A 288358-nucleotide genomic window follows, 5' to 3' on the forward strand; every position below is an offset into this window, starting at 1 on the left:
CTGAGCTCCCTGTAAAAGGGGCAAGTGACGGGGGCAGCCCCAGATCGGCTGGCCGCATCCCGGGCCCGGGCATAACCCTGCCGCAGCTCCTTGACCTTACTGCGGACGTGGTCAGGAGTGCGGGCAGGGTGACCCCGGGCAGCCAGGCCGTCGGCCAGCCGAGCGAACGCATCTGCGTTCCGCCTCTTGCTCCCCATTACCTGGAGCACCTCCTCCTCGCTCCAGAGCCCCAGCAGGTCCCGCATCTCGGCCTCCGTCCAAGAGGGGCCCCGCTGCCGCTTCCCAGACTGCGTGGCCCTCTGGCTGCCCTGGCTGCTCTGGCTGCCCTTGGGGAGGGTCCCCTGGGGGCGCTGGGGGGGGCTGCTGGGCAGCCATGGCCGGTGTCAGGGGCTGAGGGCTGTGCAGGCTCGCCACGGGTGCAGGCAGGAGCCTGCACGTTGCCTCAGCCTCCTGCAGTCAGGGCGGGGGAGGGGACCTTTAAGGGGCCGCTCCACGCGGCCACCAGTGAGCTGAGGGGCTGGAGAGAGTGTCTCTCAACCCCCCAGCTGATGGCCGCCATGGAGGACCCGGCAATTTCGACGTTGCGGGACGCGGATCGTCTACACTGTCCCTACTTCGACGTTCAACGTCGAAGTAGGGCGCTATTCCTATCTCCTCATGAGGTTAGCGACTTCGACGTCTCGCCGCCTAACGTCGAAGTTAACTTCGAAATAGCGCCCGACGCGTGTAGACGTGACGGGCGCTATTTCGAAGTTGGTGCCGCTACTTCGAAGTAGCGTGCACGTGTAGACGCAGCCCCAGAGTTCATAATCAACCGTCAGGTAACTGTCCCAGCTCAAATAGATTGAGCAGTGTCCCTCACCTCTTAGGCTCACCAGTCCAGTACTGTAACAGCCAATCTACACACCCAAACTTTCTCCGTATCCCCACTTCAAATGCCCCACTCACAACTCTGCCCAGTCCGTGCAGGCCCTGACACCTCACGCTGATGTATTCCCTCAAGGAACCTGAGGCAATGCCACCTTTGTGCTAGCCTGGCATTCTGCTTGCTCCTGCCAGCTGCCCGCCGGTCGCTCCTGCTGGCCAGCTGCTGCTTCTCCTACTCGCTGCCCACCAGTCACCCCACCAGCTGCCCACTGCTTCTACTGTCCTCCCGCTGGTCACACCTGCCAGCCACCCACTACTTCTGCTACCGGTCGGCCGCCAGTTAGCCAATGCGTCTCCTACCGCCCGTCCACCAGTTGCTCCTGCCAGCCGCCTGCTCTTTCTCCTACCGGCCGGCTGCCAGTCACTCCTGCTGGTCACTCCTGCCGGCCACTCACTTCCATCGTGTGGATTTTGCTATAGGCAAAACCCTGTGATTCCAGCTCTCCATAGCTTCAGCTACCACTGATTTCAGCTTATTGGTCATGTCTACATTACAAAAAACTTCAAAATGGCCATGTTAATGGCCAAATCAAAGAATGCTAATGAAGTGCTGAAATGTATATTCAGCGTCTCATTAGCATGCCGCCGGCTGCGGCACTTCGAAAGTGCCTCGGTTCACTCCCCCATGGCTCATCTACATGGGGGTCCTTTTCGAAAGGCCACTGCCAGCATCAAGATCATATGATAGGAATAAGGGGATTTCGATGTTGGCAGGGTCCTTTTGAAAAGGACCCCCGTGTAGATAAACTGTGGGCGAGTGAACTGTGGCATGCTAATGAGGCGCTGAATATTCTTTTCAGCGCCTCATTAGTATTCTTTGATTTGGCCATTAGCATGGCCATTTTGAAGTTTTTTGTAAGTGTAGATGTAGCCATAGTGGCATTCAGCTCTGGGCCTAGCCACAGCAGCTCAGTATCCACCAAGGTGGATTCTCCCAGAAGAACTATAGCCCCATCTTTAGGTCTACCTTTGAACAGTATGGGGGAGAACTAATCAAACCAGTCTTACAGCTGTATAGCCAAAAGGCTTCCAACCAGCTGGTTCAACCACTGTCCCTCTCCCACTTTGTCACCTCACAGTGCTTAGATGGAGGGAACCCTGTGTAATCCACGTCTTACTTAGCAGTGATGACTGCCCTGTACCCCCACAACAACTTCAAGTAGTGGTGAGACTCCACAATTCTTACAGGGGGTGATAGCATAAATTGTGACTTTACAACAACGCTGTTTACAATAGACAAAAACGTCATTGCTTCACCTGCTTCCATCAGGCTTTGTTTACAAGGCATTACAAACACCTTTGCATTTTCATGCAAATGATCTCTGAAGGACACATTCCCCAAATCCTTCATCAGTATTGAGTTCCTGCTGGCACATTTCTTGCCAAACTATTTAGAAAAACTGAGCATGCACAAGTCCAGTGGGACAGCCAGACTTTATGCATTCAAGGGTGCTGAGGGAACTGGCTGATGAGATTGTAGCACCTCTGAGTGAGGGATGCCAAATCTGGCCTTCTATGATTGGGATGTGGAAATCTGACAAAACTTTGCTAGCCAACAAAATAAGTTCTTGTATAAGAGCAGCTGTAGTGGCAAGTCAGATATTCAGGGGGCAAATGATAAATGTAGCAGAATTGTTCCAGGAGAAATAAGCATGTCCAGAATTTTGCTTGCTTCCGGAACTAGGACACTGCTGGGAAAATATGTGAGCTGTCAAAGCACTGAGAAGCCCACTACATAAATAAGTGTCTTCTGCTGGCTGCAGAAGTCTCATTTCCAGTACTACTACAGATGGAGCCTTTCAAGATGAGACAGGGTTTACAGAGGTCAACCACACATACAAAGAAGTCAATAGTCATTAGATAGAGAAACCACAGGAACTGTTGTGTTAGATACACATTTAATGACCAATATAAATCCATTGCTTTAAGAATGTACAGGTTTGACAGTTTCATCCCATTCATTTTATCATCCTCTAGCCTATGTCCTTGTTTCAATCTGAGTAAATATGAGGAAGGAATGAAGGGGGCATGAGTTGAATTTTCAAACATGGGCATTTAAATTGCATTTTGCTGTGTGTGTGTGTTTGTGTGTGTGTGTGTGTGTGTGTATACCTGAAAATTTGTGCTATTACATGAATAAATCAGGTAGGTGCATGTTATCCATTTGTAGAGTCTAGCTTCACTGCCTTTATTGGACAACCTCCTTTCTTAAACTATCTCCAAGAAAACTGAGGGAAGTTTTTTCTCCATTTCTATTCATAGAACACTTCAAATGGAAGGGACCTGAAGAGGTCATCAAATCTAGCCCCCTGCCCTCATGGCAGGGCTAAGCACCATTTAGAGTTTCTACCATCCCTGATAGATAGCTATCTAACCCACTCTTAACCATCTCCATTGATGGAGATTCCACAATCTCCCTAGTCAATTTATTCCAGTGTTTAACCACCCTGACAGTTAGGAAGTTTTCCTAATGTCCAACCTAAACCTCCCTTGCAGCTGCTTAATCCCATTGCTTCCTGTCCTAAACTCAGAGGCCAAGGAGAACAATTTTTCTTCCTTCTCCTTGTAGCACTCTTTTAAGTACTTGAAAACTGCTATCATGTCCATTCTCAAACTTCTCTTTTCTAAAGTAAACTAGCCCAGTTCTTTCAGTCTTCCTTTATAGCTCATGTTCTCTAGACCTTTAATCATTCTTGTTGCTCTTCTCTGGACCTTCTCCAAATAGAATCCACCTCCCCAAAGCAACCTGCAACCCATCTTGAAAAATTTTCCTTTGAAAACAGACTTTGCTAGACATTTTTCATATTTTGCAAACAAACAAATGCGTTTGGCAAGTTCTACTTAGCTGCCTCTATTTGCAAGTTTAGCTCTCAGTGAAAGTTAGAATAATGTGAATTATGGTAATATTCATATGAAACAGCTGTGTACAAGAAGTCCCAGCATATTATTTTTTTTCATTATTTTAAGCTGTCTTTATTATTAGTGCACATTGCTTTGACTTATAAATGCTTCAGGCTCAGTGATAGTACAGTGCAATGCATTCAGTGTGCTTAATTGAATAAGGCAAAATGTGAATCAAGTTATTTCATTAAAAAGGAAAATCAGATCTCTTTTTTGCATTAATGGACCGTTCTTTCCTCTGGTTTCTACACAGAGAACATATCCAGTCTAATCAGTGTATGTGGGCACTTGTGTGATTTTTTTTTTCAAATGAATTTACATGCTTTAGACATTTAAATCAATCACTCTTTATAAATAGCACCTTGGTATTTGCACGTGTAGACTATGTGTCTACAAATTGTTTCATGCGCCTCCAGAAAATGCAATGCAGGATCAAGGACAGTTTGGGAACATTTTTAACCCCGAGGGAAAGAGGATGCAGACTTACCAATCCCAAGCCAGAGGTCTGATCTTACGTTAGCCCTTATGTTAGCTTCAGAGGGACTGCTGAAGCTGAGTAAGGGCTAAGGGCATTGATTCAAAGCCTGATGAAGTTCATGGAAAAACTCTCATGGATTTCAGTGGGTTTCACATTAGGCCTGATGGTAGGTGGAATAAGGTTTTATGCACATAGGAAAAAACTCATAGGCACTTTTAAGCATGACAAACTATAGGATCTGCCTAACTATTCACATTTTGTCGTGTCCCATGATGATGGGCAAAATGAACCATGAAACACCTTATTTGCTCTGTGCATCACAGGGTCTTATGCTGACAAGAATGATGTTCTGCCCCTGGCACTTGAGAAGACCAGCTTCACATTCAGTCATAGTCCTACGGGCGGCTTTCCCAGTCACTTCAACGCAAATGCTTATTCCTCCCTCGTCGCATTGCCCAGCTTCTCGGCACACACATGTGTTGGTTTGCGCTTAAAAAAACCACACACATACCAGTATTAGTATCTAATCCCTTGCCACAAATACAGACACCTAACCAGCTCTGAGAAATTGTCCCAATAATTGAGCTCCTGGTCAAATGTTAATCAGTATTCAGGTTCAGTGGAGAAACTACAAGCACATTCAAACTCAGGTACTAATGCAACAGGAGTCATAAGTGTGTACTGGATTGTTGCTAGTCTGAACAGTTTTTAAAGTGCTTCCTGCAGATGACCCATTTGAAATTACAGCTTGAAAAGATACTAGTGGGATGTATTATTTGTCTAGTGGAAGAGAGGTTTAAAAAGCATGTAAGATGACAGGCCCTATAAGCCTGTATTTAATTTTAGTAACATAAGTATTCTCACTGGTTCTCCTTACATACATAAATAAATGTATGCATGTGCATCAGTGTTCTAAATAGCAACATATGAACAATAAGGGGTATGACATTTCTTTTCCATTTGTGTTTGTATGTTTAGATTTAATCTTCACCTATGGTCTGCTGGCCTTATTTAAGGCAGAACTTTTTTCATTGTCAACTGGTTTCATCTTTGCCTGATTTCTTCCATTTCTATTTTAACTCTTTGCCCATTTTCCATTGTTGTTTGTTGTTTTCAAACCAAGGTTTGCTAAGGATCATTGCTTGAACCCACGAGACCAGTGGTTCCCAACCTGGGGTCCATGGACCTCTGGGACCTCTGCAGGGAATCATGAAAAGACTAAAAGATAAAGAACAATGATCATAAAAATAAGTTTTCAATAAATTGCAAAGTTGCAATCTATTTTTTTAAATTAAATATCTTCCAATAAAGTTATTAATTGCTGTCTGAAAATCTGTATTGTGTGTGTTTTTTTTAAATAAAACTGGAAGGGACCTTGAGAGGTCATCAAGTCCAGTCCCCTGCCTGCACTTTGCTCCAGACCCCTAAATGGTCCCCTAAAGGATTGAGCTCATAATCCTGCCTTTAGCAGGCCAATGCTCAAACCACTGAGCTATCCCTCCCACTTCTTTTGTCAATTAGTGAAGTGTACATATTGACTAGAATTGGCTTTTCTGGGAGTCTGCAAATGGTTTGGGAGGGTAATTGGGAGTCTGCACTAGTGAAAAGGTTGGGAACTGCTGCACTAGACAAGATCGAAAGAACCAGTATGTATGTGGAGATCTCAAAGCACTTTATAAACGCTAATTCTAGTGACTCCAGATGTAACAGATGCAACAGAACTTACAGAGGACTGTCAAAGACCAGTGATAAGAATAATAAGGGGGCTGGAAGACCTTCCATTTGAGGAGAGATTGAAAAGATTGGAACTGTTTTCTTTAGAAAAGAGACAATATAATGTAAGAGTATGTGTCCCAGTATAGAGCATAGACAGAGCACTTCTATTCACCTCTTCTCCTAATGAAGGAAGAAGGGGACTTTCAATTAAACTTAAAGTCAGCAAGGAAGCACTTTTTCCACACATTGTGTAATTAGCCAATAAATTCATTGCCACAAGAACAATGAGGGAAGTGCTCAGCTGGATTCAGTGACGGTTTGGACGTGGCCTTGGATAATGACAACATCCAGTATTTATTAAGATGAGCAAGGATTTAAAAACATACACGGGGGGGGGGGAATGGTGGCCCCAGTGAAGTCTGGGACTTTTGCTGTTGACTTCAGAGGGTTGAGGGTTTTACCTCAGAGGTTCTAGAAGGGATGGCAGATATGCTCCAATTGCTACTTAATGGGATTTGGCAAGAAACTTTGCCTATGGAGAGGCCAGTCCACAATTATTTCCTGCAGGCTCTTTTTTTCCCTGGCACAAAAACTTCTGGTTGCTCTCAGAGACAGGGCCCTGAACTAGACAGCTCTTCTTCAAGAGGATAATTCCTATGTTCCCAATGCCTCTGGAAGCTAGGTAGGAATTATTATACCTAGTTTACAAATGGGTAAATGATGGCCCATCAAACCAGGAGCAGAGTCATAGCCAGTGTGCCTGGCTAAAGGCTTTCTTTTATTCACCAACAGCTTCTCCTAATTCACCCACATCAATTGCAAGGACTTGCTTACCATCACACGTTTCCCACAAATGACAGGAGCCACAAGGTTTTACAGCTGCATCAGGCATTTTGCAGTTTTCCTCACTGGTCAAAGAGTGTTCTCTCCCCATACAGTCAAGAGCATACATCTTACACACAGTTAAGGCTGTGTTTCTCTTTCTTCTCTCATCTGTGGCACACACGTCCAAGGATGGTCTGAAAGAAAAGCAGAAATCACACCATTTACATAGGCCTTATCTTGGTGTGCCTTAAAATTAAAATACGAATAACTTTGTCATATTCTGCTCTCATGTTCTTTGGTGCATCCCCAGGGATGTCAGTGAACTTACTTGTGGCTGACATCACGGTAGGTGAGATCAGAATTAGGTGTTCTCCTGTGTCTTCAGCGCAGGTATGCTGTGCCTAACTAAGACCTTTATCTGCCCTTTGACGTCTGTGTGACTTTTGACATTTATGTCAATGGGAGCCAGCTTTAACCTTTAGGCCCATCTGCGCAGAAGTATTTAGGCACCTACATCCCTGATTTAGGTATTACTGCAACCCATAAAAATCCCTGCTTGGCTGCTGCCTCATCTGCTTGAGATCTAATCTCTGTGGCTTCTACCATTTGCTAATTTAAAAAAAATGCACAGTAGAGTTACTTCATTGCCTTATTCGTTAGAGAATAACAAATTTGAGCACTTGATTTTTCAATACTTACACAAATGGATATAAAAGGCTCTTTAATTTAGCTGAGAAGAAAACAGTAAGGGGAACATAGGCAGCCAAGTTATATGGGCCTAGGGCTGGCCCCATCAAAACTTACAGTACTTGGAGAGCCCACCCCTCCACCGCAGTGACACGCATGGAACAAGTCCAGACCTTTGCATAACTGGCTGCAACATGACTGGCTTCTGCATCTGCATTGATTACACTGGATGCAATTTAATATAACATTGCACCTTGTCTGTCTCTGGTACTGAGAGAACATGCCCCCCTCTCCCCCCGGCCACCCCTGGACCACGGTACCTGAGCACCTCTTACTCCATAATGTATTTATCCGCAAAGCACCTCTGTGAGATTAGCCAGCACTATCATCTCCCCTTTCAAGATGGGAAATGAGGCACAAAGACTCAGAATCAGATTTTTTTAAAGGTATTTTAAGCATCCCAAGATCTAGTTAGGTGCCTAATGGGATTCTCAAAAGCAAGGTGCCTAGCCATATCTTTAGGTGCCTAAATACATTTTAAAATCCACCCAAAGTGATTGCCGGAGGGTAACAGTAGAAATTTGAATTTGAAACCATGCACCAGGCTATTGCCCTAATAATACAACCACCCTTTCTCATTGCACAGTGATGAATCAGACCTACAAAAACTCAGTAAGGCCCATTAATTTTCAGGCTTTCAAACTGTGCTAATTAAAGCTTGTGTTGGCTAGGTGGCGCTTTCCAAGATACCTCTATGCTTAGGAGTGCAACTTCTGTGGATGAGTCCCAATGGCTTTAAGAGATTGAAAAATCCCACCTGCCACCCTGGCTCACAAAGAATAAAACTTTCTTCTCTGACTTACTCCACCAAGTCATTAGGACTATTCATCTAATTAGTAATCACTCACCAATAAGGGGCCAGATTTACACCAGTGTTCTGCTCCCATTTAGGTATCTAAACAAGGGCTTGATTCTTAAAAAGTGCTCAGCCATCAGTGGCTCCCACTGTAATGGCCACAAAATCATAGAACACTTGAACTAGAAGGGACCTCAGGTGGTCATCAAGGCAATTCCTCTGTTCTCACAGCAGAGCCAAGTACCATTTAGCCCATCCCTGAGCAATGTCTATCTAACCTGCTCTTAAATATCTCCTGCAATTTATTCCCTTAGTGAACCACCGGGACAGTTACGATGTTTTTCCTAAAATCCCTATTTCACAGACATGGCCAGATTTCAAACACTCACCTCCAATGGTCCCTCTAATTCTTTCCATCTGCATGCAGAATTAATTTTGTTCTGTGCACCAAGGCATGTGTCAATGTGCACCACCAATAGAAACATGCTGCCACCGGTGCTGTGGGCACTCTGCTAATCTGCTGGGCAGCAACTGAATCTCTCCAGGGTGGCTGTCCAAGCACTCAGCTTACATGGAACACTGCTCACACCTGAAGTGCTCAGCTGTTATGAAAATCTTGCCCAACAGCAGGCGCAGAGCTCTTCTAAACATTCACTCCTTACTGCCTTGTGGTCCCAGGCATTCCTCTTTTTCATCAAATTTTTTTTTTAAATCAATGCTTGAGCCTTTTGGTTTCAAGCACAAGAAAACCCAGTTCAACCCATCATTTGTCCAATTTGTAAAGTGTCCAGGAGACTCAAAGCACCATGTAAATGAACAATAATATACTCAAGCCAGACTGCACATTATGAAGTGCAAAAAGGTGACCTTGAGTACTCTGCCAGTATCACAGGCTGGCTTTTTTCAGATTGCTGTGTAAATAGAAGATCAGAGTATTGTGCCTCCCCTAACTCTCCAGGCACTCAGGAAAATCACCTGTCTTATTGCACATGCTTATTGCTTGGATAATTTATGTGTCAGGGGAACTTGGCTCTTACGCTTCCTTGATCGTCTAAATATTCAGAATAATATTTTATCTTTTCTTTCCCCCATTTCACAGGTCAAGCGAAGCTGAAATTATCCCTTTACTGCCAGCCATTTACGTGCATTCCATCGCTGCTACTGCACACTGACGAGTAAGTAAGAACAGGGGATAGATTGAGCAGTAATAAAAACAAAGCACAAGGACTTTCCCTGCTATAAGTAAAGCTGTCTACTCGGTCACGGACTGAAATCCTGAGAAATTTAATTTGTCTTGAATAGAGTGAGAAAGTTATTGTCAACATCATGCTGAACTTACCCACACTCATAAGGCATTTTACACACACATTTTGATTGCTGCACTTTCTCCCATGGCTGACATTTAGGTTCTGTCAGGTGTGGGTTCATGCTGGGTACTAAAGTGAAAGAACACAGACAAAACCATTACTGCTCAGAAGAATAAAGGCTATTTAATGGTAACTGTGGAATTAGCCCCCTTGCTACATTAAAGACACCAAGTTAGTGTATTATGCCATAAAATTACAGCCTGCGTGCTCATTAAAATTATCTACTTGTATGTGGAAACAAGAGAATTTAAAAATGTAATAAACTCTATAGCAAGTGTATCTACTGAATGCTGCTCTGCCTCTGGACCTAGAGTCAGATGGGGGGACATGAGTATGTTATGTGCCTGGGGGAATAATGAACCATAGCCTATTATGCTGATAATGTTGCTTCCTTTCTTCCCCAGTCTGTTTGTATTAATCTTCTGTCTCTTGTCTTCCATGTTGGCGCTGAGTGCCTGCTCTTTTGGGCAGGGACTGTCTTGTTGTTCTGTGCTTATACAACATGTAGCATAATAGGCTCCTGCTGATCATACAAATAAGAAATAATAATAGTAATAATATGCAAGTGCTGTCTACAATCTTAAATTCTACTCCACATGCCACAGGAACTGTCTGTTTCTGCTGTACTGATCAGCACTGAATAATAGTTAGCAATGCTGGGGCATCTATATTACTGGGCTTCAGCAACATTAGGCTTCAGGGTAAAAGCTCCTCTGATGAGAATGGTGGAAGTTGAGAGTTCTGATTTTGAGGCTGCAGCCAGAGAAAATGACACAGACCAACATGTGATCCTCTACATTTGAAAACTAAAAATGAAGGCAAGAAAGGATTTTGTAGAACTCTGTCAACAAGAGTGCTGGGCGAGTGCCTCTGCCTTGAAGTGGTTTCCATCATACACAATCATTATAATTTGGTTCAGTGGTTCTCAGCACCCCCACTATAACACACTATTCCAGCATACCTGTCTAGGGACTGTGTTTGGACTGTGGTCTGCACTTCAGCTTGTTTTATAATATATTTCTGTACTCCCCTTCTGCCTGCTATATTATATTCCAAGCTTAAGACTGAAAAATGTTTTTGCTGAGTTAACATCCCTCCTGAGATTTCTCTAGCTAGGAACAGTTGGACTTTGCTAATCCTTACAAAGCTACTTTCTGCAAGAAAGGTTTAACCTGATTTGTGCTCTGGATCTTCTATCTTGTATCACAGTGTCACTAAGCAGAGTTGCAGCTTTAAAAGTAAATTTTTCATACCATTTTAGACTTACTTTAGCAAAATAGATAATAATGGACAAACTGTCAAAGATGAGGATGGAATCTAACAAGGAGAGAGAGAGCGGTAGACAGAGAATTGTAGTAGAATTTTAATTTTAGCAATAAACCTTGCCCTGACTGATTGTGAATGAGAAAATCACGCAAAAAAAAAAAATCATGCTATAGTCTCCAGTCCCAGGATCAGCCAGTCAGCCGCTCCTGTCTTTCTTTATTTTATGCTCTATAGCTAAGAAACTTAGGGTGTGTCTGTACTAGGAACTAACTTCGAAATTAGGAACTACATCAAAGTAGCCAGAAGAGACTTTGCACGCACTTTCCCTTCCTTCAAAGTCCTTACTCCATTCCTGGGAATGGAGTAGTGCCCTACTTCAAAGTAGGGTGTGTATAGACACTCAATTTCAAAGTTGCTTACTTTGAAGTAAGCAACTTCTAAGTTATTTTTGTAGTGTAGACACAGCCTTAGTTATCTAGTGACTATTCAGAAAACCCAGTTATGTGTTATGTGTCATGAAAAATAACAGAGATAGCCATTCTTCCATTTTTGATGTGTTTGATCTAGTACATGGGCTTTTTCTACTTCTGGTTGTATAACCTTCTTTTGTTAAAATTGTTATATTACTGGATAGCTCCTTCATGCTCTTCTGACCCATGTACCTGTAATTCTAGGCTTGGCCCACCCTTCTAAATGCATATAGCTGGATTGTGATTTAAAGCTGTAGTTGACTAATGAGCTGCGGAGGTTCCTGGGAACCTTTTGTTAATATAGCTGGCTTCTGAAAACCATAAAGGAGAATTACAGCTTTCCTTTTTTGGAAGAGTTCCTAGCTTTGTCCTTTCAAACAGTCAAAACATGAAGCAATGAGACCTGATGAAAGCCAGTTGCTAGAGTTGAGAAGCAAACCAGCTGGGCTGCATTTCAGCAACAGGAAGGAGTTATACTTGGGGGGTACTTCAGGAAGAGATTTTGCTATCCCGCCCCAAATCCTTAGATAGGTCCTGTTCATGATGGCATGACAGTGGAGGACAGGAACTGGTTTGGGATAGTCATAGCTGTAGGCAATAGCAAAGCCTTTCTAAGGAGAGAAGTATGATTTAATAAGCCCATGTAAGGAGAGACCTGGATGTGTTTGGGAGCCTTACCACCAGGCAACCTGCAGGGAATTCTTCAGGCAAGTGTCTGGGAAGGGATTTCCTGTAAGCTAGAGAAGGAATTTATGAGTACCTGTCCTGGCAGGCTAAAATTAACTAGACCCTAGTCAGAGGAGGCAGTGGAGAGCTAGGAAACAGTGTATAGAACTGGGAACAGACAGATGGAATTAGTCCTGAAATGGCCTGGATGAGAGAGTTTTCCTCGGTGGGTCATAGGTGATAGTTTGTGTATTCATGAGACTGTTAAGCAGACCTTAGGGGAAGAGGCACGTTTCTGGAATTCTTCCCCCCAAAAGTGGTGCAACCCTACCCAGAAAGGGCAGCAACTCCCCCGCAACAGCGAGTGCAAACAACTATTTACCAAACTTGTCCCAAAGTCCTAAAACCAGTGTCGCTTCCCTAATTTGATTTGAGTGGCCTCCTCCTGTCTCGGGCAGCTGCCACATGGCAGCCCTGCCTGTTATTGCAGGGGCCACGCCTGTTGTTCCTGTTGTTCCAATGCAGCTGCCCTTCTCTGTCACCTGCCAGCCTTCCTAAGAGTACATGGGGACATCCTGGTGCAGTACCTGGGACCAAATGGCTGCCCTGGTCTGCATGGGAGATTAGCAGAAGCTGAAGTGCTGCTGTGCTGAGTTGGAGTCCTACAGCTGCTGTATCTTGCCTCCATCCTGGCATAGCTGAATGCCCTGCCTCAGCAAGAGCCTGAAAAGCCACTACTCAGAGGAAACCTGGAGCCCCTTTCCCTTACTTCAGCTCCTGCCCCAACAACCAGAGGACCCCAATTCCTCGCCAGCTACGGGGAGACTACCAGCCATCAGGAGAAGCCTGCCTGCCTCAGTAGCCACAGCAGTCCCTTTTCCCAATGGGCCACCCAGCTCCACTACTGGAGAAGACCTGCTGCCCATCTGACCAGCCACCTCCTGCAACCTCAGACCATAGTGTGCCCTGCTGTGAAGAAGAGCTGCTAGATAGGGGGCACCCAGAGGAGACTCTGTGATGCGGTCATCATGGTGGGCTGACAGTGGTGAGGTAGAAAGATGGATACACTGGGAGCAGGGTGTCACCCACGTAACTAGCTGAGATAGGCAATGTCAGACAAACTCCACGCTGAAGTGCTGGCAGCTGCCGTGGCCTACAATGGAAAATCGTACGTGCTGACTCTGTGGGTGCAGCAGGGCTGGAAAATGTATGGAAAAAATGGTGCAATCACTCGGGGGAGAATCAGAAGCCACGCAGCTGGTTAACAGAGCACCCACAGCTAGGTTTTTACTTCTACTTGTGGTGCACATTGGCAGATGCCTCAGTGCACACAAAACAATTATTCAGCACCTGGATGAAAAAAATCTTCACATGGATGGAAAAGTTTAGAGGGACCCTTGGAAGTGACTTATCTGAAGTCACTCAGAAGGCCGGGGCAAAGCCAGGATTTGGGCCCAGATCTCCAGCCCCTTCGCTCAGCGCTCTTTCCATTAGGAAGCACTGCCTCTCTAATCACTACTAGGATCTAACGCAAACCAAATTACTGCAGTGGCTTACCTGTTCTCTTGCACTGGATATCCTTCATATTAGGAGACCACTTGAGGCTGGGCTCACAAAGAATGAGAGCTGCCCCTTCCAAGTGCATGTCGTCTGGACAGGACAGAGTCACCTTCTCTCCAATCTCATATGAAGGTTTCCTTGGCTCCCCCTTCATGCCATCTGCCAGGACTGGTAAGACACAAGCTGTTTCTAAGGAATGAAGAGAGCAAAACAAGTGTTGACACTGTAGTTTGTTCAGAAAGTGGTCACGCATTTTTTTCTCCTGTCTTAAAGTCTTTGAGTCACTTGCTCATGGTTTGAGAAAACTCAGCTTTTATTCTCCAGGAAGATCCCAACTGTGTTAGTACAGAATATTAAACTATTTGTTAAACATTAACTGTGTGCTGGAGGCTCTACCAGAGACAAAGCCAATCCCACCTCCAATGTTTACAATCTAGTCTCCACTGGGATTTCCCAGGATAAACTGCACAGGTACAAACTATGTCTTTACTCAGGGTGCATCTACACTTATGGGAAAATTGACACACTGACGGTTGATCTTCTGGAGTTTGATTTGGTGCTCCTAGTGGGGCCACACTAAACTGAATTGTCATGATGCTGCCATTCACCGTGGTACTCCTGGCAGTCATGAGGAATAAGGGAAGTCAACAGGAGAGTCTCTCCCATTGACCTCCTGCTATGGGGATGGCAGCAAAAATCACATGAATGGGAGGTCACAAAGTGGACCTTAAAGCTGGCATGAGATAGAAGAAAGATAGGATCTGGCTCTAGACCGGCTGCTCTCTACCTAGAAAGATACCAGTCTATTAAATGCACCATCTTAACAGGTGACTCACAAACAAAAAGGAACCTATTCACACTGGGCTGCAGGTGGGAGGGGAGAAGAAAATGTTGGAGACATAAGCTAACAAACATTTCTAGATAGTGTAGGTCCCATATACTCCACTGGCTGAGTTTTATACTTACTATGATGTCACAACAACTGCTGGAGAATTTTGTCATAACCCAGAGCTGCTCATCAGACCCAAGTAAGTTGTTGCATTATTATAATACACAGACAGATTTCTGAAGTATACTGACTAATAATGGGCACAAAACAGACATAAAAACACTCCTGATCCACAAACCTGTCAGCCAGCATTTTAATGGAGTGGGCCATTCTGTTAATGACCTGAAGGTTTGTGTCTTACTTGAGAGGAATTTTCACAACAGATTGGAAAGAGAGGCTGCCAAACTCTCTTTTATATTCAAATTCGATACATTAACACGTGGTTTGAACCAGGATGGGAATTTTTAGGTCATTATAGGGTTTTTTTTGCATACTTGGCTTAATCTAATTCTTGACTCTCCCCCACCTTCTGCCCCTCTACTCTCTCATTTGCTCACCTTGATAATATTTCTCTGATTTGTCAACCTTGATTACTATTTTTGGTTCTCTGAGACTTAATATTGAGTCTGTTCTAGTATGGCTATGGTCTGAAGAAATGGGTCTGTCCCATGAAAGCTCATCACCTAATAAGTTATTTTGTTAGTCTTTAAAGTGCTACTGGACTGCTTTTTTGTTTTGATAGTATATAGACTAGCACAGTTTCTCTCTGTTACAAATAATGGTAACTCTGAGTCATACGCTCAGGGCTAAATTGATCATCAAATGTGAGTTTCTTAGAAATGAATTCACCATCCACTCCAAGCTGTATTAGCTAGGAACATAGAGAGCTTTCATTTCCTAAGGAGAATTAGAAGGGATTATCCACTATATTAGGAGGATATATCTCACTCAGTTCTCTGCTGCTTCAGAAGAAGCATACGGAGCATCTCAATTCTATTTATATATTGAATAGTATTGCAATTATTTTACCTAAGATTAAAATCATAAGGGTTAGCAGTTCTCTGACTTCAAGGTAGAAACTAATCACCACATGGGGTCGGGAAGAAATTTACTCCGGCAGTATACCTTTGGCTGGTGAAATAGTGAGTTTTCTGGTTCAATTTTTGCCTTCCTTACAACTAGACCAGATGGGCCAGTTGTCCATTTTATTAGAGCAATTCCTATATCCAAAGAAAAGGTAATTTAAGTCTGATTCTAGGTGAGAATTGGAAGACTGCTTCTGGGTACATCCCTCCTCTGCCCTTTCCTCTATTTTTCAAAAATACATGTGTGGAAAGGTTTCACTGGGATTCAAAAGTCAACTTTCAATGGTACTTCGCAGCAAAAATCAATTTAAACATACTCTTGCATTGCATAGCCCCAGTGTGCCACTTTAAGCCTTCCCCACATCTAGCAACAGGATCACCAACAAGGGAGTAGCCGTCTCTGCAGGCGTAAACAACACTTTTCCCAACAGGATATGAGGACTCGGCATTCTAAAAGGGAATAAACAGGGGAAGCTTTGAATGTGAGACAGTGAATGTGGAAGACCACTAAAAATATCAAACTCTTTTTTGGTTTCTAAGAAAGCTGGCAGAATTAACGGAACAAATGCAATTCCACAGTTTGCAGGATTTCACCTTTGTGTTCGGAGATAAAATAATACATGCAGGATGATCATCACTGACTGGAAAAACAAATGGCAAAGTACACATTAGGGTCCAATCCCTCAAGCTTTATTCATGTAGTAGACCCAGTGGATTTTGGATTTTTTAACTGATTCCGAGTTAATTTGAGGAAAGGATGTTTCTTGTGCATTTCTTCAAAGCCTGCAGTATTGTTGTACATGTTAACTATTTCTCACAGCAATGGATGGCGTGCTAGGCCCCTCACCGAATGGATACGACAAAATGGCTGGTCCACGGAGCTTACAAATTTTCTTGTCACTCCCTTAGGCCCAGTCCTGCCACTGCAGGCAATTGGGCTCTTGTGCATAGGCAGAGCCCTAACTGGGCCAAAAAAAGAGAGTGTTCCAATGGTAAGAGCGCTTGAATTGGAATCAGGAGAGGTGGCTTCTATTCCTAGTTCTACTGCCAACTTGCTGTGTAAAATTGGGCAGCTCGCTTCACCTCTCTGTGCCTCTTTCCCATCCCATCCTTTGTCTATCTTCCCTATTTTAAATTTTAAACTCTTTGAAGCCTGGACTCTGTTGCTAAGTGTTTTTATACAGGGCTAGCACAGTGGGCCCTTGATCTCTGTTAGAGATTCTGAGCATTGTAGATCATAAATACAGCAGTAATGGTGGTAGGGAAGGTTACAAATAAACAGAATAAATCTTGGCTAACTTATTGTAAACTTAATCCAGGGGGAACATGCTAAAGAGATTTTTTTGCATAGCATCTTATCATGAAATGTATCAAGACTAATACAAAATCGTAAAGGAATTACTATATTACCTGCAGCTCCAAAACTGCAGCTCAAAACAGTGCATAGATTAAGCAAGAAAAATAACTTTTTTTATAACTTACTTGAACAAACCCATTTTCCAACCTCGGGGGAGGTGAGCAGAATTCTGTGGGGATTATGGACACATCAAAGCAGTGTGGTTCAATAAAACTGTAAAGTAAAAATTTTAAGAGTGTGATTATTTTTCCAAAGTTTCAGAGGGTTTTATACTGCCTTTTCCAGAGGTTTTACACTAACCTTCTCTTTTCTGGGCCAGTCAGCATTCCTTTAGGTCATGATCAAACTAAACTCATTTATCACATGTTTTTAAGAAAGAATGTGAAGACTAGAGTGGAATTAAATGTACAGGCTTCACCTTTTTTTCCAATTCCACTTCACATCATGGTCACAGCTCCTAAATTTCACTTTGTTTTAGGCTTGAACACAAAAATTTGAGGCAGTTCAACAAATGTCATTTTGAGTCAAAATTATAAATTGCCCCAGATCTCCCACTTTGAATTTGTGCTCAAGGTGTTTCCGGTCTACTTACCGAAAATGTTGCAGCTCCTCATCCTCACACTCTCTGCTTTCAACCTGTTCTCCAATGCAGGATAACCCACCACCACTAGGTGGTGGATTATTACAAGTTCGACTCCTTGATTTCCTTCCTCCTGAGCAAGGACTCCAAGAAGACCAGCAACTCCACCTTCCATTAATGACTCCTAAGTAATATTAAAGTAGACTCCACAGTATAGTAATATATAAGTAATATTATAGTAGTATATAGGTAATTCTATTGTCCAGTTGCTGGTATTTTTAAAAGCAGCAAACAACCATCAAAGCTAATAATGATCCCTAATCATTAACTTGGTGCTGAATCCAAGGTATCACAATCGTAAACCTGCTACTTATATTGCTTTTACACTGGTATAATTTTGTGGAGTCACTGCTGATTTATACAAGAATGACTCAAAAGAAATGTAACACTATATTATAGCAGGAACAAAAAAATGTAATTTTTTAATATTTAGAATGTGTTCCTATTTCATGGGATATGAAATGGCTTTGCTTTTCATTTTTGTTAATTTATTTAATAAATGTTATTGAAATGGTTCTTGATCTCTTTGATTTGCCTACATAGCAAAAACAATAATCGTGAAACTCCGTTTGTCCTGGGAAAATTGGCACAATATTAATCATCGGTACACTTTGAATACAAATTTTTATTCAAATTTAGATTAGTTAAAATAAGCCCTGGCAAGCTATTACTGATTTCTGTGCTCTTACACCCTTCCTGCATACACACTCCTCTCACAGATCTAATTCCCTCATAGAATTCCCCCTAGAACAGTTGTTCCCTTTTCTCATTAGCGGCATTGCATGCTTCACAGGACACAAGTAATATGTAGAAGCCTACGCTGCTGGTGAATTTGAAGAAAAGCAGATCGATCTAGTAGACTGAGCGCTATATTTTGAGCCATGAGTTCTAATCCCGAGTTTGAGTTTATCCTCAAGCAAACCATCATGGCCATCACTTTCAAGCTAGATGCCTACAGTTAGGCACTTAAATGAGACGACTGACTTTCAGGAGAGATGCATGGAAGACCCTGAAACCCCACATTTTTGGTTCCAACCTGGGCCCCAAGAAAAGTTAATCTGATCTCGGGGAAACCCTGAACCTCAGTCCCACCTTCTCCACCTTGCTGCTGTTGGTGCTGCAGCATGAGGAGGGATGAGGTGTCTCAGTTAGGGGCAACATCAGTGAGGATGGTGGTGTTTTTGCTTTTTTTTTTTGTTTGTTTTTTTTGGCTTCTCACTTTTATATGGTTCTTGACTGAATTTTCTGTGGGTCAGTGACCCCTGACTCAAAATGGTTCCTCGCCCCTAGTTGAAGCATATGAAATCTCAAAACAAACAAATGTTTACCTGGTTGGTCTTGTACAAGAGTTCCTTGCTCACAAGCGGCTCCAAACGTATAAGGTTTGCAGAAACACAGGCACTGACTTTCTACTATGGCAGGTTCACCACCATTTTGACAAGGTCGACATTTGCAGGGATCATTTTCACTCAGATACTCTTCAATGGCTAGTTTCAGGTAATGCTTTTTAACGGAGGCACAGGTTACTTCTTTTACCAGCTCATACAATGGTGTTAACTAAATGCATAAACAGATACAGCTTAAATTTAAAAGCCACGTATTTTAAGCATGTAGCAGTTCAATCTCATGTAGCTCATGCACTTGGTGGATGAGGCCTAACCTGATCCTTCCAAAGACAATAAAAGAGATTTCCCTCTTTGCAGAATTGTCCACACAGTCAAAGCCAAATCTGTGCAACACTTGTTAAAGTCACTAGCAGCTTTGTATTTAAACACAATTCAGCCACAGCTGTGTGGATTGGAGCTAAATAATTACATGCCATGTTCAAAAACTATGCAGTAATCAAAGTATCTATCTGAGTTTCCTTGTCTATGAAGTTGTATATTTTAAACAATTGTAAGACCAGTTTCATTGTTGCAGCAGATTCGGAAGGAATGCTTCCATTACAGTTAGTTGGAATGGGGGAGAAATCTTTGGTATGTCTATGTAAATACAGTTTGCTCCTGCTTTGCTGAATTTGTTAGCTATTGAGCAGCTGAAGAGGTATTTTGCTCACCATAATCAATTTAATTTGTGGCCCAGCACCAGCTATGTTTGTATTAAATGTAGGGATAGCTAAAATATGGTTAGCAATTCTTATAAGTCTGTGGGAATATAGAAAAGCAGGACTGTGATGAATTGTTCCAAATTAAAGGGCTCACGGTTAGCAGAAGAGTCTTGCAAATGCAAGGGCTCGACTTGCAGCACTCTGTGAAACAAAAAAGGGGATGGGAGGTTGTTGTGACCAGGAGACAAAATAGGTTTTTCTGTCTTGAGTGTTTTGAGCTGTTTTTCCTCCTACTGGTCAAAACACAGAGCTAAACAAGCTTTATTAGGTGGCTTTTATGTTAATTTGTGTTGGAATTGTGTTTCTTGTACTCTGCTTGTGAAAAGAGTTGAAAGCCCTAAAAGCTGAAATCACTTGAAACTGATGGGCAGACATCACAGCCAAGAAGTAGATAGAAGCAGACGATGACAGAGCCAGCAGGCAGTGGCAGTGGAGAGATGTAATGAACAGTTAGCATAGCAGTGGCAGCACTACAGTATGCCAGCGGGGTGGCAGCAGAGAGGCATAATAAGCAGCCTGCAGAGAAGTGGCGGAGAGGTGAGATGAATGGCCAGCAGGGTTACAGGAGAGAGCAGTGAGGAGGCAGATGGTGAGTGACCAGAGGCTCCCAAAAGTGGTATGTGAAATTCCCAGGTTACTGGGTGGGGGCTCAAGCCAATTCTGTGTTGGATGCATGGACGGGAGCCCCTAGATGCTGAACCTGGCCCTGGCTGCTGTTGGCTTTACCTGGCAAAAAAAGTTACATTGGTATGATGATTAGGAAGATTTTTTAAAACTAACACTTTTTTCTTCTGTAGCCCTTTCACAAAATACTACACTTCCCAAGATCACATTAAATCCCAAACTCATTGATAGAGTTCATCCTTTTCATTTTAAACTTCGCTCCAATATGTGGGCCCTGAGATCTAAGCAGAGGTACCCTGTGCTCATGTAGAGCAGTAGTGAAATTATTAGGACTCGGCCTGGGGGTAGGGGCCTATCTGTCCAAAATTCAGAGCAGGATCCGAGCCTTGATTTTGATTTTGTAAAACTGCCATTCATTACCTTCCATTTTGTCCAACGGTCTGCTTGGCAGGTAAGCATATTTTTAATTTCATTTTATAATAGAATCTGGATGCAAAACTACAGGTTGAACCTCTTTAGTCTGGCACTCTCCAGTCTGGCAACATCTGTAATCCATCATGATTTTAGTTAGCCAGATGACCACTTACCATGAGTATGGGCAAGTTTATTGCGGTCCCATAAATTTTGCTTGTATTCTGTGCTGTTATTCAGCCATAATTTACCCCTAAATATGCACAAAGAGCCCAGTATGCAGTGGAAGTATTTGTAACGCTTCTAGCCAGTAATGCCCTCCCTGATTTGGCAAATTCTTTCGTTCTGCACAGGTCAGGTCCCGAGGGTACCAGACTAGAGGAGTTCAATCGATATTGCGGTTTACAAATGGTGCTGATTTAACCCCTACAGCTTAATAATTTTCTTACTTCAGAGACACCCACATGTTTTAGGAAAATAATACCAAGTCTTACCTTTCGCTTAATTACTCTGGGAAAGTTTCTCACTGACTGAGCCCAGAAAGTGTATCTTGCACTGTTTCCAGCAGGATTATTCAAATCTAGATAAGCCAGGCCAGCAACTGCTCCTGGGTCTCCTCCCTCTACATAGGGATCACCTCTGATCTGATTGTGACTGCTTCCTATACATTCGGGGTGAGAAATACGAAAGAACAGCATTGGTACGCTTTCATGCGGCAATAGAAATCTCATACTGTCGCATTTATAACTGTGTGATCAATTAAAGGGCGCATCGGCAAGAATTTAAGTACTACATAAGATGTATCTTAGAATGGTAATAACAGACCAAATCCTAAAATAATGTATCCCAACCAGGAGAGAACCTGACTAGGGCAGAAGTATATTGAGAGAGAACAGAGTGGTTCTGGAATCATTCCAAATCCTCATAGCAGAAATGCTGCTGTGTGTAAAGAAGGTGCATATCTTTGAGAAATGCACCTTTATCCCCTGCTCCTGCAGTGGCTGTTAATGCAAATGGCCACTGGAGAAGCTCAGAAAGTAGTGCACCAGCCCAAGCTTTGCATGTCTGTTCTCATAACATACAGCTCAGTTTTGCAAGTATGGGTCTATTGCTTCCTAAACCAGCAATAGCTTCCCCTCATCCTGAGCAGCAGGAGGCCTCCTGGTGCAGAAAGGGGCACATACACAGTGAAAAACACAACAAATAGAAAGCAGACAAGCGTGAACAAGATGGGTAGGGTGAGGAACTGGAGAGGAGAGGTGGTGAGACAGGATAGATAGAAATAAAGTAGACGTCGAGACCTGGATGCATGAGCCATTGCAACGTGGAAGACTGCACTGCCTAACTTTTAGGCAATCACAGGAACAACGCTGCAGTTCACAAAGCCAGAGTTAGGTGCCCTGCACAATGCATGAGAGAAAGGCATCTGAGAATGTAATCCACATGCTGCCTTGGGAACCCATTCTAAAGCTTACCTGCCCTTTTAGTTAGAAATATTTTCATAATATCTAACTGAAACCTCTCTTGCTGAAGATCAAGACAATTACTTCTTTTCCTGATTTCAGTTCTCTTTGTAACAGCCCTTAACAGAGTGGAAGACTTTCATCAGTTTCCCTGACTCCTCAGTCTGCTTTTCTCAAGACTAAATAAGCCCAGTTATTTTTACCCTATCCTCAGGGTCAGATTTTCTAAACCTATATTGTTTCCATTGCTCTCCTCTGGACTTTCTCCAATTTGTCCACATCTCACCTAAAGTGCTGCACCCAGAACTGAATACAGTTCTCCAGCTGAGGACTCATTAGTGCAAGTAGTAGAGTGGGTAAATCATCTTCCCTCTGGCCCTAAATACGCACGTCTTACATACAAAGCTTCTGTTAATGTACCCCAGAATTATATTAGCTTTTTTTTACAACTGCATTACGTTATCGGCTCATTTTCCACTTATCATCTACTAGAACCCTCTGATCAATTATTCCCCATTTATAACTAAGCATTTGATTTTTCCTTCTTCGAAATAGTAGTTTGCATTTGGCTTTATTGAATTTCGTCTTGTTGACTTTAGACCAACTCTCCAACTTGTAAAGGTTATCTTGAATTCTCATCCTTTTCTTCAAAGTGCTTGTGAACCATCTAAGTTTGGTGTCACTCACAAACTTTATAAGCATACCTTCCACTCTGTTATAAGACACTAGTGAAAATATTGACTAGTGCAGGACCCAGGACAACCACAACTCAGTAAATGTCCCCTCAGTTTGTCCTGAATCATTGATCTTTCGAGCAGTTTTACACTAACCTTATAGGACCATAGACTAATCTAGACCATATGTGATCATGCAGAAGGACTACATGAATAGCCTTACTAAAATCAGGATATAGCACATCTACCACTTCTCCCCTATTCAATAAGACAGTAACTTTGTCAAAGAAGGAAATTGCATTGTGTTGACAAATCCATCATCTATGTGGGCTATTACCCTATTGCCCTCTGCTGAGAAATGTTGAGAACCTGTCAGGCTTTGCTAGGGAAAGCGTTGAGAGGCACAAGTTTGCCTTTGTTTTTCCTACTCATTCCACTAACTTCCACAATATTTTGACAGCTGTGATCCTTTTTCCAAGTTCCTCAAATGTCAATCCACTTGTAGATGAAATCTTGAATATGTCACCAGAGATGCAACATTTACAATGAAAACTCAGTTCCTCAGATCTGAAACCTGTTTATACATCTACGTTCCCTATAATTCCATTCTTACAGTCAGTGGGTTATTATATCCAAAAAGCCCTTTTGTTTTATCAGTCTCCCCCACGAAGCCAATTCTGACATTCTGACAGTGCAAGAAATGGCATGGAATCACTCACCTGAAGATGATTGCAGCACCTCATATAGCTTTTTGCAGGTGGTCTTTTTCCTTCTTATGATGAGAAAATTCCAGCCTGATGTTGTACATTGGTACATGTCTGTAATACGCAAATCTGAAAAGAAATAGATCTAGTCACCTTTACTGTAGGCTGAAAATTAATTTCTGCATTTGGATTCTTATGTGAGGTTCCCAATGACTTGAGGTCCCACTTTAGGAGGAGAAAAACTACAACACTTTCTTGAAAGAGGGCACAACTAAAAAGCAGATCCCATGCTAAGGAGTACCTGTAATCAGTAGCTATCCAAGGGCAATACCTAAGGATGCTGGTGGGGAGCTGGATGATGTATTTGCCTGATACTTTATTTCCTTTTCTCTGATGTATCCCTTTTCTCATCCCTACCTCTGCCCTCCTGCAGTAGCTGCAGCAAGTGCCATCATATGTGAAATAGTGCCCTTTGTTTTATTTTTATTTTGTTCTGCCTCTGCTAGAAATGGACTTCACGCAAATCTCAGATCCAAACACCTCCGAACTTTGGGGCTGTTCAGAATCCATAGCAGGATTGGGACCCAAATTTTGCAAATGGCCCTTTAAATTTATAATGCAGAGAGCCAAATTAATAATAGTCTGTAACCCAAATCCAAATCTTCCTGAATATGAGTGTTCAAAACCGAGATCAGGATCTAAAGACAGCAATGTGAGTCCATCTGTAGCTTTTAATCAATAAGGGGTGTCTGGTAAGAAAGCAGTCTCTTTGTTTTATTTATTAACGGGGAGGATATAGGAAGGAATTTCCTTGTTCATTGTCACATTCTCCAGTACTCTACCTTCTGTTTTCATTTTTCCAGTATCCATATAAAAGAGAACTTTGTAATATCCTCCCAGAGATCCAGAGTGCAGGAAATGAGTACCAAAATGTTCAATTAATCTTCGGTATGCACTATAGTCATAGACAGCTGGAAGGTTGACAAGCTCTTTCCAGAATGGCTCCGCAAGAGTTAGAAATTCTGGGCGATTGTTAATGAATTGAGCAACTTCCACGTCATTCTCAACCACCATCAAGTGGTTGCTCTAAAAGGATGAAAATAAATCAGTCATACAGCTATTTGAAAATGGAATGGCTTCTGCCAGTCAGCTCATTGGGATCCTGTACTTGCTACTGAACAATAATTTTCACAAGTGTTCATTATGTTACCCCTGCATTCTGATTCACTCTTGTCCTGAGTACTTATGATTTAGGCATGGCTCTTGTGATAAGGTGGTCTGTTTCTTTAAGAGACTGGATATTTTCTTTTGCTTTTGTTTTCCCTTTGAGGTGCTATTCTTTCTCCTGGAGTGGGATTGCCTGTGTTGCATTCCATTAGGACTGGCTAAGTGGATGTGATATGACTACGGTGGGAGGTAGACAAAATCGTTTTCTTTTTCTTGTTAATAACTGCAGCTTTCTTTCCTCATGCTTTACCTCCTAAAACTTGAAAAGGAAAAACCAGCAAATGTATGTGCCTGCATATATGCTAGAATCATGAGTGCTGGGAGTGTTGTTGCGCCTTGTACTTGAAGTGGTTTCCATTATATAGAGGGTTTACAGTGTGGTTCAGTGGTTCTCAATACCTCAACTATAAAAACTGCCTGGCAGAGTCTAATTGACAAGCCCAACTGGAGAGCAAGGATGGAAACTTGGTAGCAATCATATTAAGCGCTCAACACACAATAATACCCTTCAGTCAGCCAAAACAGCCTGAGAGAGACAGTTTGCCAGATATTTGCTGACAGCGGTGGAATGGGGAGACTCCAGAATCTTGGGTTTTCTTCCAAAATCTGTCGGGGAAGCATTTCAGTGGGCACAATCTCTTCTTCCCACTCCTCCAAACATGACCCCTTCTTCCCCTCCAAAATGGCTTTTGTGTCTTCTCCACCACTCCTAATCCCTCCCAGTCCAAGGGCAAGTCATGCCTGACCAATCTGTTTACCTTTTATGATGAGGTAAGTAGCTCTGTGGACATGGGGAAGTCAACGGATGTGATATACCTGGACTTTAGCAAAGCTTTTGATACAGTCTCTAAAGAGGATGGAAAGAGGATGTTCTGATGGATGGCATCAGTTACAGAGTTAGAGTGGGAGGTGTAGGCTGGTTATTAGGAAAAACTATTTCACCAGGAGTGTGGTGAAGCACTGAAATGTGTTACCTAGAGAGGTGCTGGAATCTCCATGCCTAGAGGTTTTCAAGTTTTGTCTTGACAAAGTCCTGGCTCGGATGATTTAGTTGGGGTTGATTCTGCTTTTAGGCAGGGGGCTGGACTTGATGACCTACTGAGGTCCCTTCCAGCCCTAGGATTCTATGAAAATCTGAGTTCATTTAGCCCGATACTAATATGACCTTGTAAACAGGTAGCACTCAAGTTATTGAATTAATATTTGCTTTATTTAACTCAGTTACAGGTACTATGGTTTTCTTTCATTATAAAGGAGTAGGTAAAATTGACAACAGAAGTTCAGTTCTGAAAAACAATTTTTCTTGTGGTAGGAAAAACAAAGTTTAACCTTTCGTTGTAGAATTTGTCTAAAAAAATTGCCTCTAAAAGCCGAAGAATGTAATAAAAAAGGCAGAGTGAAAACAATACTTAAGCAAACTGTTTAGAAGAAAATTATCAGCATGGAAAATATTATTCAGCTATGAAAAGAAGCCTGGAGTTTTATTTCCCTATAGCAAAAGCAGCCAACAAATCAAATTAATAGATAAAAAGCAATTAGAGTGGCAAAAAATAAACTAACATAACCCAGACAAGTGACCTCTTTTTATTGCCCATTATAGAATTATATTTATTTTGCCTAATTTGCACCAAAAGTACCAGGATAAGACAAAAAAAAAAAAGTCACGAAGATGCTCAAATTATAAAACATAATTGAAAGGAGTAAGACTTGAATCATTCATGAAGAATTCTAAGCTACAAAGACAGTTTATCCATACCTTTTGGCTGCTGTCCTTGTGTGTGTGTTTGGAATAGTGATGGCCTCTGCTTGATTGTGAACGATATTCTGTGTCTTTCATATAAGACCAGCTACTGTTGTAAAACTCATAGCTAAAGTCATTCTGAATTTTCACCTAGAAGAGGGAAAACGTAGTCCTTTGTAGTGAGGAACACTTTCTCTCGCTGACACAGAGAGACTTTGAAGAGTTCTTTGGGTTGAATGCCGTTCCTTCCCCCACCCCCACCCCCGGCCATGCACTACATAAACACTGGATTCTTATTATCCAGTACAATCTGAAAAAGTGGGTCTTACCCACAAAAGCTCATTACCTAATAAATACATTTGTTACTCTTTAATCTTTAATCTAATCTTTAAGGTGCTACAGGACTGCTTGTTTTTTATCCTGAATACATGCTAAAGCAAACATCTTGGTATAAACATAATTTGACTAACCCTGTTCTCACTGATGTCAATGGGAGCCGGATCAAGCCCATTAATGATATGACAGTGAAAGAAGCATCTCTCTGAGAGGGACATAGTATTTCTATGCAACTATCCTAAGAAGCATATGCATGCTATACTTCTAAAGAGTGAACTGGTGCATTAGCTGTGCGTGCTCAGAGGAAACCAAGTCAGGATAGACCCCCTACCCTCGCGTCAGTAAGCATCTGACCTAAGAGATGAAGACTACCTTTACCTTTACTACATTTTGGACCGCATCTGGAGAACATTTATGCTTATACTCACTGTTTTTTGTTTTATTTCTTTAAAAAAAATAGGAGCCGGTACTCAGTCAGCTCCCCCTCACCCTCACCCAAAAGCACTGCTTATACTTACCTTTAATCCTCCCTCTGAAGCACCCAGTGGGTTGAACATGTTCCATGGGCATGCAACACTTCTATTGAACTAAGTCATGCATAGAATGAAGACCCTCAGTCTAAGCAATCACTTCAGGATTCTGTTCCGTTCTTCGAGTGATAAATCCTCCTCTTAATGTTTATTAAAATTGCTAAACATATATATAATTTTCCCAGAAGAGAGAAACTTAACTCTAAGTGGATGCATGAGTTAGATTCTCACCTGGTATAACTTGGCATAACTCCATGAACTTTGATGGAGCTAAGCCATATTTCCCCAGCTGAGGATCTGGCACATAGTTTCCAAAGCTGCTTATTTGCCATTGGCAACCCTGTTGCTTAAATACATGAGCTGTTCATGGACAGTTACCCAACTCTGTTCAGGTCAACAGTGGTGACTGCTCCTCTGTCTGAATTTAATCTTGTCCAAGATGCTGCATGTTGACTTCCTCCTGGAGGCTGGCCAGGTGAAGAAGCCACCAGCTAGCTGAACCAGCAAACCAGGCAGCGCTGGCTGAGTGCAAGTTTGCAGCAAGGCACTCTTCCCAAGAAGTTTGTCACCTCCATGAAACCTTTCATGTTTTGCATTATTCTCCCACATCTAAACAAGACTGAAACTGAAACAATGGTAAAGAAAAACGTACTTGGAATGTATAGGCAAGAAGGCTTTCACTCAGCCTGTAGTATTCTCTCTTATCACCACTATACACCTTCCTGCACTGTCCACCAAAACTAGTCGTATGAATCACTTTTCCTCTTGTCTCACCAGTAATGGCATCAAAGCTGCAAAAGAGAAAATACAAAATGTAGCTTAAGCAGGGTTGACAAGATATTAAAACTACATAAAGCTGTTGTACACGAATGGTGCACTATCCGCATTTAATAAAGAAAAATTGACTTAGGGACTATGAAGTCAGCAAGTTACCACACAGCAAGCCAGGGATGCAATCTATAGCACTCTACCCATCTCATTTCGACCTTGCTGTTGTGCATGAAAAGTTCCATAGCGAGCACTGAAGTACTGATATCTGAAAGGGGAGTAAGCCAATGTGCACAATGGAATTTTTAGCACATTGCATCTGGGGCCACATGGCATGTTAATGTGACAATATGACATTAGATTATAGATTTCTTGGTAGGCATAAGAGTGCCACGCATCCATACTAGAGTATGAAATATAAAATGCCATTCATGATTGTTGCAGCAATGTGTGTGTCTTGCACCTGTTAACTTGGATGCCTTTGTATCTATGGTGCCTGCTTATGTTTAGCTAAGTCTGCGTAACGCAGGAGCAATGCCCAATGCATTACCAAAACTGTTTATTACATCTGAGCTCAGATCATGCTCAAGGTGATATAACTATGCAAAACAAGCTTAAGATAATCATTTTATTTTCCTCTTACTTGTACCTATGCATCTGAGATCATTAAGGAGTATAGCTCCACAATGCTTGTGCGTGGCAGTATTCCTTAAGAAAAATTCAACTGCTGTTGCTTTACCTTGAGAAACCTGTCAGTAACCTATCTTAGATATAGACAACTCATTTGCAACATTTTATTTCAAACAAAAAGATGTCTAATTGCACAAGTGCAAATGTTGCAAATCATTGTCCAAAACCAGAAGGCCAGATTTGTAACTATATTTGGGTTACTTCAAGATGCTTCTCTGATGCAAGACAACTACAAACCCAGTTAAAACAGGGTTCCAGTTACTTTGGATTAGTGGAGTGCACATCAGCAGATTGCAGCAGTGAATCCTGTCCAAAAAGTATATGTATGTTGAAACCTTAGCCCTGATTCTCCACTGCCATGCGGCTTGTTTAGTCATCAAGTACCTAAAAGAGGGTCACAAGGAGGAGGGAGAAAAATTATTCTCTTTGGCTTCTGAGGATAGGACAAGGAGCAATGGGCTTAAACTGCAGCAAGGGAGGTTTAGGTTAGATATTAGGAAAAAAGTCCTAACTGTCAGGGTGGTTAAACACTGGACTCAATTGCCTAGGGAGGTTGTGGAATCTCTATCTCTGGAGACATTTAAGAGCAGGTTGGATAGGTATCCATTGGGGATGGTCTAGATGGCAATTGGTCACTCTGAGGGCAGCGGGCTGGATTCAATGACCTCTTGAGGTCCCTTCCAGTTCTAATGTTCTATGATTCATCATGCTTGTACAAAATCATTGTAAAAGTGCTACCATTTTGACTTGGGTGCATTTTATAGACACTACACTGCTGTCACTGAGTACTCAAAGTGCAAGTTGGAAGGATTAGGCTCTTCTAATATAAAGTTTCAGCACATAGGGTCAAATTCTGCAATCATGTCTCTCTTTTCAACTCCCTTTGCAGCCACTGGAAGTTATATATGTGTATCCGAGGAGACAATTTCCTTCAGTCATCTGTTAATCCATCAACACAGATACAGTACAGTGAGAGATTGTAATGTGCTCTATACCATGCATGTGCATTACTGCCTTCTCTTAGCTCATTGTTTCCCAAACTGGGGTGTGTGTGAATAAATTCCAGGGGGGGTCATGAGGCAACCCAGCCCCTTCTCCCCCAGTCATTCCCCACACCCGAAGAAAAAGTTGGCCCTTGTTTCCAGCTCTCAGCCTCTGCCATTTCACGTGGGTGACCTGGTGCAGCCACTATAAGAAGCAGGCAGCTAGGGAAGGCACACGTGGAGCTAGCTGCCTCCTGCAGAGGTGAGTGAATATGGGTTGGGGGGAAGGAGAACGATGGAGTTAGATGAGGGGCTGGAGGTGCCTGGCTTTGGGGGAGGAGAGTGGCTCAGGCAGGCATCTGGGGTGGCTGGTCCACAGTAAAAAATGCAGCTTAAAATAGTGCCAGTGTTAATCTAACACATGAAGTGGTGTGCGGAGCAGCTTACCCAGCTCCTGTAAGCTCGGCATTTGGAGGCATTTTATCGATGTCACAAGCTGGTCTGCTCTCTTCACACCGATCCTCATCAGCACCATCTTGCTCACAATCCTGGTCTCCATTGCACACTAGAGATTTACTAATGCATTGACCTAAGACCAAAACAAAACATCTAAGGGAAAGGGGAAAGTGTCTGTTTGCCCATTTGGATACACAGCCGCTAAAATCAAAGCATGTTAAGTGGCCAGTTTAATCACACATCTCATTTTTCATTGTTCATAAAACGTATATAAGCGCAAGAAAAATCTTGGACTCAGAGGCTTGTATCTGTGACCCCTGTATCACTGGAAGCTCCAATTTCAAATTCTGGTTTTGGCCACTCTCTTTCATAGTGAACACTAGCACTATGTCTACATTACAGGGACCTGTCAACAGAACTCTTGTGTCGGAAGAGATCTTCTGACAAAATGTCTGTCAACAGATCACTTCCATGCAGCAAAGCGGATCACTCTGTCAATCTGCTCTTTCAACAGAGAGCAGCCAGACTGTCTGGCTGCTTTCTCAACAGAATGGGCCCATAACCCCATCAGACAGGGTTGCATAGCCAGCAAGCCATTCCAGGAGCCCCAGACAGGTGCATCCTTAAAGGGACCCCCCCCCACCCATCTTCCCTGCCCATGCTCGAAATGTTCTGGAGATGCCTTGGACGTGGCCTGGCTGGAGGGGCCCAAGTCCAGGGCGATCACCAGTGTGCTCTCACTTGCCTCAGACTCCATCTCAAGCTCCGGCTCTGACTCGGACTCGGACTCGGTCTCAGGCTACTTCTACTCCTGTGGCTCCGGCAGCTGGGGGAAAGCCTCCTCAGCCATAACAACAGCAGCTGTCAGAGTGGGGAGAACTTGCCACTCAGGAGGTTGTGGAGCTCATGGAAGTAGGAGCAGGAGGCATGTACCCTGCCTCAGCTCCTTAACCTTTGCCCAGACTTGCTCCATCATCCATAACTCTGCTATTTGCATGCTCTCAACTTCCTGCCGTAGGGTTTCTGGGGCTCCCTGTGGCTTTAAGACTGGCAGGCGGCAGGGAGCATAAAGGTGTGAGTGCTGTGAACAGGGCATCTCCCAGGGCCAGCTGGCCAGCACCAGGGAGGACTTAGCTGTTGACAGAAGGTCCCCCCTTAGAGAGTCCACACTTTATCCCTTTTGACGGAACCTCCTGTCGAGAAAGGTTTTCTGCCTCATGCGGGAGAGGCAGAAGGCTGTCAACTAAAGTGCTGCTTTCTGTCGATTTCCTTTCAACAGAGAGCATCTTTACTGTGGATGCTACTCCAGTTCTGTCGACAAAACATTGGCTTTGTTGACAAATCTCTCTAGTGTAGACAGAGCTGTCTCTAAAAAGCAACACCTGCACGTTTTTAAAAATACAGGCAGCCTTTAACTGCATGATCATACATTGGGCCTGATTCTTCTCCAGTTTAGAACAGTTTTATAGTATTATAACTCCCCTAAAGGCAGTTTAGATATTCCTGTTTGCTCTAGTGTGAGAGAGAGAGGAACTGGACTCTTCATTTCCATACAACCCCTATTTAATTCAGTGTCCTGATAAGCCAGTAAGCAGTGATTGTGAACCATGCCATTATAACACAGAAAATTCATCATTTTATTTTATTTAACCCAAGATATTGTGGTTGTCTGATAAACCAGAAGCAACATCACATAATCATCCCTATAACATCAAGTATCAGAAAGTTATAACAAAGAAAGCAAAATAAAGTACCTGAAAAGCATCTGAATCTATCACCACAGCCCTCCTCTGTTGGGCAGCCTCTGGTAGGAACACATTGTCGTGTTTCAAAAGCAATCCCAACACATGGGTTTCCCCCATATTGGCCATAAACTGCTATTGTCCTTCTACGAATCTGAATGTAAATAAGTAGAAACCTTTAGAATGTGTAAGTCCAAGGCAGAAATATTATACTGCTTTCATGACAGCACACTAAATCCTTTGCTATAATTATTTGAAGCATTTAATTACATACTCCTCAGGTTACTACAAAATAATATTTTGTCAGAAAAATGATATTTTAAAAAATGGTTTAACAGAAGTGACTCCACTATTTTTAGCTCTAGTAGGCCGTGTCTACACTACAAAAATAACTTCAAAGTAGCTTACTTTGAAGTACAACTTCAAAGGAACAGACTTCAAATTTAAGCTTCTACACACACTTTACTTCGAAGTTTAACTTCAAAGTAGAGCACTACTCCATTCCTGGAATGTAGTGAGGACTTTGAAGTTGGGCTCCCTACTTCAAAGTTAACTTCAAAGTAAGGGAAAAGGTGTGTAGACTCTCTGCCGGCTACTTCTAAGTAGCTCCTAACTTTAAAGTTAACTTCAAAGTTAGTTCCTAATGTAGATGCACCCGTAGACTAATAAACCCAATTCCTCAGTTCTACAACCTAGGCGCTACCTGGAACTAGTATGAACAAGCTGAAAATACCTTTTTTTCATTTTATACGTATTTTTAATGGTGTCAGTAATCCCTATAACTGACCTGCCATACCTAAAATTAAACAGCCATCAATCAAACCAGGAAAGAAGTAGTACAAAGTAATATGACATAAAATAAAGTTAAAAATATTTTGTTGTTTGTTTAGGTTTGGGTTTTTTTTTTTTATGTTTTGATTGGTTGGTTGTTTTTTGTTTTTTTTTTGTTTGTTTTTTGTTTTTGTTTTTGCATCTTAAACAAAAAAGCCAAGTTCATCTAAGCCCTTGAGAAAAGGTGCACATTGACCCTTCTTTAAATCTGAACCCATCCATCCACCTACCCTAATTCATGACATTAAAGGAAACAACAAAGAAATCTAAAAAAACAAAAATACCTCTCACCTGAGAGAATATGCCAATATAGAAAACTTTCAGTTTGTTTCTGTTGATTCCTGTTTGGAATGGAATGGGGCAATTGGGTGAGCCAATTAAAAACTGACACACAATAGAAATCAACTGAAGAATTATAACCAAGTTTACAGGAATTTCCACGAGGACATTTTTTGTTACTATCACCAAAATGAAAACTTCTGAGTCAGTTACCCTTTTGATTTTTGTCCTCCTTCCTAACATCACTGTCCTTTCCTTCTGCATGATCAGCTCCTGAGCTTGCTTTCCTAGAATACTGCACCCTTGCAGACACAACTCATGTGCCACAGGCTCTTGGTCCTCTGACAGATATAATGCTGCCATAATTATTACAAAAATGCAAGTTCAGAGAGGCAAAACGAGAGGGGGATGGAAGCAGTCATAGCCTTATACCTGAGTCTTAGAGCAGCCATCACATTCAGACCAAGGGCCATAAGGATTCCACTGGCAATGGACTGGAGAAGAAGCACTGCCTCAATATTATTTTTTGCATTATTAAAAAAAAGAGAAAGCAATTATCAGGAATTGCAACATCTCCATTCATAAGCATCAGACGCAAGTTTTCAGACACAGCTAAATGTATGCTGATTAAAAATATGGGGCCTGATTGGGCTGCAAATAAAACTGATGGGATTCCCTCCTCATGCCATAGAAAAATCATACTCACTCCCAGTCCTGTCAACCCAGGAGACAGATGGGAGAAATGGTCCCTGAGGAGGTGCATGCTCAATCGTGAATGTGAGCGCTGATCAATCAGAACTATACACTGAGAGCCAGACTTTGCATCGCAGCACAGCCCTGTGTCCTGGGGGGGAGGCGGAGAGGCCCGATTGCAGCAGGAGTTCCCTGTGGAATTCTCAGGCTCAGCCAGAATTCCCAGGGCGTGCACATTGTAATTGGAAGAGTGGGCACCACATGAGCTTGCCAGCTCTTCCAGTGTGTTCACAAGGGAGGGAAGCAGTGCCCCACCAGCACAGCCACACGTCCCCTGACCCTGGAGTGGCTGGTGGTACTGACAGCTAGGGACAGAGGCTCCACTTTCACAAGGGCACCTGCTGAGAGGTTCCTTTGACCCTCTCCCATTGTTATGGACCAGCCATGTCTATGGAAGCACTTATATGTACAAATATTGAGTAACTCATAGTCATTCTGTAGCGCACACAATTCCAAATAAAGACTCACCCGGAGAACACTGGAAAGAAACATGTAATTTTCACCAGAAGGAAGAACGCAAACACCTGACCAAGAAGGGGGGAAACACTCATTAATCCACACCACATTTTCTTTTTTTGGTCTGCTTTAATCCAGTTTTATCCCATCACATTTCTCAGCCAAGCAGCTTCCTTTTTAAATTAATATTTCATCTTTATTCCTTTCACTGGTAGAAATTTGCTAACGGATTGTCTTACCTTCATGTTGGGAGAAACGTTCACATGTCCATCAACTCCTAGGGAAGACTGGTACGTCCTCTGGGGCGAAGGGGTAAGCCCACAGCAGGATGAGTCTTGTCTGTCTGTCTCTTCTGAAGTCTGACTCTGCCTTGCTGTTTTGCTTTTCTTTCACAAAAAGACTGAGTAATGCAGAGGAATTTAAATCTTAAACCATTTAATCACCTCCTGGGACACAAACAGACTGATCCTGTAACAGCTCAGTGTTTTAAAGACAGAAAAATAAACAAATAAATCAAGGCATGGCTATGCTAACTAGGGCTGGCGTAAAACTGTGGGAAGGACTTGCTGAAAGAAAATCATGTTTATCTCCCTTTTTATTATGGTGCAATGTCTTTCAGCTGAATACTGCTTTACAGAGACCATGAGCCAGTTACAAAAATTCAGGGTAAATTCACCCACTTCCATGAGTAGAATTACCCTGGTTTACACTGGTATGACTGATATTGGACTCTGGCCGTAAATCCTTAGTACCCATTTCTGCAGTGGGGATGTGCAGTACCAATCCTAATCTCCACACAACAGCTTCCATCTTGAAAAATCAGGTTGGGGGCCAAGTATTCAAGCCTGGATTCAAGTTCTCCTCTGAGTCTTTCACTTGCCCTTATAGCCAAACACAGCCCCATTGTTTCACTGGAGCTGTGCATGGGTCTGTCTGACTGGAGGCAGCTGTAGGACTGAGGCCTTTGTCCATGGGATACTCTCGCTTTCTCCAGATTTTACTCCTCGTACTTTCTCCCTAAATTCTATGATGCTCTCTCCCTTCTTCAGTTGTTGACCTTCAACTTGGAAACACCCTTATGATGTTGCAAATGGAGAAATTCCCATTAATTTGTGCTGAAAGTAGAAAAAGTGCTTATGATGGAGTGAAGGTATTTTCCCTCCCAGGAAATTCTTTGGATGATACACACCATTCTGTAACTCCAGTGTAATCCAAAGGTAAAGCAATTGCTCTTTGGAAATACTCCTGTGCCACAGGAATGTAAAGAACATTCTACATGGGAGGGAGAGTCTTTGTGGTGATGCCATAACTTCTGCATTGCACTAGGTAGAGGTTATATGCAGATCAAGAGGTGCAAAGAGTTTAAAGTCAGAAGGGATTTTAGATCTGTAGCCTTACATTCTGTATGACACAGGTCATTAGTTTTCACCCACTTAACCCTGCATTGAGCTCAAGATCTTCTATTTGACTAAAGCATAGTTTGTGTTTAGCTAAAATGTATCTTCCAGGAAGGCATCTTGTCTTGATGTAAAGATGGTAAGAAGAGCTAGAGAATCCACATTTGCTTTGAAAAACTGACAAGGTCAGCTGGGAAGATGTGACATGAGCTGTCCGCATCCACATCCAACAAATGTGTCCACATCCACATCCAGCTGTCCACATCCAGCAAACAGAACATGGACTTTCAAAAATTCCCAAGGTAAAAGGAGAGGTGTGCAGTCCTCTTACCTGGCTATAGGGCAGCAGACGAGGTGCTATGTACCAGAGTAGTCATGATGGGCTTTGTAAGACACCTATTGAAGGCCACTTTGCATGATATAAGCAACCACAATATGTGCACTGACTCGCTGTAACAGTGTTGGCAACTATTTACTCCAGGGTGGGCAAAATATGGCCCACAGGCTGTATCCAGCCCATCCAACTTTTTTATCCAGCTCGCCAAGCTGATTAGCAAAACGTGCACTTACAGCCAGCAGCACGTGTTCAGCTGTCCCTTCCCGACCTTGCTCTGCCCTGCAGCTGAGCAGCTCCCAGGACCCTCTTGTTAGCTGAGCAGAGCATGGGAGGTGGGTGGGGGGAAGGAATGAGAGTGCTGATATTAGGGTGTCCCCCAGCCCAAGGACCCCATCTCTGCAGAACAGGTGTTGGGGAGACTGTCACTTACAGTGGTGCTGCACCAGACTGAAGTGTGACTGGCGCCTGAGATGCATGTCTGTCTTCAAGAGGCAGTCCGCTCACTCCTCGCCCTGCACCCCTGTATCGAATCTTTGGAAAGAAGGGGAGAGGAGACAACAGAGCAGGAGAGCGTTCCCTGTCTTAAAGAGATAGCGCAAGGCATCTCTCAGAAACTTACCCAGCAGCAGTCAGCAGGCAGACTGTCTCTCTTTCTAGCTAGGTCTCTCTCTCTCTCTCACACACACACACACAGAGTCTGTATCACATTCTGTCTCTATGCCAAAAACCTCCAGTCATGAAAAAACAAGCAGTCCTGCAGCAGCTTAAAGACTAAGGCTGGGTCTACACTACAGTTTTGTCGACAGAAGTTACTGTTGAGACATATATCTCATCAGAACCTCTGTTGACACAACGCATCCACACCTAACGGGCTCCCCCATCAATGTCCTGTGTTGACAGAGAGCGGCCAGACTGCCCAGCCCTCTGCCAACAGAACAGCCAACCAGAAGCTCTGCAAACAAGGCTGCCCAGTGAACTGGAAGCTCCCTCTGTTGACAGAGGGCCTCCCCCCCGCGAAACATCTACACTATGTTTTTGTTGAAGAATCTGTCAACAGCGGCACAATGCCTAATATGGGAGCCATTTAAATCTCTTGAGGAAACTGCTATATCCTGTCAACAGTTTCTCAACAGACTGCGTTTGTAGTATGGACACTCCATGAATTTTTTTCAACAAGTCCCAGTTTTGTCAATAAAACTCTGTAGTTTAGACAACAGCCTCACAATTTTATTTATTAGGTAATGAATTTCATAAGTATGACCCACTTCATCAGACCTCCAGTCATGGTCTCACATGCACACATTCACACTGCCACACATCTCTTGCAGTCTCTGTCTCTCTAGCCACGTCTACACGTGCCGGCTACTTCGAAGTAGCCGCGCCAACTTCGAAATAGCGCCCACCACGTCTACACGTGGCGAGCGCCATTTTGAAGTTGAAATCGACGTAAGGTGGTGAGACGTCGAAGTCGCTATCCCCATCAGGAGATGGGAATAGCACCCTACTTCGACGTTGAACATCGAAGTAGGGCACGTGTAGCCAATCCGTGTCCCGCAACATCGAAATAGCGGGGTACTCCATGGCGGCCATCATCTGAGGGGTTGAGAGACGCTCTCTCCAGCCCCTGAGCTTGATGGTTGCCACATGCAGTGGCCCCTTAAAGCTCCCCGCCCCCTGCATTGCTGTGCAGGAAGCTGAGAGCGCGTGCAGGTGGCAGCACTGACACGCGGCCTGCCTGCACACCTCCCTGCAGCCCCAAGCCACCCCCCAGCTGCGATGGCTGCCTGCCAGCCCCCCGCCAAGTGCCCCCAGGGCACCCACTCAAGGGGAGCCAGGGCTCCCAGCCTGGCAGCCAGCCTGGCAAAAGGCAGCGGGGCCCCTCTGGACGGAGGCCGAGATCCAGGACCTGCTGGGGCTCTGGAGTGAGGAGGAGGTGCTCCAGGTAATGGGGAGCAAGAGGCAGAACATGGATGCGTTCGCTCAGCTGGCCGAGGGCCTGGCTGCCCGGGGTCACCCTGCCCGCACTCCTGACCACGTCAGGAGTAAGGTCAAGGAGCTGCGGCAGGGTTACGCCCAGGCCCAGGATGCGGCCAGCTGATCTGGGGGCCGCCCCCGCCACTTGCCCCTTTTACAGGGAGCTCAGGTCCATCCTGGGCCCCTGGTATGCCTCCTCCCCACTGGCCACTCTTGACATCTCGGCCAACGAGCCCCAGCAGGCCGCAGAGGCGGATTCTGCCCCAGAGGCAAGCCCCGCAACCCAGGGGCCCCCAGGAGCTCGCCCCTGGGACACCAGAGGAGGAGGAGGGGGAATCCTCCTCCAGCGACGGGGGGGGGGGCTGCGGATTGTCCTGCCGTCCCGGAGCTCCAGCAGGGTGTCCGCCCAGAGGGTGTCCCCCGACCGTGGGAGCGGACCATCAGGTATGTACCCCCCTGGTGCACACCCCCGGGGTTAAGGGGCGGGGACAACAGACATGACCAGGGCCCTCCACATGCCCAGATGACCATGGCCCCAAGCACAGCAGTGGCATGTCCCTCAGAAGAGTGCATCAGCCCCTGCCCCCACAGCAGGACAGTGCCATGCCCCATCCCTGGGGATGGGGAGAACGGAACCTAGGGTCCCCCGGGGGGAGGGGGTGGGACACCCATCAGCAGCAGCAGCATCTCCCGGGGACGGGGATGGGGAACCAGCAGCAGAGGGGTTGGGGGACAAGGGCCACGGCTCGGGAGGCCACACTAACGGCTGTCTCCACTCTTCTCCCCCGCCTCCGTGTTCCGCAGCTGCACCATCGGAGGTCCCAGAGAGCGCTGGCAAGGTGTCAGTGGTCCCGGAGAGCCCACCGGGGCCATCCCAGCAGGCCATCCCCTTGGTGGAGCACCAACCAGCCCCAGGACGGGGCCGACGACGGAGCCACTACCACCCAAGGACGGCCACGGACCCCCAGCTGTTTGCAACCCTCCGGCGTCAGCTGGAGGTGTCGGAGCGACACCTGCGGGTGGACGAGCGGCGGCTGGAGCTCCAGAAGTGGGCGCTGGCCTGACGCCAGGAGGCATGGGGGGCCTTTATGAGCACATTCGAGCTCATAGTGGAATACCTGGCCCCCCCCTTGCCGCGCCGCCTGCCGCTCTGCTCACCCTGCCTGCTGCTCCACCCGCTGCTCCACCCGCTGCTCCAACTGCCATCCCACCACTGTCCACCACCCTGGGGCCTTCCGCCAAGGGGGACCTGGGGCCTGCTGACATCCGCCGGCCATACCTGCCTGTTCGCCCAGCCCCCCCCGCAGCCAGCCTCGGCCAGGGCTCAGGCTGAGGCGAAGGTCGTGCCAGCCAACCCCGGGCGCTGGACAGTAGAGGGGTGTGGGGCACAGGACGTGCCCCCCCCTTTGTACATATCCCCCCATATATATTTGTATATAGTTTGTGTTACACCCCTGTTCTGTTATATGGTCCTGCCCCCCCCATGTAAATAGTTCCCCCTTTTTGTTCTGCTCTCTCTATATATATTATATTTTTGTTGTTTGAATAATAACACAAATCACCGGTTTTTGGTTTCAAAAACAACAGCTCCATTTTTATTTGCAAGAAGGCGGCGGGGGGTGCGCTTGGGTGCTCTGTGGTGTGGGCGTGGGGGCAGGGAGTGTTGTGGAGGATGGGGGGGTACAGTGGGGGGCCTCCCAGCATTCACCCCGCGGCCTGGTTGAAATGGGCCCGCAGGGCCTCCCAGACCCGGATCCCCTCGGGGTCCACCTGGCAACTGGGGGCAGTGGGTGGCTGCACGTCAGCCCTGCCAGCCTCCACAGCCCAGCCCTGGAAGAATGTCTCCCCCTTGCTCTCGACCAGGTTGTGGAGTGCGCTGCACGCACCCACAACCTGGGGGATGTTGGTGGGGCCTGCATCCAGTCGGGTGAGGAGACACCTCCAGCGCCCTTTGAGGCGGCCAAAAGTGCGCTCAACCACCTGGCGCACATGGTTCAAGCGTGTGTTGAAGCGCTCCTGGCTGGCTGAGAGATGGCCCGTGTAAGGGTGTATGAGCCAGCGCCGGAGGGGGTATGCTGCGTCTGCGATGACGCAGAGGGGCATGGTGGTGTCCCCCACAGGGATCTCCCACTGGGGGATGTAGGTCCCCACCTCCAGCCGGCGGCACAGGCCTGAATTCCTGAACACCCAGGCGTCGTGGGTGCTGCCAGGCCACCCAACATAAATGTCCAGGAAGCGGCCCCGGCTGTCCACCAAGGCCTGGAGGACCACAGAATGGTAGCCCTTCCTGTTAAGGAAGCGTCCTCCGCTGTGCTCCGGGGCACGGATGGGGATATGGGCCCCATCCAGAGCCCCAAAGCAATTTGGGAAGCCCAGGCTGGCAAACCCCGCAATGGCGGCATCCGGGTTCCCAAGCCGCATGAGCCTGTGGAGGAGCAGGGCATTGATGGCGCGGACGACCTGCAGGGGAAGGACATGGGAGAGCACCAGTGAGGGGTGTGCAGGGTGTGTCTGGCCCCACCCCCCCCCGGGGCTGCCCGCCCCCAGGTCTTCTTACCTCCATGAGGACAGCCCCGACAGTGGCCTTGCCCATGCCAAACTGCTGCCCCATGGATCGGTAGCTGTCTGGAGTGGCCAGCTTCCAGACAGCGATGCTAACCCGTTTCTCCACCATGAGGGCACGCCGCATGGCGGTGTCCTGGTGCCTCAGTGCAGGGGTGAGCCACTGGCAGAGCTCCAGGAACGTCTGCCGGCTCATGCAAAAGTTCTGGAGCCAGCGGTCGTCATCCCACTTGCCGAGCACCAGCTGCTCCCACCAGTTGGTGCTCTTGGGGTAGCTCCACAGCCGGCGGTGTGTGCAGCGAGGGGAGTGCGGGGGGGCAGCAGGGTCTGGGGTTGCTTCCTCCTCCCCTGGGGGCAGCTCCTTTTCCGTGGCAAGGATGTGCTCAGCTGCCTCTTGCATAGCATTGAGCAGGGTGAGCCTGCTCCTGCAGGGGCGGCTGGGTGGACCTCTGGCTGCTGCTGCTGCTGCTGCTGCTGCTGCTGCTGCTGGGGGTCCATACTGCTTTGACGGGTGTGCGTGCCTATGGCTCTGCAGACCGCGTGCTGTGCAGGCTGAGTGTGTCTGGGAGGGGCCCTTTAAGGGGACGGCTAGCTGTTGCCCCGGAAGTGCTAGTCCGCCCTGTGACCCTGTCTGCAGCTGTTCCTGGCACCCTTATTTCGACGTGTGCTGCTTTGGCATGTAGACGCTCCCCTGCAGCTCCTACTTCGATGTGGTGCTGCCCAACGTCGACGGCACCAGCCCTGGAGGACGTGTAGACGCTATTCATTGAAATAGCTTATTTCGATTTCGCTACATTGAAATAAGCTATTTCGATGTAGCATACACGTGTAGGCGTAGCCTCTCTCTCTCTCTCTCTCTCTCTCACACACACACACACACACACACAAAATCTGGATCACCAAATCTCCATATCTCACAAACACAGTCTCTCTCACTCTCACACGTTCAATCTCTCTCTAATCCCTAGTCCCACCCCTTCCATTCAAGGCTCCACCCCCAACACTCCTGCATCCAAACTCCCTTCCAGAGCCCACACCCTCTCCTGCCCCCCAAACCCTGCTCCAGCCCAGAGCCTACACCCAGCACCCAAACTCCCTCTCAGAGCCTTAGGCAGGTGTGGGGCAGCGGTAAGGTACAGTATGCGCAGGGGAGGAGTGCAAGCTCTGGGCATTCTGGGCACCACCAACTTTTCTGCACAGCTGCTGCCCTTCCCCCTTCCCTGCCTCTCCTTGATGTCCCACCTCTGCTTCTTCCCTTCTCCTAGGGGCTGCCCCCTGCTGGCTCCATCCATTACTCCCTCTTCCCCATCCTCACTGACTCTCACTGGGCTTGAGCACAGGTTAGGGTACAGAGGGTGGTTGTGAAGGCTTTAGCTGGGCTCCAGGTAGGTCCAGAAAGGAGAGACTCAAGTTTCAGGAGAAGGCTCTGGGCTGGAGCAGGGGTTTGAAGTGCAGAGGGTGGACAAGGTGTGATGGGTCCCGCTGAGGGGTCAGGCTCTGGAGTGGCGCTAGGGAGGAGGGGTTTGGGGTACAAGATGTGGGTCAAGGTCTGGGACAGGAGGCTGGTATATGAGGGGGTGCTGGGGAGGGCTCCAGAAGGGAGTCTGGGTATGGGAGGGGACTCTGAGCAGGGGCAGAGGGTTGAGGTGTGGAAGGTGCTTGTGGGTACTGGTTCTTGGGGCGCTGTTCCCACACCTTCATGATGGCTCTGGTGCTCTTGTTCACCAGGCACGATGGCCAAGGCGTACAGCAGGGAAGCCACCTGAGGGCAAGAGGGCTGCATCCAGAGGGAGTCTCACTGCACCTAATGGCTGCAGGGACCTGGCCACTGCTTCCTGGACCCACACAGCACCAAGGTAGGTGAGGAGCCTGTCTTAGCTCTGGGCCACTCCTATGCTGCAGACTAGACTTTTAATGGCCTGGTCATCAGTGCTGAGTGGAGGTACCAGGGTCCCTTTCTGACCAGGCATTTTGGTCACAAATTGGATGCCTAGCTACTCTACACAATCAGCTTGTTGCAGAAAGCGCGAGACCACTGATTGAGGTGTTTATATTTTTACTACGTCGGCAAAGCAGGAGAGTTTAACTTGGCAGAAAGACTATTGTTGGCTGTACATCTGCAGTGCTTTCTTGACAAAAATCTGATTTTTGTCCACAAAACTGCATAGTTGGCCTCAGGCTATTTTCTGCTGGAAAAAAAAACATGCTGATTCTTGGGCTTGGTCCCAGTAAACTCAATGAGAATTATTTTGCAAACACCTTCACAAGCCAAATACTATTTAATCTATAATTCATTCCTATGCCAAAGGGATGTGGAACCTAAACAGTGTAGATGGCCGGTTTGTACTTCATTCATTTTTGTCCGAGTTCAGTGTTCATTATATTCCTACGCAAAATCTGTGAAGCTGATTTTTGTTCTAGAAAACTATTTTGCAACAGTTTTTATTATTGTTACTAAGGGCCATTGCTGATTATTATGCATTAAGAAGCACACCCATTGTTGCACCCTTTTCTACTAAAGTAGAGTTGTGTGAAAACATCTGGAAAAAGAAGTAATTGGCCAACCATAGGCAAAGCAGAGATGGTCTTGTCCAAAATAAGAGCTCTGCTACTAGAACTATTAAGGGAATGCTTTGTTCGCTGGACTAAACACATTTTGCCTAGTCTATAGCTGGCATGAAATGTGTCTGTCTGTATCTGAAATCAAACTAAGGTCAGCCAGTATATAATTACATCAGTGAGATTTCCCTGTAGGCTTTTGGTACTTTTACAGCAGCAGTTCTGAAACTACGTTCCGGCGGAACACTGGTGTTCCATGAGCTATGGCAAAGTGTTCCACCAGTGAAATTGATTACTGGTGGTCTCTTCCCCATTCTCAGGGAAAAAAATAAATTTTGGGATGCAATTTGCTCAGTTTTACTGTTTTGCTCACTGCAGTCTTAGACCTACAGTAAACTGTGGTTCAACCTCCTGGCTCTGACTTAAACTGTCCCCCTCAGCCCCGCGTAGCTGTGGGTGAACCTTCCCCAGCCCTGGCTGAAACCTCCTGGTCCTTTGCAGCCCTAGCTGAAAACCTCCCAGCTCTGTGTGGCACTGTCTCAAACCCCCTGGTCCCAGCTCAAACCCCCCAGCCCCACATCTCAAACACCACAGCCCCATGTGGCTGCAGCTCCACACCCCACCTCCCCCCGACCCCGCTCGACCCCCTTCCACTCTCCCCCTGCTGGCTGCAGCTCAACCCCCGCAGCCCCACACAGCTGCAGCTCAAACCCCCAGGCCTGACACAAACCCCCAGCCATGCATGGCTGTGGCTCAACCCCTGTGGCCCTGGCTCAACCACCCCAGCCCCATGTGGCCCCCAGCTCAATAGCCCCAGTTCAAACCTCCAGGCCCCACGCATCTCAGCTGAAACCTCCCACCCATGCACAGCTGTGGCTCAACCTGTCACAGTTAGTAAGATGTAAAAAAGATGAAGTGTTTTACAGAGAGCACTGTGACGGCCAAATGTTCCACAACCGGAAAAAGTTTGGGAACTGCTGTTTTACAGGATTGAAGTGAAAGTTTTGCACATAGTTTAAAAGGCTTTAAATGGCCTTGCATCTTCATTTGTGTCTGAGTTCATTATCCATTATGTTCCCAAGTATAATCTGTGTTCTGTAATTGCTGCAGATTGCAAGGAGCAAATCACTGTTGGGTGGAGAAAGAACACATTGTCATGATGGTTTTAAATTGTGACATCCACTCTCTCTCCTCTGAGTGTTTTGGGCTTGTATGAGTGTGTTAATGTCTTCTAGTTTTTTCAATTAGCTTCAGTTACCTGCTTTGCTCTCAGCACATTTGTTACATTTCAGGGATTAATGTAAAGTGCCTTAGGATGCATCTCCATAAAATGTGTCAATGGCATTAATATTGTACTAGCTACAACTCAAATGATTTTTCCCCATGGGACCTTTTAGAAGGTTTTCTTATAAACTCTAATATATGTGCTACAGTATCTAGATAAAACAAACGTAAGTGAAATACTGAGAGAATTTCCTAGCATGTGTGAATTCACTTTAGATTAAATTCAAGGACATGTTTTCATCATTCTATGCCTACACTGAATTTTGAGGGATTAAGTGTGCAGGTCAAGTTCCCAGGCAGAATTTCACCCGGTGCACCCACATGTGCCAGCAGGTATTTGATGCTACTTATCGCTAATTTAGAGCTAGACTGTGACACCTAGTCCTGTGTAAAGAGTGGCATGTAGCTGGCACAAGCTTTTAAATGGCTTATAGTAGAGATGTTCGTAGAGGAATATATATATATATATACACACACACTTCATGTGACAAGGAACAGGATTCCATTGGTCCCAAATAGGCTAGTAAAAAGAGGCTAATAGGAGCAGGGTTCGAAGGAGCCACTGAGTTTGTGGTTCATATGGATCCAGTGACACCAACACAGCACACAGATCGGCTGCACTAACATTTAAGCTGTGTTGGGTTTTTTATTTTTTTTAGTTTTGCGGGGCGGGGGTGTAGGAAATCTGTCCCTCACAAGTCCAAAAGGCAAAGAGGGCAAAATTGCTCAGTATGCCTAAGTGATTTAGGGGCCTATGAGAGACTGATATTTTTCCCTAAATCATTTAGGTGCTTTTCAATATTGTATCCACAGCCTGATTATTCTGGCTTTGTACAGTGAATTGAATGGCAACTATAAGGCTTTGCTACTTCCAGGTCTTGTGTTTCTGGTATATAGACTCTGCATTATTGTTGTTATCATTAAATATTGTTATTAGAAGTGATCAGAAAACAAAATGCTTCCTGTGAGAAATTTTGAATGAAACAATCCTTGCTCAAAATCTTGTGGGAAATGTCTTTGATTTTCCCTCAGGAAGTTTCAAAACAATTTGGAGCATACATGTAATACATGCCTCTCGATAAAGCAAACAAAAGTCCTTTATTTTGAAGGAAAGCTAGAAAACAAAAAAGCTGACAGGCAAAACTTGACATAAACAAAAAGGCTTTCAGAGTTATGTTTTTCAAAGCACAAGGACATTCTTAGGGCCATCTGAAATTCATCAAGATCTTGTCAAGTTGCACAAGAGGTTTGTAATTAGTTCTGTCTGCAGCTTCAGTGCTTCTCATAATGTGCTTTCTTCTGATGGAGACACTCTCATCTCTAACTCAACCTAAAATTTAAGTTTTGGAAAAACAAGCGTTTGCAACAACAAAGACAGTGAGCTGGATTCTTTGCTGTGGTAAAGAAAACAGTAGGACTTGGGGCTGTGGGTGGCTGTGTTTAGTGCACATGAATCTGACATGCAGCTCACTTTTGTACTTCTTGGCTGTATGTTGACCTCGACCTCCAACATAAATTAGAGCAGCCTGAAGACTGAGCCGTATTACTCCAGCAGCCTCAATTGGCCAGTTTGGCAGGTGGGCTCAGCTGCTTTCCAAGGAACCTTGCCCATGCCTCTTGGCAATGGCCACTCCAAAGCTATGCTGCATCCGTGCTAATGAAAGACACACCTGCCTGCCCCCCAAGTACGAATATGATTCCTCCATTGCTGGTTACAATGGCTTTAAAGCCCATTTTCACCATAAATTTAACTAAGGTCAACTACACTCTAGCAAAGCCTCTGGGCCACTATGTTCCTGTGATATTTTAAAATAATGCAAGCTGCTGGATCCAGCCTGTGACTGCCCCACTGGGACCCTCAGGCACACACCAGGAAGCTGCTTAAAGCAGCATGCAGCTGCTTGCCCCCATCCCCCATGCCCCGGGACTCAAAGGCTCAGGTTTTCAAAAGTATTTAGCTACCTAAAGATGTAGACAGCCACCTAGCAAAATGCCAGTTAGAATCATTCAATCATAGAATTCTAGGGCTGGAAGGGACCTCAGGAGTTCATCTAGTCCAGCCCCCTGGCCCAAAGCAGGATCAACCCCAGCTAGCTCATTCCAGCCATAACTATGTCAAGCTTGGGCTTAAAAACCTCTAGGTATGGAAACTCCACCACTTGTTTCAGTAACACATTCCAGTGCTTCACCACCTTCCTAGTGAAGTAGTTTTTCCTAATATCCAACCTACACCTCTCTCTCTGTGACTTCAGACCATTGCTCCTTGTTCTGCCAGTTGTCTCCAGTCAGAACAGTCTCTCTCCATCCTCTTTAGAACTCCCTTTCTGGAAGTTGAAGGCTGCTATCAAATCACCTCAGTCTTCTCTTCTGCAAACTAAATAAGGCCAAATCTCTCAGCCTGTCCTAATAGGTCATGTGCTCCAGCCCCTTAATCATTTTCGTTGCCCTCTGCTGAATCTGCTCCAGTGTGTCCACATCCTTTCTATACTGGGGGGCCCAGAACTGGACGCAATACTCCAGATGTGGCCTCACCAGTGCTGAGTAGAGCGGAATAATAATTTCTCTAGATCTGCTGGAAATGCTCCTCCTAATGCACCCCAATATGCCATTAGCCTTCTTGGCCACAAGGGCACACTGTTGACTCACATCCAACCTCTCATCCATTGTAATCCCCAGGTCCTTTTCTGCTGCACTGCTACTTAGGTGCCTAGGCGCTTTCAAAACTCCCACTAGGTGCAGACCCACATCTTTCGGCATCTGCCCCAAATAGCTTTGAAAATCTGGTCACCATTGATTTCATTGGAAGCAGGATTCATGTTCAATGTCACAGTTCCCAAGTGCCCAGCTGCTCTGCCTCCCTTGAAGAAGGTGCAGCAAAAACAATCCCTTTCAGCCCAGCTGTCTGCATAGCTGCTGTGAAGAGGCTAGCACTGTTATGTACACAGGACTTGCACTCACTGAAGCACATGGTCCAGCTTGGCCAGTGTGGGAGTGAGTTCAGGAAGCTCCATGTACTTTCTGTGCTCCCTATGCACATCTTTGCTGGGCTGGACACTGTCCTGACAGTTCTAATGTAGAGAAAGAAAATGAGGCATTGCCGGCACTGCAGATGTTATGCTGTAGCAGAATTCCCAGATGTAACATGTATGCTTTGTTTCCACTAAATGGAAAATTGCTTGGACCCAGACAAATACGTTCCAGAATAAACAGAGAAAAAGATTTGTAATGACAACCTAGAACTGATCTATTAGTCCTTAAACACTTTCTCTGTGTCTACATGTACCCCTTCCTTTCGAAAGGGGCATGTTAATGAGCAAGTTTGAAAGATGCTAAAGAGGTGCTGCAATTAATATGCAGTGCCTCATCAGCATAATGGTGGCCACAGTGATTTGAAAGTGCGGCTTTATTTAATGGGAAGACGGATTCTTTCGAAGATGGGGTTTACTTTCAAAAGAGCAGCATCTACACTGGCTTTCTTCTTTCAAAATTAGAACATGCAAATGAGGTGATGAATATGCAAATTATGCCTTGTTTGCACTTTCGATTTGCATACCTCTTTCCAAAGCCATTTTCTCAGCTGGTGTAATTTGGCTCAGTTCCAGTGAGGTTAGTAAGGTTATTCCGCTTTACATCAGCTGAAGATCTGTGCCTAAGGGGCTGTGCCTACCCTAGCCCAAAACTTCGAAATGGCCATGCAAATGGCCATTTCGAAGTTTACTAATGAAGCACTGAAATACATATTCAGCACCTCATTCGCATGTGGGCAGCTGTGGCACTTTGAAATTGACGCAGCTCGTCCAGATGGGGCTTCTTTTCGAAAGGACTCTGGCAACTTCGAAATCCCCTTATTCCTAACAGCAGATGGCCATTTTGAAGTTTTGGGCTAGTGTAGACACAGCCCCTTAGGCACAGATCTTCAGCTGATGTAAAGTGGACTAACCTCACTGGAACTGAGCCAAATTACACCAGCTGAGAAAATGGCTTTTGCTGTTTACAAATTGAAATTTTCAATCACCTGCTTCATTTTTGTTGCAGCAGATTTTTTGAGAATGTATGCATTATAGCAGAGCATTCAAATTCATAAACAAAAGCCGAACAAACTGAGCAGAAGAGGGTGTGCAAATGGTAATTTTCCCTGCTTAACAATTTTGTGCTTTCTAGACACGCTACATTAACATGACAATCTATTTAAAAATCATTTGGATCAATTGTACCTCAAGCTCAGTGTTTGTGAAATCTTTGGGTAAAAGATTAATTGTTTTAAGTAAGTACCTGTAAGTAAGCATAAATTGTTAATTCTTAACATTATTTTTATTATTTTCCAGACCAAGTCTAAGGCTATGTCTACACTATGAGATAAATTTGATTTTAACATTGATTTTGTAACTCCGGATTTTATAAATTCAAATTTGAGTATCCTCACCTCCTCACAAAGTCCTGAAAAAACTGAATTAGTGCTACCATACTAAATCACCCAACACTGACTGTTGCAGCAGTGTATTGTGGGAACCTATCCCACTGTTCCCTCATCCCCATAGCATTCTGGGTGTTTTTACTGGTGCAGTATGGGGAAAAAATGCCCTGCAAGTGGTTGTGGGTGTGCGATGTCATCTTCCCACACTGCATTACCCTCATTCCCCTCCTGTGGAAAGCAAATGGCCATTTTTTCAGGAGACTTTCCCCGAGGCAACAGCCAGCCCCTGAAAAATTTTGCCATGGGTGGGGGGACGCTACCCCCCCACCCCCCGGCAACAGCCCACTCCCAAAATCTTAAATTTGCCGGCTTTCTGTTACCTTACTTCCTGTGCATGTGGACAGCATCAGAGCTGTAACCAGCCAGAATGGACAACTGGGGGAGGGGCATTGTGAGAGATATGTGGGATTCCTCTGGAGGCCAATACATCCAGTTTAAATGGAAGTTGTTTCCACACTACCATTAATCCAAACACTTACATTTGAACTTCCTGTTAATCTCACTTGGGTTTTTGGAGTAAGTGCAAGGAATGTGCCAACAGAAACCCAATGCTGCTGAAGGCTGGGAAGAAAGTGTCTCCCAGAGATAATTTGCACGAGAATGCAAAGGTGTGCATGTGTGATACCTTGCAAACAAAGCCTGATGGGTAGCAAGGAAGCAATGAGATTTCGTCTATTGTAAACATATTGCTGTAAAATCACAACTGATGCTAACACTCAGTATAAGAATTGTGAAATCTCACCAATGCTCCAGGTAATTGTGGGGGACAGGGCAGTCATTATAACTGCATGAGACATGGATTACGCAGGGCTCCCCTGGTTTAAAGTATTGTAAAGAGAAAAGGAGGGGTATGGGCTGAATTAGCTATCTGAGTGCTTTGCTCTGGTCTAAGTCTTGGTTGTATAGCTATAAGCCTGGTTTGATTAGCTCTCCCTAGCTATTAAAAGATAGAGCTGTATACTAGTGTTTTTATATAAGACTCTATTTTGGTAGATTGTGAACTGAAATCACAGGGTTTTGCCTCAGGCTAAACCCCCAGTGTGATCAGCGGACAGCTGGTAGAAGCAGCACCAGACAGACAGCATGACTGGTAAGACAGCCAGTAGGAGCAGTGATGGATGGATAGTGCAACCAGTGGTAGGCGCAGCAGTGGACGGATGGTGTGATTGGTGAACAGCCAGTGTGGCAGTTGGCTTGGAGAAAGCAGAACGCCAGACCAGCGCAAAGGTGGCATTGTCTCAGGTTCCATAAGGGAGCATCAGCATAAGGTGACTGGACTGAGTTGTAAGTGGGGTATTTGAAGTGGGGGTACAGAGAAAGTTGGGTGTGTGGATTGGCTGTTTACAGTATTGGACTGGTGAGCCTAAGAGGCGAGGGACACTGCTCAATCCATTTGAGCTGGGACAGTTACTTGAGAATTGGTTATGACCTCTGTGTGTGGTATTTTCCCAAGCTTATGCTAACTGACCATTCTGCCTCTTTCATTAAAGTTCTTTTCTACACTCAGACTCAGTGCTTGTGAGTGGGGGAGCATTGCCTTTCCAAGGCACCCAGGGGTGTGTGAATTTCCCAGGCTACTGGGTGGGGGCATGAGCCGGTTCTGTGTGAGATGGATGAAAAGGAACCCCTAGATGTTGAACCCAGCCCTGGTTGCTGCCGACTCCTTCTGGCAGAAGGGTTACATAAGAATATCGGCTGTAGTACCCCCTAAATTTGAAATAATGGTATTTGATGTGTGAACAGTCAGAATTTAAAATCGAGCTAAGTGCCTTAGGTTTGAATTTATGTTGTAGTGTAGACATGGTTTAAGTAACAATGTGCTGTATTTCATTTTCCTTGACTTTCTGATTAATAACAACACTGACAAGTATTTTCTTCTTTGCCCTTGCAGAACATTGTAAGCTTGTGTCATATTTTTCAAAAATCGGGATCTAAGTTACCCCTTGCAATGGTTGAGCAAGTGGGCTTTAAGACTTTGTGCATGGCAAATATGCATCTGTGAACTCAAAACGGATCCCCACCCTAGCTCATGCATGTTGTAAACAATTTGCATTGACTCATGTTCTTTGGTGCAAAGTTTTGAAAATGTGGTCTTTAACCACTGTATTTGGCACTAACTGGCACCAAAGTTAGCAACCTCAGCAAAAAGGCCAAAAAGGCCATGACTGGGCTGTGGAAACTGAATTTACCCTCTTACCTTTGGGCATGGACATTACTGTCACTCATTCATGCCCAGTACACAAAATATATAGCAGCTTCCAGGAACGACAGCAACAAGTTGTCCTGCTCTAAGGTCCAACTGTTTAAGGTAAGGTTGGTGTCTAATAAATTTATCAGCCTGCACACTTTAAATAAAGATGAGGTGCTTGATAATGAATGAATAACTGGCTGGATGGCACAATGAAGGTGTTTTGCTGGCCTAGTCGAATCTGGAAAGGTATGTAGTTCTGCACGAAGCAAGAGGATGGTATAACCATCTTATTCAAAAAAGGCCTTAAATTTAGGTCTCCCTTTCCAAACTGCATGTGAATGAGTGTCCTGGGAATGGGGTTGAGGCCAAGATTATATTATTATTACTTGTCCTGCTACACCATAGAGACCCTTTCCTTTTGAACTAGACATGTTCCGCTCTGCAGCAGTATGGGTGTCTCTAAAGCTGATTGTACTTTCCTAACAATGGCAAGTCAGGTGTAGCACTGATTTCTTGGCTCAAATACCCACAAGGTTGATAGTGGTTTCTGGATCAACTCATGCATCTTGGATTTAGATTGGGCTGAACTGAATGGTACACCCTTCTCCTTAGCTTTAGGGAAGAAAGTATGCCTTTCCTGTCAGGGAGATGGTTATTTCAGTTGCTTGCCCTGTGAAATAAATGGAGCTAAGGCACTTCTAGAGAATTCTGAGCAAGAATACTATTCTATTGACTGACTATCCTGTTGGTGGCTTGGTAGGGCTTTAAAAGGAGCTTTTGTCCTATTCTAACAGTACAGTTACCTTGAATGCCCTGGCTCCATCCCCACAGGTCACTCTGGTGTCCAGACAACTGGACAGATACAGTGCGAGGGAGAGCCGCGAGCAGAAATTGTACATTGAGTCTGATCACTTGGCAGAGGGTTAGATTAGTTGATCCTTGCAGGCCTTTCTTATTGTATGGTTCTGTGATTCTGTGACTAGGACTGCGAGCTAATGGAGTTGGGGAAAGACTAAGATCAGATGAGGACCTGAGCCAGTGACCCAAACAGCCAGGCAAGAGACTGGAAGCCTGTGAAGGAGACAGGTGAGAGGGAAATGGAATGGAAGCCAGCAAGAGAAAGGGAAGACATATTAGCTAAGGAGACAAGATGGGAACTGAGCCTGGCTGGGCAAGGAATCCAGGGATATGGATCTGGAGCTCCTCAGAAGCTATGAAAATCAGGTCTGCTACATTTAGATAGCTGAATATGTGTTTTGGAGCCTAACTTTGGACATCCAAGTTAGAAAGTGTTGAGCAGTGTCCAAAGGCCATTTGGGTAGGATGGTAGAATTAAATAAGAGCAATATTACTATTATTGTTATATTAATATTATATATAAGTATATATTATATGATTATTATTATTAATAATAACAACAACAACATAGGCCATGGTTAGTAGGTTTAGTGGGGTGGAGTGTATCAGTATGAACAGGTGTTTATATAATAAACTCTTTCATATCTGGCAGCACTGGGACTGGGAGGTTGCTGGATATTCAAATATTCTAGATAATAGAGAGGTATACCTAGCAACGCATAACATTGAAGAAAAACAAGATTAGTTAGTAAGAAACAAACAAAAATGTACGCAGAGTACAGTAAGTCCCCAACTTACACGGGGCCATAGATACACAGATACAGTAAGGTCTCAGAATCCAGAGTAAGCAACCCCGCTCTTACGTGGCTCACCCCCGATTCATACAGTAAAACCCCGCTTAATGCAATTTTTGTACAATGTGAAGCTGCTGGGCTGTCAGCCTGCCTAGCTTCCCTCAGCTGTGAGCAGCCAGCCAGGCTGAGTCCCTTCCCCCTGCCTTCCCAAAGTGGCACTAGGCACAGCTCGGGGAAGGCTTTAGCCTGCCTTCCCCCTGCTTCCCAGAGCAACGCTGCTTGATACACCACACTGGTTCACCCCCATTAATCCCCCGCCCACTCAACCCCTCCAACTTCCCCACCCTGGTGGCCCCAGCTCACTCCCCCACATGCCCTGGCTCACCTCCCCCAGTGGGGGTCTCCAGCCGCAAGCCTGGGCCTCCCCTCCAACCCCCATGCCCTAACCCCCCGCACACCCTAACTGCCCTGCCAGCTCAAACCACCCTGACTATGGTTCACCCCTGTTCAATCCCCTCTCTGCTCAGCTCAGTGCTCCCTGTCCCCAGCACACCCCTCCTGGTGCGCGTGGGGCTCTTGGCCACCGGCGTGCGGTGGCTCTGGCTGTCAGCTGCTACAGGCATGTGAGGCTCTCTCCTCACAGCTAATGCCCCCGCCCTGGTTCAGTCCATTCACCCTCCCAATCCCTGTGGCCCCAACTCACCCCGCCCCCCGCATATGGGTCTCCGGCTTCATCCTTTGCCTGGGGTTCCAGTTCCAACTTCCCTACCCACCATCCCAGCCACCCTGGCTCCAACCTCCTGGCTGGGCTCAATCCGCACCCCAACCCCCTGCATGCCCAGGCTCAGTTGCACTGCCCCCGACCTGTCCCCTGCAGCCCTAACCCACCCCAGGCTTAACCCCCCTACCCCTTGCCAAGGCCTCAACCCATCCCCCAAGCCCTTCCCAACTTATGTGGTTTTCAACAGCGACCCTCAGAACCAATTAACAGTGTAAGTTGGGGACTTACTGTACTTTATTTACCACCAGTGGTACTGTACACTGTAAATACATACTGCATTTGCTGTATTTATGTGTCTTTACTTTTACTATACTGTTCGTATGGAAAACGTAAGTAAAATTTACTTATGGTTAAAATGTCAGTTATTTGAGAGTTCTGGATAATAGAATACTGGATATGAAAGAGTTCAGTGTAATATTATTTCTTTTTCATTTTGCAGAATGGCAAATCTTTTCAATTGTTGCTTCTTGAGGTTAATTTGCAAATGTGAGGCAGAAAGCACACTGTGGAAAAGTGAATGTTTACAAAGCATATTCCTTGAAGGACGCTTTTGAGTATAAAAGAAGTTATATCTGGGGCAAGTAAATACTTACATGAAGTCAATTGCACACTGCATTGTATATATCCAAGTGTGTGGGTCTTCACAGCACAGCTGAGTTATAACTTAAATCCCATCCACACATAATAATCTCTGCCTGAGGTTTCAGTTTGAGCTAGCTGTTGATGGTGATAGGAGGAGGAATTGAACTCAAATTATGTTGATCCTCTGTGGGGATGCAACAACTCATTAGCAGCTAACCCAATCGCTCTACTAATCTAATTACACTGTGCTGCTGATCAAACAATTCTGTGTAAATTCCCTATTGTTCTGAAGTGTGTTTGCTTCTCTGATGCTGTTTCTACAAAGTAGACAGCTATAAAAAGGGTTCTCCCATCTGCACAGTTAATCCACCTCTCCAAGAGGTAGTAGTTAGCTCAACAAATAACTTCTGTCAGCCTAGAACTCTCTGCACAGGAGTTATATCAGCTTTACTATTGCTTGGGTGGGTGTTTTTTTCACATGCTTGAGCAACATAGCTGTATCAACTTAACTTGTTAGTGTAGACCTGGTCCAGCTTGAGCTAGGGTAGTAGGCATCCTTCAGTCTGCATAGACTATGGATCGCGCCCTTTAAAGTTGTAATTGAGGACTTCATTTACAGCATCTATTGTGACTATGAAGACCCACATGAGAGTGACAGTCCTTGCTGCATCTCTTGCAGATGTGGTGGGTGTCTGGCAAGTCCTTATTGTGCTTTCTGTGCGCTTGCTTCTCCTCTGCTAGCTGTCTGATCTTCATCTCGCCCTTCTGAAGGCCCTTGTGTAACCCCTGCCTCCATCTGCTGCAGTCGTCTGCTAGTTCTTCCCAGTTGTCCAGCTCGATGTCTACCTCTCTGAGGTCTCTCTTGCAGACATCTTTGTAGTGCAACTGGGGGCGTCCAGGAGGTCTTTTGTAGCATACATACATATCTCGCAGAGCAGGAAGGGACCTTGAGAGGTCACTGAGTCCAGTTCCCTACCCTCAGGGCAGTACCAACCACCATCCCTGACACTTTTTTTTTTCTTCTTAAATCTATTTGCCCCAGACCCCAAATGACCTCTCAAGGATTGAGCTCACAACCCTACGTTTACAAGGCCAGTGCTCAAACCAGTAACTTGAGTGTATTAATGGAAGCCATAACAACCTTACCTTTATGTCAGCAAAACATGGGTTGCTCAGAGTCTGCAAAAAACCCCACTGGTTGAGGTGATTTTACGATAATGATGGGAGAGCATTCTCCCATCAGTATTACAGGGGCTACATGCATGATTTTACAGTGGTGCAGCTGCTCTATAGCTGAAAACTCACTACTGTAGAGCTACTCAAGCTGCCAGTTGCAGTAAAGAGGAGGCCCGGGAGAAGTGATCAATTATTTAATGATTATTGAAAAGTACTTTATTTCTTGTAAGTTAATTGTTTTTTTTTTAATGCAAGGCATGGCCAGTGAAAGCTGAAGCACTGATATGTTGTTGCCTTTTTTGTAGTTAGAAGACTCTTACAATGTGTAGAAAACAGAGTATTTTATATCTGGAACATGATGCAAACCAGGACATCACACCTGTAGTGCTCTGAGAAATGTAGTTTGATAGTTGAGTAGTAATTTTGTTCCAGGAATGTTTACTTGTGACTGAGCCCATTAAATAGAGGCTCTTAACTACGATATATGAGCACTGGTAGGCCACATAGATTTGCTTGTGATCTGAGCAGAACTAGCTGGTTCTGGGTCATGACCTTCCTCATTTCCAGCTGCTAAGATGTATTAAAAGAAGCTAAAACTCTATCAATTACTCTTATAATATTATTATCCATGTAAGCAATTGCTATAGTTCTAAGAAGAATGGGAAGTGGGGCCAAGTAATAAGGAACAGGAGGAGAGATGCTTCGGGAGACATGCTGTCTACTCAGATGTCATCCCCACACTCTGAAAACCTTTAAAGAACACTTCACTTAAAATTTAAGTTCTAGGAATCCTTATTTTCACTAAATTATGGTACTGATTTGGTTTCATTACATGTGCATTAATTTTGTGCTCTTTTCTATGGAGGAGGAAGGGTTTTGCAAGAAGGAGGGAGAAGAATTTTTCTTAACCTCTGTGGGTGGGACAAGAAGAAATGGGTTTAAAAATTGCAGTGAGAAAGGTTTAGGTTGGACATTAGGAAAACTTCTTGTCAGGGTGGTTAAGTACTGGAATGAATTGCCTAGGGAGGTTTTAGAATCTCTCTCCTTGAAGATTTTTAAGAGCAGGTTAGCTAAATGCCTGTTGGGGAGGTTCTAGGTTATGCTTGTTCCTGCCATGAGTGCAGGGGACTGGATTAGGGAACTTCTCAAGATCCCTTCCAGTTCTATGATTCGATTACCTTGATGTTTGGGAGTGAGGGGATTATGGTTATCCTTTGCATGGGTGGCCAATGACCCAGTTGCCTGAGGAAGCTAGTTCCTGGCTCCTTCCCTTGTGCCCCTCTTTGCCCTGACCCCCAACACTGGACAGCCAGAGAGGTAAAGCCCCAGCCTCAGTGCTCTGCAGCGTCAGTTCCCCCAGTCCACAGGCAGCATGGCTGCAGCACTAACAGCCCTGGTGCTTTAGGCAGCTACATGGTGCACTTGCCATGCCCCCAACCCTGGTGCTGCAAGCATCTGGGCAATGCAGATGCCACACCCCCAGCCCTGGGGCTCCAGGCAGTGTGGTCTCCGTGTCACCCTAGTTCCAGTGCCTAAGGCTGCCTCCAGTACCGATCCTCAGGGGAGTCTGCTCTGAGTCCCTGTAACAGGCATGTTGGGCAGGCCGTTGAGAACAGCAGAAGGGGCTTGTCCTGGGGGTGGAGCATGAGCAGAGCCAGGGTAGGCTGTTCCGGGAGGCACAGACCCTCTTTGCTTAGGATACCTGCTGCCTATGATCTTCTGGTCCATATAGAAGACACCTGAACATCTGGAGGCTCTTCCAGTAAGATGTAGGAATGGCTGGAGACAGAAATGGGCTCAATAGTCAGCTTTATTGCATGCTTTCTTGTCTATGGTGCATTTTACCAAGTAATTCCTTAAACAAAATTTTCCTTCTACTGATTTTTAAAATCATTTTAATCAAATCTTATTCAAATATATTCAAATCTTTTATCAAATATATTCAAACCAGTGAATGAATATATATATATTTTCACTGGTTTCTGGATGCCCCAGCTTCTCACATAGGTATAATCTTTTCTTATTACAGTACCGTAAACCTTCTGTTTAATGGACCTTGGAAATAATGGACACTGTCTGCCAGTTCCAGCCCCCCCCAGATAAATGCCAGCCACTCTCCAGAGCCGCCATACCCACTGCCACCACTGGAGCACCGGGCCCAGAGGAGCAGCCAGGGCCAGAAGAGCCAAGAGCACAAAGAGCCTGCTGCCGAGCTCTCTCTCCCGAGCCTGCTGCATTCCTCCCAGGTCTTGGATGGAGCGCTCCTTACCTCCAGTCATATAAATTCAGATTTAACAGACTTTCTGCATTAACAAAAGCAGTGAGGGCTCCTGTGGCACCTTATAGACTAACAGAAATATATCAGCATAAGCTTTCGTGGGCAAAGACCCACTTCGTCACCTGCATCTGACGACGGGAGTCTGCCCATGAAAGCTTATGCTCATACATTTCTGTTAGTCGATAAGGTGCCGCAGGACCCCTGGTTGCTTTCGCAGATCCAGACGAACATGGCTACCCCTGTGCTACTTGACACCATGCAAGGCACTGCATTTAGCTGTATGGAGTGGAAATCTATCAACCTCATGAGGAAACTTGCATAATTACAGACAGATATCTGCATTAACAGACACCCCCTTCCCTACATTAGTCCATTAAATCAAGAGTTTTCTGTAATATTTAATAATTAGGCACAACTATAACTTTGTGCTATAAACTTCTGTCAACAGACACAATGCATAGTCATTTCCCTGAAAGTCATTGAAGGGTTTCTTAGTAAATTGTACGATAGGAAGGCCTGAATTGCACTGCCCTCTGGTGGCGACCAATGTTGCTGCGCTCTACCCACATGCTGGAAATAAGGAAAGCGGATAATCACTTTTTTCAGTAGCAATGTAGCACTTTAAAGACTAACAAAATGATTTATTCAGTGATGAGCTTTCGTGGGACAGACTCACTTCATCAGATCAATCTCATTTCCAATACAGACTGACATTTATAAGTACAGAGGACCAAAAATAATTTATTATATTAAATTTATTATAATTGTAAATTATTTTTGGTCCTCTGTACTTAAGTCAGTTTGTATTGCAAATGAGATTGATCTGATGAAGTGGGTCTGTCCCACAAAAGCTCATCACCAAATAAATCATTTTGTTAATCTTTAAAGTGCTACATTTCTGCTGTTTTGTTTTGCTGGAGTACAGACTAACATGGCTACCTCTCTATTACTATTTTTCAGTAGTTTTCAATAATCTTAAATACCTCATCACTTAAGTGCTACCTTGATACATTTTGGACTAGGATTTGAGAGGTATTGTGCACCTGCATCTCCCTCTGACTTCAGAGAGAGGCAGACGCCCACAGCTTTGTAAATCAAGTTGTCACCCAGATATTAAGGCACCTAAAATTAGCGGACTTTGTTGAAAATTTTGCCTTGGATTCTATTCCCAGGTCTCCCAGACTTCTTGTGTGATTGTATGCAGCCATCTTAGTCACACTGTTCAAACTTCAATGGGAGCTGCAAGCACTCATAATTTGAGGCACCTGAATTTTGATACTTAGACTTTTAGCTTCCTTGGCCTTGTAAAGAAATTTGGTAGCACAAGCACCTGCTACATTTGCAAGATGTCTTAGGCCTTAATCTGTACTGCCTTGCACCTTGTGTAATCATCATCTTGGCTACGTCTACACGTGAAGCCTGTAGCAACATCGAAATAGGCTATTTCGATGAGTAACGTCTACACGTCCTCCAGGGCTGGCAACGTCGATGTTCAACTTCGACATTGTGTGGCACCATATCGAAATAGGCACTGCGAGGGAACGTCTACATGCCAAAGTAGCACACATCGAAATAAGGGTGCCAGGCACAGCTGCAGACAGGGTTACAGGGCGGACTCAACAGCAAGCCGCTCCCTTAAAGGGCCCCTCCCAGACACAGTTGCACTAAACAACACAAGATCCACAGAGCCGACAACTGGTTGCAGACCCTGTGCCTGCAGCATGGATCCCCAGCTGCCGCAGCAGCAGCCAGAAGCCCTGGGCTAAGGGCTGCTGCCCACGGTGACCATAGAGCCCCACAGGGGCTGGAGAGAGAGCGTCTCTCAACCCCTCAGCTGATGGCCGCCATGGCGGACCCCGCTATTTCGAAGTTGCGGGACGCGCAACGACTACATGGTCCCTACTTCGACGTTGAACGTCGAAGTAGGGCGCTATTCGTATCCCCTCATGGGGTTAGTGACTTCGACGTCTCGCCGCCTAATGTCGAAGTTAACTTCGAAATAGCGCACGGTGCGTGTAGCCGTGACGGGCGCTATTTCGAAGTTAGTGCCGCTACTTCGAAGTAGCGTGCACGTGTAGACACGGCTCTTCTGTGCAAAGTATTTCATGTCCTCTTCGTAACGCACTGGGCACAGGCATAAATGACCACACTGTAAAAGACAGTGCAAAATCAGCTCCTTCATATGCTCACCACAAAAGCTCTCTCAAGAATGTCCTGTTTTCTTAGCACCCATGTAGTGCTAGTGTGGACTGGAAATGTTGTGCTGCAGCTGTAATGGTATAATTACTTCTTCAGGCCCTGGATAGTCCTACAGTGTTCTGTTCTGTATTGCCATGACAGCTCTGAACACTGTCAGCTTGCACCACTGAGAACAGCCAAGATGGTACGGGATCAGTCTTAGTTACCCATTCTCCACCCCACAATGTCCCATAGCATTAATTCTTTAAAAGCTGAAAGAGATACAGCAAAACACACATTTAACAATTAATCATTGAGCCAAACTGTTTTTTTCTTTCTACAAGGGACTAAAATATTTTTAAGTGACGTGCGCACAGGTACACATTCCAATGTGCTTACTTTAATGATGGGTGCCATAGCAGTCTACCACAGCCATTGAAGCATCTTCCAAGCTCCCACAATCCAAAGATCAGAAAACATTGAAAAGATATTAATTAAAAGCTATGTAGCAAGGTTTATAATGAGATTTATTAGGTTACAGTTTGTATGCTGCTGTAATATATACCATGTAGTTTGAATTGTTTGAATCTCCAATGTTTTCCTATAAGTGTCTTCAAGCCAACTGTGAAAGATGTCCTGGCTAGATCAGCTCAGAGAGAGTGAGCCATATGTCATCTCCATTAGCACAGGCTAAATCCCAAACACTACACTGATGTGAGCTTCTTTCTCTCTCTTCCCTTTCTTCCACCCTGTATACCCTTTTCTTTTTCTACCTTATTTCTTCTTGTTCCTATCCCTCTACTTTTGTCTTTACCAGGTCTCAGGAAGGTATGTCTATGATAGTGAATCAAAAACCCATCTCCAGCTCATGCCAGATGACAGATTTGCACTAAGGAGTTGTTTAATTGCAGTGAAGATGTTCAGGCTGAAGCCCAGATGCTAATGTCCTGAGAGGTGGGAGGGTCCCAAGCTCAGGCTGCAGTGAGAGCTGGAATGCCAACATGCAATTAAACATTATCTTATCCATGAGCCCAAGTCAACAAGCATGGACCAACGCAAGGTATTTCATTGCATGGTACATACCCAAAGTGACTAATATGACCATGTGTTGTGCCTGTGTTTTCCCAGCAGCAAGATTGTGTAAGATTCAGCATAAGAGACATTTTTCTATCTTTGCTGTCCATTTCTTTCCCCTTTTGTGCACGTTTATCCTTGTTTTGTCCTCTAGGAAATAGGATCAGACTTATCAACAATATTTCTGGACCATCTCAACTAACATCCTTTTTTTCCTCCAAAGACAATTACTGTCTAAGAGACTCTCAAACAAGGATTTTTTCCCCTTGTAAAGACTCTCTTATGTGTAAAGGACAAGGAAACAAAGGATGCTGTTAAAATAAATGCCTTATTTATTTACTTTTCAAATGCTTTGTTTTTCCATTTTCTATATTTTTATACAGAATTAAACAAATTTTTAATTATTTTTGTCATATTACTAAGCAGCCTTAGGTCTCTGTATATGAAACTTTCAACATTCTTTAAAACTGTGTAATGTTGGATGGTTTCAGGATCAAGTTAGCACCTTTGTGTCCTATAGTCCATCTAAATTGATACAATATAGGTTGAATCTCTCTAATTTGGAATACTTTCGCCCACCAAATTGCACAATCCAGCACAATTTTAGTTAGCCAGATGACCACTTATCATTGGTGTGGCCAAGTTTACCATGGTCTCATGTCTCCAGCCACCAGACCTGGCTTTCAGTGTTCTGTTATCTACCTGTAATTTACCCCTAAATGTCTAAGAGATCAGTAAGCAGTGGAAGTGTTGGTAATGTGCTAGAAAATATTGACCTCCTGTCATCTAGCAAATTCTCTCCTCTGGCATGGGTCAGGTCCCAAGGGTGCTGGATGAGAGAGGTTCAACCTGCATATCCCAGGGTGTCCATCCAATATCTCCCATCTGTAAACCCTACAGAAGTATTCAGGAGGTTGGTGGTTTAGACTGCTATACTAAAGCGAACACAGGCTTTAATCCCTTTGCATTACTGGGACAATGGAAAAAGATTACTTCACTTGTTATTATGAAGTCTGTTGTGCCTAATGTGACACCTTATATAGTCAAATTCTTCCTGAATGTAACCACAAGCACAGACATCTTGCTGGATTTACAAATGGAAATGAGAGTGGGGACAGACCTCTCCTTGTTCCATTGATTATAATGAATGTGGAGGAAATTATAGCTGTGATTAACACAACATATAATAGTTTTGTTAAATGTGTATATGCAGACCAATGTTGTGTACTAGGAGGAAAAAGTAAGACTGTTTTATGAAGCTGGGAGACTTTATCAACTGTCAGCAGCTATTATCCCATATTGTCAGGACCTGTAGCACTCTCTTCATTCTGAGAGTATGAGAGGCAGCTTTTTGCAGCCTCAGTTCCAAGACATCAGGGCTACGTCTACACGTGTATGCTACATTGAAATAAGCTACTGCGATGAATAACGTCTACACGTCCTCCAGGGCTGGTGCCGTTGACGTTCAATGTCGACGTTGGGCAGCACCACATCGAAGTAGGCGCTGCAGGGGAGCGTCTACACGCCAAAGCGGCACACATCGAAATAAGGGTGCCACGAACAGCTGCAGACAGGGTCACAGGGCGGACTAGCACTGCCGGGGCAACAGCTACCCGCTCCCTTAAAGGGCCCCTCCCAGACACACTCAGCCTGCACAGCACACGGTTTGCAGAGCCATAGGCATGCACACCTCGGCGAAGCAGTTATGGACCCCCGGCAGCAGCAGCAGCAGCAGCAGCCAGAGGTCCACCCAGCCGCCCCTGCAGGAGCAGAGCTCACCCTGCTTAATGCCATGCAGGAGGCAGCTGATCACCTTTTATTCATGGAAGAGGAGCTGCCCCCAGGGGAGGAGGAAGCAACCCCAGACCCTGCTGCCCCCCGCACCCTCCCCTGCTGCACACGCCGCTGGCTGTGGAGCTACCCCACGAGCACCGACTGGTGGGAGCAGCTGGTGCTCGGCGAGTGGGATGACGACCGCTGGCTCCAGAACTTTCGTATGAGCCGGCAGACATTTCTGGAGCTATGCCAGTGGCTCACCCCTGCACTGAGGCACCAGGACACCGCCATGTAGCCCCCAGCGTAGAGAAACGGGTCAGCATCGCTGTCTGCAAGCTGGCCACTCCAGACAGCTACCAATCCGTGGGGCAGCAGTTTGGCGTGGGCAAGGCCACCGTCAGGGCTGTCCTCATGGAGGCAATAGGACCCACGGGCAGGGGGAGGCAGCGCTGGGAGGGGAGCTCTGGGAGGGGAGGGCCAGACACACCCTGCACACCCCTCACTGGTGCTCTCCCATGTCCTTCCCCTGCAGGTCGTCTGCGCCATCAATGCCCTGCTCCTCCACAGGCTTGTGCGGCTTGGGGACCCGGATGCTGCCATCGCGGGGTTTGCCACCCTGGGCTTCCCAAATTGCTTGAGGGCTCTGGACGGGACCCATATTCCCATCCGAGCTCTGGAGCACAGCAGAGGATGGTTCCTGAACAGGCAGGGCTACGGTTCTGTGGTCCTCCAGGCCTTGGTGGACAGTCGGGGCCGCTTCCTGGACATTTATGTTGGGTGGCCTGGCAGCACCCACGACGCCTGGGTATTCCGGAATTCGGGCGGGTGCCGCCAGCTGGAGACGGGGACCTACATCCCCCAGCGGGAGATCCCTGGGGGTACACCACCATGCCCCTCTACATCATCGCAGATGCGGCATACCCCTTCCGGCCCTGGCTCATGCACCCTTACACGGGCCATCTCTCAGCCAGCCAGGAGCGCTTCAACACGCGCCTGAACCACGCGCACCAGGTGGTTGAGCGCACATTTGGTTGCCTCAAAGGGCACTGGAGGTGTCTCCTCACCCACCTTGATGCGGGCCCCACCAACATCCCCCAGATTGTGGGCGTGTGCAGCGCCCTCCACAACCTGGTGGAGAGCAAGGGGGAGGCATTCTTTCGGGGCTGGGCTGTGGAGGCTGGCAGGGCTGACGTGCAGCCACCCGCTGCCACCAGTCGCCAGGTGGACCCCGAGGGGATCCGGGTCTGGGAGGCCCTGCGGGTCCAGTTCGACCAGGCCGCGGGGTGAACGCTGGCAGGCCCCCCACTGCACCCCCCCAACCTCCACAACACTCCATGCCCCTACGCCCACACCACAGATCACCCAAGAGCACACCCCCCACCCACTTTTCTTGCAAATAAAAATAGACCTGTTGTTCGTGAAACCACAAAACGGTGAATTCTTATTATTATATTATTACTACAAGTATAAATATTATATATTATATGATAAGCAAAAAACAGTGGAACACAAGGAAGGGGAGAACTATTTACATGGGGGGGCAGGTATCATAAAATAACAGGGGTCTAATACAAACTATATACAACATAAATAAAGGGGATATGTACAAAGTGGAATGGGGAGCCACGTCCTGGGCCCCGCACCCCCTAATGTCCAGCGCTGGGGGTTGGCAGGTGCGACCCTCGCCTCAGCCTCAGCCCTGGCTGGGGGCCAGGCGAACCGGCAGATACGGCCGGTGGGTGTTAGCAGGCCCCAGGTCCCCCTCGGTGGCAGACGGCGGGTGGAGCGGCGGGTGGAGCAGGCAGAGAGGGCAGAGTTGTGGCCGGCGCGGCATGGGGGGCCAGGTAGTCAGCGATGCGCTCAAACGTGTGCATAAAGGACCCCCATGCCTCCTGGCACCAGGCCAGCGCCCCCTCCTGCAGATGGAGGCGCCGCTCGTCCACCCGCAGGCGCTGCTCCGAGACCTCCAGCTACCGCCAGAGGATCGCCAGCAGCTGGGGGTCCGTCGCCGTCCGGGGGTGGTGCTGTGTCCGCCGTCATCCCTGCCCTGAGGCTGGTTGGTGCTCCGCCGAGGGGCTGGCCTGCAGTGATGGCCCCGGTGGGCTCTCCGGGACCACTGACACCTCGCCGGCGCTCTCCGGTCCCTCCGATGGTGCACCTGCGGAACACGGGGGGAAGAAGAGTGGAGACAGCCGTTAGTGTGGGCCCCAAGCCGTGGCCCTTGTCCCCCCACCCATCTGCTGCTAGCTCCCCATCCCCGTCCCCGTGAGATGCTGCTGCTGCTGCTGCTGCTGCGTGTCCAACCCCTCCCCCTGGGGGACCCTAGGTTCCGCTCCCCCCATCCCCAGGGATGGGGCATGGCACTGTCGTGCTGGGGGGGCAGGGACTGATGCACTCTTCGGAGGGACATGCCACTGCTGTCCTTGGGGTCATGGTCATCCGGGCATGTGGAGGGCCCTGGTCATGTCTGTTGCCCCCGCCCCTCAACCCCAGGGGTGTGCACCGGGGCGGGGTACATACCTGACAGTCCGCTCCCACGGTCGGGGGACACCCTCTGGGTGGACACCCTGCTGGAGCTCCGGGACAGGATGGCAATCCAGAGCCCCCCATCGCTGGAGGAGGATTTCCCCCTCCTCCGGCATCCCAGGGGTGGGCTCCTGGGGGGCCCCCGGGGTGCGGGGCTTGCCTCCGGGGCGGACTCTGCCTCCGGGGCCTGCTGGGGCTCGTCGGCCGAGGTGTCAAGAGTGGCCGGCGGGGAGGAGGTGTGCCGGGGGCCCAGGATTTCCCTGAGCTCCCTGTAAAAGGGATAAGTGACGGGGGCAGCCCCAGATCGGCTGCCGCATCCCGGGCCCGGGTGTAACCCTGCCGCAGCTCCTTGACCTTACTCCTGACGTGGTCAGGAGTGCAGGCAGGGTGACCCCGGGCGCCCAGGCCCTCGGCCAGCCGAGCGAACGCCTCTTGCTCCCCATTACCTAGAGCACCTCCTCCTCGCTCCAGAGCCCCAGCAAGTCCTGGAGCTCGGCCTCTGTCCAGGAGGGGCCCCGCTGCCTCTTCCCTGGCTGGCTGCCAGCCTGGGAGCCCTGGCTCCCCCTGGGGGGGTGCCCTGGGGGCACTTGGGGGGCTGGCGGGCGGCCATCGCAGCAGGGGGGTGTCTCTGGGCTGCAGGGAGGCGTGCAGGCAGGACGCGTGGCTGTGCTGCCGCCTGCACGCTCTCTCAGCTTCCTGCACAGGAAGGCAGGGGGAGGGGAGCTTTAAGGGGCCACTGCACACGGCACCATAGAGCTCAGGGGCTGGAGAAAGTGTCTCTCAACCCCTCAGCTGATGGCCGCCATGGCGGACCCTGCTATTTCGATGTTGCGGGACACGGATTGGCTACACGTGCCCTACTTCAACGTTCAACGTCGAAGTAGGGCGCTATTCCCATCTCCTCATGAGGACAGAAACTTTGACATCTCGCCGCCTTACGTCGATGTCAACTTCGAAATAGCGCTTGCCACGTGTAGACGTGGCGGGCGCTATTTTGAAGTTGGCGCGGCTACTTCGAAGTAGCCGGCACGTGTAGACACGGCTCAGGTAGTACAAAAGTCTTATATCCAGCAATTCTGGAAACTTTGTAGGTCAGAGTTGAGCAATAGTATAGGTCAGTAGTAAGACAGGTAAGTGGCATTCACAAGGTTTGCAAAGTTGTGACACCTCAATCTGTTTATAAATGGCAGATTACTTCAAAATAACCTCATGATTTTAGAGAACCTGGGACTGGCGCCACTGTACGCTATTCTGTCCCCCACCCCTGGTGCCCTACACAGGTCTCCTTATGCTAAAGCTACTAATTCTGGTTGGATCTATCCTGAGCAGTTTCATCCTGACATAGCAGCCTTCAGACCCGAGACACTGGAAAAATCATTTATAATTACCACCCATCAGTTTGGCCACCCCCTGTGCAAAATAAAGACCGGTGGGTGTAACAGATTCTTCCTTTCCTAGGCCAGCAAAGAAGTTCAAGCCAGTCCGCTAGTCAGCCCTCCTCCCCCAACCCAACTGCTTGCAACAGTATCTCGGAAATTCATCTGTAATTACCGAGACTTCAAGACAATCCTGGAGGGTTGTCAAACAACGTGGCTCTGCCACACCCCCGAGCTTCATCCCCTCTCCTGTCCCCCCCACCCCACCTCCGGGCCCCAGGCTATCCAACCATGTAGCCCCTTCAGGCCCGACCACAACTGTCACGCTTTCCTCTCTCCAAGATGTCTCCCCGTCCCCCTGCCTCCGGCTCCCCCCCCGCGTCAACCCGTCCCCAGGCCTGGGTCCCCCCGCCAGTGTCTCCCCCTCCCTCTTCTCCGGGCCCCGCTCCCCAAGCCAACGTCTCCCCGACCCCTCACTGCCAGCCCGCTTCCCCGCCCCCGCCCCCGTGGAACCGCGTGCCCGGTCCCTCAGGCCCAAGCTCCCCGAGCCGGCGGAGAGGTTTCCCTGGAGCACCCGGAAGTGGCGGGCGGGACATAGCGGAAGTGCTGGGCGGGCACCGGTCTCTTTGGTGCTGGCGGCCCGAGGAAGATGGTGAGTACCGGGAGGGGGCCGCGGAAATCCGCTGCCATCCAGCGGGGTGCGGGCCTGGGCGCGGCGCAGAGGGGCTGACCAGGGCCGGCGCGTCCGTAAGCCACCCTAGAGCTGCGCGCTGGGGCCGAGCCATGCGTCGGCGCCGGGGAGAGGGGAGGCGCCGCTGCCGGGCCGGTCCTGTTCCGTCTTGCCGTGCTCCGAGCTGGACACGCTCCGGCTGAGAGCGGCGGGCGGAGCTCTCCCTTCTCACGTCCTCCGCGAGCATCTGTCCACCTTCCCACCCTCTCAGGCGACCGGGCTAGAAGTCCCCTGCCCCGCGGGGCTGTGCGCTCAGCAGGGCCCAGCGCTGGCGGGGCCGCGTTAATAGGGTAGTGCTAGCGAAGGGTAAACGCCGGTCTGCCGTGCCAGGATCGGGTAAAAGCATCCGCCTGCCCTGTGGGGCCGGCGGGGGCTGTGTTAGCCCTTTGGTAAGGGAAGACAGCAAACACTGGGGGGAGCGGGTTAGTGCGGTATGGAGGGCTACGTACTACTTATCAAAACGTTTGTGCCGAGTTTTCTCTTTGATGAAAACTATAAAAATTGTCTGCCTCGTGCACAAGGAGGGTTCCATGTTGGTGAAGTGGTGTTGCTTCAACTTTACTTGCAATGAGAGATCATTTCTGGGGTTGAGAACAGAATTAAGAATTTGGAAAGTTTTCTAACCAGTTAATAATATGTCCAAGTAGTTAGTGCGATCTTGTTTTTGTTCCCTGAAAAGTGGGGAAACACAGCAACAATTATTGTTTAAGAATTTGAGATGTGATACATAAAAACGAGTTGGGTGTTAGATGTATTTCTTCCTCTTCAGTTGTGTACACCTATGGTTGCTTCATTAGTGTTGGAATAGAGAGTATTTTAGATTTTTGTTTTGAGGTCCATTGTTAAGCACTAGTCAAAACTTAGTTTTATTTAATACAGTTTTGTTACATGAAAATGCCTGAATTCTATTTCAGACGAAGGGAACATCATCATTTGGCAAGCGCCGCAATAAGACCCACACTTTGTGCCGTCGCTGTGGATCCAAGGCATACCATCTCCAAAAGTCCACCTGTGGGAAATGTGGGTACCCTGCTAAGCGCAAGAGAAAGTGTAAGTATGGAGTCTTTGCACATCATTTGTATAAACTTGTTCTTTGAGTGAGTGTTTCTCAGGATGGTTGTCAGTGAAAGTGAAGATTCTGTGTAGAAGTATCTTCTGAGATTTAATAGAACAAATCATTATATAAGGAGTTCTGTGATCTTTTGTAGTGTACTCTAGAGATTTCACAGGCCTTTTGGTTCAGTCCCTGGTCTTTTCTTTATTTATATAGAGAAACTGTCACAGGAAACAGCAACGAAGGGTCCTGTGGGACCTTATAGACTAACAGAAAAGTTTTGAGCATGAGCTTTCGTGAGCACAGACTCACTTCATCATCAGACCAGCATCTGATGACGTGAGTCTGTGCTCACGAAAGCTCATGCTCAGAACTTTTCTGTTAGTCTATAAGGTGCCACAGGACCCTTCGTTGCTGTTACAGATCCAGACTAACACGGCTACCCCTTCGATACGTGTCACAGGAAAGTGAGCACTTAAGTTCCCTTTCCATGCATGCCTTATGCTCTGGATACAGTCTTCTCGTGCCTTACGAGGGTAATTCGTTCCTGAAAAACTCCTCTTAGGGTGAATTCTTGTAAGTTGAAAATGTAATTACCGTTAATTTCAATGGGAAAAAAATTTGTGTTGCTGAGCCCCAAAATTTACACCCATTTATGCTGAAACGCCACCAAATCCCACTAAAATGAACACAATTACTTCAATAGTTAACATTAGTTATCATAACACAACCTAACAAGGCATTTTCCCTTCATTAATTACTCTGTATTATGGCTGTTCACCTCCATCCTTAAGCTTTTTTGTAGCTATTACACACTGTACACTTACCACTGCTATAACCTATCAAACCAGGAGTATTCTGAGAGGAGAACTCAATGCACCATGCACCAGCTACTGTATACAACTGCGAATGACAGAGTAACTTCTACATTTTAATTCCAAAGCAGGCCAATCACACTGTTTTTGTCATAAGTAAGTAGCATAATTTATTGGCAGCCAATGAGCACCCAAAAATGCACTTCTCTCCAATACGATCTTTTAAAATCTAACATGCCACTGTTCCAACATGCTGATGCAAGTTGCAGTGGATACTTGAAAGGTCCAGTTTTGTTACTTGTTGCCAAACAGATTCCATAACGTGAGGATCACTAGAAATTGAATTTTTTCTGTAAGGACATAAACTAGCACCAGACTCAGAAACGTCAGCATAGGAGAAAACCATTTGCCACTCACAGATGTTTAATGCATTGCCAGCTTGACTTGTTACAGTTCTGTGAAATGATGGAGGACTATGAAGAAATTCAATAAAAATCCTTTGAAGGATTACTGTGTTGCACGGGGATGGGGCGGTGCCAGGGGCTGGCTGTGCGGGGAGCTAGGCAGGCACAGGGGGCCCCTGGTTGGCGAGGGGCAATACCTCACTCATGCAGGGCTGCATGGCAGAGAGGCCCTGCTGGTGGCGGACAAGGCGCTAAATGCAAAGGAACGCTGCAGGTGGCAAGCGGTGCCCGAGGACAGCTGTGCAAACTGGGCGGTGGTGGCCCCCTAGCCACCCGGGGGGGATGTGGGGGATGGGCTGCACGCCCAGCAGCCATGTCTCGCAGGAGCACTTGGGAGCCCACGGCTGCCAACTGGGCCAAGGGCATGCCACTGCTGCAGCACCAAGGCGGAGACCCACACCAGCCACAGGTAAAGGCTGGGACAGGGGCTCTGGGAAACGGCTGCCTGGTGCTGCAGAGAGATGCGCGGGGTGGGATGGAGCTGCAGGCATCCATTGCCTGGAGCCGCGGCCTTTGTCCCGTTGCAGGGCGTCTGCATCCCGCTGAGGCGCACAAAATTCAAATCGGTCCTCGTAAATTCAAGGAAATGCCTTGTAAAACAAAGTAGAGGTTTTAAATCAAACTCCTCGTAAATTCGAATTCTCGTAACCCGAATGGACATCTCTCTGGGTATAACTGTACATACACATGGTGTACTGCTGTGGAAACAACCATTGTTCAGTGTGCATATATTTAATATGCTTTAGCAGTATTACTGTTGCTCTGCTTTTTTTCACACCGTAAAACAAAGATGGTAATTGCAAATCTCATTTTATACACTTAACTGTGTGACATGTAATAAATCTGATTGTGTAAATTGTTCTCTAGATAACTGGAGTGCCAAGGCTAAAAGACGCAACACCACTGGTACTGGTCGTATGAGGCACCTGAAAAATGTCTACCGTCGATTCAGGTAAAACACTGAATTTCAGCCATGCAAGTTATACTCTAACATGAAATCCTGCACTAACTTCAAATACCTTTTTAAAAATCTATTATTCAAATGAACGCTCGCTGCCTTTTTCTTTTGTAAATTATGCAGTATGTGTGTAGTCTTTAATTTTTCATTTTATTTTAAGTGTAGTTTATATGAATTATCAAATACCTTTTATTTTATCTACATTCCTTGGTGGCATTCTCCATTTGTTTAGTATGGTGGCAGAGTGGGAGTTGGGAGCTCTAAAGCGGGATCTGCAATTAGTATGGAATTAATATACAATTAATATTAAATGGGCTGCCCTAGCCTCTGGTGGAGCCAGAAATGCAGAGTATGTGGGAGGGGGCTTCTGGGAAATGGGCTAGGGTGCCAGGGAGGGGAGGTGCAGGAGCACAGTGGAGTGTGGGGTCTGGGTGGGAGGGAGGGTGCAAGAATGGGCTCCAGGTTGGGTGGTATGGATGGGAGGTGGGGTGCAGCAGCAGTTGCCAGGTTCCCTGGTACAGTTGCCTGAGGTGGGGAAGGGCTCCTGCTTTCCCCGAGATGGCTCTTAAGTGGCTCACATTCAAGTGGGAAAAGGCTTCTCTTTTTCCCTGCCGCCTCCTGACTGCCCATTAGGGAATGGAGAAGTGGCTTTAGCACTCATGGTGCAATCACTTGCTTCCCTCTGACAACCTCACCTATACGCAGGCTCTTTACCTACCTGCATGTAGGATGAGGAGCTGGAAGGTACAGGTGAGTGGGTGGGGTTGTTGACGCACACACACGCACTGTGGTCTGGATTCAGTGGAGCTCCCTTGGTCCATCAGCAGGTCAGATCAAAGTGTCTGCGGGTTTGGATCTGAACAAGCCAGGGGTTCCCTAACCATGGTTTCTGAATGCTTTGGGAAGCTCAGTTAATGGGGGGCTATGTAGGGCATAGTATTGTTAATTTTGACTGTAACCCAGTTTAGCTTTTAATAACCCATGAATCAGAAATAGAAGCAATATTGTGTCTGCTTAAGTCTGAAGCACTAATCTATACTTGTGTTAACTTTTGGTATTTTAGTAAAAATAACTTAATCAGTGTTTTCCTCTTGCTGTGGAATGAAGAACGCAAGAGAAAAGGTGGAGCATAAGCTTTCATGGGCAAAGACCCACTTCATCAGATGCATGCATCTGATGAAGTGGGTCTTTGCCCACGAAAGCTTATGCTCCAAAATATGTTAGTCTGTCTATGAGGTGCCACAGGACTTTTTGTTGTTTTTAAAGTTACAGACTAACACAGCTACCTCTCTGATAAGAGAAAAGTTGTTACAGGAGTTTTCCGCAGTGGTGGTGATACATTCTCTCTGGGATGATTGGCTTTCTGTTTCTGTCTTCTGGGTGGTGGCAGTTGCACATTAACTTTTCAGATTCCTGATGCAGAAGTTCTTTTAAGAGGACCTTGAAGATTTCAGGGTGGCATGTTTGGGTTTTTGCTAACATGAGGCATTACAGGCAGAATTCCAAGACGTGATTGTGATTGCAGGTTTTTTTGTATTAAATTGCAGAGGAAATAATATAAAAGAGAAATAGGGATTTTTGATTTCTAGAATAGCAGCCCATGAGTAGCTAACATTTTTGTTAGTCCATTCATTTTGCAAGAAATGACGTGATTGCCAGTGTTGATGAGTTCGCAATTTGTAATAATTTGAAACTCCATTCAAAATGAGAATCACTTAAAATTGTATCTTCCATATTTCAGTGTGGAGTTCATAAATAGTCCTAAGCATCACTTCTCCATGATGATATGAATAAAATGGAAATTTCTTTTAAAATTAACATTGGTTACAATTGTGACATCTGTAACGTTGCTCTTGAAATTCCAAATAGTAGTATAATTAGGGTCAGTGATGGCACTCATACTTTTGGCCGGTATATTCCTTTCCAAACATTAGCTGATCTAAATAAATAAATAAAAAAGTAGTAATAAATCACATAGTGCCCTGCAGTCTGCTACTTGATGCACCTCAGGCCATGTGTACATTACCACTTAAGTTGCTTGAGGGGTGAAAAACACCCCCCAAGCAAAGTAGCAGGTCCATGCTGGTGTTTATATCAGCAGGAGAGCTGCTCCTGTGGACCTTTTGCAGCTCATAGACATGGTTTTATTATGTTGACAAGAAAGCATTCCCCTGTCTGCATAGATCAGCAACACAAGTGACCGCTGCTGTTAGCTCACTAGTGTAGATGTGGCCCAAAGCATTTGTTAGTTGCATTTAATTGCCTTATCTTGGTGAACTTTGCAGAACTGTTCCCTGGTTTGTTTCTTTTCTAGCGGCTCTCGGTTTGCTTCAGTTTACCTTATTAGTTATTGGAAGTTGAGGGATTTGTGTTTGGAGTAGCCATACACCTTATGGTACTTACTAAAGTGAAACTCCCCTTAGCTTCAAAAATCATTTGCTGGGAAAAGAAAAGTAGAATGATTGATTGATTTCCACTGAAGTTTTACCTGAGTTTTACAGTGCGGGTTTGGAACATGTACTTCTGGGTAGTATGAACCTAACTCTGCTAATAGATATGAAATAGACAACACTAAAGTTTGTGAGCAGCTTGTCAATGATGTTTCTCTTTAAAAAAAAAAAATGTCTGAACATATGAGTTCTATAGTGATTTTGACCTATAACTGAGATAAGCTGAACCAAAACCATTGTCTGAAACTTTAATCAATACCACTGTATGAAATGCACACTAACACTTTTTTTTGTGTGTGCTTGTGTTCAAACAGGAATGGATTCCGTGAAGGAACAACACCTAAGCCCAAGAGAGCTGCTGTTGCAGCATCCAGCTCATCTTAAGGACTTCTATGTTTGTTAAAATAAATGGTCTAATCCATACAAAAAAATTGTCAGGGTTTTTTTTTTAATGCATTTTACTTTAGTGAAATGGTAAGAAATCTCTGTGTATTTGTGTGTTTGTAATAGATTCTGACAGTAGGGTTGAAGTTCATAAGATGTGTAAGCAATTTCTGATTTTTATCATTTGAGATCTTTAAGAGATTACCTAAATTATAATGATGGTTTTATTGGGCAAGGTGTATTATCAACACAACATTCACTCTGAATAATTGAATTTTAAAGTTTCCTTGGCTATGTCTGCACTAGCCAAAAACTTCGAAATGGCCATTTCAAAGTTTACTAATGAAGCGCTGAAATACATATTCAGCGCTTCATTAGCATGTGGGCGGCCACGGCACTTCGAAATTGACGCGGCTCGTCCCGGCGGGGCTCCTTTTCAAAAGGACCCCGCCGACTTCGAAGTCCCCTTATTCCTATGAGCAGATGGGAATAAGGGGACTTTCGAAAAGGAGCCCCGTCTGGACGAGATGCGCGGCGGCAAGCCGCGTCAATTTCGAAGTGCTGTGGCCGCCCGCGTGCTAATGAAGCGCTGAATATGCATTTCAGCACTTCATTAGTAAACTTCGAAATGGCCATTTGCGTGGCCATTTCGAAGTTTGGGGCTCGTGTCGACACGGCCTGTCAGTAGTAAAGGTCTATCCATCTCCAGCCTAGTAGATGGATACGTGATAGTCCACAAGCAAAGAAAGATGGGGTGGTACAATTGTAGATCTACTTGGGCCACTTCTAAAGTAGAAGAAATTATTACTGCCCTGCTCTCCTTCCCTCAGCCATTCCTGGTTGTCAACATACAGAAATGGATTCCGTGAAGGAACAACACACAAGCCCAAGAGCTTCTATTGCAGGATCCAGCTCATTGTGAAGACTCATCTTTTTGTTAAAATGACAGCTCCAGTCGGGGAAAAAAAGCAGTTTTTTGAAGGAAAATCTACTGTGTGCATTAAAAATTTAATATTACCAAATTATTTGTCTCCTTTAACAAAATATAATTGAGTCAACTTATTTAGACTTTTAAATTTCAAAAGCATTTTAATTCTACAACCATGTCACACGTTGCGATGGTTTTTCATGTTAGTCTTGTAAGTATCTATCAATTGGTTTAAAATGCTGTTATGTATTTGCAATGCTGTTTTTGTGCCCAGTTGCAGGATTGACTGTGGGGGAGTGGGAGCCAGCTGAGTATTGGCTTCTCTCTTTTTTTTTTAAATACCAAAAAAAAACAACCCACCACATATTTGTAATTACACCTCTATAGCACGTGATCACTGTCATGGTAAAGTGTAATTATGAGTAATGGGGATGAAATTAAAAGAAAGAATCCTTCTTGGGAGAGCTTCTCACTAATACTGAGTGATTAAGTTGGGCATATCTCATTTCTCCATCAGTGACTTGGAGCATACCCATCCCTAGAAGCACAGGGAAATGTTCTGTACTAGTCACTAGCTATAATAGATATTTGCTAGGCTTTTTCTTCAACAGGATGTCCATTCTTTTTCTTTGTGGTAAAATTAATATTTCTGATTTTTTTTCAAGGACACAGCTAGGGACTTTTTAAATTTTGTGAGCAATTGATTTACTGACTGGGAAATCCAATGTGATGATGTAAAGAAAAATGCATAGCCTTTTTTTTTTTTTTTTTGCTAGTGCTTGTCAGCTTCCCTGGTATGATTTATATTGGGCTGTAGTATCTGTCAGAAAAAAATCAATTTATATCATTGCTCAAATAGAAGAGCTGAAGCAGAAAATCAATAATGTGTGTGTAACACAGGAGTAGTGGAAAAGAACTTTTATACCTTACAGCAGTATAATAAGCAGTGTAGTACAGTATTTTTATTACGTGACCACCAAATAAAAATTCATACAGTTCAGTTACACTTATACTCTATTAATGAGAAGTTAACAAACAATAGAAACAAATTTTACATAGCTATGGTTATTATAGCTGTTAGTTTATATCAATTGAACATGGCTGGGTTTGTGGACTAAAGGCTGAATAATATCAGTTTTTCCAGGTTCATACTTTGTTGTAATCTGCCAAACTACTACAATTTATTATTGTAAGAAACATAAACATAAAATAGTTAACATGATTATTACTTGTGAGTCATTAAATATATACCTAGTTTGTCCATGTTCTAAAAACAGGCACCTTTTTAAACAAATACCCATTTATTGGTAACTTTCCTAATCCAGAGTGACATGAGGCCATTCAAAGCTTATTGCAGTCAATTTTAGTCTTCTAACCCTCTCTTTTTCAGAGCTTGGATTGGGCCTTTGTTTATAAGTAACCTCTGTTTCTGTCGAGGGCTATAGCTTGGAGGATTTGGCAAAGGCAATTGATAACTTTCTCTGACAGCCTCCATGCTGAAGTTACATTTCTTTCAAGTTTGAAAGAGCCAGAGGCTGTCCTGTGTTTCTTGTGAGTGTAGGAGTTAACTTTTTTGTCCTCTCCCCCACTCATGCATCTGATGAAGCAGGTCTTTGCCTAAGAAAGCTTATGCTCCAAAATATGTTAGTCTATAAGGTGCCACAGAACTTTTTGTTCTCAGAAGTCTAATAAGGTCACTGTTCTGCTTATCGGGGATAAGTGTACAGGTTGGGGGAGGCTGTGTGATAAAAATTACAGAATGGTCACAGGAGCAACAAGAGGAAAATCACTTCAGCTCTCTACACAAGTGCAATATGAGAAGTAAACTGGAAGAAATACTAGAACCAAGTCAAGTGACTTAATTAGTATCTCACAAATGGGTAAATCTCCTTTGCCATGTTGGTACGCAAAAGTGTTTCTCAACCATAGCCTAATCAGCATACAGCCATGGTCCATGTGATTAAAAAAAACACTCACCTAATACTGGATGCTGCTCCCATAACATTGTGGGCTATGTAATATGTGGCCCAGTTTGGCAAATAGCTTGTTCAGGAAGGACAGGCACAAAAAAGAGAAGGTGTGGTTTAGAGGTCCAGAAAAAGGTGAAAAGCAGACCTGTTTAAAGGTGAAGATAGAAGGGGAAAAAATGGGGCTGATACCCTTGTTAGAGGGTTACAGACTTCAAAAGCAGGGAGAAGAAGTGGATGAGGCATTTCTAGAACAATTTCCAGAACAGACTTAAAACAAGCAGTCCTGTAGCACCTTAAAGACATTTTGTTAGGTAATGAGCTTTTGGGGTAAGACCCACTTTGTCAGTTGCCCTCTGTAGCTGGTGTCTAAATCAGCCTCATCCCTCAACTAAATTAATTTCTGTAGTTTTCTTGGCTTCTAGTTATTGTGCCTTTTGCAAAGCTTTTCGTAAAAGATCAGGGGTGAGAGATCTGAGAAAAAGGATCAGTGATTTTTAAGAGAGTAAACTGATGACAGTGAAACCTTTTAGGGGAGAAGAGAGTAAGTGTCTCCTCCCTGCTGACACCCTGTTCGTACTTTCTCCCCCTTCCAAATCCCTATCACTTTATCTTTCCTCCAGAGGGAAACAGGATTGCATGGGAGAAGCTTACAGTTCCTGACTAATGGTAGCTCCAGAGCCAGAACTCTGGGCAGAAGCAGTGTGTACAGCAGCCTTGCCATGTCTCTCCCTAGAAGCTCAGGGATGTTGCTGCTTCTAGGGTGCCACATGGAGCCATGTAATGAGCCTGTCAACTCCCCTGCTCTCAGCACTTATGGTGCCCCTAGATTGCACCCTCTGACCCCTTAAATTTAGTCAGGGGTATATTGTACAAGTCATGGATGGTCACTTAATTTTTGATTACTGTCCTGACTTTTACTAAAACAACCACTGCTAAAATATACCCTTAGTTATAAAGCCAAAGGGGATCATTGTGATCACAGTCAGATTTATAAAGCCATAAGACTTCCCTGTGTTAATTTCTGTTTGAACATGAGCATACCTCTTACACATCCAGTCTTGATTTAAAGATTGTCAGTGATGGAGAATCTATCACAACCTCTTATGAGTTGTTCCACTTGTTAATTACCCTTGCTGACAAAACTGTGCCTTACTTCCATTCTCAAATTTGCCTAGTTTTAATTTCCAGCCACTAGATCTTATGATAACTTTGTCTACTAAATTCAAGATCCCATTATAAATTTGTTTCCCACAGAGGTATTTGCAGACTTATCCCATCATCTCTTAAGCTTCTCTTTGTTAAGCTAAAGACTGAGCTTCTTGTCCAACATCCTCAAAAGTACCTAGGCTCCTAATTTCCATTGATTGCAATAAAAGACAGGGACCTAAATACCTTTGAGGATCTGGGCTCTTGTTTATCTCTGGCCATGTTTTGCCAATCCATTTTATTCAGAGACTTAAGATTGTTTCAGGATCAAGTATTAAATGCCACAGAACATGCTGTTCTCTCTTCTTATTTGCTCTAAGTTTCAACTGTTAAAGGACAATGTCAATTAATTAAAAGTTTTATTAGAATTTGTAAAGAAATTAGGCATCTGACAATAATTATTCATAAATTTATAGATGTAATGCAAATGAATTACAATTTAAATATTCTTCAGCTGTTCCTTGAGATAAATGGATTTATTAATTAACTATTTGAAATGTATTATATTTAGAAAGGAGGGAAAAGATCAGAGTTACTTCTGATAACATTTTGAAATAAAATTTCAGGTAGACCTCTACTTGGCCTCAGCTTTTTCATGTGCAAAATCACATGCCTGCACTTTGCAAATGCCTGTGCATTCCCTCTACTAGCTTTTAAACCTGGTGTATTTACTGTCAGAGCATTGGTATATCTCTTAGGAATGGGTTGGTGAGCTGTTTCATTCATGGACCAGAGTACTGCACCTAGTAATGTGGTACCCTATTCCCATAGCAATTGAATGCTTCAGAACCATTAGAGCATTTCTCTTTGCAGTGTGAGTTACTGAAGTTATCATCTCCAATACAGAGTGGGAACAGAGGTTAAATAACATACAAGAGGTCACACAATAAGACTGATAGAAGTGAAATTTGAACCAAAACTTTGACATTGCAGGACAGTGCCCTCACCCAGTCACCTTTACTTCCTTGTGCGAAAAAGTACTACATTAAAAAATAGGCACATGAGATGGAAGCTGGAAAGAGGAAAAATGATCCCACTAGTAAAATTATTCAAAGCTTACATTTAAAATGTGCACAAATCTTTTTTTTTTTAAAAAAAGGTGGGGGATGGGAGAAATGGTAAATCTTCATGAAATAAATTAGATCAGGATGGAGAGCTCTTGAGCCAGAAAGCAAACTGTCCGCTGGACCCAAGAAAAGGAAGGATGGGAGAAGGTACTGTCAAATGTTTCAATGTTCATCATTTTTCATGTGAAACAAAGGCAACTAAAGAAGATTACTATTCTACCATAGAAATAATCCAAAGTGTATAAGAAATGTAAACATGCTGAAAGTGCTGAAGATCAGTTCAGACATAGTCTATAACAGCCTCCTGTGCAACCAATAATCCTCTGAGTAACCTACTAGATGATTCACAGAAAGGTTAACAAATGCAATTTGTCTACTGTACAATATCACAGGAGAAAAATATCTTCCTGACCTCAGCTAGCAACCAGTTTATAGTCTGAACCAATGGCATTGTGATTTCTTCTTCATCCTCTATTACTACTACTTCTACTTAAGGAGCTATTGCATGTCAAAATTTAGGGATAAATATGAGAAAAAAATGCTATCTTGTTTTCCTTACATTCCTTATTTGAGTTGTGTGGTATTAATGGAGACCGGTGTAACTGGAATTGTGAATGATTGTGTAACTGGGTACAAAAATAATAACCTACAAAAAATAAAATTAGGATTTTCTAGTTACTCTCTCCAATTATTCTTTCTTCACATTAGCTTTTATTACATATTGTCTGTGCTTCATGTAAACAGATGGTGCCTTCAACAATGTCAGTTTGGCTTCAAAAAGTCAGTTCTGGGCAATTGCTTCATTAAATTCACTCCTAACTCCTGTTGCTTAAATTAAAATATATATATTACAATAAACTCCTATCCGGCAGCACTGGGACCAGGAAGTTGTTAGTCAGTCATGTATTCTGGATAACAGAGAGACATACCTACCAATGCATAACACTAAAGAAAAACAAGATTAGATATTAGAGAGAGAAACAAAAATCTGTGCACAGTACTTTATTTACCAACAACAGTAGTATTGTACACTGTAAACTTATACTGTATTTATATTTACTTTCACTATACTATACTTATGGAAAGCATAACTAAAATTTACTTATGGTTAAAATGCTGATTATTTCAGAGTTCCAGATGACACACTGCTAGGTATGGTTTACTGTAATGTGCTATGCATTTTGAGTTAAAGTTTGCTGTCAAGTTGCAAACTAGTGTAGCTCTTATTTTCAGCAGCCACTGTTTCTCTCTCTCTCTCTCTCATGGCTTCTATTAGAGTTTCTAGGAACTGGGTTTGTTCATCTAAAGAGACGTGCTGTTTTTTTTTTTGTTTTTTTTAAATAATCCCAGATTAGGCAGATTTCTAGCTTTGACCCCCTCCCCCATCCTTAATTATTTTACAAAAAGAGGGCTAAGGGCACAATCAAGACATTTTAAAGTGATGATTTTCATGTTTGAAATTTGCAGACAACCCTTGCAAATGTTTTATTTTTTGTAATTATCATAATCTTACTTTCTAATTTCTGCAGTTCAGACTGATCCAAAATGTACTGACATCAATGAGAGTCTTTTTCAATTAACTTTAACAGGCTTTGGATCCATTTTAAATTATTGTGTTTAATATTTAGATAGGAGGTGTGTAATGTAGAAAATATGCTGTAACAGATGTAGAAACAGATTCTGTTTCAAGATTAATGAGGCCTGTAGGAGAGTGCCTTTCATCTTGGAGCCGATAACTATTTCAAGAACTCTGCTAATGAAGCCAAAAAAACCTGTTCAAATCTACAAGTTCAGTAACTGAGCTACAGCTATTATAAAACATATAGGCCATGTCTGCACTACAGAGATCTTTTGAAAGAAGCTCTTCTGGAAGATCTCTTCCGAAAGAATTTCTTTCAAAAGAGTGAGTCCACACGCAAAAAAGAACATCCAGAGAGTGATCTGCTCTTTTGAAATAAAGCATCCATGCAGCCCCTGCTCTTTTGCTCCAGGAATTGAAAATGAAGACGGTTCTTTCAAAAGTGGAGCCCTGTGGAGCATCTACACTCATTTTCTTTCTAAAAAAGCAGTCAAAAGGGGTGCTGTTCCTGAAACAGGAAAGTAAGAGTGATATCAAAAGGAGCACTATATTCTTTCACTTTACTTTCAAAAGAATGCTTTTTCTGTGTAGACGCTCCATAGGCTCTTTCAAAAGAGACCCCATCTTTCAAAAATTACGTTGAAAGAACTTGCTAGTATAGACGCAGCCATAAAATACTACAAATTTAAGTGAAAGGTGGATGATTTCTCACTGGATAACATCTTGCATCACAAATTTCAGGAAAGGAAAAAGGTTAACATTTTCATAGTATTTTCTTAGAACACATTGAGCAAATATTGTGCATCCTATTCCTTTATCAATTGTAAAATATGTATGTGCATATACTGTTAGAGCTATTTACAATTTGACCTGGTTTTTCTTAAAAATGCTGTTTCATCAAAATTTAAACATTTTCCAGGTAAGTGTTGAATTTTTTGCCAATGGCTGTGTCTACACTAGCTTCCATCTTCAAAGGGAGCATGGTTAAGTAGGGTGTCGGGAAATTACTAATAAAGTGCTGCCACGCATAAGCAGCGCTTCATTAAGCTAATTCTCCCCCATGGCAACTTTGAAGTGGCAAACTCAAAATTTGAGTAAAGGCACTGGGAAGTAGTATGGGCACTTCAAAGTGCTCGTGGCTACACACATGCCGGCACATGGAAGTTTGACACTTCGAAGTTTTTTGGGAGGGGGCGGGTTGGGGGGACGACAATTAGCCTAATGAAGTGCTGCACATTCACCACAGCACTTCATTAGTAATCTCCCGTCGCCCTGATTAACATGCCCACTTCCAAGTTGGGGGCAAATGTAGACAAGCCCACTGGTTGTGTCTACACTACCTTCCTCCTGCAAAGGGAGGATGGTAAGTAGGATGTTGGAAGTTTTTTAATGAAGTGCTGCCATGCATATGCAGCACTTCATTAAGCAAATTTCCCCCATGGCAACTTCGAAGTACCAGCTCATGTCTAGCTGCGGCTCACCCGATAGTACTTCGAAGTGCCTGGGCTGAGGAGGAGAAGGTGTAAAGGAACTGTGAAGTAGCCCAGGTACTTTGAAGTACCAGCGGGAGAGCCACAGCTACACGTGAGCTGGTACTTCAAAGTTTAAAACTTCGAAGTTGCCACGGGGGGAATTTGCTTAATGAAGTGCTCCATATGCATGGCAGCAATTCATTAATAAACTCCCAACACCATACTTACCATCCTCCCTTCAAAGGAGGGACGTAGCGTAGACAATCCCCACTGACTAGCAAATTACTCTGGAAGCAAGTTCATTGAAATCAGCAAGAGCAGTAGATACTTGTCTTCAAGGGAGACTGCATGTAGGACCTGGTGGAGAGCACAAGTCTCACTTGTGTACAGCATCACATTCAAAAAAAGAGGAAGTGGTGCAGTATCTCACTTTGCTACAATGCTTCCTTCTCTTCTGCAAGCAATGCTGATCCAATTTGTCAGCTGGAGGATTGGAATGCTTATCCTTGTGGTAGGAGGAGTTAGGGGTTCTCTAAGTTAACTGACAAGGGAGTCAGACACTTCTCTTTTTTTTATTTTTGCAACAGGATCTGAATGGTGTGTGGGCATTTCCAAACCAGCTAAAAAATTCATCGAACTTCCCAAAGCATTTAAAATTATGATGAAAAAATGTTTTGGCAGGAGGGACCAAATGAAAAACTGAATTTATAGGTATTATTAAAAATGTAGTGACTTGAGTGTATTTCTGGTCATTTTATTCTGTACTTTGAACACATAAGACATTTCTCTTTGCATTAGCTAAAGTTTTTTTTTTTAATAGTTAAAAAACTATATGTAGGGATTTTAATCCCTAAACCCTGTAAATTTTTGGGGCCCATTACCTTAAGGACTTTTCTCCTTCCATAGTTCCACAGATAAATGCTGGAGGATTGGAGGCAATATATATTCAGCAGAAGTTCCCTACTTCTAGAATCATCTCCCCTCAGTTGGCCTGATAACCTGTGTTTGACTGTTAGTCCCTTCAATGGAATTAGTCCAATTGAAGTTAAACGTGTATATCTTTGTAAGATTAGCATTTTTCTCAGGTCATTCCTTTAGCAAAGCTAGAACAGGGTGAGATTTCTTATTTAAGAATGGGACTCTCCATGAATTGACTTGTAAATTTTATTTAATTTTGATGCTTAAAGGTAATGTATGGGGCCAGAGCCTGGGGAGGGTACTTCTTTTTTGTATGTAACCAGTATGTTGATTGGTTCCTGGATGTGAAAAATATGGCACAGTGTTTGTTACTAGCATCACCAGAAACTTTCAGATATTCTCCAAAAGAAGCCTCACCCCAAACACTAGAACTGGATATTTGAGGTCACTTCACTCTCTGCAGAGGCAAATTTCTTCCCTGCAAAACTGTACGACTGACCCAATAAGAGTCTATAAGAAATCTCACTTTGATGGCAATCTAATGAGACTCAGCACTGAATCAACAATAACATTTTAGTCACATCTGAAGAAAATGTCTCTCACAGCATTTTTGTAAGTACACAATCTGTTCAACATTTTCCCATGCTGCCATTACTATGGAGACTGGGAGGCCCTGAAAACTGTGAGAGCTTTTTAACTGCTTGGAGACGCTGATTTCTTGAAGGAACTGCCAGCTGGCTGAGCACATAATGCTAATTGGACTGGGCACCCATGCACTTAAAGAAGTTTCACCAAGCTTGTCATAAATCAACATCACAACTTAACACCCTGCAGTCCTCCTCCAGACCTTTCAGTGACCATCCTTTTTATAATAAGAAGTCCTGTGGTACCTTATAGACTAACAGATATTTTGGAGCATAAGCTTTCGTGGGCAAAGACCTGCTTTGTCAGATGCTTTATGGGTTTTTGCCTCCAAAGTATGTTAGTCTATAAGGTGCCACTAGACTTCCTGTTGTTTTGAAGATACAGACTAACTCAGCTACCCCTTTGATATTTGTCCCTTTTATAAGTTCTCCCCCCTTGTAAGGTGACAGGGAAAGGTTACTGTCTGAGACCAGGGTGACCATCTGCCCCATACTGGGGATGCCAAAAAGGCATCCTGACACTTTTTAAAAGGGATGAATTGTCTCGTACTTAGGTCCTTAGGGACAGGGGTGGGAATGCCCAAGACAGCAGCTTCCCCAGGACTCCATGGCCATGAACACCCACGACTGCCGCTTCCCTGGGGCTTGGTACAGCTGGGAGGAGCCTCACCTACCCCATTTCTCCTTGTTCCCTATTTGGGCCAAGCAGATGTAGTCACCCTATCTGAGACGGACACCCTTTTCTCTCTCTTTTCCATGCCCAAGTCCCTGACGTCCACCCAAACGTCCTCCAGAATGGCCGCCTCCAACCCTATGGCAGGGGGCTGACTGGCTCTTGGTTCTGGAAAACAGCTTAGCCCCACTACCCCTCCTCGCATGCTGCCCTCCGTGGCTCGCCGTGCCTTGTCCCAGCATCTCCCCAAGCATAGACTCCCCTCTACCCTGGCTCCTTACATCGCCCAGCATCCCACCCAGCCCTGGACACATGAAGAACTAGGACCAGTAGCCCAGGAACCCGCCACGTGCACCTCCCTCGCCCCCACCAGGGACCTAGTTAGATGATTCCAGAACCACCCCAGAAAGACAAAGTGGTTTGCCCCCGCGGAAGGAGATAAGTGACTGGTACGGGAACGGAGCCACTTCCGGGTTTCGGTGCGAGGAGGGCGCGGTACGTTTGCTCCTCCCCTCGAGCCGCGCGCTCTCTCGGGGCTAGGGCAATGCGCAGACTCGGCTCCTGGCTCAAGATGGCGGCGGCGGATAAACAGAAACATGAGCACGGGCGGGTGAAGATCGGGCACTACATCCTCGGGGACACGTTAGGCGTTGGGACTTTCGGCAAAGTCAAGGGTGAGAGTCGCAGGTTCCCCCACCGGGACTGGTGCCCCTCCTCTCGGGGACGGAGTGGGCAGGCGGCGGGACCTGGGATCGCTCGCCCCTCCCCCCGGCCTGAGGGAGCGGGGTCCTTGTCTTCCCCCTGCTTCAGCCGGGGAAAGGGCGCCAGGGGTCGGTCCTTCGTCCCGGCCAGGGGGCATTGCCCTGCCCGTGGCCGCCGCAGTCACCTTGTGGGCTGGCGCCGCTCCCTCCGGTCTCAGTCCGCCTGGCAACGGGCGCCGGGTGCCCTGCCAGAGGGCGCCGGGCCCAGCGGTAGTGCCTGAGGCGTGCGCGGCGAGCGCCCGGCGGCTGTGCGGGCTGGGCTCGTAGGGCGCAGCTCGGCCCCTTGCAGCGGCACCGGTCCTTGTTAGGCTGCGCCGGAGGCCCCGCCCTGCGGCCACCGCCCGGAGCCCTGACACATGCCGTTCTCCTGTCCGCCGCGCAGCCAAGCCTGTACGTTGTGCCCCGAAATCGGGGCCGTGCATGACCCGTGCGCGCCCCTTGGTGAACCCCCCGCGGTCGGACAGCCTTCTTCCCGCTCTTGGCTCGGCCACGGGTTCACATAGGGCCGTGGTTTAGGTAAATCATCGGGGTTGATAGGGCGACTCCCGCATTTTAACCGCGTACGGAACCTTAAAGCAGAAGCCAGTGCGCTGAGGTGGTGGAGCGACACCGAGCAAAGACAGTTACCCTGGAGTTCCTAGCTGTGGGTGCAAGGGCAAGTAGCTGAACAAGCGTGATATTTCCTTGGGACCTCTGGAGAAGGTGTCCCCTGTGAGACTGTTTGCAGAGAGGTGTCTGTGTGAGTGAATCTGTTTTAGCAAAGGCAGCAAGGAGTCCCTGGGATTTTAGAGTAATAGATCTCTTAGAGTGTTAAGGCATAATTTTTTGTGAGATACAGCTCACTTCCTTGGAAGCTGAAGAGAAAACAGAAAAGGAAAGAATACAAAGGTGGGAGTATGACATCCATGCTAATAAAATAAGAGTAGATGTTGATCTTTTCCAAAAGAGATGAAAAAGTGGGAGAACCTATGGAAAAATACCTATTATAATGCAAGTACTACTACTCCAAGTTTTGCATATGAATTCCAGCTCAGTTTCTCTTTGTAGTCTATCAAAACAAAAAGCAGTCAAGTAGCACTTTAAAGACTAGCAAAATGATTTATTAGGTGAGGTTTCATGGGACAGACCTGCTTCTTCAGACTATAGCCATACCAGAACAGACTCAATATTTAAGGCACAGAGAACCATAAAACAGTAATCAAGGAGGACAAATCAGGAAAAAAAAAAAGATCAAGGTGAGCCAATCAGAGAGTGGAGGAGGAAGGCCAAGAATTAGATTAAGCCAAGTATGCAGATGAGCCCATATAATGACTCAAAGTTCACATCCTGGTTCAAACCAAGTGTTAATGTGCCGAATTTGAATATAAAAGCCAGCTGTGAACCAGATGCTTTTATATTCAAATTTGGCACATTAACACTTGGTTTGAAGCAGGATGTGAACTTTGAGTCACTGCAGGAGCTCATCTGCATACTTGGCTTAATCTTGTTGCCAGCTCTGCCCACATATCTACACCAGCAACACCATTATAGGACCTAACCAGATCAGCCACGCCATCGTGGGTTCATTCAGCTGCACATCTACCAATATAACTTATGCCATCGTGTGCCAGCAATGCCCCTCTGCTATATACATCGCACAAACTGGACAGTCTCTACGTAAAAGAATAAACGCACACAAATCAGATATCAGAAATGGCAATATACAAAAACTCATAGGAGAGCACTTCAATCTCCCAGGCCACACAGTAGCAGACTTAAAAGTAGCTATCCTACAGCAACGAAATTTCAGGACCAGACTCCAAAGAGAAATTTCTGAGCTACAATTCATCTGCAAATTCGATGCCCTCAGCTCTGGCTTAAACAAAGACTGTTAATGGCTGGCTAAATACAGAAGCAGCTTCCCCTCCCTTGGTGTTCACACCTCCAGATCACCTGCTGGTAGTAAGCCTCACCCTTGCTGACTGAGCTAACCATGTTATCCCCACCCTTGCTCTGGCTTATTTATACCTGGCCCTGCAGATTTCCAAGACCAGCATCTGATGAAGTGAGTCTGTGCTCACGAAAACTCATGCTCAAAACTTTTTTGTTAGTCTATAAGGTGCCACAGGACCCTTCGTTGCTGTTACAGATCCAGACTAACACGGCTACCCCTCTGATACTAGTCTGAAGAAGTGGGTCTGTCCCATGAAAGCTCACCTAATAAATTATTTTGCTAGTTTTTAAAGTTCTACTTGACTGCTTTTTGTTTTGATAGTGTATAGACTAGCATGGCTCCCTCTCTGTTACTATTCTTTGTAGTTTGTTTTTTTTTTTGCCTGAAAATGTGAAATTGGTGTTTCAGTTAGACTTCAGTTGAACATTTAGGTTCCAGATTAAATAATGCAATTAAAGCATAGAAATAGTGAAATCAGTGCAATCTTTTTGGAGATAGTGGTGTGCAAATGACTTACTGCATTTGCAGGAAACTTCAACTGAATTTGCTGATTTTTGATAATAGCTGGGATCTGCCATCTTGAAGCAAGAAATAACCATTGTTGAGTGAAGGAATAGCTTTCTTCCATTTTAAAAACATTATGTAAGATAATTTTGTGCTGAAAATCATCATCATCTTCAATTAACCATGACTGTAACCACACCATGTTTAGAATGTTCTGCTTTTGTGCAATAAGTCAATTTAACATTAATTTAGTCTTTATACTTAATTTTGTGAGATTGCTACCAAAGTACTTAAAATGAAACTTTTTGAAAATTATAAAGTGGTACATTAACAGTGATTCTTAGCAGCTTTGCAATGTGGGATATTCCCCCACTTACAGATGATGGAAAAAGTATAGCAAAGTTTTAAGGTAGCCTACCTCAGTATATGGCCTTGGGGAGGTATACAAAGCAAATTAATCTCAATAGTAGTGAGAGTGTGGCAGCATAGGCTAGCAATCAAATTAGTTTCTCGTGGGTTTTTACATTGACAGCTATCCTGCGCCTAAGGTTGTGCTGGCACTTCTTCACTACTGTTCCCTGCGCTGCTAGATTAAAATGAGTTTGCATATGCCTGTCTGTGCTAGTCATACCTTCTTTTGCTATGTAGATGTATCCTTAATCATATAGACGATATTGGAACTCTGAGACTAGAACATCCTACATTGAAAGTATTGATGTTAGTGGCTTCAGTTTCTTAAAATAGGGGAGAGTTCTGTTCCTGCACAGTAAACCCCTGAGTTACATGGGGATTGCATTCCTGCACACCCACATAACTCAAATTTTCATGCAACCTCAAGGTGAAGTGGGAATCAGGCTGCAGCCTGGTTCCCATTTTCCTGCTGCTTGTGGGACCCAGTCAACTGACCAGCTGGGACCCGGTCAGTTTCCCAGTCCTGCAAGCTGCAGCCCTTCTCCTCCCCCTTGCATAAAAGGGCAGCAACCTTGGTCAGTTTCTGGCTTCAGCCATTGGAGGGAAACCAGGGGCAGTCCACTACCCTCCACTCCTTGGAAGCAGAGGGGAGCCAGGCTACTGCCTAATTACCAATTCCCTATCACTCTGGGGACCGAGAAACCCCTCCTGTCAAGGGCAGCACCCAAGAGTCAGGCTGCTGCCCTGACAGGAGCAGCTTCCTCGTTCCTGTCAGGGATGGGAGCCTGACTTTCGGCTGCTGCCCCTGACAGGAGCAGGAGTCATGTTAATCTGAGATGCATGCAACCAAGTTCCGTGTATCTCGATTATTTACTGTATTGTAGATATGTAAATTAATCCTAAACCCCTCACAGTAGAGTTTGACAAGGTGATAGCTTCCCTTATCATAGTGTGAAGATGGGACTAAACTGGCAAATGTCTGATTCTGGACTCAAAGGAATGGAATGTTTTATTTAGTATTGTACCAGGCCCAACTAGTTTGTTTTTTATGTTCTAATGATGGTCAGCCTTTCAGGAAGGGGGAGATTCTTGAATAAGATTCTCTGTTCATGAGCATATAATTTTGCTTGCATAAAAGTTTTGAAAAGTATTAACCAGCATGATAAACCCTATTTCAATATTGGAATAAAATAGGACAAGCTGTCTTTTCTTTTTTTTTAATGTCATCTGGGTTTGCCACATTAGGGGTGACCTAAGGCTGATTTAAGTACAGCTTGCTTTTGTCTGCACAGGGTGTTAAGTCATGTCTAATATGTTAGTCTGTTTTCCAACATGCCATAGTCCTGTGGCAAGAGTGAGGGTGTGGAGCTTGTTGCTGTGCTTGCCACTGAAATCTGTTGAGGGGAGTATGCTGTTGGGACATCCAAAGGAAAATCCAGCACCTTTCAGTCCATCACACCATGTTCCATTAGATTCATTCCTTATGCTGTCTGCTCCTTCTCCCCCAGAAGCAGCATGAGGATTTTGGTCTGTGTAATCCTAGCAGCCCTAGAAGTTGGGGTATCTGAACTCATGAAAGGGATAGAACTTTCTTTGCCTGTGACTATTTTAGGCTTGTGGAAGTGGTGTTCTGTAAAGCTCCTATAAAGCACAACAGAGCTGAACCCTAACCAGAATATGCATCTTCTACAAAATGGTGATGGGGTGGAAAAAACAGAATTAAACTAAAATCCATAAAAATGATTGAAGACAAGAAAATAATCTGCAGTAACTAAGCCATTCTGATCCATAAGGTTACCAAAAATATACGTGCGTTGTTGTAAAAAGAAAATGAATAAATGAATGGTTGCTCCTTTGAAGTCTCAGTGATGGACATAAACATCTGTACAGCGTAAAGTGCTTAGAATAGCTGATATCTTCTAAGTTAGATAACAAATGTTAAGCATGTAGAAGGAATCAGAATTTTGAGTCTAGGCAAGTAAAATATTATGAACCTAATTCCTCTTTATTTCTCCTCAAGGAAATTGTATGTTTAGCATGACTCAGCTTCTTAATTTCAGCCATGTGAATAGTATCAGTAGTCGTGTTAGTCTGTATCTTCGAGAACAACAAGAAGTCCTGTGGCACCTTATAGACTAACATGTTTTAGAGCATAAGCTTTCGTGGGCAAAGACCCAGTTTCAGATGCATGAGTGGGAGGGGAGGGTGATTTCAGAGGGGTATTTAAAAAATGGGGTCCCAGAAAAAGGGAGGGCCAAAGCTGGCAAGGTGGAAATAGCCCATTATCAATAATAGGTATCAAAAGAGGAAAAAACATGTCAGATCGGACAGGGGGATATGAGCCATTGTCAGAGTCTAATGGGGAGATCTTGCCACCTGGGCAGAGAAGCTGTCTTTGTAAGCTGCGAGCCACTCCCAATCTCTGTTTAATCCTTGGTTAATGAAGTCAAATTTCAAATAAATTGCAGCTCAGAGATTTCTCTCCATTTGATTTTTTGAAATTTCTTTGTTTCAGGACTGCCACCCTTAAATCTGCTACTGAGTGTCCAGGGAGATTGAAGTGTTTCCCCACAGGCTTCTGTACATTACCGTTCCTGATGTCTGATTTATGTCCATTTATTCTTTTATGTAGAGACTGTCCAGTTTGACCGATGTAAATTGCAGTGGGGCATTGCTGGCACATGATGGCATGTATTATATTAGTAGATGTGCAGGTAAAGAAGCCCCTGATAGTATGGTTGATGTTAGGTCCTGTGATGTCATCACTGGTGTAGATATGTGAGAAGAGTTGGCAGCGAGGACTGTTGCAGGGGCCAGTTCTGGGCCTAGAGCCACTGGTTTTGTGGTTTGTAGTGGCTGGTGAGGATTTGTTTAAGGTTGACAGCTGTCTGTAGGCAAGGTCAGGCCTGCCTCCCAAGGGCTGTGAGAGTGCAAGATCATTGTTCAGGATGGGTTGCAGATCACTGGTGATGCATTGGAGAGGCCTTAAGTGGGGGCTATATGTGATGGTCAGTGGTGTTTTCCTTGCAAGGCCTGTCTTGTAGCAGGTGACTTCTGGGTACCCATCTGGCTCTGTCAATGTTTCCTCACTTCCTTAGGTGGGTATCGTAGTTTGAGGAAAGCTTTGGTAAAGGTCTTGCAGATGTTTGTCTCTGTCTGATGGATCAGAGCAAATACAGTTGTACCTTAGTGCCTGGCTGTAAACAGTGGATCCTGTAGTATGCCCTGGATGGAAGCTGGAGGTGTGTAGATAAGCATAGTGGTCCGTGGGTTTTTGGTATAGGGTGGTATTTATGTGACTGTCACTTATCTGCACGGTAGTGTCCAGGAAGTGAATCTCTTGTGTGGACTGGTCCGGGCTAAGGTTGATGGTGGGGTAAAAATTGTTGAAATCACAGTGGAACTCTTCAAGAGCCTCATTCCCATGGGTCCAGATGATGATGTCATCAATGTAGCACAGGCAGAGGAGGGGAGCTAGGTGACGAGAACTGGGAAATCATTGTTCCAGGTCAGCCATAAAAATGTTGGCATACTGTGGGGCCATGTGACTGCCCATAGCAGTGCCACTGATTTGAAGGTACAGTTTGTCCTCAAATCTGACAGAGTTGTGCGTGAGGACAAAGTCACAAAGCTCCGTTACCATTTGTGCCTTGATCTCATCAGCAATAATGTTCCTAACAGCTTGGAGTCCATCTTCATGTGGGATATTGGTGTAAAGGACCTCTACATCCATGGTGGCCAGGATGGTGTTTTCAGAAAGGTCACCAATGGATTGTAGTTTCCTGAGGAAGTTGGTAGTATCTCGAAGAAAGCTGGAGGTGCAGGTAGCATAGGGTCAAAGTAGAGTCCACATATCCAGACAGTCCCTTGTGAGGGTGCCAATGCCTGAGGTGATGGGGTGTCTGGGATTCCCAGGTTTATGGATCTTGGGTAGCAGGTAGAATAAACCTGGTTTGGGTTCAAGGGGTGTGTCTGTGTAAATCTCTTCTTGTGTTTTTACAGGGAGGGTCTTGAGCAGATGCTGTAGTTTCTTTGTGTATTCCTCAGTGGGATCCTTGGACAGAGGCTTGTAGAATGTGGTATGGGAGAGTTGCCTGGCAGCCTCCTTTTGGTAGTCTGTCCTATTCATGATAACAACAGCACCTCCCTAGTCGACCTCTTGAATGACAATATCAGAGTTGTTGCTGAGGCTGTTGGTGGTGTTGCGTTCTGTGTGGTTGAGGTTACGGGTAAGCGATGCCGCTTTTCCACAATTTCTGCCTGTGCAGGCCGACAGAAGCATTGTATGTAATAGGTCCAGTTTGCAATTTTGACCAGCGGGGAGGAGTCCGTGAGGAATTCTTTTTCTTGTACCGTAGGTGGGAGGGTACCTGTGGGTCAGTGCGCTGTTCCGTGTCATGTTGGAAGCATTCCTTGAGTTGTAGACAGCAAAAGAAAGCTTCCAGATCACCACAGAACTGTACCAAGTTTGTGAGAGTGGTGGGGCAAAAAGAGAGTCCTTGAGAAAGGGCAGATTCTTCTGCTGGGCTGTGTGTGTAGTTGGATAGATTGACAATATTGCTGGGTGAGTTAAGGGTACCACTATTGTAGCCCCATGTGGAAAGCAGGAGTTTAGATAGTTTACCTTTACCTGCACATCTGCTAATATAATATATGCCATCATGTGGCACTGAGGGGACACTGAAAATGTGACTAGTTTATGATAAATTGTTTAGCTATGAGTTGTATAAAGGGTAAGCTTTCCCAAGAATGTTCATTTTTAAACTCTTAAGTAGTTTGAGGGGAAAATGTAAAATGTAATTTTTGTGCTAGTTGCAGAAATATACGAGAAAGCTAGGAAAAGATAAGATCATCTTGTGGCTTAAGCAACATGCATGCAGTACCAAAGTACAGATGGTGTAGATATTTTTAACCTGTGCTGACTTACCCTGTTTTGACAGCTGCACTTAGACTGGTGTGGAAATTTTTGATAATGTATTAAAATCTTTCATTTGTTCTAAACTTTTATGAACAGGGTTGAATTGTACTTTGGGGTAGGCTGAAAGATAAACACTGTGCATGTGTTCTCCCTGTAAAGTAATGTCCTTTCTGTGTTGTACTTATCTATTTGTGATTGAGCTTGTTATCTGAAGACTTGCCAGTAGAATAACTGAACCTTAATAACACCTTGTTGTATGATCCATGCACAGTTTTAGTGGACACTCTTGGCTAAAAGGTTCTCTCAGCCATGGTGGGAAGCTGATAGCTTAGATCTGGCCTGTGAAGCTTGGGGCTTGGCCCACCCCGTTGGGCTGGTGTGCAAGTATGGACACTCTTAGTGGGGGTGGGGAGCCCCAAGCCTCACAGGCTGGATCCATACAAACTGGGGCAGGATCTACCCTGTGGGATCTGTCTGTCTGGGGGAAGGAATGGGCTCTGCATGCTGCTGTTTGCCCTCCCTGCAGCCTGGGGAATGGCAGCGCAGGGAAGCTTTGCCTGGAAGCCTTGTCTGGCCAGTGAGAGCAGGAGGGTGGTGCCTCAGAGCAGTGGGGCCATGGAGATGTATGTGCCCCCAGGGAGCTGTGCCAGGTTTTGCCCCCCTGTCCATCCCCCTTATGCACCTGCCCTCCTATTCAGACCCTGCACCCCTTGCCCCATCTGGCAGCACCGTCTCACATTGAATTCCTCATTTTTGGCTCCACCCACAGCATAGGGGCCCACAAAATCTACTAGCCCTGGAGCCCCAGAAAAGTTAACCCAGCCTGGGGAAATCTGAGCCCTGGTCTGTCTTCCGTCTCACTCCCCCACCCCCTCCCCAGAGGGCTGGTGTTTGAGTGAACTGAGGTGTCTTTTTCTTATTCAGTTGTGGGCCACATCATTGAAGGTGGTTTTTCGCTTCACTTCTCTGTGGGCCCCCGACTGATCTTTCTGTGGGACAGTGGTCCCTGACCCAGAAAGGTTCTCTGCCTCTCTTCTAGGCTCATGCACATGAGATGGACAATCTTACAACGGGCGTGTTAACTTTTTCATAACCACAACCTTCTGTGTTTTATCAGTCATTCCTTAGTGGTTGGTCTGTTTTTATTGCATTACAAACTTGGTAAGTTTTCAGTACATAAGGTCTCAGAGTACACGTATCCAGAGTACGCGACTCCGCTCTTACGCGGCTGACCCCCAATTCATACAGCAATACCCTGCTTTACGTGGCTTCACGTTGTGCTGCTGGGCTCTCAGCCTGCCTAACATCTCGCAGCTGCGGGCAGCTGGGTAGGCAAAAAGCCCCATCCCTTGCCTTCCCAGAGTGGCACTAGGCGCACTGTTCTGGGAAGGTAGAGGGAAGGCTTTAGCTCACCTAGCACCAGGTGGACTAAAACCCCCTTCCCCCTGCTTCCTAGAGCAGCACTACTTGACAGCCATGCTACTTCACCCCCATTAAACCCCCCACCAGATCAATCCCCTCCAAAACCCTGGCTCACCTCCCCCAGTGGTAGGGCTCCAGGTGCAGGCCTGGGGCTCCCCTCCAATGCCTGTGGACCCAGACCCAACCCTGCCCCCAATCCCCTTGCAGCCCCAGCTCTCCCCGACCAAACAACACATTAACAGGTGGTTTGAACCAGGATGGGAATTTTCTGGGACATTATAGGGGCTCGTTTACATACTTGGCTTAATCTAGTTCTTGACAGCCCCCTCCCCCCCAGCCCCTCTACTCTCTGATTTGTTCACCTTGATGATTTTTTGTCCACCTTGATTACTACTTTTGGTTCTGTGTGCCTTTAAATATTGTGTGTGTTCTGGTATGGCTATGGTCTGAAGAAGTGGGTCTGTCCCACAAAAGCTCATAACCTAATACATTATTTTGTTAGTCTTTAAAGTGCTACTTGACTGCTTTTTTGTTTTGATAATCTAAGTGTCCAGCATGCATGCTGGACATAAGAAGAGCAAGGTAACTATTCTAAATGGTATGTGAGGTCAGATGAACTGAAATGTAGCTAAAGAAACTTTAATTGCCTGAATAGTAACAGAGAGGAAGCTGTGCTAGTCTATACACTATAAAAACAAAAAGCAGTCAAGTAGCACTTTAAAGACTAGCAAAATAGTTTATTAGGTGAGCTTTCGTGGGACAGACCCACTTCAAATGAAGGCTTCTTAGGAGTTATTCAAAGTAACTGAAGTGCTAAGTATGCAATAACTGTGCGTAAAGTAATAAGAGAGGAAATCCAAGGTTCTTGTTCATTGGCAGAAAACCATTCCTTGAAGAATGGAGGAAGCAGACTTTCAGGGTGGCTGCGCTAGAGAAGTATGGGCCAGAAGCCAATCAGCCAAAAAAGCTTAAGTGATTTATGCACAGTAGGCTGATGAGATTCCGCTGAACAAGAGGGGAGGTAGTGCGATACAAAATGGTCTTTCAGTGATGCACGTTTTGAGAGAGAGAGAGAGAGAGAGAGTTAAAATGTAGGAGTGCATGAGAAATTATCAAGGTCCTGCAAGACATGGAAAAGTTCAGACTAAACAAAGTTACTGCAATAGGGGTATAGGTTTATTCTTGTATTTCTAGCTTAACACTTGAGTGTGCCGTGCAAGTACAGGAGGAGAGGGGAGCTTCTGAACCCTACTTAACCTATAACCTTCTGAGATAGGTGAGATAGGAAAAACACACTAATCTTGGTAGGGTGTTTCCAGACCATAAAAGTTTCATAATGAAATTAATTTTTTTGAAGTGTGCTTGGCAGTCCTGACTGACTATTCCCTCCTTTTTGGCAGTTGGCAAACATGAGCTGACTGGCCACAAAGTGGCAGTGAAGATATTAAATAGACAGAAGATTCGCAGCCTGGATGTAGTAGGAAAAATACGCAGAGAGATTCAGAACCTCAAGCTTTTTAGACATCCACATATAATTAAACTGTAAGTTTTTTTTCTACTTTATTACCTCTTTAATAAGCATTGTTGACCCTGAAACATGAGCATAAAATACCAATTATTATGTAAACTTAAAGGCACAACACAATGTTTATTATTAATATAATATTATTGGGGGTGTGGGGTGTTTTTTTGTCTCTAACTTTTTTTTCCTATCAGCTGAACAGTTTCAGGTATATTTTTAACGCTTTTTGCTGCCATGCATTCTTAAGGAAATCTATTTCCTGTGAAGAGATATCATCTTCCATAGATCTTTGCTGCAAACTCAGCCATCAGCTTGTGTTCATAAATGGAATTGCTAACAAATAAAACAGAGAAATCTTGCATCCTCAACTGCTAGTTAGAATTAATAGGTTAGATTGGACCTTATTTTTCTGTTTGCAGAATGGCAATAAATAATTTCATGCAGAGCCGAGGGGAAATAGTTTCTCTAGGAATGTCCAGGTTTATACTCTCCTAAAGTGTTTTTATAGCTTCATGCCAATTCAGTATCCAATTAAGTATCCAGAAGTAGCTTTTCCTCCTCAGAAGTTTCTTTGAGCCCAGGAATCTTTAGTAGACTCTGGTATACTTGACTTCAGTATGCTGAAAGGAAAGAACCCTAAAACTGTTTGCACTCGCTGCAGAGTTAACTCAGGTGATCGTTAGGTGTGAGCAGCTGGGTTGGCCTTCCCCATCTGTGATCATCAATCCCGCTGTCATCTGTATCCATGCTGATACTTTTACTTACGAGGTATGAAAACTTGTAGTGTTATATCCCTGATACTTAGCTCACAGTAAGTTGAGCTGTTCTGGTTCTTCCTTAATGAATTGTGGGAAAACTTGTATATCATTCTGGTTGCAAGTGGGACTGGGGAGTGGAGGAGACCACTGGGGACTATTCACACTTAAGTGGCTTAGCTTGCATCCATAGTGCAATGGGTAGGTTACCAATCAGTGTAAGCAGCATTTAGTTTTAGCCTGTGCCCCAAGATGGACTAGTTAGCTCAGGTGTTAAGCACCACTGTATTTGGAGCCTCAGAGAGTTTTTGTATTACAGCGTTCTGTCTGTAATGAAGAGAAACAGGAAAATGCTTTATCCCCAAATCCAAATCTTTCTTGGTTAAAACATTGCAATGTTAAACAACTGATGCCTGCTTTCTTTACTCTGAGATTGTAGAGCACATCTGTTTCCAAAACATCAATACTCTTACATAATGTGAGAGAACTTTTTTCCTAACTTTTTTTTTTTTTTGCAAAGTCTTAAATATTTCTCTCCATACAAGTGTTTCATTGCAGTGTCAAATGTGGTATCATTTACCAACCAGGAATTATTAAAATTCTCTGTTGTGATCTTGACCCTTCTTAACAATAAGCCACAACCTTTTTTCCACTTCTAAACATTTGTACATCTATGAAGCCTCAAAATTGCATGACGGCTAATGCCAGCAGAACTGTGGGGACTGGGGAGGAGGATTTCATGCCCAACTGACAGTTTTTCATGTAGCCAGAGCTGTGTAACTTAGGTTGATGGCCCATGGTAGTGTGTAGACAAGGCCTATGAGGTTATGTTGACATAATTATACCGGCATATCTGAACTGCTATAATCCCATAATGTGAAAATGCCCTGAGTTTTCAGAGTCAGAACCAGGAGGTGGGCCCCACTGCCATAGGTGGAGGGGAGAGGAACACCAAGCCCAGGTGAAAAAAACCAGGCGGGAGGGCCAAAACTGAAGGGCTTGAGGGTTTCAGCTATGGGCAGAAATGCTGTAACTGGAGCCCACTGCCCACGGCTGAAGCTCAAGCCTGAGCCTGGCTGCCTAGAGCAGAAGTCCACGGGCTTCAGCATGAGGGGGTGAGACGTACAGTTTGGCTTTACCTCTGGGGCCCCATCAAGTTTAACACTAGCCCTAATGGGGTGAAAACCCTATTAAAATTGGGTCACAATCCACAGATTGAGAACCACTAATTTAAGCAGTATATTTGAAATGAATGGACATATTTAGAATTCATGTTGGTATGCCAAGGACCCTAATAAATTCATTGCCATGCAAAATGCATGTCAGACTATGAAATCTGGTATCCTCCCATGATTTTTGAATGTGGTGCGTTTTGGTTTTTTAACCCATACTCTATAGATTTCATGGGGGAGACCAGTGTTTCTTGACTTGAGGTCCTGACCCAAAAGGGAGTTGCAGGGAAATCACAAAGTGATTTTTTTTTTTTTTTTTTAAAGGAGGGTTACACTATTGCCATCCCTTCTTCTGTGCTGCCTTCAGAGCTGGGCAACTGGAGAGCAGTGGTTGTAGTGTTGGTCAGGTGCCCAGCTCTGAAGGCAGTACCCTGTCAGATGCAGCTCAGACGTAAGGGTGGCAATACCATACCTATGTTGCTGTAACTTTTCTACTGCTGCTTTCAGAACTGGATGGCAAGGGAGTGGCAACTGCTGACGATGGAGCCAACTCTGCAGGCAGCAGCACAGACCATACTTTCAGAGCTGGGCTCCTGGCCAACAGTTGCTGCTGCTCATCAGTTTCCCTGCTCTGAAGGCAATGCTGCTGCTAGCATTTGTGCAGGAGTTGCAACACTGCAACCCCCCCGCCCGCCCCCCCCAATAAACTTGCAACTCAACTCCTTTTTGGGTCAGGACCTCTATAATTACAGCACTATGAAACTTCAGATTTAAATGTTTGAAGTCATGACATTTACCATTTTTTAAAAATCCAATGACTGTTAAATTGACCAAAATGAACTGTGAATTTGGTAGGGCCTGACGTTTGCCTAATACCACATGATATAGAATCATAGAAGAGTAGGACTGGAAGGGACCTTGAGAGGCCATCGAGTCCAGCCCCCTGCCCTCATGGCAGGACCAAGCACTTTCTAGACCATCCCTGAAAGCCATCTATCTAACCTCTTCTTAAATATCTCCAGTGATGGAGATTCTACCACCTCCCTTGGCAATTCGTTCCAGTGTTTGATCACCCTGACAGTTAGGAACTTTTTCCTAATGTCCATCCTGAACCTCCCTTGCTGCAATTTCAGTCCATTGCCTCTTGTTCTATCCTCAGAGGCAAGGAAGACCAAGTTCCCTCCCTCTGCCTTATGACACCCTTTTAAATACCTAAAAACTGCTATCATGTCCCCCCTCAATCTTCTCCTTTCCAAACTAAACAAGACCAATTCTTTCAGCCTTTCTTCATAGGTCATGTTCTGTAGACCTTTGATCATTCTCGTTGCTCTCCTCTGGACCCTCTCCAATTTCTCCACATCCTTCCTGAACTGCGGTGCCCAGAACTGGACACAGTACTCCAGCTGAGGCCTAACCAGCGCAGAGTAGAGCGGGAGAATGACTTCTCGTGTCTTGTTCGCAACACACCTGTTAATGCATCCTAGAATCACGTTTGCCTTTTTCGCAACAGCGTCACACTGTTGACTCATATTTAGCTTGTGGTCCACTGTAACCCCCAGATCCCTTTCTGCTGTACTCATTCCTAGGCAGTCCTTTCCCATTCTGTATGTGTGACACTGATTGTTTCTTCCTAAGTGGAGCACTTTGCATTTGTCCTTATTAAACTTCATCCTGTTTACCTCAGCCCATTTCTCCAGTTTATCCAGATCCTTTTGAATTATGACCCTATCCTCCAAAGAAGTTGCAACCCCTCCCAGCTTGGTGGTATCTGCAAACTTAATAAGTGTACTTTCTATGTCAATATCTAAATCGTTAATGAAGATATTGAACAGAACCGGTCCCAAAACAGACCCCTGCGGAACCCCACTAGTTATACTTTTCCAGCCGGATTGAATTATAATTGATATAGAATTATTTTAACTTAATGTTCATTTCCACCATTACTAAGAGTACATGCAAATGGATATTTGCCAGAATGGCTTTCTGTAGTACACAGTAGTGCCTCAATTTACGTGAGTGTTGGATGTTCCCACACACCCTCGCATAACTCGAATTTCGCGTAAGTCAGTGTGGCATTTTTCCCTGGCGGAACACACATTCTGCAGCCAGGGAAGCAGCAGGAGCACCTGGAGCTCCTTTTGAAAGATACATCCTGGGGTTGTGGGGGGGGCAGTTAAGGAGGGTTAAGCCTGGTGGTGGGTTGGGGTCGTGGGAGGAGGGCAGGGGGGTTAAGCCTGGGGTGGGTTAGGTCTGCAAGAGGGGTGGGGGAGTGGAGTTGAGCTGGACCATGCAGGGTGGGTGGCTGAACCAGGGTGGCGGGGGCGTTGAGCTAGAGCTACTCACAGCAGTGGTGAGCCAGGCTTTGTGGAGGTTGGGGGCCATGGTCGGGGGGTGGGGGTTGAACTGAGGCAGCGAGGTTGAGCCAGAGCTGCATGCGGAGGGGGAGTTGAGCTGGAGCCACATGTGGGGTGGGGGCAGGGGTGTTGAACCAGGGCTGGGGTGGTGAGCCAGAGCGGGGCTGGGGGCGTAAGTTGCCCGGGGGCTGTGCAGGGCCGGGGAGAGTGGGATTTTGAGTTCCACTTAACTTGTAATTGTGCATTTTGAGGGTTTACTGTACTTAAAGCAACAGCTCCTGTATAGTATTGTCACTTTACCTTTACTGTCACATACTTCTATCTTCTGTGAATAGAGAAAAGTGGAAATCAAATTAAACATGAGCTTCATTTGGAAAACTGCGTGGAAACTGAAGATCTGGGTGTAATGAATGGCATTTAAGGATTCATGTGGTGCTATTAAGAGTTAAAATGAGTGCAACCAAAATATTAAAATATTTATATGCAGTCAACTGAGTTTGTTAGCAATGGCATTTCTGCACATTTTTACACTGTCAAATACATAGACACAAAAATAGATCATGCATTACCACTTAAATCTTATAGAAGTATGGGTTTTCTTTTAATTCCAGTAGTCCAACTTCGATACAGAAGCAATTATGAACAAGAAGCCAAGTAACTACTTTGGATTCTTTTATGTAGGTGCATGTATTAAGCTGTACAAAAGCCAGCAAACTTCTCAAAAGGCTAATAGTTTATGAGCTCAGTTTAATATGTAATTGACTACTGAACAAAAGAGTGTCAGTGTATATGACTGAAAAGTTAAATGGCTCACTATGCTTCAAAAAGACAGACTAGATAAAGTTAGAATCTGATGGTTTATTACCATCAGTCCATTCTTTGGGATTGGGACATGGTGCAGTTTATTTAATTTTTCTTTAAGGGATGCTCAGAATTGAAAAACTTAGGAAGCATGAGCTTACACTGTGTTTCTTGTTAGAACTAACTTCAGAAGTCACGGTAATGTAGTATATAAACATGAATTGCATTGTAGTGAAAGATACTAACTCCTTTAATGAAAAAGAATGAGTCACTAAAATTAAATATCTAAAACTGAACCATATAATACTAAAATAAACCAAAATGAATTGCCAAAATAATCTCATAAGGTAAAATAAAAGCTTCAGAATTCAGGATACGGTTGAAATTTGAACATTAAAGTGTATTGTTTGCTTGAGTTAGCCAGTGTTAATCAGACATATGGTCTGAGAGCTCCTCTCTTCAGTGAAACTCAAGAATAATTTGTCCAGGCATGGTGAAACTTTTGTCTTCCATTACCCTGGGACATCTTTCTATAAGGAAACACTGCAGTTTTTGTTACCTCTACCAGTAGTTAATTTGTACCATCATTATACATGGTATGTCTAAACTCAATCACCAGATGACTGTCTTCGTCCAAGTGTCTCTTGTCGCATCGTACCTGAATTCAGACTGTAAAGCATTCATGGGAGAGAGTTAGACTTTCTTTCTTCTGGAAAGCAGCAGCTGACTCTTTGGGTGCTGTAGAACTTTATATGTCAAATTTTCATATCAGAAACATGTGTAAGCATGTTTAGCAGTTGATTACGCTGTTAAATTAACCACTGCTGTATTACTTCAGTGAGTTTCCTAACTTTCTCTGCAACTGTTATATCCTTTAAACCTTTTCGTACTTGTATTTTATAAATACATTAAATGTGTAAGACTCCTAATACAGTAACAAGAATATTTTGTCATTGGTGCCTCTTGTCTGTAACAAGTATTTGTCTCTTCCTTAGTCCTTTACTTTTGGAAAAGGGGTATAACCTGTTTTAATAATACTTTTTAATAGGCCTGGGAAACTTCTGTTCCTGATCTGCTGGTTAAAACTGGGCCTCCTACTCAAAGTGTAAATTCTCTTTTAATATGCTTCCACCTGTTGCCTGTTCCATGAAGAGAGATACTGAAACATGGATATCTGAACAACTTAATTTCATATAGGGAAATATTTAGTTCTAAGGTATAGCTTATGTCACATTAATAAAGTTCACTGCTATTTTAATTACAAGTAACTAGTTGTATCTTGTATGCACAGTGGAATTAATAAATGTGTTAACTTTATCAGGTACCAAGTCATCAGCACACCATCTGACATTTTCATGGTGATGGAATATGTTTCTGGAGGGGAATTGTTTGATTATATCTGTAAAAATGGAAGGGTAAGAGAAACTTTAGCTCTACAAAACAGATTGCAAAAATAATCTCAAAATGCTTCTCATTAGGTCTTCGCTTATTAGCTGGTCTCGCTGTTAGCAGTAGCGGGTCTCAAAGTATTCTATTCTTTTCCTAAGTCAGTAAACTTTTTGTCTGAAACTAACCTATTCAGTGGCATCTAGTAGTTTAAATATGCAGAATTTTGCTCATAAATGTAGTTTTCTTCTCTGAGACCACGCTTCTTAATTGAATAGTGATTCTAATTTTAGTAGTCCAAATGACTACATCTGTGCAAAGCAAAAACTAAAACTTTATATAACTGATCATTGTCAACTTTCTAAAGGTTTTGTCCAGGTTGAACTTGCCACTTTTTAATATGTTTCAAGCTGATGCAGCAACTCCTTTTTTTTTTTTTTTTTTTTCGATAAAGCAAAAATAGTGAATATGTGAGCTCTAAAGATATGACTTTCTAATTGCATGACTACTTTGACAGCCGTGGTTCTGAAGTTGACTGGCAAAAGCAAGTTTTGGCTGGGGATGTTAAAGGTTAACTAGTTAACCTAAGCGGATGAGGCTTACTGGTTACGGGTAACTGGTACAGGCTAGAACAGCTTGCTGCAGTAGCCTTGCAGGGCTACTGTGGGAAGGGAAGCTTCAGCCTGGCTGGACCAGCCTGTCTGTGGTGGAGGCAGGTGCTCCCGAGCCCATTTAATAACCAATTAAACCTCACATTTAACCAGTTATGTGCAACTTTACAACCCTAGTTTTGACATTGTAATGGATTTAGCAGATAATGTTCCTTAACTGTTCTGTTCAGAGCTTTGTGGGCTTCAAAAGCTCATTTTGTAGAGTCAGTAGCAGAACCAACTAAATTAGTTGAGTAGCATTGTTTGGTCAGTTATGTTTTGTTTTTTTTTCTCAACTGTGAAGTGTTTAGACTTTAAAATACTGAAGCATAACCTGTTGTATTCTTTATTTCATCAAAAGACAGATTTGTATGGAAATAATACAAATATTTCTGATGCAAAAAAAATGTGGGACTGGTAAGGGTATTTTAAATGGCTTCTTTTCTTTTCTTAGCTTGATGAGAAGGAGAGTAGACGTTTATTCCAGCAAATCCTTTCTGGTGTGGATTATTGTCACAGGCACATGGTTGTTCATAGAGACTTGAAACCTGAAAATGTACTACTTGATGCACACATGAATGCCAAGATAGCTGATTTTGGTGAGCATTTCTTTTATTGTAAACTTTGATAATGTTCAAGTTTCATCAGATGCTATTTATTAATGCAGAAAATATTTGATTATTCTAATTCAAATACTTGAATAACATGGTGATGAGCACACTACAGGAATGTAAGGAGTGTCTCAAAAAGAAAGGAGAACATCACTTAGTACAGAATTCTCTTTTCCTTACAGTCCATCTTTGAGCCTAATATTTTATGTTTCTGGATAGAGATTAAAAGTGTGGCCTGGTGTAATAGAACAAAACTATCACTAAGAAAAAGCATTTTTTTTATTTTGCATTTAATACATGTAATTCCACTTATTGCAAAACTGACACTTGACAGTCTCCTTACTTCTATGTCATTCTCCACTTGTAAAATCAGGACAACGATCTACCTTTTTATTTTAATAAATCTAATGTCTTCTGACCCACAAGGACAGTCCAGCAAAGGCGATAAGAAGCACATTCTAATGAAGGGCATTCGTGATGATATACACTTTGTATTATAAGTACTACTTGCCATATCTAACTATGAACTCAATTTAAAAGAAGTAAACAGCATACGAAATGGAAACTAAAGATAATGAAAGCTAAAAGAGGATCTAGCGTCTTATTAATTCTTGCACTTGAGGTATATGTCGCCTGCTTTGCCAAGGATAGGAAGGTTATAGTTCTTTGCTTGTATATGCTTTCTCTTTTTAAAAAAAAGGCAAGGAAAAAAAAAAGGCACAAAATACAACTATGGAAAGAGAGTGACATCTAAGTTTTAGAACTGCCAGCATTAGGAAACGTTCTTGCCATATAAACCTGGAAAGGTATCCATATTGCTACATAATCCTGATATTTCTCTTGTAGACATAGTAGATTATACCTGCCCTTGTAAAGCGCTTTGAGATCTCTGATGAAAGGTGCTATATAAATGCTAAGTATTCAATTATTTCGAAGGTATGGTGTTCAAATACATTGGGGACTGGGAGTCCTGTCAGTTTTACCTGTCAAAGGAATTACTGTTTATATGCAGAATACTTTTAGCTGTAAGATGACTTTTCTGTTACAGCAAAATAAACTGCAGTATTAACTGTTCAAATGGCTTTCTTACCAGGCATAAATTTTAGCAAAGCTGCTGAACTTAGTTAACTAAACAAGAGTATTTCTAAGAAACCTGTTCAATTTAATAAGTATGAAAACTAGTTGAGGCACTCTTATCACTTCAGGATCAAAAAAGGGAGTACTGCAATATTAGCCAGAACACTTAGTCATATCCAAACTATAGTCTGCAACTTCTCAGTGGAAGTTCAAAGAGAATACTGTCTCCTGCTGTATGTATAATCAGTATACTGTTCTGTAAATAGCTGCTGTTGAATCATGTGTTCTGTAGAAGCTATTGCACGAACTACTCTGTTGTGGTCTTTCACTTCATGCATTTGGAAGCAGTCACCATTAAAAATGCTTTCTTTTGTTGAAGTGCTGCCATACTGCAGTCCATTAGAACAAATCATTCCTCCATCATGTCTTGGGGTAACCCAAAACAGCCTTTTCTTTTTGCATCTTGGAATGAATGTATTCTATCAGATACATGTAAATCATATGTGCACACATCTTGAGTTTTCCTCTTCAACATCAGTTTAATAAAGCTAACTTATGATATGCTGTATGCAGCATCTTACACTACACTGTTCTGTTTCTATATGTGTTTCAGTAATTCCAGACAGCTGACATTAGGAAAAAAATAAATATTAGCATTTGTGGCTGGATTAAGAGGAACATACTGTGTGTAATCAGTTTGCTCTAGCTGAATTTTTTTTTTTAGTAGCTGCTTTTGTGCACTTTCAGGTCTTTCAAATATGATGTCAGATGGAGAGTTTTTAAGAACAAGCTGTGGTTCTCCTAACTATGCTGCGCCAGAAGTAATTTCAGGAAGGTAGTACCTCTTATATTCGATAAGTGCGTGCATGTATTTCAAAAATATCTTTCTGTTTAATGTTAAAGACAACATGTTAGTACACAAATTCAAAGTTGAAAAATGTTGATTTTTCCCCACCCAGGCTAGTTTTTGAAGTTTACTTTATACGTTGTCAGTTAGAAAATTCACGTACAATAAATATAATAAACTATCTCTCTCACGTTCCAGAATTAGCAGAATGGTCTGTTTAGTACAGTGTTTTGCCAAACAGTGGGTTCCAACGCACCAGGGGTTCACAGGAACGTCTTACATGGGGCACCATGGCCAAGGTTGAATTTAACACATCAGCGGGCTCTGACCTAGGCAAGCACGCACTTCTCTCATTATGGTGCAGAGGGAAGGAGTGTGGAGGATGGACAGTGAGCTTGGCCGCACCGTGCAGCTGCAGCTCCTGTGCTGGAGAGCTGGGCCCAGCTTTTTGCTCCAGTGCATGGTTACAACGCTATTCAAGTTAGGCCTGGTTTCCTCTTTGTCATTGGGGGTGGGGAAGTGCCAGTTAGCCAAATATGAATGGATCTGCAACTCTGTGTCCCATGTTGCAAACCATGGAAGGAAGCACAGCCTTATGTGACAAGTTGCCGCTGCGTGTTGAATTTGTGTTGGCTTGTTCTCCAATTCCCCCAGACCCCTCCATGCTGAGCTGAAATTAGGTTTGTAGAAGCAGGGCAGAGCAGGGTGATGTATATGTCATGGTGAGTCACCAGAAGAAGGAGACCAAATGCAGTCAGTGAGCTGCCTTATTAAAAAGTTTGTGAACCACTGATGTAATGAATCATAGTGTAAGCTTTGGAGATAGAGATTGCACCTCCCAAAACTGGGACTTTGGTTTGGCAACATCTGTGGCTGGGCAGGACTGAAGGTTGTGGGGGGCTAGAGGCAAGGGTGGGAGCAGAGCCAATGGCAGGGAGGGGCAGAAGACTTGGGGGGCTGGAGGCAGGGGACACATTCCTTCTTTTGGGACTGGTCCTGAGGGTGCTGGACCAGAGAGGTCCAACCTGCAGCACTCCTCCCCCCAAGCCCGCCAGATGGAGAGAGACATTCCAGAGAGTTAAGTTTAGTTTTAGTGCAAACTTTTACTGTGTAGTGTGAGGCCCAAATGTATCTTTCCCTATTTTAGTTCAGCTGTATCTATGCTAGGTTTTATTTAGCTAGCTTGCTAAAAATCAGCATTGAAGATACTCATTGCTAGCAAGCACAGCTGTATGTCCCTTCTGAGACTGTATCCAAGTTTGTGAATCCCAAGATGAAGCCCATGCTATTGCTGAATCTTCATAGCCATGTTTGCAAGCTAGGTTATAACTAGTACCTACATAAACTGCAAATTGTACTTCCAATGGCATGATAAACATACCCATGATGCCATCTGTTTTGGGCAACCCAACAGCTTCCATCCTACTGCAGTAAACTATGGTTGAGTATAATCCAGGCACCTGATTTGATTTGATTAGTAAATCGGACAAGGAAACATGGGCACGTCCACTCAAAATTGATACGCTTTATTAGCATTAAACTCAATTTTTCAGCCTCCCAGGATGACGTTTGTGGTTTGGATATTGTAAATACGTATTTCAAAAAATTATAACCTGTTGTAATTGAGGGGGATGACCATCCTACAGTGATTAGAATTGTGATAACTTACATAGAGCAGAATTCTTCTATATTAAAATGTACTATGCTATTATAATTTATTAACAGATAACTTTTTCCAGATTATATGCAGGTCCAGAGGTAGATATTTGGAGCAGTGGGGTTATTCTTTATGCTTTGTTATGTGGAACGCTTCCATTTGATGATGATCACGTGCCAACGCTTTTTAAGAAGATATGTGATGGTATCTTTTATACCCCTCAATATCTGAACCCATCTGTGATTAGTCTTCTGAAACATATGCTGCAGGTGGATCCCATGAAGAGAGCTACAGTCAGAGACATTAGGTAAAACACTAACTGACATCTAATCACAAATGCTACAGTGATGGTCCCACTACAAGTCAACAGAACTAAGAAATAGTTCAGAAAAATTCTTGTGCCACACAGTCCACAGTTACTGAGTCAGTGTATGTGTTTGTGTGTTGGCTTTTGGCACTCAGACAGCTCTGAGTCCAAATTCCAAAATTTGCTTATTACTAGGATTTTATTACTAATAGGTAAAAGGTATTGTAGTTCAAGAAATTCAAGTATCTGTATTGATCCTTGTAAGAAGGAAATCCTGCTAAAAATTGAGTTTAGGGCAAGAAGAGACATAAAGATGTACAAATCTTAAAAGTATAGATGTTAATGTTAGTATGTAATTTTCTTGCACCTTCCATCAGAAGATATCAAAGTGCTTTATGAACGTTAAGCTTTATTATAATTAAGTGGGTGGAATACTAATCTTACAGATTTTTAACTAATGTACAGAGAAGCTAAGTGGTGCGATGGAAAGTATCTGGGGAAGATTGTGGCAGATCCAATGTCTAAGCAATTCTTTTAACCGTAAGACCATGTTTCCACCCCTTGTACATGACATTGTGAAATAAATCTATTGGTTTCCTTAATTAACACTCCTGTTACATTTTTCATATCTTTAGATGAAGATAACTCTTTTTTAGACTTGACTAGAATTTGTCACTGCAAAATTCTTGTTTTTCGGAGTTTTATGACACCTCACTGGACAGTTCTCATGTGACTAGTGTAATGCACTGAAGTGACAAATCTGCTCCTTAGTGTATTTTCCAGTTGGTCATACAACTTTGAAAAATAAAGCTGCTGTATTTTAACTTTTATTTTGTTTTAAAATGTAACATCAGATGGTACCAAAAAGTTAGAGCCTAGCAAACTTTTCTGGCCCTTTCCTTGAGAGCTTATTCACTTCCCACAGAGTTAGTAGAGAGAAGGTGACTCTTGAAAGTGGATTAGAATGAACGAAGACTGGTGGTCAGAAGTCCAGTCCCTTTCCTAATACCTGTCAAAGAAGTTATTCAGTATAAGAGTACTGGTGACCTTTGTGTCATGCACAGGTAGTATGTGGCTGTCAGGATTGGAGCAGGCAGAATTTTATCACCCTAATAATCGGGGGGTTTTGGCTGGGGGAGGGAAAGGGCAGGGAGAAAAGCATTTTAAAGGCACTAGAACTATTTATGAATTTGGGTCCAAGCTGTCAAATCTTTTGGCAAAAAATTGACTTTTCTTTAAATTGATGGTTTTTTTTCACTTTATTTTGTTTTCTAATAAATTTAGTTGGACTTAAACCCCTGAAACAAAAAAATCCAAATTATTTCAGTTATTTTGGGGGGGGCAGGTTGCGGGGGTTAAGCCTGTGGATAGAAAAAACAATTATTGGTTAAGTCCTAGTTGGGAGGACAAAGGAACATCTAATGCTTGATAACCAGTAAAAATAAATATTGTTAGAATGAGGCTGAAAATTCCAAAACCAAGGAGCTTGCTTGATGTCAAACAATGCAGTTGACAGACAACCTGCAGTTCAAGTGTAGTCATAAAGCGTTGGCTTATCAGACCATGTATATGGTATGTGAAAAAGTCTCAACAAAGAGAATTGTACTTTAGGTGCTCTTAGAGTATAAACCTCTGTTCCCTATGTCAAGTAAAACTACAGCTTGCCTGGTGCATACCAGCACTTTTTAAAAACATACTTCTTTTCCTGGTTTTGACGGGCCCTAAAACAAAGCAGATCATCATCATCTTCAATAGAGACTTCAAGTTTATTTGTAGTGGTACCTAATGAGTTATCCTGACATCAATGGTTTTCCTTTTGGGGAAAACAAATGCTTTACTAAATCTGATAACTTATTAATAAAGGTTGTCTTTAACTGTTTCGTTTTCCTTAAAAGTTTACATAAAATCTATGTGGTTATATTCAAAACTACTTTTTTTACCTGCAGGGAGCATGAGTGGTTCAAGCAGGACCTTCCCAAGTATCTCTTTCCTGAAGACCCATCGTATAGCTCAACCATGATTGATGATGAAGCCTTAAAAGAGGTGTGTGAGAAGTTTGAATGCACAGAAGAGGAGGTACTAAACTGTTTATATAATCGAAATCATCAAGACCCCTTAGCAGTTGCCTATCACCTCATTATAGATAACAGAAGAATAATGAATGAGGCCAAAGACTTCTATTTGGCAACAAGCCCACCAGATTCTTTTCTTGACGATCACCATTTGTCTCGCCCTCATCCTGAAAGGGTGCCATTTTTAGTAGCTGAGGTACCACGGCCGCGCCACACGCTTGATGAGCTCAACCCACAAAAGTCAAAACACCAAGGTGTAAGAAGAGCTAAGTGGCACTTGGGAATTCGGAGTCAAAGTCGACCAAATGACATCATGGCTGAAGTTTGTCGAGCAATTAAACAATTAGGCTACGAATGGAAGGTGAGAGCAGAAAGGGGGTTGTGACAGATGGTTGTTTTGCTTAAAACCCTAACTGGTACCTTACTTTAGGGGATTTAAGTGTTTGTGTACATTATTTTCCCCTCACTCCCTAAAAATTGTAATGGAAGTTAACTGTTTCCTCTGTATCCTTTACCAGGTCGTAAACCCATACTACTTGCGTGTTCGAAGGAAGAATCCAGTAACTAATACATATTCTAAAATGAGTTTACAGTTATACCAGGTGGACAGTAGGACATACTTACTGGACTTCCGTAGCATTGATGGTAGGTGAATGAAAATAAACATAACTATTGGAGTAATGTAATTATAAAAAAGGAAACTTGTGGTTTAATTCAAACTTTTACACTTAAATATCAGAAATTTGGTTTCCCAGGCCTTGTTTTCGCTAAAGAAAGGTGTGGATGGACTTACCTTGTTTAGTTAATTTTGAGGTAAAATCAAGACAGTTGTAGTTGTAGACAGTTACGGGTCAAGATCAAGACAATGGGGTAGACTAGTCTTTATGTGGGCCTGTTAACTGCAAACTGCCCAGTCTCCCATAGGATTTTTTTTTGGATTAACACAGTTATTTTATTTCCTGGTGAAGATGGCCTGACAAGACTAAGAATGCAATACTCCATATTCTGCCACATCACGTATCTCATGTATACGTGTGTCTGCTGTTACTAAAACATTTGAAAAAATTACAATAGACAAATAGAATGTGTGCATTCACTCTGTTTATAGTGGATAGGCTGTGATGCCTTCTTGCTTCTTATGAGTAAAGTGGATGTCAGCAATATCTAGTTCTGTGTAAGGGAATTGAAGTAGGATGGAGGTGAAGTATTCGGTCTCTGAATTTTTGTTCCATGTAGCAACATTCTCTATCAGTGTGTCAAATTAAAGATTACATTGTTTACAATCTTTAATACAGAATTCCAGTCTCAATTTCATTAACTAATCTGTCAAAAAAATCAGAGTACAAAAAGTTAGGGCCAAGTTCAGTGGTGTGAATACGGAAATACCTAACGCTTTTAAAAATTGTAGATGTTCATGATTTATATAGAGGGTAACTTGATGCAAACATACTTTGTAAACTAATTGAGCAGATGATAGTTTGCATCTGCTGTACATATTTTGATTTTGTAACACACAAACACACATGCAAGCACTACATAAGTGAAACTAGAAAACAAGATTGCCTTCAAAGTTGGGGGGAGGGGAGAAGGAGGGTAAAGAACCTAAATTTTTAGCTTAGTGTCTGTTTGTTCCACTTGATATTGAGAAGTGTCGTCATCTCTTTTTTTAATTGGGTCACCTTTTCTAGATGAAATAATTGAAACAAAATCCGGAACTGCCACACCACAGAGATCGGGTTCTGTGAGCAACTATAAATCTTGTCAGAAGGAGCCTGATGGCGATGTACAAGGAAAATCTTCAGATACGTCCCTTACCTCATCAGTGACCTCTTCACTTGACTCTTCTTCAGCTGACTTAACCCCAAGACCAGGGAGTCATACCATAGAATTTTTTGAGATGTGTGCAAATCTTATTAAAATACTTGCACAATGATTTTAAAGATTGGCTTATTTCTTTTATAGCAATAAGCATGCCTAAATCATAGTCAAATGCTTCCAATAATCAAGTTACAATTAACTAAGGCGCCGAAGACTAGCCACATAATGCAGTTTGCACAGGAATTAAAACATGATTGAGCAGTTAGACTTCTAATACATTAAAGCTGAAGGGAGTTATGATTACATTGTCCACTCTTCAATAGTATAATACAGGTACAATAATTTACAGGCCCTTTGGACAGTTCTTAAGATTTTACACTGAGTGCACATTAGGCTTCATAGAACATTAATGTGAATCATAAAGGACATTTGTCTGTGTACTGGTGGTAATTTTTGTTTCAGTAGAGGTGAATGTTCAATGGTAGCACAGTGGCCTATGAAAGTGACTTGTTGGTCACACACTGCAGTTGTGCCCCAGTTTCAATATACTGTTCAGTTGTCTAACAGCAGGAATACATCCAAGCTGCTGTAGTGTTCATCCCACTAATAACTGGCAGTAAACAAGCAACCTGGGTGAATATTTTAACACAAATCATAACTTACCACTCTTTTTTAATAAATTTGATAAATTTTGATTGTGTGTATATGTTGGAGAGTCCACTCAGCATTTCTTATGCATATGGAAACTATGTAAGAACTAAAGATGAAATCTCTTAGGCTGAATTAGATCATTGAAACAATTGTGGTCCCATACCACAAGATTTTCGAAGGCTCATGCAAAGGAGGTTCTTCTGTCTCCTGTGTACCAAGGAACAGTGTTACATAAGAGGCAAGGCTTTCTGTGGACTCATAAACTGTATAGATTCGCTAGCCCATCTTAGAGTCGCAGCAGTGGAGCAATTCCTTGCATGCTGATACAGGCTGAGGATTCTGTTCCTTGGGGGTGGGGGTGTGTGTGCGTGTGTGCATGCGCGCGCACTTTTCCAGAATCTTACACTGAGATTATTCTTAAATAATCAGGGTTCTTTATATCACATGCTGGGTCAGCTATGGGACTGCTTAGAACTTCTTCTTTTGCAGTTGGAGCTATTTATCTAGATTAGGATTCCCAAATCATTTTTATAGCACATCTTGTTTTTAATTAAATGATTCTGAAGTTGGTGTTAAAGGTGCAATTGATCAGTCATAATTAAGCTGAAATATACAATTGATCGATGCTAATTAAAGCACATAAATTGGAGTGTTGGTATTCCAATGAATTGTTAACAATCACAAATGTTGATGTAATTGGCATGAATAGACTAATGCTTCTAAATTTACCATGCCTGCGCCAATTTTTCAGAAAAATTGTATCTGATATTTTTTAAAATCAGTGTTGGAGAAATCATAGCACACATACATATTGAAAACATTTTAAATGTTTCTCTGTATTTGCATGTACTTTTGTTCCTTTAGTCATGACAAATGCAAATTTAAAGTAATTTGTGTATGCTAGAAAACAGTTGACTTGCATATTAACTTCAAAATGGAGTCCAACAGATCATCATTCCTCTTTTCACCTCCTCCCCTGCTCTGTTTGTCTCTACAATATCACTTTGAGAATCCAAACACATTGAAATCTTGACTACACTGAAGTTGTTAATGGGCATTTTGCCAGTAAGTTCAGTTGGTCTAGGATTTATCCACAGTGAACTGCTAAATAGACAGTAAAAATAGTTTATCCTGGTGTACAGTAATCTGAGTTATCTAATTTTTAAAGGTTCATCTGTAAGTTTCTAATATGCACTGAGTTTGAAGAAACCTGCAGCTGCTTAGGCCTCAGGATCTGCTGTGTTTTAGTGTTACGAATTTGGGAGATGTGTGGTCTGTCCAGTAACTGGGTACAACTTTCAACTTAACTGTTCTCCCCTTCCCACTGTCTTCAGAGAATTGTGACACATGATCCCTGTAAAGCAGGATTACACTACTGTATTTTAAACCAGAAGACTGTATTTTGTTAAGATGAGTTGGGTTTATACTGCTAATGTGATTTAGATGTTACCATGGGGGACCAGTCACAAATTCTAGCTTTTAAAATGCATTAGTCTTGTCAGAATTAATTCTGATACATTTATTCAATAAGTTATAGCAATCTCTTTTTAGTTAAGCTGTTTTATTTTGAAATTGTCAAATATGGCACTTCTCCAAATATTGTAACAACGCACAGATTTTTATTGCAGTATTTCCTCGTTGGGAACACAAATGGTCTCTTTTGCATATGTTAGACTAAGCCCTTCTGACCAGTAGCTGTTTTTGGTTAGCATATACTGTGTAATGCTCAACACATGTAAAATGGCAAAGTGCATAGGGTTTTCAATTTTTTATACTTGTTTGTGCTTTCAGGCAACCATGTTTTTTACTTTACCTTGATGTATGCAGTTTAACATATATTTCTGGCAGAATGCATAGTTCTAAATAAAGTAAGTATTGATGTGCAGAATCAGTTTTGATGGCCCAAAACTTTGTATTGGATTGATTATTTTTTTAATAAAAAGGGGGCAATGAAAAGAGTATTAGTACTTATTTACCTATTTGATTTCAGCTTCCTTAATCTGTTTTCATAACTTTCATTGTCCTTTCATTCTTACAGTTCAGATCTTGCTGTTTTAAACAGTTTTCTTCATCAGATCTTCCTTTTTCTCTTGCAGTGAAGACAATAAAATTTTTTTTAAAAATAGGCTATCCAAACAAATCTTCACAGGGGCTATGTTTGCGAGCTTTCACTCAACTACATCTTTAATTGTAAAGGGAATACTGAAAACTGCTGTTTAGGGTTTTTGGTTTTTTGTTTTTTTGTTTTTTTTTTTTTTTTAAAACCCTCAAATCTGCTCTGTGTGGAGAAACCCCTCAAATATTCTTGCATTTTTATTGTAATTGTTCATAAGACATGGATAAAGCTATTTGTTCATGTGTGATGTAACTTACACTGGTAAGGTGGCAAAAGTCCATCTTTGTGGTGCAATATTTCAGAAACCATGTTCCATGTATGTCTTGACATTGAAATAAAGTATTTACTTTGTCAGTTGATTACCATTGTATGTTCTAAGAAAGGGATGCTTTTTTCTTACAAACAAGATGTGCCTACTTCCTATTGCAATTTTTGGCAATACTGAATGAAAAATGCTTGTTATACTTGTATGACTTTTTATCTTTCAAGAATGTGAAACTGTATGTTAGTCAATACAAAATACTCAATCTTGTTTGAAAATTGTGTGCATGTTACTTGTCTTTTGGTATCCATACATAAAATTTTGTACGCTAATTTAAAGTGGATGCTACATTTATTTCAAATTGGGAAAACTATATAACATTAAATGAATGGAGCAGCAGCAACTGACGATTGAGTTAATACCATCTTTCATATCTGTACCACATTCACCATTGATACTACTGTCTGTCTTCTACAAGGCAGTTATTCAGTGAACATGCTTTATGGCTGCCACTAACTACGCTAGTTTAGCAGTTTGAGGTATAAAGCAGATCATACATCTATGCCACACAACTTCACGAAGATAAAAGATTTGTATTGAATGTTCAGCACTAATGTCTAAACACTCAGCGAATCCATCCTTAATAGTTCCTGTTTGTAGGCACGGGCAATAAAAATCTACAGAAAATCTTAGTAGTGCCTAAAACAATTAACCCAATGGTTTTATGAACTTCCTTTTTACACAGTCCCAGCGCACGAGGGTTATACCAAGAATCCTGCCGGTAAAAGCATGCCCACTTCTATTATAAAAGGCTTCTAGGAGTCTTAATCTCTATGATGGAAGCCGTGACACTTGAAATGCTGTTGAAAACCTTTGTTGCTTATAGGTGGATGTTAATATATACATTTTTGAGTGCACCTGTCTATGAGCATGTTCATCTGTATGTCTGAGTCTGTTCAAGCACTCCTCAACCATAAGAAATAGGACCACCAAAGTTGGTATGTAGCTTGCACTTAACCTTTTAAAGCAAGGTCAGAGTTTGGTTGTGCCAGGAAAATGGCATGTACCTGGAATCTTGTGGTTTTGTATAACATGGAAAGGGAAGGGGTGAGAAGTGGCAGAGCTATATTACAGAGTGATCTGCTGGGACTTGCTCTCCTGCTGGCTACCAGACCAGGTTAGTGGCCCCTGTGCCCCCAATCCCTCTCTGGCCCTTGGCTACAGTGTGGCTACAAATTTCTGGAAGGTACAAGGCATCATTGGGCCAAAAAAAAAAATCTCAACTTCATATATTAGAGCCTGGTTCTCCTCTCTACTGCCTCTGGTTCCATGACGATAAAACTGGCAACAGTATCACACAGAATCATAGGGCTGGAAGGCACCTCAGGAGGTCATCTAGTCCAGCCCCCTGCTTCAAGCAGGATCAGCCCCCCCCCCCCCGCAAGTCATCCCAGCCAGCGACCTTGCCCTGGTGGGACTTAAAAACCTCAAGGGATGGAGAATCTACCACCTATCTAAGCAACGCATTCCAATGCTTCACCACCCGCCCGATGAAGTAGTTTTTCATAATGTCTAACCTACATCTGTCCCTCTTCAATTTCAGACCATTACTCCTTGTTCTGCCATCTGACACCACTGAGAAGTTTCTCACCCTCCTCTTTAGAGCTCCCCTTCAGGAAGTTGAAGGCTATTAAGTCACCCCTAAGTCTTCTCTTCTGTAAACTAAACAAGCCCAAATCCCTCAGCCTGTCCTCATAGGTCTTGTGCTCCAGCCCCTTAGTCATTTTTTTGCCCTTCGCTGAACCTGCTCCAACAAATCCACGTCCTTATAGTGGAGGCCCCAAAACTGGACACAATATTCAAGATGTGGCCTCACCAGTGCTGAATAGCGGGGAATAACTACTTTTTCTAGATCTGCTTGACATGCACCCCCTAATGCATCCTGGTATGCCATTAGCCTTCTTGGCTACAAGGGTACACTGTTTACTCCCATCCAGCCTTTCATCCACCATAACCCCTAGATCTCTTTCCATCGTACTGCTGCTGAGCCAGTCAGTCCCCAGCCTGTAACAATGCTTGGGATTTTTCCACCCCAGGTGCAGGACTCTACACTTCTTGTTGAACTGCATCAGATTTCTTTTGGCCCAGTCCTCCAATTTATCCAGGTCACTCTGCATTCACTCTCTACCCTCCAACATATCTACCTCTCCCCCTAGTTTTGTGTCATCCACAAACTTGCTGAGGGTGCAATCCAGTCCTTCATCCATGTCATTAATAAAGATGTTGAACAACACCAGCCCCAGAACCGAGCCTTGTGGCGCTTTGCTTGAAACTGACCGCCATCCAGATATTGAACCATTGATCACTACCCGTTGGGCCCGACCATCAAGCCAACTTTCTATCCGTCTTATAGTCCAAGGATCCAGTCCATATTTCCTTAACTTATGGACAAGAATGTTGTTGGGAGACTGTATCAAAAGCTTTGCTGAAGTCAAGGTATATCGCATCCACTGACTTCCCCATGTCCACAGAACTTGTTACCTCATCATAGAAGCTAATCAGATTGGTCAGGCAGGACTTGCCCCTGGTGAATCCATGTTGGCTACTTTTGATCACTTTCCCCTCTTCCAAGTGCTCCAAAATGGATTCCTTGAGGATTCCCTGCATTATTTTCCAAGGAATTGAGGTAAGGCTGACCGGTCGCTAGTTCCCTGGATTGTACTTCTTTCCTTTTTTAAAGTTGGGCACTATGTTTGGCTTTTTCCTGTCACCTGGGATCTCCCCTGATCTCCAAGAGTCTTCAAGGATAATGGCCAAAGGTACAGCCATGACCTCTGCTAATTCCCTCAGTACCCTCAGGTGCATTAAGTCCAGACCCATGGACTTGTGTACATCTAGTTTTTCTAGATAGCTCAGAACTTGTTCCTTCCCCACAGATGGCTGCCCTCCACCTTCCAATACTGCACTGTCTAGGACCATCACATGGAAGTTGACTTTGTCCGTGAAGACTGAGGCAAAAAAGCATTAACTATTTCAGCTTTTCCTACATCATCTGTCACCAGCTTATCTCCCTCATACACTTAACAGCCCCACACCTTCTCTGATAACCTGTTTATCGTTAACATGCCTGTAGAAACCCTTCTTGTTCCTCTTATCCCTTGCCAGCTACAGTTCCATTTGTGCTTTTACTTTCCTGATTACTGCCCAGTATTCTCCAGCCATATGTTTATACTCCTCCTTAGTCAACTGTCCACGTTTCCATTTCTTGCATACATCTTTTCTGAGTTTAAGCTGACTAAGGATTTCCCCGTTAAGCCAAGCTGGTTGCCTACCATGTTTGCATTTCTTACTATGCAGCGGGATGGTTTGTTCCTGTGCTTTCAGTAAGACTTCTTTAAAATACTGCTAGTTCTCTTGAACTCTTTTCCCCTGCATCTTTGTTTCCCAACACATCCTGCTCATCCGTTCTCTCAGGGAGTCAAAGTCTGCTCTTCTGAAAACAAGGGTCTGTATGTTACCGCTCACCTTCTTCCTTTTGTCCAGATCCTGAAATCTGCGATCTCATGGTCACTGCAGCCCAGGTTTCCTCCCACTTCTTTTTCTCCTACGAGTTCTTCCCTGTTTGTGAACAGCAGATCAACTTGTGCATGGCCCCTGCCTGAAGAAAGCCTCATCTATCTCATCTCCCTGATCCGGTGGTCTATAGCAGACACCAGCTACAACATCACCTCTTTTACTTCTGCCTTTAAGTTTAACCCAAAGGCACTCAACGGGATTTTCTCCTTCCTCATACCGGAGCTCTGAGCAATCATACTGCTCCCTCACAGAGAGCGCAGCTCCTCCTCCTTTTCTCCCCCGTCTGTGCTTCCTAAACAGTTTGTAACCTTCCGCGACTGTGCTCCAGTTATGCGAATTGTTCCACCAAGTCTCCGTTATTCCCACCACCTCATACTACTTTGACTGTGGTAGGGCCTCTAATTCTTCCTGTTTGTTTCCTGGGCTTCTGGCATTAGTGTACAGTACAGTAAACAGTAGGCACTAGTTAAATGAAAATCTCCTCATTGCTCAGTCATCTCCTCTACCACTTCTCTACCTGTCCAGCCTAGCCAAAATTCATAGAAAGGGGTGGGTGTAAGGCCCTCACAGGTCCATCTAAGTAAATGATGCAGGGAGAGACAGGGAGGCATGTTTTGAAGACAAATGGAGTGCTGTGCTGTGCATGTAGGGATCCTGAGAGACAGAGCTGAAGCCTCCCCTGCAGGCAGAAGTGTTTAATTTTCCTCCCCTTCTTGTTCTATGTCAGTACACGCTGAACCTCTCTAGTCTGGTACCCTTAGAACCTGACTGGTGCCGAACAAGAGAATTTGCCAGATCATAGAAGGTCAATATTGTGTAGTAGCATTAGCAACACTTCCACTGCTTACTGGGGCATCTGGGTTGCATTACAGCTAAATAACAGCACAGAACACTGAGAGACAGGCCTTGGGGCTGTAAACAAACTTTATGGGTCTATAGGCCTCCAGCTAACTAAAATCATGCTGGATCACAGATGTTGCCAGGTGAGGAAGTTCTGTATTAGAGGTTCCACCTGTAGTTGAGCTCCCTCAGCTCAAAGTTCTCAGATCCCTTACTTGTCAAGGGGTCATTTAAAAAACTACATTTTCTGGAAATCCCGTTATTTACTGTTTTGAGCTGTCATGAACTTTGTTATCAAAAACTCAGTGGCTGTTCCCTTGTTTTAAAGGGTTGTGATGTAACTGTTCTGAAGCGTAGCCCAAGCTGGTGAGAATTCGTTCTGGCACACAATCCCCACATTGTACCTTTCCACGTGCCAACATCACTGCACCAATGACTCAGTCCCTAATTCTGCACCAAAAACGTTAGGAGTAGCTTATGTTAAGGAGACTGTGTACCAGGAACTTCCTGACACATTGACTCAACTACTTTCCTTTGATCACAGAATTCATTTGTTCTGGAATTTGAGGTACATGAGTTGAGATCACATTATCCTAATTTCAAAAGAGAATCTTTAATTCTTTCCCCTTTAATGATAATGTCCTTCATAATATCATTCCTCAAATAAAATCAGAGGGGCCATATGGATATTAGGGCACTTTAAAACTTCAGAGAAATGGTTGTTAGTCTGCTTCAGCAAAAACCATGAGGTGTCCTGTGGCACCTTAAAGACGTAACATTTATTGGGCATAAACTTTCATGGTCAGGTACCCACTTTGTCAGATACATTGACTTTAATTAAAAAAAAAAACAAACCTTCTGTTTTTAAACCAGAAACTTGGTGCTCAGAACTAAATTTCCAGAAGGAATCCTGTACTACGGGGAACTAATACACATACATTCTCTGAAACGGTTCAGCTTCTCAGTTCATGGGTGCAATGCTCAGCTCTAATATAATGACTATAGCTTCCTTGCGCTACATACTACCTGTGACACCATGCTGTGAAAGTTAGAGCAATTGCAAGCAGCAATACTTGAGTCTCTGCTGTCTGTTTAGCTTAGGCTTACCTGGAGTTACAATTTGACCCTCAATAACAGCTGTAATGCAGTTTTCCCAAAGTAGAAATAGAGGGTGGGCCACAACTGAGATAAATCCAAAGCAGAAAAATTGGTGTAAGGAAGATTAGACCACTAGGTTGAGTTCCAGTTGTGTACAGTGCAAAAGACTAAAACAAGACACAAAACCACCCAGTGATTTACAGAAATGTATGACATTTTAGGGGCGCTGTAGAGAAGAAACTTTGTCAAATAATCCTACATGTGGCTCATTTACCCTACTCACGACCACCATGATGAACAGCAAACTTCAAGATTACCTAAAGGAGCGTATGATGTTCAAGGCACTTATTATCCCAACCAATTTATTTTCTAATAGTGACAATAATGGTGAAGATCAACAGAAGGCAGTGTCAGGGAGGCACGTTTTGCAGCTCTTCTCCACCTCTCCTCATCTACATGTGGCAGGACCTCTCAAATTGTGCCACCCCCTCACAGATTACCACTCCCCACAGGGGGTGATCCTGGGCAAGGTTCTCCCAAGTGTCAACACCAATGCTGCACTTTTTCATGTGTGCCTTCAGCATGTCATGGTATCGCTTTCTCTAGCCCCCAATACTCCTCCATCCTTCTTTCAACTCCCAAAACAGAATCTGATCAGGCATCTGAACCATGTGACAGTCCAACAAAGTTCTTTGTGAATGATAATGGCTTCAATGCTGGTTTGATTCTTCCAAAACACTAATATTTGTGCACCTATCCTCCCAAGGGATATTTAGGATTCTACTGAGGCAGCATTGATGATCTTGTTCAAGTGCCTTCAGATGATGCTTGTTTGTTGTCCAGGTTTCACATGCATACAATAGCATTGGAATAAACACTGCACAGTACACAACCTGCAGTAATTCTCTTTCAAGAAGGAACTATAGCGACTGTCAGGATGTACTGTCCTGCCTCACCATGCTTATTGATCTTAGTGTGTTCAAGTACCTGTTGCGTTCAGCACCATGTGCCCTTTGTGCAAGTCAGACCTGCCCGTTTACTTCACTGAAGGTCCAAAGGGAGGGTGGGACTTGATGGGGCACGAGCGGGGCGGCTCCACGTTTCTCGGCTTCGGAGCCGCCGTCGCCCGCTTGCTCGCTGCCACCCCCGCCCCGGGCGCGGGGCCAGGAGCCCAGGGAACAGCGGCTCCCAGCCTGCCCAGGGAGGACGGAGCCTATTGGGAACCGAAGCCTGAGGGCGAAGCTAAACTTCCCCCTGCTCCTCTCACCGCGGCTGAGGGCAAGTCGGGGAGAACACCTTCCGCTTCCGCCTACGCAGCGGCTATTTCCGCTTCCGTGCTAGGCGGATTCAAAGGTCGTGCGCTGAGGGGCGGAGGAAGAGCGATAGCCGAAGACGGGGCCAGGTAACGGCCTCTGTTCTCGCCCCTTTCCCCCCTCCCCCCACCTCCGGCCACGCTTTGCGCCTCTCCGTCCTCTCGGGCCCGCTTCCACCCGCGGCGCTGTGCGGTGCGGCGGCTGGGCCTGATGTCGCTGTGAACTCAACTAGCCCTCTGGCTTGGGTCGGCCAGTCTCCAGTAAAGCGCCCACCCCCACCCCCTGTCCCGTGGACCCTGGGCCTCCCGAGCCTGTAGTTGTGAGTCAGGATGGTGCTTTCTGTCATAGGTGCTGGAGCTAGGGGTGCAGGGTGTGTGCTGCAGCACCCCGGCCTGAAGTGGGTCTCTCATATACAGTTCGGCACTCCCCACCCCCGCCCCCTGGTGAGCAGAGGCGCGCAACGGGCTGAACGGCCTCTTGCTCAGTCTGACTCCCCCCTGCCCCGGGCGTCTGTGCTGTTGTACAGGACGTTGAGGTAGTTTTGTAGCGAAGTGTAAAGAGAACATCCACGCTTCTGTGGCTTTGTCAAAAATAAACGTCAAACCGCCGTCTCCTAGATGTTCTCCCCCTCCACAGCTGCATCAATATGGCCCCTGCTGCCTTTGCTGATGTTTCTTGCTGAATGGTCAGAAGATGAGGGGTCCTCTCAAAGAATACTTTGCATGCTGATAGAGGTTTGCTACTAGCGTGGTAATTGGAGTCTGATGCAGAGTAAAAAGGTCTGCCAAGTCAGCCCTTTCACCAACGTTTAGAGCTTATAGATTTAGGTCAGTACCCTAAATTCCACCCACATTTCAAAACATGGTCTATAGAGATTCTAGATATAACAGGTTTTTGTTATTTATCATGCACCTTTGACTATCTCTTGTGTCCTCTGTCTCTGCCAGGACTACTTCAGCATTCTACATCTTTCAGTTGCTTTGAATAACTGCCTCTCTTTCTAATCAAACTGACAGGGAAATGTTTCCCATACAGTTTCAAAATTACGTTGCCTTTGTGTTGGCAGTGGACTGCCATCTGGCTCAACGTGCATGTGATTGAGTGGCTGGTTGACGTTATGTTCTCTGTGTCAAGATGAACAGATGAATCTACTGTATAATGTTTTTTCCTCTTTACACTTGGAAACAAACTGCTTAAAAATGTTTTCATCTAGTTTTTTAGAATGGCTTCCTTTGGGTGGAAGAGGAAGATTGGTGAGAAGGTTTCGAAGGCCACTTCCCAACAATTTGAAGCTGAAGCAGCTGATGACAAGGGTCTAGTTGATAATGGTAATGTTGACTGGCTCCATGCCACTAAGAGAAGAAAGGAAATTCTGTTGGAAGACTGCATGGAGAAAAGTAAACAGCTTAAAGATGAAGGTGCACATTTGGCAGAAAATAGGAGGTACCAATGTTATCTTTATCAGTTAAGACTAAATACCATTTTATTTCTAGCAGGTCAGAAGTATCCCATAGAGATTTCTGCATTCACATAGATTTAAAAGATAAGTCCTACTTAATTGTTTATGTAATTAAGTACTTACACCATCATTATCCAAGTGGGGCACATACTTGTTTTTTTTTCACCATCCCCCCAAGTTTGGTTGCCGAACTAGAAAATCCAGATTTTGTCTCATTTTGAAATGCAATTGATATGTTTCATTTTTTTTCTCAGTGAAAAATGGCAAAATTTTGATTCAGCTCAAATAAAGCATTTTAAAGAGTGATTCAAAATGACATTTTGAAATAACATTTTGAACTGACAGTTTGATAAAAATATTGTATCAAATTTGCTCAGTTTAATTTTTTCAATACTATTTCTACCATTTTTTATTTGGCCAAAATGGTTCACTAAATTCAACTTGTAACTGCATTCTTCTGCATATTTAATGTTTGAAAAATTTCATCTAGTTCTCGCAATTATTTGTTTATGATCTACACGAAGTTCGTTTATATTCTTTCCTTTTGTTAGTAGGTATGTGTTAACACTACAAAAAACACCGTGAAGTATCAGGAGGTATGTTTGATGGTAAGATAGACTTAGAGAGACAAAAAATTTGCAATGAAGATTGAATTGTCTCCACAGCATATATCCAGCTTTTGATGACTCTGAAGGGGTGAGGTAGAAACATCTCCACTGTCACTTTTCTGTAAACAACTTTTAATAGAGAATATATTTAGCTTATTAATGACAGCTCCCGGTGGTTTGCCCCCGCGACGTGGTAGCCGATTGACGTGCGGGTGAGCTGGGGCCAGAACCCAGGGTCCTCGAGGAAGGGGGAGTCCCACCACCCACCAGCAGGAGGTGTAACGTAGTCACTAAAGGGCAATGGAACTCCACCTAAGGTCCACCCACCCCCTAGCAGGCAGGCACCTGGTCAGGGAGAGAAGACGACAACACTGGTTTAAAGTATGACTAACAAGATAACAAATAACAACAGGCAAAAACGCAACAGGAACAGTAAAACAAGCACATAAACCAGTTCGTTAAATTATTAACTCTAATCTTAACTATAATTAACTTACAAGTATGATTTTGAAGTCCATTTTGGATCCTTGTAGTATTATATTTATTGCTCCGCAAAGGAAAGTATGTGCGTTAGGAGAAGGGAAATGGAAGGAAGGAAAGGGAGTCTGGGCAGGGGCACTACTCCCAGCCCAAGTGGCCAGTAGTGGAGGCCGCCAGGTCCTTTTGCCCTCAACCGACCTCCTAACCCCAGCCCTTTCCTGGGGCTTTTTTGCCCACTCAGGTGAAAGAGATAAGGAGGAAATAAAGGGAAAACACTTATTACTTACTTATCCTAAGCACTCTATTACTAAACAAACAATCTATCATTACATTAACTACTACAAAACAGTACCATATTACATCTAATAAAACGTTTTTTAAACTAGTGTGGCTTTTGTATGACGTAGGCTAAATAGGCCCAGCCGCATGGGGTCAGGCCCCCAGGCATTACCCTCCCCCCGTCGGAGAAAGGCACAGTGAGGGCTATGCTCCCTCACTCCCCTGTAAGGGGTCCTGGTGCCTACCAAATGTCTCTAGGTAAGATAAATGTATGAGTTCTTATATAATGTATGAGGCCTGGCTGAGCCTTGGGCCTTATCAGTTTTACATGTCCAGCGAATGCGATGTCCAGTCCGGTATACGGGTCACAGTAGGTAAGATGTCCAGTCCGGTACAATAGTCAGTTGACCCCAGCACGCGTGCAGCTTGTGGGCGATGATGTGGCCTGGGGGAGCAGCGATGATTGGATGATGTTGGTGGGCCCTCGGTTTCCCCACCGGGTATGCAGTACCCGTGGCCGGAGCCACGGGCCAGTTTGCCACCCGGTGAGTACGCCGGAGGGCCCACTTGCTGCTCCTCGACGCAAGTGTGGTGCTGGAGTTCGTAGGGGCGCTGGTACAGTGGTGCCGCTTCGCAGCTCCTAGCTTCCCTCAGGGGAGGCTGGGCCGCAGTGATTGGCTCTTTTAGCAGTACTGCCCAAAGGCAGATACTGAAGTGATTCGCTCAGCTCAGTAGCAGCACCCCCTCAAAAGGGTAGGCGTCACAGTGATTTCTCTCAGCCCTGGGACAGATCCACTCAGAGAGCGGTTGCCACTGCGATTTCACAGCTCTGAGGCAGAGCCACAGTGATTTCACAGCTCTGAGGCAGAGCCACCCAGAGGGCGGTTGCCGCAGTGATTTCACAGCTCTGAGGCACAGCCCTCTTCAGCTCTGAGGCAGAGCCACAGTGATTTCCCAGCTCTGAGGCAAAGCCACCCAGAGGGTGGTTGCCACAGTGATTTCACAGCTCTGAGGCAGAGCCACCCAGAGGGTGGTTGCCACAGTGATTTCACAGCTCTGAGGCAGAGGCCCCCCCAGAGGGAGGGTTGCCACAGTGATTTAGCTCTGACAGAGCCACCTAGAGGACTGCTGTCACAGTAATTCTACCCCGCAGCTCTGGTCACAATGCTGCAGGGATCTTGCTTGCAGTCTTCCCAGGGCGAGTGTCCAGTCCAGGAAGGCGAGGCAGAGTGACCCCGAATGGGCTGAGAGCCCTGGATTTATAGGGAGTTTACATGATTATTCATAAGGTAATTTCCATATTCATGATGTGTGTTATGGTTCTGAATCAGGTCCTCTCTCTCGGCTGAAGGTTCTGGAAGCTGGCAGAAGCCCGTTCCCTTTGACCAATCAGAGGGCTCTTTGAATCCTAGCTTCATGGATTCAAGTTACTGGGGGAGCTAACTGCCCCAAAATGGCCGTAGGTGGGGCCACAAAATGGCAGCCGTAAAGCTTTTCGTTTGTCCATGTCCCTGTATAGATTTTACCTCAGCCAGAGACTTGTTTCCCCTGACACACGGGGGCGATTATGTTCTAGAGATAAAAATCCCCAACAATTAATAAAACAAATTAATATAATTCCATATAGCTTTTTTGTCTCTTAGTTCTGTTATCTAAGTTCTAAGATATTAACATGCCTTAAAAATAACTAAAACCAATTTTAAGTATGTTGTCAATATTTTTAAGTCAGCATCATTAGCTGCTTATGTAGATGCTTGTACAAGAAAACACAGATTATACCACATACCAAGACTCGCTGTTAATCACAATTTTTGCAGTCATTCAGAACTGGAAGTACCACTTTTGTCTGTTTCAACTTTTTCTTTGTACATTTGAAAGATTCTGTGTTTTCAAGCTTGAAAATACAAAAGCATTACTGTTCTGGTATACTCTGTATTTTTTATATCACACTCATTACCATTATTTTCCCAAATACTTGCACTTCTTTAGATCACTATTTCACTTAATAACTATCTTGATATATTTTACCTTTTAGTATATTATGAAAAATACAATAAGGCTGTGTCCACACTAGCAAGTTCTTCTAGAATATCTGGCCCTCTTTCAAAAGAACATGTGGAATGTCTACACAGAAAATCTGCTCATTTGATCCAAAATTGAAAGAACATGTCTGTTTTCTTGGTAGCCCTCTTCTGCTCCCAGATGAAGAAGAGTGCCTTTTTCTGAAAGATGCTTTTGATAAAAGGAGCGTGTAGATGTTCCAGGGGCCATTCTTTTGAAAGAGCAGTTCTTATGGTGCCGGATTTTTTGATCCCTGGCTTGTTCTTTCAGAAGAGTGGGGGGCTGTGTGGATGCTCTATCAAAAGAGTGGATTGATTTTTTGAGATGCCCCTTTGTGTGTGGATGCGCTCTTTTGAAAGAAGATTTTTCAGAAGAGATCTTCTGGAAGATCTTCTTTCAAAAGATCTCTGTAGTGGAGACATAGCCTAAAACTTTAAAAAACGACAAAGAATTTATGTTATGTATGTGTGCAGGACCCAGGGAGCATTAAGTTTTGTGTAAAAAGCTTTGAGTTCATTTAATTTTTTCCTTACTAAATAGTGTATTAACATTTTTAATAAATCAAGTGTATTCTTAGTCTTAACAATACGAAGAGTTTTGTCTGAACTCATGTTTTTCCATCTTAGATGAGGCCTAATGTAAATTATAACTTAACAGAGTTTCTAATTCTCATATTTCAGGCTGCATCAAACTGTAAATTCCACCATGAATATCTGTGGTCTTTATGGCTGTTACACAATTCTGGTGCAAGATACGGACCAGGTGTGTAACTTTATGGCAGACCTCAGATTTTAAAAATATTTCTTGTAGTTCAGAAGCAAAAATCCTCAGTATGGACCTCTTTGTCTTCATTATTGCATTGTATTAAATGGAGGGTCTAAAAGTGAGTAGCAAACCTGAGGTAGTCAGCTTTAAAGAGTGGTTATTCTTTCTGATGCAAAAATGTTTCATTTGACTCATGGCTTAGTCTGTGCACTGTATATTGTCATTTTGTTGTAAATATATACATCACAAGCAGTCTAGTGCTTAAGGTGAAAAGGTCTAACATTTAAATTTTAACTGAAATTTCTCGTAGGACATGTGGTGGTGGTGGTTTAGGAGTGAACTGGCTTGACACTCAGTTTTGGGATGGCATTGCTTGCATAGGGGAAGCGGGGCAAAGACAAATTTGGAAGTGAAAGGCAAATGAGATGGGTGAGATGTTGGGGTTGGGAGGAGAGTGAAGAAAAAAGCAAAAGGAGACAAGAGGAACGAGACAGGCTAGGAATGAGTTATGTAAAGATTTGAAACCAAAGCCGACACAATTTACTCTACTGGGCATGGAGGGATTCCAAGGTAGTGCGTGTACTGTGATTAACAGAGTAGGTTAAGAAGGTGATCTTTGGCAACAGTATTTTTGATGAACTCCAGGGATGCCAGGTAAATAGGTGACGGACAGAAGAGTAGGAGAGGTTGCAGGACTCAGGGGCTGCGTCTACACTGGCAATCCTCTTTCGAAAGAGGTAGGCGAATGAGGTAAATAAAAATGCAAATGAGGTATACATTTGCATATTCGGTGCCTCATCTGCATGTTCTAGTTTCAAAAGAGCTTCTTTCGAAAGACGGAAGCCAGTGCAGATGCTGCTCTTTCAAAAGTAAACCGTTATTGGAAGGACTCCTTCTTCCCTTTATTTAATGGGAAGAAGGATTCTTTCGAAGATGGGGTTCTATGACCCTAGTAAGCACTAGAAGTGTTTGGTAATGCTGCTAAATAATATTGACCTCCCATGGTTCAGCAAATTTTCTCATTTGGCATTGGTTTGGTCCTGAGAGTTCTGGACTAGAGAGGTTCAACCTGTAGACTAGGTGTAGCAGAGATAGTCCAGATTGGAATAAGTACTGAAGTCCTGTTTCTATATATGAGCTTTGAAGTTTATAATATGTATTGTTACTAGTGAAAGAAGGTTAGAGGAAAATTTGAATTTGAGAGAAAAGGAATATTTGTTGGTAGTGCTTTGGGCAAGATTTGGTTCTTTTCTGTTCCTTTGCAACAGGAGTTATGATGGTAATTGGTCCAGTAGATGGAGCTAGAGACTTTTTAAACTGCTACATTTTTCGGAAAACCTTGCTTATTATTTTTGGGGAACTGGGGAGACAAGGGCAGCCCATTATTTTATTTTGCACAGACAGCAAAATTACTAATTTAAAAAAAATTCTTACTAATAATATGCATTTTATTTTACAGTTATTTAGATTTTAGGTTATTAAAAAGTTCGAAGTTGGTAAAACCTTCACATTTCTGGTAAGATGAATCTCTTGTTTCTTGTTGTTTGTTTTACAAAATGGAATAAACAAACCACCCACAACCTCTCTTTCTAAAACTATGCTGTGAAGCATGGTGATAAAACACAATCAATCCCACGGCAACAATGATTAGCAATAATGAAATGAACCCTCTTAAAATTTGTCCGCCAAGATACCCTAGTGGTTTTATTATCCAATTCCATAAGTCCCACTGCCCGGGGTTTAACGAGTCTATCCACGATGGTGGTTCTGGGGGAACATAAGCCACCTCCATGATATGCTTAGCCCTACTCACGATGGATTCGTAATTGTCCGTAATGTAAACACAACAGTCCTCCCCTATTAGGGCACATACACCCCCCTTTGCTGCAAGAATCATATCTAGAGCCATACGATTTTGTAGCACGGCTTTGCGAATGATCTGTTGTTCAGTCGCCAATTCAATTAGCGCATGTCCGGTTTCATTGGCAATAATTTCTAGTAAAATTTGCAGCTTGATCATTAATTTTCCCAGTCGAACTACCCCTAGGGGAGGGAGCCACGCCCACCCTACCACCTCATTGTAGGTTAAAGGCGGTGTTTTTAACATTTCTACCTGGGTGGAAGTTAGCTCTAGCGATTTGAATTTTACTTCTTTCACATTTTTAATTTTCCCCTTGGGTAAGTTGTCATGGATCCTTACATCCGGGAGGACGTAGGCCAAGTAACAGGATCCACTCCACCCTGCGGGCAGAGTTTTGTAGGCTCTGCGGCCGCAGATGAAGTAGTGGCCCGCCAAAGCGACCATGGGCTTGCCACATTCATATTTTGTATAGTCCTGAGTGTAGTGACTATAATATCCTGTGAAGGGGACTTGCCTTTTCGTTGGACCCCCCAATATGGTACAATAATACAGTTTCGACTCATTTTTATATGCGCAGGTATGCGCTGAACCAAGTCCCACTTCCTTCATTCTTACCACTGTGTTTTTTTCTGTGTCTGTTTTTGCCCAAAAATACTTAACACCCTTTTTCCATTGATTTGCTGTTATAAGTCCCTCTTTTAAAACATAATTTAGACATGCACTCTTTCCTACCGGTACCGGTTTGATTTCTAATTTTTCATCTTTCCACCCATGCCCCCCTCCTTGGTTTACGGACCGAGTCACATTGGTCCCATTGCATACCCAACACCACTGCCCAACTTTTCTTTTGACAATGTATTGTTAAGCTGTTCCTCCGCCCAGGTCAAGCGACGCTCTGGATCTGCGTTCAGGGCGGCAGGAAAATCAGGATTTAGTGATGGTGGGCGCGGTGAGGATGTGATGAGCTGCTCCGTTAGTGGTATTGGGACTAATGAGACTCCTGCCTCGGAGCTATCCGGTAGGACTGTGCAAATCCAGCAATGGGTGAGGTTTAATTCTTGAGCTATAACAGTGGATGTTTTGATATATACGTTGTTAACGTCCCAATGGTCAAGGGTCTCCGTCGGAAGCAGGCTTAGGGCAATCTATAATGGTGATTAAAGAGAATTCATTATTATAATTTACAATCCTCGTCTATTCAACCAGTTGTGATGCACAACGATTTTTGGATCTTGTAAAAGGTAGGTATTGGGGTACTGTTCAGGTTGATTAATTTTGGCCATGATTGGTTTGGATTGTCCTGGCCCTGGCGGTAGCACCCACACTTTGTCTTCATGTTTATACACGGGTTTCCATGGTTCTTTGGTTTTTGGCTGGATATCCGGCCACCTGGATGTGGCTCGGTTGATGTTTACTAAAACCTTGTCCAAATGTACATGCCAGCCTTTATAATCTTGATTAATGTTTTTTATTTTTAAATGTTCCTTAATAATAGCAATTTTTCGTTCAACCACCCCGTTGGCTTCGGGGTGGTACGGTAGGTGAAAATGCCAATGTGTGTTCCATTCACGACACAAGGAGTCCAGAAGGGAAGAATTAAATGGGGGACCGTTATCCGACTGAATTTCTTGGGGAATACCCCAATGGGCTGCACACTTGATTAACAAATTTTTTATGTTTTTAGCAGTTGTTCGCCTGGTTGGAGCTGCCCATACTTGGCGAGTCCCTAGATCCACAATGACGAGTGCTTTAGAGAACAGTCGGGCCCCTGGCAAGGGTCCCATAAGGTCTACCTGCCAGGTAGCCCCAGGTTTAAAATATTGTGGACCTAGGGAGTCTTTTTGAAATTTAGTTTGGTTTAATCGTTTGTTAGTATTACATTCAAGACAATTGCGTGTTACGTCCTTCCAGACCTTGAAAGCTATGTCAGGGGCTTTTGATTCTGACCTCCAAAGCTTTCGACAGACCTTTGGTCCCCAGTGGCCCCAGGTGCAATGCAACCAGCGAGCCAGTTCAGCCGAATTAGGATTTTTTAAGCTGGCGTTAATACACACCTCTGCCTGATCGGAATTATCTGGGGATGGCTGCCCACCGTAGCTTTGTAGGTGAGAGTCCAGGAACGAATGTAGTTGATTCGAGTCGGGTCTATGGGAAGGGCAATGTCTTACGCACCAAATACGTGATTTAGACTTGTTGACCATAGTCTTAATTTGGTGCCAAATGTTGTTATACTTTTGCGGTGATCCTTCTCCCGTCAGGATCTTTATCGCGTATTCCGAATCTATTCCCAACACTGGAGCTTCGGTGGTGTGTTTTTCAATCGCGTGTTGGACATCGAGATAAACGCCTCTCACCTCTGCAGCTTGGGCAGAGGTGTCCTGTGCCTCCGTCACGATTTTCAGATAGTTGCACTTGGCACAGAACATTCCGGATTTTACCATCTGATTGGTGCTGCCATCAGAAAACAACCATGGAGCGTGACTCTCCGTTCTGATGACAATTGCGGAAGGTTTTAGTTCCGCAGGAAGAGGAGCGTTTATCAAGGTCCACGATGCCCAATTAGATTTCGCCAAATAGAGTAATTTAGCCCAAGTCAAATCCTCACCACCAAACTCCAATGGGTGCCCTTCCATGAGCCAGCAGAGGGATGAAACAACCGGGCCTCTTACTGTCCCATGGAGGTGGTTCCAAGGCATTGCCGCCTCTAAGGCGAGGAGCATCTTTTCATAGATGCCATACCGAACCTGACTACTTAATAATTTTTTAATTGTTTGTCCGACGACATGATTACCTTGTTCTACCCTGACAATAACTTGGTCAAAGCTGAGCTCAAGATTGATCAATACCGGGGAACTATGATCTACCCGGTTCAACTTTGATGGGGTCTGTAAGGAGTGTAACATCAATTTGTATCCCGTTAATTGAGCACCAGACCAAACTGAGTTGTGTGTTTTCTTTAATTTGGATTGCAAAACTCCTAGGGCAGGGGCGTATCTGGTAGGGATTAGTGACCGATGATAGTTTAGAAAGCCAAGTACCTCTTGCGTTTCTTTTAAAGTTGTGGGAGGATGATTTAACCATTTTTGCACTTGATTTTGATCAATTTCAGTGGCCCAGTGGTTGGCCGTGACTTCGATTCCTAAAAACGAGAACTCCTGGATGGGTTTGATTTTAGATTTCTCATTATTAATTTTCCACCCATCAGAGTTCAATTGTGAGATGACCTGATTAGTAACTTTTTGGACCACTGACTGATCCCTGCCCACCACAGCGATATCATTGACGTAGTAGAGCAGTTCACAGTCAGGGGGAATCTCTAATTTTTCCAATGTCCTGGCCAGCCACTGTGTAGCCACTGAGGGGGAGTTATGATAGCCTTGGGGCAATACCTTCCACCTGTATAGGCGTCCCTCGAAAGAGAAGTCCAGTACCCCACAGGGATCGTCCAGAGGAATTTGGTAAAACATGTCTTTCGAGTCTATAGTTGTGCCAAATTGATATTTTTGATTGGCCAAGACCTTTTCTATCTCTGGACGGACCCATTTAACAGAATACTGGACTGGTCGAATTCTCTCGTTGGCCTTGCGGTAATCAATTACCATCCTAAATTTTTTGGCCGGGGCCGTCGATCCAGGTTTTGGTATTTCCCAAGCTGGGGAGAGGTATTTGCTTTCGTTGATGCGATAAATTTGATTTTCCCTGATTAGATTACCTATTAATTCAGTAATCCCTGCCAGAGCCGCTTCCCCCCGGTAGGAATAGGTCTAAACTTCCAAGGTTCAGGCCTCACAATCTCAGGGGTATGGTGCTGAATTAAGGGGTCTGTGATTCGTATGGGCAATGCTGCTAACACAGGCTGTAACTGCAGTGCCCTAATGGCTCCGACGCCCAGTATGTTTTTACCTCCGATGATTGCCCTGAACCATAATAGAGGTCCGTTTGTGAGTCCCAATTTGGCTTTCACCAAAGGGGCCTTCTTGGCCTGATTTAGCCCCTGGACATACAGGTGTGCCCCGGTTTTTTGGTGGGCTACGTCGGGGGTAATAACATTGATCTGGGCGCCCGTGTCAACTAAAAACCTTTTCTTTACTTGATTTCTATCTTTGATCCACACATATGGTCTGGTATCTGTGTTAAACTCATTGCTATTATCATTTAAATTGTAAACATGATTAGAAGAAATTGGTACACAATTATCTATTTCAGATCGTGATTGGAGCTCCCGTTTTTTGACGGTTTATGATAGGCGATAGGCTTAGGATTTGCCATCCATCGTTCGGGGTTCCACCCCAGTCCTATTGCCTGTTTCTCCAGCTTTACATTTGATATGTTTTGCAGTTCTTCAGTCTTCTTTCCCCTTTGTAGAAGGTATTCCGTTAAAGCGTATCTATACCTGCTAAGCAGGGAGTTGGGACTACGTCCCGGATTGGGGCTAGGCCCTGGGGATGGGGGAGCCGAATTAGCCGAATCATTGAAGTGTACCTTAGGGGTTTGCCGTCCCGAAGGGAACGACTCTTCCCCATGGGAGTGCGAGTGTCTGTTCAACCTGGGTGAGGAGCCCGGGGATTCTGTGGGGATCTCCGGGAGGTCTTCCTCCAAATTGAACAAGTATGCTAATTCCTGCCCTTCTGCACCCCTAAGATACAGTAGGATCCCAGGGTCCTTACTGGGCAACCCAGAAACCGCCGCCCGCGTAGCCGACCCGGAGACAGGCACGCGGGTGTGGTCCTGGATATGCAAATAATAGAAGGGACTTTGAGCCTGTGCTGCAGTAAGCCCAACGGGGCCTCCTATCACGGGCACCCAATCTATAGCTGACAGCCCTGCCACGGCTCGAATTAGCTCCCTAGACGTTTTGATGCTCTTAGGGGCTATTGACGTGGCCTGACATGAGGTTTTACATAACAGCACCCCCAAAGCGGGCACTGTTATGGGCCACGTCCCATTGTTTTGAAGGTCCCGGAGTGAGCACCCGCTACCTCGCCATGATGCATTAGTGGCGAGGTAGATGGCCTCAGTCCGGGAAAGCCATTCGTTTGCATGCTCCAATATCAGACGCCCGAGCCAGACCGGGGTGGTTTCACCCAGTCTGCGCTTGGTGTCGTCTGACAGGGCTTTGAGCTCCGCAGTTGTTCTTTCTCTCTGGATAGTGTTTGAGGTAGACAAGTGGGTATCATGATCTGTCACGGTCTTCGTGACAAAAACAGGACACGCCTCCAGAGGGGTTCTTTCTGATTTTGTACAATTTGGAGAATTAGGGTTTGTCTGATTAACCTGATTAATTTGTACCTGACGGGATTCGTTAGTAATTGGTTGAGATTCATGATTTATCATTGAGAGAATATGGGATCTCACCACTCCTAATTCGGATTTTAATTTAGTCACCTATTCTCTAATTGTAGTATTGTTTTGGTCATTGTTATAATTACGTCCTTTTTGTGATACACCCCTCTACCAAAAGCCCCTCGTTTTTTCAGAGAAATTAGGGAATATGCCCAATCCTTGATGGAATCGGTGGCTTTTGGTGAGGGCGTGATCAATCTAGGGAAATTCCCACTTTTATATTGGATTCCGATAGTCTTTAAGATTTTTTCCACCTTCCCCATGGATTCCTCCACAGACCCAGGTGTGAGGGGGTCTCGGGAATCTATGGACATGATTTGGAAGGAGGTTTCGGGGAAATCAAATGAAAGGTTGTCGTGATTTTCTAATAAGCACGACAATCCTAACATTGTTAACTTTACCAAATAGCTTTTACTTTGATTATCTTTTTTCACTATGATTTGGCAATCAGTGCCTTGTTGTTCCTCCTCTGCCTCACCCTTGTGGAACAACAGGTGCTCCTGCTCGTTCCCCGAGCGAGCTCCCACTCTCCAGGTACAGCGGAGAGCATGCCCCCGTGCTCCAGCCTCTCCCGCCGGGGTGGATAAGGTGGTCTGCGCCCCTGAGGATCCCATCCTCGTCGCCATGACAGCGCGGGCAGAATCGCGGGTGAAAAACGACCCCCCGCTGACCCCGCACCAGCAGTCCGTCGGATCCCCCACGGGGCTTCAGGCGAGGGCACAGAGGAGCCGGCAGAAAGCCCACCAACTGGCGAAGGGCCGCTCCGCTCCTCCGCAGACCGACCCCACCCACTTCCGGCAGGGGGCCTGGAGCGCAGTGCTCGAACCACGGGAGAGACTGGGGGAGAAGCTAGCCACTGGCAGGGCGAGAGCTGGCGAGGGATTGCCTGTGGCGAGGGTGAGACGAGGAGGAGAAGGTTGATCTTAAAATAACAAATATATTTATTAACACTAGCAAACAACATAAACAGTATAGCTAAACAGCACAAACAGTATAATTACTATATATTAACTTATCTACTTTTAATTATACTTTAAACTATACGCTAACTCATTTATTGTATATTTAAGCACTTACTATGGACAGGGGTAAGGGTTCCATGGGGGAAGCCCGGGTAAGGCTCTCCTTGTAAGATACAAGGAGAAAGAGTTTTGTGAGTTTTCGTCTCCGGACTACAGGGATTAATTTGTATTTACCCCTATATGCCCTGAGTGACTTGCAAGGTCGCTCTATTGGGCCCTGAGGTCCACCCTTCAAGGGCCCTTCCCAACTGTTTTTTACAGTGGGGATCGGAGAAAATGGGAGAGGGAAATAAGGGAGGCAACAAAAAGGGTAACAGAACAACAATAACAAACTTAACTACTAAAACAACTAATTGGGGACTTGTTAGTCAGGTGTGCAGTCCCAGGTAGTAATAGATCCCAATTAAGGGTATAAGGTTGGTAAACGACCCCACACGGCCTAAATTAGGTTGAAAAGTTAGTGTTTAGGGGGTTTGTTACGTGTTCGTATGAGCCGGTAGTCAATTCCAGTGTCCAAGTCCGGTGGTCAAGTCCGGTAGAGGAGGCGGTGGCAGCGAGGGCGGTGGTGCTGCTCAAGTTGCAGGCTTTAAGCCTCAGTGGGAATGGGCGCAGTACCCCACCCTATTGATGGGGCCAGTTTGCCCCACTCCCCGTCCGCTCTCAGCCTGTTGTCGGCGGCTGGATTGAAGATGCCGCAGTGATTTAGGTGGGAGACCCTGGGTACTAAGGGGTAAGGACGCAGTACCCCGCTCTAGGAGCGAGGCCAGTTCGACCCTCACTTAAATTTACCTCAGGGTTCCCAAGCTTTTTTAGAAAAGTGATTTCAAGCAAAGTGATTTCAGGTAGAATGTCTCAGCAGGGCGGACTCTGCTGGGCGGCTGCAGCGCTGCAGGCTCAGGAGACAGGAGCTCTTCTCAGATCAGGAGCTCTTCACAAAGTCTTCTACTGGGCGAACAGGAACGGGCTGACTGACCGACCGAACCAGATGGACCCTGAGCACTGCGAGGCGCCGCCTTATATTCTCTGCTCTCATGAATATTTATGATCTCATTATCATGTGAGCGTTCTGAGGGGCCTGTTTTTAATCAGGTCCCTCCCCAGGAGCCACCTCACCTTTGTCCAATGGGGGCCCTGGATTTTAAAATACATGATTTGAAATGTGTGTGAGTTCAGGTTACCGGTAAAACCAACTGACACAGAGTGACCGTTACTAAGGGCGCGAAATGGCAGCCTATGTACTTTTTTAGAGTCTACCTGCCCCTGTGATGATATTAATGGCCCAAAGGCTTGTTTCCCCTGGCCCACGGGGACGATAATGCCTGAGGGATAAAAAATCCCTGACACCCTGAATGGCAAGCAGCCTGGAGCCAGGTCCCTGCCCCTCAGAATCACGTTAACTTGTGATATGCGCAACTCAAGTGCGCATATCTCAAAGTTCTACTGCATAAGTTGTCTGCAGCGCACAGATGGGTAACAGCAGTAACAAGGATTTAACATGGTTAATGAGTATACATCGTACCTCACCTTGCCCTGGGTACATATGTTTTATGATTACACTTAATACTACATTAATAACAGCCTTATGAGCTGAGTTCTGTAAGTCACTAGTTAGACTTCTCATGGGTCTCATTTATAATACAGGTTGAATCTTTCTAGTCCGGCATTATCTCATCCAACAACATCCGTAACGTGGCATGATTTTATTTAGCTGGATGATCACTTACGGGTGTGGCCAAGTTTCCCATGGCCCCGTAAGATTAGTTTACAGCCACTAGTCCTGGCTCTCTGAAGCATTATTCTTGCCCACCCTGGTCCCATGGACAGAGATTTATTTGAGATCCACTTTGTATATTATTTCTGACCTTCAGTTAGTTATTAAAGAGAACACAAGTAATGCATGTATTAATAGTTGTGTTCAGTTGCTTTTAAACAAAGCCCTTTGACCACTACTGATCAAGATTATCTCCTAAACAATTTGTGTGAACTGGTTTGATTACTATCATGGTTCATTGAAGCGAAGAAGTAGGAAATTTAGGGGAAAGGGAAGAATTTGGGCTCACAGTCCTTGGTATGGAAATGGTAAAATGGTTAGCACTGGGGTGCAGAGTGGAGGACCAGGGGATGCGTGCAGCCCAGGCAGTGGGAAAGGAGTGCCTACAGAATTCCTGGTGTGGAGGGCACACAGAATCCTTGGAAGTTGGGAGGGAGGAAAAAAGAACACATGATGAAAATAACCCACATGGAGGTAGGTTAACCCCTCTGTCAGCTTGCAAATCCCCATCAATGTTAATGTTGCACAGAGAAATCTAGTGTTAACGGTTGCAGTCCAAACACAAACTATGGGTACATCTAAACAGCAGCCTTATTTTGAAATAAGCTATTCTGAAAGAGCTATTCCAGAATAACATGTTTCAAAATAACGCTGCTATACACAAAATGCATTTCAAAATAGTCCTCAGATATTTTGAAATACCGCATCTAAACACAATAGAGCCTATTGTGAAATGGAGCCATTGGACACAGTGTGGCTTATTTTGAAATAGGCTCTATTCCCTGTCTACACAGCCCCTATTATGAAATAAATAATTCAAAATAGGCTCTATTTTTGTGGAGTGAGGATGGCCTAGTTTGAAATAAGCCAACTGCTATTTCAAAATTATTTTGTGTAGACCAATGTTTCTCAACATTTTTTCACAAAGTGCCCCTTTAAAAATTATATATATAAAGTACCGTCAGACTTCTCTTGCATACCCCTAAGAGTATGCATCCCACTGGTTGCGGAACATGGTCCAAAGGTAATCTGAGGCTTTGAAACGAGTGCCATTCAGCCTTTTCAGATTACTGTACCCTTTTCAGGAGTCAAATTTGTTTTGCATACCAGCAAGTTACGCCTCACTTAAAAACTGTTTACTTACAAAAACATGCAAAAATATCACAGAAGACTACTATTGAAATCTTGCTGGCTTTCTACCATGTTATCAAATAAATTAATTAGAATAGAAATATTGTATTAACATTTCAGCATAAGGTACATGAAACAGTAGAAGCAAGTCATTGTTTGAATGAACTTTTAGATTCTATTGACTCTACTTTTTTTTTAATGTAGTCTGTTGTAAAATTAGACAAATATATAGATGAGTTGAGGTATCCCCCAGAAGACTTTAGTGTACTCCTAATGGTATATGTACCCCTGTTTGAGAAACACTGGTGTAGACGCTAAGAGCTGTTACTTCGAAACAACTTTGCTGTATTGATATATGCATTGTTTTACAAATATCACAAACTGCTTTGGTTTTAGTTTCTCTGTTTTTGTAAAGGTCATTGCATCAGGTCTGTTAGACTTCTTGGATATACAGTTGAACCTTCCTGGTCTGGCACCCCCGAGACCTGAGCACACCAAGACCAGTGATTTTGTTGGATCAAGGGAGGTCAATGCCTCCCATTGACATTCCAGCCCCTGCTCCTGGGCTTTCCTCCTCACTGTTGTCTGTGGTTTACCAACCCTTGCAAGCTCCCCAGCTGTGATATGATATGATGGTGTTTAAATTATTTCATTTTTGTTTTGCTGTGTGTGTGTGTGTGTGTGTGTGTGAGAGAGAGAGAGAGAGAGCGAGAGCCATAGTCTCAGAAAGTTTAAGAAATAGAGCTCTAAATTATCTTTTTTATGGACCAGTTTCCTAATATACACTAAATTTCACTGTTCAGCAAATAAAAAATGTGCTTCTGACTTTACACAGAAACAGTAGCAGTACTGTGTAACCTGCTTATTGGCGTACCTGTTTTGTATATTTGCTTTAACAGGAACACGAGATATTTTGTTTCTAAGAAACACAATCAGTTAATTAACTTGTGCTTCCAGATGGATAATTTGTATTTTTTTCCCTATCATGTCTTGATTTATACAGCTAAATTCTACAGGAGTTTGCTCTTTTTAGACTCTAATTTTAGTTACTTGTTGAAAACTCTGTTATCTGTCGCTCTCTGTCTAGAACAGTGGTTCCCAACCTTTTCACTAGGGCAGACCCTCAGTCGCCCTCCCAGCCATTTGTAGACCCCCAATCGTCCCCCCAAACTGTTTGTGAACCTCCATGAAAACCAATTCTAGCTGCTCTGTACACTTCATTAAATGAAAAAGGAAACCACAACACAGATTATTGGACTGGAATTAATAACATTATTGGAAGATATTTAATTTAAAGATGATAATTGATTGTAACTTTGCAATCCATTCAAAACGTATTTTCTAGGATCATTTTTATTTGTTCATTTTTTTCATGGACCTCCTGCAGTACCCTTGTGGACCGACTGCCAGGGGTCCATAGACTCGAGGTTAAGAATCACTGGTCTAGAATATCCTTATCTGTTTCTTCTGGAAACTTCTGTGGACATTTAAAAAAGGATTTCTCAGCAGTAGTTGATGATGTCACTCCAACCTTATTCACGTACATTAATGCCTATATGCTTCCCAGTCAGTATTTGTAAATAGTGTGACATTAAAATCACAAAACAGTGCCAGCTTAGCAGGAAATGTGTTCAGGAAATCATGCTTGCATATTTCTCCATTTCTGTTGGCCTGTTTCAGTTTATAGTTCTTTTGTATCATAATTTTGCTTTGGTAGGAAGGAGCAAATATAGAATTTTGCAAGCACTAATTTCTAAACAAGCTGTTGGTCACCCTCCTAAAGGTGGGTACACACTGAACTTTACTTTGAAATTGTGGCTCAAACTAGCTAATGCATTTATAATACTAGTGAGGAAACAGTCTAATTAGGTTTACAAATTGCTGTCACTTAAAATCAGTGATTCTGTTGGTTTCAAAACCAGACCAACAAGCTGTGCCAGAAAAAAAGTATAAGGGTTCTAGGTATAAATATTTCTTGTCCAAATATTGGTTTTATTCAGAATAAAAGAAGCTGATATTGGAATTAGAATTCTTAAATATTTAATCAAAATTTTACAGGATCAAATACAATAGTAATTTATAAGAGTGCTCCAGAAAAACAAAAGCTGTCATGTGAAACAGGTGTCTCTCTGGAAGACCTATGGTGTTAGGAGTCAGAATTTTTGTAGTTTCAGCTGATCACACAGATTTTTAGTCACTGTCAACAAATCTAATGCCTGATTGGAAAAGGAGTTGAAATATAAATATTGGGCGAGACTGTGTTAACTGCTTGGGGCAAAAAAAAAGGGGGGTGGGGGTGGGGGCGGCGGCAATCAAAGTGTAGATTATGAGGCTGGAACAATTACAATTCAGTGACCTTTTTAAAGATCTATGAAAGCAGTTTTCATTAGATAAGGTGAAAGAGTTTGAAGAGGACAGATTAATAACACTTTTTTCAAAAGATTTAATTATTTTTACATAACAAATCAATGTGATCAATCTAGAATTGAAAGGAGAAGGAGCAGGGGACATTTTTTAAATGCCGCACATTTATTATGAATTTAGGCCCAAATTTTCCTCCCCTGCATACCCGCCCGTGTGCAAAACGAAAATATCAGGTTTTGAACACAAATTCTCTCCATGTGTGGTCAGAGTAGAATTATCTCTGTCAGACTTTTATGTGGCTGTTCTTGCATCATTTGAGTGCAGTTTCCTCTGCTGCCCTAGCCACTTCTCTTTTATTTTAGTGTCTTGGTTAGTGGAGCATTGTGGTTGTAAATCTGTTAGTTGTTTTCACCAGCCCCCAGGCTCCTCTTTTTATCTGTGGATGTGAAATGTAAAGCAGGGTTTCATCTCTGCAGCAGATGAATACATAGGGTTTGGATTTTCAAGTGGGACAGTAAAAATGGGAAAAGGGAAACATTAATTTAAAAAAATGATTTAGGACCCAGAGGCACAGAACAATGGATTGAACAGATTAAACATCTTCAATAGATAATCCAACAGAAATACGTGAAATGTTAATTTTGTGTTGAATCTTTTTTGCTTTTATATCTCCACCAATCCTCAGTGTGAGGAAATGGGAGAGTTCAGCTAGTCTGCTGTTTCACCTCCTTTCACTTCCTGTGGCTGCCTATGATCATATTGCAATAAAATTTCCATGTGACAACTCACGTCTCTTTTACAGTACAAGTCCTTCCTTATAGTTTTGTCTGTGATCTTACATTTTTATAGGAGGTGTTAAGTATATTTACTGATCTTCTAGGGGCCTTAGGTCTTATGGAGATTGGAGCACAAACTCATGCCTGCCTCTCCTACATCCATACTTGTGCCCATTTTTCTAGGTTATCCTGATGTACGTGTGCACGCACACAATTTTAGTCACTGGAGTTATGTCTACACTGGAGAATTTTGTTGACAAAACCCACGGAGCATCCACATTTCCAAGGTATTTTGTCAACAGTAAATCGACAGAACGCAGCATTTTTGTCAACAGCGTTCTGCTGCTCCCCCCATGAGGCAGAAGGCCTCTGTCAACAGAAAGCCAGTCTGGACATTCTGGAGGGCCTGGTATCAGTAGGGATTCTGGGACACCAGGCAGACCTGTCTGCTGTGCTTTTAGTTGCCTGTTTTGTTGGGAGAGTGGCCGGTAAGTCCAGCTGCTCTCTGTCAACTTTGTGATCATTCTTTCAATCCGGTTGGCAGTCTTACTGCAATCCGTTAACAGAAGTTTTGTCGGAACATATCTTCCAGCAGAAGCTTCTGTCAGCAGATCTCTGTAGTGTAGACATAGTCTGGTTATCATCATTTAGGAGAAAGCTTATATCCTTTCTGATTTTTTGTCTTCTACTTCTGCAGAACTTTGTGTATATGTTGTGTCCAAAACATGATGATCCTTAATTTGCTTTGCCATACTCAAGAACATCTCCCTCCTTTCACCACTGTATCTAGTTTATTCTAATGTTTTTCATCTTCCTAATTTGCCTTGTATTGAATTGAAACATCCACAGCAGCACTTAGTTTTAAAAACTAAAGGGTCTGCATCTTTCAAAAGGACATAATGGAGTTAGGCACCTATCTCCAACTGATATAATGAAAGAAGGCAAAACAAATAATATATTTGCTTTTTTAGTAATAATCTGTCATAATTTATGTATACACATACAAATGTGTGTGTATTTATAGGTGAATGTATATAAAAATGATAAATCATGAAGGATATTGTTTTGTGCCTATATATACTTAAAGATATGCTCCAGAAATCTGACAAATCTATGTAACATTGAAAACTTGTTCATTGGATTTAAGAAAACAAAACTCATGTTCTTGACTCTAGATTTGAGGCTGTGTTTCTAAAAAATCTGAATAGATTCTCAGTAAAGATAAGCATACTTCTGAAATGTTATTAAATTCAGAACCAAAATTCATTTCTCATTTATGTTTTTCTGCCTGCTGCCTTTAAAAGAATTACAGTTAGAACTTGTTTTGGGAATTCTGGCTTTTAAGCTTTTGCATTAGCAGAGCAGCAGTGTGAAAGGGACAGTTCTCTTTAGTGCTTTAAACGTCTGTTGAAGAATTTCTTTCCAGATGCTGTAGATTTTATATTTACTGCATGTGCAATCTGTTTGTATGGCTTCTGAAAATAATGAATTATTTGATTTTACTTGAAGGCTATAATACTGCTTCCCTTATCAAGTTTAGAATTCCATAATATAATAATCTTATCAGTTAAATTATGCTGTTACAGGTTCAAGATTTATAAGCTTTATGTGCCAGTTCTTGAAATGGATTTCCTGGTATAAAGCTCCTATTCTTCTCCTGTTTATCATTGTTTATTGCAGTTTCTTACTGAATTATTGTCATCTGAAATGATGCACACTGCCCAGTTTTAATTATATAAAATGCTTTGGTGCCAGGTCTGCAATTGAATAGAACACCCACATGTGTATAGGCATGTGCATTTCAGACATCTGGAATATAGATAAGCTCCCAGCGTACATGCCTGTTTTGATTGTCTCCTCTTGGAAGTTAAAATTGAACACTTTCCCCATTGCTAAAGTGCTGAACTGTTGTTGATTAGATACATATAATTCATGTTTGTTATATATAATAGTTTAACAACATGTTTACTTAGATTTAAGCAACATGTTAAAAAGAGCTCCCATCCAGTGGTCTGCCCATTCATGATACTTCTTTAAATTACTATGGCTGTGTCTATACTAGCCCAAAACTTAGAAATGGCCATGCAAATGCCATGCAGGCGGCCGCAGCACTTCGAAATTGCCATGGCATGCTGCCACGCAGCTCATCCAGACAGGGGTCCTACCCGTAGTCCTATCTGCCGATAATCCCAACAGAAATACATGAAATGTTAATTTTGTGTTGAGTCTTTTTTGCTTTTATATCTCCACCAATCCTCAGTGTGAGGAAATGGGAGAGTTCAGCTGGTCTGCTGCTTCACCTCCTTTCACTTACTATGACTGCCTATGATCATATTGCAATAAAATTTCCATGTGACAAGTCACATCTCCTTTACAGTACAAGTCCTTCCTTATAATTTTGTTTGTAATCTTACATTTTCATAGGAGATAAGTATATTTACTGATCTTCTAGGGGCCTATCTCTGATAGGAATAAGGGGATTTTGAAGTTACTTCTCTGCTCTTCTTTTACTTCAGAGTACTGAACTTCAGATACTGCATTTTTAGTAGAAAAGGAACATTGAAACGTTTGTTTAAAAACAAACAAGCCTATAAGTTATGTGATGTTGTTGGCTTCACGTTGTATTCTGTTCCTTATTTACCACAAATTTCATACTGTGTTGTCCTCTAATTTCCTTTTTATTCTAATAATCATAAACATTTGTTCTTGCTTTCTTCTGTTTAACCTCACAGTTCTAACTCATGATACTAAAACCACAGAACTAGGGCTTTGGAGTTTGCCTTAAGACACTAGAACAACAACAAAACTACGCACATGAAGGAAACATAATATAGTCTTTGGCTATGTCTACGCTAGAGGGTTTTGTTGGCAAAATGCTGGTTTTGTCTACAAAACCTGTAGAACGCCCAAGTTCCCAAGGTGTTCTATCAACAGTAAATAGACAGAACACAGCACTTTTGTCAAGAGTCTTATCCCACTCCTCACAAGGCATAACACCTCTGTCGACAAAAAGGCCGGTCTGGGTGTTCCAGAGGGTCCTCTGTCAACTGACAGGGCTTCCAGGACGCTGAGCAGCCCTGTCTGCTGTGCTTCCAGTTGGCTGTTTTGTTGAGATAGTGGCTGGTAAGTCTGGCCGCTCTCTGTAGGCAAAATAGATCCTTTTATGATCTGGTTGGTAATTTGGCTGCTGTCTTTCAACAGAAATTTTGTCAGAAGATATCGTCCGACAAAAACTTGTATTAATGAATTGCTGTGACCTAGACATAGCCTTTGATTCTGAATTTTCTGTTGTTTACCTCCACAATACCAAGTTGTTAAACCTTTAATCAGATTACCTGTGCAAATTAATATTATTTGAATGTCTGTCATGTGAAAACTATTAATCACCTTACAAGAGGTGTATATTTTTTGAAACTGTAGTTTTGTCTTCTTGTGAGAATAGGATTAGTTAAGGTTAAAAAAACTTTAAACATTTTGGCATTAGTGAAGAGACTTCTAGGTATTTATTAAAACTTACTATAAACCAGTTATGAACATTAATTCCCATAACTTTCTGAAGCACACAAATCCACAATGATAGTGCACATAAAATATTGTTCCTTCCTATTTTCTCAGTAGATGTAACAGTAAAGTCCTGGAATGTGCATTTATCGTACATGTTGAACCTCTAGACTAGTGCACACTCGTCCGCTAACATCTGTGGTCTGGCATAATTTTAGTGAGCTGGATGACCACTTACCATGAGTGTGGCTAAGTTTCTCACAATCCCATAAAGTTTGTTTCCAGACACGAGTCCTGGCTCTGTGTTCTGTGCTGTTGTTTAGCTGTAATTTACCACAAATGTCTAAGAGCCCAGTAGGAAGTGGAAATGTTGGTAATGTGCTACACAATATTGACCTCCTGTGGTCTGGCAAATTCTCTCACAAGGCACCAGGCTGGTCCCAAGTGTGCTGGAAAAGAGAAGTTCAACCTGTACTAAAATTTATTACTTTGGCTATTGTAAAACAGATGCCTGTGCACTCTAAAGTACTGTCATAAATAATTAAAATTAAGCTGTATTTGTCAAGTTAATTTAATTTTTGGTATATTTTGCTTGCATACTTTTGGTTGCATACTTGCAAAAGTCAGGAATTTGCATGACTTGCCTACATTTTACCATAGTTTCACAATTCTTATGCAAGAAGGCAAAATTCTACTGGGCTATTCCATTTTACATTATGATGTGGTTAACTGTCTCTTCACCCTTCACCCACCACTTTGATACAGTTAGGGATACTGAAATATAAAGTATAAATGACTGGCACAAGGCTTCACAGCAATTCGGTGGCAGAGCTGGGAATTTAACTGTGGAGTACGTCTTCTGGAGCTCTGTAGAGGATTTGGTATTGTGAGGTCAATGGAAGAACATATAGCTCTTTGTTAGCGTTTAGCATTGTTTTGTTTTAGTGGCCATCACGGTTTATTTTTAAGGAAAATATTGACCATGGTTATGTCTCAATCACTATTTATTTTTGAATCAGCAAATCTTGATATCCTCCTTAACAGAAGTAATTCTGTCATTATAACAAAACCGTTTCTGGAGGTATGTATGCAGACATTAAAGTCATCGTTGGGGAGCCCTGGAACTTCACCACCATACAAAATACAGCACCATAGCACAAGAGCTAATGAATAATTCAGTTAGCACTTAAATAGTATAAGCATCACGGTAACAAGTCATTTGACTGGGGCTTTTGTTTTTAGTGTGGAAGGTCCTGGTTTCTGTACCAGCAGACAGCTATCGCTTCTGCATGGGTATGGTCATGGGTTTATTTAGCCCTGTTTTGCAGAAGGCTATAAACTATGGCATGGTGAGGTAATTGCTCTGCCTTGCTATGGCTGAAATAATGGAACTAAATTTAATTGGTTTAACAGCCAGCAGGGCAGTGGGAGGGATCCCGCTGTTAAACCGATTAAACTTAGTTCCATTATTTTACTGCGGCAGGGTGGGGAGCCACAAGTGGCTCCTTACAGCTGCAGGTTGCAGACTCCTGCCCCAGCTTGACTACCCCTGCACTCCACACTCACTTTGGCTGGCGTGGGTAAAATGGTACCACTGCTGTGGGAAAAGGCTTTGCAGACCAAATATAAAGGCATTGCGGGGCTGGATTCTGGCCTGTGGGCCACATGTTGGCCACCCCAACCTGAATCATACAGGTGTTAAGGGTGGATAAAATACAACCCATCAGTGGGCTGAATCCTGCCCACCAAGCCATTGGATCTGGACTGTAGCCCAACAGGCAGCTGTGGGCAGGCTCCCTGCCTGTCCTACCCTTGGTCATTGCTCAGAGCAGCTTGACTACAGGGGCCATGCACTTCATGTTGCCCAAACTGCCTGTGCTACAGGTGGGGGAAGTGAGCAGGAGAGCTGGCGGGGGGGAAGGTCGGGTAAGTCTGCCACTGCTGGAGCTATGCAGCTCCATTGAGAAGGGAGGGGGAAGGTGGCAGTCGCAAAGGAACACCAGCAGCACATGGAGCTCGTTGTCTGAGACAAGTTAATACTGGGGATGGTGGAGTGGGTTTGGGACTGAGAGGGGTTGATCCTGTGGATGGGAGGAGTGGGGTTGGGGCTTAGAGGGGTTAAGCCTGGAGATGGGAGGGACAGTTTGAGGCTTAAAGGGATTAAGCCTGGGGATGTGGGGGGCAGGTTTGGGGTCATTTTGTGTTCCACCCCTGGAGCATGCAAAACATTGCCACGTGGCCCCCAATGCAAAAGAGATTGGCCACCCCGACTTACATAAATAATAATATCCCCATATTGGAGATGAGGAATAAATTAAATTCCTTTCTCAAGGTCACTTTCCCAAGGTCACCATTATATATGAGCTTGGTCCAGCCGTGAGAGCAGGGGACTGGACTTGATGACCTCTTGAGGTCCCCCCTTACAGTTCTAGTATGAGTCTATGTAGGTCAGATAGGAAAGCCATTGCAGAAGCAGGAACAGATTCCGAACCTCTTGGCTCTCCCATCTTTGTTAGCCACCAGTCTGCTCTCTTTTGCCCTATGATCATTTTCTTTTTATAGATTTTTTATGATGAGGTATATAATGGATTTATATTTGCATAAGAGTTGAAATGACTAAGGGGACCGTATTTGCATGAGTGTATGAATTAAATATGGAAATTTAAATTATAACTCAAATTTCACAACCTGTTACAGCAAGATGGAAGAGGTGGTAATTGCTTCTGTTGCACAATGAAATGTTATTTTTTCATGTGTTCCTTTATGTAAAAATAAGTGAATTAGTCATTTTCACTTTGTCCATTCACTGTTCTCTCTAATATACTGGACTGATTTATTTTTGAACTGATTGTTCTATTATGAAATTACATAAATTTGAAATTTGCTGTGTAAAAATGATTTCACTGTAATTTCAACAATTGAGCCATTTTCAACATGTCCATCACCAGTATCTAAAAAATCAATAAGAAAATTGGTAGAGTAGCTTAGTAGATACTAAGAAATAAGTTCATACTAATAGTTAGATACAAATCTTAATACAGCATTAAACAAGTGTGACAGTGTACTGTCAATATACTAAATATATTATGTTGCAGTACAGTGCATAACACATTTTCTACTCTTGTATTGTTTGATAAAGCTACATTTGTATTTCTTTCCCTTAGTGATGTCTGGTTTCCTTGACCCCAAAATCAGAATTTAGCCTAGACTAAGATTGTGTGTGTTTAGATGCCATCTCTCTCCCACAAGGGCTTCTTATTCTGCTAGAGAAAAAGATCAAGAATAATACAAAGCAAAATTTGTCTTTAATAGAGGAATTCACCCCTACGAACGTAACTAAGTCCTGCTATTTTTACTTAGGGAAAACGCTCATTAAATCTGCCTGTTAAAGATTGATTTATGGGAGTTTTCATTGAGTGATGGTGGTGGAATTGGGCCCTTTACACATTGCAAACAAAAATCTTTAAGGTTGCCAAGAGCTACTGAAAAGAACATGTACTTGTCTACATCACATTTAACAAAAAAAAGTAAACAAACTTTACCAAGTAAGAAGAAATATAGAAGTATGATAATCCTGTTCTTTGAGCACCTGTACCCTAGATTTTTCTGTTTGTGTTAATCCCAGTGGCTCTGCTTCCTGCTCTTCAGTGAATTCACCTTCTAATCTTATTCCATGTCTTCATTACCAGCTGTCGTGGCAAAACCTTACTGGTGAAAAGACAGGGTCTTTCTTTAAGCCACAGTTTGGCTAAATGAGGTCAGTAATGAGCAGAGTATAGTCCTGACCCAATTTAGCTAAACTGCACTAAAAGCAGCTTGTTCTTCCTCTCAACTAGAATTTTACAGTGAGCTAGTGATGCTAGTTAGTTATCCCACAAATATACTTATTTTGGCAGTGTAGATTTGACCATAATTTCTTTCATATATTATTTCTGATCTTTCACATTGAGGCCAGAATTGAAAGGTATGTGGTTTTAACAACAGTAACTTCTTAGAGACTTTGGAATTTCACAGATTATAGCTGTATACATCTTTAAAGTTGAAAAGCCATTGTGCTTCTACTGCAGTCTTTTTTCCTGTATTTGTTTCATCATCATCCCTTTTAAGCGATTTAAACTGTTTATAGTTTTGTAAACAAAAAGCGATCTAGGTTTAGGAGACTTATAAATGTAGAAGCAATTGTAGATATTGTATAAACAGTGACACTTTGATTATGATAGTGTTTATATACTCAAATCTTGTATGCCTTTAGAATGAACTAACAAACAAACACCAGCTAAAACAGGTTAGGGGATGTTTTCTTAATAAACCATGGGGAATGCTTTGTGCAGTGTTGTAGCTGTGTTGGTCCCAGAATATGAGAGAGAGAAGGTGAAACATGGGCAATGATGTCCTCTCTGTGCCCAATTAGAAATGTTTAAAATATGTTTCATTAGCATGGAAAAGTCCCCTCATTCTACAGTGGGTCTTCAAATACCACTTTTCAGCTGAAAAGCCTGTTAAATTTGTTCAGCCCTCATAGCTACATGCAGGTTTGACCCTGCCTGCTGCAGAGCTTTAGTCTCTTTGGACCTACTTCTCTTAACTAAAACAAAATAGAAAGGTAAATTTTGGTGGGTGATGGCCTTTAATTTGGCTGTGTCTTTGTCTAGCTTGTCAGCTGGCCTTTTGAACTTTACCACTTTACTCTTTGCTTCCTTTCTTCCTGAGGCTCCGCAGCAGCATGTGCAGACTTCTCTGTGGTCTCTGCACCGTGTAGCTGAACACACACAAAAAAAGAAGTCTGGATAGTTCATAGATAGTGAATTCTGCTCATTTTTGTGGCCAAAGAGAAGTGACCACACAAAAGAGGTTCATGATGAGAGTGGAAATATATGCCCTCTCAGTGATGGGAGGGAGGTATCTAAAGGTAAAAAAGGGTTGATCTGATGAGCTGAGTATATTATACAGGTTGAAGAATAAAATTACAGTTTAATCCTTTTATAGTGAATAGTAGTGTGGCTGAAATTAACAAATTTTTGATGTTTTCTATCAATTCTGCATAGTGGAGGCATCATCAGTGGCTGTGTATTCTAGTAAAGGTTTCTGCTAATCTCAGTTAATTCTAGTTTGTAATACTGTACTTTTATTTGTTATTGACAAAATGCAGTCATCCTCAACTGAAAGTGATTCACCTTTCCCCGCTCTTAGGATCAGGCCTGCTAACAGCAATTCTGGGCCCAAGGCAGAAAAGTCAATGGGCCCCACACTCTCAGAAGTGGCACCCAGGCGGGCACAGTGCTTCTGACATTGGGGAAGTGCTTTGCCTGCACTGGCTGGTATCCAGTGAGCTGCCGGATGTGCTGCTGGGTGCACTTTTCTGGCACAGGCAGCCTTTCCACATGCCCATCCAGCAATGTTGCCAACTCTCTAATAGTGCAAGCCCAGAACCCTTGCCCTGCTCCTTCCTTGAGACCATGCCTCTGCCCTACCCATTGCTCAGTTTGTCCTTTTCCATGCATCACTTCCCCTCGGCCACCATCACTCACTTTCACCAGGCTAGGGCAGGGGGTTGATGTGTGAAGTAGTGTAGGCTCTGGGATGGAATTGGGGAGTGGGCTGGGGGTTGGGGTGCAGGAGGCGGAGTGGGTTCTGGGGAGGAGTTCAGGTGTCTCCCTCCCCTCAGCAGCCCTGTTTAGGAGGATCTTTTATGCTGTCATCGGACTAATTCTCTGTCATTTGTTCTTCTGAATCTGTGACTCTTTTAGGTCAGATAATCAGTTCAAGTATCACAGGGCTTCTGTAAATGATAATTTTGCGTTTAACATCATGCCTAATTGTATTCTACCCATTGTATGCCTCTGCAGTTAGTGGGGTAAGTCTTTTACTTGTTTTGAATGATAACAGAGAGATAGCTATGTTAGTCGGTATGCTAGTAAAACAAACCAGCAGTACGTAGTACTTTAAAGACTAACAAAATAATTAATTAGGTGATGAGCTTTCATGGGACAGACCCTCTTCCTCAGACATGGATATCTGAGGTATCTGCTGGGATATCTCTAGATCTGATGAAGTGGGTCTGTCCCATGAAAGCTCATCACCTAATAAGTTGTTTTGTTAGTCTTTAAAGTGCTACATCACTGCTGTTTTGTTTTTTGTTTTGTTATGAATGAGTTCTTCTATGTGTCTGTCCTTTGCTGAATTGCAGTATCAGACCCTGGCATCCTCTGGATTTACTCTCTGCATAGGTAACCATTTATTAAGTTTGGGGATTTGATATCTTTGGAGAGTGACGTTTGCCCTATATTTCTATTTTCTTTATGGCCCTGATTTTTAAAAGTATACTTTAGTTTTGTGACACACAGTTAACAGTAATATAGTAGTTAAACAGTAAGTCATATTGTAGAAATTAATATATGTGTATATGTGTGACTTGGGGTGCGTCTACACTAGGAACTAATTTTGAAGTTAGGTACTACATTGAAGTAGCTAGCAGAGAGTCTAAACGCATTTTCCATTACTTTAAAGTAAACTTCAAAGGAGGGAGCCCAACTTCGAAGAAGGGTGTGTGTAGATACTCTACTTTGAAATTGCTCTTTGAAGTAAGCAACTTTGAAGTTATTTTTGTAGTGTAGACACAGCTTAGTTTGCATAATGATTGTGGAATAGGATTTCATTTATAGAATTCAGTAACTAAAGGAAATATATTATCACATAAAACACTGAAGTGATGAATATTTAAAATTTTGTGTATCAGTTCATCATTTATCTGATCTGTTGCATCTAAAGTTCCTATGTGGACTTCATATATGCAAGCAGGCTTAAAAAAATAATGATACTGAGTACATGTGATTCAAGCAGCATATCAAAGACCAGATTTTCTATGGTAAAGCAGATAATTTACACAGTATTTATTTAAATACATATTTATATGGAAATCTGTCTTTTGTTTAATTATCTTGTTTAAGAATGTGAGGGATTCAGTTTTCCCTGAAGTATTGTTGAAAAAGTTAGTTGGAAGCAAGAGATGTTTGTGGTTCTTAGCTGTCCTGAAATCCTGCCAAGCCTGTATTGCTCCCAGATGGTTAGTAGCATAACTGAAGAAAATAATTCTGCTAGTATAGGGGAGCTTTGGGATTTCACATTCTATAAGTTGAAACTCTTTTGTCCAGCATGAGTCTTCTCTGACATGACCACGGATATCGCTGGACCAGAGAAGGACTGGATCAGAGAGCTCCAGCTGTCCTGAGACAGTCTGGCTGGTGGGATGCATCTGCTGGTGGTGCCCTGATGCCAGCCCTGCTGTGAGGAGCCTCATGAGGCTGTGTGGCATGAGAAGGAGGGAGATCCCATCCAGGATCAGGGAAACCCACTGCAGGGAGCCTGGCTGGGGCTGGGGATCCCCAGCAGCAGCCCCGCGGCCCCCCAAGGTGCTGTGCCGTGGCCAGGATCCCTGACAGCAGCTTTGGGGCCCTTCAGGGAGTTGCACTAGGACTGGGGATCCCCTGCAGGAGGGAGAAGCCAAGCCAGGATCTCCGGCAGCAGCCCTGCAGCCCCATGAGGAGCTGTGCCAGGGCTGTGAATTCCTAGCAGCAGCCCTGTCGTCATGAGGAGCCGTGCTGGGGTATGGAGTCCCACGGGGAGCCCTGCTGAGGCATCGTTGCCAGCAGCCCCACAGCAAAGAGCCTGGCCAGGTCAGGGATGCCTGCTAGCAGCCCCAAATCAATGGGGAGCTGGCTTGGGATGGGGAGTCCCCCAGGCAGCCTGGGGGCAGGGATCCCCACCAGGAGATGAGCCCCCCACCCCCCAAGCAGCCTGGCTGCAGGAAGTTGGTGGCGGCAAGGAGGGGTGATTACTCCCCACCCACTCTGGTGATCCTGGAGGCCTGACCATCCCTGCTCTGGCAAATTCCCTTGTTCAGGACCGCTCAAGTCCTGATGGTGCTGGACCAGGGAGGTACAACCTGTATTAAATAAAAACTCTTGAAATCTTGCTTTTTGAAACAATTGTAGATGAATGTCACTTTCAGTTTTACCATTTCAAAAAAGAAGAGGGAAAACTGTTATTCTGGAGAGAGTAATTCGATTTTTAGTGAAATCAGAAAGCTTGCATTTTGTGGATGAAATGAAGTGTGTGCCATGTTATTCCACTGCCATCAAGTGAAAATGAAATATTCAAAAAACCTATGTAGATGTTTAAAAACATTCTCTTCTGATGAAAATTAGATGTTTGGATTTAAATTATATGTGGAGTTGGGTTTTACTTTTACAGGAAATAAACATGAATAGTATATCCCATATAATTTGAATGTGTGCCCGTTAACTGGCCTTATGTGATTTGTCCTCAATTACATAAGATATTTTACTTCTGTTACATCCATATGCACATCTGAAGAAAGAGTTCCTGCTTTCTATGATGAAATTGCTCTCTGTTGGTTCAAAAACAATAACAATGTTGCAAAAATAAGTAAGCTAAGGGTTCATTTTCATCTCACATTTCAAAATGCTGCAGTGGTTGACAGCCATTATCTCATATCGGGTAATTAAGAATAGGCATTCTCGATATGCCTACGGCATAGCTTACATTTGGGGAAGAGAGGATCGCATGTTGATTTACGTGTTTATTTTTTTCTGAGCAGTACTTGTTGGTTACAGTTGTCTAGTCCTCCTTTCTTGGGACCTTGTTAAAAATATGAAAACGAAAAAAGATGTTATGTTTATGGCGTTTGGTTTTATTTTTTTTGTTTAGTTACTTGTCATAAGTGGCGAGTATCAAATACAACACCAGCATGAGTTATAATTTTAAATGGAACTTTAAAGAAATAAGTCCCTAGCTGTAAGGGAATCTTACAGATACATACTGAACCAAGTAAGTGTTTTTGCTGTTTCTCACCTTTTGGTATAGTATTTTGTTTATCCACCATCAGTATTTATTATCTACAGTAGTCCCTTGAGTTATGTGAGGGCACGCACCCTTGCAAAACTCGAATTTCGTGTAAGTCGAGGGGCGGCTTTATTTCCTCGGCAGAATGTACATTCTGAAGCTGGGGAAGCAGCAGGAGTACCTGGAGCGGGGACAGTTGAGAAGGGTTAAGTCTGGCAGTGGGTTCGGGACAGAAAAGAGCAACAAGAATGATCAAAGGTCTAGAGAACATGACCTTTGAAGAAAGGCTGAAAGAATTGGGCTTGTTTAGTTTGGAAAAAAGAAGATTGAGGGAGGACGTGATAGTGGTTTTCTGATGTCTAAAAGGGTCTCATGAGGAGGAGGGAGAAAACTTGTTCTTGGCCTCTGAGGATAGAACAAGAAGCAATGGGCTTAAACTGCAACAAGGGAGGTTTAGGCTGGACATTAGGAAAAAGTTCTGAACTGTCAGGGTGGTCAAACACTGGAATAAATTGCCAAGGGAGGTTGTGGAATCTCCATCTCTCGAGATATTTAAGAACAGGTTAGATAAATGTCTATCAGGAATGGTCCTGCCGTGAGGGCCGAGTGCTGAACTCGATGACCTCTCGAGGTCTCTTCCAGTCCCAATATTCTATGATTATGTGACATGGAAGGGGCAGGGGAGTTAAGCCTCGGGTGGGCTAGGGCTACAGGAGGAGTGGGGACGAGGTGGAATTGAGCCGGGGCCATGCGCTCGTGCAGGGAATTGAGTAGGTGGCATAGGTGTGCACGTGGGGGCGGGTGTTGAGCCAGAGTGGAGGTGCACGCCGGGGGGTGTGAACTGGGGCTAGATGGGGTGGGGATGAACTGGGACTGCGTGGGGCAGAGGTTAGCTGGGGCTGCATGTGGGGCAGGGCGGTTGAGCCGGGGCCATGCGGGGCAGGGCCATTGAGCCAGGGTGGAGGGGAGTGGGATTTTGAGTTGCGCTTAATTTGTGTTAATATGAGTTAAGCACAACTTGAAACCACGCATTTCGAGGGATTACTGTACCTGAAGTCTCTTTTTAGAAAAGACTCTGGGCTTGGTTCTTCAGTCTTGCACTTTGTATTGTTACTGACACTTTTTTAATGTATGTGAAGGGTTGCTCTTCTAATTTGCTATCAGTGACTTTACATTATGCAGCATAGCGAGGAATCAGGTGTTCGCATATTTAAAAGTACTCTAATAAAACTGGAGTGAGAAATATTTGCTTGACAAAGGAAAGTTACTTACCTGTAGTTCAGTGTATCTGAAGATATGTAGGAGATTTGTTTTCCCAACACCCATTGCAATCCACAGACTACTTTCTTGAGTTGTGTTTTTCAAGTTCTTGCACCTAATATTTCACCACCTTCACCTTCCGAGGGCCCCCCCTCCCACTTTTGGTCATTTTAAGTGTCTTTTTTCCTGGGAGCGTCACATTCTATAGAATCAAATAAACTGACTGAAATGTTTGGGGAGGTAAATTTGTGCTAGGCATTGAGTGATGCAAAACCAGTGGAAGGAACCTGTGTACGTGTATGCTGTGGGACAGCTGTGTCAAGCAACCTGCCCAGTCACACACCCTTCTTTGCTGTGCATGAGTGGCAGGGGATGGGACAAACGCCAATCCCATCTTTTTGGGCTGTCCATGTCTGGCGCATGCATATTAAAACCCCGGAGAGCCATGGTAGTGCATTGCGGGGTAGGGGGGCAGTGCAAGCCTCAAGGGACCTGGGGTCGATGCATTGGGTGGGGCCATGCAAGCCACAATGGGCCTGGGGGGTAGTACATGGAGGGGGGGCAATGCAAGCCTCGAAGGGCCAGGGTCGGTGCACTGAAGGCTGGACTGCAATGGGTGGCAGTGCAGGCATCAAGGTGCCAGAAGGCTGCACTGTAGTGGGCTGGGGTTCAAGCCCCAAAGAGTCTGAAAGTGGGGAGAGCACAGTGCAATAGGGGAGAACACTGTAAACCTCAGAATATCTGAGAAGGAAGTGCAGAGAAATTGGGGGTGGGGAGGGAATGTAGTGTCAACTGAAGGGCAGGGGGTCTCAGCCAGGAAGGGGAGTGCAGTGTTTCTCCTTCAGTAGAACTGAAAGGAAATCTTCTTTCAGAATGTGGAAATAGCCGCAGAAGCGGTGAGATCCTGACCTGGTCTCTCTCCCCATCACCCCTTCCCCTACTGGTCACCACCCAGTGCCCCTTTTCTCTTCTCTGCCTCCTCTGTGCAGGGAAGAAAATGTTGGATTGTGATGTCTTCTGTGGCCCACTGAAAGGGGAATCTGTAACCTCCATATGGGGGGAGAGGCTGCTCTTGGGGCAGGGGAGGGGTTTCACTTTGTTGTACACACTTGTACAAAGGTGCGAGGAAAATACATAAAATCAGCCAAAATATCATTCAAACCTGGTCATGATTGACAAAGCAAACCCTGTACAACGGGAATGTTAAATACACCCTTAGCGACATAACATCAGGAGAGCGCCACCAGCAAGCTGGTGGTGATCAGTTTTTCTCAGACCTAATCTTGCGTACCTTGCACAATCCTTGCGTACTTTGAATTTTACGTAAGTCAGGGAGGGCTTGGGGGATGGGTTGAGGCCCTGGGACGGGGGTAGGGGGCACCCACAGCCGCTGCTTCTCCAGGGCTGGGAGCACCTGCGGCCGCTGCTTCACCAGGGCTCCGGGACCAGGAGTGCCTGTGGCAGCCACTTCTGTGGGGTTCCGGGCAAAGGGAAAGGGGTTTTAGCCCACCTCGCTGCTCACACGGGCAGGCAACTAGGCAAGCTAAAGCCTTCCCCCTACCTTCCCAGAGCAGTGCCTTGTGCCACTCTGGGAAGGCAGGGGGAAGGGGCTCTTAGCCTGCCTGACTGCCCACAGCTGCGGGAAGCTAGGCAAGGTGGTAGCTCAGCAGCTTCACATTGTGTGAAACTCACGTTAATGCAAGCTTTGTTGCAACATGAAGCCACGTAAAACGAGGGCTTACTGTATATTCGAACAAGACCTGAAAAAATATGATAAAATATACCTAAGACATAATCTGTAATAATAAATAATTACAACTTTCTGATAGAAGTACATTTTTGTTGGTGGTCGTGAAAGCTATTAGTTTTCATTTGTACAGCCCTCAGTAGTTTGATATGCCTACTAGGATTAAAAAACCCTTGAGAAGTTGGGGGAGTTCTGTTAATCTTTTGCTAAAGAAGTAATATCTGGGAATGAGCCCCCAGAAAGATACCAAAACAGAATGTCAGTGAAGTAATTATGATTTCTGAGTACTATCTAGTTTGGTTGCATCATCTCAAGGCAGTTATACTTAAGGCTGTGAGTTTGCCCCAGAGCTCACAGAAATCACGCATTCTGTGGCTTCTGAAGGGGCAGTCTCTGGCCACCCCCCACAACACCAGGAGGAGACACATGAAGGACTCAGGTGTGGGGATCAGATCACAAGAGGGGGCTGAGCGCTGCGGGGGACTTTTAGTTTGGCTGGGCTCCACAGAAGCAGCAACATGTCATTCCCTCCTTCAGCTGCTAGCTCTGTGCACTGCCCCCGTTTACAGGCACTGCCCCCACATCTCCCATTGTCCGTGGTTCTCAGACAGTAGTAACTGCACAGCCGGTAGCATGTGGCACTCTAGGAGAGATTAGAGAGGGACATGTTGCCACTTCTGAGTAGCCAGGTAGGGAGCCTACCAGCTCTGTCAACCCCCTTTCTCCAGCGCCAATAGTGGTCCTGGCTTGCCCTTCCCCCCCACACCATCTTTCAGCATTCAAGGCACTTCCGGAATGCCTCCCAGCATCTAAGCTCCCCCTCTGTGCACCACCCAGCACTCCCAGTGCTCCCAAACCAGTTCTCCAAATGCCCTCAAGCATTCATAGCACCTCCAGGCAACTACCTCTCTAGTATCTGTGGAGCCCCCATGGCCCCCTGAGCATCTGTAGCCCTTTCATGTACCCATGACATTCCCAGTTCCCACTCTGGGATCCATGGCAGTTTCTAGATTGCTCCTCACTCCTGAACACCATAAAAGTTTGCTCACTGCCTTTGACTTGTCCATGATTTTATCTAAACACACATGACTAAAATATACCATTAGTTATACTGCAGCAAATTTTGAGATTAACCTGAGGGTAGCAAAAATTGAGTGGCATCTGAGGGCTTACATTTGACAAGACACTTCAAAAGCGAGGATTATTTATTCTGGAACAGAAAAAGCGTTAAGCACATTAAGTGACATTTTCAAATTATAAAGAACATAATGAAAACTGATCAATTCTTGCCTTTTATTTTGTTAAATAATATGAGAGCAGGGAGGTGCCCAGTGAAATTTGGGCAGTCGTTTAAGAAACAGTGAAAAAAGGGGAATATTTCTAAAGTAGTATATTTGCAGAAAGTTATGAAGGCAAATGCAGGTTCATTTTATTGTCAAAAATATATATTTTTTAATTATAAGTCATCCTCATATTTTTTCTGATCATCCAAGCTGAAAGCGAACACATGCCAAGGCATCAGAAAATTCTGTACTTTCCTTACCTTGTGTTCTACGTTGCACAATTTGTTCTATACATATCAAGAAGTGGCGCGTAGGAGAGATCCCTTGAGGCATTGAGTTCTGATAATGCCTGAAGCAGAATAGACAACAAGATGGACAACTTTCCTGTTGCGTAAACAGATTTAGTTACTAGTTTATTTCTCTTTTTTAAATACACAACAATGTACTCATGTTTTTGAGATCAGGATGTGACCATCAAGGCCAATGTTAATTCTGATGACAGTAGTCGAGTCAGCATTTTGTTCTGGTATTGAACAGGAAAAGGTAGTTTTTTAGCAATAAATACAAATATTAATGTTACTGTTAGTTTTCTTTCCAGCCTGATATATGGACATAGGTGCTAGATTTGATTAATTACAGCCTATCAAAGACTGTAGGGTCTCTACTTGCCTAATATGCATAACAACATAGGTCCAAAGATCCATCTAGCCTAGTATCTTGTTAGCAGCCAACAATTGATGCTACAGAGCAAGATGTAATAAGCTGTATGATAATCTACTCACTACATATGTCTCAACCTTGGATCTGATAGTGGTTGTCTTAAATCCTGAAATACAAAGTTTAATGTCCCTGCTAAAATATGTGATTAATATATAGAGATATACCTGTCTCATAGAGCTGGAGGGGACCTTGAGAGGTCATTGAGTCCGGTCCCCTTCACTCACAGCACGACCGATCACCCTCCCTGACAGACTTTTTTTTTTAATTGTATTTACCCCAGAACCTAGCTGGCCTCCTGAATGTTAAACTCACAATGCTGGGTTTATAAGGCCAATGCTTAAACCACTGAGCTATCACCTCCCCAATTAATTATGGTAACTCTGTGTATGCTTGACATCCATATAAATACCCCAACTTTTAAAATCTTGTTATATTATTGTCCTCAATTACTTCCTGTGGCAATCAGTTCGCAGTTCAATCACAAATTGTGTGCAAAAAGTGTTTCACCAGTTTTAAATTTCTCACCTTTTAATTTTGTTGTTTGTCCCTTTATTTTTGTGTAATGAGACAGAGAACAAAATTTCCTACACTACCTTCTCTAGACCATTATTTTACAAACTTTTATCATGTTCCCATTTATTTGTTTCCTTTTTGAGTTAAATAACGCCAGTCTTTTCAGTCTGTCTTCCTATGAGAGTTTTTCCAGGTCTTTGATTATTCTCATCACTCTTCTTCTAAACCCTCTTCTAATTCTGCAGTGTCTTTTTGAAATGAGATGAGCAATAATGCAGACTGAATTCCAAAAGAGGTTGTACCATTGATTTATATAAAGGCATTGTAATATGCTTTATATCAGTTACAAACCTATTCCTTGTGCATACTAACATCTTTTTAGTTTTCTTGACTCATCTGCATGTTGAGCTGCCTGTAATGATGCCCAGGTCTCAATACATGACCAGTTTAAATTATGAAGCCAATGCATGGCTCGAGAAGTGTGCATGAAAATAAATGCAGGAGACACTCGTGAATGGACTACCAAAGATGTGCATGTTTAGTTATTGTAGTTATAAACTGTAGAAAATACAAAAATAGGGCTATGCTTCTGTGTTGTGTAAGAGGGTTAACAAAATCTCTTTCTTTTCAAAATTGTCTCCTGATTGGTTCTCCTTGTGATGCCACCTGAAATGGGGGTAACATTGAGCTCCCTCCACCCTGCCCCGCAGTTTGCTAGCCTGGGCTCCCTTCCATACTGTACTGTTATGACAAACTGCCAAACCTTCTTCAGACTTCACTGTCACCATCATACCTACAGGAAGGGAAATACCTTGCACTAGTACATACAGGCAGTCACTTTACCCAGGCTCTGCGGGGGAAGTCTTCAGCTGGTACATTCTCTCCTTCCCACTCCTCCCCAGTTCCTATAGCACATCCCCCCTCTGGAGTATAAACTGAAAATTATACTATCTTGCACTACGCAAGAAACTTCACGGCATAAGTTCATAAAATTCACCCCCTCCCCCAGTGTAAAGAGGAATATGCAACAACTGTTTCCCCCTGAGGCAACATCTATACTGCAGCGCTGTCCATTGGTGGTTGATTTAGCATGTCCTCATGCTGTCCCACCAATGACTCAGTGATTGGTTGGGAAGCCATGAAACTGGGTTCCAGGCAGAGGTTACTCTGACTTTGCATGTACAGAAGAACAGTCCAATAGTGTGTGTGGTGAGGAACACTAGCTCTTCTTCCCATTTCTTCATCTGATGAACCTCCTTTTGGCTAGCGGCGGAACACGCCTTGTGATGAGCTCACTGAGGCTTATTAGATGGAGAAGGTTGTGAAATACTAATGTTCAGCCTCACCCCCACTTCTCCTTCTGCAGCTTGAGCTATTCTTGAGCATCACACTTTTCTCCCCAGTGAAGCATGAACACTCATCAGTATGACCAATACCAATCATATGGTGTTAATGTTAATTAATGTTCATATAAATTTCTTTTGCTTGTCTTATATTGTTTCTTCGCTCTGCCTCTCCTCTTCAGGGAACAAAATGAAAAAACAAAATAAATGTGTTTTGGCATGTGTGTGTGGGAGGTTTCCTGGTGCACTGGATTAGAAGAGTAGGTGAAAGGGACTCTGCTCTGATTAACTTCCTGTGGTTTTTCAGAATAAAGCTCCAGTTCCTACGCTCGTGCACTGAGCTCTCACTTCTCTATCATCACCCTCATGCACAGCTTAGGTTTCCCTCAGTGAGAGGATCTTCTAATGCTCCCTAGGTTGCATACGAAAAGCAAGATCAAAGCTGTGTATGCAGATGAGTATCTGAAAATTCTCAGAGAAAGCTGAGTGCGTCATTAACCTACAGCTAGTCAAGAATCCAGGCTAGTTAATTAAACCTAAAGCTGCTATAATATTTAGGATCTGATTATGCTCAATATGTACCTCTACTGTTAAAAATTCATTTTTTATTGATAACTTTTATTAGTTTTATACTGATTAGATGCAAAAGAAAAAGACTAGGAGATTCTGACTGTTATAGACACAATGGAAGAGGGTGGTTTATTGCATAGTTTGGTAACTGTTCCTGAGTTAGCTTAATTTTTGTTACAAACAGAATTTATGGCTTTCATAAAACGTGTACTGTAATATCAGCTTTTGCATCTGTATCTGATAGCTCCACACAAATTTTTCAGTAGCATGTCTGACATTTAGTGTACTTCAGACTTTTACTTTTTAAAGAATGAGCCAAGGACTCTTTTGATTACAGTTAAAACTCTATTAAAGGGAGACTTTGCTCTGTATGCCACCTATTAATTACAGCAAACAGCATGCTTTAACTTTGAGGATAACTCCTTATTTTTGTTTTTGGTGTAGCAATGGCATAGTTTTTTAGAATTAAAATGTGTATGTGTTTTCCGCATATTTGTAAAACACTTTTTACTAATGGACATATTTACAATTTTAGTGGTAGATTTGATGTTATGAGAGAGGTTCAGATGAATTACACTGGAAATGTCTTATTTTTACATGTGGAATGACAGTCAGTGGTGGGGCTGGAAGGACTACAGGTTGAAGCTCTCTGGTCCAGTGACACCCATCATCTGGCAGGACTATGGACATTGCTGGACCAGAGAGCTGTAGCCAGCCACAGAGGTTGCTAGTGGCTGGCCGCTCAGCTGGTCTAGTGTCAGGCAGCCCTGCTTGCTGGGAGCAGAGCCACTGCCAGCCCTCGGCGTGTATTCCCAGTGACCAGGGGAGAGCAGCTGACCTTGGGACAGGGAGCCCCAAAGGCTGGGGGCACAGAGCTGCTCCTGGCCTAGGGTGCATGGGGGCAAGGACTCCCACTAGCTGGAGTGAAGTGGCCCAGAGTGGCCTGACCTTCCCTGGTTTGGCAAACTCCCTCTTTTGAGAGATGGCTCAAGTCCCAGCGGTGCTGGACTAGGGATGCTGAACCCATAGTAATTTTTCTGCAGTTGGTACTGAACCCACCCATAAATGTGTCTCAGCCCTTTTCTGCTTTCCCTACAGTCACAGGTAGCTTTGGAGTGCTTCTCTCCCACAGTGGTTTTTCCTCTTTGGTGTCTCAGTTGATCACTCTTTCGATAGAGAGCGGCCTCATGGCCCCCGCTCTTTCAAAAGAACAGGCCAGGGATCATAAAATCTGGCACCGCGAGGCTTACTTTTTTACAAAAAAGGCCCATGGGGCATTTACACATGTTTTTTTCTGAAAGAATCTTTTGGAAAAAGGCGCTCTTCCTCATCTGGGAGAAGAAACGGGCCTCCAGAAAAATTGCCACATTCTTCCAATTTCAGATCTAAAGAGTGCATTTTGCATGTAGATGCTCTGCAGGTTCTTTCGAAAAAGGCCCAGCTTTTTTGAAAGAACTTGCTCGTGTAGATGCAGCCAGAGTCTTTACAGTCTAAAAGACATTCCTCCTTAATCTCTGATGAGATTGGTGTCAGTTGTAATGGTTTCTGAATTGGGGATACTCGTACATTAAGAATGAACTGTGGTCATAAAGACTAAGCTGGTTTTTAACTGTGAGAGAATACAAAAACACATTGAAATGTTTCTTTGGCTTATGTTTAACCTGAATTTTAAACATAGTTGTCAGCCATTTTTATCTGTAAGCTTTTCTTAAAGTGTAATTATAGCTGAAGAACTAGCGACAGTTATAGTTTAAGATTGCTGAAGGAGTTTCCATTATAACTTGTTTTCAGTCACTCATAACATTCTTAAATCTTCACCTGTTGGGCTGGACCTCTGCAGACTTGGTCCTTGCCAGAGAGTGAACTTTTTTTTTTTTTTTCTTCTTTTAAAAGAGAGAGAGAAACACTTGAAATCTGTTTTGAGTATGAAAAGTGTGGGTATGTATGTGTATATGTGTAAACTTTTTCAGGTTTTATACATCATCATCATCATGAAGAACCATGGGTTCAGCCCCACCTTTGGTGTCTGATGCCTCTCTCACTATTTCCTTCCGTCTTTCCCTGTCCAGTGTGGAGTGGCGTATTACATAAAAATTTGCAGTGTATATCTATCTTGTCACTAATTTTAATAGCTCTAGCACCTAAGCAGCAGTGCTAAAAGCTAAAACTTATCAGACAGAAAACACTTGTTGATGAGGAGTGCCTTTAAACACATTGGAAAAATTATCAAAACAAAAAGCAGTCAAGTAGCACTTTAAAGACTAGCAAAATGGTCTGAAGAAGTGGGTCTGTCCCACGAAAGCTCACCTAATAAACTATTTTGCTAGTCTTTAAAGTGCTACTTGACTGCTTTTTGTTTTGCTAGTGTATAGACTAGCACGGCTTCCTCTCTGTTACTATGGAAAATTATGATTTCATCACTTCATGTTCATGTGAAAACTGCATTTAACTTGCGACAATAGTTTATTGGTGTAAAATATTATATTTTTAACACTAATCGATGAGAATCATAGGCTGCACTATGCATATATACATGTCTAATTTGGTTGTGTGTTTAAAATAAATACAGCAGATACATTCTGATAAAGGTTACACATTGTAGGCCTGATCAAAACTCATTGAAGTCAATGGAAAGACTCCCATTAACTTCAGTGGGCAGTGGATCAGAACATGAATGAATCAGTTGGTACTAGTCCTTTCTCTGTTATTGCATGTTAAGTACACACTGCTGACTTTGCATGCTTTTGGATCTTGGGTTCATCTTATAAACATGAATGAATTGAGAATCACTACATGTTCTTTCTGTCTTTTGTATGAAAGAGAGAATTCATTGAGCAAAGAGAATAATGGGAGAGTGTGAAAAGGGGTTGTAGCATATTCCTCCTCCATTTACTAATTGGTAGGCAAACAGCATGAGAAACTTTTAGTACTTGTGTCCATGAGAAAATTACACCAATTTATCTAAATGGTTTTAGAAACCAGTATAGCTAAATTGGTGCTTTTTGTGTTGACACTCTTATTTTTGTTCAGTTTCTGCCCCCAGTTACACCAAATGAACGACAGTAGGCCTTGTCTGCACTAGAAGGAGATATGGAGGAGTTGCCTGTATTGTTGCATTGGCAAACATTCCTAGTTGTAGGCATAGTTCATACCAGAATAAAAAGCCATTCTGGTGGCAGATCTTATACCACCAGTACCTTAAGGTTTTGTCTACATTACAGAGACTTGGCCAGTAGAAATGTGCTTGCAGAGCTCCTAGTGCCATCATATTCCTGCAAATCATAGAATCATATGGCTGGAAGGGACCTCAGGAGATCATCTAGTCCGGCCCCCTGCTTCAAGCAGGATCAACCCCTACTAAGTCATCCCAGAAAGGACCTTGTCAAACCGGAACTTAAAAACCTCGAAGGATGGAGAATCCTCCACCTCTCTAGGCAATGCATTCCAATGCTTTACCACCCTCCTGTTGAAGTAGTTTTTCCTAATACCCAACCTCTCCCTCTTCAACTTCAGACCATTACTCCTTGTTCTGCTGTCTGACACCAGTGAGAACAGTTTCTCACCCTCCTCTTTACAGCTCCCCTTCAGGAAGTTGCAGGCTGCTATTAAATCACCCCTAAGTCTTCTCTTCTGTAAACTAAACAAGCCCAAATCCGTCAGCCTGTCCTTATAGGTCTTGTGCTCCAGCCACTTAATAATTTTTGTTGTCCTCCGCTGAACCTGCTCCAGCAAATCCACATCCTTTTTATACCGGGTGGGTTCAAAACTGGACACAGTATTCCAGATGTGGCCTCACCAGTGCGGAATAGAGGAGATCAACCACTTTTAGATCTGCTCAAAACCCTCCTCCTAATGCACCCTGGTATGTCGTTAGCCTTCTTGGCTACAAGGGCACACTGTTAACTCATATCCAGCCTTTCATCCATCCTAACCCTAGGTCCCTTTCCACTGTACTGCTGCTTAGCCAGTTGGTCCCCAGCCTGTAACAATGCTTGGGATTCTTCCGTCCAGGACTCTACACTTCTCCTTGTTGAACTGCATCAGATTTCTTTTGGCCCAATCCTCCAATTTATCCCCATGGAGTTCTGCTCGCATAGCTACATCACATCTCCAAAGAACATTAGCTCTGTCAACAGAAACACCTTTTTGTCGTCTTAGTTACACCTACACCAGAGACTTTGCTTGCAAAACTTATGTTGGCTACGTGGTATGTTTTTTTGCATTCAACACTCACATAGCTATGAATAGCTAAGTTTACACAAGGGGCTCATTTTTACAAGTCACAAGCACAATCAATAAGATTATTATTTAAGGTGAAAACTTAGTTTCGGAAGCACAATTTTGAAAGAAGGGGTGGATTTTTGTGTCCATGGGATCAAAGAATATGTGGAGCCCATCTAACAGCACTAATCAGCATTCTTAGAATTTATCTTAGGCATTTTCTAAATTAAAAAAATTGTACTGGTGTAATGAAATTAATAGAAATTCTAGTGGAAACCTCTCGGAAAACAAATTTAAACCAGTTTAAAATAGAGAGAGAGAGAGAGAGTGTGTGTGTGTGTGAAAAATAAAAACCAAGCAGTCTCGTAGCACCTTAAAGACTAACAATTTTATTTATTAGATAATGGGCTTTTGTGGATAAGATGATGGGATGTGGCTTTTGTGGATAAGATGATAAGATCCATGATAGGTCACTACCAAATATATAAAATGTTTTGTGTTTAAGGTGCTACAGGACTACTTTTTGGGGGGTTTTTTGTTTGTTTTTTTGTTGTTTTTTGTGAAGCTACAGGCTAACACAGCTACCCTTCTGAGACTATTTAAATATATCAAGTATATCCTTTGTCTAATAGGGATAAAGCCTTAACCTTTTTTATTTTTAGTCCGCTTCTTTCTCTGTTCCCTATTAGAGTACAGTCTAACCTAGTAGTAAAATACTTTCCCAGTCATGCTGGTGACTGAATCTCTGAATTTTAAGTCAATGCTCCAGTTCACACAGAATAGTCTATTATATTTGAAATTAAAGGAGGATATTTTGATTTAATTTTAATATAATCTTTTAAAAATGAGATTCTGATTAAATGCAATATAGTGATTATATGCTGAGTTCTCTTTAGTTGCAATAGAAGAATAAAATGGGTAGGCCAAATTTCAGTAGGATTCATAGACTGGAAAGAATTTGAAAAGAAAATACATGTTGAGTTGTCAGCTGCAGATTGCATTTTTTGTCTAATTGTGATTAAAATAAGATTGCTACTACAGGTTAAGCCCCTCTCATCTAGCACTCTCATATCTGGCAGCATCTGTAATCTGGCATGATATTAGATAGCTGGATGAGCATTTATTATAGGTGTGGCCAAGTTTCCCATGATCCCATAAAGTTTTGTTTACATCTACCAGTCCTGTCTCTCAGGGTTCTGTGCTGTTATTTAGCTCTAATTTACCCCAAATGTCTTCTGATAGCCCAGTAAACAGTGGAAGTGTTGGTAAAGTGCTAGATGATATTGATTCCTGGGGTTGGGCAAATTCTCTCACATGGAACACGTCAGGTCCTGAGGGTGCTGGACTAGAGAGGTTCAACCTGCATTTAATCCCAAATCAAGAAGCAGAGAAGGATGGTTTTGAAATTAAGGAATTGGACTGAGAATCAGGAGATCTGGTTCCAGTTCTCAGCTCTGCCAGGGGCTTACTGTGGGACCTGTGGCAACTCACTGAGGTATTCAGAAATGCTTGGCACTCTCAATCAAGTTCAGATTTTCAGGAGAGCTTATTTTTTAGGCATCAAACTCAGTAGCAATTTTTTCAAAATGACCTCAGCCCGTTGACTGCCAAGTTGTTTTTAAACTCTGGCCATATGTGGAAGCTGTCAGATTTAGAGCACTTTTAAAAATCTAGCTTTAATGGTCAGTCCTAAACACTTATCTCTTGATGTTTCAGTTCTTCCATCCATACAATTAAAGTAATATTTCCCTCTGTTGTGGGGTGTTTTGAGAATAAACTCATTAATGTTTGTGAGATGGTCCAGTGAGAATGATGTCAATTGAAATAGCCAGTCTAAACCATTTGTAAACATAGTGAGAACATAATATTATTTTAACAACTACAGGTACTGGGAAGCTGTTCACAAATGGGATGAAGCACTTCAGTTAACTCCAGAAGATGCTACACTTTATGAGATGAAATCACAGGTAACTCATGAAAAACCTTTGTCATTTTAGAAATCCAAAGTGATATTGTAGTCTTCAACAGATAATGCCTAAAATCCTGCAACCACTTATCTATGTAGAAAGTAAAAGAAGAGTACAACTGAATGTTGGTCATTGAATTTAAGAAAAATTGCTTGGTATAGAGTCAGAGAGAGACTGTTTTCTTCTCTTTCAGCACAAAAGGGAATCTTTACAAGTTAGAGCAGTGGTTCTTAGCCTAGGGTGCATGAACCCCCTGGGGGTGCGTGATGCCCTTTCTGGGGGTCCAAGATAAGCCAGACTTTTTTAGAAGGTAAATCATAGAAGACACAAATTAAGCACAGGTACGAAAGTACAAATACTTTGTTTCATCGTATCTATGTATTAACAGTATACATTTTACATATAAATATGCATTTAAAAGTGTATAGGCCCCCCCATCTCTATTTTTGATAAGGGATGTGAGAACATATTTGATTTTTGATAAGGGGCGCAAGGACATTTTTTGAGAACCAAAGGGGTGCAGGCTGCAATGCAGGTTAAGAACCACTGAGTTAGATTAGAGTGTTGTTAACACTTGCCAGGTGTGCCATGATAACATGGTTTAATTACGAATTTGGCAAATGTTTAACCATAAACTGAAACATTTAAATATTATGTTTATTATGGTTACTCCAGATACATGAATTGTATAAATCTAAATGGTAAATTTTTGAAACTAATATTAAAAATCCATATAATCTTACTGAAGAATTAGTTTGTTGCCACCACTTTCCTCTTTCCTCACCTCTCCTCAAAAAAAATAAAGTGTATATGGTATGTGAAGTACATGTTTTGTTTTCATTCACTGCACAGGCAAACTTTGGAGTAAGATACATCTAGCCAAATACATTGATTGGTCTCAGCCATCAGGGCAGTTTTGATGGGTTAAGGCTCCAGCCAAATTTTGGGTCGAAGAGGATGTTCCAGTTAGAGTTAGAAAATGGTGGAGTCTGGTATTCTCTTTGATGTAGTCTTGTTCATTTACAGGGAATGTACGATGTCCGGCTTCTCCAAACTCAGGAGGACCTAAGAACAAAAGGAGGGATATTTTTTTTAAAGCTTATAGCTCCAGATCTCTTTATGTAATAGATCCAAAGCTCTTTCTGAGACTCACACTGTGCTCTCAGGCTACTTCTTAGCTTTCTGGTTTTTTTGCTTCTATCTCTTGCTCTGTTCTTGTCCCATCTCAGCTTCTGTGTGTTCAGTTACACGGACTGGTTGCAGTATCAAGTGGGAATCCCCCACCCCACCACCAAATGGTTCTAGTTTCACAGACAGAATATATTAGTCGGTGTGGCTTTTTCATTGACTCATACAACTATCTTAAGTGAAGGACATATTCACACACCAGTTTGAACTAGATTGTGATTCAGCCCATAGTGAAGTTTAGTATCACCCGTATGGGCTAAGAAACCCGCTGACGTCACAGTGGTTTACTTCCTGTATGACATCAGTGGCAAAATTACTCTACACCGCTATTTTATGCATATCCACATGCTTATATTCCCCTTTTGCCTCAATAGAACAATAAAATTTCCCATGTGGTGTTAACATACTTTTGCTTTGGAAATGAGAAGCGCATTACAGAGAGAGAGAAGACAAGATGTCTGGGTTTAAAAATCCTATTTTTGTTCTACTTCTCATTTAAGCTTTTGTTAAAAGCCATTTTCTGTTTTTTATTTAAGGTGTTTTAGTTTTTTCTTAGTCATATGGCTGATTTGCTTCTTTTTGCCCTTCACCTTTTGAAACAATATTAACTGCCAGAGTTCTTCTGCAGGTAGGCACACCACAACAAAACATGCCTTCTGTGCTTCTGAATCTATCAGATATGTTCTAGTATTTCACTGATTTCAGGAAGTAAGTGACTGTGCAGCAGGTAAGGTAGAAGACCAGGAGAAACAATGTACAGAAACCATACTCTAGTGTTTGACCAGTTCCCTAGTATGGCACCAGTATGCCATGTATGTTCTCATCTCTCTCTTAGGCTTTCTTCCTCTTTTTTAGGGGGAGGTGTGAGGGGGAAATGGTCATGTGTTTGTCTAGGACCAACCACAGTTTGGGTTTACTGGAAAAATAAAATAATTCACGGTCAGTAGTTTAAGTATTGAGCCATTAAGTTCCTAAAGTATCACTAAAAGCCCTCATTAGCACATTTAGAATTACGAACAGGTTCACACCTATATTTCGAATTTTACATACAAAGAATGATACATACGGATTGTAACTTTAAAAATGATGTGTTACATGACCAGGTTTACATAAAGCATCTTTGAGCATATTCATAAGCCAATTTTCATAAAGTGGGGAGGAGGGGGGTGACGCTTCCATCTCCAGGTGTGTCCCATGCATCTCTGTTCCCTTGTATCAGTCAGTTCTTGAAGTTCATTCTACAATTTCCACTTAAAGGACCTGGTATGGATTGGAAAATTCTATCTTTGTAGAATTCATCAGTCATTTTCCCTGTGGTGACTACAGTCTGCCCATCCTAACTGGGTGTAGTTATGAAGAATGATGTCATCTCTTGCCTCTACACATGTAGGAATAAAGAATATAGACCATACTTACAGGCATCTAACGTGCAAAGTACTGATTCTGTAAAAGGTTTTGGGTCATGTTTGATAGTCAGCTGAATGGGAATTCCCAGTGCCATACTGGACAAAAGGGTTAATGTAATCCTTGGATTTGTAAACAAGGAAATCTTGAATCAGCATAGAGAGGTTTTTTTTCCCTCTCTGTATATGACACTGGTATGATTGCTGCTGGGATAATGTGTCTGGTTCTAGGGTCCAGAATTCAAGAGGGGTATGTATTAACTAATTGGAAGAGGGTTCCAGAGATGAGCCACAAAAATGACAAAAGAATTAGAAAATATGCTTTATAGTGATAAATTCAAGGAGCTCAATTTATTTATCTTAACAAACTGAAGGTGGAGGGGTGACTTGATTATAGTTTGTAGTCTACAGCCTACGTGGTGGTACTGGTGTGCTCATATGCGGTGATGGATACATAACAATGCATGTCCTCTGCAAGTTTCTGTGTTTGGTCTGTGAAGGCATCCACCTGTATGGAATACTTACGGAACTGGACCCAGGATTTGAGAACTGGACCCATGTTTTGTGTTTGAAAAGAAACTGGCAACGTTAATACATATTTGTAAAGTGTCCTTGCCTGTCTTTTAATACCACTGGAGCAGATTGAAAGTTGAAAAAAAAATGGAAATAACACTAAATTTTCACCACTTACTTGTTTCCTTTCTGCTTTTCACACTTGCTTGGACAATTGTAATGTAGTTGGTCAATATCATTGTGGTATTACTAGTTACGTTTATTTTCTGATCCTCCTGGAGTGCATAATACTTTATGATAGCATTTACGACAGTGCAAGATAATGTTCAAATATAAATACATTTAAAAATAATTTTTTATCTGTGCAATTTTTTAAAACCTAAATTTTGGAGCTTACATAAATCAGCAGTGTTTTTATATTACAAGCAAATGGCTAGTTCAGATGTCATTTACGGTATGACTTGTGTTAACTAACTTCCAGTAAGCATAACTTTGTGTAATTTGATGCTCTTCTGCTTTTAAAGGCACTAACCTGAACAGTGAAACTCTTGTTTATGTCAAAATTGGAACATGCAATTCATTCCAAAAATATTATTGCTAATATTTAAACAGTATTTTCATACACTTGGGTAATTTTTTCCAGCCCATCGTACCAACAAAAATAAAACTGTTTTGCAGCTAAATCAGACAATTAATTTGTTAACTTCAAATTTAAAGGAAGAATAACACATTCATTGAGCAAAGAATCAGTTTGTCAGAAAAAGTGTTGAGTTTCTGGAAAAAAATTCTGCTTGTCTCAATTGTGAGAGTAGCTCATTGCAGCATGTGATTCCCCTTTAGAGTTTCTTGTCATTAGATACAAGAATTGTTTAGAATCCCTTGCGGATCTTTTCAGGCATGAGGAATATTCATCTGTTAGGGAATAAACATTTACAAAAAGAAACTAAACAGTTATCTATCCATATTTTCATAAACCAGTTTTCTTTTATTGGACAAATATGTTAAGAATTTTTGACAAAAGGAAATGAGGCTTAAAGGTTCTGTTTGTCAGTGGAGGGCAAAAAATGTGTGCTTACAGAAATCCATATGGAACGTGTGTAATTGCTTAACTAGGGCTTGATTCAAAGCCAGCAAAAGTCACCGAGAATCTTTGTATTTCTCTGACTGGCCAACACAGAATCACATACAGATGGCACATAGAAAATCTTGTGAATAAACTTATGATGCCTTCATTAGAGATTACAGAGCAAAATGTACAAAGGAAGGTTTAATTGTGCAATTCTTCATGTCTGAGACTTCACCGTTGTTTCTGTGCCATTTTTTAATAACTCACCTGGCCCACTTCAAAAAAGTTCCAAGTGGTGTGGAGAAAATTGTGCATACAGCCTTCTTCTAGGCCTTTGCAAAAAAAATTTTAGACCCCTTTACATATTAAGTTAATTTTTAAATATGTTTTCATATTCAATGGAACAATATTTGAATAGCACTTATATTCAAAGTGGTATACAAGGATCTTCATACAGTATGCAATTTGAAGTTCAGCGATGTTAGTAAAATGTCATTGGCACTGATTGTATTGACAGTTGCACGCATCTCTCATGAGTTTATCACTGCTTTCAACTAGAAATGAGAACAAATATGAAACAATTGTTTCATTTATATCCTGGTTTTTGGTTAACTCTCCAGCAGGAGATACTTGTATCTGATAAAGAATCCCCAGCCATCAGTGCTGTTCCATACAGACACAGGATTCACCTGCCCGGAGCTTATTGGCTCCTTTTTAAAGGTAAAAAATTCAAAACTGGAAAAAGAATATACTTTTTCAAACCACACACATTTAATCTTTGGAACTCATTTCCATGGGAAGTCATTAAGGCCAAGAATTTAAGAAGATTCAGAAAGGGATTGTACATTTATTTGGATAACAAGGATATACAGAGTTAGGAGGGGATATTAAATCACATGCTTCAGAGTTTAAATCAATCTTAGCATGTAGAGGAAACTGTGCCATCCAAGTGGGGCAGGATTTTTCCTCTGACTGCATATGGTACTGGCCATTGTCATGGCCAGGATACTGGGCTATATGAGCTCTAAGATCTAGTATGGCAAATACTATATTTCTTTTGGCGTCTGAGAGAGTATTATTCATGTAAATATGATACTGACTCTGTGTTCCACATTCTAAATGCTCTCATAATAGGTAGTGTACAATTTTTTAATAAATCTGCCTATTAATGAAATGTTGTAATCGTCCTGTAACAACTCAGACTTACACCTAGTTACATAAGCAGAATAAATGTATTTATTTTGATTTAAGACATTATTAAAGGACAAAAATACAGACATCAGAGACCTATATTTTTAAACATCAATCTTAAAAATGGAACACAACGGTAGATTTACCACTGAAAAATTAAGGTTAATTGTAGAAAACTAGGGGACAGAAGTAGACAATAGGTCAAAGCCCGAGGAGACATAAGAACATAAGAATGGCCATACTGGGTCAGACCAAAGGTCCATCAAGCCCAGCATCCCATCTGCCGACGGTGGCCAATGCCAGGTGCCCCAGAGAAGGAGAACAGAAGACAAGTGATTTATCTCCTGCCATCCATCTCCTGCCCTTGTTATGAAGGCTAGGGCACCATACTTTATCCCTGGCTAATAGCCATTTATGGACCTGACCTGCAAAAATTTATCAAGCTCTTTTTTAAACCCTAATAGAGTCCTGGCCTTCACAGCCTCCTCGGGCAAGGAGTTCCACAGGTTGACTGTGCGCTGTGTGAAGAAAAATTTCCTTTTATTAGTTTTGAACCTACTACCCATCAATTTCATTTGGTGTCCCCTAGTTCTTGTATTATGGGAAAAGGTAAATAATTTTTCTATATTCACTTTCTCCACACCATTCATGATTTTATATACCTCTATCATATCGCCCCTCAATCGCCTCTTTTCCAAACTGAAAAGTCCCAGTCTCTCTAGCCTCTCCCCATATGGGACCCTTTCCAAGCCCCTAATCATCTTAGTCGCCCTTTTCTGAACCTTTTCTAATGCCAATATATCTTTTTTTTTTTTTTGAGGTGAGGAGACCACATCTGCACGCAGTACTCGAGATGTGGGCGTACCATAGTTTTATATAGGGGAAGTATGATATCTTTTGTCTTATTATCGATCCCTTTTTTAATAATTCCTAACATCCTATTTGCCTTACTAACTGCCGCTGCACACTGCGTGGATGTCTTCAGAGAACTATCCACTATAACTCCAAGATCCCTTTCCTGATCTGTCGTAGCTAAATTTGACCCCATCATGTAGTACGTGTAATTTGGGTTATTTTTTCCAACATGCATTACCTTACACTTACCCACATTAAATTTCATTTGCCATTTTGCTGCCCAATCACTCAGTTTGCTGAGATCTTTTTGTAGTTCTTCACAATCCCTTTTGCTTTTGACTGTCCTGAACAACTTGGTGTCATCTGCAAACTTTGCCACCTCACTGCTTACCTCATTTTCTAGATCATTGATGAACAAGTTGAACAGGATCGGTCCCAGGACTGAGCCCTGGGGAACACCACTAGTTACCCCCCTCCATTGTGAAAATTTACCATTTATTCCAACCCTTTGTTTTCTGTCTTTTAACCAATTCCCGATCCATGAAAGGACCTTTCCTCCTATCCCATGACCACCTAATTTACATAAAAGCCTTTGGTGTGGGACCGTGTCAAAGGCTTTTTGGAAATCTAGGTATATTACGTCCAGTGGGTGCCCCTTGTCCGCATGTTTATTAACCCCTTCAAAGAATTCTAATAGATTAGACAGACACGACTTCCCTCTGCAGAAACCATGCTGACTTTTGCCCAACAATTCGTGCTCTTCTATGTGCCTTGCAATTTTACTCTTTACTAGTGTTTCTACTAATTTACCTGGTACTGATGTTAAACTTATCGGTCTATAATTGCCAGGATCTCCTCTAGAGCCTTTTTTAAATATTGGTGTTATATTGGCCGTCTTCCAGTCATTTGGTACCAAAGTGGATTTAAAGGATAGGTTACAAACCACTGTTAATAACTCCGCAATTTCACATTTGAGTTCTTTCAGAACCCTTGGGTGAATGCCGTCTGGTCCTGGAGACTTGTTACTATTCAGCTTATCAATTAATTCCAAAACCTCCTCTAATGTCACTTCAATCTGAGTGAGTTCCTCAGATTTGTCGCCTAAAAAGGCTGGCTCAGATTTAGGAACCTCTGTAACATCTTCAGCCGTGAAGACTGAAGCAAAGAAATCATTTAATCGCTCCGCAATGGCACTGTCTTCCTTGATCGCTCCTTTTATATCTTTGTCATCCAAGGGCCCCACTGCTTTTTTAGCAGGCTTCCTGCTTCTAATGTATTTAAAAAACATTTTACTATTGTTTTTTGAATTTTTGGCTAGCTGTTCCTCAAACTCTTTTTTGGCTTTTCTTACTACATTATGACAGTTAATTTGGGAGTGTTTATGTTCCTTTCTATTTTCCTCACTAGGATTTGACTTCCACTTTTTAAAAGCTGCCCTTTTCTCTCTCACTGCCTTTTTAACATGGCTGTTTAGCCATGGTGGTTCTTTGTTAGGTCTCTTACTGTGTTTTTTTATTTGGGGTATACATTTAAGTTGGGCCTCTAGTATGGTGTCTTTAAACAGTTTCCATGCAGCTTCCAGGGATTTTAGTTTAATTACTCTACCTTTTAGTTTCTGTTTAACTAGCTTCCTCATTTTAGTGTAATACCCCTTTTTGAAATTAAATGCCAGAGTGTTTGACCGCTGCGGTGTTCTTCCCAACACAGGAATATTAAAAGTTATTATATTGTGGTCACTATTTCCAAGCGGTCCAGTAACAGTTACCTCTTGGACCAGATCCTGCGTTCCAGTCAAGACTAGATCGAGACAGTATTTAGCTATTATAGTGTGAGTCTGCTAAAAACTACTGAGTACATCTATGAAGACTTTTATTCATCAGCAACTTGAAATGAACTTTAGGAACAAGAAATCAGGTTAATTTCACTAGACTTGGCATGTACTAAAGTAATCCAATCATAACAATACATGAGCTTATTTAAAGAAGAGATGTTTTCTTCAAACTCACAAGAATGTTAGGCTTAGGTAATTCCGAAGTTATGTAAGAAGTAACCAGTCATAATACCAACTGGATGTGATTGTAAAGCCAACCTCTTGATGAATATTACCATATTTTAATTATAACTATCAAGCAGTTAAAAATGAATTGCACAAAGGGGTTGTGCAGGTATCACTTAGGCTGGATCTACATGGAGACATCTGTTGGCAGCTTCATGCAACTGAGCAGTCTTGCAGTTGCAAATGGCTGCTCATTAGCATATTCCCTTGGCTCAATAGCATAGCCATGCAAGATCTCACTGCTGCCTCTCAAACCATTCAGTAAGGTATTCCATGTGTTAGAGTTGGACAAGAGGACTGGATATGTCTGTCAGAGAAGCAGACATATGAACTATCAAGGCTGATATCGTGATGGAGCAAAGGAGGCAAGGGTAACTCGATAAAATGTGAGAGCAGATGAATAGGGATGGCAGGATCTTAAAGGTAAGGGCAACAAACTCAGACTTGACATAGTGGGAACCAAAGAACCAATGAAGGATTCAATGGGAATGACATTTTGATTTGACTAGCTGGAGTAATGTGGGTGTCCAGGAAGTAGAGAGGATTGCTATAATCAGGATAAAAAGGCTTTGATCTTAAGGTGTCTTAAGGAGGGGAGACAAGATCTGAACATGGACAGGATTTTGGTGGTAATAGATGCGAGATTAAAAAATTGTACTTGGGCGATGTTCCCTCTAATCTTTTCCATCTATGTGCGCATTTTTCCATCCATGTGCGGAATACATTTTTATGTGCACAGAAGCATGTGGGAATATGTACCACTGATAGAAACAAAAAACCTAACTGTGGATGCTCTGTTAATCAGCTTGCTGGCATTGGAATATCTCTTGAGCAGCCGCACAAGCACACAGCTTAAAAGGAATGCTGTACCTGGGTGAGAGTAAGGGTGCAGGTTATGTCACCACTAGAGAAGGGAGGAAGTAGGAGCGTTTGTGAGGGCAGGTAATGAGGTTTGTTTTAGCCATGTTATATTTAAATCAGTCATGAGTCATCCAAAAGGTGATGCCATGACATAGAAATCTATTTTAGTGGATGTCTGAGGGACAGGCAATTAGAAGTAATATATTTGCACTTGCAAACTAGAAGTTGGCATAGAAATAAGTGAAATGCAATAAATATAGCACCTCACAGTGGTGTTTTTACATATATTTCATGTTAGAACTGTTCTTGAAAGGTGGTTTTGGACAGCTCCTCATACCTTCACTCAGTCATTAAGTTTAGCATTTGGTGCACCATTCAAATGTATATAATTACTCTAGGATTTCCTGGGCATGTAATCTTGAAAATTGATTTAGACATATGGTAGATTCTGTCTTGATAATACGATATTAGTCTGATCAGAATGTAAGCTTCATACAGCATCTTTTGTTTTTATTCATTGTTACTGTGTATTAATTGAGTAAAATCAGGTTCTGCTACCTCAGTTGCTAAATTATTTGATTAGAAATTTCATTCTGCTTACATTAATTACTCTTTGTTAGTCCCTGTGCTAGCTACTATTAAAATGTTACTTGTTAAAGTGGTAGATTAATCCAAATCAAGCAAAAATACCCATGTGAGTCAGTTTGGTGCAGATATTTCGGTTTGAAGACAGGAAGGAAGAAGAATCATCTTCATGGATAGTCTCCTTGTTTAAAAATGATCTGTGACTTAAATGATTTGATAAGCATTTTGTTCTTTTGTATGCATGCTCTGCTTCTGCCCAGAATGATTAAAAAACTGCTAAAAAGTACACGTATGGGTGGAAATTCCTGTCTGTTTTGTAGGCAGAAATTAGGCATCTCTTGTTGAAAATAGTTGATTTTTATAGCATTTATACATTCCAAATTTAATTAAATATCTCTTCAGAGTTTCCTAGCAGGACTTTTGAAGAACATTTGTTTGCTACACAAAATGTATGTACCCTAGTTCAACCACGTACTTAAGCAGATGCCTAACTATGAGCAGACACATAAGTATAAGCACAGAAAACCCATTCAAGTCAGGTAATACACTGGACTAACAAGGCTTTATGGCTAAAGGCCCTGATTCAGCAAAGCACTTAGTAGATGTTTAACTCTATGCATGTGCTCATTGCAGGGCAGATCAGAATGGAAGAATTTTCTCAATACTGGAAAATGTATAGCTCAGTAAATGACAAAGTAGAAAAAATGATGTTTCTGTTTAATAATTATTTGAAAAAAAATGAATATATATGTATTATTTCCCAGAGTTTACTTTTTGACAAAGACATCTTCAAACTGCCAATAACACCTATGGCATGAGAAAACACTCAAATATATATTTTGCAATTATCTTACTCTGGAAAATATTGGAGAAGATACTGCATACCAGAATAGGCTCCTAAAAGTACCCTGGCCAGTGTATGCTCAGATTCCTACCCTTGTAACAACAGACATAACAACAGATGAATATTAAGATAGATTTGTTAAAGCTGCAGTTTGGGCAGCTAATAAAGCCAGATTCTTTTTTTAAATCTGGAAGTCTAAACACCTGCCAACTGGTAATTATTGGATGGGTCAGTTTGCAAATCACAGTTAAATGGGATGGGGAATAGTGAGCACAAAAATACAAATATTCTGAAGGTTTTAGAATGCAGTGGACTATTTTTCAGTCTTTCCTGAAAAAAGCATGCAATTATGAATTTCTCAAAAGAATTTCAGACTCTCATTAAACTCTATTCTAAGCTTGTCAAGTGGAATGAAACTGAATTAAACTAAACTTGGGTTTCTAAATTGTATCACATGGCAATTTCTCTAAAAACACCAATGCCGCATCTACACTGGCACAAAACTTCAAAATGGCCAGCAAATGGCCAAATCAAAGATTACTAATGAGGTGCTGAAATGCATATTCAGCACCTTATTAGCATGCCGCCAGCCACAGCTCTTCGAAATTGCCACTTTTTGCTCCTGCGCAGCTCATCCAGATGGGGATCCTTTTTGAAAGGACCCCCACCAACTTCAAAATCCCCTTATTCCTATCTGCTGATAAAATATTGGAGAAGATACTGAATGCTACTGATGGGAATAAGGGGATTTTGAGGTTGGTGCCCATCTGGACAAGCCATGCGGGAGCAAAAAGCAGCAATTTCGAAGAGCCATGGCTGGTGGCATGCTAATGAGGTGCTGAATATGCATTTCAGCTCCTCATTAGTTGTCTTTGATTTGGCCACTTGCATGGCCATTTTGAAGTTTTGTGCCAGTGTAGACATGGCCCAACAATTTTGATTTACAGTGTTCATTGGAATTTTGTTTGGTTTGTTTCTGAAGTGCAGAATGACTAGCTTTCTGAAATAAAGCTGTCTGTCTGTGCTTGTACTGTGCTCATCACAGAACGACAAAACACTTCACGAATTACAAAAGTCTCATGCATCTGACAAAGCACATCTTTGTCCACTAAAGCTTATGCTGCAAAATATCTGTTAGTTTATAAGGTGTCACAGGACTTCTTGTTGTTTTTGAAGTTATATAAGTAAACACTCAAAATGATCTTTGTATCTTTTTTCCCCTTCTGTCAACAGTCAAGGCAATATATGCTGTTGGTTTAATTTATTTTGGTACATCTAGCGCTAACAAATGGGTTTTATATTTTGTAATGAAGACACAGTCATTTTAATCTGCTTTGGTAGTAATTTTCACGGTTGTGGGCCAGCCGCTGAGAAAACAGTTTCCCTGCACATGATTGTCCGTTGTGACATTTCCATCATTTCAGTGCAACGTAATTGTCAGTGTCTTAAATGGGTGCCAAATGTCACAGTAGCAAGTGTTTGAGACAGTAGTGGCAAATTGTGGTTGTCCTTCTGTTAGCTTGTGGGAGTTCCACAGAGGGCTTGAAAGATAGGGAGCTTTGAACTTACCTGTTCAATCAAAAGGCAGTGGAGAGTAGAGTTCTGCAGCATTGTGCTCTTAGTAGATTGTGCTGCTCAATAGATGGGTCTTGCCATTTTAAACAATTTGCAGGTTTTTTAAATTGAAGACTTTTCAGTCCTAATCATAGTGCTTTGCAGTAGCAAAGCCCAAAGCTTCCAAATATAGCAATTATCGTTAATTTGAATGGAAAGGACATTTTTGTTGTGATCTGTGATTTGTAACATTCATTTGCACTTATGTCACTCATGTTTGTTTCATGTAGTTTAGCTTTCTAATTTTTTTCAGAAATACTTTGAGTTAGTGTCAGAGTTTAACTTTTATGTTTTTTTTGCTTTTAATATATTAAAGTAATTATGCCGCTACTTTAAACACAGTTAATGGAGTCACTGTAATTTAGTAAATAGGATGATTCTAGCACTTCTAGAATGTCAGATTTTGAGTGTTCTGAGGAAAAGTGGTATTGTGTAGGGGGAACACTCTGTGCACTGTTGCTCATTGTCAGATTTACCACTGATGTGTACAAATGGAGAAGTTTGAGGCCCATTGCATATGTTGATATGCATAGGAGCTAATAAGAATAGAGGCCTCTATGCTTAGAGCGATACTGCTGACGTGTTCTCTCCTGCTACAAGTTAGCCCAAAAGAGAGTAGGCACTTTGTGCTCCTCTCAGTGCACCTGGGATATCCCCCAGATCCAAAATATCTGTAGCAGAGGACTCTGGTTTTTGCCCACCTAGCTATTCATGATTTTCTGTGAACTACTTGAGATTTGTGGATATCCCTGCCTGACCTACACATACTTCTTTTTCCTAGGTCTTGATGGCTTTACATGAGATGTTTCCAGCAGTGCATGCAGCAGAAATGGCCATCCAGAGAAATCCACATTCTTGGGAGGCATGGCAGACTTTGGGACGTGCTCAGCTTGGATTAGGAGAAATAGGACTGGTAAGAAGACAGCCTTATCGAAGACCTGAACATGCAAGTCATGAATTCAGAACCTTGTGTGATAGAGTAAAAGTAGCAGAATGCCAAAGTAGTTTAATTTCCTTATAAAATCCAAATGTAAACAAGGCAAAAGATTGATGTTCTTTTTATTTCCACTGATTTCTCCTGCTTTGTTTCTTAACGTAGACTTCCAATGTAGCTTTACTGTTGGGTTTGTGAAAGACTTGGTCACATCAAAGCCACTCACTTTATTTGCTTGGGGGATTTTTCCAATACTGTTGTTACACCTATCTAACTACACAAGTACAGATGCCTACCTGGATGCAATGCATTTTACCCTGGTTTGAAATAAATATACACTGACCTGTGCAAGTCATGGTCTACACTGGTGCAGCTTGTCTGTAATAAGGGTTTGTACTGGTGCAGCTCACCTAAACAAAACCTTGTTCTTTTCTGCAAGGAGAATTTTATGTATTTAGCAAATTTATATAAAAGCAAGGTTGAGTTGTCTTCTCCATTAGAATATTTAATTTGTGGGATCAATTATTACATATCTATTATATCTAGTCTGGTAGTGGTAAATTAATTTTACACTGTGTTTGAGAAATGTAGGTTCATTGTGGCCAGAGGTAAGTATGATGGATGCTTAAGTGTCATGGTCAGGACATGGATAGTCAGACCTACTAATCGGAGCAGGAGTTGGCAGTCTGGCCAGTTCAAGTACAAGGAGGTCAGAGTTCAACACAGGCCAGGGGGCAAATTGAAAATCAGACATTAGGAGGCAGGCAAGGTGAGGTTACTGAGGCTATGTCTCCGTTGGATGTTTTCTTCAACGCCCCAAAGTCGAAATAATTAGACTAAAAAAAATCCCATTCACACATCCACAGCATTTTAAAGCAGAGCATTCACATTTTCAGGCACAGTTCACAGCCACAATGTGGTAAAATGAGCCTCCACATTTGCCGATAATAGCTGTGCTTTTTCCACATGCATTCATTTTCAACCTTGAAAGGGGATGGTGTCGACAAAAGTCATTCACAGAGCTGGAGTTGTTATTTCGAGGGGAAAGCCCTTTCTCAACTTTTCATGCATGGCAGTGTGACCATTCGAAGTTTTTTGGGTGTTTGTCTCCCCACACCCCAGAAAAATGGATTTTTTTCTGAAGAAAAACTGCAAGTGTAGGCAGTCCTTGAGAGGCCAAAGTCCAAGGAAGGTCAGAGGGAAAACTAAGAGTCAGGAGGCAGGCTGAGTCAGCTTACCACAGTTTGGGTTTAGGTGCCAGGTTAGAGACAACAATTAAAAAGCAAAGTCAAGGACAAACCAAAGCCAGAAGGCAGAAGCTCAGGTCTCTGTCAAGTAGCGTCTGGAGCAGAGACGGGCAGGTAGTCTGTGGTGTTCCACAGACAGTTCTCTTCCAGGCTTCTTAGTTTAACTAGTGGTATTGGCCAATCAAAGGGCTTTAAGGTGCTGCCACTCAGGTACTTTCTGCCAATTCCAGCCTTCCAAGGTCCTCCCACAGGAGCCTAATTTAAGTCTTCTGTGTGCTTTTGGCTATGTCAGTCACCCTGGTTCTAGCCCTCTAGGTTTGTACATTGTATTAAATAAAATATACAGAGATCTGGAATTACATGGAGTCGAAAGCTTGCACATTACCGATTAATTTTTTTTTAAATGGCTTAAAATTCTTGACCTTATTTTTAGTAAATTTAGTAAATGGCTTAAAATTCTTTAACTGATTTTTAGATATTATTATATCTAACAAAATAAATGACTATAGGTTGGACCCTTCAGCAGATCCTCTTTTTGCAAAAGTGTGTATTAAAATAACTTTTTCTAAAAAAAAAAAAAAAAAAAAACAAACACTTTTTTTGGGCAATTACTTTGTCCTCATGTATAGGGTGGGTCAACTGCTCGTCAACTTATCTTGCTTTATTAGTGTTTTAGAAGAAGTAGATCTTGTAAAGGAGGAGAGAGAGGAAGAGGGAGTGGGTGATGGTCTTTTGATTTAGTTCAGGGAAGTCATGCCATTCATAGCAGTCAGTATGGAAGAAAGCATGGAGACCTTTATGCCAGAAGTAAACAAGTGAATATTTAAGGGTGGTGTATGAGAGTTCAGGGTTTCTGGTCATTGTTAGGGCTCTACCAAATTGATGGTCCATTTTGGTCAAGTTCACAGTCTTAGGATTTTAAAAATAGTAAATTTTATGATTTCAGATATTTAAACCTGAAAAGTTATGATATTGTTATCTTAGGGGTCCTGACCCAAAAAGGAATTGGTGCGGGGGAGGTCTCAAGGTTATTCTATGCGGGTTGTAGTATTGCTACCATTACTTCTGTGCAGCTGCTGGCACAACATTGCCTTCAGAGCTGAGCAACTGGAGTGTGGCAGTTGCTGGCCAGGAACTGAGCTGTGAAGACAAAGCTACCACCAGCAGCTGCTAGGAAGTGAGGATGGCACTGTATGGTACTGCTGCCCTCTAGAGCTGGGCCCTCAGCAGCCTTCACTATCAAGCCTACCCATCTCTGAAAGCAGCAGTACAGAAATAAGGGTGACATGGATATGGTATTTCCACCCTTACTGCTGCTGGTGGGGTACTGCTTTCAGATTTGGGCACCCATCCAATATAAAAGTCATTGCTCTCCAGTTGCCCAGCTCTGAAGATACTGAAGAAGTGAGGGTGGCAATATTGTGACCCTCCTAAAATAACTTTATGACACCCCCCCCCCCCACTGGAACTCCCTTTTGGGTCTGGACCTCCAATTTAAGAAATGCTGGTCTACCCCCTGAAATCTGTATGGTATAGGGTAAAGTGCACATAAAAGGCCAAATTTCACAGCAGACAGCAGATTTCTTAGTCTTTGATGCATTTTGCATGGCTGTGAATTTGGTAGGGCCCTAATCATTGTAACTCAGGGCCAAATTATAAAGATAAAAAAGTCCCCTAGGACAAGCGCACATCAAGGCATAGACTAATGAACTGGAACTACACATGAAATGAATATGTATCCAACATGTCATTCAAACTAGGTATCCTCTGATAGAGAGCAATATGATTGAGACCCCAATGTTTGTGATAATTAAGCAAATGTGACATTCATATCTGTGTACACAGTTTTCCATCTATTTTAATTTGAAAGCACAACCCGCAGATTGGTTGATGAAAACAAATGTTGTGAAAGCAAAGGCCCACAGTAAAACTATTAATAATGGATTCTGAAAGAAAATAATATTTGCTTTATTTTATTTGGTCATTTGTAATACATGGAATTGAGCAGCTGTGAGATAATCCAAGAATAATACATTTCCAGGGCATTCAGAGGCCTGTTTAAAAGAGAATCATTAAAGCTATAATATTTAGGTTGACGTATCTCTGGCCATTTACGAGAAATCAGTAAGAAGTGTTTCCTCTTTTTGTTTGTTTTGTGGCTGGATCAGTCAAAAAGTTTTTTAAAAAATTTAAATAGAACTGTCAGTGAAAGCTACTGCCTATACTGCATTTGAAAAAGTGTGACACACAAATAACATTTGAAAGGTCTCTACTACATATGTGCAGTGTCTATTTTCTGCTGTCTTGATGCTATACAATGAGGATGTTTTACATACAAACTCATGCATATCTGAAGTTTGACACATTGAATCGCTGGTGAAATTCTGTGGTCTGTGTTCTGTAGGATTGAGACTTTGGGTGTGTCTGTGCTATGTAGCTGTTAGTGACAAGGCTGTGTTGATACAGACCTGTTGCTAAAAGTCATGTTGGTGAACAGTTTGCACTTTTGCTGACAAAAAATTCAGTTCTCAATGGGTAGGCTGGCAAGAGAGCATTGGGGAAGGACGAAAGTTGTGTCAAGCAAGTGAAAGCATAGATATACTCTTCACAGTCTGCTTTGTATTAAGGATGTAAATATCGACAAAACAGTAAACTGGTTAAACAAGTAAAATTCTTTTGTTTAACTGGTTAACTGTTGGTGGGGACAGGGCAGCCATGGGAAGGGGTCTTACTAGGGCTGCGGGCAGGCATGGTGGGCCTCTGAGGTGCATTCAGGGGCAGGGCAGCAGTGGCGTGGCCAGGGGCTGGGGCAGCTGCATCACGGCTGGGGCTGGGGCCTGTCTATCCCTGCCAGTGCTGCTGAGGTGCAGCCGAGATGCAGGGCCACTGTAATGTGGCTGGGGCAGAGATCCTTGACAACTACATTGTGGCCGAGATGTGGGGCCAGGGCTGGGGCCATTGAAATGCAGCCACTGCAGTGTGGCCAGGGACAGGATCCAGGGCTATGACACACCTGAAGCTGGGATATCTCGCCTGTCCCCAACAGGGGCTCAGCCAAGTCCAGGGCTACTGTCCTGCCTGTGACTCTTCCCTGCCATGTGTTCCCACCTACTGCCCTGACCTGGCCTCGTTCCTACCAGCCAGCCTGACATGGCTGGCAGTCCAGTAAACCAGTTACCAAGTAAGCATTCCAGTAAGCCTAGTGCTTACTGAGTAAGCAGTTAACCTTTTATGTGCCTGCTCGGATTTCACTATTATGAGCATTTTTGTGTCAAGTGCACGTTTTATCACGAATGTATGAATATCCGGGGGGGGTAGCCAAGTTGGTCTGTATCTTTAAAAACAACAATAAGTCCTGTGGCACTTTGTAAACTAACATGTTTTGGAGCATAAGCTTACATGGGCAAAAACCTGCTTTGCCCACGAAAGCTTATGATGCAAAATGTCTGTTAGTCAATAACATGCCACAGGACTTCTGGTTGAATATGAATATGTTGAACATTCAAGTACAGCTACAATGAAGCTGCATACTAACATGGCTAGCCGTCTGAGATAAACTGAATATGAGTTAACAGTGTGAAATGTATTTGTGGGAGTCTCATATGTTAAGACTCAGGAGGTAATTATTGAGCTCTGCTCAGAGCTGATGAGGCCCTAGCTGGAGTAGTGGTTCCAGTTCTTCACGCCGCACTTCAGCAACGACGTGAACAAACTGGAGTCAAGAAGAGAGCAACAGAAATGAGGAAAGGCTTTGAAAAATGTGACGGGTAAGGAAAGATTTAAAAACTGGGCATGTTTAGTCTTGAGAACAGAAGACTGAGAGTCTTCAAATGTGTTAAGGGCTATTGTAAAGAGTAGGCGATCAGTTGTGCTCCCTGTCCACTGAACCTAGGAAGCAGCCAGGAAACATGGTGCTGGAAGTCAAGCCCCAACCCCTTCCCCTGACAGCCCCAAATTGCTGCCAGGCTTAACACCCCCTTCCCCTCCCAACCGGCCTCTCGTGGACCCAAGCCACCACCAGGCTTTACTCCCGCACCCCTCTGCAGCCCCAGACTGCCACCAGGCTACACAAACATAGAGCACACAGAGAGAGAGCATGACGCAACCTAAATACAAGCAAAACACAACACAACACACACACACACAGCCCCAGCTCACAAAATAGCCATAATGCTTGACATGAAACACACATACACAGTCCCAATACACAAAATACCCACAAGTCTTACACAAAACACACACTCCTCCAATCTGACCACACACAGCACAGCCTCAAATACAGCTAGTACACAAACACATGTCCCCACTCCTGCAAACAGCAGGGCACAAACCCACAGCCCCAGACCAGCATCCTTGCCCCACGCTTCCCGCAACACCACACCAGGTCTCCACTGCCTCCAGCCCCGCAGGGTGCCTGGGCATTGATTCTTGGCAGCAGCTGGGCACGCTGTGGAAGGGTGGTTGCCCAGCCAGGGACCTGCTCCCATGATGGGGCAGGGGAGCCCCAGGAGCAGCAGCCAGAGGACAGGGGGACTGGGCATGGGAGAGGTGGGCAGGGAGCTGGCATGGAGCAAGCGGGGCAGGGCAGGCTGTGGATATGAGGCAGAGGGAAAGTGGGTAGTACAGAGAGGGCTGTGGGAACCAAATAGGGGGCAAGGAGCAGGGAAGTGGATGGAGGGTCTGGGGGATAGGGCATGGAGCAGGTGGGGTGACAGGTGAGCTGTGAAAAGGGACACCCAGGCATAGGGCCTGGGGCAGGGCAAGCTGTGGGCTGGGAGAACAGGGTGGGGGGTGCCAGACAGGGCTGGAGAAGGGCAGCACTGGAGCGAGGTAGGGAGCTGTGGCCAGGGGCTGTGGGGCGTCAGGGCACTACAGGGTGTGAAGGGGCACAGCCCCTCCTACCCCCAGTAGGCACAGGTGATCTCCAGGACTATGGTGTGGATGGCAGCTCCCAGGCTGCTGCCTTCCCAGGGACCACTGCTCCCCTCCCACCACCCCTGGGTGAGTCGCTCCCCGGCTCCTGCTGCATCCAGAAGCCCCTGGGGTGCGCCATGTGTTTCACCTTCATTGCTGGGGCTGACCAGCAGGCTCCATAGTGCCCTGCACAGCAGGAGGCACGCCCAGAGGTGAGCTGGGCAGCCCCTGCCTGGGTGCCTGAGCCCCACATCCTCCCGTGCTGTCGCCTGCCTCCCACTGCACTGCCTTAGTGCCGCCAGGCTTAATTCCCTTCCCCCTCACGGCCCCAAGCCTCCAGGCTTTACTCCTTCCCCCGCTGTGGTCCCAACCTAACTCCAGGCTTCCCCCTGCCCCGCGCTGGCCCCAACACACTCCCCTTCCCATAATCCCAAATCGCCCCCATCTGTTAACCTGCCTAACCGGGCCCCCCAACCCAGGATTCACTTACATGGCAAAAGGGTATCCATGTGCTGCTGCTCCTTCACTGGCTGCCATGTTAATTTCCACACAGCTGTGTGGCTCTCCCCAGCCCTCCAGTGCCCCCTGCGTACAGTACATTGGGGCAGCTCCCTGACGCCCTGAGCAGGACTCAATTTAATTGGTTCAACGGTTGGATCCCTTCTGCTGGCCTTTAAACCAATTAAATTGAGTCCTGCTTTTTGATCAGCAGGTAGGGGGCCAGAGGCGGAGCGGCAGGAGCCACAAGTGTCTGCTTAAAGATCCACATGCAACTCAGAGCTGCCCAGCCTCCTTTTTAAAATGGTGGCACTGGGAAAAAGGCCCAGGCTGCAGCTCAGGAATATGCTTCCAAGGGAGGCTGTGGAATCCCTATCATTGGAGTTTTCTATGAATACCTGTTAGGGAAGGTCAGGATTTACTTTGTCCTGCCACAGGACCAGAGATGAACTTAATGATTTCACCCTTCACTCTTAGGATCCTCTGGAGAAATATATTCCCTGGACCTTGTTTGTAGAAATAGTGACCTGTTTAAAAAAGTTTAACTTTAAAATTTTTGACAGCTGCTGACATGTTAAAAAAAAAAAATCATTCTGAGACTGGCACCAGGGCTGAAAAAAATTGGCCTAAATGGCTAAAGTTTGGGAGAAGAATAAGCAACCAAAAAGATGTTGCCATGGGAAGCGTTCCTGGAAGTCTTAACTGTGGGTATCACTGTCAGCTCTATCTGTAATAAATAACTGATTATAAAGAAAGCAGTGTGATAAAACCACCCTTCTATACTAAAGACTTCAGACCAATAGAGGAAATGCTGCACAGGAGAAAGGTGTAGCCTACAAAGCTCAAAAATATACAATCATTGAAAAAGTGAGGTTTTCAGGAGTGCAGTGGTTGAGGTGTATGGATAAAATAGATAGTAGAGGAAACAAGTTCCCGCCAGGCTCCCTGAGCAAAGGTATGGCCGTGAGAATAAAGCTGTATTTGGACTACAGCTGATGTCTCACATTTTTTTTTTTTTAAGTCAGGTAGTTGGTGTAAGCTAGATGGATCTCCATCACTGGATATTTTTAAGAGCAGGTTAGACAGACATCTGTCGGGTATGGTCTAGATGGTGCTTGGTCCTGCTGAGAGGGCAGGGCGCTGGGCTTGATGACCTTTTGAGATCTCTTCCAGTTCTAGTGTTCTATGATTCTACGATGTCCAAGTTGTTTCAGGAATGTGAAATGAAAGTAGCCCTTTTGCACAAGTAGGGATGGTTTTAGCATAGTAGTAGTATCCTGCAGAATTTGATTTAAAGCAGCAGTCTGTGGCTGTGTCTACACGTACCAAAAACGTCTCTAATGAGGTGCTGAAATGCATGTTCAGTGCCTCATTAGCATGCCCCCCAGCCACAACACTTCAAAACTGCTGTGTTCGCTCCAGCACGGCTTGTCTACATGGGGGTCCTTCTCAAAAGGACCCCACCAACATCGAAATCCCCTTATTCCTATAAGCTCATATGCATTTGAGCACCTCATTCCTATTCTTCGATCCGGCCATTAGCACGCCCATTTCCAAGTTTTTGGAAAGTGTAGACGTACCCTGTGTGATTAAAAATGGAAACTGGGTGAGAAATAAAAATAAAAACCACTATCTTGTCTTCTGTATGAGTGTATCAAATTACTTAGGGTGGCAACTAGCTAGTAGTAACAAATATTCTAACCAATGTTGTGTGGATTAATGGATTGCTTTGTCTTCTGTTTTCATTTCTTGATTTTGGTAGCAATTGATGAACATTAAAACATTTCTGATCACATAAAATATTTTCCCTAAATTACAGTGCTGCGTTTTTATGAGGATCTTTGATCTGATGTAAGGTTGATCACTTCAGTTTTCTGAACCTCTTTGTATTAACTTTTATAATGTACAAATGCTTAGCTTAAAAATCAGGTTTACAAAGAATTAGCAGGATCTGTTGTATGCTTTTTAATTGTCCAGGCTACTTTTCAAAATATTGGGTGAAGCATTGTTGATTCTAAAACATCTGTCTCCCTGCCTACAGTTTTTAATCTAGCTGTTGTTGCTGTTTATTATTATTACTATTATTACTACTACTACCTTGTAAAATATAATAATATTAATAAAGTGTGAATGATATTTGGCAAACAATGATAGGCCCTTCCCTTGTGGATTTTAAAAGCTGATTGGATGTTTTTGTTTTCATTTTTCAATACTTAAGACTGGAAGTTAAAAGATGATTAAGATCAGCAAAATGACACCTTTCTACAAGAATTAAACTACACTGTTCTCTCTGTCTCAAGTCTCTCCATTTCAGAACCTTTAGAGTTGGCAATTTGTCTCCAAAATTTAAAAAAAACAAAACACATTTTCCTGGAATCGAATGGCAGTTTATTAGAACAAAAGTAGAACCAATGGCAGAGTCAGCATTTCTTAAAAGAAATTATGGGTTTCTGTGTCTTGTGTGCTAAGACCAGTTTATTTTATGCAGTATGTAGATTGCTCTGTACTTGGCAAGAATAACTTGGCAGCTCTTGTAACCCAAAAGGAGGACAGAGAATTTTGAAGCAGCTCAGATATTTTGTGTGCTCACAAATCCATTTGTATTTAAAATCTAATCAGGTATACTTTTTGCTCCTGCATTTTTCCACTATTTCTGTACTTGTCCCTTTATAACTAAGTATAAACGCTTTTACTTGATCTGCCAGTTTGTCTTGAATAATCCTGGAGTACCTAGTTCTTGGATTTGCAGGAGATATCTATAATTTAGGTTAGGAAAGAGGAAGGTGGGCACTCAGAACAAGTATTCTTCCTCAAGTGTCCCTGTGGGTGCTCCACGATAGGTGTCGGGCTCGCCCCGGCGCTGCAGATCGGATCTTTCCAGCAGTTTCTGCCAGACCGCGCATGCGCCAGTGCGCGCCGCTCCCTTGCGCACTCCCGGCCACGTGCGCAATCCGGTCCCCGCCAGTTCCTTCTTAACTGCCATCAGCTGCAGACGGAATCTGCTCAGGCTGCGGCCAGAGTCAGCGTATTTAATGTTTTAAGTGCTTTTAGAGTTTCTTTTCAGTCTTTCAGTCTTTAAGTTAGCTTGTTATTTTTCTTATTGCAAAAAAAAAAAGTGTATTAAAGCCTTAGTAACGACGAGCAGCGGAGGCCCGGGGATGTAAAGCCATTAGGCCTCCTGCTGCGGCAGGCTGGGTCTGAGAGGGGAACAAGCACAGAGAAGGTGCTAAGTACCCTATTAAGAACTCAAAGACTCACCGCAGTGTCCTCTTCAGGATTCAAGAAGTGTGAGTCATGCTGTGAAGCTATGCCGGCCTCCGATGGGCGCATTCAGTGTATTAGGTGCCTGGGGGAATCTCACATCACCCAAAAATGCTCCTTCTGCGCAAAGCTCACGGCTAGAGCGAGGAAGGACAGAGAAATGCGGCTAAAAATGCTGCTCTTTGACAAGGCCCTCCGGCTAGACGTGCCGGAGCGGCCCCAACAAGAGGAACCCACAGGGGCCCATTAAAGGAAGGCGGCATCCCTCACCCCATCAGTGCAAAAATGGGGGAAGCTCTCGCCAACCCGATCCCTGCCAGCAGCCACAGCAAGCGGGACGGGTGCAGCACATAACCCCCAGCCGCAATCACAGACAAGCGGCGGCGGCGCGGAAACGCACATGGCAGAGGCTGAGCCTCCAATAATCAAACAGCCGGCCCGCACCGCGGACGGAGCAGCGGCCAGGCAAGCGCCGGAACCGGCAGCACCGCAGCTAGCGGCACAGACCCCCGGGGTGCCGACAGTGCAGAGCTCGCAGGCATGCGGCCTGCGGGCGCCAGGGGAGACCAACCGCGCGGCACCGCAGCAAAGCGTGCTGAGCGCGGCGCCGACAGCGGGGCCGAGATCCCCAGCACGGAAGGGGGCGGAGTCAGCCCCACAGGGGAGGGGAAAGGCAGCAGAGAAAACCCGGCACTGCAGCCCTTCTCCAGACAGGGCTGGAGGGCTGCTCTCTCTAAGCCCTCCCCTTATGCTGCGAACTCCAACAAGGAGGCAGGGATCTCCCCCAGTCTACCCTGAGCCTCCCTCCCCATTCCTCCAGCCAGCCTCACCATGGCTCGGGCCACCCTCGCCTTTTCTGGGATTTGACCCCCTGGAGTACTATCACAAATCAGTCTCACCGTTGTCTCAATCACCCAGACGATCTCGCTCCCCCAGACGCCAGGGGTATGCACCTCGAGAGTGGTCCAGATCTCCATCCCAGGAACCGTGCCCATGTTGCCATGGTCGCCGCTATCATGCGGGGCATAGACACCATAGGCATATCCCCAGGGACAGGTCCCCTCAGACGGTTCACTATCTCCGAGGGCAATCGCGGACGGGGACGGAAACGCAAATATCTCAGGGGGAGTTGATTCTGGAACCCCGAGATTTCATCTCGCAAGCCTCCAGCGAGAAGATGTATCCCCGTCAACAGGACCCAGAGGGATCCAGAGAGGCTTACCCTAGCGGTTCCTCTCTATCCTCCCCTGACGAGGCTACAGCCCCAGGGGACGTCCACCCCCCGGACGATCTCAAACAGTTCCAATAGCTGTTTAAAAGGGTGGCCTTTACGCAAGGCATCCAAACAGCAGAGGTGCAGGAGAAGCACCATAAGCTCCTCGAAAACCTGGACCTCCGGCCTCTTCCAAAATAGCTATTCCACTCGACGAAGCAATTATGGAGTCCGCTACCACGATATGGCAGACCCCTGCGTCCGCTCCGCCTATAAACAAGAGAGCGGATAACAAATACTTCGTCCTGGTGAAGGGCATGGAGTTCCTGTTCAGTCACCCACAACCAAATTCTCTGGTGGTGGAATTGTCTCAACAGAGGTCGAAAACTTCTCAGTACAAGACGGGGAACGGACGAAGATGCCAAGAAGCTAGAGTTATTCGGCAGAAGGGTCTACTCTTCCTCTACCCTACTGTTGAGAGTGGCAAATTATGCAGCACACCTAGCGAACCATAACTTTGACAATTACTCCAGGCTGACTTCCCTCATGGACTCACTTCCAGAGGATAAGAAGCTGGTGCTGAAGGCCATCATGCAGGAAGGCTACGCAGCCTCGAGGACAGGAGTTCAGATCGCCCTGGACGTAGCAGATACGGCGGCACGCTCAACGGCTATGGCAGTGGTCATGCACAGGGAATCCTGGCTTCAGACATCGGGTATCACGAGGGATCTGCCGGCGAAGATCGTTGATCTCCCCTTTGACACACAGAAGTTGTTTGCTGAATCAACTGATTTGGTCCTTCATTCCAGTAAGGACTCAAGGGTTACTCTCAGAAGCTTGGGGATTTATACCTCTCCATACAGGAAGAAAAAGTATTACCCTCAGCAAAGACGATACCCGTATCAACCCCAGCGTGCTCGCTACCAAAGGGGCTACGAGCAAGGGCGGCATCAACAGCACCAACAGCACAGAACTCCCAGGCGACGTTCCCAACAGAGCCGTGCCTCCTCGGGGCAGGGCCAAAGGCAACAAGTTTGACAGACAGATTGAGGTCTGCACTATCACTACCATCGCGCAATGTCATTCAAAGCTAATGTTCCATCATCGCCTCCGACCATTCTACGCCCAGTGGCAAAAGATCACCACAGACAAATGGGTACTGGAGATCATAGCCATGGGTTACGCAATCCCCTTCCAGTCGCTCCCACCGCCACAACCTCCACCCAGGCCCCATCTAAAGGACGCCTCCCACGAAGCGAGACTCAAGCAGGAGGTGGACCATCTTATGCTTATAGGGGCAGTGGAAAGAGTGCCGGAGCAACTCCAAGGGAAAGGGTTCTATTCAAGATACGTCCTTACAGAGAAAAAAACAGGAGGCTGGAGGCCCATCCTAGATCTTCGAGGCCTCAATCGCTACTTGCGCAAACAACGCTTTCGGATGATCACAGTCACCTCTATACTTATGGCACTGGACGATGGAGATTGGTTCACAGCCCTCGACTTACAAGACGCGTATTTCCATATAACAATCCACCCGGCTCACAGACGTTTTCTCCGGTTTATGGTCGGCAAAGAACATTTCCAATACAAGGTTCTGCCATTCGGCCTCTCCTCGGCCCCCAGAGTATTTACCAAGACCCTGGCAGTGGTGTCAGCCAACCTGCACAGACAGGGGGTGTTTATATTCCCATATCTGGACGACTGCCTACTGAAAGGGGCCTCGAAGGAAGAGGTACTACGCATGATACGCGTTACAGCAGGCATGTTCTCTTCGCTGGGCCTGGTCATCCACCTGGCGAAGTCAAAGATCGACCCCACACAGCACATAGAGTTCATAGGGGCACGCATAAACTCCATCACAGCAAGGGTTTATCTACCGGATGCCCACTTTCGCGCCATTGGTTCCCTCGTACAAGTCGTCACCTTCAGCCCCACGGTGCCGGTTCTAACGTGCTTACAGCTGCTAGGCCATATAGCAGCAGCAACGTTCGTAGTACAGAACGCCAGATTGCATATGCGCAGCATGCAGCACTGGCTGGCGAGCGTCTACAAACCGGCAGCACACACCGTCCGCAGGGTGGTGTCGCCCATGACAGAGGTGCGCAGATCCCTGCAATGGTGGGTGAACCCCAAGAACATGCTAACAGGGGTACCCTTTCATCAACCACAAATATCTATCTTTCTCACCACCGACGCCTCCCACATAGGGTGGGGAGCACACATGGGTGAAAAGGTGACGCAGGGACTGTGGTCCCTTACGGAACAGTTGCTGCACATAAATATACTGGAGCTCAGAGCAGTGTTCAACGCCTGCAAACACTTTCGAGACCATATACAAGGCAAAGTAGTCAGGATCAATACAGACAATACCTCCACCATGTTTTATATAAATCGACAAGGAGGAGCTCGGTCCCGTGCCTTATGTGCGGAAGCAGTCCGCCTGTGGAACTGGTGCATCGCCAACAATATAACTTTGAAAGCCTCGTATTTACCAGGCGCTCACAACGTGCAGGCAGACCAGTTGAGCAGGCACTTCGCACTCACACACGAGTGGCAGATCCGTTCCAATCTGCTACGACCAATTTTTCATGCATGGGGGTTCCCCAGATAGACCTGTTTGCCACTCATCGCAACAAGAAGTGCCCACAATACTGCTCCAGGGCAGGACTGGGACAGGGGTCCCTGGGGGACGCATTCACGATCTCGTGGAAGGGCCCCCTGCTCTACGCATTTCCTCCCACAGTGCTCATCCACAAGGTCTTGCAGAAAGCCAGGAGAGAGAGAGCCCGCATAATCCTAGTAGTCCCAACTTGGGATCGACAGCAATGGTTCCCCTTACTCCTGCGCATGTCGGACTGCCCACCGATGCCCCTTCCGGTGGCGCCGGACCTGTTCATGCAAGCCCAGGGGTCTATAGTGCACCCACACCCCCGAGGCCTGAAACTGCAAGCATGGTTAATCCATGGCTCAGCTCCCTAGAGAGCACATGTACGGAGGGAGTGCAACAAGTCCTAGAAAGTAGCAGAAGGACTTCCACCAGGAAGACCTACAAGCAGAAATGGACTCGATTCACTGCATGGTGTTCTACCAAGCAATTAGCTCCCCTTGCTGTGCCTATACCTGTAATATTAGAATACTTACTGGACTTCAAGAGAGGCGGCCTCTCCCTATCCTCGTTGAAGGTCCACCCTGCCTCTATATTGGCTTTCCGACACGAAGAGGAAGGGCCCACGGTGTTCGCCCATCCCATGGTTACCAGGTTCCTGAAGGGGCTGGTAAACCTGTACCCCCCTCGGAAACCGCTTCCACCTTCGTGGAGCTTGGACCTGGTGCTTAACGTGCTAACGGGACCACCGTTTGAACCCTTAGCCACAGTTTCTGTCCGTCTCCTTACGATAAAGATGACCTTCCTTCTTGCAATCACGTCAGCTTGCAGCGCGAGTGAGCTCGCGGCAGTTATGGCAACGCCACCCTGCACAGTATTTTCGAAGGAGGCAGTAACCTTATGGCTGCATCCAGCCTTTGTTCCGAAAGTTTCTTCAGAGTTTCATATTAACGGACCTATAGTCTTACCCTCGTTTTATCCAAAACCTCATAACTCCAACAAAGAGGCGCGCCTACACCTCCTGGACATGAGGAGGGCGCTGGCTTTTTATATAGACAGGACCTTCCGAAAAACGGATAGACTCCTAGTCTCTCTCGCTCCCAAATCAAAAGGAGAAGGTCTCTCTTCGCAGAGAATCTCGAAGCACATTGTATCCTGTATAAAAATGTGCTACGAACTTAGAAAGACTCCTTTACTGGCCCCGCCTAGGGCTCACTCCACCAGGGCGGTGGCGGCATCAACAGCCTTTTTCCAGGGCATTGCATTAAAAGACATCTGCAGAGCGGCGACATGGTCATTCTATGACACCTTCGTCGAGCATTATGCCCTACACAGGGTATTCCAAGAGGATACCCGTCTCTTGACAGCGGTCCTTTCAGGGGCAAGCTACACATAACCCGATTACCCACCTCCTTTCTTGGGTTACTGCTGGGTAGTCACCTATCGTGGAGCACCCACGGGGACACTCGAGGAAGAAAGAGAAGTTACTCACCGCAGTAACGATGGTTCTTCGAGATGTGTCCCCGTGGGTGCTCCACCACCTGCCCATCCTCCCCACTTCAGATCTCTGTTTAGTGTTTTTCAGGAGCATCCGAGGCGGTTGGTCAAGGAACTGGCGGGAACCAGATCGCGCATGTGGCCGGGAGCGCGCAAGGGAGCAGCGCGTGCCGGCGCATGCGCAGTCTGGCAGAAACTGCTGGAAAGATCCGATCTGCGGCGCCAGGGCGAGCCCGATACCTATCGTGGAGCACCCACAGGGACACATCTCGAAGAACCATCGTTACTACGGTGAGTAACTTCTCTGTATTCCTGCTTGGGAGGAAAGCTCATTCACATAAGTTAGCCACTTCTTTGATCATCTCTGCAAAGTGGGAAAGTTTGTTTTTTGCCACAGTTCCCCGATTAGATCAGGCTTACATGCTCCAGAAGGCTGATTATCTAGTGGCCAAGATAGTGTGTAGCATGAAATATATTTGAGATATGTCCTGATTTAAGTGCGCAACATGGGCGGTGTTTATAAATCCACTCCATAATCCAGATTTCTATTTCAAATTTAATTTAATTGTGTCTATCCGCTCTTTCTTTCCTGTATAGTTATGGTCGGGCTTAGGGGTAAGAAGAATGGAAAACCAACAAAATAAAATGAGTTTGACTTGTTTTTTCTTCTGTTAATTGATAACATACTTGTGTTACTTTCATATGAGTGTTAAGTGCTCTTTTGAGAAGCCTGTTCACCATGCATAATTATAGGGAAATTACACTTTTTATAATTTTGGGTTAGCAGTATGTAATCTTTCACCTGCAGTGTGCTTTAGGGTGTTTCATCATTCTTTCATATATCAGTGAAATTGTGTGATCTGCTTTGTAATGGTGTTTCTGTTCCAAGTAGTTCATGTTCCCAGGGAGAGAAAATTAGTGTTTATTGATTGGTATTATCATTTTAAAGAGTTTTATATTTGATTTTATTGGATAGGCTAATGTGTATGAAGGTTGTTGCTAGTTTGAAATATGTGAAGGAACGCTATTATAGTCAATCCTCTGCCAAACTCTGATATAAAATAATAGTGAGCATTTTCATAAGGGCTTCATTTTCACACAGTTGGGTAAAATTGCAATCCTAATTTGCATTGGTAATGAGCACAGTTGCATGCACAGAATGGTGGTTTGTGTGGAACAGTTACAAGTTATGTACCATTTGCTAGGCAAGCGCCTAATTTGTTCAAACATTCATTTTATTATCACATAAATTAGGCATGTACATTCAGTTTTCTGAAAATCAGGCCCAACTTCAACACAAAACTAGCCATGGAAAAGCAAATGGGAGAAGTGATTTTAAAACTGGGGTGGACTGAGCAATGGCAACACAGTGAAACAATCATTTTAGTCCTAAGTGTACTGAACAACTTGTGATTTAACGTGTTGGTTCGAAAAAATGCTAATCATGCTCTGTTCATTTTTAGGCAATTCGCAGCTTTCAGGTGGCCTTGCACATCTATCCAGTGAGCATTGAACTATGGAACGAAGACCTTTCCTGGGCAAGAAAGCTGCATGAACATCAAAAGAAAGCAACAAAGCCAAAGGAAACACAGGCTGAGGCAAAAGAAGCAGATGTTGCCTTCAAATCAATCCCAGACTATGACTTTGAAAGTGATGAGATTGTGGCAGTTTGTGCAGCTATTGCAGAAAAGGAGAAAACTGATTCAGCAACTAAAACAGTTGTGATTGTGTCTGCTTCGGGCACAGTAGAAACCATAACTGAGAAGGAGGAAGATTCTACGACTCCTGATGAGACTGCTTTTATCAGAGCCCGGTAGTACAGCATAGTCTTTTGCTTGTATTTTTATTTTTTGAAATCTAATGTTGTTTATCAAGTTTTGGAAGAATTTTTAGCAGCAGTGGAACAGGTCATTATTTCTGAAGTAGCTTTTTCAGGAAGAAAAAAATAATGTGTGTTAAAGAAGACGTGAAAAAGCAGCGGATGTGCAGACCTGAATTCCTGCTGCATTCACACTGTTAATTAGGCGTTGACATTAAAACCACATTGTAAGATTGAGCAAATATAACATGAAAACCCTAGCTACGTTATCATAACTGCTTCTATCCAACTCCATTTCTTAATTGCACAGTCTAAACAACATCTGCTGTTTATCCTGTAATTAATTATAAGTTACTTAAAAAGAAACTAGAAGAGAGAAAGTTGATGTAAGTATTATAGCTAAAGCCTGTTTATAATTAACATGACACATGAACACGATTTAAGAGTGACTCTGAAAGCTTGTTCTCAGAAGTGTTTATTTTCATGAGGGAATAGAGTTTTTTATGAAAAGTTACAAATGATCACGGATATGCCTTGGAAGCCTGGAGTCAGATGCCAAGCCCATTAAGGTCAATGGAAAGATTAACACTGATGTCAGTGGGCATTGGATCAGGCACTTAATCCAGTGTTGGAAGGGTGGTGCAAAACCAAGCAACAATTAGACTACAAACATTCAGGCACTGTTAAGTACTTAAATTGCATCTATAAAAGAAAAAACCTTCAAAATTGACTGAAACTTCTTACCTTCCATCATCCCCATATACCACAGTGTACCACATCACAGTGTACATACATCACAGTACATAAAACGTCCGAAGTACAGAAGGGAATGGATTAGGCTGCAAATTTTTTTGTGTGACATGATTGTTTTGCAGTAAGACGAAAAAGAAGGGACTCGATTGCTGTGTCACGTGGTGAGGTTTCCTGTGGGTAAGTCATTCCTCTCAAAGAGTTAGATGATCTTTTGTTTCTAATGGGCCGCTGCTTCAGTACAGTATCAGCTGGGCCTCTTTTTATTCTTGCTGATTTCTCGGGACTGTGTACATTTACTAGAATAAATGAACAAAATATATATTGATCTGCAAAGAGGGAACGCACAGTGCTCCATTTTGTTTGCTTGCTGGTTAATTCTAAAAATTCAGTGGTTCAAAATGGGTCTCCCTTTCATGGGTGGGAATGGGTAGGGTGCTTATGTGTAAAACATTCAGATATGGGATATATATGTATAACCTTTCTCTTCTGTGACAAAAACAGTTAAGACTCTTTGTTTTATAATTTGTATAACATCTTTTCTGAGGCTGATATTCATATACCACATTTCAGCTCAGGTAAAATCTTTGTAGCAACATCCTAAATGCCTTACAGATAGGCTTTATAACAGAACTGATAAACCTCAATGTGTTGCACCAGCAGGTGCTATAAAACTGTTTTACTGTGTATATTAATCTATTCAGGCATGCTATCTGAAAGGGTCTTTGTGCCACTAGGGTAATGTTGACACTAAGAGATATCAGAGCAGATCTCTTTCAGATACAAGGAAACTCTACATGAAGATTTGTTATTTTATGTGCACTGGTAGGGTGTATTTGCTAGGTATGCTACCAGTACATGGAAGTAGAATCTCACTTGGATAAAATTTAGATTAAATGATCTGATACCTTTTCATTCTCTGCCTTCCACTGTGGGATACAAAAGAGATTTTGCCTCTGCCTCCTGTTCCAGTTTTTATATGAGCCTTGATCTGCTCCCATTGAAATGAGCTGCAAAATTCCCATGACATAAGTGGCGCAAGGTCATGCTCATGAAAGGATGTTCTTGCATACCATCTGCTTGAGTGGATTTGTGGATCAGGTTTGAGAGATCAGCAGATTCATCCCAAAATGTGCAGAACATGTATTTTCCTCCAGTTAGATTGTTACTTCCAGATAGTGAGGCGAGTTATACTTCTTGTATGTAGGAGCACCTAGTACGTTTTGTGTGGTGATGTGTTATTCCCAAATGGGGAAGTTTGATGTCTGGTGGGATGAACCCTATTCACATGTTGTACAGGCTACATCTACACTATGAGATACATTTGGTTTTTAATAAATTTAGTTATTTAACCTTGATATTTTGAATTCGAATTAAGTCTCTACAAAGCTTCTTGAAATTCGACCCACCTTTTTTCTGTGTTGTCTCTGCATCTCTATTTCCCAGTGCAAATTTGACAGCCTGAGCAGTGCATTGTGGGTACCTATCCCACAGTGCCTTAGCCCTGGTTGCTTGTGGGTGTTTCATATTTGAGTCCCAGAATTCACAGCACCAATAACTGTGCAGAAATGAACTGGAAATCATGCCATTTCCTGCTGCGGCATTCCAGTGCAAGCATGGATCCCCAAATGCTTCAACTCATAGCACACACAATTTCGGCAACTACACTGGCTGTCACACAATTTTTCCTTCAATTAAAAAGCTCAGTGACGGTTCAATATCGTAATGGTGCTGCTGCTGCTGACGACAACAACGGTTTGGAAGAGCAAATCTCCCAGTTGCAATCCAAGAACTGAGAGCTGCTGGCTGCCCTGCATGCATTGGTGACAGTGGAGCGGCGGTTTTGGACTTGTGAGACTAGCACAATTGGTGGAACCACATCGTTTTGGAGTCCTGGGATGACCAGCAGTTGGTGCAGAACTTTCGGATGCGCAAGTCCACTTCTGTGAAACTTTGTAATGTGCTGGCCCCTGCTCTGATGCACAGCAGCACAAGAATGAGGCCGGCTTTAAAGATTCAGAGGCAAGTAGCAATTGCACTGTGGAAGTTTGCAACCCCTGACAGTTAGTGGCAAATCACTTCAGGGTGGGCAGATCTACAGTGGGGTCTGTGGTGATGGAAGTGGCCCATGCAATCTGTCAGCATCTCAAGATGACTATGAGCCTGGGAGGTGTGTAGGCAGTAATAGATGGCTTTGCTGCCCAGGCGTTTCCTAACTGCAGTGGGGCAATAGAATCCACGCATATTCTTGTCATGGCCCCGGACCACCTGGCCTCTGAGTATATAAACAGAAAGGGATACATCTCCAGGGTGTTGTAGGGGTTGGTAGATCACAAAGGTCATTTCACCGACATCAAAGTTAGGTGGTCAGGGAGGGTTCACGATGCAGGCATCTTCTGAAATTCTGGATTGTACAGAAAGCTCCTGGATGGAACTTAATTTCCAATTGGGAAAAAAAGTGGAGATGCCTATTGTTATATTGGGCAATCTTGCTTACCCTCTGCTCTCTCGTCTTCTGAAGCCCTACACGGGAGCCCTGGACCCCAGCAAGGAAAACTTCAATCACAGACTCAGCAGGTGCAGAATGATGGTGGAATGCACCTTTGACCATTTAAAAGCAAGGTTCAGATGCTTATTGACACGTTTGGACCTTTCTGAAACTATTGTCCCCACCGTGATTACAGCGTGCACTATTTTTCACAACATATGTGAATCCAGTCAGGAGACTTTCCCATCCATCTGGAATTCCGAAGCTGAGGTCATAGGCAGGGCTTACTCAGCTGCCTAAGCAGCCATCCCTACCAGTAGCCATGCAGAGGCAGCAGCAATAAGGGGTGCTTTAAATAGTAGCTTCATGAATGATCTGTAATGCCCATGGTAACGATGTATTTCTCTGACATAATGCCAATAAATCATACTGCGTCTTACTGAATGAATGTTTGGTGGGAGGGTGTTAAGTTGCAGTAAGTAGGTTGCATGTGATGGGCCTTCACCTCTCCCCTAACTGCCCGGTTCCCTCAGCCACTCGTCTTCTGCGGACTAGGGAGTATCAGTGGGCAGCTGTGCCTACAGCCCCTCCCGCAGCCATCCAGTTTGATTTGTGCTTTTCCTGCACACCACAAAATCACACTGAGCTCAAAGGAATTTTTATTTTGGTGGGAGGAGCGGTTTAAGTGGCAGGGAAAAGAAGCCTTCTCCAAGGTGCTTAAATAACCTTTTACAGAGGCCCTTGGGGTTAGAGTGGCAGGCTATCCTGGCCCTCCCTTCCCACATTCGGGGACCATGATGCTGGGTGGTGGGCACCCTCTCTTCGGGGGACTCCGGTCAGCAGGTATCAGGTCCTGCAGTGCTGTGTTGGGAGTGCCTCTGCAGCTGCAGCAGAGCACAGGACCTCATCTAACTCTGTAACGGCCATTAAGAGACTTCTGTGGCCTCACTCCACTTTGCCGCTTGCTGCTGCTGCTGGAAGTCAAGCATTCTCTCTGTTTAAACTCGGCTTGACTTTGACACCACTGAGGTGTACTATGATACCACTAAGCACTGTCCTTTGTCAGCTTGGTGTGCTCTGCCTCAGTCTTTTCCATGTGCTGCAGGATAACATCCTGTTTGAACCTCTTTCTTCTGTTCTTCTCTGCTACGCTGGGCATTGGCTGTGGAAAATGGTCAAAATTGATACAATTCACATAATGTGGTTTGAAATGGAATGAATGGGTCTCTGTGTCTACTATCAGGGAAGTTGACTTTTTCAAGGATGCTGAAGGCTTACTGAGGATGTGATAGTAAGTGTACATTTCACAATACATCAGTTGCCATCACTTATCCAGCACATTTCTTTGTGGACGTGGTAAGCTATAAGCATTTGTCTGCTTTTCACGGGAAAGGAGGGCTGCAAAGCAGGGGTCACTGCCAGGTGTCTTGGCTGGGTGTCCTGTGGCAGGAAAAAATTTTTTTCAGATGTTCCTGGAGCAATCCTCCCCAGTGATCAAGCTGCATGAAAGGGATGATGGGGAAGGGTTCGATTACAGCCGCATGGACACCTGTGGGGGGCGGGTGTTCAATGTACAATACAAGTAATGTAAAAAAAAATTAAAATAAAATAAAATATTCCAAAGAAAGATTGGATGTAAAGCGACGTGTGAGAGGAGATGCCCAGGAGTGCATGGCAGCTGTGTGGCACTGGGGAGTCCTGAAAATCAAAAGAAATGCTGGTGGAAAGGGACATGGGAGGGGAGATGCCCAGCAGACCACGGCAACCGCGGGGCATGGGTAATTCCTGAAAAATGAAAATAAATGCTGGTTGGAAAGGGACATAGAGGGGGGAGAAGCTCTGCTGAGCCTGCAAACTGTGTGAATGGTGGAGAATGATGCACCCGCTGGCTGCTGCAGGCAAATATAAGGGGGCAGGAAGCATGTTTTAAAAAAAAATCGCAAATTCCTGTGCTTCTGCAGGTTGCCAAAGAAGACCTCTCTCTCCTAAAACTACCCAGTATGGACAAAGAACACCTCATGCTGTGTGCCCAAAAGCCTGGAAAATTTGCTAAAATGCTGTGTGGCACTATGGCACGTGATCGCTATCTGGTTGCCTGGTATGTCAAGGTTTGCTACTGTGGAAGCCGCAACAAGTCAGGCCTGCCAGGAACCTCATGACAAAAATACAAGAGTGCCTGGATAAGGCCTTCGAGGAGATCTGCGAAAAGGAGAAGTGCTCCATCCCAAGAAACATTAACACGCTGTTCTGAGAGGCACAGATCTATAGCTAGCAAACCTGTACCCATACACAACCCCAACCCACTTCTAGCATGCAGAATAAATACTCACCCAAACCGCTTGGTCCAGGGGGCTCAGGGCCCAGCATGGAGGGGAATGCCATGGAGGGGACCAGTTCTATGTCTATGGTGAAGAGCTCTGGACTGTCCAGCAGAACTTCCTTGGGCCCCTGCTTATTGCCCCCTTTTCCTCTCCATTGCCCTATATCTCCAGGCCACCTAGGTCTGTCGGGCTCACCCTGAACTCCATGCCAGGGCCTCCAGAAGTGTTGTAATTCAGACTGCGGTCTGTGGTGGGGTTGCCCCCCATAAGCATGTGCAGCTGTTCATAATAGTGGCATGTACGTGGAGCTGCCCGTGACCGCTGATTGGCTTCCTAGACTTTTTGATAGGCTTGCTGGAGTTTTCACCTTCACCCAGCATTGCACTGAGTCCTGGGTGTAACCTCAGGCAGTTGTTTCATGCAACATCTGATCATAGATTGCCATGTTTCTTTTGGCCATCCGAAGTCTCTTGGCCACCAATTGGTCTCCTCAAATCGCAAAAAGATCCAGAATCTCCTGGTGGGTCCATGCTGGGGTGTTCTTGCGACCCTGAAAAGTACTAGGCAGATCACTACCATGAGTGCTCATGACTGCAGTAAGTGGCTAACAATGCAATTACTGCAGATGTGGTGCAATGGCTACCAATGCAGTACAATGTGATGGGCAAAGGATTTTTTTCATAATGGGCGCCCTTTATATTGGCAGGGCTGGGTGCGGCTGAATTCCAATTCAATTCAGGTTTAGTCCAAACTTCACAGGCTTACTGTGACCTTCTTCCTGCACACGTGGATAGAGAGCGGTGTGCAATGAAGCATCCATACCCGGAGGGTCACTGTGTAGCTTTGTGGGATACATATGGGACACTTCTGGAGGTTAATAAATTCAAATTCAGGACATGGTGCTTCCACACTAGGCTTGATTCGAGATTTTAAATTTGAGTTTGATGCTATACCCTTTCCAGAATATCGATATTTTTAATCACTATTATGTCTCAGTAAATCAAGATAATAGTACTAACTGTAAAGACTGTAATGTTTTAATATCGAGCTAACTCCTTGAAATTCGATTTTACCTTGTATGTAGACGCAGCTATAGTGTGCTGTGTTTTACCAGTTTAGGCCTTGCTTGTTGGATATCTCCATGTTGTAGAAAAAGCGTGGACTTTCCTACATGTCATTGGTGGATGGTTATTGTGGGAGCTGAGTCATCGGAGGATAGCATGGTGGGAAGGCAAGTCTGCCTCTGATTTTTAGTATGCTGGGTAGTTGAGCAGCCTCATGTCTATTTTGTTTCTATGTATGAATAATATATTGTATATTATTCTAAAATGTGATCATTACATTAAAAAGTTGTATTGAAAAATTTTGCCCAACACTTAATGCCAAAGCAAGAGTTTTCGGTCACAAAATGGAAAATGTGAACTGAAAGGAAAGTATCCGTGAAACCTGTTTATGCCTCAACAGCAGGAAATTGCTGCCTAAATGGAGGCAATAGAAACAAAATTGGTATTTTCTACTTTTCAGGGTTTCCAAAAACTTACCCTTTAAAGTATTACGTCTTTGTTTAGTAGAAAAACTATAAAAAATGGGTACAATTTTAGCAAGATCAAGCAATAAAAAGCTGTAAGGAAATAGCTTTTTGTCTACATATTTTTAATTAAAATATACTGTATACCAAATGGCTTAACATAGGCATGGCTCACAGAGTTCAGAATTAGAAAGACAAATTACATCTATCCCTTGATTTACAAACATAATTTGTTCCATGAAAAATGTTTGTAAGGTGAAAATTCATGAATGGAAAATGAAATTCCCATTAATTTCAATGTAGAAACTTCTGACTGGTTCCCGACTCCCAAAAATATCACCCAGTATTTTTTCCATATGTTACAATGCTATACAATCATAAAAATAAAAACAATGCTACTTTATTGATTTTTTATGACATATGTTACCACTAGTCAATCAGACAGCGGTGAAGAAGGTGGTGGTGACACACGTTCTATGGGATCATCTGTGTCATCATCAGAAACAGCCCTGTAGTGACTTCAACCTCCTTAACTGGGAGTTTATCTTCAGCTTTTGAGGTTAAGGGTTTAGGATCAGCTGACAGTGGTGAGGGTTCAAGAGGAGGTGGTGACATTGAGAGCTGACAAAATGATAGAATGGAAGTTTGTACTGCAGCCCTCTTTTTCCTGTTGTACAACTCCTGATAGCATCAAACAGGTATATGAATTTGTCCTTTGCATGCTGAACTCCTTTCTAAGTTTGAGTCTTTGTCATCAGGAAATTGTGTAGTTGCCTCCAATGCACTGAAGAATTTTGAGACTCTTTTAGTGTCCAGTGTTTTTTGTGGTTCATCCAATTCTTTCTCCTCCTTTTCTGATAACCTTTCTGAATCCAGCTGAATTACTTCTTGATTAGTCAATTCTTCACTGTGTGACAATAACAGGTTTTGAACATCATCTGCGTCTACCTCATTGAATCCTGCTTGAGTTCCCAGTTGCATGATGGAATTTGAATGTCTTTCACTTCACCCTCAAAACCATGGAAATCATGAACATATTTCAGCTATAGCTTTTTCCAAACACCATTCAGGATACTTTGAGTAATTTTATTTCATGCAGTTATGATATTTTCTATAGCCCTTTTGACATTGTAGTTCTTCTACAGCTGCTTAATTGTTGTTCTGTCTTGTCCATCTGATGCAGATACGAGATACCTCATCACCAGTTGCAGGTAGTAAGTTTTAAATGTAGCAATGATGCCTTGATCCATTGGCTTGAAAGATGGAAGTGGTATTTGGGGACAAAAAACCCACTTGAATGTTATCACCATAATCTTAGACATTGATAGGGTGACTTGGGAGCATTACCGAGGCTCAGCAGACATTTGATGCAACTTTTAGCTCCACCAACACGTTTCTGCCATTTCTCTTTTCTTTCTGCACAAAGAGCATATTGATACTGCCAAGTTCATTTCCAAAAATATGTCTTTCAATTGGTGGACCTCTTCAATTCTTTTAACAGCTTCAAGTTTGGTAACCATGGATATTGCTTTCCTTGGTTTCTTGGCCTTAGTGACAGTTGCTGAAGAAACATTTTCATGTCTAGGATTCATAATGATCACAAATAACAAAGATATTTGAAGATTAATATCACAGTCAAGATGACACGAATACAACGAAGCAAACTGGGAAGAGCTGGGCAGCTGAGGGAAGTGAGTCAGCCTCGCACTGTTTTCCGCTGTATTCCTCTGCGTCCGTTATTCACGAAGCGAATGCTCAGCCAAAGATTGGTGGTTCTTTGTAGCAGAAGTGTGTTCGTAAATTGAAAAATAGGTATAAATTTGCATTGTGTGTTGTGGCAAAAATTCATAAATTGAAAGTTTATAAATTGAGGGATAGGTGTAAGAGGTAGGCAAGGATTGCAGCATTTAGACAACCATGATCAATAATTTACCCTCCCCCCACCCCCCGGGAAAAAACCCAGATTACAGCTGATCAGCAGAAAAGAGATTTTCCAATTACATTTGAAAAGAGGTGAAGCGTGGATGAACTATTCAGATAACATATGCAGCAGAGATGGCTGTCAAACAACCAGTGATAACATCAGCATGAGACCAGTTACCCCTAGAAAAGTAGGGAGGGGAATACAGGAGATTTCGTCATCAGCTAGCAGTTGTGTCTGACATGATGGACAGAGTTTGGGGCCTAGACAGAGAGCTAGCTAGCTGAGGTGCAGTTCAGACTCAGGTTATATTGGTAGGCGCAGGCAGGCATGCATGAGGTTATACAATCCGTGTCTGATCCTAGATGCCCAGATGGCTGCAGTGGCTATGAGCATCCCCCCACTCCCTTTTGCTTCCTAGCAAGAAGTGTAACCATTTCTTTTAGATCAGCGGTTCCCAACCTTTTTGAGACGGCAACCCATTTTGACACTTCAGTAAGACTTTGTGACCCAAGGCAATTCAAAACTAGGGGTGGGGATGGAGGGAGGTTCTCTCCTGGGGAAAAAAAATGTATAACTCTTGATTCCCCAACCCCCAGGCTTAAACCTGTCAGAGCCCCAACCCGCCCCCTGCATCTTACACGAGTGCCGCAGCTGACCCCCAGCTGCTCCTTTGCCGTGCTGCCACTGCCTCCTCCATGCAGCTCCTCCCAACCCTCCTGCTCCCTTCCCCCACCTGCAGCGCAGGTTCCCTGCCCTGCCACGCTGTCATTAAACCAATTAAATTGAGACCCATTTCAGTGTGGCAGGGTACGGACTGGGAGCTGCAAATAGCTCCTTAAAGAGCCACACGTGGTTTGGTGCTCCCAGCTGGCAACCCTGAGGAAATCTAATGGCAACCCATGTTTTGGATCCCGACCCATAGGTTGCAAATCCCTGGTTTAGATGCAGATTTCACTATAACCTTGTCACTGCAGGAATGAGTTTACTGTACACTTCCAGGCCATAAAACTCCCCCAAAATAATTCCTAGAATGTACGTTTTAGAAAAACATGAAAGCCTGATTTTAAAAAATACCAGAGAAACAGAAGTTGCCACAGCCTTTGGTAAATTGTTCCAATGGCTAATTACTCTCCCCATTAAAAATTTATACCTGATTTCCGGTCTGAATTTGTCTACCTTCAACTTGGTTAAATGGAAGGGCCCATTATTAAATATTTGTTCCACTTGCAGATACTTATAGACTGTAATACATACCACTTGTGATGCAAGTATTTGTGTGTGCAGGTTTACCTTTCATTTTCTACATTTATTTGTGTATGTAATACTCCATTAATTGCTCCAAAGTTAAAGGTGAGAGCACAACCAAATGTAGCAATTTTGAGCGATGACTGAAGTGTGCTTTTGAATAATTCATCTCTGTATAATCTAGTGCATCCAGCACCACAGAAATTCTGCAGGATGACTTCTCCATGTTGATGTGATAGTTATGTAGCTAACTCCCTTTGCAGTGCTTTGGAAATGGAAGGAATGGAGTACATTTGAACTGCTGTTAAACAGTGTTTTGAAAGTTCTGTTTTATTAAGATGAGGGCTGATGGGCTGGCACTGAGTGAATTATACATACAATTAAACACTTATATAAATGTCTCAACTCAAGCAGAATGTATCCATTTAATAGCGATCTCCAAAATGATTTTGGTCAGTACAGCTGTTTCTTAAACATACCACCAATATCAGGCTCAGGATTTTAATTACAATAAAGCAATTCACATGAAAACACTTTAAGCAACATAACATGCTTAATATTTCTTTGACAATTTTTTTTCAAAGATCTGTACAGAATTCATGTTTGATACAACAACACTGCTGGAACAAAAGCTATCTTTTAAAACAAACACACAAAACTCCTTTTCATGACTGGTTAACAGGTATTTTTGGTGATGAGTTTATGACTACATCTAGTGGTAAATTTCTCATTCGGGCCGAGTACAGGGTATGGCTCCATCTACCTGTACTTTGTAATTAAGTTCCTGCTTTGCTTGTTACATATTATTTGATGGAATAACAGACTACACAATCATAAGATTCTCTTTTCTAAATTAAAATGATAAATGTTATGAAAAATAGCTTTAGTACGTTGGTGATTCTTAAACTAGAGCGAATATTAAAAATGTTAACCAGGGGTTGAAATTATAGGCCCCAATTCCAAAAGCCATTTATGCAAATACTTAATTTTATTCCTGTGAGGAGTCCAGCTGAGTTCAGTTGGACTACTCCACATAAGTGACATCAAGCATGTGTATAAGTGCACAAGGGTAGGGGCCATAGTATTTAGAAAGGAGAACCAGTGTGCTGCAGATAAACGTTCACAGCATGTAAATCTGGCTGTTTAGCATGTACACACTGGAAAGAATATTTTAAATATACACAGTGTGTTTTCTTTTTTCATTAAGTAGCACAAAACGTTCCCATTTAATTCAAAACATTTCATTTGTTCCCTTCTAGAGAATTAGTTCTCCATCTACCTTTAAATTTGTATGGAAAACAAACCCCACTCAAGAAATCAGCCAGCGATACTGGGAGAAAAAGATGGCTGGCAATCGTTTCTATATACTTTGTATTAATAATAAACCTTCTCATGGAGAAGAAAAAATCTTAAATATTTCAATCATGATATTTACAACAATAAAAATTCACATTTTCACCCTTTTATTGAGACCTGTTAAAATTGTACATCAGGCAGTTGTCACAGCATCTCTACCCAGTTCCCACTAACCGCATTGCCTTCAGCGCCTTAGTGCCCAGACACTTGAAACCTTGATATTCTGGGGAAGAAGGACTGAAAATAAGCCTCTATCAGATTTGGACACAAAAGTGACAGATCTTTCCAGCCATCAAGTCTTAGAGGCAATCATTGGTCACAAAGCAAGACAAAGCAGTAATAGAGCCTGTTTCCAAACCCATTAGACCTGTCTTGTATGTTTTGTGATGGCAGGATCTGATTGTAGCAACTGCTCCATGGTATGATCCTCAGTAGTCTTAAAGAACTGTACCCCTCACAAGAGAAAATAGCCCTTCAGAGTGTATCTGAACCCTTGTCACTTACAGTAGGCAGAGTGCGTACCTATTGCACTGGTTTTTCCAAAGCACTGGGTAGAAATCACACAGGTGATCCTTTTCATTGCTATATACACTTTTCCGATAAGTTCGTTGTTTCATTGGGAAAGGTGACCTGAAGGGAGCTGGCTTTGGGCACAGAGGTGGCTTCTCCACCAGACCTGATTTCATTCACTAGACAGACGCTCTCAGAGTCCTGTCCCTGCAAAGAGTCTGAGGTCTCTGAGCTGCGTAGTGTCCTCACTGAAGTAGTGTCACTCTGAGACAGACCACCATTGGTGCCTGGCAGCAGCATGCGACCCCCAGTACTGCATTCGCTTAGCTCTAGAGGGTAGAGCAGTGTCTGTGAGGTGCTACTGATCTCCCTCAGCTCCCGAGAGATGAAGGAGGGTGAGTGGCTAGACATGGCAGAGGAGGTTCGGCAGCCTTCCGCACAGTTGAAATTGCTCCCAGAGTGTTGCCTTCGAGCCCCTCCAATGCGGCAAAAGAGGCACTTGATTTTCTCTATGGCCTTGCTGAGTACTGTCTTGCGGAGGAGGATGTATACCCATGGGTCCAGGATGGGGTTCACAGAAGCAATGCGGATGGCCTGCAGGTCAGGATTCTGACTGATCTCCATCACTATCCCTGGCCGGTACAGTTGATTCACAAAGACACGTACCTGTTAAGGGATAAAAAAGAGACTCAGCTTTAGAAGTCAATCTGGGAAACGAGAAATGACATTTCAAAACAGAGCTCAGGCACAGCAATTCCATGTTACAAGAGGAGAGGTTGGCAAAGCCAAGCTCCTCATAAGGTCAGCAGCAGGTTTTATTTTTGGAAAGGGCAAAGATCAAGAAATGAACTCTGCTGTAAATTGACCTTTTTTCCATACTCTGAGAAGGGAAATTAATGGCTTTTTTTCCCTCTCCTCCTTACTGCCAGCACCCCGACATGTCCTTGTGTCAAAACTAATTTTCAAATCCCAGATTTTGTCCCCCCCAACTTCTCTTTAGTTTATAGGACCCAAAATTCAAGATTAGACCTAAATCCTTGTATAACCAAATCTCTTTTACCAGCCATGGGTGCAGGAGGAGGGCCTAGGTCAACTGAGGAGACCTATCTAATCCGTTCATATTTCCTACAGAGAGGCTCTTGTAATTGTATGTTTAAATCTGAATGAAACCCACACTACCAGCTAACAGGCAAACTGGCCTCCAGAAACAAGCCCAGAGCTGCCTATTCCCTAGTTTAGAAATATCTGTGCTGACAGCTTCCATTATTAGAGCTTCAAGGCAATGTTTTAATACTCTCAAATTCTGCTTGTTGACGCTTGTTTTAAGACATGCAAACATCTGCCTCTAGCTGCCAGACTTTTCATTGATTAGGATGATTCCAGTACTGAGCAGACCTCTTTAGCTTTTCCCACAGGGGTTTGGCTTGAAAGGTGCAAAAGGAGTAATCCTGAAATGTTCAAGATGTTCATTGAAATTGCTGGGATACAGAAGTTTGTTTAAATCGTGTTTCTAGGTAGCCACTTAGAAATTTGGTAATGAATTAACACTTGATTGGGATCTTGTTTATCAATGGTAGCATTTGATCATGCAGGCTCTTTGCTTTAATGAGAGAGGGAAAAACAGCAGCACAGTTCTAGCACATTCATTAAGGACCTATTATTGCAATCATTGCTGTGCATAAGGGCCAGTCAAAAGCCCACTGATGTCTCTGAGGTTGTCTTTACAGTGACCTTAGTAAGTACTGGCTTGCTCATTATGTTTGCTTATTATGTTGAACAGTCCCAAGCTGAACAGTTTCAAACAATAACTTTTAACTACCAAGACTTCAAATGTGTCCCACCTTTCCTGTGGAAGAACCTGCCTGCCTTGCAAGCAGTATCAGGAAAGTATACGTATATCCAAATCAACTTTCCTTATTTAATATCATAAATATCCAATACCAATATTAGATTTTAGGTGTCTCCTCTTTGTCTCGACTTCCGAAGTGAATGGTTTTGGCCCAGTAGGATACTGTTTCAGACAAGAGGGCAGACAAGGGTTCACGTGAAGTGAAGAAAAACATAAGCAAACCTCCAAAGTCACATTTACCCACAGAGCTGTGTGTGAAATAATACAAGTCTGACAAAAAATATCACAATTGCTTTTTGAAAAATTTTTCTGCAGTACAGTAATGTGAGGTTTGGATTGAGTCTTCCTGCACACGAATGCAAGACTAGAATTCATGCCAAGCCACCTCAAATACATCAACTTAAAAAAAATTAAAAATATGGGTCCTCCTCTTGAGTGAAAAGCTGAATCTAATGTTCATCATTGAAAGAAAGAAAGTATGTGAAGGTTCCAAGATTAGCTAATATGTTGAGATGCAAGTATCAGTCATGCCTGATATAAAAGAACTATAAACAGTATCGCTATCAAGAAAACTGTCAATTAGTCCCTTTTGAGGGCATTTTTTTAAAAGTAACTACATTAGGGAGCAAAATTTCCACGTCTTCTGCCACAAGTCATCCCCTTGTATCAGTGCTCAAAGAACAATTATAGTAAGACACTTATTTAAAATGTATTTCCTTTATACATTAGAATACATAAAATGTTTCCAGTAGTAGAAGCTGTCCAGATTATATAGAACTGTATAGAATAAAATCCTTCACCATTTGGTCTGAAGGCTTGTGCAATAAAAGTACTGTATATAATGCTATTACTTGATCATAAAGGTTGGTGGAGATTTTTACCAGTAGGTGGCACAGTTGTTACACTTTTAAAAGTTCCTCTTGTCTCGTTTGAGGAAACATGAAGATTGGTTACTAACAATGGACTTCCCAGGAGAAGTACCATTAAATATGTGCCACAGCCAGTTAAAAGATCTTTGAACACAAAACAAATGTCAGCCTCAGACCAGGCAGCGCTAAAGCATTTGGCTGCTTAACTACCGCACCTCTGAGATGAACTTCAGCACTGACACGCTATCATCTCTCTTACACAATGTGAAGTGGCTGTCACAATTCTACAAAGCAGCAGTTTTAGCTTTGTTTGATGTCTGCCCCTGGATTTTAAAAGCTATTTGTGGAAGACTGACTTTACATTTCTGAGATTTATTTTTACACAATATCAGCATTATTTTACTTCTCCAGACACAAAAAAAGTAAGTTTAAACAGCTAGAAAAGATAGAAGCATAGTCTTTATTTTCCTACAGACCATTTCTTTAGACAGGAACATCATGAAAGACTTTGCCAATACCACTCATATATTCTTTTTACAACTTCAAGTGCTGATCTTTTTGATTGTGTATTTTACACAGTTTTAATTCTGGATCATGAATTTAATGTAAAAGATTAAAAGGTAAATCAGCTATCAGTGGCTGAACAGGAAATTCATGTACTTGATGTGTCCCTTTATGTTTACCTGGCAAAGCTTACTGCAATATAAGACTCTATCATATTGCTGATTAAATGGTTGGTAATGATTTCCCATCACTGACAATGTCCACTTACATTGAAGCAAGTCACTTTACGATATCTATATTCTGTATATCTTGCTGTTAGGTGTACACTAGGTATGTATAAAAAACCACTTAATTTAGGCCTATTCTATGAAAACTTTAGAACATATGCAGCTGTTACTACATTCCCAACAAGCCTACACATCTTTTATCACAAAACCCAGGGGCATATCAAACAAGTTTTACTAATGCATGTCAGTGCCAACTACATGTATCGTTATTAACCATGTCTGACAAAAAAGAAACTGAGGAGCTCTGCCAGTTCAGTCATTTCTTATGCAACAGAATAATATTCATTTATAGCTTTGTCCACAGAGCAATGCTGAAGTGCACATAGCATTTTGTCAAAATTACTTTTTTACAAGATTATTTGATGAAGCAAAGTCTCTCCATTACCTTAAAGCAATCAACAACTGTATATCAGAGTTAGTTTGATACCTGAAGTTGTCCAGTTTGAAGCCCTAGCACCAGAATAGGTTTGTGCTGTTAGATTTCTGACTACAGGAAGCTGAGTGTTTTTAAAGTGTATTAACAAATTGCTTCTCTTGGTTGTACTGAAATTGTTCTGAAGTTTATACCCAAGTGATTAGATTCTAAAGGCACTTGGGCTGTTACTGCTTCTGCTCACACAATGCAGGAATCTGTTTTTAACTTTTCCTTCTGACTTAATATAAATATGAGAGGCAATTTCTACCCATCTGAAGTACCATCAAGTGCCTTTTATGACAGTTATTCTGAAGAATAAACAAAGGAGTTGCCCTCTACTCCGGTTTTGCCTATCCTTATAAACACTTATATATTGACATACTTTATATAGACACCTGGTTAATAGCAAGCAGGGAAAAAATCTGCAGACTTGTAAAGCCAAATAAGCTTTGTCCCACAGGGACTTGGTATTTGACATAACTGATCATGCCATCACTCCAAAATTTAGTTTGCCATCTCATCTCTGACAGTGGAAAGCCCTGAAATTTCAGAGAGAAAACAAACAAACAAACATTACCCAATGGACTAATTATAAATTAAGTTGAAAAAACATTTCCGTCCTTGTCAGGGATCCAATGTATGCAGTGGACTAGGAGATTTTATTACCCATACTACATTAGCTTGTCAAGCTAAATTTCTCATTGGATATCATTAAATGGTCACCTGCAGCATCATTCAAATGACTAACTGCAGCAGTAAATTCCAAAATTTGACTATCAGGTATCATTTATTCTTGACTGAATGTAAGAGCAAAATCAGAAATACTACTTCCCAGTTTTCAGCTAAATCCCCTCTAATATCATCTTTTCCATACCTTGAACTATCTTTACTGCCATTTCCTTGCACAAATACTTATTTTAAGATGAAGTGACCAGTGATGAATTCAGATAAAAGTTTGGACATAGTATTCCTATTTCTTAACTTCCTTGATCAGACTCTTCACTGTGCTATCTACAATAACTTCCAGCAAGTTTAGAATATATGGGTGTATGTGAAAGTTTTTGATTATTTGTGCTAGCATGCTTTCCTGTCAGTGTTGTTGGTTCATTTTATCCTGCCTTCATGCTCTTTCATCCTTTCAAGTCCATCTAAAGTTTATCATAGTACTCCATAGATTTCACCAACCAAATTCACTTGCTGTCGTCATAAAACTTCACTGTCCAAATCATTAAAATATTAGAAACACTGAGATCTGAGTGCATGCTATTACTACTTTCTGTTCACTTTGTATGATTGTTTCCTATTTTAACCATGCCTTCAGTAAAAACAAGACTTTGTTTATTAAACATGGTTATTTCTTACATACTCTAAAGACTTTTTGTAAACCAAAGTAAATAAAGTGTACTAGATCATCTCTTCCTATTTTATGCTCTCCTGAAAGCGCTCCCTTTGAGAAGGAAAGATAATATGATTCTCTCATAGAGAAGCTGTGTTGCTCTGACCCTATTAGGTTATGGTTTATTCAGCTTCTATCACCAGTAGGAGATCAGCTCATCAGAAAATTTCATAGCCATAAAGAAGTTTCTGTGTCTGCCTTATTTAACTGTGGAATACCACCAACCGTGTCTGCATGTTGTTCCTCTACCTTCTCTGAGCATACTATTCTGTAATAAGTAAGACTATTACTTCCTGCTGTAGTGAGGATGCTAATCAACAGGATCTGCACTGGCTCATAATATGTATAGGCAGGTTAATGATTTTTCCAGTCCTTCTGCCTAGTGACTGCTTTTAAAGGTATATTGCATATTCATACTTTCTTCCACTATTCCATACCTTATGCCCTTTGAAAACTCTAAGGACATGTCTATACACAAAGTTGTACTTCAACTATACTGGTGGCACTGAAGTGAGCCAACACCTCGTGTGGATGCAGTTATAATGGTATAACATTACCATATAGCTTAGCCTTGGTCTGTTCTTAAGTTGCTGATATAGTTACATTGATCATGAAACAGTATTTCCATCAACCTAGCTGACATAGCATGACAAGCTGGTGTTCCTACAGTATGGAAAAACCCTTTCTGATGGAGTCAGTTGCACCCCCACTACAAGGTTATGCCAGCACAGTGATATGCCTCTAGGGACACATAGTGTAGCCAGAACCTGAAATAGTTAAATCAGTACAGCATGTATGTGTAGATCAGCCCTTAGGCCTCACCTTAGACCCCCCCCTCCACTCACGCCTCACCTTTCCTGCTAAAAAAGGTGTGTTTTTACCCCAAGGTAATTAATGTGTATGAGCTACCTGAGTTAAAAACACAGTGAAGATCAGGCACTTTAATTTTACTATGAGGTAAAGTAGGCCACCCCAATACAACTAGTTGATCTACCCTTGCTTACCTTGTGGTAAAACTTGAAGTGCCTTGCCTATGCTCTGTTTTTACCTCAAGGATGCATGTTGCCCTGAGGTACAAAGTACCACACTTTTAGCAGTGAGGACAAAACCTGAGAAGATGCAACATATCCTAGCCCTCTTATCCCATGGCACCAGCTTGCTCTCACAGTTTATGCAGTCACCAGCACATTATCAGCGGGCTTCCACAAAAACCACTTATCCCTCAAGACCATTAATTTTGACTGTCAACAATCTTGTGAAGCTTCTCCTGCTCCTGTGTGCTGGTTACTCTTTCCCTAATTGACAGTCCAGCTCCTGACAAAATTGAACCACATTTCTTTGCATTAGACACCAAGACTTCCAAATCCTCCTTCCATATCTGGACCTGCATGTGAGACATATCACTTTGAAAAATCTACCAGGGACCTTGAACTGAAATCTTTTATATTTAGCTTTTAGATTCTCTCTCTTACCTTCCGATAATATGGTATTCAAATACTTTTCAGAGTTGTTGTTACAGTATGAGCTTAATCTAATTAAGTATTGTCAGTCCAATATCAAGAGGTTAATCATTAGATACCCTAAATTTTGACTGGGTAGGAAAACAGAGTAAGTGCAGTTTCTGATCCTGTACTACACATCTCTAAGCACTGCTCTAGAATTTGATGTGTGCATGCACATATGTGCACACCCGCCCCCACATACCCTGAAACAAAACCCAAACTTTAAGTAGAGCGAGCCTTCCAATTCTTAAGATGTTTTGCGATCAATAACAAATGGCAAAGTGGGCAGATGTGCCACTGTGCACTGAAAAACACAAGGCTGAAGGCCAAGTGGCTGCTAAGTGTCACCATCCAGGCACAGTTACACTTCACGGAGTTTTATATGTTAGTAATGTGGCAAAAGTTGCCTGACCCCTGCAATTAAACTATTTACCTGAATAGTTCAGAATCCCAGTTAGTCAATCATATTTCACCCTGAATATGTGGCTTGCTTTTATAAGAACACTGATTCAGCGCTAGTCCAGGATAGATGCCACCTACAGTAAACTTAATTACAATTATCTGTGTTCTAAAACCACCTCTTTTTAATACTCCCACTGCTCAGTTTACAGGATTTTGTTTTGATCGGGGGGTGGGGGGAAGTGACAGCTATACACAGCTAATATTTTTCTTTTCGTGTATCTGAGTCAAAAAGAGAAAGCAGTTTGCCAAGTTTTATTTGAGTACTAACCTGTGATCTCTAGATTACTTAGGCCAGATTTTGCCACCCTCACACTAGCTGAGAAATCAACAGGAGTCCCCACAGATTAAGGTACAACTCAAGGAGAGGAAGGTTGGTAGAATCCATACCTATGACTGTAAACTTTTCAGGAGCAGGAGTTGTATTTGTGGTTCCTGTGGGGTGTCCAGCACGCTGTTGGTGCTAAACAAATCATAATCTCACTGTCCTCTGTGTGGTAAGAATACCATAAACCTACAACAATACTGCAAATACTTAAGCATCTTCAGGTACAGACCTGTCCCAAACCAAAGCCATCTGAAGTTTGGTGAGATTTTAATGTACTTTTCAGGTATCTTGCAGTCTTGTCAGGGTTTTCCTAGGGTATTTCTATGAGATACTGGGGAGGCCACTAGTTTGTTTTGGTTTTTTTTGGGGGGGGTGTTTGTCATTGTTTTTTTAACAATACAATGTCAAGGTACCTGAAGCTGAGCACAGGCATTTGTTTTTGTTACTATTCTAAAGCAAAATAAGATCGCTATGCCTGCATGATCTCATTAGAATTGTTTTAGTGGCATATGACAGCCCTGAAAATAGAAGGCTTGTCCTACAGCCACACACTAAAATGAGCTGAGTGCATTTGCCCTGGAGGACACAGTAGTGGGAAAGATGGAAAGGGCAGTGTAGTGTTACTCACCACCAGAGGAATGGAGCAGATGACTACAACCAGGGAGGTGGCAATGAGCAAAATGACCATCTGGATCTCTGCTCCAGCCATGCGACGAAAACTCCGGCGCCGGCGAAAATCAGACAAGCGAGTGGCAGTGTTGTCTGTGCCCAGTGAGGTGCGTCTCATGAACTGGCGGTGCATGCGGATCAGGGCCACACACACTAAGACATTGCAGACTACTGTGACCATGATTAAGAAGGAGCTGAACCCCGCATACATGTAGGAGTAGGCAGCATGGGTGGCCACCTGGGTCTGCCAGTCTATGAAGCACCAAGTTCTGGGGTAGTGCAAGGTAGATTTGCCCAGTCCCATGCTGGGCATGGCGCAGAACAGCACATTGGAGACATAGATAGCAAAGAGAGTGAGCCCTGCCAGCTTCTTATCCACATAATGGTTGTAGAAATAGGCATGGTTAATGGCCAGGTACCTTTCTATAGACATGGCACAGATGATGCTGAGGCCAGACAGCCCGAAAAAAAGGAGGATGAAGGAACTGTATTCACACAGTGCCATTCCACCTGGCCAGCGGTGCTGCAGGTACGTGACAATAGTAACTGGGCTCACCAGACAGGTCCCCAACAGGTCAGTAATTGCCAGCCCACACACCAGTGTGTAGAAAGTGGTCTCCTTCTGCTCCTTCCGGGACTTGCAGAGCACCACGATAGCGATCAGATTGCCCACCACCCCAAAGATGAACATGACAGTGGGGATGGTGGGAGGGGGCCTGCTGGCCCCAGAATCATTGGTGGTACTGTTCACAGTGGTGTATATCGTGGTGGTGTTGTCAGAAGACATGATGATGAAGACGCTGTTGTTGCAGGTTGGTAGGGGTGATGCAAACAAGAGTGGCTCCACAACTGCAATTCGGAAACAAGCCCTTCCTTGCCCCCCCCCCCCCCCCACGCCCCGAAACGTCAAGGAACAAATTGCTGCTCAAGACAAAAGAGATTCAACTAAGACCAGAACCTCTGTATGTCAGGGCGCGGGGGTGGGGGTGCGCTGAGAAAACAATGAAAGTCGAGGGGGAGCCCCACGCCACGCTGGAAAGCGGAGCCACGCACGCAGAGCAACGCCAAGCCAAGCGGCGGGCGAGGGACTTCTTCCCGCCGCTGGGTCCTCCCGTCAGGGTCTGGCGCTCGTTTGGGACTCACGCCCCTCCCGGCGGCGCGCGCGGCTCCTCGCCTCGGCTTGGCCCCTGCCCGTGCCACAACCGCCACTGTCCCAACGGCCTCCCTCCGAAAGGGCTCCCGCCGTCCGGCCCGCGGCGTCGCTCTCTCGCTGCCCGCGCCCGCAGCGGCCGCCGCACGAGGACTCCCGGGTGGCAGAGGTGGGGGCTGCGCTGAGCTCCAGTCTCTTCCTGGCCAGCCGCCGGGGCTCGCCGGAGCTATAACAGCCGCGCGCGGCGGGGGGCGGGGGCAGATGGGTGGCTCTGCCGGCAGGCGCCTCCGCGGGGCGCTGGGCGGAGCGGCCTGCCGCTGGGCGCGGGGACTCCTGTGCAGCCCGGCGGGGCGAGCGGTGCCAGTGGCGGGCGCCGGGCGCGCATCCCTCGCCGGAGCATGTGCCGCCCGTGGCAGGCTCGCTTCAACTTTCTCCTCAGGGGCGGAGGCAGACGGGGCTGCTCCGCGCGCTCCGCCCAGCCCCCGCGCCCCATTGGCCCGGCCCGAGAGCGCCGCCCGCGCCTCGCCAGCCGGAACAGCGGCACCGCCAGCCGGGACGCGGGCGGGCTGGGGAGGGCTGAGCTGCGCGGCTTTGCCCTGCCCTGCCAGGAGCGCAGAGCCCGGCGCCGCGCCTCGGCTGCCGCTTTCAGGCGCACGCTGGACAGATCCCTGGGATCCTGGGTGGGGCTGGCCTGGCCGCGGGCGGACACTGGATTGGGGGCTGCGGAGAGAGATCGGTGGGGCACTGGGGTTGGTAAAGACTAGAGTGGGGTGTAGGAGACGGGGGTGAGGTGATGGGAGAGATCACAGGGAGGTGGGGGTACTGAGGTTGGGGGTGGGGAGAAACCCAAGTGGGGTGGGGGTACTGAGGTGGGGAGAGATACAGTAGGGCAGGGGTTGGGGGAGTGGGGAGAGACCCGAGTGGGTTGAGGGGGGTGCTGGCATTGGGGGAGTGTAGGGGCGAGACCGCAGGGGGTGGGGGGCTTGGAGAGAGAACCCCATGGGATGGGGGACACTGGGGGCTGAGGAGAGAGCGACCCGGGTGGCACAGTGCTGTGGGAGACCAGTAGGACAGGGAGGGCACAGTGTTGGAGGAGGGAGACCAGAGTGGGATTGCACAGTGTTAGAAAATTGGGTGTGGGAGAGAGTGACTCCTGGGTGGGACAGTGTGTGGGGGACCAGTAGGACAGGGAGGGCAGTGACAGACACTAGCCTGGCAGGTGGCCATCGCAGGCCAGGTCCTATGGTGATATCCCATGCATCCTGCTGAGCCCCAGTGCCATCCTATAGGGCCAGGCAGGCTGAGGAGAGAGTATGGGATGAGACGGAGAGTCAGAAAATCCCAAGCTATAGGAGCCACTCAGGGAGGAGGAAAGCAAGACATAGGGAAATGCAGCAAGAGAGCCAGAAGATGATGAAGATGAAGGGGAGGGGTCTGTTGATGGGACAGGGACACCTATACAAATACTGGCATGCCTCACAAAGAGGCCAGTCTGCCTTTGTGTGAAGAGTCATCATGGTGTGCCCAGATGCTGTGTTGTGAAGCACACTAATTCTCCGTTCTGAGGGAGGTAGTAGCTGGCCAGACTTCAGGGAGGGAGGGAGGCAGTAGCTAACCTTCTTTGAGAGACCAATGACGTGTTAAACCACCCCCCCAGTCTGTTCTTTGGCTCTAAATGGTAGATTCCCAGTCCATGTGAGATGTATTTTCTCCCACCTCCTTCCTTTATGGTTCTGTCATGGCTTCACAGGTTGGGGAAGTTGTTTTCCCCTTCCTCCAAGAAGCGCATAATTAAATCAAGTCTGGGATCTTATGCCAGTCAGAAGAAAGCAAAGCCTTTGAGTTTGCATTTCAGGTTGAGTGCCCTCCACTCCCTTGTGATTGCAGTGGAAGTGGCGATCCCTCAGGCCCAGGCAGGATCAGGTTGTGTAGGACCTTTCTTTGTACTGAGCACTGGCAGTTTGGTCAGCAATGTTTTATTATAGAGCCCTCACAAATTTCTGGAATGAAACTTTGGGAGAGACCCAATCTTTTCCTCCTCCAGGGCAATGCATAAACTGAAGATGTCGTAGGAGATGATGATGTGCCTTGCAGTGAGGTGATGATACCGCTGCTTTTGGCCATATTAGGAGATGCCTACCATGTAGAATTGATTTCACCTCTTGTTTATTAAGCAACTATAAGTGATCTCACCTGCTCTGGAGGCTAAGAGGATGAGTGCAAGAAAGTGACAAAGTACAGATTAACAAAGCTGCACAGCAGATGTCTCTTGTGGCATACAAGACACCTGCCTGTATTGTCAGAGATAATCTCTCTACAGCATTGCCTGTCTATATAAGAAAATTGACTTGCATTTGGGACGAGTACTTTGTTATTTAAATATTTACTAAACCCTGAAAGGGTGGGTGTGTATGTGAACGCATGAGGAAAAGGTTTATACCTTACTGTGAAGAACTTGTTTTATCATGATCAGGAGAGCTCAGTGTTACAGAGGATTGGTAATGGGACCGATTACATTTAAAGCTGAAGAACAGTTAGTTCAAATTTGGTTCAGATTGATAGTGGATAAAAATTGTTGCTAACTGGTAGCTATTAGTGGTCTTTGTGAAAGGAGCTGGTTGTAATGGAGATTCTGGTGCAAAAAATACAGAGATACAAGTGAAAGAAAAAGTGATGTCACAACATGAGCTCATGGTAATGTCCCTGTGCTTAGAGAACTAATGACAATAGTACTTTCAGGGTAGCATGAAAAACATGGGAGTTGCTGAACTAAGGTAGACCAGCTGGTCCAGTATCTGGTTGCACAGGAAACCGAACCAGATGGTTCAGAGGAAGGTAAAAAAGCCTGTAGCCTAAAGCATGTCATGTATACCCCTTATTAAACAAAGCCCATCTGATGTAACTAGATGTTTTCATTAGTGGCGAGAGAGAGTTTATGTGCTGGAGTGGGGCGTACAAGTTTCATTTTCAGTAGTGAGGCTACATCTGTCTGTGATGCAAGGAAGGAGCATATTCTGTGATTCAACCACTTCCATGTTTAGTGCTGACAGCCTGGCATATTCAAATACTAAACTAAATTTCAGATATTAACAGAAAGCATTTCTGTAGTATACTTTATATCAGTGGTTTTCAGCAAGTGTGCCATGACACACTGGTGTGCTGTGAGAACTGCCCAAGTGTGCCATGAAATTTCATCAGTTTCCCCTCCCTCCCTGCTGTAGGGGTGCAGGGGGAATTGACAACCCTGTGTCATCTGGGCTCAAGCATCAAGGCTGTCTTGAGTCCCAGCTGGTCCCGGGTCCCTCAGTTTCTCTTTTCCTCTGCGAACAGCCATGGGGGGGGTGGGAAGGAGAGAAATGATGAACCCACACCAGCCTTGCTGCCTGATTCCCAGCTGGCATGGGGTTGGTCAATTTTCCCCACAGTGACTCTTTGCAGAGCTGCTGTGAGGGGAAATGCCGATCCTGCAGGAGCCTGCTCATACCAGGAGACAGCTGAAATGCTGCTTCCTGCCCAAAATGGGCTGACAGGGAGTCTGCCCCCACACTCCCTGCTGTGGCAAGGAGGGAGGGAGGGCATGAGCTTGTTGGAACTGGGATGTGGTTTAGTTACTGCAACCCAGCTCCAATGGGCTGGTGGGAAGGGACAATGTTTGAGCAATCAATTCAGCTGAAAAAGTGGGTGAGCTGTGGAATTGTCTCATTGAAGTGTGCTGTATTGCAAAGGTTGGGAGCTAAATAGCTCAGACTAACCTGATGTTGCTTTTTTCAGAGGGGGAAAATCCCCCAAGTTAAACTGTTTATATATTTTCAAGGTAAATCTATGACAGCTCTTCCTTCTTTGCACCAACAAAATCAAGTAAAAATATGTTTCATTGTTGTTAAGGTCCAATTGCAAAATGATACGTTATGACAGCAAAGCAAAATGTGTGTGATTTCACAACTGACAAGGCAAATTGGTAAAATCTTAGGTATTTTTTTATAAACAGTTCAAAATATTTTAAAACTGAAGCATGGGGACTCTTTTTCTATTGGATTGATTAATGTAAGACCAACTATCCATGTATAATTGCTCTCAGGCAGACTCAAATCTGGGAGCTTGGGAACATAGGGCAAGCACCGCTACAGCTTGAGCTAAAGGCCAGTTTATGCTCAGCTTAACTGGTAGAGGACACTTATTCTTTCTCTGTGAAGTGGTCTAGGTACTACTACATGCGACAGTGGGTTATACCTGCATAAAAACACAAAAGGATACAGAAGTTGTTGCACTACCTTTGGAAAATTATACTTACTCTGGCTGCATAAAGTGACCTTAAAGTGGACGTAAATGCAAAGCAGGCATAGCAGCAGTCACTACAATCACAGGGAAGGAAAGGAGTCAGCCTTTTCCCCTGCCTAAAAACAGAGACCTCCTGCACAGAGTCCATTTGTAGAATCTAAGCTCAGAGGAGCATTATTTGTTCTTTAGTGCTTCCCTCTCTGTTTCGCTTCCTGCATGCTATGGATCAGACCAGGTGAGATTGTGAGATGATTGCCACAATTCCAACTGGCCTCACAGGAACAGAAGTTACTCAGATGTTTATGCTGCCTTTGCAAAGACTTACTATTCATCTCACACACACAATTGTCAGGTTTCTTGTATGATTGCTCCATGTTTTATAACAAATGCATGTAAAATGCAGGGGAAATAAGTGACTGAAAAGCCATCAGAAGTATACTTTTGAATGCAAGGATACTAAAATCAGCTTCTCGAATGAATATTGTTCTCTTACTGGAACATCCCATGTGACAGCATGTTAGCAACAGAGAGATTACACAGAGATTTGCTCTTTGTTCGTTACCCAAAGACTTGCAAAGCATTAGAATCATTAAGAAGCCTGAGTAAGTTTGAAACCAAACTGGAATTTCCTTTTGAACTCAATTTACCGATTCCTTTTAATACTATCAAGATAAAAGTCATAACCACACACCAGACTTAAAAGCTGAAAAGGGAAAAAGAGACTTAAAGTTGAACTGAAAAACTGAAGAAATTCCGTTTGCAACATGAATAAGTATTAGGTCACAATGACAGTGCCACACATTTCATAAAAAGGAAAACGAAAGTCTTCTGTCTGCTGAAATCACTCAAGAGACTAAATATGGTGAATAAAAAGCAATAGAGATAATTAAAAGACCTTTGAAAAGGATTTCTTTTGTTAATATCACGGGCTAACCAGAAAACTGTTGCACCTATGCACCTGCTGGTAATTCAAATGCCAGTTGCTCTTTGAGTACACATAAATCAAATACTTATTTGCAAGCACAATTACCAGACTGCTGTATATAATAAATAAGGTGCAGATTTTTAACAGTGAGGGTAATTAACCATTGGAGCAACTTATTTAGTTATGTGTTTGATTCTCTACAACTTACTATCTTTAAATCAAGAGTAGGTATGTTGCAAAAAGATATACTTATAGAGCAAACAGTTAGATTATTTAGTCTTTTTTAGGCAGACAGATAGATTAGATGATTATAATGGTCCCTTCATGTTAAAATCCACAAATGGGCATGTGTGTGTTTTTGCTGTTGGAGCATAACTAATAGCATTGAAAATGTAGGGCCATCTGCTTGATAGCAAAAACAAACCAATTTGCCAGTATAATAATTAGAATATTATCTTTGCACTTTAATTCTAATTACCTTCCTGGTTTGCTTCTTTAAAGAAATGCCCAAAATAACTAAAAAGAAACATACATTGTAATATTGGCACTGATGGAAGTTACAAGCTCGTGTGCATGGACTAGAGCAAGGTGCAGAATAAGCAGATTTGCTAGGCAACATCTACCACTCTACCTACAATGCTGCCATTGTTTTGGAATCATGACCCACAGTACTGAGCTTGACTTCTTGGGAACAAAGAGAGCCAATTTAACAAATTGGTGGTTTTGCAATGGGGACACAATGTGCACAAGAAACTAGGACATATCCCCTACAAGCATTTTCAGTGGAGATGAAAACCAAAACCTACTGTTAGAACACTAAATGTGAAAATCTTTGCATCTCCTAGCATCCTGGGGCTTTTTTTGTGAGTATATTTATGCTGAAGATTGACAGCCTCTAAAACTCGTGTCGTATAATATACAGACCAAAACTTTTAATTTGGTGTCTAAATTTAATCTGAACCCCCAGAAAGAGTTATGCAGGTGCTTGACTGTAATCAGGTGAGTAGGCTGATTGAATCCAACATGGATAAAGTTGAGCTGTCTGCCTGTAAGTTGGGAGACTTTGGTACCAAAATCCACTTTTAGGTCCTTAAACAGGTGGCTTGATTTCTAGCGGTAAAAACATTTCAAAGGAGTTGCTTGTCATCAGCATCCTTGAAAATCAGCCACAGGAATCTGAATATGGATGTATGTATTTCATTTTGGCACGCCTAGTTTGCAAATCTCCTGGAATGTGAAGTGCTGCTTTCTCTCAGGTCCTACTGAAAACTCCAAGGTACATCTACACAGCAAAAAACGCAGACAAAAATCCTGTGCCAGAAAATCTCACAACCTCGATCAGTTGACTTGAGCTCTTGTGATGGGACTTCTGCTTGGGCTCTGAACCTGTGCCACCTTGGCCCCCGTGTCTTAGAGTTTGAGTAGGCTCTACTGTAGCATAAGACCACTGGAATCACATGACCTAGGCTCTGAGACTCACTGCTGCAGGGTTTTGTTTTGGCATTGTCCATATACCTAAAGGCATATCTTCACTTCACAGTTAACCATACAGATTGGGACTCTCTCAGCACCCATGGTAGGCTACCATCCCCAAAACAAAGCCCTGCCCACTTGATTGTGTCCTCACTATGTCTGCGCTTACCAGTGTATGTGTCTGCGGGCATAACCCATGTTTCTTTGTACTAAGAAGATGCTCTTGGATTTTTTTCCAGTCAATTGCAGAAAAACTTGTCTGTCCTTTGACATGAACTGTGGGTGGCATTGGAGGACCATCAGCACTTTCATGATATTGCCTGAATCCCCACTACAAAGTGGGTATGTTTCAGCCCAAGTTAAATGGGACCCCCTTTTCCTGACCTATGCCCTCCAGCTAAATAAGCTAGTTCAAATTTAAAATACCTCTAGTCCTGAGAGAAGATTTAAATATGGATGATAGAGGAATTTGGGCTAAACCCAGGGTAATAGTATGGGTTTAGTGTGCAGTGAGCAGTTACCCTAAGTGTACAGTAACTCTCCTGAATTGCTCTCTCACAGATCTTGTGCAACAGTCTTTCTTTGGTTCATCAAAAGGCAAGAAAAGTGCATTTCAAGAATAATCAGAAAACATACAAAAGAAGCTGGGCAATCATGTGCTACATTCTGAATAGATTCAGTACTGAAAGTTGGTATGTATTTCAATTTCAAAACATGGAGCATGTTCACCAGTCATTTTTCTTGCCAAAAGAACATATTCAGCAGAGTAATAGTAAGGTTTTTCCAGAATCTGTATCTGATATAGATCCTTGATGCCTACTCAAGCAGAAGTGGTGAGATGGGGATTCCCCCAGTAAGGGACCTAGATGACTAAGCCATGTCACTGCAGGTTCCTAAAGTAGTATAGAAAGCCAGCCAAGCCCTGGCCAGAAGAGCAGGCATGGTGGTTGCACTGCTGCATTCCAGTAATTCTTTCTGGGGTGAGAGTATCTCTGGGGTCTGTTACCAGCTGGCAGAATTTAATGCAGTTCCAAGACATCTCTAAATTATCCCCAAACCTGAGGCTGCTTCTAATAGTGCTAGTGTAACCGGTATAGTATAGCCATTATGCTAGACCACATTTAAACCACTGTTGCATCCTCTTCTGCAGCTGCCCTAAGTAGCTTTGGATCTGTCGCTTTAACTTTAAATATGGACAAACAGCTGTTAAATTAAGCAGAACATGAACCACAGAGGAACCAAGTGATTGTCACTGAACTAAAGCAGAAACCCAAGACAGATACATTTGCTACAATACACATTTTTAATTTCCTTTTGCCTACATAGGATCATTTGTACTTGTTACATAGCCCCTTATCATTTGTATCAATGGCATTATTTTTGTTCATGTCTGTGGCTTTTTTTTATGCTGTGTTCAGAGTGAATTTTTTCTCTCTGAAACTGATGTTTGTGACTGCAGCTGTACTCATTTTCACTTCTTAAAAAATATTAAAAAAATCCTATAACCAAATATCTTTAAAAAAACATATGAAACTGGAAAAAGTATCTAGGTATATTAGCAATTTAAGATGCATTCCTGTAATGAATTGTCAGTGGTGTGGATTAGATTAGGTTAGCTGCAGTTCCTAGATCTACTCATAAACAAAGGTGAAACCTTGGAAAAACATTGTCTGGTTTGTTAGATTTGGCAATGGTGGTGTTCCTTTCAGATGACAGCAGCATACATAGCATTGTAATGAATGTACATAAATCATATTTAGCACTGAGTACAACTTCTTACCATTTCAAAGTGCTGTGTAAAATATTAACTAACTAGCAGATGTACCTGGAGTTGCAGAGGTTCTTAACTAAAGTTTTTCTTCCTGCTCCCACCCCCTCTTCTCTGCCTGTCCCCAGGGGAGGGGAGGCGGGCAGGTGAGGCAATGACCTTGGGTGGGGGGGCATTGGGACATGGCTCCCAGACCTCTGTCCGTCTTAAGAAGGGGGTACAGTTTGTGCCGCAGCTCCCAGTCCTTCTTGCCTGTCCCCAGGTTGCGGGGGGGGGGGGCAGATCAGGCTGTGACTCCTTGCCCCCCTGCTTCTCCTTGGAGGGGGGTCCTGGTTTGGGTCTCAGCTTCTGGCCCCCTCACCTGTACCCAGGTTGGAGGGCTGATTTGGGGTGTGGCTTCCCCCTGTCCTGGGGGCATGGGTCAAGTCCCAGCTCCTGGACCCAGCCTGAGATCCGGAAGAGGGGGGAACTGGGGCTGGGCCCCAGTGGCCCCAGCATGAGCTGAGTGGGGCAGGGCTGGGCTATGTAGCACTGCAGCCAGACAGATGCACTCTAAAATATATATTGTAGATTAATAATCATGCACACTAGCTATGTCAGTCATAGTCCATGTGGATAAGCACATGAAGGGAAAAATTCTCTTTAGACATATTCTGTTGCAGATCCCTTTATGTCTATGAAAGAGATATTAGAGAGAGAAAGACAGAGCCTGTTTTGTAAGGAACTTTGCTGTGTGTGTATGCATTAATAGCTGAAAAAATGTTAGGTGTCTTTTTTCCCAAATATTTTTTTAAATTGCGCAATTGCATTTATTTCATTTTGTTCAAGCTCCTTGTGGGTACAGCATTTCACAGTCCTGGTGTGGGGAGGAGCCAATGGCAAAGAGGGTGCCATGCTGGCAGGATATCTCGGCGGTCATTTGCTCCAGAGTCTTGATTAGGGACCTGCAGAGTTAAAGAGTGTTTCTCATGTATCCTCTCCTTCTGTGAGGTTGCCTTCAATTCAGAGACTTCAGGTCAGAAACTTCAATCAAATACGTACCTTTTCATCTCCTGTGAGTTTTTCTCGGTGATGGGGTGATTCCATGGTCAGTTCCTACTGCTTTGACAAAGGAGGGCTGACTATTTTATTTCATTTGCAAGAATCAAATTCTTTGAATTCATGTGAATTGAAATGGCATAAATATTATGCAAAGCTTTCAACTAAATTCAATCCAATTTTGTCCCCTGTGCACACCCCTAGTGGAGTCAGTGGATCTCCACGGGTTGTAAGACAGGCTTTTGGAATCAAGAGACCATTTATGAATATGCTCTTGAAGTCCCGTGTGTGTTACATTCCTTTGCTTGGTCTTTCACCTTAGGTTTCATTTTGTCACTTAATTCTGCCCGTGGAAAATAAACCTACCCCCCTCACAGTAATCCCTGGCTCTGGCTGAATGAATGGCACCTTCCAACTCTGTGCTGGCGAGTGCACAGGACTCTGAACATTCTTTCTTTGCAGTAATGAAAAGCACTAAGGGCTTTTTATGCTAATTTTCAAAGACTGCCTTCCTCCCTGAGTGGGCAGAACTGGTGTGGTTCCTCGATGAAAGCAGGGCAGGGTCCTTTTAGCCTTTGCAGAGCATGCATGCTATCTGCGCAACATGGAAACCAGTTTGGGCATAGGGTTATGGCCAGCTGAAGGAGCTATACTCACATGGATTTTCTGCTGACTGCTGTCATGTGTAAAGGTTGTGGAGGCTACTTTAGCTATTAGGCTTCAGGAACCAGTCTAGTGCTGCTCTGTGGCAGCTTCCTGGGTTTCTAGAAGCATTATTCTTCTCACATTCCTTTAAAGTGTTCCCCAGCAACCAGCTGCATTACTCAAGATAGGTCCCTGGGAGCAGGATGTTGCGCCTTCTATAAACATTTAGTATCACAAGCATTCAATAAACACTGTGTACGAATCTGAAGAAGTGGGTCTTAGCCACAGAAGATCACTACCTAATAAATAAACTTGTTAGTCTTTTGGGTGCTACAGGACTGCTTGTTTTTTGTGAAGCTACAGACTAACATGGCTTCAGCTCTGAGACTGTGTGCAACCATTCTAAGTGCCACTGTAACTGAGCAAACATGGCATGACGTACAGTATTTTTCCTCCATCATTACACCTGAAAGTGTCTGTGTCTGAGACAAAGACCATGTTCCTGAGATCAGTGTGTTAAAAAGCACTGTTACTACGGCAGCAAGCCTGCTTGCTTTTTAGAGAAGCTATCTGTAATCATTCCATGGGAGTGACTGGCGCATGGGGGAGTTGGTTACCCATCGTCGGGAAGATACTACCTGAAAAGAGATGGAATAAACAAGTCATTTATTTCATTTGCAGCAAAAGGAAAATTGTCTGGAATTGAGTGGTTTTGTTCAAAACCCTTCTGTGCATGTAGAGTCTCTATTGCTCCAGCAGAGGGTAGTTTATCCTCTGGGAAGTTAGGTGTATTGAAAGACTGATCAGGAAAGGTAACTATTTACTTGCACCTCCCTATATTTGGACATTAGGGAAATGAAAACAAACTCCAGAAGATGGAACTCACCAAATTAATACACGCAAGTGCATTGCTACACTGCAGTATGTTCCCAAGCTGGCACTGGAAAAAGCAGCCAACTTCAACACAAGTCCTATTCCTGTCCAGCTACCCGACATGTCATGTGACCTGGAGGAGGATTTGCCACATTTTGCTTCATAAACTGAGATTAGTTGCATCATCAGCCTGGTACTTATGAGCTGCTATAGTCCTTGAACTTCACTTGGCAGCTGGTAAAATTCACAGAACTTGAGATGTTTTATATTTAATGTATAAATGTGTTCACCCTAATTTGTATGTATTCAGTCTGTTTTAAACAATCCTATAGGAATGAGATGGTGTGACCACTTCTAGTGACTTTTTCTTCATGGGGCATCTGATCCCCAAATTTAAATGCAGTCCAACAATTTTGCCCACATCTTGTGACCCCAGCTGTTGGTGAGCTCTCTCCTGAGTCACATTTCTCTAGGACCAAGCAGCCAACAAGGATACAGGCACCAGAGTCTATGTACATGGATTCCCTAAAATGCAGCAGAAATAGAGCTGAGCAGATCCACTGGTAGAACAAAGTTATTAAGTCTACAGAGACCCTGGGGAACTGGAGAAGAGATTGTGGAGTGAATCTGCTGCTGCTGCATGTCTTGCAGGTGCCGGGGTGGAGGGAATAATTTATTTCCCCTCCCCCACCCTAGTATTGCAGAGCTGAGCTGGGAACAGGATTTGCTCCGAAGTTCAGATCTCCCAGTAAAGGGACAGGCATCTCATTAGTTTCTGATAGGGGGTAGTAACCACTGAATTGCTCTATCCTCAGATTAAGGGAGGAGGTAGGTTGCAAGCCACCTCTCTGCTACGATAGTATGAAAGTCTTCTCATTCAGGCTCAGTAGCACGTGAACTCTGTGCAACACCTCCCAGAGGTTAATTCATTAATATGGCTGTATCCAATAGGAATTGTGGCTTTAGAGGGAAAAGGTGTGTGCTCTTTGAGCCTGGCAGTAGAAAGTTGGATGGCTGCTGCACTTACTGCACACAGGTTTCTGCAAAACTTTGTTAAATGATTTATTATGCTGATTATCTGTAGCACCTAACATTCACAAACCCAGACCCATACAAACACGGAAGAAAAGGATCCTGGTCCAGTGAATTCACAATCAAGGGCTGCTACTACACTACCATTTTCCCGTTGGAGGTGCCATGGTAATAAGGCAACTTGAAGCAGGCTAATGAGGAGCTTACATGCATATTCAGTGCCTCATTAGCATAATGGTGGCTACGCGAACAGACTTCGAATTGCAGACTGACAATGTAGATGCAGGCAGCTTCGAAATCAGTGCCCCGCTTCCACATTCCCTTACTCCCAAAGAACTACATCAGAGTAAGGGAATGTTGAAGTGGGGCGCTTATGTCGAAGCTGCCCCCATCTTCACTGTCAATCCGCAATTTGAAGTCTGTTCACGTGGTTGCCATTATGCTAATGAGACACTGAATATGCACGTTAGCACCTCATTAGCCTGTTTCGAATTGCCTCATTACCTTGGCATCTCTCACAGAAGAACGGTAGCGTAGCAGCCCTTGACTGTGAATTCACTGGACCAGGATCCTTTTCTTCTGTATTTGTACAGGTCTTGGTTTGTGGATGTTCGGTGCTACATATAATCATCATCATAAGTCCTTTAATTAACTAACCCGTGCTTAGTGTTATTGAACATACTCTGAGTGATGGAAAGGCATGACATAATGACTCCTATATGATTCCTATTTTTAGTTTTGCATTCTAATTTAGGTTGCTCTAAAAATAAAAATTTACGTTCCTCATCCAGTAAAGGCCCCACACTCTCCTTGACTACCTTCTTACTGTTAACATACCCATGGAAACCTTTTTTACTACCCTTTACATTCCTTGCTAGATGCAGTTCCAGTTGTGCTTTCACCTTCCTGATTACACCCCTGCATGGTCCAACAATATATTTATACTCTTCCCTAGTCATTTGTCCAAGTTTCCACCTTTTTCCTTTACATTCATCAAAGATTTCTGTTAGGCCAGGCTGGTCATTCAACATATTTACTTTTTTTACTGCACATTTAGTTGGTGCATTCCTGTGCCTTGAGTAAAGTTCCTTTACAATATGGCCAACTCTCCTGGTCTCCTCTCCCCTTCATGTTAGTGTCCCAGAGGATCCTGCCCGCAAGTTTCCTGAGGGAATCAAAGTCTGCTTTTCAGAAATCCAGTGTCTGTATTTTACAGCTTTCCTTTCTTCCTTTGGTCAGGATCCTGAATGTGACCATCTTGTAGTCACTGCTGCCCAGCTTGCCACGCACAACTGCTTCCCCTACCAATCCCTCCCTGTTTGTGAGCAGCAAGTCAAGCAGTGCTTGGCCTGGATTGGTTCTTTCAGCACTTGCACCAGAAAGTTGTCCCCAGCATTTTCCAAAAACTTCCTGTATTGTCTCTCTACTACTGTATTGGTCTCCCAGCAGATGTCAGGGTGACTGAAGTCCCCTGTGAGAACCAGGGCCTGAGGTCTAGAAGCCTCTGATAGTTATTTGAAAAAAAATCCTCATCTACCTTATCCACCTGATCTGGTGATTTATAGCAGACATCCACCACATCACCCTTGTTACTCTCACCTCTAAACTTAACCCTCGGACGCTCAACATTCTTTTCTCCCATTTCATACTTGACCTCTGAGCAATCACACTGCTTTCTTACAGGCAGTGCAACCCCACCACCTTTTCTCCCTTGCCTGTACTTCCTGAATAGTTTATACCCTTCCATGATAGTGCTATGCATGTTTCAGACCAAAACAAGATGATCTGCTAGTGAACTATTCTTGGCTGAGCACTCAGAGGATCCAGCTGCTCGATATAGCAGTAACAGCTTGAGTATAATATACTGGAAAAAGATTACAGTGAACCCGTTCATATCCAGCATTCTGTTACCTGGAACTCTCAAATAACTGACAGTTTAACCCTAAGTAAGCTTTAGTTATGTTTTCCATAAGTGCAGTATAGTGAAAGTAAATACACATAAATACAGCAAATACCGTATGGCTGTGTCTAGACTAGCCCCGAGCTTTGAAGGGGGCATGGAAATTAGGGTGTCAGAGATTACTAATGAAGTGCTGCGGTGCATACGCAGCACTTCATTAGTCAAAATCTCCCCCGCAGCAGCTTTGAAGTGTGAAAATTCAAAGTGCCGGCTTGTATGTAGCCCCGAACCCTTAGAAATGCTCGTGCTGCATCAAAATTTTGAGGAGTAAAGAGACTTCGATGTAGTGCGGGCACTTTGAAGTAACTGCGGCTACACTCAAGCCAGCACTTAGAAGTTTCACACTTCAAAGTTGCCACGGGGTAGATTTTGGCTAATGAAGTGCTGCATATGCACTGCAGCACTTCATTAGTAATCTTCTGACACCCTAATTACCATGCCCCCTTTGAAGTTCGGGGCTAGTCTAGACACAGACTATTAGTTTACAATGTACAGTACTATTGTTGGAGGTAAATAAAGTATTCTGCATACATTTTTGTTTGTTTCTTCATATCTAATCTTGTTTTTCTTTAGTGTTATGCATTGCTAGGTAGACCTATTTATTGTACAGAACATTTGAATATCCAGAAACTTCCCAGACCCAGGCCTGCCTTATATGAAACAATTTACTGTACATTCAAAACAAAAGGTTTAGGTCAGCGTTATACATGGCAGTGCTGCTGAATGTACCATACTTTTGAGTACAGCCTTCAAAAATCTGATTATAGGGGCCTGTACTGCCTACCAAGAAACTTAGTTTGACCTGTCCCCTGGCTATGCATAGGGAAGGTGGGGAATACTCTTTCTACAGCACTCTCTCCACTTATTCCTCTGTGCTTTGTTTCCAACTTGAAGAGCTCTGTAGTGTTCTGGAGTGGAGGCTGAGGGCAGGTACACTGTGCTGCCCTGGAAACCAGCAGGCATTTTCCAGAAAAAGCCAATGGACCTCAGACTGAATTAAGCACTGCACCAAACACCTCTATGTTGTGGAAAACCCAAGCAGAGGTTTTGATAAGGTAGAGGGTGAGGAGCAGTTTTTGTGTGGTCTTGGCCTTTGGCACTCTCAGGAGGTTATACCACTTTGCAGCCTCTCTAATATTTTACATGGAGCAGCTCCCCTACTTCCATTTCTTGAATAAATTCCAATTGCTGCAAATTGAACAGATGCCAAAGCTAGTAATGAAAAATCACACCACAGACAGCTGGAAAGAATGTGTGTGACACGTGCCTCATTTCACTGATGTATGCCACAGAATACTGCAGCCCTTACTGCCTAGAGCTCCAAGCCACATTAAACCAGCAAGCTGAGCCAGATCCTCAGGTGATATGGATCAACTAAAGCCATGGAGCTACACCACTCATGTGAGCTAAGATTTAGTTGCCAACCTCGTTCACAGGCACTTACAGTCTAAGTTAAATAGGATGTGATGGAGACGGTACCAGTTAAGAGGCAGAGATACTAACACAAACTACTCTGAGATTCTGTGTTTTTGGAACTGGGATCCCTGTTTTATTCACACTATTAATTGAGATGTGATCTTGCTGACATAGGAGAGTGTGGTGCCAAAGAGGGTGTGAAAGGATAAGGATGTGAAGATGACAAAGCTGGTGAGAAAGAGAAAGACAAGAGAAGAGAAAGTCCTTGTCAGTGCTAAACATGAAAATACAGACGTTAGTAAAATAAACAATGCCACGGGTGTGTAGCAAAGAAAAGTTCATTGACAAAGCTTGTCTCACAGGCTCATTACCTGAGTTCATTCTTGACTCCTCTCTCCTTTGCCCACTAATCCAAACACTTCTTCCCCTATACTGTCTAAAAAGCCCACCTTTCCTCTCTAGCTACACTGCTAAAACCCTTAGCTATATCTTGATCTTTTCCTTTCTCTAGCTTCTTCGCTTCTTAACTATGCAGTTATCCAGTACTAGGGTCATCATCCTACTGATCTGACAATGACAAGTCATCTTTGAACCCTTCAATGATTGGCCTAACTGTTACAAGTGAAACTCCTCAGCCTTATTTTTAATGTTCTGCGTGGCTTTTCCCAGGTGTCTCCCTCTGATTTCATACTTTTGATTTCTGTGTTCCTGCTAAGAGTTTCTGTCATTGTCTGCTTCCCCCACCTTCTGGTCGTCACACTTTGTTTCATATGGCTTCCTCTGGTGTCAGTTCCCATGTGCCAAGTTCTCTCTCTCTCATGTCTAAAATCCCTTCTTTAAACACACTGTTTCCACAGATCTGCTCTTGGCTGGTCACGTCACTAGTGATTTCTGTTCCATAGATTCCAATACTACTGTCATCACCCTAATTTCTGAGCACCTACTAGTAATGTGCTAAATTAACAAGACTAACTGCCCCATGTAGTTTGACATTGCAATGCACATTCTATCCACTGCTTCTGTGGTAGAGGAACAGATCAATATCTCTTACCTGAGCAGTTCTCCCACATTTTGCAATATCTTTGTTATGCTGGTATTGTTCCAGAGGACACCACCCTTAGTCAGTTCTTTGTGCTATTTATAGTGCCATGTAAAACTTTCACAAATAATAGAAATACCTTGAGGTAATGAGTCAGCCTTATACTACAACCTGATAAAACCACATGCTGTGATGAGTCATTCCTGTGTTAGGCTCCAGCCAATCCCTAAGCTGGGAGTTGGTCTGGTGACTCTCAGTCAGGGACATAAACCTCACATAAGAAACAGCAGCTTGGTCTGCTTGATGTCATGCTGTGGCTTTGAACTTTTCCCCGCCTGGTCGGGGCACTGCAAGAGTTTTTAGGATGGGAAAAATGCATTATTACCCCCACACCTGTTTTGTGCACCTCTGATTGTTGCCAACTCTCCTGGACCAGACACCATTTGTGGCAATGATGTCCAATCCATGTAGTCTGGGAGAGCTGGCAACCCTAGCCCCTCACCATGTACAGAAGAGCCACAGCTGGGGGCAGCTGCTGAGCCTGGGTTGAGACTGGGAGCTGAGCCCTGCCCTGGTGGTAGGACCCCAGGCAGCAAAGGAATCTCCAGGGCTAGTGCCCTGCATCCTTGGGCCATCAAGCTGTGGATCCCACAGGGGTAAGGCCAGCAGGCAATAAGACCCAAGGATGGGCAGAACCTGTGAAGGAGGCAGGTGGCAGGAAAGATAGTGGACCCAGTGGGACCCTGCAGGGACCTCCTAGAGGCTGGGATCTGGGGCTGGGGAAGCCAGCAGCGGGGTCAGCAGTGGGGCCAGCTGCTGAGCATGGGAAAGCTGGGTGCAGAATGTGGGAGTGTTGCAACTTCCCCTACAACCTTACTTCCCCCGCCTGTAAGTCTGATGGTGGTGACAGTCTCCACAAGCTTTAGCCTGCTCCAGCGCCAGCCTTGTTCCTCTTGCTGGAGCCTAGCTCACAGCCCAACTCTTGCTGTGTTCTGACCCTGTGCTTGATTACTCTGGCTCTGGCTTCTGGCCCATCTGCTCTCACATTGACCACTAGATCTGACTGCTTCTGTTCAGAGCATTAGATACGGTCCTTCACAGCCTGCTATGTGACAAACAGTCCCTAATTCTTGAGTTTGCATTTCAAGCTAAGCTTTCCCAGAGTTTTGAGAGTATCCAAATCATGAGCTTTGGTTTCCGTATAACAGCAAGAATACCATATTTTGTTTCAAAGCTGCTACTGGATCAGAAGAAATTGTGAGGACAGTTGAAGTTAGGGTTCCAAACTAGAGCCCCTGATAATTGCAAGTCCATATTTATGTGTCCTACGTTTTACAAAGAGCCTGTGGGATAACGTAATATAATCTTAATACCTGTTTGCCAAGATCATTTTGCTAACTGATGAGAGCATTATGCTGTTGTGGTGTTTTAGTTTCACTGACACTTTTAAATTTGCTGATGCTTTTAAATAGTTTTATTTTGCTACCCACAGAACTTCAAATGCGGGATGTATCCATGATGTCAGTAATGTAATGATGAGTAATCTCAAAGTGCACATTTGTTGTCACCATCGGACCCTGATGACTGTTTTGAGCTGCAGTAAGTGGAAAGTGTGTTAGAATCACTCCTGTGATGCCACTCCTGTTACCTTCACACACTTTAAACTAGCTCTATTGTTGGGGAAGAGGAAGCTCTATTAGTATCTATAGAGTATCACAGTGTGGTGGGTTAGTGGGTATGTTAGTGCTGCCTATAGAAAAATGCAGGGCCAATTTTAATACACAGACATGACACTCTTAAATCACTAGCTGTGTCTAAAATAAATGCAGGCGTTTATAAAGTGCAGGATAAACCTCTCTAGTCCAGCACCCTTAGGACCTGACCAGTGCGGAACGAGAGAATTTGCCAGACCACTGAAGGTCAATATTGTCTAGTAGCATTACCAACATTTCCACTGCTTACTAGACTCTTAGAAGACATTTAGGGGTAAATTACAGCTAAATAACAGCACAGAACACTGAGAGCCAGGACTAGTGGCTGTCAACAAACCTCACAGGACCATGGGAAACTTGGACACGCTCATGATAGGTGGTCATCCAGCTAACTAAAATCATTCAGGATTATGGATATAGCTGGGTGAGAGAGTGCTGGATTAGAGAGTTTTAACCTTTATTAGCCCATGTATCTCTCTTGTGGCAATAGATCACTGTGACACTTCAGTCAAGGTATCTGTGACTGTTCGTGACTTTTGTACTGATTCAACACAGAAGAGAGTTTTCAGCTATATTTTTACAACAGTACCTTTACCTGAATTTCTTTTATATTACAATATCTCTGCAGTGGTCTATGTGTTGGAGGGAATGTTTTGGTTCTGATCAATAAACTCTTTCCAGTCTTCAGACAGATTGCATTAAATGCACCTCAAAAATTACTCAATCTGTATTGGATTCTCCACATCGTTTAACTCTGGGAGTCTGTTTGGTTCACCATTCAGTGCCTTTCTTCAAAGATCTTACCTCTTGATATCACTGCAATTTATTTTCTATATGCAGTGCAGTTGTAGCTGTGTCATTCCTAGGATATTAGAGGGATGAGGGTGGGGGAAGTGGTAATATATTTTATTGGACCAGCTTGTCTTTCTAAGAAAAGTTGGTCTGATAAAAGATGTTACCTCACCCACACTGATTTTCTACTTATGTATGGCCCGTTAAAGACGATAATCTGTTTTCATGTGCTGCAGGTCTATTATATTTTTTTAAGTGTTTGCCCTTTTCATTACTTAATGAACTTTATTTCTAGATGGTGGCAGTTTGCTGAATTACAAAAGATGTGTATTGTACATGAGCTCACTGCTGGCATTTACTCTTCTTGGTCCTACACTTTGTGCATATTAAATGTGAGCTTCTTGAAAGTATGGGGTGGAGTAGATCTAAAAATATTTAAACCTTTAAAGGTAAATTGAAAAAAATTTGATTTGAATTCTGAAAAAAATGGCTTCCCTAGGCAAAAATTACTAAACCCTATACTGAAGAGAGCATGCAGGTCTAACACACTAAGGCTACTTCTAAACTTGCCCCCTCCCATGGGAGCTGGCATGGTAATGAGACAATTTGAAGCAGGCTAATGAGGTGCTAATGTGCATATTCAGAGCCATATTAGCATAATGGGGGATGCGCGAATTTCAAAGTGCAGGTTATTCACAGAATCACGGGCACATTCTCATGTTCCTCAGCTAGCATCATATATGCCATCGTGTGCCAACAATGCCCACATGCTTTGTATATTGGACAGAGTTCAAACTCTCTTAGACAAAGGATTAATGGGCATAAAACAGACATAAAACCACTTCTGATTCACAAATCTGTCAGCCAGCACTTTAACGGAGTGGGCCATTCTGTTAATGACCTGAAAGTCTGTGTTTTACTGAAGAGGACTTTCCACAGCAGCTGGGAAAGAGAGGCTGCTGAACTCTCTTTTATATTCAAATTTGACGCATTAACACGTGCTTTGAACCAGGACAGCAATTTTCTAGCTCATTATAGGGGCTCTTTCACATATTTTGCTTTATCTAATTCTTGACTCCCCTCCACCTCTGCCCCTCTGCTCTCTGATTTGCTCACCTTGATAATGTTTTTCTGATTTGTTTACCTTGATTACTATTTTTGGTTTTCTGTGTCTTAAATATTGAGTCTGTTCTGGTATGGCCATGATCTGAAGAAGTGGGTCTATGCCACGAAAGCTCATCACCTAATAAATTATTTTGTTAGTCTTTAAAGTGCTACTGGACTGCTTTTTTGTTCAGATTGACAGTGTAGATGCGGGTTGCTTTGGAGTAAGTGCCCCACTTCGACATTCCCTTACTCCCACAAAACTAGATCGGAGTAAGAGAATGTCAAAGGGGAGTGCTTATTTCGAAGCTGCTTCTATCTTCACTGTCAATCAGCAATTTGAAATCTGCACTTTGAAATTCGAGTGGCCATCATTATGCTAATGAGGCTCTGAATATGTACATTAGCACCTCATTAGCCTGCTTTCAATTTCCTGCACTTGGACTCCCCCAGTACAGAAAGGATGTGGATATGCTGGAGCAGGTTCAGTGCATGGCAAAGAAAATGATGAAGGGGCTGGAGCACATGATCTATGAGGATAGGCTGAGAGATTTGGGCTTATTTAGTTTACAGAAGAGAAGACTGAGGAGTGATTTAATAGCGGCCTTCAACTTCCTGAAGGGGAGCTCTACAGAGGATGGAGCAAAGCTGTTCTCAGTGGTGACAGATGGCAGAACAAGGAGCAACGGTCTGAAGTTACAGAAGGAGAGGAGTAGGTTGGATATTAGGAAAAACTACTTCACCAGGAGGGTGGTGAAGCACTGGAATACGCTGCCTAGAGAGGTGGTGGAATCTCCATCCCTAGAGGCTTTTAAGTACCAGCTTGACAAAGTGCTGGTTGGAATGACTTAGTTGGGGTTGATCCTGATTGAAGCAGGGGGCTGGATTTGGTGATCTCCTGAGGCCCCTTCCAGCCCTATGATTCTACGATTCTGTGGTTTATAGGTAGACGTTTGTGTTGGAAGATATCTTGCAACAAAACTTCTGTTGACAGATTGTTTCCAGACCACAAGGCAGATAAAAAGAGTGATCCACTCTGTTGACGGAGAGTGGCCAGACTGCCTGGCCATTCTATTGGCAAAACAGCCTCCCAGAACCGCAGCAAATAGGGTTGTGCAGTGTCTCAGAGGCCTTTTCTGTTGACAGAAGGCCCTCTGGAATGCCCAGCCTGGTGTTTTATTGACAGCTGTCTGTCGACAGTAGTATTCTTCCTTGTGGCAAGTGATAAAAGCACTATGTTCTGTTAACTTACTGTCAACAGAATGCACTTGGCAATCTGGACACTCTGGGGGCTTTGTCAACAAAATGGCTGTTGTGGGCTCTGGAGTGGGGCCAGCGGGATGAGCAGAGTGGGGTCAGGAGTGTCTTCAGGCTGGTGCTGAGGGGTGCAGGAAAAGACTCTCAAATGGAATGGGAGATTGGAGTGTGGGAGGGGGTGCAGAGTCCATATGGGTCTTACCTAAGGTGGCTCCCAAGAAATGTCCCCAGGCTGCTATAGTTCCAGAAGGTCCCTGCAGCTCCTAGGCATATAGGGAAGGTAGGGAAGGCAGGAGGGAGGGTGTCAGGCAGGCACTGTGTGTTGCCCACACCCACAGGCACTGCTCTCACAATCCCATTGTTGTGTTTTCTAGCCAATGGGAGCTGTAGAACCAGTGCTGGAGATGGGGAAGTGCATGGATCTTCTCCGCACCCCCTGCCCCCAAGCACCTTGGTGCCTCAAGACTCTGCTGGCCATTTCTTAGGAGCTGCTTTAGGTAGGCCCTGTCCAGACCCTGCACCTCTTTGTGCACATAAGAAAAAAAAGAAATAACCTTTTTACCTTAAAAATCAGTGTAAATTAATATGCAACCCCTTCTCAGCCTCGAAGAATCCTTGCAATCTTTCAGAACTGCCTCCACAGATTACCTTTGCCAGGAGCATGAATAATCCCAATTAAATGTGCAGGGAATTGAAGAGTTAAGATGCACACCATCTGCCTCAGCCCCAGGATTCTTCCCCCAGTGCCTTTCCTGCAATGCCAATGCAGTGCTAAATAGCATGGTTTCTGGAGACGCTGGGAAAAGGGCTTGAAAGCAGAACTGCCTCTTAAAGGTATACTTCATTTCCTGCATATGCTTAAGGGACAACTTGAATTTGGTCCTCAAGAGTTTTCTTGGAAGCATGCTTAACAGAAGCAACAGACTTCAAACGAATTACTGAGATAAATACACTTCATAATAAATTCATCTTACTTTCCAGTCAGATCAAATTTTAAAAGGGAAAATGAAAATGAAATATTTATAAACACAATACACTGAACTGCAAAACAAATTCCTGCCCTTCTGAGGAAGGGAAGGCCTTTTGAAAGTGGAAATTACCATAGTGACTGTTACAGTAACTACAAGGCCATCTGTTGCAGAAGAGAGTCAGCTGATGATCAGTTAGGGAAAACAGCAACTGAGCATCATCTGCTTCCTGAGCACTTATTATAGAGATATTGGAGTCTTGTCCTGCAGATGCTAATGAATATGAGTAACTTTCTCCTACTCAGCCCATGTGGGACTACTGATATGTGTGAATGGTTGCACAACTTGGCTCTTGATGAACCAGTGTTATAAGGCACACTGAGCAGATAAAGTGGTTACGCTCTTGCATTGTTCTAACCCAATGGCCCTGCCTCTATTAGAGGTCATCTTAGTAAGGGGCTTGTGGATGAGGATCTGTGTCTTGACATGTCCATTTAGCAGGGGCTCTTCTATTGTGCCTTAGCTTGGGCCAAGGCCCTTGCTCTGCCAGCTGTGATGTATAGAACTCGCTCAATCGATGTGTCAGTTCCCTTTATTAAAAATAATTTCTATTTCGCAAGAGTGGAGACTTCACTACTGTAACATGATGGGATGAAAATTGTTGCACAGTTGTTTTCTATTAACAGCTATTGCTATTGTTTTCAGCACTATGGTGATAGACCCCTATACCCATGTGGAGCTGATTGCAAGACTTGGCCATGTATGGAGATTTTCCTGGTAGACTTCAGTAGCCTGACTTTCAGAAGCAGAAAGAGGCTCTTGCTCATTTGAGCTTGCATAATCATGTAGGGATTAAATGCACAGATTTTCCATCACAAATGTTTTATAAACATGTTCGTAGTTAGTCCCACAACACTGCCACCAGGGATGTGAAGAAACACAAAAAAAAATAAATGAATTGAATTAAATTAGAAAAGTAAAAAAGGCAAAATGTAAGAAAGAGAAACCCCAAATATGACACACAAAGACAATCTCTGTATATCAGGCATCCATATCCTATGGTACTCTGAAGAGTCAACATTGCTCTAACTGTTAGATCTGCTGCAGGGACTGCCCTGTGTGATGTGGGAGCAGGCAGATACCAGACACGGGCTACGTCTACATGTGCACGCTACATCGAAATAGTCTATTTCGATGAATAACGTCTACACGTCCTCCAGGGCTGGCAACGTTGACATTCAACGTTGACGTTGGGCAGCACCACATCGAAATAGGCGCTGCGAGGGAACGTCTACACGCCAAAGTAGCACACATCGAAATAAGGGTGCCAGGAACAGCTGCAGACAGGGTCACAGGGCGGACTCAACAGCAAGCCGCTCCCTTAAAGGGCCCCTCCCAGACACACTTGCACTAAACAGCACAAGATCCACAGAGCCGACAACTGGTTGCAGACCCTGTGCATGCAGCATGGATCCCCAGCTGCAGCAGCAGCAGCCAGAAGCCCTGGGCTAAGGGCTGCTGCACGTGGTGACCATAGAGCCCCTCAGGGGCTGGAGAGAGAGCGTCTCTCAACCCCTCAGCTGATGGCCGCCATGGCGGACCCCGCTATTTCGATTTTGCGGGACGCGGATCGTCTACACATGCCGTACTTCGACGTTCAACTTCGAAGTAGGGCGCTATTCCCATCCCCTCATGAGGTTAGCGACTTCGACGTCTCGCCGCCTAATGTCGATTTCAACTTCGAAATAGTGTCCAACATGTGTAGCCGTGACGGGCGCTATTTCGAAGTTGGCGCCGCTACTTCGAAGTAGCATGCACGTGTAGACGTGGCCACGGTGTTGGTATATAACACTTGAAGTACTCTTTATTGTTTACAAAATGAATCTCATTCAATCCACATGCATACCCCAAGTCATTCTACTCCAGAGTCCCTGCTGAGAAGTCCTGATGGCCAATTGGGGTACAATCCAGTCCCAAGGTTCAGGGAGTCTCCAAATACCACACCATATCCAAACAGGGCTCTGGATTACTGAAAGATTCTAAACTGCAAATATGTGAAGCCTCCATTTATAATCTATTTCATGACATTAGTCTTTCGTCTCTGTTGCCTTGGCCTTCACTCAGACAATTCCAAAGAGACAGTTCAGGGAGGGCTACTATGAAAACGCATGCCATTTCCTCCAATTTTTACAGTGTTTATAGCAGTCCACCAGGTGGTGTTTCCTTGTTTGCTGGTTCTTCACAATTTCCAGGGGCATAACAAAGTTGTTTTTACACAAATAATTCTTGACCACTTGAAACCTTAAGTGCTCACTTCAGTTACTAACTTGGAATGCACATACTCACATCCAAACGCACTCCAGCCACACTAGGCCTCATGGTCTATCATAAATTGCACGGACATATTGATCAAATATGAATATATATATGTACATATCTCAACATAACAAGTCAGGAATGTTCAGAAGAGGACATGACCTAAAAGTACATCACCAGAAAAGGAAACGACAAATTTGTGGGTGTACCCTAGGCCTGAGTTGGTGCTGTCTTTGAAAAAAAATAGCTTGTACTTATGCACAATGGAAGCCTGCATTCACACAGTTAAGATGAACATAGTTATAAAATCATTATAAAATGGTAACCACAGAAAAATAAACTTCTGATATTTATAATTGTTGGGACAAGGTGAGTTTAAAGTCAGTTACCATGTAAAGAATTCTGAACACATCTTTGCTGTGTAATTTAATCACAACGGGTATGTTTTAGGATTTAAATGTCATAAATGACTTGAGGTGGAAGTAGTTTTATAAATAAAATTATTTTTTGAATAAACACAGGTCAGAAGTCAGCCACACAATAGCCGCGTCTACACGTGCATGCTACTTCGAAGTAGCGGCGCCAACTTCGAAATAGCGCCCGTTACGGCTACACGTGTTGGGCGCTATTTCGAAGTTGAAATCAACGTTAGGCGGCGAGACGTCAAAGTCGCTAACCCCATGAGAGGATGGGAATAGTGCCCTACTTTGAAGTTGAATGTCGAAGTGGGGCATGTGTAGACGATCCGCATCCCACAACATCGAAATAGCAGGGTCCGCCATGGCGGCCATCAGCTGAGGAGTTGAGAGACGCTCTCTCTCCAGCCCCTGAGGGGCTCTATGGTCACCGTGTGCAGCAGCCCTTAGCCCAGGGCTTCTGGCTGCTGCTGCTGCAGCTGGGGATCCATGCTGCATGCACAGGGTCTGCAACCAGTTGTCGGCTCTGTGGATCTTGTGCTGTTTAGTGCAAGTGTGTCTGGGAGGGGCCCTTTAAGGGAGCGGCTTGCTGTTGAGTCCGCCCTGTGACCCTGTCTGCATCTGTTCCTGGCACCCTTATTTCGATGTGTGCTACTTTGGCGTGTAGACGTTTCCTCACAACGCCTATTTCGATGTGGTGCTGCCCAACGTCGAAGTTGAACGTCGACGTTGCCAGCCCTGGAGGAAGCGTAGATGTTATTCATCGAAATAGACTTTTCGATGTAGCGTGCACGTGTAGACGTAGCCAATAACAGGTATAGCATTATCTGCATGTTCTCCTTCATTTAATCATTGTATGCCCATCTACAACCATATATAAATCCATTCAGGCATGCACAGACCCCAAAATTCATATGTATACATCTCATATGCCTGTACATAATATAACCAGGAGGACTGTAATAAGGATATTCTACTTTGTACACCTTTTCAGTTTAGAATAGCCTGCTCTTTACAAACACGGTAAATTACTCATTTCCCTTTTATCAGTATGATTTTTTTCCATTAAATGGTTGAAGAAAATACCTGGTACAGTTGACTTTTTATCCACAGAGCTCAAAGCATGATACAAATTATGTAAACACCAATAATGATATTGACAGGTAGGAAAAAATGAGGCAGAGGGAGAGGCAGTGACCTGGCAATGTCATCTATCACGCCTCAGTCATTTCTAGGAACAGAACTCCTGAGGCCCAGTCCAGTGTTTTATCCACTAGGCCTCACTGCCTCCCTTTGCCTCACTGTCTTCTATGTCTCCTCCTCCCTTTCTTAGATACCAAGTGCCCAAAAGGGGTCCCTGTAGATAGAGAATTCCATGCATGCCCTCCTGCACAGATCCTGTTGTGGAATTGGGGATTTAGAGGCTGGATAAGAAAAGTCGAGGCAGAAGTGGGAGTTCCCCTCAGAAGAGTGAACTTGACCAGGCTGCTGTGTCAGTTTAGATGACTAGCTTTCCAAGAAAAGCTCTGTGGAAGCAGCAGCAATGGCAGATTTTCTTTTCATTAAAATTGCTAGTGTTTATACAGCATCATTTTACAGTGGTGTTTTTTGCTTCTTCTGCACAATTACTAAGCACAGAGAGACGTGATCTCCCTTCACTTCCATCATACTCATTTCAGAGTAACTGTTGAGGTTAGTGATGAGTGTGAGGGGAGGTTCATGATAATTTCTACATTTCCCTTACTCTTGGATGTGGCATAAAAAACCCAGAAGTGTGCAGTTGTTAAGAAACAGTACTGAGTTTACATAAGGAATGTGAGTCAGTTTCTATTCTGAGCCTAATTTTGACCCCTCCTTTAACAACCTTAAAAAAAGTTTCTCTCTGCTTAGGCAATACTAGTGTAAATACTACACTAATGTCAACCTGAGGTTAATCAAACAAGATGCTGAGTCTGAAGAAGTGGGTCTATCCCATGAAAGCTCACCACCTAATAAAGTTTGTTAGTCTAAAGTGCTACTGGACTGCATTTTTGTTTCGATAGTGTATAGACTAACACGGCTATCTCTCTGTTACTATTCAAGATGCCGAGTGTTGGTCTGGAAAAATGGGAGCTGACAAGGTGACATATGATAGACAGAACATTCTGTGAGAAGGACAATCTGCTTCTCCCAGCCAGAACCGGGCCGGGGGGCTGCTGGGCTAAGGGGAACTTATAAGTAAGTGCAAGAAAAGATTAAGAATGAAGTGAAGGAAAATAGTTGTATAGGGTTCTGTTGTTTTAACCCTTTTTTATATGTGGTTTGTTCCCTAGGTTAAGTAGGGTATTGAAGATGCTGGGTCACTGCATATAGGCTCCTGAGGAGAAAGGCGTATTCATTTGGGCCTGTCATATTAACATATTACCAGGGCAGTACAGCCTGGGGATCCCATCTATGGGTGGTGGGCCATGTGGTTCCATCCTGAGTGCAGTGCAGGATGCTAGCTTCATCACCAGAAGGGTACACTTGTGACAGGGCATCAGATATTTAATTTCTCTGCTTTCTCGTATGTCTTTTAACAGTGTTGGCTCATTAAATGTGCTATCCCATTCTGTTTATATATATGCGAGTTAAAATAGGATATATGTCCTAACACATCAGCTAGTGCTTAAAGACTTTCTTCTCCTCTCTGACAACATTATAGTTGAGCTGGGGATCTGCCTGGATTACAGCTATCACACTGCTTTGCTGCTTTGTTTAAGTTCCAAAAATATTTGGGATGGAACTCTGGCCCCCTTGAACTCAATGACCAGACTGGCATTACACTTCAATGGGGCCAGGATTTCACCCTTGGTGTCCTGGACAACATCCCCTCCTGGAACCAAAATAAGTTCTGGAGTTCTGTATGGGTGAAATGCGTCAGAAATGAGCAGGCCTGCCTGGGACTGGCTTGCTCAGGCAGCAGGCAGATTAATGAGCACAGATGGGTTGTAGCAGGACTTTTTGATTGGCTGAAGAGAGTTTAGTTTCTCTTAAACCCAGCAGCATCACTCTTTTTGCCTGCCTTGTTCCCAGCCTTGCTTCACCATTATTCTCAAGCTGGCTCTCGTCTTGTTCTGCGGAGCTCTCAGCCTTTGCCCCAGCCCGAGTCTCTTTCACTCCAGTTAACCCTAGATCTGAGACTTGGCTCTGGCTCCTGATACTGGTTCTGCCCCTTGGCCATGTATCACAGCTCTGACCCTCAGCTCTGGCTCTTGGCCCCACCTTATTCAAGCTCCAGCAGCTAAGCCAGAACTCCCATGCCTCAGCCATGACAAGACGTACCTATGTGCAGAAGGCCAGGAGAAAGGCTTAAGCAGGACATAAATGTGGCAGTAGGCCATGGGCCCTGTGCTAGCCCCTACACAAAGGTGTCCTCATCCTCTGTGACCCACAATACTGTAAGATACATCACTATCAATATCTTCGTCACTCTGACATGTAAGTATGGGAAATGCAATATAAATCCAAATTTGGTTTTAATCTATCCTTCTCTGCAGAAATAAAACTGGTGACAATGATCTACAGATTAAATTATATGATTCATTAACTGTGACAACTGGAACATAAACATGCACTTTATAGTGCAGCTGTGATCAAGTATATCAAGAGTATTGACCATAAATCTATGTTACCAAGCTAATGACTTCTGCAGTCAGTGACATTTTCAGCGATCATGCTGAGATTGTAAATTACTTTGCAAATAATTTTATGAGTTTAAAAATGCAAGGTCTGAATAACTGATTGTTTCTTTATACGCTATTTTGGGGGAAGATGATAGCACTGGAAAATTACAATTTCTTTTTACCTGGGCTCATTTTTCATGGGAGGACAGTTGGGTTGTAAGTTCTGTCTCTGTTGGATGCTTGGATAAGCTGAAGTACATTAAAATATGTTCATTTTGAAACAGTCAGTTGACTGCAGTAAAGATGCAATCAGTGTAATTTGATATGTATTGTCCCATATTGGTTGTTTCCCACTTGTCTGCTTTATCTGAATAAATGTTCTTGGAGGCCTGATACCACTGGCTTTTCATGGTGGAGAACTCTTATAGAATGGAGGACTCTCAGACAGAATCTGCTCCCATCAGATGTGAAAACTAAAAAACAGACAAGCATGGATTGGATTCCATCATAATTTTATAGGACATTTTTACTGTGAACAAAGACAATGACATTCTCCATTCAGGGGCCTTGAGTCAGCAAAGCAAAACAGCTCTTTAGTTCCATGAAATCAATGCTGCTACTAATTTTATTAAAGTGAGGCACAAGCTTAAGGGTTCTGTTGGATCAGAGCCACAGTGCTATATCTGAATTTCTCTTGTAATCTTCCATCCAGCTACCTTTGTTCCTATCTTTCTTTATATGGGCTACACTGTACAAACTACCTTGTCAACCTTCTTCAAGCTTCTATGCCAGTGACACCCCTGCAAAGAACCACAGTTGCTTCAAAGTTCTGGCAGGAGCCTTTCAGTTATATCTGCTTTGCTGTACCAAGGGACTGCAATCATCAGGAAATGGGAATGGAATTTAACAAGTATGATTAATAGAGTCACCAAACTGGTTTATTCATTAGCACAAGATGTTCCCATGTTAAGAACTTCCACTCAAACACTTACATCAAAATGGATTTAAATATACAGTATTTTAAACCTGATAATCCATCTTGCTTCCTGATGCTATGAATCAGTTTTGGCTACAGACAGTTAGTCAATATTATTATGCATTTGAAGTGAAATGCAGCTGCACAAGAACTATGTGCCACTTAAAGCATATTTATGCTCTCAAAATAGTAGTCCATAAGTCTTGTGTGGAATCTGTGGACCCGGGGTAAATTTCACCCTTGTAGACATATTGTACTGATAGAATTTATAACTACCAGATTTATCTAACTTAGTTTAAAACTCTCTGAAAACAGTAGAATTCCAGGTAAACTAAAGAATCTCTTACAATTAAAAAACTTGTAAAGTTATAGTGCAGGGGCCATTTGCTGTGACTTCTTTCATATTTACTAAAATGCAGTGAGAAATGTTTTCTTTTTATTTGGAAGTTATAACTCATGTAATTGAATTTAAAACAAAGGTTCTGGTTTAAACATGGTAAAACACACAGGTCTCATCCTCATGCCATCGTTGCTGATGGTGTCTGGACACTCCTACATCAGTAATACCATTAAATGAATAGGCTTGTGTGTGTGATAAGCTATAGTTTAGTAAAAGTGGCATAATTGGGCCCTATGAAAATAATGAAACAGCTCTAGAGATTTGAACTCAGTATGAGCAAAAGAGCAATTTAAACTTTCTCCCAAGATAGAATAGAATCAACACAGATGAGAACATGGTACATATGTGAAAGATGACTCCATGTAGTTCTAATGTACATGATTGTCACTTCTACCAGTGAAAGTAATTCATTGTTTGTATAGCATCAACAAGTAAGTCCATATTATTTACACATGTAGCGCAAAATTCATTCCAGCAGGCGCAAAAATAAAACTAGTTCCTGCTTTCAGCCCCTCCCTTTCATCTGGGTAAGCTCCAAGAAGAGCTGCTCTCCCATTGGAACTGCAGACATGTTTACATTTAGCTTCTAAAGCATTCACAGAAGTTGGTTGCCAACATAAATAGCTGTACATGAAAAAACCCAATGTGTAGGGCTTCTGCAAAGCAAACCTGTTCTGAAATGGGGAAGTATAATTTTTAGGTTGCTTTCTGGACCAACTTGTTTAAATCCCTCAGGCTACACAGTGTTCTTGATGTACGAATTAATGCTATATACTGTGTTCCTTAGGGCAGAGAAAAGGCTTTAAACCAATGGCCAGTGCTTGTGCTAGTGAAGTTAATGGCAAAGTTTGTACTGAGTTCAGTGCTGCATGATTAGTCCTTGAGCTACCAAGACATGCATATACTGTGCATGAGACTGAGTATTATCATACTGGAGCATCCCTTCTCTTTTCCTCCAGAATTTGTGGGGCCCAGATGGTGGCTGGACCTGTTTTCCCCAATCAGTACCCTCCCACTGTCTGTCCCACCTAGTTGTACTGAAAGATCTAAATCATAGGGTCCCAACCAGATTTATCTCCATGTGTGCAAAACTGTGGGGGTGTGTGCACAGACAGCCCCATTGACTTCAGCAGGGCTCTGTGTGCATGCGGGGTCCATCCCATGGAACTCACTGGAGGACAAGAGCTGTAGATCAGATGTTCTTCTGGGCAGTACTGAGCATGCTCTCAGCATCTATTAAGAATAAATATAAACTAGACTGAAAACTGAGTTAGAAAAATGCAAATGGCAGAATAGTGCCTAAAGAATGAGGATCAAATCCTGTTCCTTATAAAGTCCTTTGCAGAATTCACTTTGAACTCATTGGAACAATGACTTGGTCTTGGAAAAGGAGGTGAGATGGGGAGAGGAGGCGAATAGGAGCTAACTTTTCTTCTCAGCGCTAGAAGTATAAATGTATTTTTTCTACCTATTATTATCTGGCAGGCACAATAGGTTGTGGTAGGACAGGACATGCCATTTGCAAGCTTTAGTTCCTTGGCAGACTTCCTACACTGCTGAACTGACAGGTCTGGAGCTGCTTCTGGCCAGAGGCAGATTTATATTAATTGGGGTCCTGAGCATAAAGAACATTTAAGAACATAACAGCCATACGGGGCCAGACCAAAGGTCCATCTAGCTCAGTATCCTATCTGTCAACAGTGGTCAATGCCAGGTGCCCCAAGGGGAATGAACAAAACAGGTAATCATCAAGTGATCCCTCTCCTGCCATCCATGTCTAGCCTCTGACAGACAGGTTAGGGACACCATTCCTACTCATCCTGGATAAGTATTGATGGACGTAATCTCCATGAATTTGTGTCTCTCCCCGGCCCAAACTAGTAATCATCTCCTTTGCCACAATGCATATCCCTTGCTAGTGGTGCCAGCTTCATTCTGATGATAGAGGAGGCTGCAGTAACCTTTGCATTCTCAACTGCACTGGTCCCTCACCTCTGTTCCTCCTCTTCCCTCTTAGGCTGTAAGAACCTCCCAGAGAACCTGGGCCACTTTGCGGAGTCCTGGACCTTCCACCTCAGCCATCTGCCCTAGGTGGTGTGCTCTGAAGGTGGTGACCAAAGTGTCCTTTAACTTTTATCCATCCATGTGAAGAATAAATTTTATTGTGTGCACTGAGGCATGTACTAATGTGCACCACTATTAGAAACACATGCTACTGGCTGTGAGTGCTCTGATAATCAACTTGGCATTAGAATCTCTCCTGGGTGGCCACTGAAGCCCTCAGCTTAGAGGAAACACTGGTGGGGACACAGACCAGAGGCTGCTCTTGGGCCCCCAGCCTCTCTGCACAGAGGTCCAGGTTCACCTCACTCTGTCTGTAGCTTCCAGCCAGGCCAGGAGCTCGGGCCCCAGGGAAAAGAAACAGAGCAGGAACAAGAACCACAGTTTTGGTGCTGATGGCCCTCCATCCTTCTCCCTAGTTTCTGGTGCTCCTGTGGCCTCAAATTGCCCATAGTCCCATGAATCCATGTGTTAATCCACCAGTGTCTCTACCTACTGCCTATAGATTGCCCTGGAGAAGACTTTTTGCCTATCTGCATTCATGTAAATCCTGCGATGTGATGTTGTTGTAAACCCTAGTGAGGTGAAAACAGAGATTCTGCCTCCTTGCCCATATATAATGTCTGCATTAATCTTGTGGGCATTGCCTCTGAAGCTGCTAGACTGTAACATATATTTCATTTCTGTTTTAAACTACCTGCTGAAGTTGAAGAAAATATGAAGCTTCTCTGCAAGAGAGAAAAACGTTAAAAAAAACAAACAGATACTAATCTATTCAGGTCCCCTAGGTGCTAGTGGACTGCAAATCATCATGCATTACATTTCCTATAGATTATGCCCCCTAAAACTTGGCTCAGAAATTGCCGTCTATAAGCACTGCATATAAGTTAGTAGTGAAAGAAAGGATCTCATTGCTAGTTTTCTTGAGTTTTATTTTTTGCTGTGCCACTATCACAGTGGATCACTTGGCTCTAGAACAGGGCAGGCAAGATGTGGCCTGCAACCTGGATCTGGACCACAACACCATTTAATCTGGCCATTGATGTGGGGGTGAGCTTTGCTCTTTGCTCCTGCCTTCTGCAAAATTTCTCTGCTCCTAATGGCCAGGAACTGACCAATGAGATCTGAAGTAGTTTGCTAGATTGGGGGTGGGGGGCAGTGCAGCACAGTTCACCAGCTCCCATTGGCTGGAAACTGGCCAATAGAAAGAGAGAGATTTTCCTGAAGAAGGGGTAGTGCAGTCTGTGTCTGCTGGAAGGCAGGGAAGCCTACTTTTGAGTGCTGAAGACTGGGGGTTTCTGCTTAGCTCCCCTTCTGAACTGCCAACTCCGTCCCAGATCCTTAACCTGCTCCTCCATCCCTCCACCAGGCCAGAATCCTCTCCTGCATCCATATCCCCCACCTGGTACCCTGCCCTCCAATTCCCTGACCCAGGTCACAACTTCCTCCTTTACCCAAACTCCCTCTCAGACCACACCTTCTCCTGCACCCCAGTCCTTTATCCTGAGCTCCTTTCTCACCCAACCTCCATACCTCTCCAGAGAAAAGAGCAGTCTTTGGCCCTTTACCAAACTCTTGGTGTGGCCCCCCCGATCAAAAATTGTTACCCACCCCTGCTCTAGAAGGTAGATTTTCAAAAGAAGAACTGGGTGCCCTGCTTCTATCTGACAAAGTGGGTCTTTGCCCACCAAAGCTTATGCTCCAATATATCTATTTGTCTGTAAGGAACCACAGGAGTTCTCATTGTTTTTGTGGATACAGGTTAACATGATTACCCCTCTGATACAGCTCCCACTGCAAGTCAATGGGAGTTGAACCTCTAATGTCCCTCTGTGCCTTTGACAATCTCCCCTTTAACTTTCCCTTAATTTCAGCTGATTCACCTATGAAAATGGGTAGAATACTTACCTTGTTCATGGCAGTGTGGGGCATTGCACTTACACATGGGAATCAGCAGACTAAGTCAGGCCCAAGGACCATCTGGTTTTGCATCCCGTCTGCTTCCGAGGGAGCTCCAGCAACCCTTATGTATTGTGAAATGATTTCATGACTTCAAGCTGTGGCAGCAACGAGAGCAGCAGGACAAGGGGCTTCAAAAAGCTGACTCACAAACAGAGAGCTAGCACGTGGGGCCCCATCCCAAGAGAATAAATTCAAAGTGAAAAAGGAGCCCAAGAGACAATATTAAAGACACAACAGCAAACTATCCTGATGCAGACGAAAGCAAGGAAAAATAGACAGTGTCTAATGTGGCACCATCACGAGCTCTTTTTGATGACCTGAAAATAAAACTGGTGGCTATCTGAAATCCTGAGGCGTGAGCTCTATAACATCAGACAAAACTTGAAGCGAGTCCCAGGGCTATTGCACCCTGTCCCCCATCATCAAAAGCAGTCCTGCCATGCAGTTGCACCCATACATTGGTCTAATGCTCTTTAAGCTCATGAAGTTGTTTGCCTCTATGGCACTTGTTGGGAGGCTGGTTTTACAAAAAAAGAGGTTATCAGTGGTTTGCTATCAAACTGGGAGGACAGATCGAGTGGGGTTCCACAGAGTTCTGTTCTGGAGCCTACACTATTCAATATTTGCATTAATGATGACACATCCTCCATTCAAGCTCCTTAATGTGTTATGGAACATTGGCTCTTGTATGGCTCCTTGCAACTGCTCATGGGAAACCTGTCATGACGTTATCCAACACATTGTTTTCTGTCTTTCAGCTGATTTTTGACCGATGACAATGGTTTGAATTCACCCCCACAGACTATTTAGTTTCCGTCGTTGTCCTCTGTCAGGGACTGTGTCAAAAATCGTTGTGAAAGGCTAAATCAGCTATGCCAACCAACAGGCCCACCAATGGTGGGAGGGGAGAGCAAAGGGGTCAGTTGTCCAGAGTCCCAGTCAATTTAGCAGTAGCAGACAGAGCCCTGGGCCCTTTTAAATCACCTGGGTGGGCCGCAGGATTCATAGGCACATGCAGGATGGTACCAAGGGTAGTGAAAGCAGAAGGGAAGGCACATGGAAGCTCAGGCCATTCCAGAATGATCCCAACAGCACAGCTGGCAGCTTGCTGGGCACTAGTCAGCGCAGGTGCAACACTGCCCAAATGTCAGGCAGACCCCATCCGTAAGGGGTGTAACTTGTACGTGAGTAGGTGCCCACTGACTGTTCTGCCCGGGGGCCTGGAATTGCTGTTGGTAGACCTGCTAACCAGTTCCCACCCTTCCACTACTCTATCGACTCGTTCAATGAATTCTAACAGGCTCATGTGACACAGCTTGGTTTTGCAGCAATTGTGCCAGTTCAAGCCTGTGATACCATGAACTTACAGGTGTTTTATACTTTTTGATCAATAATTCAACCAATATACTGGGCACAGGTGTGAGGCTTACTGGGCTGTAATACTTTCTTCTTTACTGGGCACAGGAGTGAGGCTTCCTGATCACTTCTTGGGTCATTTTAAAATATAGCTACATTTTCTACATTTTGCATCTCTGTTACAGTCATTGTTTTTAACGAGAGACTGTATATTTTTTGCCATCAGTTCACCCACTTCAAAATTAAGTTTCATCACAAGTCTTCGGTGGCTACCATGTGGACCTGGTGACTTTCAAATTAGGTATCATAGTGAAGTGTCATGGAGTAAACATTGCAGAGCAGTTTGACCTCCTCAGAGGCAAGATCGTACAAGAACCCAAATTATCACTCACTATTATTCACATTAAATATCAGGTTTAGATCTGTAGCTGATGCAGCTATACTGATTTACATCAGCTGAGGAGCTGCCCCTTAAATATATTGGTGAGAAAGCTGATTTCTTTATCACACGCTTTTTACCTCACCAGTTGTAATTATATGTAAAAACTCAAGTTTGAAGCTGTATAGCACAGTAAACACTCATGTTAAGCTTATCTCAGTCACAGCTATGCAGGGGCTTGTTGGATTTCTTTGTGCCCTTCCAATAAACCACACAGCTTGCTCATTTGTGGTAGTAACATGCCTAAGTCTGCTGATGCCCATTCCTCACACTTAAGGCTTCCATATCTCTATGCTCTTTCATAGGATTGTGATAGGGAGTTTGCTGTTTCTGCATATGCTGTCGTAACTGCGGAAACTGTGAGAGTGACATACAGTGCAAAATCCCAATGTTGCTTGTGCCCCAGGAGCTTCCAGTGTTCACGTCCCTGGTTTATCCTTCATAATATGCCAGCTCTATAATTGTATTTCTTTTCCCCACCCTTTTCTTCCTGGGAACTTGGGAGTTTAAGAATAAAAAGTGTGCCCTCTGGCTGGAGGTAAGAAGGGTGAGGCTTGGCAAGTCTGAATTTGTAAACTTTTATTTGGTATCTTTATCGTACCATTTTTATTACACTATCCAGCTATTCTTTTTATTGTGAAAATATTACAGTGGTAGCACTCTTCAGTGTGGGAAAGACTCAGAAGTCACAATTACAGGGCTGGTAACAAGCATCTCTTCCTAACAGACAGAATTATCAGCTTCTAGCAATGGAATTACAAAAAGGGTGCTGTCTGCCTTTATTCTCTCTGTAGGACAACATTCTTTGCCTTTTCCCCTCTGTTTATAGGAGGAGAGAAGATGGACAGAGAAAATCTTGGGTTAGCTAATGTAGATAGGCACAGCCGCCTGAGGATCTGGTCACTTATTTACATACAGTAAGTGCTCTTAATGACCTTCCATTTTGCCTTTGTTAACTAGACCATCACCTCAGTGGCTGGAGCAATCATTACACCTAAGTGGTAGAAGAGATGTAGGTGGATTGATTCATACAGGCAACTGTAAGGCTGGGTTAGCATTGAATTGTGTGCTGCAGCTTGGAGGGAAGTTGGGGGAGCCAATGGTATTGTGGCTTGGCTTTGTAAATTTAAATAACTGGTCAGGAACATAGAAGTTTTGGGAGTGGGGCAGATGTCTTCTCTTGAGCAGAGGGAAACATTGGTTTTGAACATGCAGGGGCAGTGTCTTTGGTTGTAAATGAGCCACTAGTGCAGAAGAATTCCTTTTCATGCAGCCAACATAATCCTTCCTCCAGAAAATCAGTCCAAATCTGTCTGGTAGCATGTGCTCTATCCTCTTCCTTGGGGCATGGGATTGAGGTAACAGCTCATTTTATGGGCACATGTAAGTAAAAGGTGCAGGCAGCGGTAAACGAGGACCTGGTAGGAAGGGAAAGGAATGGATAGACATCGGATGATGAAATTATGAAAATGGCTGTAGGTGGAATGGTTTCTCTGAAGGTGCAGAGAAAGAAGCAGCACTGCTAGATTATTTTCAAATGCAGGATGGACTTAGATGTTGCAAGTCTTACCTTCAGTAGAGCCACATTTACATACCAGAGGAAGTTGTGTAGCAGCCACAGTGAACAGGGAAGAATGGAGTTACACTGCTGCATTCTTACAAAAGTACAAGGCACTTTGGAGACTCTAGGGCAGGGGTCTGCAGCCTGCCTCTCTAAGGACTTTGTTGGCTCCTGACCCTATAATTGCAAAGTAAAAAGGAACCCTCCTGATTACTGCAGGAGGTTCACTGTTTATCAAAAATAAACATGTATCGCGTTACAAATCAGTGTGTGCACTGTTTTTAAAAGAGGGGTTACCAAAAGTATGGTTTGACATTATTTATTAAGAACTGTTTTGTATTTACATGCATTGTGGCTCTTGAATTATTGAGATTTTTACCAAATTAAAAAAAAGGCTCTTCTTGCTGTTCTGGTTGCTGACCCTCGTTCTAGGGGCTAAGCCAGGCAGGAATTTCACAGAGGTGCACAGGTAGAGACAACCACCATTTTTACTGTGGAGTGAATGAGTTTCTCTCAAGCTAACACAGCTGCCCTATTCATGTCTCAGCCTCCACTAACACATCCTCCACTGGCAAGACAGGCACACTGCTAGCGTAAGCTAAGCATCTGGTAATGTTGGAGGTCAACTAAACTGGTTTAAGACAAATGGGAAAAAGACGATGAGGAGCATGTTGTTATGCAAAAATTCAGGGTTCTAAAGTTCCTAAGCAGAAGTATTTTAGAGATATCCATTTAGTTCTTGATCCTGGCAGTGATTTTTTTTGCACATGTCAAACAATAACAAGTCTGTGTTGAAATTTAGCTTCTCACTTCAGTCCATGAGTAGGCATTGCTCATATTTACCTATGTAATGAGTGTCTGGTCTGAATTCTGCAGGTATGTTTTGTCTCCCCATAACCCTTCAAGGCTGATTCTGACTCAGTTGAAACAAGGAGAATCTCAGGTTAGAGACCATTTAAGTGGGCCAGGGTTGGTACACAAACAGTGTGAGTAAGCCAGGCTTGGTGCATAGCTAATTGAGGGAAGGACATGTGAGCATGTTGCACATATGCCAAAATATTAGATGGGTTTGCTTAATATTAATAAATAAATAGACTAAAACCCCAGTATAAAGGTCTAAAGTCTGGTAATGCTCATGAATATAATCACCATATTTAGGTCTCGTATATGCACACATTAAAACACGTGCAGAATGTCTGACAGACATTTTTGTTCTCACTGTCGGGCACACCCTTACCCCCTTACTGGAACCAAACTGGGATTTGATATATGTTTTGGATTCAGATCTACTCAAGCTGTTTTTAAGGCTGTAGAGCCTTAGCTCATGTCTACCAGTTTCATATCAAGGTGACTCCACTGATTTCAAAAGGCTTACCTCTGCTTCACACTAACACACAGAGGTGCTGGAACTAGAGGCGCTGGGGACTCTGCCATACACCCTGACTTGAAGTGGTTTCCATCACAGACCGGATGTACATTTGGTTAAGTGGCTTTTAGCATCACCACTGTGCAAATTGTTCCAGCACCCCTTTTTAGTGCAAGAGGAGAACTGGGCACATAAAGCTTTTATAAAAGAATGAAATGCCACATGAGCTAACCAGTGATAGTGGCTAGGCTGAGCAACAGATAGGGACCAGAGTTTTGTTTATTTATGTATTGCGTAAGTGTTGGACCCCCGCCCCCTCCAAGCAGTGTGGGTTCCTAAATGCATGTGTTCACGGGATCTCATTATTTCTGTTCCCTTCCCCTTCTCTCCTACTGTCGCTGATTGCATCTTATTTAAAATTAGGCTCTATGTTCATTGAGGCAGGAACAGCATCTTCTGTGTACAACATCTAATGCAGGGTGGCTCCATACTCTCACTGGGTGCTATTGCTATATAAATATTTCATGCTAGTATTATCCATTAGACCCAGGTGAATACTGAAAAATAATTATTAATCAAATATTGTATACAGCGTGTGATGTATTTATTAGTCTGGTAATTTAGTCACTAACTTGTGGAATGTAGAACTGATTCTACCCATTTCTCTAGAAATTAAAAATCACACATGAGAGCTAGTTTTCCCATAGCCAGTAGGATTATCTCCATGTATAACTCTGGGTTGTATTACTGTACCATAATATTGGAAGGGGCCGTTATTCAAACAAACCGAAGTTTGGATATGGACCTTACATTTTGCTATGCTTTTGTAAACATGCACCACTAATGTGCAATTTCATTTGTAACTCCCAATTACATGACCCACATTTAAAAACTTGGATTCCTAAGTTAGAATCTAAAACCCTTGTTCCTGCACTGCGATGTACACAGGCAAACTGGGGTCAGTGGGGCTTTATGCTGGCATAGCAGTCTGCCCGCTCGGATCACAATGCAGAATTAATGAAGGAACTCTATATTTAGGCACCTAGCTTAATGTTTTCCAGAGGTGTGTAACTTCCATAAGTCCAGTTAACTCCAGTACAACTCTTAAGATACAATTATTTATTTAAATACTTACGTATGGATTTAGTGTCTAACATTAGTATTGAAGTCTGCAATTTTCACCACTATTCAGTCACAGTTTTAAAGAACATATTTTGGGGGCTGTTCCCATTGATTTTAACAGGAGCCAAGTTGGCCCTCTGTAAAATGTCTGCAATTTAAATTTAAGAACCATTTAATGCTTTATATAAAATACCTGGAAAGCCACAGTCATAAATATGCAGCCAAATATTTGCTTGAGGACTGTGCAGAGGTAAAGGACAATTGGAATGAGCATTTGACAACAGCTCCAAGAATCCAGATGGTTTCTCCCAAATATGTCACAGTAATTTTAGTTTTGGTAGACAAAGTTTACAGTGATAGTAAACTGATGATAAATAATATTTCATTATGCATTGTGTAGGACATGTTTAGAAATGCAATTGTTTGCCAGGTGGGGAGAAGGGTGGAGTGAAATGTTTCCATGGGGATGATGGCAAAACATAGTTTAAGTGTGAGACAAATAAACCACAACTAGGTTTTTATGATTTTTTTGACTTTTTAAATTTTTTCGTCAGTTTTTGGCATTGGACAGGGAGTTTTTGTGGTGTACCACAAAGAAGCCCTTGTAGTTTTGACTATTGTACAGAAATTTTGAATTCATGCTGTGTTACAATAGGAAAATCAAAGTTACATCTCCTACAGTAATTTACCTCTGAAATATTTTGTTTTACTTTATATGGTATCAATTCTGAGAGTTTATTGACAGTACCATGGAAGATAGACCTGCTCAGGGTCAATCTGCAGGGTTTGATTTCACAGATCTAGTCTGGATGCATAAAACTGGGTTCGTGGGTTGCAATCGACCTCTGTACTCCTCATGAGATGTGAGGAGTATGGGGGATCAAAGGGAGGAACAAGTTAGCCGAGCATAGATATATCAATTTGAGCCACACAATTGGCCTTTATGTAGGCTAAGCCCAATTACAAAGTCTCCTTTTACCAACAGTTACCACACAGGTATATCCACCACACCACAGTTATACAGATTGCACCTCCCTGGTCTGGCACCCTCAGGACATGAGTGGTCCTGAACCAGGGATTTTACTGGAACAGGGAGGTTAATGCCCCCCTGACCCCCTCTCCCTGGCTGCCACTGGCTCCCTGGCTATCTGGCCTCCGGCACTCTGGGGCTGCCAGAGGCACCAGCTCCAGCTTGCCTTCTTTGTCGGGCTCTCTGGTTCGGGAACATCCCTGGTCCTGCTGGACCAGTAGTCAGAAATGTTGCTGGACCAGAAAGTGCTGGTTTTAGGAGGTGCATCCTGTATCCTGCTTTATCTATATGGAGATCACTGTGGTATAAGATATCCCTGTGATAACACACAAGTGAATAATTTCACTTTTGTGGAGTCACATCCCCATTGTGCTGATCAAGCAAGGCACTAAGCACATGCTTATCTTAAAACATGTAAGTTGTCCTATTGGTAACTCTGGTTAAGCACATGCTAAAAAGCTTTGCTGCAGTGGGACCTCCTGTAAAGCAGTGACCTAGTTATGTTTTCTGTCACAGACGTACATAACATTACTTGGTTGGTTTATTTATGTATTTAATATACTTCTTTTGCCAATTTGTCAATCTGCAGATACAGGTTTACTTCTACAGAAATCCTTTGTTTAAGGAGGGCAGGACTTTCCCCAGGCCTGGCTGCATTATTAGTGTAAATGAGCAGTTTTTATTCTCATTTATATAATTCCCAGAAAAAATAAGCAGGAGCTACATTAGCTAGCAAAAGATCGTTTTTTAAACAAGAAGTTTTGCTGTTTTCTGCTGGTGTTGTAAAGTCCCAGTTCACAATTAAGGGTTTAGTTTCCCTTATTGTGTCACTTCAGGTGACTCTTTCATCAATCTTTCCACAGATTTTAGTGGATGTTCTTATCTTGATGCCTGGGGATTATGTGAGCTAGGTGTATGAACTGCTTTAATCAAAATGAGGCTATCAATTTACTTTCTAATTTGGAGCTGGTAGATGTTCTCATTTAGACCATGTTGTCCTGTGTGATTTACCTCCTAAAGGGCAATATAAACTTCTGGGTTGGAGAAGTTATAAACAAAAACAACACCTGGGAAAGATATCTTTCCAGTTCTCTTTAGAGCAATGGCCACTGATAAATAGATGACTGGTTTGAACCATCTAAGCATGTTAATCTAGTCTTACGAAACACAATTCTATTTCCTTTTGACAGCATCTTATAAAAGGTACCATGTTATTTTATTGCCTATGCCATTAACAAATAGATCATTGATTTTATCTGCACATCAGAGTCTATTCTTGTGAAATATCCAACAACAAATTGCAGGCTGGAAAAGCCCAAGTAGTTTACCCTGTTAATGACGTACTAAAATCGCTGGCTGTGAGTGATGTGATATTTAGAGACCTGTACAGTTTAATTTTGGTTAAACAAATGCACAACTCAGTGGTTTGCTTTAGCAAACATTGATGCAGTGAGCTTGCCTGTCATGGTGTGAAAAAAATAACACAAACAGAAAATCCGGAGCATAGACTTAGCTGGACCTCTTTGGCCATAAAACAATTTAAAAGACATATCAGATGAATCAGCTTGCACTATTCTGAAAACTGCTAAAGAGCAATTCTTAAACAGATGGTTGGCAGGTCAATAATGTGCAAGCCTAACACATCAGTCCTTAACTGATGTATGGCTCATTCAACAGGGTGCTCCAGCATGTTTCACACAGGCAAAACAGTCCTATTGTATGTAGTGGAACTACTCAAGGATTTAAAGTTAAGCGCGTGGTTAGTAAGAGCTCTGTGAGTTACTCGGGGGCTACCCATTATACATCAGCCGCACAATTACATGCTTCATTTTGAGAGACACTAGTATAGAATTCTGCCACCTTGAGCACAAGGACTCTCAGACAAGAACTTCTCAACATGAAAACACATTGACAAATCTCACGTTACTAGAAAGAGAATTTGATAAACAGTGTTCCCATAATTTGCCACCTGTAGCTACCAAGGAAACTGAGTGGAAAAATTACAGGGTTTAGCTTAACTCAGAATTTTGGAAACTGTCAATCCACTCGCTTTGCTGCCACCCCAGTCACGTAACAAAAGGAAGCGCACTGTAGTGCACTAGAAGCAAATCTTGTATTGGGTGGTGGCTCCATACATCAAAGCTGATGAAGCTAGCAATCGTTTGACCCTTTTGGGTTTACTTGTTTCTTCAGGGCCACACTCTGAGGTTCTAATTCTATATGCAACCCAGATGCACATACAAATGGGTCCCCTGGCTGAGGGATCCGCTGTTCTTGTGTGGAAGGTGAATTCAGACATCTGTACTGTACTTATTTGGGGTGGTACCACACATATGGAAGAGTCTGTGAGGCCTGTGTCCAGGCCTTCAGAGATTCCGTGGAAAAAGTAGTACAGCCTGTAGATTTGCACCTCTTCTCCATGGCAGACACCTCCCTATTGCTTCAGACAGAGCTGGAGCTGAAAATTTATGGCTTGGTGGACTGCTTGATAGAGTAAATATTGGGGGCACAGCCCGTCCACTGATACTACTGAGCTGCTGGCTGTATAAATAGCTCTCTATGTTTTGATTATTTTCTGTTCAATTGGATACATGTTCCTCAATCTACCTTTGTGCAGTAAAGGCCCATTTGGCAGCGTGTAAATTGCATAGTGGCAGTTCACAGGGGCCAGTGCTGAAATTAGGAATAAAAACATCAAACTGAGAAAATGACAGGAAACCCTGGCACAACCTGGCAATTGGAAACCTTGTTGAGGGCTGACTGATGACTGATTCCAGCAAAATAACAACAGTCCTTCAAGCCAGCATATTATCTATCATTTTCATATGACAATATCCAGCTGCCACTTCTGAAATGATTTGAAATGAAAACACGTTCCAAAGATTTAACTGATGGTGATGGCGAGCATAGAGAAAGGGAAGCATTTTTTTCACTATATCACATTGTAACCTGAGGTTTCAAACATGGGGAACTCAGCATAATGATAGCAGTTGAAAAGGCGATATCCAGCTCCCAGTTTTTCCAGTAAAGTGTGTTTGCACAGAGCATAGCATAAGGGGCCCTGATCCATGACTGCGGGTTCCAGTGTGGTCTGATGATACAAATTATTTTAATAAATATATTAAAATAAAAGTCTTACAATAACTGACTCCATTCACACATTTTTGTGGATCCAACATTATTTGCACTGTTGTTCAGTAGCTTACGACTTACCAAACAGTGTATAGTCCCCAGTCCTGAAAATGCTAGCGTTCTAAAGAACAAAGAACCTCTTCCTGCAATTCCAGATGCTCAGTGAAAATCAATGGATGTAACACAGTGAGAGTGGCTTATCAAAAGTGTCTGTAACCCTTCTGCATTTAGCCTGTTACATGCCAAGGACTGTTCCACTGTGTACGTATAAGTCCTCTTATATGCCACAACTTCATTAAATCTGACAGATTGTTTTAACCCAACATGTAATTTTCATATTGTAGTACACAGAAAGAATTTGGAATTTTACTCCAGGCTACCTTGCCTGCGCTGATGCATCAGAGAGAAAATGAGTGGGAAATGTTTGAAAGAGGTGGGTGCGTCTACACTAGGAACTAACTTTGGCGTTAGGCACTACATCAAAGTAGCCAGCAGAGAGTCTACATGCATTTCTCCCTTACTTTGCAGTTCACTTAGAAGTAGTGAGCCCAACTTCAAAGTGCTTAGTCCATTCCTGGGAATGGAGTAGTGCTCTACTTCAAAGTTTAAGGTCAAAGTAGGCTGTGTATGGACACTACTTTGGAGTTGCTTACTTCGGAGTAAGTAACTTTGAGGTTATCTTTGTAGTGTAGACACAGCAGTGCACAAGCGATGAACCAAACACCACATGCCTCAGACTGGAGAAACAGGCCTGAAGCTGGAAAGACAAGTGCATACTTCATATACAGCATGGAAGAAAAGTCCAAAATGACCACAGTATCACTGAGAATTTTGCTTATGGAAGAAGCATCAACAAAAAGTACCCTGCAGGACATCAGTTTGATGTACCTGTGCCTACCTGCCCTGTGAAGGCAGAACACCATTACTGATCACACAGACAGATGTGTGACGCTACCCCCCATCCTGTATATGTACGGGTTTGGGCTCTAGCATAAGTATCTAGCTCCTATAAATAGTGCTCACCAGGGATCTGTCTGGACCCACTGAGACCAGTAAGAGAAATGTGGCTGGCTTCAGCAGGGATCACTCATGTGAACAAAACTTCACATGTACTCAGATGTTTGGGGGCAGTGAGGCCTAGAAAAGGGTTTTGTGCTAGAGTCATACAATGCAACTATGCAGTTTTTTTAAAAAACATCACAAGAATTGCCATTGCATAGAGCAAATATTTCAAATAAACTACCTCTTTTAAACAAGACCGTGTGGTAAATGGATTTTAATCCTCTTAGTACTGTTGTTTGAACCCACTGCTTTTAGTGTTTAAATTAAAATACTAAGTTCATTCCTCCCCTCACAGCCAAATACCAAACAGATAATTTATCATGTTCCATGATGAAAAAGGTATAACAGCACTGAGGTGGTAGGCAAGCTACTGATAGTTCACAGAAATAGATTCATTTATTTACCATCAGACTGAAAGCTGTTTGACAGCTGCAGTATATTGCAGAACATAATGTCTGCATGTGCTTTCCACAGACTTGATGTTCATCTAGTGTCTGCTTTCAAATAAGTGCTCTTAGTCTTACACCTACATTGTTGCCAGAACATATGAGAAAGAAAAAAAATGGATTTACTGATTCCAAGCAGGTATTGTTTCTGTGGGGACGGAGGAGGTACACTTCACCATGCACTGGCTGTACATCCCACCCTGGTTGTTAATGCTGGTTTTAAAAAAGATTTATGATATAGTTTCCACAGTAATATATACATGGATGTGGCACAGAAGCTAACTGACAGCTGGAGCAAAGACATGAATAAAAGGGTTTTCCTTCATTCTGCTAAATGTATTGCTTTTGTATATGCTTTACATTCAGAAAAAAGAGTTCTTTTAAAAACACTTGTACATTCCTCAACTGCAAGCCACTTGGAACAGAGGCTCTCTTCACTTTGTTCACTGATGCAGAGCCTAACATAATGGATCTTGTAGGTGATACCACAATAAAAATAAAAATAAAAATAATGATTATTAATTGTGACAGGCTTCCTTGGGCTGTAACCTTGAACTGGGGTACCACTGAGCCTTCTGTCTCCCCAGCTTGGGCTTCCTCTCACATGGTGCTGCTGTGACAAGCTGCAGACTGCTCCCAGTCCTGTACTCACACAAATCTTTACAGCTGCAGTTACATGAAGGCTTCTCCCCAGCTCCACAGCCTAGGAACCCAGAGCTGTATTGCCTTGCCTTGGTCAAAAGCCAGACCAGTCCAAGTTTATAACCCGGACCACCCCTCCCTCAAAATGGAGAGGGCAATGCACTTGTTTGTGTACCTGGAAAAATTCCCGAAGCACTTCTAGCAAAGCAGTTTTAGGTTAAAAATATAAATCAAATTTATTCCCTACAGAAAGATGGATTTTAAGGATTAAAATTAATGGGTTTACAGATCAAAGCAGATTACCTAAGAAAAAAACAAAAAAACAATCTTAGCCTTATAAACAAGATAGGATTTGAATCAAGTAGTGTCGCAATCTGTTAGACAAGTACAAACAGTCCACCAAGCTTTCATACACAGGCTTTCTGCCTTGCCTAGGACCTCCTTCCCCAGTTCTATTTTTGTTCGTGCTGTGTTTTCAGGTACTATCTTTTAGTGGGAGTGAGACCCAGTAGTAATGTTACTTCCACCTTTTATAGCTTCTTCCATGTAGAGGGAATTTTTTTGTTTCAAGCCAACAACCTGTATAAAAGTAAAAGCAACAAGATGGATTCCAGCATCTCATGACCTAGTCACATGGTCTTTCATGCTTGGATGAGTCATGGCAGACATTTTTCATAGTCTGGCAGAAGCATACATAGAAAAGCTTAGCAGGTGAGGTTAAGTTTTTCCCATGACCCATTGTTTTCGCTGATGAGCCATTACCTTGTGCAGCCCCTTCATGATATGTTGGCTAAAATGGATGTCAGCTACATTGTGGGCATTATCCAGCAGTAAACATTTGAAATACAGATGCATCGTCAATATTCATAACTCCAGGTACAAACATGTTATGTGCATACAAAGAGGATAATCATATTTATCAAACTATAATATTTCATTGATACCTTACGTGACATATTTTGCAAAAGATGCAGCATAATTATGTCATAATCGTATCACAATCATCCCACTATGGTGAATAATGAGTGCAGAGAATCACAAAACTTTATGATAATGATGCCTTTCTAATAGTGTGAAAAACTTTAGATAACCTACCTACTTCAAATAGTTTTGTTTTGGTTTTTTGCTTGAAAGTCTGTAAATGTCCTTATTAATCAGTGCAATGCTATTGGGTCCAAATTCAGACCTACCACAAGTAGTCACAATTAGTCTGACTTCAGCAGAAGGAAAAAGATTGCACTGACAACCACCCAGCGCCTTTGCAGTATTGGAAGGTCAACACAAAGTCAGGCCTACTTGCATCTGAGCCGAATTGGGCTCAGAGCTTATATAAAAACCTCTCTAAATTTTCTGTTTGCAGATTAGCAAGGTAACTGTGAAACAGCTGCATCTCTAAGATTGCCATGCATGGCTATAGCATTCAGCAGAGGATGATTAAGCATTGCAGAACTGTATTATTTAAGCTACGTCTACACGTGAAGCCTACATCGAAGTAGCTTATTTCGATGTAGCGACATCGAAATAGGCTATTTCGATGAATAATGTCTACACGTCCTCCAAGGCTGGCAACATCGACATTGCGCAGCACCACATCAAAATAGGCGCTGCGAGGGAACGTCTACACGCCAAAGTAGCACACATCGAAATAAGGGTGCCAGGAACAGATGCAGACAGGGTCACAGGGCGGACTCAACAGCAAGCCGCTCCCTTAAAGGGCCCCTCCCAGACACAGTTGCACTAAACAACACAGGATCCACAAAGCCGACAACTGGTTGCAGACCCTGTGCATGCAGCATGGATCCCCAGCTGCAGCAGCAGCAGCCAGAAGCCCTGGGCTAAGGGCTGCTGCACACAGTGACCATAGAGCCCCGCAGGGGCTGGAGAGAGAGCGTCTCTCAACCCCTCAGCTGATGGCCACCATGGCAGACCCCGCTATTTTGATGTTGGGGGACACGGATTGTCTACACATGCCCTACTTCGACGTTCAACTTTGAAGTAGGGCACTATTCCCATCCCCTCATGGGGTTAGTGGCTTCGATGTCTTGCCGCCTAATGTCGATGTTACCATCGAAATAACGCCCAACACGTGTAGCCGTGACGGGCGCTATTTTGAAGTTAGTGCTGCTACTTCGAAGTAGCGTGCCCATGTAGACACGGCTTTACAGTGATAAGGGTAAGTAATAGCAACAAGTGGACAGAAGTTTCTTTTTCTTTTTCTTTCTTTCTTTGTAACATGCCTAGCGAAAGAGAACGAGTTACCTTAGAAGTTTGAACTGGTAGGAGAACAGCACTGAAAGATGGGTGAGAAAGCCAAGCCACAAATAACTGTTCAACACTGAGATTCCTTAAGTCCAGCACTTCAAAAAGAAAAGAATATCCTCAGTGAGAAGCGAGAGCCAGAGAAGGCAATGGAAATAAAATGGGTGAACCGCAAGACGGACAAACGGTTTCAGACTGTGAAGTTCCAATGACGCAGGCGATAAACAGTGCTGCAACACAATTATGCTCTTCTGAGATCCAGCAAGACCCCGTCAGAAAGTGATTTCTATAGGAGAAAAACCACATGAAAGTAGTGAGTAAGAAAGACTAATGCTGGAATAGTCCAAGAGACACTAGAAATACCAGCTGTTTGGGAAAGCAATTCTATGTCCAAGTGTGAAACAATACGGCCTTATCCAGTAACTAACATGATGGAGAAGCATATACCAAGAACCAAGAGAAACATAATCAAAAACTGCGAATCACCAGGAGAAAAGGCAAAATCGGTACTGAAGTATAGAACTTTGTGTGAAAGAGGAATTGTACTGGGGAAAGATCTAGAAGTTCAAGGGAAACCTAATTATATTAATTAGTATTATGGAGGGTAGGATGGGGGCATTCCCAAAACACCAGTGTCTTAAAATATTGAGCCTTCAGGCAGCACTCTCTGGCATGGATCAAGTGGGGTTCACAGCAGTGCAAATGCTTTCATAGTGTCCTTCTCTTTGTTTAGCTTTGCATTCCTGGTAAGTTCATCTACCAAAAAAGAGGTAGGGAAAAGCAATGGTTAAGTACATTATTGATACTGACTTAATAATAGTATTAGGGGATGACCTTAAAATGCAATTGTAGGACAGGGAAAAAATGCCACTCACCCTAACTAGCACGTTTTAACAGTAAGACAACAAATACTCTATTTTAATGTGAAATTAAAACTTGGATAAACATATACAACCAACAAAATTTATTTACAAAATATTTGCAGTCAATGTATTGGATTCTAAAAGTCAAAGATGACTAAAGTAACAGTTCTTAGTTTTTCCTAATCTTCATTCTGAAAATGAGAAGAAAAAAAACCCTCACGCTGCCCGACCCTGGAAACTGACAGTGCTGCTGCACCTGGCTCCTGGCTCAGAATGTGGAGATGAAGGAAGTGTGGGATAGTTTCCCACAATGCACTGCTGCAGCAGTTGATGTTTGGTGATTTCAGCGTGGAAGCAATGTGTCGAATTTGTGTGATGCAAGGATACTCACAATCGAATTAAAAAGCCATTATAAAATCAATTTTAATACATTCAGATTTATCTCATAGTATAGATGTAGCCTTAGTTGCCAAGAACTTCGTGATGTTACAGTGAATTCCAGGCTAACGTTTTGCTGCTCTAGCACAGCTCCTCCTCAGCCAGGGCACCACTCCAACCACCAGTTCAGAGTGGAGGGAACCAGCAATGAGTTAATCAGCATTCAGTTAGAAATTCCCTACCCGCTCCACACTGTCAGCAGGAGAACTGTGGTTTTCTGTTACTTCATTCCCTGCACTGAAATGCTGCTGTTTCTGCAGTACTCAGCATAAGGGAGAAATTATGAATTGGGAGATGACCCAAGATGGACAGGGAGAACTCAGTGGATTGGGTTTCCGGAGGAATCCCCTTAATCTGACACTATATTAAATGGAAGCCATAATACCAGCCAACCCACTGCTCACCTCGCTCTTCTAAACAAAAGGGCTCGACACAGAAGCTGAAGGCAAAAATCCTTCAAGGCACTGAACAGCTCGGCATGAGTTAGTGCTGAAGCACCTTTGTTAGACTTGTGAATAATCACACTGTATCAATCGGACTAGTCATGCTTGATGTTAAATACATCTAACAGCTATGCTGGATTGCACCCCAGTGCTCTGGATGTTTGAGAACTGAGCCATAAAGGTACCTGATTGGATAATACCAGAGGTTGAAGTCTCGTATATGTCAGTATAGCAGGTACAGTGGTAGCACCAACTTCCTCTTACTGTACTCAGTTATATTATGGGAGGGATTTCCTTTAGGAGTAAGCAATTAGTTTTTCACATTTGGTCAGTGCTTGACAACTTTGCAAAGCCAGCAAATAAGGGGGACGATTATTACTAATTTTGCCAGTTTGGGAGTTTGTAGTAAGGACAACTTTTTAGTAAAAACTGGCCCGAGTCACACCACTTATTTTGTACAGGCCAGTGCATGTACTTTGCATACTTAAATCCTTACCTCATTCTGCATATATTTAGTTTGTAAGGGCAAATACTTCTCACTTTAGTTTATGGAAGGAAAATATCCAGGGGCTTTATTTTGTGGAACATCACAACAACAATACTTAACTATATCATTGTGTGTACTTGCTACACAACTCATCGTCATTAAATATATTACTTGGTATGTGCAAAAAATGAGATTGATTTTTTTTCATTCCTATGCTATTCCAGCTAAATCTCAATAAAAACTGCAAGGAGCCCACTTTTCAATTATTCAGTTCAATGGGGTATTATATTTGAGTTAACCAAAACAAATGGCAAAACAAACATTTGGCACAAATCAGTGTCAGGACAAACCAGGGGAAATATAAAGTCCTTGAAATCGTATCATATTATCTGCCCTGGAAAGTGATAGCCAAAAAAGTGATTTAATCATAAAAAACATAAGGGTGGGTAATAGCTAGTGTGAAAACATACAGCAGATGTGTTCCTACTATGGCAGATGGCAAGATGGTAAGAGAAAGAGCACGGACAATGTTTTAATTTAAAAACAAATCTCAGAGTAACTATTCCTATGCATGAAACAAAGGAGTAGCCATTACAATTATCCTTTCATGCCTCATGGACAAGACATCTTAATGCTCTTGGGCTTGCAAAGTAGGCATGCAGACAGAGACAGAAACAAACTCTTTCCCTACATGAGTCCTGATTTGGCAATGGCTTGTATGGTCTTTTTGTTATTGGCTGTTGATTGTGTAAAGGCATCCTGGACCCTAGGGATGAACCACGTAAAACTTTGTTTACATTAGACCAAAAATAAGATAAAACTAGAAACAGCAACACCTTTATCTGGAAGAATGAAATATTTGAGACTTTCCTAATCTGATGTGAACTGTGCTTTTAATGCAAATATTAAGTGTATTGATATCTTTTGCCATTGCTAGGGTATCTTGATCATCTCCTATTAAAATTTGTCTTCCACTCTGACCAAGACAAAATATTAGCGTGATTGTCAGTGGACAATTGGTAGGTATCTCCTCTAGTGGTGAAGACCTGTAGACAACCAGAGAGGAAATAGTTAAAAGGCCTGATGGTAAAGACCTGCCTGGAAGAAAGTGATGAATTTCTGGAGGAGTCTTCTTTTAATGCCTGACATTTATTTCATGGTGAAATATAAATTCATCTTTCATTTACTGGCACTGTGTCAAAGCATGCCTATGTCATGGTGGAGCTGAAAAAGTAGAGAGCTCGTTTCGTAGTGCTTTATGGGGATACTTAACATGAACTTCTGTGCTACTGTGCAAATGTGGTGGGGAACAAAGTATAGAAAGACTTCCACTCCCCACAAGAAGCTGAATACTATAATGATTATACATGATGCATGTAGTAGACTCTGTCACTAGGAAAATGTCATTCAGTCTTGACAGCCAAGAGGAGATAAGACCAGAACTATGGTCCTTCAGTTTCCAAAACAGACACTGTTTACATATGCTGGAGGAGGAGAGCTCTGTCAGTGCCCAGACATGGTCAATACAGCATTCTTTTCCTCTTTCCAACCATCTCTTGTGTTACCTTTTTACAGCTGGGACTCTGAGACACAGAAAATGTAAATAACTTCTGCAATACGGTTCCATGGCAGAGCTGGTAGACACTTGTTTCCTAGACTCTGTGCCACAGGACCAACCTCAACAAGCAACATATAAAAGTGCAACAGACAGTGCCTGTTCGTACCTATTCCCTGTGCAATAATTTAAGGGACACTATGTAAGAAATTACACATGTGACTGCAGAGTTTCTACAAAGTGATTCCTAACCCTAACCACTGGTCAGAGTATCAGTACAAACTACTTGGTATTTAGTTCTAGGATCACAATTATGGTACTATCACTGGAAATTAAATCAGAACCAGAGAGGGTTAGTAGAAACATATAGAAAGACACACAACTTCTACAATTAGTGGATAGGCGACTGAATAATAGTTGTACAATAATACACCTTTCTGAGGGCAATGTACTCATCTTGATAAATTTCTATTTACCATTCTTTACTACAAATGAAAAATAGGCCCCTCTTCTGTTGGCTTTATTTAATTACAGAGGTCGCTTTTCACAAAAGAAGAACTCATCTTTCTGATCTTGGTCCCCAGGCCCATTAAAATCAAAGGCCAGTCGGAATCTGTCCAGAAAGTGCTTTGGCTTAGGCCCTTTAATAATGCATGATGCTTTTGGGTGACTTGAGGAAACATTTCTATTAGACTGTATGCTCTCTCTAGTCACATAAAGGGGATGATCCATTATGAATTTGGAATAATATAAATCACAATGGGGAACAGAGGTTTCTGCCCTGCTCAGCCATAAAATAATGTGTAATGAGTATTATGAACAAAAGTTTCATTTTTAAAATTATAACGCAAATGACTTGGTAGTAACACATTAACAACAGATAGCCATTTACCAGCATGTTTAAGACAAATGTGCATGCAATTTGTCAGTACAGGTTTCAAAGCATAGACAATTTCTTCTAAATTAATCATTCTTGATTAAGTTTGCCTTATGAGATACTGGTTGAAATCTCTCTCACTCTAGGGAATAGCCCCTGTGTTAACTTTGGTAACACTTTACATTATCAATGATTACTGTAATTCATTGAGAAGCTCTCACATCAGACTTGAAGACGTAGAAATGCCTTTTCTTTGGTCTTCATGACTGAAGATGTTAGGGAAATTCCCAAACCTGAGCCATTTCTTTTGGTGACAAGTCTGAGGAATTGTCCCAGACTGAAATGTCATTAGAGGCACAAATTGGAACAAATTGATACATTTAATAGTAGCAAGTCACTGGGACCAGATGGCATTCACCCAAGAGTTCTGAAAGAACTCAAATGTGAAACTGGGGAACTATTAACTGTACTTTGTAACTTTTCCTTTAAATCAGACTCTGTAGCTAATGACTGGACACAGGAATGGCATCGCTAGACTCTTGTTTGTTAGAGGCTGTAAATTGAGGAGAAGGATCACTTGATGATTACCTATTCTGTTCATTCCCTCTGGAGCATCTGGCATTAGCCACTGTTGAATGACAGGCTAGTGGGCTAGACGGACCTTTGGTCTGACCCAATATGGCAGTTTTAATGTAAATACTCGTATCACGGGATGCTATCACACATTCTGCAGAAGCCAGGTAAGTTAATGAAAAACTAATTTAGAAAATGCATTAAATAATTTTTAAAAACTTTATTGGCACTATTTCTTGTACCTTTCTGCTTGTATGGCCAACGGCCTTACTTACCATGAGTCTAATTGAGCTGGAGTCACACATAGAGAAAAAAATAAATTAAAACAGGCAAAATGTCTAAAAAATTACTGGAGAAACCAGGCCAATATATAAAAATGCTATGGTTTTAACGTTTGCCTGTGCTAGAAACAATGTCTGGGTTATGTTGTGAATTAACTGGAAATCTAGATTTTTAAATTGTATATGTTGACTCTCTTTAATCTGGCACTCTCTTGTCAGGCAACATCCATAGTTCAGCATGATTTTTGTTAGCCAGATATCCACTTTCATGGGTGTGGCCAAGTTTCCCATTGTCCCATTAAGTTTTTTTTTAAGATCCACCAGTCCTAGCTCTCAATGTTCTGTGCTGTTGTTTACTTCTAATTTACCATTAAAAGTCTTCAAATAGCCCATTTTGCAGCTGAAGTGTTCATAATTCCATGAGACAATATTGACCTCCCATTGTTCGGCAAATTCTCTCGTACAGCACCAGTCAGGTCTTGAGGGTGCCGGACTAGAGAGGTTCAACCTGTATAAAGCTCCCACATGTAGTCTTTTTAGGGATGCAAAATAAAGGATGTGGAAGACGTGATTTTTATATATAACAAATGTGCTTCAGACTCTCATCTATCACAGAGGCAGTCTGAGGCTGAGAGGCAGTTTAGTATTTGGGGGAAGGAGGAGAAAGCACTGCTCTCTGATGAAAAGAATAATAAGCTGCGTCTACACGTGCACGCTACTTCGAAGTAGCGGCACCAACTTCGACGTTAGGCGGCGAGACGTCGAAGTCGCTAACCTCATGAGGAGATAGGAATAGCGCCCTACTTCGACGTTCAACGTCGAAGTAGGGACCGTGTAGACGATCCGCGTCCCGCAACGTCGAAATTGCTGGGTCCTCCATGGCGGCCATCAGCTGGGGGGTTGAGAGATGCTCTCTCTCCAGCCCCTGCGGGGCTCTATGGTCACCGTGGGCAGCAGCCCTTAGCCCAGGGCTTCTGGCTGCTTCTGCGGCATCTGGGGATCTATGCTGCAGGCACAGGGTCTGCAACCAGTTGTCAGCTCTGTGGATCTTGTGTTGTTTAGTGCAAGTGTGTCTGGGAGGGGCCCTTTAAGGGAGCGGCTTGCTGTTGAGTCCGCCCTGTGACCCTGTCTGCAGCTGTGCCTGGCATCCCTATTTCGATGTGTGCTACTTGGACGTGTAGACGTTCCCTCGCTGCGCCTATTTCGATGTTGGGCTGAGCAACGTCGAAGTTGAACATCGACGTTGCCGGCCCCGGAGGACGTGTATTTCGATGTCGCAACATCGAAATAAGCTATTTCGATGTTGGCTGCACGTGTAGACGTAGCCATAGTAGTTTAAAACTGGTGAGGGATTTGGAGCACTGCAGGGAAGTGGAGTGGGGGCAGTTGATGTAGCTGTGGGCAGGCAATACATTTATGAGCTGGGTCTCTCTCATATGGATGTCATCCTGAAACATAAGGAGCTATATGTAAATATATACATTACTTCTTTATCCATTCACCCCCCTATTTACTGAGGAGTCCAACAATGTAAAGGTAAGTACACAAGCCTTGAGAAGGGAGACATTTTATTATGAAAGATTCCTTTAATGAAAACTGTACTTCCCACATAAAATTCCTAAGTAGCTTTGAAAAAGACAGCTGAAGGTAAAAAATTAAGCTGGAGGCTTTGGGCAGAATAACCCAGTTAATCAGCTCACCTAGTTATGCCTGACTGCTGAATCTGGCAAAACACAGAGGCAGTCTCCACAACTGAGTCTGTGGCTGTGACTATGAGATAAATTTGAATTTAAGGCAGTTAGCTCAATATTACCACGTGACTGTCTTCACTTTAAATACCATTAGCTCGATTTAGGGAGCACTAATATCGAGATTACAATATTGTCATTACCTGATGGGTATAGAGGTAAGCTCATATTCAAAAGTTCAATTAAAGGACAGTGTGGAAGTGCCACATCTTAAAATTGAATTTATTAGGCTCTAGAGGTGTCCCGTATATAATCCACAATGCCCCTCAGTGCTCTTCTCTGGCTGCTGCTCTCCAGGTGCACCGGAATTAGGTAACAGGAAGACCATGAATTTCAAAGCAGTAGCAGCAAGCCTGTGGCTGTGGGCTCATGTTTGTATGAGAGCCTGAGACATGTCTTTCTTAGCTATTAGCGCTGTGACCACATCTACCCATTACAAATAGCCCCACCAGGGAGTTTGTGATTCTGTCTCTAGACTTGGTATTTTTTTCTGTGCTGCCTGGTGCCAGATGCTGCCATGCTGCACCATGTGGCAACAAGGTTGTTGTGGGGGTCATGCTTGCATAAGACACCAAGAAACTTCTTCTTAATGGTTTACATTTGTGCATGAGCCCCCCCCCTTCCTTCCATGCAGTCAGGGTCTTTCCTGTGCTCAGCCATATCATGTGGGTAGCCCCGACCTAATAAAAGAATGTTCCTGCCATTCAGTGCAGACCATGATGCAAGGCAGCGCCATGTTCTAGCTTGTGTGCATTTAGGGCACTAAGAGCAGTAAAGAATTTCAGGGACTTGCTGCCACAGGGGGGAATTCTACCTTGGTGGCTAAAATAGTTGAGGGGACTACTTCAACTCCTTAAGCATTTCAACCAGCTCTGAAGTCGCAGAGCCCAGCACCCCCACCACCAAAAATGTTTTCAGGAGCTTGCTGTCCATTGCTGAAACCTGCTGGTTTGATATTTCTATTATAAAATCTTTTCCCTAACATTTCCTACCTGACGTCATGCTTTGACCCACCCCCCCAAAAAACCACAGCATTAAGGGCAAGTTGAGATTCCTGTTTTCGTTATAAGCTCTGCGTATGCTATTTCACTGAGATTCCCCGGGTTGGCAATGTCTGTGCAGTGAAGAGGGAAGACAAAAATCGTTTTTCCTAGACTTTTCTATCTTCTTTCATCTAACATTGAGAATACAGTCAGGATCCCTGTGTATTTTCAGGGCTCACATGCAGTCACAGGAAGGGGACACTCAGTGGATGGCCAGTTGAGAACACAGCCTGTACATAGAAGCCTTATAGTGCACAAGAAAGCCAAAGACTCTCCCGTCAGCAACTCTTTTTTTTTTCAAAAACTTTCCTATCGTCTCTTTCTTCACACTTTTCAGGGCCCCTGTGTTATTTTCAGGGATCAGATGCAATCACAGGAGCAGGCGACATTCGGTGGATGGCCCGCTGAGAATTCAGTTACAGAAGAAAGAGATTTCTGTAAAGTTTTTTGCCGTCTCTGTAGATGCCCTATTTTTCCTTCCTTCCTTCCAACGGGAAAAATGCACATGAGCTTACCCTGGGAGGGGAATGAGGAAAATGCAATGTGGTAAGATGATGTCAAAGACCAGTGAGCATACCCAGAATGCTACGGGGATGAGGGAAATGTGTCATAGGGTCTCACAATGGAACAGTTGATGTTTACCAATTGAGTGTGGCAGCAATACATCAAATTTCTGAGGAGCACATGGGGAGGTGAGGATAGTCAGATTCAAAATTATGCATTCCAGAATTACCAAATCAATATGAAGAAATTTGAATTTATCTCATAGGCTACGTCTACACGTGCATGCTACATCGAAATAGCTTATTTCGATGTAGCAACATCGAATAACGTCTACACGTCCTCCAGGGCTGGCAATGTCGACGTTCAACTTCGACGTTGGGCAGCACCACATCGAAATAGGCGCTGCGAGGGAACGTCTACATGCCAAAGTAGCACACATCGAAATAAGGGTGCCAGGAACAGCTGCAGACAGGGTCACAGGGCGGACTCAACAGCAAGCCGCTCCCTTAAAGGGCCCCTCCCAGACACACTTGCACTAAACAACACAAGATCCACAGAGCCGACAACTGGTTGCAGACCCTGTGCATGCAGCATGGATCCCCAGCTGCAGCAGCAGCAGCCAGAAGCCCTGGGCTAAGGGCTGCTGCACACGGTGACCATAGAGCCCCGCAGGGGCTGGAGAGAGAGCGTCTCTCAACCCCTCAGCTGATGGCCACCATGGCGGACCCTGCTATTTCGATGTTGTGGGACGCGGATTGTCTACATGTGCCCTACTTCGACATTCAACTTCGAAGTGGGGCGCTATTCCCATCTCCTCATGGGGTTAGCGACTTCGACGTCTCGCCGCCTAACGTCGATTTCAACTTCAAAGTAGTGCCCAACACGTGTAGCCGTGACGGGCGCTATTTCGAAGTTGGCGCCGCTACTTCAAAGTAGCATGCACGTGTAGACGCGGCCATAGTGTAGACACAGCGAATGTAGTACTTGAGTTTCCTCAGCGATGTTTATTTAATCAGTGCGTGACCAGCTCTTCACAAAGAAAGAAAAGATGGTCATGAAAACATGCAAAGATCTGGATTCTTCCAAATTTGTGTGCATATATCAGTTAATTTTGTCTCTTTTTAATGTATGGTCTTCACATATTAACATAATTTCTGTACTGTACATACTTTAGTTCACTTTTTCTTTATAGTTAGTAATAGAGAACTGGGTGAATTTTATCTACTGTGATTATCATTTGAACACTTTGTGGTCTTTGCATCCACATATGCTTGTTTGATTAGCTTTATGCTTCTACTATTGATTTATAAGTTGAAAATTCAATACCAATATTTTAAAGAAATCCAGGGGAAAAAACCTGAAAGTCATGTTTATGGCTTAATGACACCGTGAGAAAGCTTTGGATGGTATATGACTTTGTACTGAATCTTCTCTATCAGTTATTGTATAATAAAATAACATATAGCTATTTGCTGTCTGCTTGATAGAGTTAAGGAAACTAATTGCACTGTTATTCTATAAATCAGGACGGATTGGACCTTGAAAATATGACAGTACTTAAACAACTTCTTGATTCCTTTATCGTCATTACAGTCAGACATATCAGTGAAGAATCTTTTAATTTGCACTAACATTAAAATTAAAACTAAAAAGTGAGGTTGTTTGGGGGGTTATGCTCCAAATAAAAGGATGGGAACCTGCCCCTATCAGGAAAGTTTCTGAAGATGAAAATATGTTTTTTCCAGCCACATACACTAAAAAGCCAGCATATGTTGTGCAACATAAATAAAGGCTATCTTGTAAGTGATGTCCATGGGGATTTAGATATTAAAGTGAATTAACACCCAATTCAACACATGCCCAGTTTTGAGCATAGGGGTCTATGGACTATTGGTTTGCTTTAAGTTAGACATGTACTTAAGTCCATTGGTGAATTGGGGCTTTAAAGCACTTTTCATGCTTTCTGTGTTTTCTTTTGGGGCTTTTCTCTGTAATAAAACATCAACAAGCTAATGATTAATAGTTGTCATTAGATAGGTATTGGGTTAAAGTCAGATGTCTATTTTCCTCCAACCTCTGGATGAGCTATGTCTCTGAAAGAATAAATAAGTGCTTTGGTGGGGAAATGAAGAGTCTGCTGTAGCAACTGGACACCCATATCAGCCATATTTACCTGTAAAGTTAGGATTTGCAGAGCTTTTGGTCCTGAATTTCAACTGAGCAGCTTCTTGCATGGATCCAGATGATCCTACAGGGCTTCCAGAGGACACACCATTCATAGGTCACTTCATTGCCCAGGTGGAACGTCGTCTTTGTCACTTGATAGCCTCTTTCCTTTACCACACAGAGAAACTCCTCCCACAGAGTTTGCTTCAGAGAATGGTGAGAGGCAGAAGTAGTAGCATCGGGGAGTTATTGTCTTATGCCTCACACTCCCCTGAGATTTCTTCATGGAAAGTCATGGGGCAGAGTCTGAGCAAGCTGTAGCCTACTAAGGTGTGGTGGTATGGATTGTGTTGGTCTCCAGCTGAAGCCAGGCTCTCAAGGTAGAGGGGCATAATGGAAGAGCACAGCCCCTACAGCCATCTCGGCTTCGTGATATGGTGGTATTAGTGGGGAGAAAGTGCTCTTCCTGTTACTATAGATCAGTGCTCTGCGACCTGTGTGCTATGGCACACTGGTGTGCTGCAAAGTGGAGCTGAGTGTGCCTCAGAGCTGTGCACCAGGAGTGCCGTCCTCTGCTCTGCTCATGCACCACACCGCTTGGTGGGAGAAGCGTGTGGTGGCAGCTCTGGTGAGTTGCCGGCAATGAGTTAGAGCAGGAAGTTGGGAGCTGGGGGTGCCTGGCTCTGGGGGAGGGGATTGAATTAGAGCAGGGTTGGGAGGCTGGGGGTGCCTGGCTCTGGGGGAGAGGATTGTGTTATATACATATTGGACATGCTGTGAAATTATAATGAGTGCTGAAGTGTGCCATGAGGTGATAAAGGTTGCTAAGCACTGCTCTTGATCTTGTATCAGACTGGAAGCTCCTGCTGCCCTCAGTGCTGCTCTGGTTAGCTCAGCTGGGAGACGCTTTTTGTCTAACAAACACCGAGCTGCAGCACTGACTCATTTAATTCAATCGTTTGAAAATGACAGCGATATTTGTCACTGAATTTCCAGTTGGCAATTCAGAGGCTGGGGAGCTGAGGGATATTACCAGTGGCCTTGTAAACAGAGGCTTTTGGTGTCTGGTTTTTATTCAGTTTTAAAACTGGACAGAGACCTTTAAATACGTGACGCAAGGCAGCACTGAGTATGGCTCGTAGTGCTCATGAAGGGCCGTGTGCAATTTGATCCACAGCAGTACTTGCCTCATGTTGAACTAAGACAGGAGAAGCAGAGCAGCACCTGAGCAAAAATGGCTTTTCCCCCTGGAAAATGATCCAAAGCCCAGCAGATGTGTGAAAAGGAGCCCTCAACCCACTTGGTGTTTCTGAGCACATCAACCCAGCGGCAAACTGGGGGTGCTACTGCTGCCAGCCCACTGTGAGAGCTGACCTTCACGGATTCCTACTGTGCTCCTGGCCGCTCATCTCCCTGGCCTGGCGATACAGGCATGTTCCATGGACACCTCTTCTGTGCTGCCAGGAGCTGGGAAGGGGTGGGGAGTCGCTTACTTGTGTTTTTCACTGGTTCCCAGCAGAGCATAAAGATAGTTCCTCATGGGTGGTGGGTGCTCCCCAGACAGCCCTGCACAGCCCCACCCATACTCTGCTTCCAGGCCCTTTCCTGCCTCCCTCCCAGGCTCTTCCCGCATAGCTAGGCTGAGGCGCAGGCTAAGGTGTGCTGTGGTCTGGGACTTTAAGTTGCTGGTGGGAGGTGTCAAGCTTCCCACCTTCCTGGCACTCTGGGACTGAGGGGGAATGCTAGGGGCTGTCTGGAAACCAACCCATCTGGGGGTGGCTGCCTGTGCACCTGATACTCCAGGGTTGCCGCCTGCCCAGCTGGTGCCCCAGAGCCAGGGCTGTGCTGCCCACTCAGCAGTTGGGATGTATGTGTGTGGGTGTGTGTAAGGGTGTTAGTAGCCACAGTGAGGAGGCTCTGGGCTTCAAAATGGGTGGCACCTCAGGCAGGGGAGGTGGGGCCAGGTTCTGTCCTCCCCAGGAGGTCTGCTCTTGGCCACCCAGACAGTTCCTGCTGGTTGGGGCCTGAAGGGTGTGTCACAGATTTGTTAGTTTGAAAAGAGGTGAGTACTAATGTTAATAACCACAATTCCAAGCTACTCACTAATAGTTGGAGAGTTCTGGAGGACACTGAGGTTGTCATTAGTTAAAAAAAAGCTACACTCTGGAATGTAACTATGAGGCTTTTGTTTTTGGCTATTGAACACTGTGATCAAAACTCATTGTCTTGTAAATGTCAGGACAGCCCCTGGGGAGCCTATGTTACACACAACAGAGGCAGCTACTTCTCTTTATATCTGATCCATATGGCTTGTGCAATACACTGTGGAAAGCAATAACATGACACTTCCCAGAATATATTAAACCAAATTTGGTTATTAAAACAAGTTTTTTGGATTAAATAAAAAACAATCTGTGATACCCTTTTCCCCTCTTCCTCCAACAGAGAGTTGGAGGGATAAGTCACACTACTAATATATTGGTATATATGTGTGCAGCTTGTTCAGGAAGGACAGACCAGGGAAAATGTAAGGAGGAAATGCCTTGTATATCACTTGTACTATAGTCAAAATCGAAATCAGAAGCAGATATGTTGAAAAATCTCTGGTTAAGGATAAAAGGAGTAAAACCAAGGGTGGTGTCCTGGTAGGAGTCTTCTGAAAGTGAACTAATCAGAGAGAAGAAGTGGATGAGGCTTTTTTAAATCATTTACTAAATCATCCAAAACACAGGATTGATGGTGATGGGGAACTTCAGTCACCCAGACAATTACTGGAAAAAATAATGCAGCATGTCACAGGTTATCCCACTATCAAAACAAAAAGCAGTTTTGCTAGTCTTTAAAGTGCTCCTTGACTGCTTTTTGTTTTGATAGTGTATAGACTAGCACGGCCTCCTCCCTGTTACTATTATCACACTAGTTTTTGGAATGTACTGGAAGCAACTTTTTATGACAGAAGGAGGAAAATGTGACTGGGGTGAGGCTGTTATAGATTCAGTTCTGACAAACAGGGAGGAACAGGCTGAGAATGTGAAGGTGGAAGGCATCTTAGGTGAAAGTGGTGAAGAAATGATGGAGTTCACAATTCTAAGGAATGATAGAAGGAAAAGAGCAGAATAAAGATGATGGACTTTAAGATGGTAAATTTTGGCAAACTCAGAATTGAAGGTACAGTCCCATGGGCAGCAAATCAAAAGCAAAAGCCTTCAAGGGTGTGTCTACACTAGGAACTAACTTCGAAGCATTCCTTGTAACCCTTGAGGCACAGTGGCTTTTGTGATGTCTGATCTTGCCTGGAGGATGAAATGGAATGCTCCTTGCATCTCAGTCACAGCTTCACCTTACGCTAGGACCTAGCAAAATCTGGCTCTAAGCATCTCAATCTCCAAGGGGTGTGCAAAATGGAGTGTTAAGAAAATGCACGCTGGGCCTGGAACACCAACACATATAGCCTAGAGAGAACCAACAATCCCTCTCAGAAACACCCTGCAACCCTTATGGACAGGACTGCCCTGCCACACTGTTCCTGGGTTATTTAACAGAGGGCACTCAGGTTTCATCTGGGCCCCAAGACAGTCATCCTCCTTTTTGAACCCATCATTAACCAGTTATTCTTCTAATTGCTCAGTGACTGAAGAGAAATTCCCTAAAGAGATTCCAGTGCAACAGCCATCTGAGCAATGTTTCGCACAAGACTTTCATACTCTCCAGAGGAAAGCACATGTACTCTGTGCCCAAATTGGTTGCACTTCTAGCCCTGGAGTCAACTCACACGTGGCAGTTTCTGAAGCTAAACACCTGCAAAAGCTATTAATTCCCTTGTATGTGATAATGCCACGAACATATTCCTTTATTATTCTGAAACAGAACCCCAGCTAGTCACATTCTACCCACAGGCTGTGCTAGCTCTTCTCATGCCATGCCAGGAATGGAAGAGAGGGAGGGTCTGGCAGAAACCCCTGGGCCCTCACCTGCCTGGCAGAGGGTCTCTGTCTGCAAAGCTCACAAACTCCTCCTAGCACTGGTAGCATGGCTGGCAAGGTTTCCTTGCCAACATTGGTTTGCCAATGACAGCAACACCCTCTGCAAGGATTCATAGAGAAGAACAGGGATAACTGTGGTTGCTTGTAAGATGGTCGTCACCTGTTATATGAATTGCTAAAAAAGTAATTTTGTTTGCTTAGGCAAAAGTTATAGCAAGGGGGAAGAAAAGCTATATAGAACAGGAGTGATTGATATAGTTACATTTCTCATAGCCTGTTTAGGTACCTGCCAGGACTTCGGCTGCCAGTTCTTACAAGAAACATTCATAATACACATAATACAATGTAGCCTGGTTGATTATTGCAACTATGAAATGACTTATGTGTGTGCAATATACACTTGGCACTGCCAGAGGTTCTTTAGTCAGGTGGCTACTTAGAGTTAACTAGGATGATAGGGCTGACGCACTTACAGAAATATTGAGCGTTAGTTCATGCGGACATAATTGAAATAATAGAAAAATCAATATACATAAGTAAAGAATAAGATAAGTGCATTAACATGGTTTCCTGCATTGTTCATACTTAACAGTTGCACATTGTTCATATTTACAATGTTACCGAGGCCCCTGGAAACAAAAGATGGAAAGAACAACTACGTTGAAAGCATCCTCAGCCTAGAAGCTGATATAATTGACACCCTTTCTGGAATCTGACACATCCCAGAGCGCAGAAAATATCCAGAGCTTTTATACTCTTTCGTTATGTAACCTGCTTAGCTCTGTGACCATATTTGACCATTTCCATGCCCACAGGAAACTTGGGTTAGTCATTTGTGTATGTGTAGTATTACAGACAACCATACCTAAGCTTCTAACCAGTGACATGTGCCTCAATCAGTTCCTTAATAACTTATCTGTTCCAGTGTGGTTATCTGTATAATTACCATATTGCAAAGATACTTTCTCCTGCATCTAAATTACTTCTGTAGTTATGCAGTGTACCTGTTCTTTGCACTTACTTGCCTGTCTCTCAGCTTGATGGTGCATAATTTCTGAGCTGGGGTTCAGTCCTTAGGCCAATTTCAGCTAACTAAAAATCCAGTGTCTCACATGCATAACAACAATAGGCCTCTCTCCAACAGCAAAGCCAAATAACCCTTTGATTTGCTTTCTCCTACTTGTTCTTACTGCTCCTATAATTCACATTATTAGTTTGACAAGCATGCTTAGCAGATGGATTATATTTGCCTAAAACTCTAACCTGACCTAGATCAGAGGGCAGTGGTCAACAACTGTATAAAGAGTTGCCCCTACCACAGGGGGATAATCAGGGGGATGATTGTGAGAATAATCAAAGAAACACAATGCTCAGCTCAACCTCTCCTCACAAGCCAGGCGAAAGTGCCAGGCTCTTGTGAGTGCCTAGATGGTTTGTAATGCAGGGTCACTGAGACCAAGGGGAAAATGCAAGTTCGTCAAATGAGTCAGTACCTTGTTACCAGCTCCCTCGTTATAGCTCAGGAGCCCTAGCTCAGGAGCCCCTCTGGTAACAGGAGGGGCAGCAGCAGGGACACTCATTCAGTAACCAGCAATCTAACCTCAAGGCAAATGTAACTGTGGCAGGATCCACCTCAGAGTGAAAGGTGGTAGTGGAGGGGTGGCAGCTCTCCTAAGAAGGCAGCTGTGGATGTTTCTTATATTCTTGCCTGAATACTGTCTTAGTCTACAAAGCAGCCCACTGGAAGTTAATGAGGCTATTAGCACTGTAAGGTACTATAGGTTGAATCTCTCTAATCCGGAACTCTCTTGTCTGGCAACATCTGTAATCTGGCATAATTTTAGTTAGCTGGATGACCACTTATCATGGGTGTGGCCAAGTTTCCTGTGGTTCCATAAAGTTTGTTTCCAGACACCAGTCCTTGCTCTCAGTGTTCCATGCTGTCATTTAGCTCTAGTTATTTGGCCTAAATGTCTTCTAAGACTCCAGTAAGCAGTGGAAGTGTTAGTAATGCTGCTAGAAAATTTTGACCTCCTGTGGTGTGGCAAATTGTTTTGTCCAGCATCAGTCAGGTCTGGAGGATGCTGGATTAGAGAGGTTTAACCTGTACTCTGTGTGAGAACATTTGCATAGTTGGGGCCTGCGTAATGGCAATGATTTTGCTCCTCTCATTTGTAAACAAGGCAGAAGAACCCAGAAGTGCTATGAATAACTGCAAACAGCAGCAAATACAGCCATGTGCTCAGCACCTCCAATTGAGGCCAAATTTCAGAAGAGCTCAAATCCTTAATTGGCCATATTTTTCTCTCGTACCTTTGTAAAATCAATCCACGTGTGACATAGGGGAAACTGCTGGGTGCTGAGCATTTTTTGAAAAGGTGGCCCCTATTATTAGGCTTACTTTTTCTCAGTCATGGATCCTGAGTGCTTGAAGTAAAAACCTATGAGCATTTTCCAAAATGTGCCCCTCACGTAACTAATTTTTCAGATACTGCAGGCTGTACTAAATGTTAATAGAAAACCATCATAACAGTTAAAGGATATTGATGTTTCTTCTTCCTTTCTTTCTTGAAATTCATTGTTTCATAAACATATCACATTCATAATCACACAAGACTAGTGCTTTTCTTGGTAAGAAAAGGAAAAAAAAGTAGTGCCAACACTTATCTGGCTCCCTGCCCCTTCCCACCAGGCAATCCCATGGCTGGGGCTGCTGAGGTGCTGGTACTCAGTACCAGAAAGTACTGGCACAGACAAAGCATTGCACTAGACCCAGGTTTAATGTTGTCAACCATGTTTAAAAAAAATCCAGAAATTATCCCCAAATGTGACTTCATTTGGAGTTGCAACACAGAGATTAAAGAGTTAGAAATAACACCTAATCTACACTACTGCAAGCCACTGATACAAGCTTACTCAGCTTCAGCTACGTGAATAACACGGCAGAAGTCTACATACTTAGATCTACTTACCCTAGTACCTTCACTGCCGTAAGTCAACAACTGATGCTCTCCCATGAACTCTCTTTATTCTTTTTCTGGTGGAGTAGAGGAGCTGCCGGGAGAGTGCGTGGTAGTCAGTTTACCTCATCTATACACAGTAACTCAATCCGTGGCAGTCTGGTAGACATTGAAGACATGCCCCTACAAACACATACTATCAGACAACACCAGCACTGCCTCACTTTGTTGCCTAGCTTGTGGGGAGTTAGTTGTGAGGTTGTGCTATGTATCGGGGTTTAATGGAGAGAACAGATTTCCACTTCCAGGCCATTCCAGAACAAGGTGAAATTCGAGGCCTTAAAATAAAGTTACAGGCAAAAGTATTTACAGGATCATAACCAACTCCTTTACAATAAGAGCTGAAAGAGCATGTGTGAGTGAAGCTGATAGTAAAACAGCATGGGACAGTTTTATTTTATGGCCTCTGAGCTATTGTTAAAATTTATTACAATGAAAAAGCTAGGGAGGGACAACCCCTAAACTGTACACCAGGAAGATCTTTGTGGCATGTTTATATAGTCGTACATAGGCCAGCCACTCTTGGCATTACAAAACATTTTCCTATTCAGCTCATCACGTATACATAGTTTTTCAATGCCGATGAACTATTTTAACCTTTATAATAACACTTTATACTTTCCCAAGGCTTCCTTCTGAAAAGCACTTAACAAACAATTTGTTAAGTCTTGCATACCTTCTTTGTGGTGGGCATTATTACACTTGTTTCACAAGTGGGTAACCCGAAGTATAAGTTGTCTAAGAACAAAATGTGGCATTTATAGTTCACTATCCAAATACATATTTTGGAACCCTAATAAAATGACTTAGTTTTCGGGAATACTACTGCTTTACATAATGCCTGTAAAAATCTGGTCATGGCTTTAGGTGCCAAAATGGGTGGCCAGTTTTAAGCACCTAATTTTAGTCAATCCAAATATAACTTTATATTCTGAGTTCCTTGGTAAAGTTGGGGCTAGAACCCAGAACTCCTGGGTCCTATGATCCTTCCTGAAGTTACAAACTTCTCTTATAAGTAAATGTCATACATTGGTCATGATCAACCAAGTGACAGTCATAGTTTTGGTTTCTCTCAGCAGTTTATGATTTTTGTGTGAAGGTGTATTGTGTATTTATACAAAAAAAAAGAGAAAAGCATGTAATAGAATTTGTGAAAAGCTCTAAAATTCCCAGATTAAAGACACTACTTGCAAAGTATTATTTGCCTTTTTTATTGAGTGAATGCAATATGGTCCTGACTTATTATGCTCTCGCTGAAAAAGCAAGCACTGAGCTGGGATTAAGAGCAGATATTTCCTCTGCAAAAAATGTTCTACTGTAAAGATATAATCATTGCTAGCTGTGCAGTCTCATTGAAAAGCACTGTAAATCCAAACTCAAATGCAAGTTTAATTCAGCTCAGGAATTATAGAAACCCTTTGAAAAATCATGAGATATAAGAAATACTAACTCAGGAACCTATCCCTGCAACAAACCCCACTGCCAACTCTATCCACATAGATATACAAATGGCACCATCACAGGACATATATATATATATATATATGTATGTATATATAATATGTATATATTATATATATATAATAACAACCCCTCCCAGCTTGGTATCATCTGCAAACATAATAAGCGTACTTTGTATGCCAATATCTAAATTGTTGATGAATGGGAACATACATAAATTTGTTGGGAAACTTTTTAACCCCCTTAAACAGTCACTAACAGTTTTAAAAGTAGCCATTCTACAAAAGAATTTTATCACCAAATCAGTGAGGGAAACAACTGAATTCATTTACAAATTTGACACGATAAAGAATCACAGAATCACACAGAATCATAGCATACCAGGACTGGAAGGGACCTTGAGAGGCCATGGAGTCCAGCCCACTGACCCAATGGCAGGACAAAATACTGTCTAAACCATTCCTGATAGACATCTATCTAACATGTTCTTAAATATCTCCAGCGATGGAGATTCCACAACCTCCCTCTCTAATTTCTGCACACCTTTCTTGAACTGCAGTGCCCAGAACTGGAGATAATACTCCAGCTGAGGCCGAACCAGCGCAGAGTAGAGCGGAAGAATGACTTTTCGTGTCTTGTTCTCAATGCACCTGTTAATGCATCCCAGAATCATGTTTGCTTTCTTTGCAATGCTGTTGACTCATATTTAGCTTGTGGTCCACTATAACCCCTAGATCCCTTTCTGCTGGAGTCATTCCTAGACAGTCTCTCCCCATTCTGTATGTGTAAAACTGATTGTTCCGTCCCAAGTGAAGCACTTTGCATTTGTCCTTATTCAGCTTCATCCTGTTTACCTCAGACCATTTCTCCAATTCATCCAGATCATTTTGAATTATAACCCTATCCTCCAAAGCAGTTGCAACCCCTCCTAGCTTGGTATCATCTGCAAACTTAATAAACGTACTTTCTATGCCAATATCTAAATAGCTGATGAATGGGAACATACATGAATCTGTAGGGAAACTTTTTAACCTCCCTGAACAGTCACTAATGGTTTTAAAAGTAGCCATTCTACAAAAGAATTTTATCATCCAATCAGTGAGGGAGACATCTGAAATCATTTACAAATTTGACACCATTCACCTAGGCTTGAATAAAAATCATAACTGGCTATCGCATTACAAGGGCAATTTCCTTGCCTCTGATATTTGCACTTCTATATCACATATCATGAATGAGACACATACAGCCTAATTTGCTTCATAAACTGGCTCTAATAATGACAGGTAACGCCCTTTTGTTTTTCTGCTATATATGCCCTGGATTCTGTTATTTTCACCCATCTGATGTACTTTTACCCACAAAAGCTCATGTCCTAATAAATTTGTTAAACTCTAAGGTGCCACAAGACTGCTTGTTTTTTTCAAAGTTACAGACTAACCTGGTTACCCTTGGCTACGTCTACACGTGCACGCTACATCGAAATAGCTTATTTCGATGTAGCGACATCGAAATTGTCTATTTTGATGAATAACGTCTACACGTCCTCCAGGGCTGGCAACGTCGATGTTCAACTTCGACGTTGGGCAGCACCGCATCGAAATAGGCGCTGCGAGGGAACGTCTACACGCCAAAGTAGCACACATCGAAATAAGGGTGCCAGGAACAGCTGCAGACAGGGTCACAGGGTGGACTCAACAACAAGCTGCTCCCTTAAAGGGCCCCTCCCAGACACAGTTGCACTAAACAACACAAGATCCACAGAGCCGACAACTGGTTGCAGACCCTGTGCATGCAGTGTGGATCCCCAGCTGAGGCAGCAGCAGCCAGAAGTCCTGGGCTAAGGGCTGCTGCCCACGGTGACCATAGAGCCCCGCAGGGGCTGGAGAGAGAGCGTCTCTCAACCCCTCAGCTGATGGCCGCCATGGTGGACCCCGCTATTTCAATGTTGCGGGACGCGGATCGTCTACACGTGCCCTACTTCGACGTTCAACTTCGAAGTAGGGCGCTATTCCCATCCTCTCATGGGGTTAGTGACTTCGACGTCTCGCTGCCTAACGTTGATTTCAACTTCGAAATAGTGCCCAACACATGCAG

At 43.5% G+C, this 288358-nt stretch overlaps 5 protein-coding genes, 1 long non-coding RNA gene and 1 other non-coding gene across 7 annotated transcripts; 4 read left to right on the forward strand and 3 right to left on the reverse strand.

Annotated features, from left to right (window-relative positions):
• Positions 1-2808: 2808 nt before the first annotated feature.
• Positions 2809-34892, reverse strand: C7 (complement C7). Its single transcript, XM_074995619.1, has 18 exons — positions 34645-34892; positions 34418-34473; positions 33629-33704; positions 32099-32240; positions 30336-30477; positions 28100-28238; positions 26597-26731; positions 24456-24699; positions 23629-23742; positions 21267-21433; positions 18959-19187; positions 17583-17754; positions 17116-17203; positions 15951-16083; positions 13717-13908; positions 9730-9826; positions 6857-7041; positions 2809-4795 (listed from the first exon to the last, which is right to left on the reverse strand). The coding sequence occupies exons 1-18, from the start codon at positions 34648-34650 to the stop codon at positions 4608-4610; spliced, it is 2505 nt and encodes an 834-aa protein (XP_074851720.1). The 5' UTR covers positions 34651-34892; the 3' UTR covers positions 2809-4607.
• Positions 34893-64114: 29222 nt separating this feature from the next.
• On the reverse strand, positions 64115-66782 carry LOC142013217 (uncharacterized). Its single transcript, XR_012645584.1, has 2 exons — positions 65201-66782; positions 64115-64838 (listed from the first exon to the last, which is right to left on the reverse strand). It is a non-coding gene; the product is annotated as an uncharacterized LOC142013217 (long non-coding RNA).
• A 374-nt stretch (positions 66783-67156) lies between these two features.
• Positions 67157-73484, forward strand: RPL37 (ribosomal protein L37). Its single transcript, XM_074995620.1, has 4 exons — positions 67157-67234; positions 68227-68362; positions 70513-70597; positions 73368-73484. The coding sequence occupies exons 1-4, from the start codon at positions 67232-67234 to the stop codon at positions 73435-73437; spliced, it is 294 nt and encodes a 97-aa protein (XP_074851721.1). The 5' UTR covers positions 67157-67231; the 3' UTR covers positions 73438-73484.
• Positions 73190-73277, forward strand: LOC142013963 (small nucleolar RNA SNORD72). The gene has a single exon (XR_012645838.1). It is a non-coding gene; the product is annotated as a small nucleolar RNA SNORD72 (small nucleolar RNA).
• A 10881-nt stretch (positions 73485-84365) lies between the features above and the next one.
• On the forward strand, positions 84366-114294 carry PRKAA1 (protein kinase AMP-activated catalytic subunit alpha 1). Its single transcript, XM_074995622.1, has 9 exons — positions 84366-84568; positions 95244-95385; positions 101769-101862; positions 102938-103082; positions 104919-105006; positions 106758-106982; positions 108929-109415; positions 109573-109699; positions 110743-114294. The coding sequence occupies exons 1-9, from the start codon at positions 84439-84441 to the stop codon at positions 110985-110987; spliced, it is 1683 nt and encodes a 560-aa protein (XP_074851723.1). The 5' UTR covers positions 84366-84438; the 3' UTR covers positions 110988-114294.
• A 6456-nt stretch (positions 114295-120750) lies between these two features.
• TTC33 (tetratricopeptide repeat domain 33) lies at positions 120751-198907 on the forward strand. Its single transcript, XM_074995623.1, has 5 exons — positions 120751-120817; positions 121942-122171; positions 166554-166635; positions 179593-179724; positions 196444-198907. The coding sequence occupies exons 2-5, from the start codon at positions 121951-121953 to the stop codon at positions 196795-196797; spliced, it is 789 nt and encodes a 262-aa protein (XP_074851724.1). The 5' UTR covers positions 120751-120817; positions 121942-121950; the 3' UTR covers positions 196798-198907.
• Positions 198908-202451: 3544 nt separating this feature from the next.
• On the reverse strand, positions 202452-218751 carry PTGER4 (prostaglandin E receptor 4). The gene is made up of 2 exons (XM_074995624.1): positions 217159-218751; positions 202452-209587 (listed from the first exon to the last, which is right to left on the reverse strand). Exons 1-2 carry the CDS (start codon positions 217984-217986, stop codon positions 208994-208996), a joined length of 1422 nt encoding a protein of 473 aa, XP_074851725.1. The 5' UTR covers positions 217987-218751; the 3' UTR covers positions 202452-208993.
• Between the last annotated feature and the right edge of the window lie 69607 nt (positions 218752-288358).

This window comes from Carettochelys insculpta, chromosome 5, assembly GCF_033958435.1.
Source record: "Carettochelys insculpta isolate YL-2023 chromosome 5, ASM3395843v1, whole genome shotgun sequence".
NCBI classification, from domain to species: Eukaryota; Metazoa; Chordata; order Testudines; family Carettochelyidae; genus Carettochelys; species Carettochelys insculpta.

Coding starts and splice junctions, on each gene's coding strand:
- C7 (XM_074995619.1), bottom strand. Junction 19,188..21,266: donor CCAGAGTAATTAAGCGAAAG/GTAAGACTTGGT, acceptor TTATGCATTTAG/TTAACACCATTGTATGAGCT. Junction 9,827..13,716: donor TATCCAGTGCAAGAGAACAG/GTAAGCCACTGC, acceptor CTTTCACTTTAG/TACCCAGCATGAACCCACAC.
- RPL37 (XM_074995620.1), top strand. Junction 68,363..70,512: donor TGCTAAGCGCAAGAGAAAGT/GTAAGTATGGAG, acceptor ATTGTTCTCTAG/ATAACTGGAGTGCCAAGGCT. Junction 70,598..73,367: donor AATGTCTACCGTCGATTCAG/GTAAAACACTGA, acceptor GTGTTCAAACAG/GAATGGATTCCGTGAAGGAA.
- PRKAA1 (XM_074995622.1), top strand. CDS start 84,439: ATGCGCAGACTCGGCTCCTGGCTCAAGATGGCGGCGGCGGATAAACAG. Junction 84,569..95,243: donor GACTTTCGGCAAAGTCAAGG/GTGAGAGTCGCA, acceptor CCTTTTTGGCAG/TTGGCAAACATGAGCTGACT. Junction 95,386..101,768: donor CATCCACATATAATTAAACT/GTAAGTTTTTTT, acceptor TAACTTTATCAG/GTACCAAGTCATCAGCACAC.
- TTC33 (XM_074995623.1), top strand. CDS start 121,951: ATGGCTTCCTTTGGGTGGAAGAGGAAGATTGGTGAGAAGGTTTCGAAG. Junction 166,636..179,592: donor TTTATGAGATGAAATCACAG/GTAACTCATGAA, acceptor TCTTTTTCCTAG/GTCTTGATGGCTTTACATGA. Junction 179,725..196,443: donor GATTAGGAGAAATAGGACTG/GTAAGAAGACAG, acceptor GTTCATTTTTAG/GCAATTCGCAGCTTTCAGGT.
- PTGER4 (XM_074995624.1), bottom strand. CDS start 217,986: ATGTCTTCTGACAACACCACCACGATATACACCACTGTGAACAGTACC. Junction 209,588..217,158: donor TCTGCTCCATTCCTCTGGTG/GTGAGTAACACT, acceptor ATCCCTTAACAG/GTACGTGTCTTTGTGAATCA.